The 288,358-nt window shown below is 41.5% G+C and overlaps 1 protein-coding gene across 2 annotated transcripts; it reads left to right on the top strand.

The window, feature by feature from the left end:
• Positions 1-71,406: 71,406 nt before the first annotated feature.
• On the top strand, positions 71,407-266,596 carry scaf8 (SR-related CTD-associated factor 8). 2 transcript variants are annotated; one of them, XM_041217387.1, is made up of 20 exons: positions 71,407-71,651; positions 110,933-111,016; positions 137,888-137,932; positions 171,959-172,120; positions 180,091-180,247; positions 211,105-211,241; positions 215,231-215,404; positions 232,779-232,858; positions 235,749-235,866; positions 236,876-237,007; positions 238,760-238,878; positions 239,016-239,209; positions 246,316-246,416; positions 248,485-248,598; positions 251,744-251,900; positions 255,317-255,441; positions 258,466-258,616; positions 261,670-261,738; positions 263,230-263,475; positions 264,858-266,596. In XM_041217387.1, exons 1-20 carry the CDS (start codon positions 71,622-71,624, stop codon positions 265,874-265,876), a joined length of 3,414 nt encoding a protein of 1,137 aa, XP_041073321.1. In that variant the 5' UTR covers positions 71,407-71,621; the 3' UTR covers positions 265,877-266,596. The 2 variants fall into 2 exon arrangements, with proteins under 2 accessions (XP_041073321.1, XP_041073330.1); XM_041217396.1 differs by lacking the exon at positions 171,959-172,120.
• The last annotated feature ends 21,762 nt before the right edge of the window (positions 266,597-288,358 follow it).

The raw sequence follows: 288,358 nt of genomic DNA, 5'->3' as shown, positions 1-288,358 counted from the left end.
TATGCTCAAAGGATCAGTAAAGAGGATGTGCTTTAAAAAGACATGGAAGATTAACTTAGCAATGCAGTGTGAAGGGATCCAGTTAATGCCGAGAGGAGTTGGACTTTAAACTGATTACACGTCTACAGACATTGTGGTGTAATACATAAATGCAGTGTGGGGTTTTCTGTTGTATTAAGAAGTAAAAGGGGGTGGATACCTTTTCTTTATTAAGTGTATTAGTTGCCTATTAAGTAATGTTTTGCTGCTTTGATTTTAGTTGGTTTGTTACAGTAAAAGTCTTAAAATGTAAAAATTTGTGCATTTCTTTGCATAGGTCACTAGGAATTCATATCTCTTTGTAAAAGTTATCATTTTCTATGGAGAATGTAACACTATAAAAAGTACTTAATTCTTCATCCAACTGCTCCCATCTCCATTTAATTGTTGGATTTCCTGATCTCTGGGAAACCTAGCTCACAGCCGTTAAATTTAAATTAGGCTCCCAAATGCAGTGGGGGAGTCTGATTTTAAATCTTGTAACAAGGTGGAGGTTGGCGGGGAGACAGTTGGATGATACAAAATCCACCACCATAAAAGTGGTGGCAGGCACAAACACAGATGTTTGGGGTCGTATTTTGCGATTTAAAAAAAAAAATTTTGACTCTATACCAACTGTTGCAGAAAGGTTAATATTGACCCCAATATGTAAATATTTAATGTTAGATATATAGTTGATGGAAAAGGAGATAAATGAACAGGATGAGCAAATAAGATTAAAATGGCAACTTGGTGTGTTGGATAAACTCCAATCCAGATTGGTTGGGCAAACTTGTCTGTTTCCATGGTATCATTTGTTTGCACTTCAAGGTAAGACGATGGCAGTTCCTAGCAAATGCATAACACACATTACGATTGGGAATTGTCTTTTGTTCAGAAATTAATATGAAAGTAATTTTGATGGCTGGGATGACATTTGAAAACTAATATATGGGTTTTGGCAACCACAGCAGTGTTTTCTAGTGGCAATCAAGTGTGTAGACTAGTCTGTGAGAAATATGTAAAGGGAGGCTTCAATCTTTTACACACAGGAGATGAATAAAGGGGTATCTATATATTATATGGTTGACTGCATGACTTTAGTTCCTGTAGAAATATAAACAAATTTTTCAGGCTTTTGGAACTCATCTGTTCCTGTCAGACACTTCAATTTTGTAGTTTTCAGGGTGAAAACATGACTGGGAGGAACAGTTCCCTTCCATCAGACTGTAAGATGTGACTTTCTGTAAATGGATATATTAACCCCTCATGGGCTGCTGTAATTTCCAAATATCCTAACGTATAATATGATGCTGGGACCTGAACATCCAGGGGTACTTGACATTCTGGAAGGGCAGGAAGCTAGGAAAAGGTGGTGGGGTAGCTTTGTTATTTAAGGATGACATTATACAATAGCGACAGATGACATTAATTTCAAAGTTTAATTAAGATCAAAATGTACAATCAGTTAGAGTAGAGATAAGAAGTAGCAAAGGTAAGAAGTCACCTCTAGGCCCCCTAACAGTAACCAGACAGTAGGACAGGGTATACAGGAAGAAATATGGGGGCTTGTGAGAAAGGTACAATGATATTCATGGGTGATTTTAATCTACATATAGATTGAATGAATCAGATTGGCAAAGGTAGCCTGGAAGATGAGGTCAGAGAGTTTTTCAAGACAGTTCTTCGAGCAGCATGTTCTAGAGTGCCAACTAGAGAGCAGGCTATACTAGACCTGGTAATGTGCATTGAGACAGGAATAATTAATGAGCTCACAGTAAAGGAGCCCTTAGATAGCAGTGATCATAACATCATTGAGTTTTGCGTTCAGTTTGAGAGTGAGAAGTGTGAGTCTAAGATTAGTGTTTTAAACTTAAAGCCAATTATAAAGGCATGAGCACAAAGCTGGATAAAGTGAACTGTGAAATTAGGTTAAGAGGGAGCCAGCAGAGATGCAGTGGAAGAAATTTAAGGCTATATTTCATAACACTCAGCAAAGATACATTCCAGTGAGAAACAAAGACCCTAAGAAAGGGCATATCATTCATGGCTCAGTTAAAGATTGTATCAAATTGAAACAAAATGTGTACAATTCCTCAAAGATTAGTGGCAGGTCACAAGATTGGACAGAATATGAAAACCTGCAAAGAACGACTTAAAAAATAAGCAGGAAGTATGAGAGAAATTTAAAAATAGACAGTCAGAGTTTCTACATAATAATGTAAGAAATAGGAGCTGGAGCAGACCACACAGCCCATCAAGCCTGCTCTGCCGTTCAATACAATCGTAGCTGATCTTGGACGTCAGCTCCATTTTCCCGCCTGCTCCTCATATCCCTTAATTCCCTGAGAGACCACAAATCTGTCCAATCCAGCCTTAAATGTATTCAATGATGGAACATCCACAAACCTCTGGGGTGGAGAATTCCAAAGATTCACAACCCTTTGAGTGAAGAAATTTCTCCTCATCTCAGCCCTAAATAATCACCCCCTTACCCTGAGACGGTGCCCCTATATTTTAGATTCCCTGACCAATGGAAACAATCTCTCAGCGTCCACCCTATCAAGCCCTGATCATTGACAAACTTTAAAGTTCTGCATGTCTTAAGAGGTGTGACCGCCTCGTGGAATAAAGTGTCCAGATAACTTCCATCCCATCCCCCCATAACCCAATGCATTGCACTGTCCTCAGTTCTGACTCCTGCTCAATGTCTTTGAGCCGAAGCTCCTCAAGCCGTGCCTACTCCAGACGTGTGTGCCCTGGATCACACTAGTGTCCAGGAGTTCCCATATTCTGCAGTCATGACATATCACCTGCCCTGCCATCTTTATTATGTGTTAGTTAATAAATTAACCACTTTTCCTTAATTAATTTATAATTAACCCTATTACTTGCAATAACCTTTACTACTGCAAGTAGACCTTAATAGAACCAATAAGACTTTTGCCAATCACCAATCAATCACTTATTTGTTTCACTGTGAGCTCACCTTTGATTATCACTCTCTCTTCTGGTGCTGCTTTCGGACTCCTCCCACCGTTAATGGTCTCGCTCCTCTCACACTCTCTCACTGTTAATGCACCCACTCCTCTCATACTCTCTCACTGTTAATGCACTCACTCCTCTCACACTCTCTCACTATCAATGGTCCTGCTGCTCTTGCATTCTCTCATTGTTAATGGCCCCACTCCTCTCTCTCACACTCTCTCACTGTTAATGGCCCCGCTCCTCTCACACTCTCTCACTGTCAATTGCCCCCTTCCTCTCTCACTCTCTCACTCAATGGCCCCGCTCCTCTCTCACTCTCTCACCACTAATAACTCTGCTTCTCTCACTGTTAATGGCCCCACTCCTCTCTCACTGTTAATAGCCCCGCTTCTCTCTCCCTATCAATGGCCCTGCTCCTCTCTCACTCTCTCACCACTAATAACTCTGCTCCTCTCGTACTCTCTCGCTGTCAATGGCCCCATTCCTCTCTCACGCTCTCACCGCTAATAACTCTGCTCCTCTCGCTGTTGATGGCCCTGCTCCCCTCTTATTCTCTCACTGTTATTGGCTCCACTCCTCTCACACTCTCTCACTGTTAATGGCCCCACTACTCTCTCACTGTTAATAGCCCCGCTCTTCTCTCACTCTCTCACCGTTAATAACTCTGCTCCTCTCGCACTCTCTCGTTGTTGATGGCCCTGCTCCCCTCTTATTCTCTCACTGTTAATGGCTCTGCTCCTCTCCCACACTCTGTCACTGTTAATGGCCCTGGTCTCTGAAGGCGGAGGGGCATGTTAGTGGGGTGGTGAAAAAGGCATAAGGGACACTTGTCTTTAGCAATCAAGGCATAGATTACAAAAGTAGGGAGGTCATATTGAAGTTTATATGGAGGTGTGCAGTTCTGGTCGCCACATTGTAGGAAAGATGTGATTGCACTGGAGGGGTTGCAGAGGAGATTCACCAGGATGTTGCCTGGGATGAAACATTTAAGTTATGAAGAGAGTTGGGTTGTTGATAGACTTGGGTTGTTTTTGTTGGAGCAGAGAAGACTGAGGGGCGACCTGATCGAGGTGTACAGGATTATGAGGGGCATGGACAGGGTGGATAGGGAGCATCTGTTCCCCTTAGTTGAAGGGTCAGTCATGAGGGGACACAAGTTCAAGGTGAGGGGCAGGAGGTTTAGAGGGGATGTGAGGAAAAGCTGTTTTACCCAGAGAATGGTGACTGTCTGGAATGCACTGCCTGGGAGGGTGGTGGAGGCGGGTTGTCTCACATCCTTTAAAAAGTAGCTGGATGAGCACTTGGCACATCATAACATTCAAGGCTATGGGCCAAGTGCTGGTAAATAGGATTAGGTAGATAGATCAGGTATTTCTCACGTGTCGGTGCAGACGAGATGTGTCGAAGGGCCTCTTCTGCACTGTGGTTCTGTGATTCTGCGTGTGAATCTCTTTGAGGAAGTAACAAGCAACATGGATAAAGAGGAACATGTAGATGTGATGTACTTGGATTTCCAGAAGGCATTTGAAAAGGTTACTACACAAAATAAGAGCTTGTGATGTAGGGGTAACATATTTGGATATAGATAAAAGCAAAATACCACGGATGCTGGAAATCTGAAACAAAAGCAAAATTACCTGGATAAACTCAGCAGGTCTGACAGCATCTGTGAAGAGGAATACAGTTCACGTTTCGAGTCCGTATGACTCTTCATCAGAACTAAGGAAATAGAGAAATGATGTAAAATATAAGCTGGTAGAGTGGGGTGGGACAGGTAGAGCAGGATAGAGGGTCAGTGACAGGTGGAGGCAAAGAAGAGATTGCCAAAGATGTCATCGACAAAAAGACAAAGGGGTGTTGACGGTGGTGATATTATCTAAGGAATGTGCTAATGGGGACATCTTCTGAGGTGACAGGGTTGTCAGGTGGTCAGGTTGGGGGGATAGTCAGGTGTGCGGGGGTGGTTGGGGGTGGGGGAGTAGCCGGGAGGGTTTGGGGGATCAGTCGGGGGGTGGTGTTGGTGCTTGGGGAGCCATAGTCCTTTGTGAAGTTAGCCAGGTATTAGACCAGGTCTTAATTGGTCCAACATTTCCTGGCTAACTATCCAGTTAAGTATCGGGGATCTGTCCTAAGTCATCAACTCTAGCTCAGAATCAGAGACATTCATGCCAGGTGCTGGGGAGCAGGGGAATTGCCCATTGGAAGTTTAAATTTCCTGGGCTTATCCCAGATAGCTCCGCATGTCAGGACTTCCATGGGTTCAGGGCCCTGACTAGCATCTTCAGCCGGATGTCCAGTCTCCAATGATTTGCAGACAAGATTTGGGCCCCTGTTTCCATGTTATAATTTCTTTGTCATCCTATGTATGTCTAGTGTACAATAAAGACATTGGGAATTCATGGAGGAAGGAATCTTGGCTCATTTTCCCCCTTTCTACACACAACAGCTGAGTTCAAATACCCTCTCCTATACACAAGCTTTGAGGTCCATTGCAGTATTGTAATTGCAGTCTTGGTCAATTAACTCAGGATAAGGCAAGGATTCAATCTAGGATCTTCTGACATTTATAACTACTCCTACTCAATAAGCTGTTACCTCATCCACAATGATAGATAGTCTCTTTACTCCAATTTCACTGTATCCATTATAGCTGATAGTTTTCTTATTCACTCAGCCATCACAGTATTTCTGAAAGTGCACAGCCTTCTTAAACAATAAATATTGGTGCACGCATGATCTCACATGGAATGATGTGATGTCCTTCAGGAAAACAGACATTGGACAGTGAGAGAGGTTATCAGCTGATAACCTGTATTGTATACTTATGATTTTTGAGATCTAGCAAATGATTTTGATTTGGGATCTGTCTTATAAATGTTAAATTGGGCCAGAACTGTGCAGTACCTTTCTGGCTCTTAAACATTACTGGTTACAGCTGTCTGGAGCATAGTATGTGTCCATCTGTAAAAGGAATTGTGATCTCCAAGGACAGAGTTCATTTTTTGCTGGGCTGCGGTTGCTTTAAAATTCATTCGAGGCTGAGTGTGGCAGGCCGTAGTCCCAATAATGCCGGTTATAATTGTGCAAGGACTGCATTGCAATTACTCATTTCCTGAAACTGATACAAGGCACTGAAAAGAGAAACGCACATATGCAATAAGACAGGCATCAATTGACATGGAGTTTGGATTGTAAGTGAAATTAAAAGGTCAAAAAAAAGAACTCTACTTACTTGATGAGAAGATGCTATGTTTAAGGTTCATATAAAAAGGTTGTAAATGTAAAAACTGAAATGGAATGATGGAGGGTGAACATACAAATTCAGAGCAAGAATGGGCCATTTGGTCCCTCGAGCCTGCTGCACCATCCTATAAGATGATGGCTGAACTGATTGTGGTCTCAGCTCCATTCTTCTGCCTACCTCCTACACTCTTTGACTCCCTTGTCAATCAAGAAACTGTCTACCTCTGTCTTAAAAATATTCAATGACCCTCCTGCCTCCACTGCTCTCTGGGGAAGAGAGTTCGAAAGATTCATGACACTCTGAGTGAAAAAACTTCTTCTCATCTCCATCTTAAATGGGAGACCCCTTATTTTTAAACTGTGCCCCCTAGTCTAGTCTCTCCCACAAGGCGAAACATCCTTTCAGAATCCACCTCGTAAGCTCCCTCAGGACCTTATATGTTTCAATAAGATCACTTCTGAATCTTCCAAACTCCAATGGATACAGGCCCAGCCTGTCCTACCTTCCCTCATCAGATAACATACCCCCCCTCCAACCCATGTATCAGTCAATTGAACTTTCTCTGAACTGCTTTTAATGCACTAATATTCTTTATTAAATAAGGAGACCAAAACTGTACATAGTATTCTAAATGTGCTCTCGCCAATGCCCTGTACAATTGTAGCAAAACATTCCTACTTGTATTTTCCATTCCCCTTGCAATAGATGCAAACATTCCATTTGTCTTCTGAATCTCTTGCTGTATCTGCATACCAACTTTTCCTGATTCATGTACTAGGACACCTAGATTCCTCTGTATCTCAGAGTTCTGCAATCTCTTTCCATTTAAATAAAATGTTGCTTTTCTATTTTTCCTGCTAAAGTGGACAAGCTTACATTTTCCCACACTTTGGGTGGAATTTTCCATCCCCATTGCCATTGGGCGTCATGGCAGGCATGAACGAACAATATGGCAGAAAGGCCAAAAATCGGTTTCACGCCATCGTGAAGCCAGTTTATGATTACCTGCTCCACCCATCAATGGCAGGCCACCTTTCCCGCTGCTGCACAGTGGGAATGTTATTTTAATACATCTGCATATCATTATAAGCCCTGCTCAACAGAATCATTCCCCCACGTCAAATTTACCACCTGCATCGGCAGGAAAACATGCCAGGTGTGACGTGCAGAAGTTGGGTCTTACCATCAGGGTTTTGCTCACGTCGTGGACATCCGAGGAGCAGAAGATGCTGGAGCCCTACAGCTACCAGACCCTGGAGGAACACATGCATCACATGCTGATGGATTCTCACGGACATGACTGGGGTTGGAGGGCTGGGACTGAAAGGTCCAGGGTTGACTGGGCGAGGAAGGCGTATCAGGTTTGGGGAGGTGGTTGGAGGGGGGAACAATGGTGTCAGGTTGGAAGTGGGGAATGATGGTGTCGAGGGGTGAGGTTGCAGGGAGAGATAGTGTTCGGAAGGGAGTAATGATGGTGTCGAGGGTTGAGGTTGGGAGGGGGTACGGAACATAGGGGAGGAGGGTGTAATAGGGGAGAATGTGGCAACTGAGGAAGTAGGAGTGAGGGAAGGATTCGAAGAGGGGGATGGAGTCCGGAGGGGCAGGACTTCAGGGGGAGGAAGAAGATGGGAGGGGAGAAAGAATCCAGGGGGAGGAAGGAGTCCAGAAGGGGGGATGGAGTCCAGAGGGAGGAAGATCATGCGAGGAAGGATTAAGGAGTGGGGGGGTGGATGTCCAGGTGAATTTGCAAGGGAGGGGTCTGCAGAGTCGATGACTGCCTCTTGGAGAGTGAAATGAGGGTGGGCATGGTAGGAGGGACTGATGAGAATGAGGGGAGAGTGAGCCCATAGGGTGGGAGGGGGAGAGTGCGACAGCATTGGTAGAAGGGACGGCAAGGGTGGTTGGTAGGACTCGGAGGCAGACTAGGGGTGGGAAGCAGAAGCCACGGGAGGTCAATGTGGATGGGGGTGGGATTCTCAGGAAGATAGGAAACATGCACGTTCAGCTGGATGTCCCGAAAGAAAAGGGTTCTGGCTGGTAGGTGACAGTAGGGAGGTGGAATGCCAGGGGGTCAACAGTGATGGGGGAAGGGTCATAGATGACTGGGGGAGGGGAAAGGATGAGGGAGCTGAAGACATACTTCACTACAGCCATCTTGCGAAATCAAAAATGAAAGGAGCCTCATGTACTTGGGAACAGGTGCTGCAAGGGCATTCGATCAGTGGGTGGGCAGAGATGCAGGTCAGCTCAGATGGACAACTGAAAGAGGACCCCAGCAGACAGCATTGAAATTGCTCGGGGCGATGGATGAAGGCTCTGTGTGCATGGGAGAGTGCTTGCATGAGGCTCTGAAAGTACCTGCCATACATGCACTTCTCCCTCCAGAATTACTCGTGAACTGGCTGCGTGCAGCTAAACTGCTAATTGGGGGTTGGGGAGATGCAGCGGGACAACTTGCAAAGCCTGCAAATGAAGCTGAAAGACACCATTACATATTATTCAGTGGAAGTGAATATATTTTCAGATGGGAAAGTGAAAAAAGCGTCCACCCTTGCAACCACTTGTTATCAGAAATTCTTTTCCAGGTCTACCACTTCTTCTAGGTGCTGCCCTGACATCCACAACAAGGGTGAAGACAGCCTGTGCAATGGTTGGCCCTGTTGCCTCTGATGACTTCAGCGTGGGTCCTCTGGAGAGCCAAGGTCTTGGGGGACCTGGCTTGCTTTGACTGTCCACCTGTGGGCCAGCTGTTCCCTATGTGGTGACAGAGGATGAGGTTGAGGGGGTTACAAGCTAAGTGGGCTCAGAGGGAGAGAACAGTCTTTGAGGTTCCTGAGTGCGTGACCCAGAGGTGTCCAGTTGCCGCTCCTCCTCCCTTCGGTTGCCCGAGGGCCCCGGCCTGACACTGAGGGGAAGGAGCACCTGGAGGGATGGCGAGGTGCTCCTCTTCCCTCTCGTGTTGCCACTGCAAGAAATCACCCATGGCTGCCGCGATGGAATGCAGCTCTGCACGCATCTTTGCGTTCTGCTGGACCAGGATCTCCATGGTGTCTGCCAACCTCCCCATGGTGACCTCCATACACACATATGTGGGCACACTTCATCAGAGACCGGGCTGACGCATTCCTCTGACTCACCTATAACTCCATTGAGGGCTTCCAACAGCTCTGCATGATGGTCCCCCGCCTTATGCTGACTCTCCACCATGAGTTGGAAGATCAAATCCAGAGGCTCATCATCTGACTCAGAGCCCACAGATGCCTCTTCCCCAGCAGTACTCCGAGTGCCAGGGGGCTTGGCTGAACATGCCTCCTTCTGTTGCAAACACGTGTCCATGTGGTGACCACCAGATTGTGAACCCAAGCCTGCTCTAGATCTAGATCCCACCAAGGTGTGTGTCTCTGCGCTGGTGGAGGGTGTGGGTGAGCACTGTGATGGATCTTCCAGGCTGCTTATTTCCAGCTCTTCAATGGAGGTATCCTCTTTGCTGGAGGTGAGGACCTGGCTGGCTGAGGGTGTCGGTTGCTTGGCAGAGCTCCCTATGAACCAAAGTAGAGATAATTAGTGCATGGCAGCAGAATCAAAAGCAGGAGAGAGAGCACTCACATTTATGTTGAGAGAGGGATGATGTGGTGCAGGATCCTCACGAGGGTGTTCACCACAGAGCTCAACATCGCAGCAGGCACAGTCCACATCCTCACCAGTCAGCGTGATGGCATGCTCCTCAAAGTGAGTTAGGGGCCTAACATGGGCCACTCCACCCCAGGTCTGGGACCTCTCCCTGCTAATGTGAGCCAGCTTTCCTGCATGAAACAGGTGGAGAGACTGTGAGCAGGGCACATGGCACTGCATGGAATGTTTGTGTTTTGAACAGAGCCATTGATAGGATAAGGACCCAAGCTCCAGACGATATGGGCCTGATGGAGATGTGAGGGTATGTGTGAGAGTTAGTGGTGTTGTCCCATGAGGTGTGAGATCCCTGCGGGTGTGTGAGTTGAGAATGATGAGAAAAGTGACTTACCCCGACGGAGCGGATGAGACCATTGATCCTCTTTCTTCACTGAGTGGCTGTCCTCTTTTGCAGGGCCTCGGCACTGCCTCCCATGCTGGATTGGTGACCTTGTTGCTGGCCTTCACCTAGAGCAGAGGTAGAGGACATTGTGGTGGCCCTCCACTGTGTCCAGTAGGTGCTCAAGGGAGGTGTCACTAAATCTGGGGGCAGCATGATTTCTCCCTTTAGCAGCCATCAGTTTCCAGCAGCTTCCTACCCCTTAAAGAATGCTAGCTCTTTGCAGGGCCAGCTTTTAAATATGGCACCCGGTTTACTGAAGGACTGAGCTTATGGTGGGGCGGGTAGTGAGAGGGTACCAGCTAGCGACCCGGCATGTTTCCTGGGAATGCATGATTAATGAGGTGGGATTGGGATGATACACCTTGAAAATCCACCATTGCAGCCAGTGGGTAAAACATCCTTTTTCTCACCCACTGCTGCACTTAGTGCAAATCTGGGACAATTCCGCCCTATATACCATCTGACAAAATATTTACTCACTCACTTAACCTATCTATGTCCCTTATGTTCTCTTCACAATTTGCTTTCCCACCTATCTTTGAGTCATCAGCAAACTTAGCAACAATATATTTGGTCCCTTCATCCAGGTCAATGATATAAATTGTAAGCACTGATCCCTATGGCACTCCACTAGTCACATCTTGCCAAACTAAAAAAGACCAATTTATCTCTACTCTCTGTTTCCTGTTAGCTAACCAATCCTCTATCCATGCTAACGTGTTACCCCCTACACCATGAGCTCTTATTTGGCATAGTAACCTTTGATGTGACACCTTGTCAAATGCTTTCTGGAAATCCAAGTACAGCACATCCACAGGTTCCTCTTTGACCAACAAGGTCACCAATCCAGCATGGGAGGCAGTGGCAGTGGTGGTCAGTGCCGAGGCCCTGCAAAAGTGGACAGCCACTGAGTGAAGAAAGAGGATGAATGGTCTCATCTGCTCTGCCGGGGTAAGTCTCTCTTCTCATCACTCTCAACTCACACATTCTCAAACCATAAGGCCATAAGACATAGGAGCAGAAATTAGGCCAATCGGCCCATCAAGTCTGCTCCGCCATTCAATCATGGCTAATAAGTTTCTCAACCCCATTCTCCCGCCTTCTCCCTGTAACCTTTGATCCCCTTAGCAGTCAAGAACCTATCTATCTCAGTCTTAAATACACTCAATGACCTGGCCTCCACAGCCCTCTGTGGCAATGAATTCCATAGATTCACCACTCTCTGGCTAAAGAAGTTTCTCCTCATTTCTGTTCTAAAAGGTCTTCCCTTTACTCTGAGGCTGTGCCCTCGGGTCCTAGTCTCTCCTATTAATGGAAACATCTTCCCCACATCCACTCTATCGAGGCCTTTCAGTATTCTGTAAGTTTCAATTAGATCCTCCCTCATCCTTCTAAACTCCATCGAGTATAGACCCAGAGTCCTCAAACATTCCTCATATGTTAAGCCTTTCATTCCTGGGATCATTCTCGTGAACCTCCTCTGGACCCTCTCCAGGGCCAGCACATCCTTCCTGAGATACGGGGCCCAAAATTGCTCACAATATTCTAAATGTGGTCTGACCAGAGCCTTATAAAGCCTCAGCAGCACATCCCTGCTTTTATATTCTAGTCGTCTCAGCTATCACACATCCACAGGGATCTCACACCTCAAGGGACAGCACCACTAACTTCACACACATCCTCACATCGCCATCAGGCTCATATCCTCTGGAGCTTGCATCCTCATCTCTTTGCTTATTGCTTCCTCAAAGAACTCCAATAAGTTAGTCAAACATGATTTCCCTTTCACAAAACTATGTTGACTCTGCTTGATAAAGTTGAGATTTTCTAAGTGCCCCGTTATAACCTCCTTATTAACAGATTCCAGTAATTTCCCTATGACAGGTATCAAGCTAACTAGCTTGTAACTTTTTGCTTTCTGTCTCCTTCCTTTCTTGAATAGAGGAGTTACATTCACTATATTCCAATCTGATGGGACCTTTCCAGAATCTAGGGAATTACTATCTATCTGGGAATTACTATCCATTTAAGAATTACCTACTATCTCAGCACCACTTTTTTAAGACACTAGGATGAAATCCGTCAGGACCTGGGGACTTGTCAGCTTTTAGTTCTAATAATTTTCTCAGTATCCTTTGCCTGATGATTGTAATTGTTTTAAGTTCCTCCCTCCCTTTTACCTCCTGGTACACAATTATTTCTGGGATGTTATTTGTATCCTTCAAAGTGAAGAATGATGCGAAATATCTGTTCAAGTCATCTGCCATTACCTTATTTTCCATTATTAATTCCCCATTCTCAGTCTCCAGAGGACCGACAATCACTTTACTTCCTCTTTTCCTTTTTAAATACCTGCAGAAACTCTTACTATCTGTTTTAAATTTCTAGCTAGCTTTTACTCAAACTCTAATTTCTCCCCCCTTACTAAACTTTTAAGCATTCTTCATTGTCCTGTCCAACCTTCTGACCTGCCATTCATCTTTGCAGAATTATATGCTTTTTCTTTTAATTTGATACTTTCTTTAACTTGTTTAGTTAGCCACGGATTGTGTATCCTTCCCTTAGAATATTTCTTTCTCACTGGAATGCATCTTTTCTGAATTTTCTGCAATATCTCCTTGAATGTCTGCCACTGCATTGCTACTGACCTATCTCCTAACCTAATTTTTCAGTTCACTTCAGCCAGCTCTGTCTTCATGCGCATAATAGCCCATATTTAAGTTTAAAACATTAATCTTAAATCCGCTCCTCCCTCCCTTGAACTGAATATGAAATTCAACCATTTATGATCACTGCTGCCTAAGGATGCCTTCACTATGAGATCATTAATTAATCCTATCTCATTGCACATTATCAGGTATCATATAGCCTGCTCTCTGGTTGATGCTAAAGCATGTTGATTCCAAGAAACTGTCCCAAAAGTGCTCTATGAACTCATCATCCCAGCTACCTTTGCCAATTTGATGTGTCCAATCTATATATTGATCAAAATTACCTTTGATTATCGCCATAACTTTCTCTCAATCCACCAATATTTCTTCCTGCATACTCTGCCCAATAGTATGGTTACTGTTAGGGGGCCTATAAACCACTCCCACAAGTGACTTCTTACCTTTACTGTTTCTCATCTCTACCCAAACTAATTCTACATCCTGATCTCCAAAACTAAGGTCATCTCTCTCTATTGTACAATATCATCCTTAATTAACAGAGCTACCCGACCACCTTTTCCTAGCTTCCTGTCCTTCCTAAATGTCATGTACCCTTGAATGTCCCAGTCTTTGTTATCCCACAACCATGTCTCTGTAATGGCTATCAGACTATACCTTTTTATTTCTATTTATGCTGTCAATTCATCTGTTTTGTTATGAATGCTAGATGCATTCAGATACAGAGCGTTTAGTTCTGTCTTTTTAATTTTTTTTGTAAATTCTAGCCATATCTGCTCATGCACTCTTAGGTTTATATACTCTGCTCCTTCCTGAAACACTCTGATCATCATTTTCCTTATTCCTACCTCACTCCTTTGCCTTGTCTTCTCAACTTAATTTGTCACATCTTCCAAAATTTGATTATAGTGCCTCCACTATTTAGTTTAAAGCTCTCTCTACTGCCCTAGTCACCAGAACACTCTTCCCTGCACAGTTCAGATGAAGACTGGCCCAATGGTACAGCTCCTACTTTCCCCATTTCTGATGCTGGTACCTTATGAATCAAAACCCATTTTTCTCATACCAATCTTTGAGCCACTCATCTAGCTCTCCAATCTGATTTACCCTAAGCCAATTTGATGGCTCGGGTAGTAATCCATTAATTTATCCCCTAGCTGCTCATACTCCCTCAGCAGAACCTCTTTTCTAGTTCTACCTATGCCAACGTGGATCATGACCACTGGATCCTCCATCTTCCACAGCAATTTCCTCTTGAACCCTGAGCAGATGTCCCAAACCCTGGCACCAGGCAGGCAACACAGCCACCTGGATTCCTGCTCTCGGCTGCAGAGAACTGTGTTTATCCCCCAACTTGAATAGCTTCCTATACCATGGCACCATGGTCAGTTTGATCTTCCATGCTGCAGCCACCACTTTCATCCATAAAGCCTGCAAGAAGCTCAAATCTGTTAGACAATTGCAAAGGCTGAGGCTCCTCCACTTCTACCTTCTGGGGGCAGGAAATAATGGGAAAAATACTGCAAGAGTGATGGAAAAAAAGGGTGAGAGGGATCAATTCGAAAATGAATTCAGGAAGGAAAAAAATTAAGGGAAAATGAGACAAAAAGGTGGCGATGAAGGATTTGAATAGGAGGATAAAGAAGATGAACTGAGGATTAAGAAATGGAAAAAGATTTGGTGGAAATATGAGATATATGATTCGATGTGAAATATGATATAAAATATATGAATCTGAGATAGTGGAGACAGAGAGCACAACAGTAGAATAACATGACGATTGGGAGATGATAGACAAAAGAGAATGAGAGAGGAAAAACAGATTTGTGGCAGTCGAAGGTCTGTATGGAGATTGATTTATGGGTGGGATGAAGGTTGAAAAAGAGAGAGATGAAGATGTGTGTTTGCATATACGTATTACTTGTGAATATGTAAGAGAGAAAAAAAGATGGTACAAAGTTTGAGTTGAAATTACCCATTTCTGGCAAGTTCCACATAATTTTGTTTTATCCGTTCATGTGATGTGAGCATTGCTGTATTTATTGCCCATATCTAATTACCCTTGAGATGATGATGGTGAGCTGTCTCCTCTAACTGCTGCAGTCCGTGCGGTGTAATTCATCCATAGTGTTGTTAAGGAAGGAGTGCCAAGATTTTGACTCAGCAACAGTGAAAGAATGGTGATAAATTTTCAAATCAGAATGGTTTGTTACTTAGAGGAAAACTTACAGGTGGCAGTGTTCCCTTGCACTCGCTGCCCTTTTTCTTCTAGGTGGTAGAGTTTGTGGTTTTGGAAAGTCCTGCTAAGGAGACTTGGATGATTGCTGCAGTGCATCCTGTAGATGGCATACACTGAAGCTATGGTGCACTGGTGGTGCAAGGAGTGAATATTTAAGGTGGCTAATTAGATGTCGAACCAGCAGGTTGTTTTCATCCTGGCTGATGTTGATTTCTTCAACATTGTTGGAGCTGCACTCATCCAGACAAGTGAGGGGTATTCCGTCATGCTCTTGACTTATACTTTTAGATAGTAGGCAGGCTTAGGAGAATCAGGATATGAATTACTCTTTGCAGAGCTCCCAGCCTCTTTTGTAACCACAATGTTTATGTGATTGGTCCAGTTAAATTTCTGGCCAATGGTGGGGGATTCAGCAATTGAATGTCAAGGGCAGGTGGTTGGATTCTCCATTGTTGGAGATGGTCATTGTCTGGCACATGTGTGTCACAAATGTTACTTGTCACTTATCAGCCCAAGCCTGAAAGATGTCCAAATCTTGCTGCTTACCAACATGGATTGCTTCAGCATATCGAGTGCAGCTTGTGACTGAGTAGATACCTGGGAGATGGTGAGCGGGGGAAATTAAAGTGTTAATCTTGTTCTTGAAAAACCTAGTCTTGTCTGCATTTAGTGGTAACTGGAAAGTATTGTGTAAGTAGACTAAGTTTCTTCCAGCCTTAAGCAGGGTAAACACTCTCTACTGACAATAGCTGAATAGTTAATTAGCTAACTGGTTTAACCTGGTTTCTGGATCTGCAGTTCAGTTAGCATAAATACATGAGTTTTAGTGCTGCTTGCAAACGAGTGCAGCTTGTAACTACTGGGTGCCTAAGATTTTGGTGAGTGGGGCAGTTAGGTGAAGAGGGGAAGGAGCTTGTTTGGATGAGTGGAGGCTGTATGGTTCCGTGGTTCATGAAGCCATTCAAGCTGGGAGAGCAAAAAGGAACGCAATGGTAGTAGGGGACAGAATGGTGAGGGGGATTGACACTGTTCTCTGCAGCAAAGAGCGAGAGTCCAGAAGGCCTTGTTGCCTGCCTGGTACCAGGGCTCAGGACATCTGCTCTTACAAATATTCAAACATACAAGTTAGGAGTAGGCCACTCAGGCCTCAAGCCTGCTCCACCAATCAGTAAGATCATGGCTGACCTGAATGTAACCTCAGCCCCACATACCTGCCTGTCCCCAATAACTTTTCACTCCCTTGTTAATCAAGAATCTATCTACTTCTGCCTTAAAAATATTCAAAGATTCTGCTTCCACCGCCTTTTGAGGAAGAGAGTGCCAAAGAATCACAACCCTCAGAGAAAAAAAGTCTCCTCATCTTTGTCTTAAATGAGCGACCCCTTATTTTTATAAACAGTGACTCCTAGTTCTGGATTCTCCCACAAGAAGAAACATCCTTTCCAAACCCACCCTGTCAAAACCCTCAGGATCTTAAAGGTTTCAATTAAGTTGTCTCTTACTCTTCTAAATTCCAGTGGATACAAGCCTAACCTGTCCAGCCTTTCCTCATAATACCCATTCCTGGTATTAGCCTAGTAAACCTTCTTTACATCTTTCTTTAAATAAGGAGACCAGTACTGTGCACAATACTCCAGATGTGATCTCACCACTGCTGTGTACAACCTACTTTTGAAATCAATTCCCCTCAAAATAAATGATAACATTCTATTAGCTTTCCTAATTACCTGCTGCACATGCATACTAACCTTTTGTGGGTTGGAGAGGAACTTGCAGTGGGAGGAGGAGGATCCAGTCGTCACGGTCCATGTAGATACCAGTGACATGGGCAGGGCAAGGGAAGTTTCTGCATAGTCAGCCGGGCTACACCTGACCCATGCTGAGACCAGTTTTCTAGCAAACCACATACCGAGGGAAATAGAGAGGATTTTAAACTAAATAGTGGGGACAAGGGATCAAATTTGGGAAGATATGGTAAATGGAAAAGTAGAGACAAGGCAAGAGAGAAAGGTATGAGTATGGGAATGTATAAACAGACTGTAACAGGAAGGGATAGAGAGTACAATTCTAAGACTAAATTGGCAGATAAGGCTAGAGGTTACAAAACTAATAAAAGGGCGAACCGAAAGGTTCTTTATCTGAATGCACATAGCATTCGAAACAAAACAGATGAACTAATAGTGAAAATAGAAACAATTAAGTACAATCTGATAGTCATTACAGAGACATAGCTGCAGGATGACATAGATTGGGACCTGAATATTGAGGGGTACATGACATTTAAGAAGGACAGGGAGCCTGGAAAAGATGGAGGGGTAGCTCTTTATGATTCTATTAGCACACTAGACGGGTATTATCTAAATTCAGAAAACCAGGATGTAGGAGCAGTTTGGGTAGGGATGAGAAATTATAAAGGCAAAAAGTGACTTGTGGGAGTGGTGTAGAGGCTTCCTAACAGAAACCACATGGTAGGACACAGCATAAAAGAGGAAATAGTGGGAACTCTTCAGAAAGGTGTGATGATTTTAAGCTACATAAAGACTGGAAAAATCAGATGAACAAGGGTAGCCTAGGTGAAGAGTTCCTGGAATGTTTTCAGGATAGTTTCTTAGAACAGCACATTAAGTATCCAACCAGAGAGCAGGCTATACTAGATCTGCTATTGTACAATGAAATTGTATTAATTAATTACCTCATAGTGAAGACGCCCCTAGGTTGCAGCAACCATAATATGATTGAATTTTACATTCAGTTTGATGGAGAGAAGAGTGGGTCCAAAATTAGTGTTTTAAACTTAAATAAGGGCAATTATAAGGGCATGAAAGCAGAGCTAGCTAAAGTGAACTGGCATATTAGGTTAAGGGATAGATCAATAGAGATGCAGTGGCATTTAAGGGGGCATTTCAGATTACATCGAACAGATACATTCCAACGAGAAAAAAAAATTCCAAGGGAAGGACCCACCATCCATGGTTAACTAAAAAAAAATTAAAGATAGTATCAGATTTAAGAAAAAGCATATAATTGTGCAAAGCTGGGTGGCAGGTCAGAAGATTGGACAGAATATAAAAACATCAAAGAATGACTAAAAGATAAATAAGGAGGGAAAAATTTGAGTATGAGAGAAAGCTAGCTAGAAATATGTAAACAGATAGTAAGAGTTTCTATAGATATTTTAAAAAGAAAAGAGTTAACAAAGTGCACATTTTTCCTATAGAAAGTGAGTCTGGGGAATTAGTAATATGAAAATAAGGAGATGGCAGATGAACTGAGCAGGTATTTTGTATCGGTATTCACCACAGATGATACAAGTATACAAGATACCAGAAATCGCTGTAAATCAGGCAATGGGAGAGAGGGAGGAACTCAGGAAAACCACAATCACAAGGGAAGTGGTACTGAGCAAATTGTTGGAACCATGGGCTGACAAGTCCCCGGGTCCTGATGGACTTCATCTTAGTGTCTTAAAAGAAGTAGCGAGGGAAGTAGTTCCATTAGATTGGAAAATAGTGAGGGTAACTCCTTAATTCAAAAAGAGAGGGAGGGGAAACCAGGGAACTACAGGCCAGTAAGCTTAACATCTGTCATCGGGAAAATGTTGGAAACTATTATTAAAAACATTATAGAAGGGCACTTGGGAAAATCCAAGATAATCAGGCAGTGTTAATATAGTTTTGTGAAAGGGAAATCATGTTTAACCAACTTATTGGAGTTCTTTGAAGTAGTAACATATGTTATGGATAAAGGGGAATTGGTGGATGTACTGTACCTAGATTTCCAAAAAGCATTTGATAATGTGCCACATCAAAGGCTATTGTGTAAAATAAAAGTTCATGGTGTAGGGGGTAACAAATTGGCATGGATAGAAGATTGTAGCTGACAGGAAACAAAGTAGGCATCAATGGGACTTTTGCTGGTTTGCAAGATGAAATGAGTAGTGTGTCACAGGGATCAGTGTTGGGGCATCAACTTTTTACAATCTATAAAAATGACTTGGATGAAGGGACCAAAGATATGGTTGCTAAATTTGCTGATGACACAAAGATAGGTAGGAAAATAAGTTGTGAAGAGGATTTAAGGAGGCTACAAAAGGATATGGATAGGTTAAGTGAGTGGGCAAAGATCTGGCAATTGGAGTGTAATGTGGGAAAATGTGAAATTGTTCATTTTTGGGAGGAAGGTTAAAAAACATATTATCTACATGGTAAGAGATTGCAGAGGGATCTGGGTGTCCTCATGCTTGAATCGCAAAAGGCTAGTATGCAAATACAGCAAATAATTGGGAAAACTAATAGAAAGTTATAATTTATTGTGAGCAGAATTGAATATAAAAGTAGGGACATTATTCTTCAGTTACACAGGGCATCGGCGAGACCACACCTGGAGTATTGTGCACAGTATTGGTCTCCTGATTTATGGAAGGATGTAAATGCTTGGCAGCAATTCAGAGAAGGTTTACTAGACTAACGCCTGGAATGAACGGATTATCTTATGATGAAAGGTTGGACAGGCTAGGCTTGTAACCACTGGAGTTTAGAAGAGTAAGTGGCAACTGAATGAAATGCATAAGATTCTGAGGAATCCTCTTGTTGGAGAAACTTAAGACTAGGGGCCACTGTTTAAAAATAAGAAGTAACCCATATAAAACAGAGATGAGAATTTTTTTTCTCTGAGGTTTGTGCGTCTTTGGAATTGTCTTCCTCAAACGGCAGTGGAAGCAGAGTGTTTGAATGCTTTCGAGGCAAAGGTAGTTGGATTCTTGATAAGCAAGGGGGTGAAAGATTATTGGGGGTAGGTGAGAATGTGGAGTTGAGATTAAAATCAGATCAGCAATGATCTTATTGAATGGCAGAGCAGACTTGAGGGACCGAATGGCCTGCTCGTGCTCCTAATTCGTATGTTTGTATGCATCGGAGGAGTTGCGAAGGGTACAGAACACCATGCACTCATCAGTGAACATCCCCACTTCTGATCTTATGATGGAAGGAAAGTCATGGATGAAGCAGTTAAAGATAGGCCTCAGTCACTACCTTGGGGAACTCCAGCAATGATGGCCTGGGGCTGACATGATTGGCCTCCAACAACCATAACAATCTTCCTTTGTGCTAGGTATGACTTGAGCCAGTGGTGAGTTTTCGTCTGATTTCCAAAACTAAAAATGGTGGAGGGGGTTCAAGGGGTGAGAAATTTATAATCTAAAGAGAAAAGACAGCCATTTAAGACAGGGAAGAGAATTTTTTCTCTGTGGGGTGTGAGTCTTTGGAATTGTCTTCCTCAAAAGGCAATGGAAGCAGAGTCTTTGAATGCTTCTGAGGCAAAGGTAGATGGATTTTTGATAAGCAAGAGGGTGAAAGGTTGAGTAACGATTTGAATAAAGGACCAGGTATCCAACTTGTCAGTAAGTTAAATTTTTGGGACTTTTTCTAGAGTGTGGAGGTGTTGTGGCAAGTTCTTGGAATTTCCACAAAAGTGTTCCCATATCCTTGCAGAGGGTAGGGATGGCAGCCAGAGGAGTGGGTGACCTTTGCACACAAAGGCTGCAACTGGTAGGGGGCAGCAGTAGCTGTACCTCTGGGTCTGCAGCATGACAGGGCAATGGAGCAGAGGCTGCGCAGAGAGCGAGCTCTGCTCTAAATGCTCTGCCAAGTTGGAGCCAGACTGCCCCATGCTCCTTGACAAAGACAAGATACTCTCTGTCAGGCCAGCCAATGCACCCAGCAGCTTGGTTTGTATCCCATTTGGTGCTCTCCTGTATACTGCCCCATTGATGTCCTCAGCTGAGTCCTCTTTGTCAGGACTCAGCTGTCACCTCAGCCTCTGTTGAACTGTCAAATTAACTATCCTTCACTCTTCACAGAATCATAGAATCACAGTGCAGAAGAGGCCCTTTAGCCCATCGAGTCTGCACCGACATGTGAGAAACACCTGACCTACCTACCTAATCCCATTTACCAGCACTTGGCCCATAGCCTTGAATGTTATGACATGCCAAGTGCTCATCCAGGTACTTTTTAAAGGATGTGAGGCAACCCGCTTCCACCACCCTCACAGGCAGTGCATTCCACTCTTGGCCTGGCTGCCGGTTGCTCATGCCTAAATGACTCACCAAGTGCTGATCCCAACTCTAATCTAGCCTCCAAGCTATGTGTAATGCTAGTATTTTAGCTGGTGGCTGCGAGTGTCAGATTACATGATGCAGCCTCTTAATTAGTTATGTTGCTCTCTTTCCTCCTCCTGAGGTTCCTGTGGCTGGGTGGGTCACAGTTCCTGGGTGTCTGAAAGCAGGAACTCTGAAGAGAAAGGTGTGGGAGAAGGGGTTAAGTCGATTGTGTAGCTGTCTTTGGGTGGTGTGCCTGCAGATGTGGATGCAGTGAGAGGACGGTGAAAGGCTGCCAACAGTAGTAGGTTATGCAAGGGTAAGGTGGTTTATCTGTTTTTTGGGCATGAATCCTAAGTGACAGGTTTACTTGTGTTTTAATTGTATTTAATTGTATGCAGGTGGTAGGCATTTAACTGGGGATTCACTTGTGTGCCTAAATAGCCAAGTGGTTATGGTACTGGGACTGTAACTTCAAGAGTTCAAATCTCACAATGGCAAACTATGATGCTTGTCCTGGTGAAGTCTTTAATAGACAAAATTTTTTTTTAAATAGCCAAGTGGTTATGGTACTGGGCTTGTAACCTCAAGATCAAGAGTTCAAATCTCACAATGGCAAACTATGATGCTTGTCCTGGTGAAGTCTTTAATAGACAAAAAAAAATTTTAAATAGCCAAGTGGTTATGGTACTGGGTTTGTAACCTCAAGATCAAGAGTTCAAATCTCACAATGGCAAACTATGATGCTTGTCCTGGTGAAGTCTTTAATAGACAAAATTTTTTTTTAAATAGCCAAGTGGTTATGGTACTGGGCTGGGCTTGTAACCTCAAGATCAAGAGTTCAAATCTCACAGTGGCAAACTATGAAACAATGTAACTTCATCTGAAACAGATGGAAATGTGTTTGTACTCGAAAGAGTTACAAATAGGAACAAGCTGAAACTGTGTTTGGTCAGTGTGCTCAGAATGTATGTTTCTGTAAATAAATGCTCATAAATTATGAAAAGATTGGCTTTAGTTCTATCCTTCACCAATTGGCTTTCTGGAATGGTTAGCTAAAGGTAAATGTTGGAACTATAAAAAAACAGACAGGAAACTATAACCCTAGTAGCTGTTGTGAAAAATGGCAGAAAGCAATTATAAATTTTAATACATGTTTACCTGTGTTCTCGGAGTCTGAAACATATGACCTGCTGAATAATTAAGTGGATATGTGGACATGGGTTACACACTTAACAATCAGAAAACAAGGTATGACTCAGTATTTTTGCTTACTAAGGTGACTCATATGGACAGGTGGAGACCAGTAACTGTTCTTTTAAAAAAAAATGTGAAATCCCAGTTATTCACTAAGAGAATGAAGCCACAAGATTCCATACTTTAAACAGAAGAATTTTACTATATAAGAATCAAACAAGGTAAACATTAAATATTATCTTAGATAACCTCCCATACTCTAACATCCAAAACCAACATAAGCTAAAATTAAATTAAAAGGCAAAATATGGTTGATTATAAATCATAAATTACACATTATATGGTAGATATAACTAAGGCAGATCTTATGAATTAGCTCGGCAGTCTATGCAGCCTAAATGCAATCAATCTCAGTCACAAAGTCCTTCAAAACTCTATCTTCCTTACTAAGAATTTCAGCTCCTCTCTTTCTGAGATGTAGGCTTATCCCCAAGTGACAGCAGTGCACAACCAACTTGAATTCCACAGGCATGGTCTTCACCACAAATAACACATGTCTGCAGAACCACCTCAACTTGTCCCAGATAGCATAGATCCACCAATGGCATCTTCGAATAACAGAAACAGCTGCTGCAACTTATTCTAGGTGTCTGGATCTGGCCTATGTCTTCTTCAGCTTGCCTGTACTGCATCACTGGACTCATCAACTGCTACTGCTGAGTTCAGATAGCTCTGCATCCCTATTTATAACCTCAACCAGTTTCATTCTGCCCAGTAGATTTGGTTTCCAAATCTCAGTTTCAGTTTTTGTTTTCTTAGAAACTGGGAGGGTCAGTTTCCTTTCTATGTTTCCATTTTCAGTTTCTGTTTTTAGTTTCTGCTTTCAGTTAGGGTCTGCCTCAAAAAATGCAAACATTAAAAGCACATATTTGATCACAACAGGCAACTGCTTCTAACTGGTGTTCAGTTCTCTGCACTGTTAGCTCAGGTGTCGGCTGCCTTGAAAACATTCCTGAGATACAATCATTTCCTTCAACTTTTATAGAACAATGGAACATCTCACAATGAGATAAGAATAGAGGACTTCAATGATTGCCAGATTTTGAAATGGTCCAGATTATTGGTGCAGGTGTCAATACAATGGAAGGATTAAAGAGAAGCAGAATGAGGATTAAAGCATTTTTAGCAGATAATAGGTGCTCCAGGTAAGACTCAAAGTATCATCATGTGGTGAATTACTCAAACTGCAGAAGCAGGGTCCTTGAAATTACACATGATGAAGAGAATTCTGAAGAAGAGAATGAAGATAATGATGAATCCAAAGACATTACATTGATCACCAGGAGTTTTAGTCCTCTGATGTATGTGTTGGTTTTGGATTCCTTTTATTGTGCAGTGCTGAGTAGTAGCTTTATTTCAACAGTATATGGAACACATTGGTTAAAATGATCCAAAGAAGAATCATATTGGACTCAAAACGTTAACTTGTTTCTCTCTGTACAGATGCTGCCAGACCTGTTGAGTTTTCCAGCACTTTGTTTTTATTTCAGATCTCCAGCATCTACAGTTTTTTTCTTTTATTTTGATTAAAATGTTATCTTGATTCACTAAGCAGTGAAGAATTATGAAAGGTTAAGGAGTATAAAAGTACTACTTGTTTTAGGTTTGATGATGACAATACAGTGAGATCACTAAAGAGTGTTGCATTTCCATATAAAATTGCTGGAGTAAGCCATTTTATCAGTACAGTTGCAGACTGAAATTCCTATGCTATTAAGTAAGCCTTCTCTGAAATTAACACACAAAACTTTGCATGGAGCATGATAAGGCAATTAAGTTTTATAAAATCAGTGGTCTGCAGTATTCCTTGAACAAATCTGTTTTTTCCCTATCAGAGTGCTAGATTCTTATCACCTGATGTTATTAAAGAGTGCTGGACAGGTATTAATGACATCAGGTGATAAGAATTGGAAAGAAAGAAACAAATTGTCCTAAAGTTACCTAGATAATTTGGTTACCCTGCTTGTCAAAGTTTTAAAATCCTGTTAAATGATACAGGTGTGGTCAATTAAGAGCATAGGAGATATTAGAAAAGATTAGTGAGAATAGTGAAATCAGTAAAAAGCATCAGAGGATACTGCCATGTCCTATTGTCAGTCTTCCATTGGCATGTGACTTTAATGAGATAATTGCCATGGATCTAAAGACAGGAAACAAAGACAGAAATATTTTCATCCTACATTTTATAGACCTGGTGACTAGATTTGGTCTTTCTATAATCACATTTTGTAAAGACAAAAGGGCTATTATTGTCAAAATCATGGAGAAATAGACTGGGGGTGGACTTGGGATACCAGCAATGTTCCTGACTGAAAATGGAGGTGAATTGCCAATGATGAGTTCAGAGTCATGTGCAAAAATATGAACATTATGGTCAGGAATACTGCAGCCTAAAGTCCTGTATGGAATACACTCTGAAAAGAATTATATGGTGATCGATGAAATGCTGCATAAAATTTTGGCTGCTGAACCAGGCTGCATGCTGACAACCACCCTGGCATGAGTGATTCATGCAAAATATTTGCTTCATATGGTTGGAGGGCATAGTCTGTATCAGTTGGTCTGTGAACAAAATCCCAAATTGTCTTCTGTTCTGTGTGAAACTCTTTCTGCTCTAGAAGATGCTATCATTAGTTCCAATTTTTTTGCCTGTTTAAATGAATTGTATGCAGAGAGATGAGCTTTCATCAAGGCTGAGGTCTTTGAGAAAATTCAGAGGGCACTGATGCAGTGTCTAAAACTCTCTGACACAGAGTTTAATTCAGATGATTTGGTGTATCATAAAAGAGAGGGTTATAGGGAGTGGAAAGGCCCTGTTAAGTAATAGCTTGTGATATTAAGACAGTACTTATCAAACATAGCAATCAAACTGCTATGATTCATTCCTCGTGATTAATCAGAATTAATAAAGATCTCAGAATCTGAGCAACTGATAGAAATAAATGAGGCACAATGCATCTCAAATGTTCATGTGTTTTGTGATGAGGGCCCTGAGGAATGGAACGTGGTATGTAAATGGCTGGAAAGTGGTAATGTGAATGATCATGGCGCATTTTTTTCTGCAGGTCATTTGCCCAGAGTGGATACTTAGGTCATATCTATCCAGAGAGGTCTAACAAATGTGCAGACGCAACAATTGTGGGACCTGCAGGAAAAGCTACTGGCAAATTCAAATATTGGACGAATATTCCGAATGAAGGCAAGAAAATGAAGCCTGTGGGCTGAAAAAATAGGTTGTAAGAATAGAAAGCACTGTGCATGTAGTAAGAGTGAATCTGGAAGTGACCCTTGGACGATTGGATGATTATTTAAATAGAAACAAAGTGCAGGGTTACAGGGAAAAGGCAGGAGATTGGCACTAGGTTAAAATACTCAGAGAGCCGGTGCAGCCATGCTGAGCCAAATATCTTCCTTCTACACCGTAACAATTCTGTGATTCTTGGATCAGAAAATGATCACGATCTGATCAGAATAATCTCCATTAGTGCAAGAGGGAAACATTGCAGTAGTAGTCCAGATAGACATAAAATTGGAAGTAGAGACCTTAGCTCGAATAGATTAGATAATGAAATAAAGGCCATATAACAGTCTTGGAATCAAACTAGAAGCAGAAGTCCTCAATGCAAATGTCACAGTCCCTGTGACATTTTGGTGGCTGCCAAAAGACTTGAGAATAAACTGAAAGGGAGTTAGATAGCTTGAGCTCGGAGTTTATTCTTAGGCAGCAGATAAGGGCCAAACAGCTTTGTCACTGCAGCGGATTTGTCCTGAAAAAGTCCTTGCACATGGGACTTATAAAGCTAATGTAAGGCTAGTTGCTAGGGATCTTAAAGACCAACTGGGTGATACAGATATTAGAGTGGATTTTCCCAAAGCTGGAAAAATAATCTTGAAAATCTTTTCAGCTCCTTTGGCCTCATATACATGGGAATGTAAATCAATTGACACATAAGCCTGTTTCTGCAAGGCAATACCTTTCAGAGAGAAATGTTTCTGAAGCTGTTCAAAAAGGCAGCGGATGCAGAGGGGATGCTATGGAAACTGAAAAAAAATACCCCTATGGTCTGAAAGAGGCTTCCAAGCTGCATATTTTTCGGTGAGATCTGTGTTGCTGAAAATAGGTTGTGTTCAACTCAATACAGATTCTGCAATGTTTTATTAGGGTGATCAAGGAAAACTTTCAGGCATCTTCATGACTAATTTTGATGGTTTCTAATGGGGTGGTTATGGGGAATTTGAGAAATATGTTATAAGATTAGAGGAAAATTTAAAATTGGGAGTCAGGCTTGTGGGGCTTTTAAATATATTGGTTTAAATCTTAAGCAGAGTATGTCCAGAGTAACATTAAATTAACAATCCCATTTAGAGAGAGTCACTCCTATCCTGATGGGACTCACAGGAAAATGTTGTTGTATCTAAAAGAGAAACAGTGCAATTGTAAAGCCTAATTGGTCAGTAAAACTAGTTGTGCACTCAGACTAAACCAGGTGCTAGTTTTTATGTGTTAGAGTTAAGGACTACCGTGAAACACTCTATAAAGACGGAAATGTTTTAAAGCCAAATAAAACTTTAAAAATATTACATCTGGAGAAATACATACTTAATTCCCCATCCAGAGGTGATCCAAAACCTATGGCCGGGATTTTCCAGCCCCGTCGCAGGTGGGACCCGCCGAGGGTGAGGCGGCACCCCAGCCAGAGGCCCACTGACTTGCGGCGGGACCGGACGATCCTGGCAGCGGGCAGGTGTGGAAAATCCTGCCCACGAAACTAATCATTTTTAGTGAAGTTTCTCATGCTGATCTTTCTGATGGGTATTCAAGTACAGCTGGTTTCATTACATTTCTTTTAGGTGAATATGGTAAATGGTGGTGAATCTTTGGAATTCTCTGCCCCGGAGGGCTGCGGAGACTCAGTCATTGAGTATGTTCAAGACTGAGATCGATAGATTTCTACATATTAAAAATATTAAGGGACAGGGACACAGGGATAGTGCAGGAAAATGCTGTTCAAGTAGAAGCTCAACCATGATCTCATTGAATAATGGAGCGGGCTTGAAGGGCTGAATGGTCTTTATTTCTTATGTTCTTATGTTTTCTTTTGGCTTGGAGAGTTAAAAAAATAAAAAGGATTTGTATATGGGCTGTTGAAACGCTTGCTCTTGAGGAAGCAATGATGATGGGATTCTTTTAGTCAAATATTTTATGTGAGATGCTATACAATGGGCATACTGAAGATAGTATATCCATTGACTGCTATGTAGGTAATTGTTTATTGTGGGATCATGTGGAATCCACAAAAAAAAATTAAGAGAGCAAATGTTATGGAATGGCCTTGCTGGCTTGAAACAAATGCTGGAAAGAAATAAATCTCAAATTAAATGAGTGGATAGATGATGGTTTTACAAAAATAAATGCATGTACAAAGAAATTGCCCAGATTTGCACTAAAGTGTGGTAGCAGACAGATAAAACAACTTTTTACCCCCACCAGCCTCAACTGTGACTTTTCACACCGTCTCATCCCAAACCCGCCACATTAATCGTGCATTCCCGGGAAACACACTGTTTCCATGGTGGGCTCTCATTTGTCTGCCACACCATCACCTCGCCGCTTCATCACGCCAGGCACAATGCTTGTAGTAGAGCTGCACTCAGTGTTTCCAGCCCATGACTGCAACAAAGCAGACATGGCATTGAAAAGCAAGAAGACTGCATCCCTCGAGGGCCTTTTGGATGCTGTGGAAGTCCGCTGTGAAGTCCCCTACTGCTGTTCTGGCCACAGAAGGGGCAGCTACTCTGGCTTGGTAGGCAATGGCATTGGTGATCTGTGCCAATGTTACACAGAAGAGGTTGGCCTTCCAATGCAGACAGAGCATGAATGATAAATCCATGCAGCCAGGGTATGGCAACCATCTTATCATTAAACTCACACATTCACTGGCATCTCACTCACTGCCAGCTCAAGGGATATCACCACCCATTCTCTCACACACACCCTCACAAGTCCATCTGGACTCATCTCCGCTAGAGACTGCCTCCTCAGCCCTAACATCTTGAGGCCACTTGTACAGAATAACATGTGTCCCGACACAAACCCTGGGATACCCTCCTACCCCTGTACGGTTCTCGTCCTGCAGCCACTTCCTTGCCTGAGGCCACTTCACCCCCTTCCCCAAGCAAGACCTTGGGCAGAATTTTCCATTTGACATGCGGGGGGGCAGGACCCGCACGCCGCGCGCGGTGACGTCAGGTGAGTGTCCCAACATCACCGCGCGCCATCGCGATAATTCGGTGGGCAGGTACGTGACGATCTAACGAGCCACTTAAGGCCCTTAAGGGATTTTGTGAAGCCCGTGCAATCTTCGGCTCGTTGCATGGGCACCATGGGCAGGCGGTTAGCAGAAATTGGTATGAACCTCATCCATGAGCAGGAGGAGAGGGCTCAATGGGATCGCGATTCTACAGGTTTAAAAGTTATTGTACAAAAGTTTCTGATACTCACCTGTGTTAGCTGGAAAACTTCAAAACACATACCAGCTGCTTGGGCTGGACTCATAACCTTCAGGTCAGCACTCTGCAGTGAGAATTTGTTTTGGGGCCTGTAGGTTTCAGGAAGCCTCCCTGGGCCTGGGAATGGGAAGTGAACCACCCACTGGAGGCACCTCCTCTGAGGTGGAAGGAAGGGCTAGAAGGGGGGCTAGGAGTGCATATTCAGCCTCCAGGGGAGCCACCTTTGGGAGGACAGGTGCAGGCACAAGGGGCGCAGGGCCAAGAGGTAGTCCAAGGCGGAAGGGGCCGCAGAAGACTCCACTATCCTGCTGCCAGGGCATACAGGCGATGAAGCAGCTACCTCAATATGTCTGAGGTGCAGTGCCGAAGGAGGCTCCGCCTCTCAAGGGAAACAGTCAACCAAATCTGTCAGATGATTGGTCCCAAGATCTCAACTAACTGTATGGATTGGCGCCCCATGCCAGTGGCTCTAAAGGTTACAGCTGCCCTCATCTTCTATGCCTCTGGCTCTTTCCAAGGGTCAGTGGGTGATCTTTGTGATGTCTCCCAATCAGCTACCCACACTTGTGTCAAACAGGTCACAAACGCTCTGTTCAGGCGTGCATTGACCATCATCCACTCCAGCTGGGACAAGGCCAGCCAGGCACAGTGAGCCAGAGGCTTCACAGCAATTTCTGGATTCCCCCGTGTCCAGGGTGCAATAGACTGTACACACATGGCCATCAAGGCGCCAGCAAATGAGCCCGGTGCCTTTGTTAATAGGAAGGGCTTGCACTCCATGAACGTGCAGATAGTGTGTGATCACAGGATGCTGATTCTACAAGTCTGTGCAAGGTACTCTGGCAGCTCCCATGATGCCTACATCCTCAGACACTCCCAGGTGCCAGGGCTCTTCAGTGCTCCAGCCTGTCTGGATGGATGGCCGCTGGGTGAAAAGGGCTATCCCTTCATCCCGCCATCCAAGAACAGAAGCTGAGCAGCAGTACAATAGGAACCATGCCTTCACAAGGGCTGTGGTGGAGGGAGCCATCAGTCTTCTCAAGATGCCCTTCTGATGCCTGGATCGTTCCGGGGCCACACTCCAAAACCCCCCAGATTGAGTGTTGTTGATAGCAGTTGCATGCTGTTCTCTACACAATCTTGCGCTGCAAACGGGGGACGCTATGGACGAAGAAGATGTAGATGGAGTGGCTGCAGCTGAACATGATGAGTCGAACAGTGTGTCCGAGGATGAGCATGCACAGGGAAATGCCAAGCGGGCAGATGCTGACCCGGGCATACTCCAGGAAGGCAGGGACATTTGGGACTCACTAATCCAAGGAACCTTCAGCCAGCACAGCACATATGGATCTCCAACACAAGCCTGGGCTGCAGCGTCCATACTGGAGACAGGGCCAGATTTGTCTGGATAGGAGCATTGACAATGGGCCCAGTCAATAAATGTCATTGACACACAAATCACTCGTAACATCTCTGAAATCCATCCACCTGCCCAAGAGGCACCCCCAGTCATGTTAGACAATCTTAATTTAATGCTTTCACAAAAGCCTCTTCGCATAACACAAATAAAATGGTGTTGCACTGCAAACACAATCAGAAGGAAATCATAGGGGGGCAAACAAAAAACCACCAGTGATGAACCAGTGATGGCATCACCCTGAATTCGACATGTCCTGGAGTTTGAGCTCTGCGCCTGTGTACAGATCCTCCAGGTTGACCCCACTCCATGTGGGTCTCAGTCCACCACATGCTGCAGGTGCAGAACCCATCTCATCACCACCCTCTCAGGCTGACCAACGTATCGGGGAAAACTGCTGGCCTGCCCAGCTAAAGACACATGCCATCAATGACTCATTGCACCCAGGCCACTCAGACATGGGTGGGGTGCCGGGAGGGAGAAGCTTACATGATGGGTGCAGTGAACGATGCCAACATGCTACTCACCCTTCCCATGCACAGTAGGTCATTGAAGTGTTTGCGGCAGTGGGTCCACATGCAGCGCATCATGTCGTGGGAGCTCACGACCTCCGCTACCTCCTCCCACGCACGTTTTGTCAAGTAGGGTGATCTCCTCCTCGAGGACGAGCACCTCCTGCCACCTCCTCGAGGAGGGCAGCAAGGCACTCGTCCGAAAAGCGAGGCGCACATTGATCACCTGCCCTACCCTCCTGCATGGCCGGCCTGGATCTGCGTTGGTCCCAACCTCCGGCCATGTGCAGCAGTCTTGGAGTGCCTGCAGCTTCCATTTGAACAAGCCGCCGGATCGCCATTGGACCACTGCCTGCCCTCTCCCGCTGTCAGCCTGCCCGCGTAAAATGGTGCCCGCTCCTGCTCCACACTCCCCCTGCCAGACGGAAAACTCTGCCCCTTGCCCAGCAGCCACTGAAAAGTCACCCACACATGGCTGATCTGATAAGTAGAGACCTGCCCTTGACTCCCCCTAAAAGTGATGTGGTGCTGTCTGTGAATGCTGGCGCTGATGACTGTGAGTGCCGACCGAAGAAAGGTAGGCATACAAAGCTTGAAGTCCCTAGCGAAGTGCAGCCCGCCAAGTGCAAGCCTCTTTTATGCTGTTGTGAAACACATCGGCATGTTTTCCTGCCGAAATAGGCAGATGACCCAGCAGGGGGAGTTGAGTCCGGTAGACTGGCCTTATAATACTATGCTGATGTATTGCAATGAGGTTCCCAGCAAACTGGCTTCATGATATCCTGAAGCTATTATTTGCCTTCTCGCCATATTGTGAGCTCATGCTACCAAACTCACCCGACTCTGGCGGGCACAGAAAATCCCAGCCATTTTCTGGGGACCTAGAAGAGGGGCATCTTGCAAGGTAATGCTTTGTACAGAATATGGATGATTTTTATTTAAATTTGTTTTGAAATTTTGGTTGTACATAAAACCCTGATTTTTATTTCAAGAGAGAGAATGGAATCCATTATTTGAATGTGGTGGTGGGCATTAACTGGGAATTCACCTCTGCCTCTGTAAATAAATGCAAACTGAATCTGTGGTTAATAAAAAACAGAGAATGCTGGACAAGCTCAGCAAGTCTGCCAGCATCTGTGGAGAGCGAAACAGAGTTAATGTTTCAAGTCCGTATGTCTCTTCTTCAGAGATGAACTGTCATGGATTTTATACTGTTTAAGAGGGGGTGCAGCAGATGAAGCCAAGAGAAAGTCAGGGATAGGTGGGAGCTCAGGAGAGATTGACAAAGATGTCATGGACACAAAACAAAGGGAGTGTTAATGGTAGTGTTAAAGACTAAAAATGGTGCTCATAGTGGCATAAAGGTAAGAAAGCAGAATGTGTTACTAGCACAACAAAGGTCAGCACTCTGTGAAAGCACAACATGAAAACAAGTGACAGATGGCCCTGGGGAGTGGGGAATGGGTGGATTTGGGGGAAAAAGATAAAAAAAAGGATTAAATAAATAAATATAAATTTTAAGTAAATATAAAAATTAAAAATTGGATTAAAAAAGGGGTAAAGATAGAGGAGAGAATTCATGGTCTGAAGTTGTTGAACTCAATGTTTATTCCAGAAGGTTGTAAAGTTCCTAAACAGAAGATGATTCAGTTTACATTGGGCTTCACTGGAACATTGTAGCAGCCAAGGACAGACATGTAGGCACGAGAGCAAGATGGTGTGTTGAAATGGCAAGCAACAGGTCTAGATCATGCTTCCAGACTGAGCGAAGGCATTTTGCAAAGCGGTCACCAAGTCTGCATCTAATCTCTCCAATATAGAGGAGACCGTATTGGAAGCAGTGAATACAGTAGCCCAAATTGAAGTAAGTGCAAGTGAAGCACTGCTTCACCTGAAAGGAGTGTTTGGGGCCTTGGATGGTGAGGAGGGAGGAGGTAAAGGGGCAGGTGTTGCACCTTCTGTGATTGCATGGGAAGGTGCCATGTGAAGGGGATGAGATGTTGGGGGTGATGGAGGAGTGGACCAGGTTTCCACAGAGGGAATGGTCCCTATGGAATGCTGATAGGAGGGCCGAAGGGAAGATGTGTTTGGTGTGGCATCATGTTGGAGTTGGCGGAAATGGTGGAGGATGATCCTTTGAATGTGGGGTGAAAAGTGAGAACAAAGGGAACCCTATCATGGTTCTGGAAGTGAGGGGAAGGTGTGAGGGCAGAGGCATGGGGGATGAACCGGACATGGTTGAGGACCCTGTCAACTACAGTGAGGGGGAACCCTAAGTTAAGGAAAAAGGAGTGCTCTTTTGGAAGGTAGCATCATTGGAACAGATGCAACAGAGGCAGAAGAACTGGGAGAATGGGATGGAGTCCTTACAGGAAACAGGGTGTGAGGAGCCGTAGTCGAGGAAGCTGTGGGAGTCGGTGGGCTTGTAATGAATATTGGTAGACAAACTATCACCAGAAATGGAGACAGGGAGGTCAAGGAAGGGAAGGGAAGGGAAGTTTGGGAGATGGTCCATGTGAGGGTGAGAGAGGGGTGGAAATCGGAAGCAAAGTCGATAAAATTTTCCAGGTCCAGGTGAGAGCATGAAATGGCATCATCATCAATGTATCGAGAAAAGAGTTGTGTGAGGGGCACCTGGGTAGGACTGGAACAAGGAATGTCCCACATATCCCACAAAAATACATGGGCATAACTGAGGCCCATGTGGGTACCCATAGCCACACCTTTTATTTGGAGGAAGTGAGACAAATTAAAGGAGAAATGCTCTGAAGAAGAGTCATACAGGCTCGAAACGTTAACTCTCTTGCTCTTTCCACAGATGCTGTTAGACCTGCTGAGTTTTTCCAGCATTTTCTGTTTTTACTAAAGGAGAATTTGTTCAGTGAGAGAACTTATTCAGCCAGGCAGAGGAGAGTAGTGGTGGATGGGGATTGTTCACGTCTCAGTTCAAGAAAGAAGTGGAGAGCTCTCAGGCCATCCTGGTGGAAGATGGAGGTGTAGAGGGATTGGACGTCCAAGGTGCAGAAGAGGCATTCAGAGCCAAGGAACTGGAAATTGTTGATATGACGTAGAACATCAGAGGAATTACGAATGTAGGTGGGAAGAGACTGGACAAGGGGACAGAGAATGTAGTCAAGATGGGAAGAAATGAATTCCAAGGGGCAGGAACAGGCTGACATGATGGGTCTACTGGCATGTCCTGTTGGTGAATTTTGAGGAGGAGGTAGAAGCAGGCTGTCCAGGGTTGGGAGACTATGAGTTTGGAAGCTGTGGAGGGAAGATCTCCAGAGGAGATGAGGTCAGTGACAGTGCTGGAAACAATGGCTTGATGTTCAGTGGTGGGGTCATGGTCCAGGAGGAGGTAGGAAGAAGTGTCTGAGAGTTGTCGCTCAGCCTCTGCAAGGTAGAGGTCAGTGTGCCAGACAACAACAGCACCATCCTTGTCGGCAGGTTTGAACTCTCTGCTCCAGCTTTACCCCTTTTTTAATCTAATTTTTTAATTATATATTTTTTTTAATTATTCACTTATTTATTGATTGATTCTCCTTTTTTTTATCCTTCCCCCATCACCACCACCACCAACTCCACCCCCCCCCCCCCCCCCCCCCCCCCCCCCCACCACCCCCCCCACCTCTCCCCGCCACCCCCTCACAGGGCCATCTGTCACTTGTTTCTATATTGTGCTTTCACAGAGTGCTGACCCTTGTTCTGCTATTAACACATTATGCTTTCTTATCATTATCAGCACCTTCTTTAGTCTTTAACAGTACCATTAACACTCCCATTGTTTTGTGTCTATGACATCTTTGTCTATCCCTCCTGAGCTCCCACCTATCCCTGACCTTCTACTTTTCTTCACCTGCTCCACCCTCCCCCTCCCCCCCACCGCCCCCACCGCCCCCCTACAGTAAACAGTAAAAATCCCATCACATTTCTACTTCTGTTTAGCTCTGAAGAAGAGACATACGGATTTGAAACATTAACTCTGTTTCTCTCTCCACAGATGCTGCCAGGCCTGCTGAGTTTTTCCAGCATTTTTTGTTTTTATTTCAGATTTCCAGATTTTCTGCAGTATTTTGCTTTTATCTGAAACCGTGGTTGTTGGGTTAGGAGGCATATGCTTGTAAAGTGTAGCTCTATGAATAAATGCTTATAAAAGAGTGTAAAGATTGGTGACAGTTCTATCCTTCACCAAATGGCTTCCTGGATTAGAATAATTATTGCTGGATGGTCTAGAGAGCTGCTAATCCTGCTGCCACCTATCTAGCCTGGAGGAGACTGGACCCTGGAGGAGAGAGAGAGAGAGAGAGAGAGAGTTGAGAAGCCTGGGAGGAGGAGCATTTTTCAGCTGTTTTGCTGCTGACTCCCCATATTCAGAGAGAAAGAAACAACAGCAAGAATTAACAGCAATTTTCTCAGAGCTTGGAGAGAGATAGACAGAAACTAACTTTCACAGCAAGGGGTGAGTGCACTTTTCGATAAAGACTGTCACTTGAAGCTGAGGGGAGGAAAGCAGATAGAGGTTAGAGGATCATGAGGAGGTGAGTGTACGAGTGTTCCTGAAAATTGTACAGGCTGTATACAAAAAAACCTCCACCCACAGTATCTGGCCCTGGACAGCTGGAACTGCTTTGGGTGATGTTTTTGTTAATCTCATTGATAAGACCTAGTGGGGGGACTGTGCCTGGAAAGATCCAGCAATTTCTGGGTGACAACATGTCCTGGCCCATTTCAGGACTGCTAGAAACTTTAATAATCTTTAGAAAGTGCATCCCTGCAGCACCCTCCCACCCACCGAGCCCAATTTAAAGGTGTGATCGCACCCTGTGATCTTCCTCTTTCCCTTTTCTTCTCTCTCTCTCTTTATTGGAGTTTCAACAAACTTGACCTTTAGTCTCCTCACTAATTTTTGTTAAACCTTAGGACTGTAAAGAAGGGGAGGAAGCCACTCTCCTATACCAATCTAAAGGAGCAGTTGCTTTTCTTTTTCAATGCCCTTCTGCAGACCAGGGCTGTCATCTGAAACATCTGGCCTGAGTCTTAGGGTAGTTGCAGCTCATGAAGATTTATGGGCGATGCCATCTTCACCTGTGGCAGTGTCTACAAGGACCTAGGCAGGAATGGCTGCCACTGTTGTCCCTGCAGCTCCATCACCATTCACTCTTTTCAACAAAAACATGGGGTGCAGATCAGCATTCATCCCAACATGACAATCGAGTGTGTCAAATGCATGGCTGGGGTTATCAACCCTTCAAGCATTGTAGCCACCTTAAATGTACAGGAAGGATCTGTTCTTTCAGTATACCTAGTAGGCAGTGCTCTTGGTCCTCGGGAGGGACCTCACAATGGGCAGGGCCTTCCTGCCAGTGGACCGTCGAGGTCACTGTGTAGCAGATCATCATCTCAAAAGGTGCCAGGTGAGTTCCACTCCTCTCCTACCCTTGCCAACAGGAGGAGATTAGGTCAGGGATCATGCCGATCCTCCGCGACTTCAGGGAAACCAACTACCAGCATGACTTCTCTTTCCAGCAAGTCTTTATGGATATGGCAGGGGAGGAGGAGACCGAGGGCATTCACCTAGCTGCAAATCACATCTTCTGGATATTGGACAGTGTACGGTGTATTTCACAGATGAAAAATCTGCCCTGCCTCCCAAGCTGCCAAAACAACCCAGGCAGCTGAGGCTGGTGCCACAGCCCCTCCCCCATTCTCATTCCCTGGGACCCCTTAGGTTTACAGGCACCAGCCAACGTCACCACAACCACAGTCAGAAAGTGGGGAACATCCGCATGGAAGGAAGGCATAGCAAAACCCCAAACACCTTGAAATGAACCCCCCCCAGATAGGGCAAACCAGCCTGCATGTGTCCCCATTTGTGACTCGGGCATGGGAGCAGGGGAGAAAGGAAGGGTGCAGAATGGGAGGCCTCGTTAGATGCAGTGGTCTCCCTCTCTCTGAACCCCTCCTGGAAAAGGAAAAGGAGCCACTCCTCGGTAGCAGTGGAGAACCCTGCTTGGAAAAGGAGTCAGTTCCCTTCGTGGATCCTGCCACCTCAACACCACCACCACCATCCCCCCCGCCACCCCCCCCATCCCACCATCATCACACCACCATGCGCTGTCAGTAGGGTGTAATCCATCCTTTAGAAAGGTAAATTAGATCCCTCTGTCCAGCCTGTACTTTCCAGGACAGGAGAGGCTTCTGCCTGAGGGAAGGGCAGAGGATGCACCCTATTTGGTCCAGTCACTTGTTGCCATGCCACTGGTCATTGTCCTGTGTTGACATTCTGCAGGACATTCAACTTGGTGGAGGATTCAAATAAAATGGCCCCACATGCTTGATCACTGGGTGAGGGGAAAGCCCCCTTTCCCCATCTCTGACTTCAGTGTCAGGGGTACTGGTGCTGGGGATGGTGCTGGTCCCTGTGTTGGTGCATGGCCAGGTACCTAAGGAGGAGCAGGGCACCCAGGCCACCCTGACGAGTCCTACACAGTCCTGGGTCAGACAATCCATGATAACATCTATCTGGTCCAAGACCTGACCCATGCTTTTTTGGGACTCTGCCATCCGGAGGATGTGGGGGTCCCCAGTAAGAGACTCTCTATGCGGAACTTCTCCCCTTGTCCATCAGGGGTTGAGTATGGAGGGTGTTGCACACAGAAATCCCATGCAATAGATTAAGGTGACTCACTGGCTTTAAGGCCACCTATAATCTCTGGGGGAGGAGTCTGTTTCTCATCTATGTACATACAGACATACGAATTAAGAGCAGGTGTAGGCCACTCAGACCCTTGAGCCTGCTCTGCCATTCAATAAGATCATGGCTGATCTGATTATAACCTCAACTCCACATTCCCGCCTGCCTCTGGTAACCTTTCACCTTCTTGCTTATCAAGAATCTATCTACCTCTGCCTTAAAAATATTCAAAGACTCTTCTTCCACCGCCTTTTGGGGAAGAGAATTCCAAAGACTCGTGACTCTCTGAGAGAAAAAAGTTCTCCACATCTCTTAAGTGGGGAATCCCTTATTTTTAAACTGTGGTCCCTAGTTCTAGGTTCTCCCACGAGAGGAAACATGCTCTCCACATCCTTCCTGTCAAAGACTCCTCAGGATCTTATATGTTTCAATCAAGTCACCTCTTACTCATCTAAACTCCAGCGGATACAATCGTCACCTGTCCAACCTTTCCTCATAAGACAACTCACCCATTCTAGGTATTAATCCAATAAACCTTCTCTGAACTGCCAATGCATTTACATCCTTCCTTAAATACAAAGGCCAATACTGTATACAGTACTCCAGATGTGGTCTCAACAATGTCCTGTATAACTGAAGCATAACTTCCCTACTTATATATTCAATTCCCCTTGCAATAAATGATAACATTCTATTAGCTTTCCTAATTATTTTCTGGACCTTTTGCGATTCATACACTAGGATACCCAGTTCCCTCTGCATCTCAGACCTCTGCAAGCTATCGCCATTTCGATAATATGCTTCTTTTTCATTCTCCCTGCCAAAATGGACAATTTCACATTTCCCACATTATACTCCATTTGCCAGATCTTTGCCTACTCAATTAATGTATTTATATCTCTTTGTAGCCTCCTTATATCCCCTTCACAGCACACTTTCCTACCTATCTTTGTGTCATCTACAAATTTAGCAACCATACCTTTGGTCCTTTCATCCAAGTCATTTTTAAAATGTAAAAAGTTGAAGCCCCAGCACTGATCCCTGTGACACACCACTCGTTACATCTTGCCAACCAGAAAAAGACCCACTTATGCCAACTTTCTGTTTTCTGTTAGCTAGTCAATCTTCTATCCATGCTGTCGTGATCCCAGCTGATGTTAATACTGGAGAAGTCATATCCCTAGGTGAAACCTGGCTTGACAGATCCTAACTTTTATTTTTTTAAGGGACTGTGGAGGTAAGTTACTGAACAAATTCACAGGAGTCTGTTGATGAACTTTGAACACAAAGAATAAAACATTTATTAAACAAAAAGAACTATATTACAACAGACAAAAAGGTTGGAAAGATCGCAATACAAACACAAGAAAATGATTCAGATATTCACTATTCCTTCACCCCAGCTATATCTTTACAGACATATACAAATTCAGAAAGATAAAGCAATTTACCATATCTGTCGGATACTCTAATATCCGGGTTAAGTATGCAGTATGTGTGAACCAACTGGCAAACTGTGGTCAGACACACCATACTCCAAAGTAAATGACAGATGTGACCAAAGCAGATTCTATGGATTTCTCAATGACCCACCTAGATGCTTGCTATACTGAGTGCCAGCCAGTCTCACTGAAACTCTGTCTTTCTCATGAGTGTTTCTACATTTTAAGAATCCACCTTGGAATTCTCTCCAAAAGTCACTCCCACTCAGACAGCTTCAACAAGAATCCACCTCCAGGGTTTCATTCTTGCCTTCTGAGATTCCTTTCCCCTGGATCGCTGCATACGCTCAAGCTTCACCTTCCAAGCAAAATTTCAGATCTTTTGCCGTGCCAAGCCGAACATCACTGCACCAATAGGTACCTTTGTCCTTATTGCCCACAGCATGGAGAGCCGAACCTTCGGCTGCCCTCTCAGATCTTCACAGCTTCTCTCGAGCCCGCTTCACTTCAAGTTTGTTCCCTGCAGTCCTCTCTTTAACTTTTTCTCTGCCCCTGTCATTCATCTTGACTCAATGGAATCTATCTCTTATCTTTGCCTTTGTCCCTGCCTGGTACTTTCTCCTGGGGCCTATCTGTCCCATTCTTTGGTTTGGGAACTTCTTGGTTTGCAACCTTCTACCTATCCCTCTCCCTGTGTCCTGCTCCCTGGGATACCTTCTCTACAATGGTGCTCCTCTTCAGGTTACCTGACCTGCAGCTTTGCGCTGTTTCACTTTTCTTTTTCTTCCGCACAGATGCGCAGAGCCAGTTCCCAGCCTAGACAATGTAAAATAGACTAACTGTGCATGTGCGGCCAATTCCAGCCAGCACATGAATGAAATCAACGAACTGTGCATGTACGGCCATCTCTCAGCTGGCTCATGAGCAGCGGATATGAAAACGGAAAAAGACTTGAACTGCATGGTAAGTATTCCAGTTTAGCAACAATACCAATATGTTATCCGTACACAATGAGACTTTATTTTCTGCAACAACCTTTGGTGTAGCAACTTATCAAATGCCTTCTGGAAATGTAAGTACAGTACATCCACCAGTTCCTGTTTATCCCCAGCACATGTTACTTCTTCAACGAACTCCAGTAAGTTGGTTAAACATGGTTTCTCTTTCATAAAACCGTGCTAACTCTGCCTGATTTCCTTGAATTTTTTGAAGTGCCCTACTACAACATCTTTAATAATAGCTCTAACATTTTCCTGACGACAGATGTTAGGCTAACTTGGTGTAGTTTCCTGCTTTCTGTCTCTCTCCATTTTTGAATGAGAGTTACATTCACTGTTTTCCAATCTAATGGGACCTTCCCCAAATCCGTGGACTTGTCAGCCCGCAGCTGTATCTCTTTTGACCTATCCCTTAACTTAATTAGCCAGTTCACTCTGCTTTCACGCCCTCATAATTGCCCTTGAATGCACTCTTCTCTTAGTCAAACTGAATGTAAAATTCAATCACATTATGATCACTGCTACCTAGGAGCGCCTTCACTATGAGGTCATCAATTAATCCTATCTCATTGCCCAACAGCAGATCTCGTATAGCCTGCTCTCTGTTTGGCTCCTGAATGTGCTGTTCTAAGAAACTATCCTGAAAACATTCCAGGAATTCCTTATCTAGGCTACCTTTGTCCATCTGATTTTCCCAGTCTATAAGCAGATTAAAATACCCCATGATTATCGCTGTACGTTTCTGACAAGCTTCTATTATCTCTTCGTTCATAATATGTGGTTACTTTATTCATGTGATTACAGCTAGGGGGCCCTATACTCCCACAAGTGATTTACTGCCTTCATCATTTCTCATCTCTACCCAAACCGCTTCTACATTCTGGTTTCCTGAACTCGGGTTAACCCTCTCTAATGTGTTAATTCCATCCTTCACAGAATCACAGAACTTTAATGGCACAGAAGGAGGCCATTCAGCCCATTGCATCTGCACCAGCTCTCCAAATAAGCATTATGACTTAGCGCCATTGCCCTATCTTTTCCCCATACCCCTGCATATTGTTTCTATTCAAATAATAATCCAATGCCCTCATGAATGCTTCAACTGAACCTGCCTCCACCACATTCCAGGCAGTGCATTCCAGACCCCAACTACACATTGTGTGGAAAAGTTTTTTCTCACATCGCATTTGCTTCTTTTGCAAATCACCTTAAATCTGTGCTCTCTCATTCTTGATCCTTTTATGAGCATGAACAGCTTCTCCCTATCCACTCTGTCCAGCCCTCTCAGGATTTTGAACATCTCGATCAAATCTCCTCTCAGCCTTCTTTTCTCCAAGAAGAAAAGTCCCAACCCCTCCAATCTATTCTCATAGTTGAAGTTTCTGATCCCGAGAACCATTATTGTAAACCTCTTCTGCAATCTCTCCAATATATGCACATCCTTCCTATAAAGGGGTTCCCAGAACTGTACACAATACTCCAGCTGATGTCCAATGAGTGTCTTATATAAATTCACTATAACCTTCTTGCTCTTGTACTCTATGCCCCTATTAATAAAGCCCAAGATACTATATGCATTATTAACCATGCTCTCCACCTGACCTGCCACCTTCAATGATCTATGCATATGTACACCCAGGTCTTTCTGATCCTGTATCCCCTTCAAAATTTCATCCCTTTTTTATACTGTCTGTCCATGTTCTTCCTACCAATATGCATCACCTTCTCCGCATTGAACTCTATCTGCCCACTCCACCAACTTGTCTATGTCCTTTTGAAGTTCTACACTGTCCTCCTTGCAGTTTAAAATACTCGCAAGGTTCATATCATCTGCAAATTTTGAAATTGATCCCTGCATACCAAGGTCTAGATCATTAATATATATCAGGAACAAGAAGGGTCACAATACTGACCTCTGTGGAACTCCACTACAAGCTTTCCTCCAGCCCGACAAATATCCATTGACCATTACTCTCTGCTTTCCATTTTTCAGCCAATTTTGTATCCATGTTGCTACTGTCCCTTTTATTCCATGAGCAGTAACTTTTCTCTCAGGTCTGTTGTGTGGCACTGTATCAAATGATTTTTGAAAGTCCATGTACACCAACATCAACCACAATACACTCATCGACCTTTTCTCTTACCTCTTCAAAAAAAACTGAGCAAGTTAGTTAAACATGATTTTGCCTTTAGAAATCCATGCTGGCTCTTCCTTATCAACCCATATTCTTCCATGTGACTACTAATTAATCCCAAATAATTGTTTCTAGAATCTTGCCCACCACTGAGGTTAAGCTGACTGGTCTGTAATTGCTGGGCTTATCCTTCTAATGTCTTTTGAACAAGGGCATAATATTTACAATTCTCCAGTCCTCTGGCACCTCCCCTGAATCCAGGGAAGACTGAAAAATTATGGCCAGTGCCCCTGCAATTTCTACTCTCACTTCCTTCAATATCCTTAGATCCATCTCGTCCGGTCCCGGTGCCTTGTCAACTTTAAATACCAACAGTCTATTCAACACTCCCTCGTTATCAATTTTGAACCCTTCTACTGACAGAGTTTCCTCTCTGTCACCATGGCCTGGGTAGTATTTACCTCCTTGGTAAAGACGGATGCAAAGTATTCATTTAATACCTCAGCCATGGCCCCGTCGTCCATGTGTAAATTTCCTTTTAGGTTCCTAATTAGCCCTCCTCCTCCTTTTACCACTCTTTAACTATTTATATGCCTATGGAAGACTTTGGGATTCCCCTTTATGTTGGCTACCAGTCTTTTCTCATAATCCTTCTTCGTTTCTCTAATATGCTTTTTCACCTCCCCTCTGAACTTTCTGTATTCCTCTTGGTTCTTAATTGTACTTTCTACCTGACACCTATCATAAGCACACTTTTTCTTCTTTATCTTAATTTCTTTCTCCTTTTTCTTCCAGTGAGCTCTGGATTTGTTTGTCCTACCTTTCCCTTTCAATAGCATATACCTTGATTGTGCTCGAACCAATTCTTTTTTGAAGGTAGCCCATTATTCAGCTACAATTTTTGCCGCCAATCTCTCGTTCCAGTCTATCTGGCCCAGCTCCATTCTTGTCCCATCGAAGTTGGCTCTCGTCCAGTTAATTATTCTTACTCTGGATTGCACATTGTCCTTTTTTACTGTCATCCTAAACTTTACGATACAATGATCACTGTCTCCTAAATGATCCCCCACAGACATTTGATCTACTTGGCCCACCTCATCTCTAAGAACCAGGTCCAACAGTGCATCTTTTCGTGTTGGATTGGACACATACTGCTGTGGAAAATTTTCCTGAACACAATCTAGGAACTTTTGCCCCTCTTCGCCCTTTACAGTACCACTGTCCCAGTCTACATTCAGGTAATTAAAGTCCCCCATTATAACTATTCTATAATGCTTGCATCTCTCTGCAATTTCCCTACAGATTTGTTCTTTTACGTCCTTCTCACTAGTTGGCGGTCTATGGACTACACCAGGCAATGGAATTGCACCCTTTCTGTTCCTTAGCTCTAGCCAAATTGATTCTGTCCTTGAAACCTCTGGGACATCCTCTTTTTCTGGCACTGCAATGCTCTCATTAAGCAATACTGCCACCCCTCCTCCTTTCCTATCTTTTCTGAACACATTGTACCCAGGAATATTTAACACCCAGTTCTGCCCTTCCTTGAACCAGATTTCTGTTATTGCCAGAACATCATACTTCCACATGGCAACCTGCACCTATAACTCCCCAATCTTACTTACTACACTCCGTGCGTTCACACCCTGATTTAGATTTTCTTATTTTCTCCCTCACCCCGACTTCACCTATTAACTTGTTATTCCCTCTACTAGTGCTATCTGTCCCTCCCAGTATTTTGTGTACCCTGGTATTCTTCTCTAACATTTTCTCTTGGTTCCCACACCTCTGCCTAGTTAGTTTAAAGCCCTCCAAACAATACTAGCAAAATGCCTTGCATGGAACCCAGTCCTAGCTCTGTTCGGATGCAACTCATCCACCTTGTACAAGTGCCATCTCCCCCAGAGCCAGTCTCAGAGTCCCAGGAATCTAAAGCCCTCCTTTCTGCACCATCTTTCCAACCATGCATTCATATACCTTATCCTCCTTTTCTGTACTCACTGGCACGTAGCTCCCTAAATACTGATTGCAGGGCCACATCACCCTTTCTACCTAAGTCATTGGGAACAATGTGGACCACGACCTCTGGCTGTTCACCATCTCCCAGAAGAATGTCCTGCAGCCGCTCTGTGACATCCTTGAGCATGTCACCAGGGAGGCAACATGCCATCCTGGAGTCATGTCTACGGCCGCTGAAATGCCTGTCTGTTCCCCTAACCAAGAATCTCCTATTGCTATTGCTCTTTCTTTCTTCTTCCTCTCCTCCAGTACAGCTCATGGTTCCACAAACTTGGCTCTGACGGTAGTCCTCTGAAGAACGAGTGTCCTCACCAGCTTCCAAAACAGAAAACTGATTTGTCAGCAGGGCCCCAGGGTACTCCTGCAGTATCTGCCTACTTCTCTTGGACTGCTGGGTGGTCACCCATTCCCTCTCTGTCTCCAGGCCCTTAAGCTGCGGTGTGACCACCTCTCTGAATGTGCTATCCATGTAGCTCTCAGACTTGTGGATGTGCCACAGTGACTCTAGCCACCACTCGAGCTCTAATCCAGGAGCTCAAGTTTCTGCAGCTGGCAACACTTCCTGCTGATGTGGTCGCCTAGGACACTTAGCACATATTACAGGACATGCATTCCACTTGACTGAGCCGCCCTGCCATATCTAAGCTCTACTTCCCTTACATTAACTTTATTCTACTTTGGTTTATTTATATTACTTTATTATATTGGCCCTAAATTTCCCTTATTCCTGGCACTTCTCAGTTAAATCCAAGCAGAGCTACTTATTTAAAAATATTACACTTTTCTAATTTATCCACCAGTTCCTACTTACCAAGGCTGCCACTCTTCTTTCCAAAGAAAGGTAGAAAAGGAAAGGAGCACCTCCTCACTGAACTCCTTCAGTCACCTCTGCTCTCAAACTCTCGCCACTTCTCGCACTGTTTTTATGCTCCTTTTCCCTCGAACTCTCGCTGCTTCTCACACTCCCCTCCACCTTTTCCTAGCTTCATGTCCTTCCTAAGTGTCATGCACCCTTCAATATTCTGATCCCAATCTATGTCACCCTGCAGCCATGTCTCTGTAATGGCTATCAGATCATACTTGTTTATTTCTTTTTGTGCTATCAATTCATCTGTTTTTTTAATACTACGTGCATTCGGATGCAGAAGTTTAGTTTTTTAAAATTATTTTTGTAACATCCAGCCTTGACTTCTGATTTCTTCTTGGGTTTGCACTCTCTAATCTTTCATGCTATGCTCTGCTTATCATTTCCTTTATAAATACCTTTCTCGCTTGTCTTGTTTCTGCTCTTTGATCTACAATATCTTCCCAAATTTGATTCTGTTTCAAGCTCTCTCTTCTTCCCTAGTTATATGGCTCATGGGGACACAAGCCCCAGCACAGTTCAGGTGAAGACCGTCCCAATGGTACAGCCTCCATTTATCCCAGTATTGGTGCCAGTGCCCCACGAACCAAGAACCCACTTCTCCCACATCAGTCTTTGAGCCACATATTAATTTCTCTAATCTTATTTGTCCTATGCCAATTTTCACATGGCTCAGGTAATAAATCAGAGATTATTACCTTTGAGGCTCTACTTCTCAATTTGGTGCCTAGTTCCTCATACTGACTATGCAGCATCTCCTTCCTCATCCTGCCTATGTCATTGGGACCTACATGACTGGATCCTCCCCTCCCACTGTAAGTTCCTCTCCAGCCCTGAGCAGATGTCCCAAACCCTGGCACCAGGCAGGAAACACTTGTTCTCGGCTGCAAAGAACTGTGTCAATCCCCATACTACTACTACATTCCTTTTTGCTCCCCCACCTTGAATGACTTCCTGTACCATGGTTCCATAGTCAGTCAGCTCATCCAAACAAGCTGAAAGGGCCTCAAACCTGTTAGACAAATGCAGAGACTGAGGCTCCTGCACTCTTGCCCTCTGGGTCCCCTTAGCTGCCTCACTTGCAGTTACACCCTCCTGTCCCTGACCACTGACCAAATCAGAAGACCCTATCCTGAGGGATGTGACCACCTCTTAGTACAAAGTGTCCAGGTAATTTTTCCCCTCCCTGGCATGTTGCAGTGTCTGTAGCTTGGCCTCCAACTCTGAGTGGAAGCTCCTCAAGCCACAAACACTTACTGCAGATGTGTTTTCCCTGGATCACAATGGAATCCAAAAGCTACCACATGCTGCAGCCTTGACACATCATCTGTTCTGACATCCTTAATGCATTTTAATTGTCTAATGAGTTATCTTATTCAATTATTTATTTTCCTTTTTATGTACTTTGTTAACCTTACCATCAGTTTCTGTACTATTTTAAACCTTAGAAATAGAATAGACCTTAACCACTTAACAGATACTCACCAAACAGCTAGCTAGCTTCCTCAACCAATCAAATTGCTTCCTTGCTGTGATGTCACTTTTTTTTCACTTCTTTTGAAATCAGTGGGTGCCATTTCCATGCAGCTGACTGGTCTGCTTTTGTGACTCCCACGTAATTGTAGGCCTCAAGCCTCAAGCCTCGGTCCCAATTTATATTCTCCTCCTCGGGGATGGTTCTTTGCAGGTCCACTGCCTCTCTGACTCCCACGTAATTGTAGGCCTCAAGCCTTGGTCCCAATTTATATTCTGCTTGTGGCTGGTTCCTTGCAGGTCCACCGCCTCTCAGACTCCCAGGTAAATGTATGTAGGATATGTAAGGTTGAAACCCCTCTTCCAATATCTGAAGGGGCTGATCAATTTCTCACTGTACTTCAGTCCCACACTCCTGATCTTTGGCCACCTGGTACTGAGGGGAGCAGGCGGATCAGACAGCCTCCTTTTGGGACTGTTCAAGGTGACTATCAACAGGTCCAGCAGCAGGCAGTCAAGGGCACTATTTGGTCTAACTGCCTGTCTCTCCTCCATGGCTACATACACACACGGGTGTCCCTGGATACAGAACACACTGAGTCTTCCAGTACACTTGAGGCCTTCCGTAACTGATGGGCAATGGGGGAGGTAAGGCACTGGAGTACATGTCATTTGAATCTAATTGGCCAAGTTTCCTTTAAACTTTTTGGGGATTTTTTTTATGGAGTTATATTAGTGGTGCTCCTTTTGAAGGTACTTAGTCCTTTCCACTGGCAGCTTTCTGGTTGGACCAAAAGAAGTATAAATAAATACCAATGAACCTGTGGTTGTAAGCTGAGGAGGTGTCGGCTTGTCATGTGTAATTCTAAGGAAATGCTTAAAAGGTGTGTAAGAGCAGATCCAGTTCTATCCTTTACCAACTGGCTTTCTATATTGATTGATCTTCTGACCTAACAGCAATCTATCCATCTCAATCTTAAAAGTTTGAAATGTCCTAGCAATCACAATGTTTTGGCAGGGAGGATTGCAGATTTTTACTCCCCTCTTGGCTGAAAAGTATTTCCTGATTTTTATACCTGAATAACCTAGCACTAATTTTAAATTGTTATGGACAGGAGGGGGGCTAATTTAAACAACACTAATTTCTCTTCTTACTACCCATCCATAAAACTACCAAGTGCCTTCTTTTTTTCAGGAGTCCCAGACAGACACAGTTTCAGCCATTTGAAAGGTCTTTTTTCGGTTTTTAAAATTTAGGAATAGCAATAAGCATAGCTATATATATTTTATAAAAATATACAGTGGGAGGTTTTAGTCCCTCACAGCCTCTCAGCTTCAGGGAAAAAAAAAAAGATTTTATTTTTATATGATCTTATGAAGGAAGAACAGGAGGTAAAGGACTAGGCATTCTTTCCGTTATTCACACTAGTATGTCAGACACACAGCGAGCAGGAGCAATGGCAGTTCCCGGCTGTGTTTTTTTGAGGGTTTTTTTCTGCGTTTGTGCATTATCAAGGTTATTTTCCTGTCCTGGGATGTGAAATGATTAAGTGACCTGGAAAGATTCAAATCTGTCTTTGTGGGAAGTCTCATTGGGGATCAGGCAGAAGCAAAGCCATTGGTTTCAGAACTCTGCCTGTCCAACTCCTGGTTTAGTGTCCTCCAAAGCGTCTCAGGGTTTTACAAGGTGGTTAGCATACAAGATGAGTAATGGTCCAGTTGCTTGGAGCTATCTGTAGCAGAATGCTGAGTATCTGACTCTGAGAGTGCCCAGTCCTTTGATCAAAGGGCTGACCGGCTCTGGTCCCCCTTAGCTCCTCCCTGTCCACCTTGGAACCTATGGGTTCAGCTGTCCAAACCCAGGGACTGTGGTAAGGCTGATTGTCAGGAGACTGGAGTGTTTAATGGGACTTGGGCCTCTTTTGGGGATTGCAGTTTAGTGTCCGGCTTGGGTGCTAGCACCACTGGGGGTGTTCCAGTTACAGTTGTTAGGTGTTATGTGTTGCCATGGCACCAAGCAGCCAATCTATTCCTGAACTTGGGCCAGCCTTTCTGGGCCCAGATGGTAAGAAGACTAACTTCTGTAAGGGGCCTCTCCTGCATCCATACCAGGTAGAGCGACAGTGCTGTAGCCTGGTGAGTTATTATGGATCATTTTAAATGCAATGGGCAGCCCTGTCAGGTTGCCTCACGATTCTGCACTAAGGTGGTTGCGTGTGGAATCCAATCTGGTTGGAATCTCTCCGCTGGTCAGTTAGGTGTTAGGCTCCATGTCGTTTGGAACGCTACTGCCCTCTGGTGGATGATTAGCTCTCACTGTACCTACCTGGGGCTTTTCAATGAAGTGAGTCATCACCCTCACTCTGGGCCAATTTGTTATCATTCCTGGTGTCCACTTAAATTCAACATAAAGCTGTTAGCTAGGCCGATGGCTTCTTAGCTGGTGCCTTTGGATTGCGAGTGAGCTCTCTCCTGGCTTGTTCCCTATTCCCTGGAACACCACTGCAGTCAAGTGGAGGTGCAACTCTGGTTTGCTCCCTTGTGGCATTTCAACTGGGAGGAGGCATCTCACTCCCTGTATGCTTGTTGGTTTGGGAACTCCCTCTGTCCCTAATTAAATTCAGAAAGAAGGTTTCTGTCAGCCATACTTCAGGCAATTCCTTAAACTTGGTTCTTCCTGGTTTAATAACTTGCCTTCTTTCAGGCTCTTCGATGATGTGGGGCATCCCCTTCACTATCTCTTTCCCTGCTCTGGGATTGAGGATAAGCAGTTCTTAAATTCTTCTCACAATACCAACTCCTGCAACCCCTTATAGAAGCATGGGATCTTTAGGGGCCTTACCCATCAATCAAACATGATTTCCTTCCATTTGAACTGAATGTAGGTTTGTGCTGGCTTCTTGCGAGTGCTCCAGAATTGCCGGTGATATGCCTTTGGGATTAACTTGTAGGCACTTAAGATGTTAGCCTTGGTCCGCTCACAATTCATGGACAAATCAGGGGTTAGCATGGAGTTGACCTCTTGGGGTCTCCCTGACAGCTGACCTTGAATTAAAAATGTCCAGATTTATGAAGGCCATTTTAGCTGTCCTGCTACTTACTCAAAAGTGGCAAAAAAAATACTCCATGTTACTCTCTTCGAATTTGGGAATGAATCTAGCATACTTGAGGGCCTCAGAGAATGGTTCTGAGTTAAGGAGATAGGGGTGGAGAGAGATTTTCCATCACAATTTCCAGCTGTCTGCCCTCTCCCTCCCTTTGAGATGCTAACTCCATTTCCAATTTTCGGAGCTAGAATTCTCTTTCCCTTTCCTGTTCCCTCTCCTGAGCTTCTCTTGCTCTCTCTCTTTGTCTTCCTCTTGAAATTCTACCTGCATTCTCAGCTTTTCCAACTCTAATTTGGCTAGGGGAGGGGATTCGTAGTCATGGTTGAGGCCTTCATCAAGCTGTTTGGATATATGAGATCCAAACGTTCTATCAACAACTGGATTGTTTCACTTCTCTTCACTTTACTGGATAACTTTAACTTTACCTCCCTAGCTACAGCTTTCAGTGACTCTGTGCTAAGGGATGCTAATGCTTCACTGTTCAGATATCCTTGCTTGACCCACATCTGGCGTCAAAAGTTGTCATTTTCTTAGTGTTAGGGAAAAGGAATTGGCTGTGGTAAATTACTGTGTTTTAAAATTCATTCTAGCCACCGAATTTTTCCTTTTGGTTTCCAATTGGCTCTTTTATATCATACTTGGCTTCTGCCTTAAACTTGGATTCTGGTCAAATTCAAAGGGGTGATCCCAGATTTGAGCTCTCAATTTCTGTTCTGGACAGGAGGGGGTTTATTTAAATTTCTCCTCTCACCACCTGTCTGTAAAGAGAAAGCTGTTTTGATTTGTTTCCCTATTTATAAGCGGTGGTGTATTTCCCAAACTCTCAGTTTTTCTGTGATGCAATTCTTTCTTAATAGCTCAACAGCAAATGCAAAGTAGGATGAACTCAAAGGGTAAGTTTGTGTGCACACACTCAAAACGCGAGAGGATGGTCGCAACATTGCCTCCACACCCAGACAACAAAGGGATAGATCTGGAAAAGAAGGTTTTACAGCCCAGAAGCCACAGAGAAAATAAATATTGTTTCATGCAGGTTCCAGACTCCAGAATAAAAGTCCAATGAGGTATCCCTTCACAGAGGTTGGAGGGCTGAAAACCAATGTAGTAGAATTCGCTTTTCTGGTGGTGTTGATTTCACAAGATGAGTTAGGCATGCAGAGATGAATCAGCCTTGTAGGCGATGACAGAACTTCCAAAAGAATCAGTGTAGATGGGGCCCGGTATTCAACCTGGGCAGAGCTCCTTTTCTGTGAGACTGCTGATCTGATGGTAAACAGGAGACTGAGCTTTGCAGTTCAGTAAGGCTATATTACTTGTTCCACAAGCCAGAGGCCCATGTCACATGACTCCCAGCTCTCCGCCATCTTTGACAAAGGATATGTGCCCATCATCTGGATTCCAAGGACTGTTAAATGTCTCAGCCATTAGGAATTGAAAGGAAGGTTGTGGGGCCTTTGTCTTAACAGACAATCTACCTCCTTCTGGCCAGCCTGGGTTATTAAATGCAGATGGCCTTTGTATAGCTCTTTTTGAAGTTGGATTGGACCGTCCACAGGGGGTCATTAGTGGCTCCTCAGAAATAACAAGGTGTGAGTTTTCCTAAAACTGCCAAGTGGCTTTTTTTTTCAGGGGTCACAGACAGACACAGTTTCAGCCATTTTACAGACTTTTGTTCAGTTTTTTAAATTTTAGAAATAGCAATAAGCATATATATATCTTATAAAAATATACAGTGTGAGGTCTTAGCCCCTTACAAAATGATGTCTCCTTATTTGTGATTTCCCCACCAAAGTTGGTTAAAATAGGTTAGCGAGAGGTGGTGACAGAGCTGTCACTAACTTTTAACAAGCTATTAATTCAATCTGACACATTTCTGGCCTGTACGATTTATATCCCTTTTCTGAGGTTTCTGCAACTGTTCTGCCAAAGTTATGGTAGACGGGGAAGCAATTGTGTCATATGAACCTTTGTGGAAATTCATCCCCTTTCTCTTCCTCCCTCTTACTCTCAGAATTAGAGGCCCCTTGTTAAATGAGTTGCCACAGTCTTCTCTGTCATTTGGTTGGTGTTGTTATGGTGAGGCGGTGTATATGGATATTTCTCTACCAGCTGGGTTGTGGAGCTCAATGCCCACCGAGCCATCTGGGGAGCTTGTGTTTCTTGTCTTTTTTTTCTTTTCTAGTTTTATTTTGCTGAGACTAAAGTCTCTGGTTGCTTTCTGTCTGTGAATGAAATCAGATGACTCTGTGCCCCTGGGTCACCTGCCAATGTCTTTAAGTATTCTTTAGAAGAATGCTTTTGTCTTTTTTTTTGTCATTTTGGTTCAAAAATGTTAACTATTTCAAATGATGCCAATGATTAATCACAGTTTCTTTTCCCATTAACTACTGGTTACTGTGTGCATAACACTGCACCACTGATGTAACTTGCTTCAATGATGGCATAGCAACAACAATAACAGCATCTTGCATTTATTTAGTGCCTTTAATGTAACAAAATGTCCCAAGGTGTTTCATAGAGCCTTATCAGGCAAAATTTGACAGATAGCCACATAAGGAGATGTTACCTTGGTAAAAATGGTAAGTTTTTGGGAGCATTTTAAAGAGGAGAAAGAGATGGGGATGTGGAATGGTTTAGGGAGCTTGAAGACACAGTGTCACTGGTGGAGCAATGAAATTAGGGATGCGCAAGAGACCAGAATTGGAGGACTGCTGAGATCTCGAAGGGTTAAAGGGCTGGAAGAGGTTATAGAGATAGGGAGGGGTGGGGGGCGGGGGGGGGTGCGGCGGTGAGCCAGAAAGGGTCTTGAAAGCAAGGATCGGAAGTTTAAAACCAAGGTGTAACTGAACCAATGTAGGTCAGTGAGCACAGGGGTGATGGTGAACGGGACTTTGTGAGTTAGGATGTGGGCAACATTGCTTTGGCTTAGTTCAAGCTTATGATGGGTGCAAGTTGGGAGGCTGGCCTGGAGAGCATTGGAATAGTAAAATCTAAATGTAACAATGAAAATTTCAGCAGCAGATGAGCTGAGGCAAAGGCAAAGAAATGATATGGAAGTTGACAGTCATTGTGATGGAGAGTATATGGGGTGGAAGCACAGCTCAGGATCATATAGGATGTTGAGAAAATCTAATAAATATCATAGTATCTTGGTAGTTTAACTAGATTTCCATGAATCTTTGTCTTCACAAATTACCACTTGTTCAAAACATTCATTTAGAAAATGCATCCAACCAGTTCTGCTCTTTCTCATGGTGTGGTTATTGCTCTGTTGATCTCTCACTCTCTGAATCTCATTGTTTCCCTGTATCTGTATGTCTTCTACTCAATCTCTCCTGTATCTCTCTCACACCGTGGCTGGAATCATCTTCTCACATCAACAGTATCGGAAGGGCATGACACTTTAGCTCAGAAGTGTAGCAACTGGCCATGCGCAATCACATGGAGGCCAGCCAATTAGATATACAGAGGAAGGGTTCTGGCCAATCATGCAGTGGGGATAGACAGGAAATCACCGGTCCTGCCATTATCTCATGGGGTCAAAGGTCCGGGCATCATATTTAAATATCACTGAGATAGACATCCACTCCCTACCATCCAGCAGCATCAGTCTGGCTGTTTGTGAGGAGTTTTTAATCACTGGACCCATTGCAAACCTCCCCTTTGGATCTGTCACACCCCTGAATCCCTGGAACTGCTGCCATGCCCCTATCGGAGCTGTCACCTCCCCCACCCCCAAATCACTGGAACTGCTGTCAACTCCCACCACCCCCCCCCTCCCCCACCAAACCTGTTGATTGCCATCTTCTGCTATATCCCAGTTCACATAACAAGTGGCCCAACCTGTTCAGCAACGCCTCCCTGCAGATTCTCCTCCAGGTCGTCCAGGAATGGTGGGGGGTCCTGTTTGCCTTTCATGGCAGCAGGATGCCATCCTGCTTGGCGGGAGGTGACAGCAGAGGTTAGCAGCCATTGGGTCCACAGCAGAAACTGGGTCCAGTACTGCAGAAGGCTGAACAATGTCCTGCACTCCAGCATGATACATGGCATGGTGTGATCACTACGAGGTGGCACTCATCAGGGCATTAGGCAATGTAAATGTGTGATTGGAGACGAATGCCTGACAGGAGTTTGGGTTCCAGGCCTCGGCATCAGATGAAACATGTGGACTGAACGTCTGGGAGCCAATTCAATCCGTGAAAGTTGTACCTGTTGCAGGAGATTCTGTGTTCTGTGGAACACTTGGTAGGGAGGGCACAGGAGCTGTCATAGGCCTGCATGAGCATTGCAGGGTTAGGCACCCATTGAGATGACACTCAATCCTTCTGTCTCCCTGGAGCACAAAAGAGAGTATAACACCAGGGAGTGCTCTGATGGTAGAGCAACTGATATCTGCATATTGACTCCTGCTGAAGAGAAAGCTGCTGAATTAGCAAACAAGCAAACTAGACGCTCCTATGCGCATGGAGAGGCTGGAATCTCAAGATATCAGAGTGAGGGTGCCTCCAGTCTGCTGCTGAGAACTGAGCATATAGGGGATACATATCGATGCATTGATGGGAAAAGGGATTGTGCATAACCATGAGCTAACTCTTTGTGTTCTCCACTGCAGATCCTACAGAAAGGAGAAATGCCTGAGCAAGCCTGCAGCAAGCCAGACCTCTACCTCTGGGGATGATGACACTGACCACTCACAGGATACACTAACACAACATTAGCCCCTTACCCTCCATCTGCCCCATACCCTCCACCACTGGTCAAGAAAGTTAGAGCCCGTGGGATCCAAGGCAAAGTGGCACATTGGATCCAAAATTGGCTGAGACGGAGGAAGCAGAGAGCGATGGTAGGGAGATGTTTCTGTGACTGGAAATCTGTTTCCAGTGGGGCTCTCCAGGGCTTGGTGCTAGGGCCCTTGCTGTTTGTGGTGTACATAAATTATTTGGACTTAAATGTAGGGGATATGATCAAGAAGCTCACAGATTACACGAAAATTGGTAGGGTGGTAAACTGCAGGAAGGTATCAATGGACTGGTCATTTGGGCAGAGCAGTGGCAAATGGAATTCAACCGGCAAAATTGTGAGGAAATGTACTTGGGGAGGGCTAACATGCGCAGGGATTGCACTATGAATGGTAGGACCCTGGAAATTACTGAAAATCAGAGGAACCTTGGTGTGCATATCCACAGATCACTGAAGATAGCAGGGCAGGTAGATAAGGTAGTTAAGAAGGCATATGGGATACTTGCCTTTATTAGCTGAGGCATAGAATACAAGAGCAGGGAGGTTATGCTGGAGCTGTACAAAACGCTGGTTAGGCCATAACTGGAGTATTGCGTGCAGTTTTGGTCACTACATTATAGGAAAGATGTGATTGCACTGGAGAAGGTGCAGAGGAGATTTACCAGGATGCTGCCTGGGCTGGAGGGTCTGGGCTTTGAGGAACGATTGGATAGGCTGGGGATGTTAACCTTGGAGCAATGAGGGTTGAGAGGGGACCTGATAAAGGTGTATAAGCTTATGTGGGGCATAGATAGGGTGGATAGGAAGGCACGTTTTCCATTAGTAGAGGGGCAAATAACCAGGGGGCATAAATTTAGGGTAAGAGGTAGAAAGCTAAGAGTTGAGGAGAAATTTTTTCACCCAGAGGGTGGTGGGAGTCTGGAACTCACTGCCTGAAAATCTGAAACTTCTGCAACATTTAAGAAGTATTTAGATACTCACTTGCATTGCCATAGCCTCCAGGGCTATGGGCCAAGTGCTGGAAAATGGGATTAGTGTAGTGAGATTTTTGTTGACCTGCGCAGACAGGATGGGCCACATTGTCTCCTCCTGTGCTGTAAATGTCTATGAGCACAGAGACAGTCACCTCAGTAGGTACACGCTCACGGTTAAGCTCGGGGTCACAATCTGATGAACACATCACAGACATGTCACAGCAGCTGATTGAAGAGGTGACAGCCAAGATCACTGCCAGTCAGAGGACTAATGGGGATCAGAGCTATGCTGATGACACGCCTCTGGAAAATGCCGTAAGCTGTGATGGAGCTGCAGAGACAGGCAGAGAAATACTTAACAAAAACAGAATTACCTGGAAAAACTCAGCAGGTCTGGCAGCATCGGCGGAGAAGAAAAGAGTTGACTTTTCGAGTCCTCATGACCCTTCGACAGAACTTGAGTTCCATTTCAGTGGTGGGGTCATGGTCCAGGGAGAGGTAGGAGGAAGTGTCTGTGAGTTGGTGCTCAGCCTCCGTGAGGTAGAGGTCAGTGCGCCAGACAACAACAGCACCACCCTTGTCAGCGGGTTTGATGACAATGTCAGGGTTGGACCTGAGAGAATAGAGTGCAGTAAGTTCAGAGAGAGACAGGTTAGAATGGGTGAGAGGAGCAGAGAAATTGAGACGACTAATGTCGCGCCGACAGTTCTCAATGAAAAGATCGAGAGAAGGTATGAATCCAGAGGGAGGGGTCCAGGTGGAGGGAGAATATTGGAGATGGGTAAAAGGATCCGTTGTACTGGGAGAGGACTCCTGCCCAAAGAAGTGAGCCCGGAGACGAAGACGGCGTAAGAAGAGTTCAGTATCATGCCGAGCCCGAAATTCATTGAGGTGAGGGCGTAAGGGTATGAAACTAAGTCCTTTGCTGAGCACTGAACGTTCAGCATCGGAGAGGGGAAGGTCAGGGGGTATAGTGAATACACGGCTGGGGTTGGGACTGGAAGAAAGGGTGGGGACAGAGGGACAGGCAGGGGTGGAGGGTCCTAGATGGGTGTTGGTGTCGATGAGTTGTTGGAGCTTGCGTTCCTTAGCACTTGAGAGAAAGAGAAAAAGTTTCTTGTTGAGGCGTCGGATGAGCCGAAGGATAAAATGAAACTGGGGGCACGCGCAGCTTTGAAAAAGGGTACGGCGGTGCTGCTGGAGGGAGAGGTCGAGTGTGTTCGTATGGCGGCGCATGGCACTGAGAGTGGATTTCAGAATGTGACGGGAACAGCAGTCCAAGAAACGTTTTATGTCCCGGAGATACCTGTAATCCTGGGTGGGTTCGAAACATGAGGGGTGGAATTTCAGTTGAAATCCACGTGGGGTAAGTCGGAGACAGAGACAGTCACTGAGAAAGGAGATATGGCTGTGAAAGCGGGTTTTAGTAAACACCTTGTCAAACACTAGGAGGGAAATGGAAAGCAATGAAGGTGAACAAGGCAATAGAGAGATACGGAAATCTTGTCGCAGAGAGGAACAGAACTTCTTCAAGGAGGTAGGCATTTCTTGAAGAGCAGTGGCAGTCAATTAAACACAGAGATAAAAACAAAAAAACTGCGGATGCTGGAAATCCAAAACAAAAACAGAATTACCTGGAAAAACTCAGCAGGTCTGGCAGCATCGGCGGAGAAGAAAAGAGTTGACGTTTCGAGTCCTCATGACCCTTCGACAGAACTTGAGTTCCAAATACTTGACAGAAATACCAGAAGCCATGCATAGACTTCAGTAGTTCATCCAAGTCCAGAGTTCTGTCATGGTTCCATCATACAAGTGATTGGCTTCCTCTATGGAGATATTGGCAATTACCATGGAGAGTCAAGTCTGTCAGAACACTTGGTGGCTGCTGGATATGTGCTCGGACCTGCATTCTGTTGCTCTGGCCATGGGCTCTTACAGTAGTGGTGAGAGAGAGTGAGAGGCACCCTTATCTCCTTCCAGGTGCCTCTTCTCCTGGATTCAAGGTGGTGCCACCACACATGTTCCTGGAGGCATCATCTCAGCAAACTCAAAATGTGAGCTGCCACTCCTCCTTCCCTCTGCCAGTGCTTCCAGTGGGTAAAGCCAAAGTGGGTGCACCTGCACCTGTGCGGGAGACCCTCAGCAGGCTGGAGCCCCCTAGGCCTCAGACCACCAGCGGCGACCACCAAGTCATCTCAGGTAATGAGGCACAGTAGTTAACAGGTTGCCTCCATCTCAGCTGTCAGGGTCACACCAAGGCATAGGGAGAGAAAGTGTAAACTTTAAAAATTATAATAGCACATTGGTGACATGGGTGTCCAAACATTTCATGGATTTTTTCAGTTATGTTTAAATATTTACTTTGAATCACTTTGTTCATATGTGTTGAATGTGTATGACTTTTGGATCTTCACGAACTGAAGCAGTTTTTAAGGGAGCGGCACGTCATTGGCTATCAATGGTGGGTAATGTGGGACTATGGAAATAACACTTACTGTGGGGCATCTCTTTATTGTGTGAGGTTGTGTAGAGTGCAGCAGGCCATAATGATCCTGGAGTCTCTCTGCAGCAAGTACCGAAGTGGTCCTCCTGAGTGGCCCAGGCAGCGGAATTTCATCTTCAGCATTCTGATGGTCTGGTCTATTGCTGCCCTTATTGATGGATGGCATTATACCCCTCCTCTGCTGGGCTTTGTGGGTTCCGCACAAGCGTCACGAACAACGTTTTCTGTGGATGACCACTATCCACCAGGAGCCACCTCTGCAGCTTCTGAGGGGGAGCAGACAGTTGTGACACCTGCAAGTGAATAAGGATGTAAGAATCATGAGAGCTCCCTGGGAAGCGCGAACACACCTGAAAGATTTGCTTGCAGTGCTCGTACACTAGCTGCACATTGAGTGAAAGCCCTATTAGTTAATGAATTCCACTAGATGATCCCAGGAAGCTATTGGCACCACATATGTGCAATCAATTGCCACCTCGTACCTGTGGAAATCCATTAGTGGCACCAAGTCTCTCAGTTCTGGCTGCCTGGCCTTCAAGGTCTGTCGTGAATTGCACAAAATCATTGGCTGCTCTGAATAGAGCATTGGTAACAGCCCTGATGCATTTGTGAGTGGCTGACAGCAAGATGTCACACATACCTCCCGTATAGCCTGGAAAGATCCGCTGACATAGAAATTCAACGCTGTGGTAATTTTTGAAGCTACTGGCATTGGATTGCCATAGAGAACATAGGTCTTCCTGAAGGAGCTGACAGAAGTGCGAAATATACTCAGCCTTCTCTAAGATTGGCCCTCTGACATTATGGGTAGTTACTCTCCCTGCAGTATATTCTATTACATCTAATGTTTGGTGTCTCACATTTGCTGTTTGTCAGCATCCTGAGCTGCCTGACCCTTTGCTGGCACACCTTGTTGATGTTCTGATCATTGTTGTACCAGCCCCTCAGCCAGCCTCTGCTGGTTCCTCTCCAGCTGCAACAGAGCTAGCAGAAGCACTGGACACACTTGATCCATTTTGTCTGCCTGAGGGTGATGTGTGAACTGAAGGCTTCAAGCCAATCCACTTCCAGAAATCTGCTGCTAAACCCTGCTCACATTTTGACAGCTATGATAAATTCCACCACAGCAGCTGAGACAATCTAGAACATTCTAAAACAATGTTTGCAACCACACATATGCACACAGACACACACACAGATGCATATACAGTAAAGGGGATAGAAAAGAAGGAGTTCCACAACTATTGATGATAACAGTAAAAGAACCACAGAAATTAATATTAGTTCACCTGATTTCCAGATTTCAGAAAGACCAAATCCAAAGGGAGTTTCCTTCGTGGAGAAGTTCAGTTCAGATGAGTCCCTGGTTGGAGACAGCAGTGTGAAAGTCCTTTAAGCAAAGACGATGCAGCACAATGAGGTTTCTGTACATTTAGCAGGTGATGGTAGGATACTTTAAAAATAGAATAGGCTTTGGGGAGTTGAGAGATGGTGGCAGGCTGCTTGGTTAGCTGGGAGACCTGCTGTTGTTATTTTCAGGTTGGAGTTAACCAGCAGACTCCTTGTTCCTCAGTTCTCAATTGAATATAGAGATTTCAAAATGGTCACTCAAGTCGTGTGATCTCCTTCATACACCATGATTTGAAAAGGGATGTTTATCTGGTGTCTGGGTCTGGCTTTTGTTTTATGGCTTTTAATGTCCCAGTCATTAGCCTCTGAAAGAGTCATTAGCCTCTGAAAGAGTCATCATCTATGTTGAGGATCGTGTTTCAGGGAGCAATTGGCTAGGCAGACCCTGTGTCTCTGCTGGAGGGGTAAACTTATCAAGATGCAAATGTCATCCATTTTCCCCTCAATAGTCTTCTTTTCAAATGTACCTGGACTGTCTCAAACGTGAGGCGGGCCTGTTAACATCTCCACAGGATCAACAAATTTCTATCTCTGAGAGTCCTCTGGTTTTGTGATTACAATGTCCTTGTAATCTCAGATCTTCAAGGGTTCGCTCATTCCCCATTTAGCTTAAAGCCTGCTTTCTGTAGCTCTTTCTTTTAATTTAGAACCTATTTCTCTGTTCCTTTCATTTTACTTAACTTAGCGGGACCTATTTGTGTTCCCTGTCTTTGTCCCTTCTGGGACTTCCATTTGGGACCTATCCCTGTCCCCCTTCCTGGCTTGGGATCTCTCTTGTTCCCCTCCCGTGTCCTGCTCCCTCGATCATTCAATCAACAATGGCGGTCAGTACCAGGTCATCTGACTTCTCCTTTCATACTGTTGTTCTTTCTTCTGCGCAGGTGAGCATGGCCAATCCTTGGCCTGAAGAATGTAAAATACCTGGACTGCACATATGCAGCCAGTTTCCAGCCAGTGCATGCATAAAAGTTCATTGGGAATCAGAGTTCCCGACCTCTGAACCCAGCAAGGTAAGTGTTTCATCATGCTTTCTGCCTTGGAAGAAAGAAAGCCTCACTACTGTGCAGGTTTCTTTACAATGGCTTTACACTTTCTTTATAAGAACTTAACATCATAAACTTCCAAGAAATAGCTTATTACATACCACTTAGATAAACTTCTCATTTTGTTTCAAAATTACACAAGTTGTATCATATAATTACAAAGATTTAACCAAAACAGAAGCCAATACCTATAACAGGTAAGATTATTAATTTAAACCATAGAATTAACATAACTCAACACTTACATTTCTTTTTCCCGGTCTTTAATTTGGCAAAGAATGTTTTGTTTATGTCCACAGACCCATTGTCATCATTTTTGTTAGCTATAGTGTAATTCCATCTTCAAGCTCATTTTCTGAACTTAAATGTGGTAAATTCTCATTTCCGGCCAAAAGGTCAAAATGGCTTCTTTGTGCTTTAACAACTCATTTCTCCTCTGATCAAAATCCCTTTTAGCCATTTCAAGGATGTTATTGAGATGCTTTTAATGTTCCCACAAAAGGGTTTCATACTCCTCCTTGGTTTGATCTTTGAACATTTTAAGATCTTGTCATTTCTCCTGATTCCATTCCAAATGGGTTTCTTAATTCTCTTCGAATAACATCAACCACTTCCTCACTCTGGATTTTTTGTTTGTTCCAATATTTCATCTCTTTTACACAATTCATGAGCCATACCATTCCACTCCTCTGCAGGTTTTAAATGGTCTTTTGTGAACTGACACTTGTCTGGATATCTGCTGCTGTACCCCATGTGTTAACACTGGCAAGCACTTGTAATTCAGTATCCAGAGTCATTGATCCTTCCAGATAATTTTGCGGTTTCTGTCCTTTCCATTGACAATTCTTAGTTTGCAAGACCAAAGGCCCTTCTGTTGCTTCTGTACTATCCGTTCCTGAGGTTGATACATCAGTACTGTTATTTCGATCAGTTCTTCACTCAACTGGGTCACAATTGGGCAAGGAGTTTTTAATCACGGAAACAATTTTGAAATGTGACACTTCATCCCAAGTTGTAGAAAAATTATACTGTCCACTATATCGTTGCCCAGTATAAAGTTTACATTTTCAATAGGTAATTTTGGAACAACTTCAACCATATGATCATCAGAACACAACTTAAATTTACTTTATACAATGGGTAAGATACACACTTCCTCTCAAAACCCTGTAGTAATACATTCTGATTCAGTAAACCTTTAGAAGAAAGGTCCAAATCCTTTGCTAACAATAAGCTTTGAGCCACACTAGTACCTCTCAGGATAACAATTTTTCTGGGCTCTTTCTTGGACAAAAGAATGGAGTGACTGCCCCTTCCAACAGAAACCCCTTGTGATTCTTTCCAGTTCTATCTACTCCTACTGTAAAAGCAATAGCACTGGATTTCTTACAAGTTTTACCTTCTGATGCAACTTTCTCTGTAGAAGTCTCTGTTGCTTGCACCAATGCTACTGTTTTAACGTCTGTTCCCTATACTCGTACCGTCTTGTCTAAAGACTCTTTGAGCATTCCAATTACAACCGTTGGTTTATCATTCAGTTTCCAAAAATGGGCGTTGAGATGCCAGGTCTTGCTGCAATAAAAGCATATTGGTTTCTTAACATCACTTTTATCTTCTACACTATCATTTTTCTTGACTGGAATATCTCCTGCCCCCTTCATAAAGATAGACTCTTTCCTGTCCTCCAACTTCCCTGTGAGTTTACAGATGGAGATCTACTACCCCCGTTTGCCTATGTGATATCATACTCATCTGCTAGAACTGCTACTTCTCATAGCCGAGAAACCTTATGGTGTTCTAGGTGTGACCTAATAGCTATTGGGATACTGTATCAAAATTCTTCCATTATCATCATCGTAATAGCTTAAGCATGACTCCCATTCCCTTGTATTCTATTCATCTAGGTATAAAAGCTATCAATACATTGGCCTTTTTAATTATTTTCTACACCCACTCATGATAGTTTAGTGACCTGTATAAAGGTCGACATTTCATTCATTAGCCCCCATTTTGGGATGCCCCTTCTCTCACTTGCCTTCCATGACATCATACTGCTGCTTTCTTAATTGGATGGCAAACCTGTCTGCTGCCATAAATTGTCCATTTTAGGGTAAATCACAGACGAAAGACTGTTCCTCATACAATAAGAGCTTCTGACCCCAATTTGCGGCTGACATTGGAGTCCAGAAACCTTCAGGGGAAATCCTGCCCTGAGTACTCTTACCTATGTTATATGAAAACAAATCATAACATTGAGAGAGAAGTTGGACGTTGGCTTGTCACAACTTAAGAAGTAGGTACATCAAAATATCAGCATCGCTTCTGGACCAGAACAATAAAATGAGTCAGGATATGCTTACTGATGATGCAACAGTCTTTGATGATCTTAGGGCTTGCCATTCAAGAAAATTTTAATTTAATGTAACACTTTTTGGTGCATTTTTAGATTTATCCCTTTGAGCTCAAATAATCCATTATGGAAAATTACAGATATTTTAAATATTAAAATAAAACTGTTACGAATCAACTTGATATTTGTTCCAGCAGATGGTAATATACCCAGTAAGTATAAGGGAGCAAGACTATTTGTGCCATCAGTGTTTGTGAAGTATAATATAACAGGACTGCAGATACCATCTGATGGTACTAAACACTGAATATAACAGCAGGACTTTTTGTACTATAGGTAGGTACACTGGGAGCATAACAGAGCAGAACAATGTACACCATAAGAAGACAATAAACACAATGAGTGCATAGCAGGACTAATATAAGCACCATAGCTGAATTAAAAAAGTCCTGAATGTTGCATACAGGCAGAGAGGTCTTTTCTTGCATTGCTGACAGAACAATGAAGAAGTGTTTGAATACACCTTTCAAGCCATAAACTTAATCTATACTAGTACTTTCCTGTCATTGAGAATAGATGATAAAGACCAACTTTGTTTTAAACCCTCTGTGCTTTATACTGAAAAGTGGAGTTAGTATTCACTGGTAGCCAAAGGCCCTTACATGAATCAGCAACTGGAACAGATGGTTCTTGTAACTTCCAATCAGCTCCTTTGAGACTGCCTCCTTGAACTGTAGAAACTCCTCCTCACATCTTTCCAGTCTTTTGACTCCAGTCTCATTTGCATCCCTCTCTTCACTGCACAATTAGCAGCCATGATTTCAGGCACCTGAACCCCATGCTCTGGAATTCTCTAATAATAAAGCCTCCACCTCTTCAACTCCTCTTCATATATGAGACTTTCCTTAAAGCCCCTATCTTGGACTTCCTAATATTTATTTCTTTACCTCAGAGCCTATTTTCCTTGCATTTCTGTGGAGCACCTTAAGATGATTTTGGCTATGTTGATAGGATTGTATGAATAAAAATTCTAATCATACTGGTGATACTCACCACCATTGGCATCTTAGTATTCAAGATAAAAAAAATAGGTGCCCACCAACACAATATTGTCCACAAGAATGATCCACAATTCTTCCAGAAATTTCTAAAACGTATATTCCAAAGATATCTCTTTCTGTATTATCCAACATATCATTGATAAGAACATGAGGACATAAGAAATAGGGACAGGAGTAGATCATGCAGCCCCTCAAGCCTGTTCTGCCATTCAATGCAATCATGGTTGATTATCTTCGTCAACTCCACTTTTTAGCCCGCGCCCTATTTCTCTTGATTCACTGAGAGACCTAAAACCTATCTCAGCCTGAAACAATTGATGGCAGAACATTCAAAACCACTGAAGCAGAGAATTGTGAAGATCTACACCCTTTGAGTGAAAAAAATTCTCATCTCAATCCTAAATGATTGGTCCCTTATCCTGAAACTGTGCCTTCTGTTCTAGATTCCCCAGCCAAGGGAGACAACCTCTTAGTGTCTAAACTGTCAAGCCCCTTCAGAATCCTGTCATGTTTCATTGAACAGCCTCTCATTCTTCTAAACTCCAAGGAGTATAGGCTCAATTTATTCATTATAGGCTGACCCCCTTTCCCAGGAACCAATCTAGTGAATCTTCTCCATACTGTTGCAATATCAAAACTGCACACAATGAAATAGGATGATGAAGTAGGAGAGGTGACTGGTTAATATTACACTGTAACCTCTCCAGTAGGAAAGCTTAGGACCAAGTAATTTGTGGATTTTAGAATTTTCTGGATTTTAGAATGATGTTAGAATGCTGAGCCACAAGTCTGTGAATTGAAAAACAACATAGATATAAATATTAACCTGAAACATAAAACAGTGATATAACATTATAAAGCAGTAATTAAAATTATTTTATTTATTGTATTTGGATATTTTCTATGTTTCTGCTCCCAAAGTACTGGACTAAAATGATGCTGATGATGTCAATGGAAGCATTAAAGTATTAAAATCTAGGATAGCTAACAAGTTGATTAGAGATACAAAGTTCAATTTTAACAGAATGGAAATGGGGATAGCCAGTGGAGGGGAATGGTGGGGAGGAGTGGATTGGTGATGTGGGGACACAAAACGAGCAGCAAACCCTCCTCCACTGACCTTGTCTTTGTAAGGGCTGGGCGATTATAACTGTTGGGCTTCATCATCATCCTGAAATAGATGTGGGGAGGCAGCTCGCCAACAGACTTTTGGTGGGAAAGAAACAGCCCTTCCCTCAAAAGCAGTTGGAGCCCATTTGCCCTGATTTGCATATTTAAAGAAGGTCTTTGCCTACTTCAGTTGGGTTAAAATTGAAGACATCAGTGGGTATGGCACACAAACAACTTTAACCCATTTTCAGTCAGGTTGATAAAGTTAACAATAATGCCTGCTATGTTTGTGGAACAATAAAAAGAAAATTGTGGGATAGTCTTGATTTTGTTGCAGAATCTGAACAGTTGAGTGGCGAGTTTGAGAGTTGATTGGGTCTACTGAAAAGAATTCCAGCAAACTGGTATTTCTGGACTGGAGAGGTTACAATATATTGTAATCTGCTTTTGAGAGAGATGTGTTCATCAAGTCTCTCAGCTACCCTAACAAAGAACAATAAAATAGAAAATCTGCAAATGCTGAAAATGTAAAATAAAAACAGAAAATACTGGAAATACAATATTTATAAGGAGAAAAGATAGATTTGACCTTTAGACGTGTTCCCTTTATCAGCACGGAGCTGGAGTGCATGTTATAAATAAACTCCAAGATTTGCTCATGTAAACCCATCGCTTTCAATTTCAAGAGGGTTAAATAAAACATAAAATTGAAAGGCTCATTCCAATTGGTGAAAGAAATTCAAGTTGGGGTTGGCCTGAGCCACATGGTGCTCTGAAATGTCTTATAAAACCACAACCACTTCTATGCATTCCTCTTGAAAGCAAAATTCAGCCCAATTCTTTCTGACCACTCTACAGGCAACAAAGACATCCAGTATGTAAAGCATAACAAACTACAAAGTATCACCAGGAATCATTGTTAGTTTTTATGCTCACTGGAACTCCCTTCTTGTGGTTACAAACCACAACAACACTTTTAAATTTCAGAATCCTGTTCACCAGCCTTAGCAGAAATGGCTTTGAGACAAAGCATAGTTCCTGTAACTATTCTCACAGAATATTACTCTTTCACCCGACCCATTTAGAGCCTCAGTCAAAAGCTGATAAGGTAAATATATCATGATCCTGACTGTAGAATTTACATTAACCTGGCCTGTGTATTTTTTTTTATCAATTCCTTCTTCATTTCATTCCTTGATACATTTTACATTGCATAGTTTCTCTTGTACAATTTTCATGAACAACTTCTGTAGTATATTTCTGAATGTTTGAAATATATATGTCCTATTGGATGTCATTTCATGAGGAGCCTAAATGTATCTACATATGTGACATGGTGTTGTGAACAGGAGGGGGAAAATGCTGCCAAGGCTATTGCCATTTCAGCAGCAATTATATTGGAGAGGAAAGGGTACAGCTAATGACCAAGGCCAATGTTTAGACTATTGACATTTTAGTACCAGACGAAACATAAGTGTCGGCTCAATATTTTTATTCAGACCTGTTAATGCCTCAGTTTGGTTTCTTTTTTGCTGCTATTGTTCCATTTTCATTCCGCAGAGCTTCCCAATGTCAATAAAGATACCCAAAGCTATCAATCTATCACCTGATCACACTAACCTCTGAATGACCTCAGCACCAACAGCACAACACTCCAACCATACTACCGTCTTCTCTCAACTTAAGATACACAAATGCTATATAAAAGACCAATCACCAATACAGTTTTTGAAATGAAATATTGCAAATTGAAATAAATAAAAGATACATTAAGATCTGAGTTGCTGTTATAGAAAAAAAGCCATTTGCAATATGATCAGCATAACTCAGCTACCCAACATGGTCAGTTATTTTCCATAATTTCTTGGGATATGAGAACATAAAAAAGGAGGGAATGTGTCGTGTGACCGCTTGAGCTTGCTCTGCCATTAAATAAGACCATGGCTGATCTTTTATCTCAACTCCACCTTCCTGCGCTATCTCCATACCCCTTGATTCTTTTCTCTGTGTGCTTATTTTAATTCTCATGTTTCACCTACATATTGCTAATAGAATATTAACCTACATCTCAAAGGGGCTGGAAGACAAATGGGAAGATATTCTACTTCACTTGTACAGAGACCCTAGTCAGATCTCCTTTATTGCTCAGTTTTAGATACCGCAACTGCTCTTGACATGGAAGAGGGTACAGATTCACTAGAATGATATCAAGGCTTAGGGGGTTAAAATATGAAGACCAATTGTATAAATTTGTCATTTATTCATTTGAGTTTGGATGGTTCAGGGGTGTTCAATTGAGGTTTAACGCAACAAAAAGATTTGTAGGGCAGGGATAGAAAAATTATTTCCTCTGATGGTGAAATCCAGAAGAAGGGGGCACAATCTTAAAATTAAAGTTAGACCTATTCACGTAAAGGATAATGGAAATCTAGAATGCTCGTGCCAAAATGCTATGGATACTGCGTCAATTGAAGTTTTCAAGTCTGAGATCAACAGAAATCAAGACAGCATTTGACCCAGTGTGCCACCAAGAAGCCCTAGCAAAATTGAAGTCAATGGGAATCAGGGGGGAAACTCTCCACTGGTTGGAGTAATGCCTAGCACAAAGGAAAATGGTTGTGGTTGTTGGAGGCCAGTCATCTCAGCCCCAGAACATCGCTGCAGAAGTTCCACAGGATAGTATTCTAGACTCAACCATCTTCAGCTACTTCATCAATAAATTTTCCTCCATCTTAAGTTCAAAACTGGGAATTTCACTGTTGATTGTGCAGTGTTCAGTACCATTCACAACTCCTTAGCTACTGAGGAAATCTGTGCTTGCATGCAGCAAGACCTGGACAATACTCAGACTTGGGCTGATAAAAGGCAAATAACATTCATTCCACATAAGTGCCAGGCAATGACCACTTTCAGCAAGTGAAAATCTCAATCTACCCATCTCCCCTTGATGTTCAATGGCATTACCATGGCTGAATTCCTCACCATCAACATCGAGAGAATCACCATTGGCCAGAAGCCTAACCAGATCAGCAATATAAATATTATGGCTACAACAGTAGGTCAGAGTCTGGGAATTCTGAAGCAGGTAACTCACCTCCTGTGTCCTTGCAAAGTCTGTCCTCCATCTACAAAGTACAAGTCAGGAGATGATAGAATACTCTCCATTTTCCTGAACGTGTGCAGCTCCAATAACACTCAAGAAACTCAACACCATCTGGAACAAAGCAGCCTGTTTGATCAGCACTGAAATCACCATCTTAAACATAAGACTCCCTCCAACCAGTGCACTGTAGCTACAGTGTGCATCACCTACAAGATATACCATAGCAACTTACCAAGTGTACTTCAAAAGCAACTTCCAAACCCGTGAGCTCTGCCATCTCAAAGGACATGAGCAGCAAATGCAAGGGAACACCACCACCTGCAAGTTCCCCTCCAAGCCATGCATGTTCGTGACTTGGCTCTATTGCTATTCCTTCATTGTCATTTGATCAAAAGCCTAGAACTCTCTAACAACGCTGTGGGTATATTTACACCACATGGACTGCAGCAGTTTAAAAAGATGGCTCAATGCCACCTTCTCAAGGGCAATTAGCGGTGGGCAGAAAATGCCAGACTTGCTAATGACATTCACATCCCATGAACAAATAAATATAAAAAACCATGTTTTTGTTAGGTAAGGGTATCATGTGATTGAAGGTAGGTAAATAGTGTTGAGGTGTAGATAAAGCATGATCTAATTGAATAGTAGAACAGTCTTGAGGGGTTGAATAATCATATATTTGTATATCGCATCAATACTTAGGAGCTTATAAGAATACTTTATATTGTAAATTTGTCATGTTAGTTAGACATTCTTTCCTTTGCTCTTCAGGTCAAAAATATTTTGCTGATGAGCTGATATGCAATGAGGCATCTGGGACCTTGGTGAACTTTGGGCCCAAATGCTTATCTCCTTAACCAGTGAGATTTAAGGATTGAAGCAGAGGAATCACAAAGAAGGAAATATGGTGAATTATAATCAACAGAAAGAGAAACAAATAGATGGGGAAAAGATTGGATCAAGAGAGAGAAAAAACAGAAAGGAAAGGAAAGTAAAATATATAAAATATTGAATTTTAAATTTGAAACAATTCTCTAACAGTGATTTACTACTGTAGGGACAAGACTCCTCAGTTTAAATTATTCCCACGTCTCAGCTGCAGGGGTTGATTGGCATTGCAGGAATGTAAATCTCCTAATTTAAAAGGTATTCAATATTTAATGTATATTTAGTGTGCAAATGCAGCAATTTCTTGAAACACACAGGGAGGCTGAGGGCAAGTTACCCTTTTTGCAAGGCTAATGGCAAAGTGGTGAATGGCGGCTAGCAACAAAAATGCTGATTCACAATTCACTGTGTATCTCTTCCTTACCACAAGTTGCCAGATAATTCGCACATTAATAATGATGTATTCATTAAACTCCCCATTATTTTAACAGCAAAACCTGGCCCAATATTTCCAAGTTGCTATAACTCAGCAAGCTCATATAGAATGTGAAAATTAATAACACTAGTATTGGGACTACAAGCTGCTTCAGTTGGTGTTGTTATTAATAAAAGCTTTTTTAATGTCTGTTCTGTAGAAATTCTGATCCTTTTGTAATCTCTTAATCCCTAAATTGTCAATGTGAGAAAATACTGTGATGTTTGTGATTAGTAGAAGTCACATTAACTGTAAATTAATTTATTTTATATTTATAGGCACATTTATTTTGAAAATATAACAAAAACAAAATAAATAGATTTTTAAAATTAAGGTGAGTTTGTAATCATTGAGTTGTAGTCAGTAAGTTTGCTCTCAGTAATGTTAGATAGTTAGACCTCAGCAAGAGTATTGTATTCAGTTTTAGTGCCACACTTTAGAAAGAATTGGAGGTGAGTAAAGAGGAAATTTGCCAGAATGGTACCAGGGATGAGGGAATTCAGTTATGAGGAGTGACTAGAGAATTTGGGATTGTTCTCTTTACAGCACCAAAGATTAAGGGAAGATTTAATGGAGGTGTTCAAAATTATGAAACGTTTTGAAAGAATAGTTAGGGAGAAACTAGCAGAAGTGTTAGTTACCAGAGGACAGAGGTTTAAGATAATTGTCAAAAAAGCCAGGGACAAATGATTAGCAATGTTTTTACTCAGTGAGTTAGTTGTGATTATCTGCAATGCATTATCTGAAAGGGTAATAGAAGCGGATTCAATCGTAACTTTCAAAAGGGATGTGGATAAATACTTATATTCAGGATACAGAGAAATAACATGGAAAAGAGGGGAATTGGATAGCTCTTTCAAAGAGACGCGCAGACATGGACTAAATAGCCTCCCTCCGCGCTGTATAATTATGATTCTACAATATCAATATGGGGAAAATGCTAGGAGTAACCATGTCGATTAATAAGTAACATGGAGTGAATTTCTCCTGTGGCACTCGCAATTGTCCACCATAATTTCAGCAGAAGATTCATGGGAACGCCATGTAAATGATATGAATTTCTGTCGGTTTCTCCCGTTAATTCGGGTAACTTAGTGGAAGACCGGTGTACACTTTTTTCCCGAGTTTTCCGAAGCTCTTCTGCCTATGTTACGGTAGACAAACATCGGAATTCCTATGGAAATTCAGCCATCGGTATCCACGGATTTTTCTACCGAAGTTACAACAGTTGATCGGGAGAAGTATGCTTGAGGAAATTCAATCCGTCGAGTTTCGCCAACTTTAAGGCTGGAGTGTCAACAGATAATAGACTATAGGAGTGAGTTTCATAACAATGATAGTTGCAAGTCATATTTTTAGTTGATGCAAACTTTTTGACACTAGCAAATTATAAGACCGTCACAAACTTTTCGATGGGGACTCTTTTGATGCATCTCGCAGGGTTCGGGAGCGGGGGTGCAGTTAGAATCGGAGCTTTAAATGAAGTGACAGCGTGCCTCGCTCGTTATTTGATCTTCGATACATCTTGACTTCTAACACAAGAGGTACTGTGCTGGCTCCTTGCAGTCGTGTTGGTGTACCATACTTTGCAGACACAATGTCTTTTGATGTGTCTTTTTAGTGGGCTAAAATGTACGGGAGTGGAAAGCAGGGGAATAACATTAACAGAAATTACCTGGAAAAACTCAGCAGGTCTGGCAGCATCGGCGGAGAAAAGAGTTGACGTTTCGAGTCCTCATGACCCTTCAACAGAACTCATGAGGACTCGAAACGTCAACTCTTTTCTTCTCCGCCGATGCTGCCAGACCTGCTGAATTTTTCCAGGTAATTTCTGTTTTTGTTTTGGATTTCCAGCATCCGCAGTTTTTTGTTTTTATCTCTGGGGAAGAACATTGATGTGCGGTGTTGCGTGTTGCTGGGATGGCTGTGTGTTGTTGCGGCCTCTGGCCTCTAGGTGTCTCTGGCTGTGCGAACTCCCTCTCTCCCTCCCTCTGCAGAGCCGCTGCGATTGTCCGCTCCAGACCCACACTCTGCGCCCGCCGCCATATTGCCTTCCTCCAGCACCGCGGTGAGATGAGAGTGAAGCGCGGCCGTTGTCGCCGCTCTTGACTCTCTGCCGAGTCTTAGCTCCAACGCCTCGACTCCTGTCAGCGCCGACGGCCCTTCCCACTCTCAACATCCGAAAGAAAGGAGTGAAGGCGCTGAGCCATGGAGGCCGTCAAAGCCTTTAATAACGAGGTCTGTATGAGCCGCGGCTGTTTTTTTTTGGGGGGGGGGGGGGGGTGGGGGTGAGATTTCTCAGCGGCGCAGGCGGTTGGTAGCTGGGCCCTGGGCGAGTAACGGACGATGGGGAGCGGGGCCTCAGGCAGGAACAGGCCTATCGAGCGTGTCATTGCAGCAAAAAAAACAAAATAATAAACAGGCCCGTAAACCGGGGCCTGAAGTCATGGTCAGTGCGGCCACCCGGCGGGGAGCGGGGATCCTCGGTAACGGGCCCCAGGGGGAGTTATTCAACGTTAGGGTGAAATGTGTGTTTGTGTGGGGGAGGAAGCCTCGCTCCTCTCTCACGCACTACCCACCCCGGCAACGGAAATCCCGCCGAGCCTGGGGCCTGTTCAATAAATGGACGGCAGCCGGTCCCCGGGGTGGGGGAGGGCCCATATTAGCCGGGCTCTCCGTGACCTCACCAGGAGGCGCTGATGGTGCCTCTTCCACAGGGCCTTCTCTGCGCATTTCTGTTAAGTGCGGCCCTGAGCCCCGCTCTCTCATTTGACGCCTGCCCGCCCAGGGGGATGGAGATCGCCCGGAGAATGCGTTTCCTGCCCTCCTCCGTTGAAGCTATGTTAATGCTGCAGGGAGCCAGGAAGCCAAGTTTTCGACTTGTCTTCAGAGCGCTTTTTCATCCCTTTGCTATTTTTATTCAAAACAAACAGTTTTGTTCGAAGAGGAGAAAATATTCGACGTTTACCACCAATGCTGGCTTTTAATGACTTTCGTAAACTAAAGTAGATAAAATTAATGGATCTGGAATGTTCTCTGTTCAATTAGATGCTGCATATTTGCCAAAGTATCAACAAAATTAAACTCAGACATTTGTGGCAACATTTAGAAGTATTTTGTATGCACTTCGAGCCAATGTTAATGAACAATCAGTAGGGATATTTTTTCTAGGGATAAAATAACAGTACGATGTTGAGGGTATTTTAAAACTTCATAACAGGAAATCTAATCTTATCAAACGTTTTCCTCCCTAAATCAAGGAAATTGCTTCTCCTTACACGAGCCATATCGATTATGATCAACAGGGTTCCTCAATTAGGTCCAAGTTTGCCCATATGGGTACCCTCATGGTCTGCAAGGACACTGAGTTGCTATCTCGTGGAGATTGGACAAAAGAAAGACTGGTGGAGTGTGCTGCATGGATAGAGAACCTTAGTTGAAGGGAGGAAGTCAATTTTGCACTGCTGCCTACCATGTGGTAGGGCAACAAGCATGAATGTAGGTATTGCTGAGAGTTATTCTAGGCAAGGGTGGGAGGCTTGTCTTGATCTTGGTCATCTGTGCCAAGAACCGTTGAATTTATTTAGAGTTGCCTATATGAGGATTCTATTTGATTCTTCTTGCATACTCCCTCACTTGTGGTTTCTATCCTTAGAAAAGAGCACAGATTGATAAATCTCACTGATAGTGGCTCTTAAGCTGGTCAGCTTGGGGGCTTGCAGAAAGTCAGAAAGGAACAAGCTGGATTCTGCTCTCCTTGGCAGTGTGTAGGAATTGTGGGGTTTTTTTCAAGATTGCAGATTTCGTATGTTAATTGAATTTTTATCTTCTAGGCTTTGGGCCTAGTGCTTACTAGTATCCTTACAGAAGTTGAAAACTATGGATTTTTTCTGTGATATATAGTATAGCTGCAAAGATATTTGAAGGGGTGGATAAAAGATTTGATAGCATCATTTAATCCTTTGCTCTTAACTAAGACACAAGGCAGTGGTGTTCACTGTCATTCATTCCATGTGATTTTGAATCCATTTATGTTAATGGGCAGAAAACTAGGCAGTGCACTTGTAGAAGTATGAGATCTTGCCAGTATCATGAGGTCTTAGAAAGTTACTCCAGAATATCCGTGCAGGCATTTCTGGAAGTATTGCCAGGTTTTTTGCAGATACTGCTGGCAGATATGTGATCGGTTACATTCTAAATGCCACCTTGAGTATTGGGCTAACTGGTAGGATATAAAAGACTTGTATTTATAGACTCGCTTTAACAATCACAGCTCCTTGTTGTCATGTAGGAAACACTGCACTCAATTTACATTTGGCAAGCTCCCACAAACAGCAACATGATAGCCAGATTATCAGTCACTTTTTGTGATTTTTTTTGAGGGATAAATATTGACCAGAGCATTGTAGATAATTTCCCTAGTCTTCCATAGTGCTGTGGGATCTTTTGCATCTACCTGAGCAGGCAGATGGGGCCTTAGTTAATGTTTCAACCAAAAGCTGGGACCTCTGACATTTTTGCTTTTCTTATCTTTCCAATATGCTGGGAAGGTCACGATGCAGGTTTAGCTTGAGCCATATACCAATTGCCCAAACGTTCCTTCTCTATGATTTAGAATCTTTGGAGAACCTTCTGCGTCTTAGTCAGCCCCTTACATATGGTCTACTTTAAGTAGTTCCTAATGTGTAAGTATGCTACGTGGTACTGAACCTAATGTCTGGACTGTCAAAGTGATTGACACTACCTGCTGACCTTTGTAGATCCGCTACAATGAAGGAAGGCAAATGTCCATGTATAACTGATTAGGGAATGCTGAGACTTGGAATGACGCCTGCTGGAACATGTTGCCTGGCGAAGTCTGATGCCACAGGCTGTTGCATCCGGAGTTCAATGCCTGACAGGATGGGTTTGCAGAATAGCAAGCAACTTCTGCTGAAGCTGTGCGCTTCTAATTGATAGAAATTTTGTTTAATGTGTGATGTGCCCCCATGTGACCAGGCAAAGAGTATTAATGCATTTAAATGTTTCATGGTTACCTGTGTTGCTCAAAATAACACTCCTAAGCTCCAGCTGTTTGCAGTCCACCTAGTGAAATATACACTTGTCATTTGTTTAATGAAGCTAATAACAGTCCCCTTTTGAGGTAAGGTGGCTTGAAAATGATACATCTGGCAATGGAACCTTTGTGGCAGGCATGGTTATCCAATACCTGAACCAGGCAGATCTTCCATACTCCAGGGCACTGTTGATGGTTGACTTGTGGTCAGCTGGTTCACTAATAAAACCTGGAGAAGTATACCCTTCACTGGGGACAGGGATTAATTCTACAACCGTCCAGCATCTGTCCTTTTGAGGAAAGGGTGTCTCCTCTGCATTGGACAAACAGAAATTTTGCAGAAATACATTTCTCAATAGTGTGATCTGATTGAAAAATGGGCATAGACTTCTGCCAGTGCCAGACGTTTGACTTAATAAAAGTTCTTTACAGATAGTTGTGTGCTGAAGAAAGCACTGTGTATATGTGCAAATTCAAACAGGAGTTTGTGGTGTAATCACATAGCCAGTTATTTAATTTGGGGATACAAATTTTAGAGGAGCATGCCGCATCTACCTCTTGGCATTACAGCTAATGGAATCCACATCCTTCTAATGAAGAAGTGAGAGTCATCAACTGTACCGCAGCTGACAAGTGATCCAAAAGGTTGATATGAAACTTGAGTTTATTTTGACAGGAAAGGACATTTCAGTGTTTGTTACTTATGTTGGTCTGACTGCTTAATTTCACTTACCACACGAACTGAAACTGGATGGCATTTCAAATAAACTGACCACGTTCTGTACAAATTACTCTCTTGGGTGCTAAAAGAAATCTGTCCAGGTGGTGTGCCAAGAACAGGCTAAGAATCACTGCAAATTATGCATTTGTAAGACTGGTATAAGAAGTTTAAAATTAACACAATATCATGTAGAGGAAACCAGAAATATTAATCAAAAGTGTAATGGTGGTGTTTTATAAATATTCACTGGGAGTTTCCTATCCTGTGACTTCCATGCTAAATTTCAGTCTGAGAATATTGAATCATAGAATATTACAGCACTCTAACAGGTCATTTGGACAATAAAGTAGGCCTTCATGTTACATTTGATTTGGATAATTATTTGGAAAACTAGATCCATAAACATCTACAGTTATCTGAACTGAAAAATTGAACGTGCTTTGTGCCTTGCCTTTATCAAGGTGGGTAATTTGCTCTTGTATCACTCCATACTAACCTTTGGGACCAGCATGAGATTGGTTTGGGTTAGCTTTGACTTTAATTATATTTTTCCCCTTCCCAGGAAGTGACTTGCAAATGTTGTCTTTTTTGAGACTGGGAACATAGCAACAGCAGCAGGTCATTCAGCCTTTTAAGACTGCTCCGTCATTTAATTAGATCACACCTGAGCTGCATCTTAATTCCATATACCTGCCATGGCCCCCTTGCATAACAAAAAACTGTATCAGTCTCAGTTCTGAAAATTTCAGTTGACCTAGCCTCAACAATGTTTTTGGGGAGAATATTCTAGATTCATCTGAAGAAGTGGTTTCTGACATCCTGAACAACCTGGATTTGGCCTTAAGGTGATGCTTTCCAAACTTGAAATTGTTTCTGTACCTACTCTTTTGATCATCTTAAGCATCTCAATTAGATCACCATTAATCTTCTATATTCAAGGCCATACAGATTTATGCGACCTCCTAATTTTAAGCTTTTAACCTTGTATTCTGGTGCTATGAATCTGTACTGTATCCCTCCAAGACCATTCTTGGGGTGTGGTGCCCAGAACTAAATGTGGTACTCCAATTGGCGTTTAACCTGAGCTCCATAGACCTGTAATTAAGCTTCTCCTTTGAATTCTAGACCTCTTGAGTTAAGGCCAACATTCCATTATCTTTTTAATTATTTTGTACCTGCCCACCAGCTTTTACTGATAACTGTACTTGAACGCCTAAATTTCTCTGCTCGTCCTAGCTTCTTGCCATTTAGAAAATATTCTGATCTATTTTTCTTGGGTCCAGAGTGGATGACCTTCACTTTCCTACGTTGGGCATAACATTGGCAGATGGAGTTCACTAATGTACCAATATCCCTTTTATTTTTCTACTCTCATATATACTATTTATGGTGCCACCTAGCTTACTGTTGTCATAAAACTTAGATATATTCCTTCATCCAAGTCATTAAGCATAGAAAAAAGTTGAGGCCCAAGAACAGATCCTTTGGGGGCACCACAAGTCGCATCCTGCTAGTTTGAATATTTACCCATTGTCCCTATTCCCTGTCTTCTCTCTCTTAACCAATTCCTTATCCAAGCCAGTAGGATGCCTTCTATTCTACATGCTTTCATGTTTACTATCAGTCTCTCCTACAAATAACCATGTCACATGCTTTCTGGAAGTCCATATAAATAAAATCCACAGATGCTTTTCCTATCACATTTGTGACCTCAAGTAGGTTTGTTAGGTGTGAATTAACCTTTACAAATCCATGATGCTCCTTTCTGATAAGTTTATATTTGTTCAAATGCTGAGTCACTCTGTCCCTAATAACAGCAACTTTCTCTCAACTAACTAACAGGCCTATAATTTCTTAGTTTTTTTTCTTCTGTCCTCAACTGGCAACTTTCTAAACCAAGGGGGAAATTCTTGAATTGGAGAGAATTTTCCTACTTAACTCATTTAAAAACCACAGGGTGGAAACCATTACGTTCAGGAGATTTGTCTCTGCCTCAGAAGGAGGTGGAGATGGGGTCATTGAATATTTTTAAGGCAGCAGTAGATAAATTCTTTAGGCAAGGGAATCAAAGGCTTTCGGGGTTAGATGGGAAAGTGGAAATCGAAACATAAGATGATCAGCCATGATCTTATTGAATGACGGAGCAGGCTTGAAGGGCCGAATTTCTTGTGTTCTTATGTCTTATCTTTAATATCATTAGTGTCTTCATTACTTTGTTTTTTTCCCCTTGTATTTAATCAAATTAGTTCCTCCCTTTGATTTATGTTTAGTTTGCCTTGTATCTTTGATAGTTTATCCTTATCTTTTATTGTGAAGATTGATACAAAGTCACTATTTAGTAAATCTGCCATTTCCTTATTTTCAATTACAATATCACCTGCACCTCCCATTAATGGGATCACATTGCCCTTAGCTACTTCCTATCTTTCAATACATTTATAAAAATCTTTAGTGCTGTCCTTGATGTACTTGCAAGCTTTTGCTCTTATTCCTTCTTTTGCAGCTCTTGCCACTTGTTTAGTATCCCTTTGCTATCTTTACTTCTCCCAATCCATGGAAGCTCTGTTGTTCTTTGCTTTTGTCTAAGCTCTTTGCTTTATATTTATACTTCTAATTTTATACCATCTCTCACTTCCCTCATTGACCAAGATTGTTTATACAGTTAGAAGAACTCTTTATCTTTAGGGATATTTGCATTGAGGTACATTAGGCCTTAAGTACAGAAACAAGCTATTTGGCCTGACTGGCCTATGCTGCACGTGAGTCTCTTCCCACTCCTTTTTATCTAACCCTATCACCATATTCTTCTATTCCTTTCTCCCTCAAGTGCTTATGTAGCGTCTACTTAAATGCATCTTCACTAGTTGCCTCAATTACTCTTTGTAATAGCAGATTTCACTTTTTTACCATTCTTTGTATAAAGACTTTTCTCCTGCACCCCCAATTGGATTTATTGGCGACCATCGTAAATTGTGGCCTCCAGTGAGTGAAACTATTTCTTTAAGTCTATCCTATCAAACCTTTTCATGATCTTAAAGATCTCTATTGGGTCATCCCCTCCTTCTGCCTTTTTCTGGAGAAAAGAGCCCTAGCCTCTTCAACTTTCCTGATAAGTATATAATCTCAGTTCTGCTCTCATCCTTGTGAATCTCATTTGCATCTTCTCTAATACCTCTGTATCTTTTTTACAAATGGAGACCAGAACTGTGCATGTGTGGTCTAACAAAGATTCATTATAAGTTTAACATAACTTCTCCGCTTGCCCATTCTATCCTTTTAGATATGAACCTCAGTGCTTGGTTTTAAAATTTTTAAAAATGGCCTTATTATTAACCGGCCTGAAAGCAGGTGTGAATGTATACTTCTTTGCTCCTATACCCCATTTAGACTCTTATCCAAACTATATGTAGTCACTACATTCTTCCTACCAAAATATATCACCTCGCACTTACACATATTGAAATTCATTTGGTAATTCCATGTCCATCCCTGAAATTTATTAATGTCATCTTGTGGTTTATCGAATTCTTTCACTATGTTAACTGCAACCTGAGATTGGTGTCATCTGTAGATCTTGAAAATGTTCTTCCAATTCCCCAATCCATATCATTAATGCGAATTATGAGTAATAGTGGCTCTAGTACTGATCCCTATAGAACACCACTACCACCTTTTGCCAGTTTGAGGAGCTACACTTAACCCCTTATTCTTGTTTTCTGTTTTGTGGCCTGGTTGGTATCCGTTCTGCTAACTGCCCCTTGACTTCACATAGAAAATAGAAGCAGGAGTAGGCCATTTGGTCCTTTGAGCCTGCTCCGCCATTCAATACGACTATGGCTGATCCTCTACCTTAACGCCATACCCCCGCTCTCCCCGTGCCCCTTGGTGCCTTTAGAATCTAGAAATTTTCTATTTCCTCAGATATATTCAGTGAGTTGGCCTCCACAGCCCTCTGGTAGAGAATTCCACGGGCTCACCACTCTCGGAATGAAGAAGTTTCTCCTCATCTCAGTCCTAAATGGCCCATGAGGTTGTGACCCCTTGTTCTAGACCCGCAGCCAGAAGAAACATCGTCCCTGCATCCAGTCTGTCCATCCCTGTCAGAATTCTGTATGTTTCAATGAGACCCCCTCTCATTCCCCTAAACTCCAGTGAACACAGGCCTAGTTGGCCCAATCTCTACTCATATGAAAATTCTGCCATCCCAGGAATCAGTCTGGTGAACCTTTGCTGCACTCCTTCTATGGCAAGTATATCCTTTTTTGCGTAAGGAAACCAAAACTGCACACACTACTCCAGCTGTGGCCTCTCCAAGGCCCTGTATAGCTGTAGTAAGACATCCTTGCTCCTATACGCAAGTCCTCTCAATGGAGGCCAACATACCATTTGGCTTCTTGACTGCTTGCTGCACCTGCATGCTTGCTTTCAGTGATTGGTGTACAAAGACACCCAGCTCGCTTTGCACATCAACATTTCCCAATCTATCGCCATTTAAATAATCTGCCATTCTGTTTTTCCTACCGAAGTGGATAACAACACTTTATCCACGTTACGCTGCATCTGCCATGTATTTGCCCCCTCACTCAACTTGTCTAAATCGCCTTGAAACATCTTAACATCCTCCTCGCCACTCATATTCCCACCTCGTTTTGTCTCATCAGTAAACTTGGAAATATTACATTTGGTTCCCTCATCCAAATCATTGATATATATTGTGAATAGCTGGGACCCAAGCATTGATCCCTGCGATATCCCACTAGTCACTGCCTGCACTCTGAAAAAGACCCATTTATTCTTATTCTTTTGTTTCCTGCTTGCTAACCAATTCTCAATCCATGCCAGTATATTACCCCAATACCATATGCTTTAATCTTGCACACTAACCTCTTATGTGGGACTTCATCAAAAGCTTTCTGAAAATCCAAATATGTCACATCCACTGGTTTCCCCTTATCCGTTCGGCTAGTTACATCTTCAAAAAAACTCCAGTAGGTTTGTCAAACATGATTTCCTTTCATAAATCCATGTTGACTTTGTCTAACCCTATTGATATTTTCTAATTGTCCTGTTATCACATCCTTTTTAATAGACTAGCATTTTCCCTACCACTGATGTTAAGCTAACTGGTCTGTAATTCCCTGTTTTTTCTCTCCCTTTTTTAAATAGTGAGGTTATATTTGCCACCCTCCAATCTGCCAGGACTGTACCAGAATCTACAGAATTTTGGAAGATGAAAACCAATGCATCCACTATTTCCATGGCCACCTCCTTTATTACCCTGGGATGTAGATTATCAGGTCCTGGGGATTTATTGGCTTTCAGCCCCATTAATTTCTCCACTGCTTTTTCAGTAATACTAATTTCCTTTAATTCTTCCTCCTCACTAGACCCTTGGTTCCCCAGCATTTCTGGGAAGTTATTTGTGTCTTCCTCCATGACGACAGAACTAAAGTAGTTGTTTAATTGCTCTTCCATTTCCTTGCTCTCTATTATAAATTCTCCTGTTTCGGACTGTAAAGGACCTACATTTCTCTTCAATCTTTTTCTTCTTACATACTTATAGAAGCTTTTACAGTCCTCTTTTATGTTCCTTGCAAGACTTTATTTTTCCCCTCTTAATCAATCTCTTGGTCTCCCTTTGCTGAATTCTAAATTGCTCCCAACCCTCAGACTTGCTACTTTTCCTAGCAACTTCATATGACTCTTCTTTGGATTTAATACTATCCTTAATTTCTTTTACTCACCATGGTTGGGCCACTTTTCCTGTTGTGTTTTTGTGCCAGAAAGGAATATATAACAGTTGCAATGCATACATTTGTCCTTAAATATTAGCCATTGCCTATCCACTGTTCGCCCTTTAATGAAGTTCCCCAATCTCTCTTAGCTAACTCACGTCTCATACCTTCGTGGTTTCCTTTGTTTAGATTTAGGACCCTAGTTTCGGATTGGACTACTCCACTTTCCAACCTAAGGAAGAATTCTATCATGTTATGGTCACTGTTCCCTAAAGGACCCCACAGAACAAGATTATGAATTAACCCCTTCTCATCGCACAAAACCAAATCTAGGAAAGCCTGTTCCCCAGTTGGTTCCTCCATGTACTGGTCTTAAAAAACACCTCGTGTACACTCTAGGAATTCATCCACCACAGTATTATTGCTAATTTGGTTTGCCCAGTCTATATGTGGATTAAAGTTACCTTTAATTATTGTAGCACCCTTGTTACATGCATCTCTAATTTCCTGTTTAATATCATTCCCTACCTTACCACTAAGATAAAAGCAAAAAACCGCGGATGCTGGAAATCCAAAGCAAAAACAAAAATACCTGGAAAAACTCAGCAGGTCTGGCAGCATCTGCGGAGAGGGACACAGTTAACGTTTCTAAATCCCTCCCTCCTGCACCATCACTCCAGCCACGCATTCATCCAGTCTATTCTCCTATTCCTGATCTTGCTAGCTCACATGTTCTGACCTTAGTCATGAGTCTACTATATCTACTACGATCTTATCAAAGGCCCTTTGAAAATCTAGATATGTCACAGCTCCTATGTTATCCTTGTCTAATCTTCCTTTTACTTCAAAAAATTCAATAAGGTTGATGAAGGGTTGCCTTCCCTTTTAAAAACCATGTTGCTTACTCCCTTCTGTTTTCAGTTTCTAGATGTTTTTCACTGATACCTTTGAGTAAAGATTCTATTATTTTTTTCTACCTTTAGTATTGAGCTATAGACCTATAATTCCATGAGCTTGTTCTGTTTCCCTTGCTAACTATAGGGATCATATCGGCTGTCCATCAGTCCACTGACAGAATTCTCTTTTCTAATTAAATTTGATACATATGCAGTAGTGCCTCTGATCCCTAACTTTTAATATGGACATGCAAGGCCTTATAATCTACCAGAACACAAACACAAAATATTGCAGGTGCTGGAAATCTGAATAAAAACAGAAAATGCTGAGAATACTCAAATCTGACAGTATCTGGAGAGAGAAACCGAGTTAACGTTTCAGACTGATGACCTTTCATCCTACGAATACTTTTTGAACCTCCTGGTGATTTGTAGTTTTAACAGTTAACACTAGTGCTGCTGAGTCTATTGTGGTGAATTCCTGCCTCATCCTTCCATAATCAGCCTTATTTAAATGTAGGACCTTGTTTTGTGACTCACCTTTCTTGCTTGCAAACCTAATATAAATTCTATTATATTATGGTCACTTAGCTGTTTCCTTATCTCTAAATTTTTGATTTCGCTAAACCTACCATGGCCTGTTTTCTTGTTTGTTCAAGAATGTATTGTTGCCACACTGTCCCAAATGCAATCATCCAATCACTGCCTTTGAGACTCAAGCTGTTCAACTTCTCCCAGTCTATGCCAAAGCTAAAGTCTGATTATAATGGGAGTGATTTTGGAGCAAACTTTTCCAATTTCCATCCTTGTTTGTCCCACTACTTTATCCTTAACTGGTGGTCTAAAAAAATGACTCCCAGCAAAGTTCTGAAGTCTCTTCAATTCTTATATTCTACCCAGAGTTTCTACTGTGTTCTTACTCTTGCTTATGAGTCTCCCTTTCTAATGTTGTATAACTGTCCCAGGTCAACATTGCTTCTACAGTTTTAGTTTCCCTTTTCTTTCTCAGGAAGTTATAGCTGCAGCCTGTTTTGTGGCATTCAGAAATAAGGACATAGGACTTTTGGCCCTTCCAGCCTGCTGTGCTATTCGATAAGATCTGATATGATTGTGATGGCACCTAAATGTGTTACAGGCTGCTTTTTTAGTCATTGCAGATTGATTTGACAGAAATTTTCATTTAGTGATCACTATTCAATGTGGAAATTGACTGATTAATGCTTGACAAACATGTTTACAATTAGAGGGAAAAGTCTTCAGCCCTATTTGATCTGAAATTAAACCGTTGGAATGCAGCTATGTAAATGGGAATATTTTTTGAAGTGTAACCATTACTGTGTTTCAAAGTAACTGATGCCAAAAAGGAAAAATATTTAATTTTTATATCACTGAAGCCTCTCAAGGTACTTTAAAATATTGTGACCTTATGGAGGCAAATGTGACAACCATTTTATGTTCAGTTAATTTTTCTTCAGTTGTGGTTGGTGAAAAAGGAATTCTAGCTAGGATACAAACTGTTCTGAGTCTTCCCACAGGATCTTTAAATGACCATTGCAACAGGTAGCACCTTAATTTCCCATCTAATTTGAAAGATGGCGCCTTCAGCAATGCAGTTTTCCCTCATCTCTACACTGGAATGCCAACCTGAGTTATGCATTTGTGGTCTGGAGTATTAGTTTAGATTATGTATTCAAATCCTGCTTAAAGCTACAAGTTTGTGTCTCAAGCAAGGATGCTATGAACAGTCTACTTTAACTGAACTAAACTGAGTTTGTTGGAACAGAAGAATAGGAAGAAACCATTTAGCCCCTTAAGCCTATTCTGCCATTCGTTAAGATCATGGCTGATCTGCAACATCGCTCTGTAAACCCAACTTTGTCCCATCTCCCTTCACACCTTTGGTTAAGAAAGATTGATCAATCTTGGATTTAAAATTATCAGTTGATCTAACATCAGTTGTTGTTTGTGGAGGACAGTTCCAAACTTCTACCACTGTGTATTGGGAATATTATTTCTAAATTGAAAGTATCACTTGGAATAGTGAGGGGAAACCTTAGCCTTGTGTGCTGCAAAATCGGTTCAAGTAGATATGTTGTGTTTAGTCCAAGCTAGGAATGGGGTTGAAGTGGGACGAGACTACATACTGATTGTTTTTCAACACAGGAATTGCACGCTCATGGAGGCTAGGAAAGAAAAATTGGTAATGGAGGGAATGGGTAAGAAGATGCAAACTTCAGATAATTGTTGGAGACTGACCTTAAACTAAATTTTTTCTAACTCAGGCATGCACACACCATATTTGTGCTCGTATGTCATGGAGCCATTATGCTCAAAGATTGAGGCCACTCGGCCCATCAAGCCTATGCCAACTTTCTCGAGCAATCAAGTCAGGCCCATTCCACTGCTGTAACCCTGTAGCCATGCAAGCTTATTTCCCTCAAGTGCCCATCCAAATTCCTTTTGAGATCGTTGATCATCTCCACTTTCACCGTCATCGTAAAGAGTGAATTTCGGATCATTACCACTCTATATATAAAAAAAGGCCTTTCCTCACATCCCCTTTCTATCTCTTGCTCAAAACCTTAAATTTGTGTCCCATGGTCCTTTCCAATTAGCTAATGGGGGCAGCTTTTCTTTGTCTACCTTTTCTAACCTGTCACAATCTTGTACATCTCTGTCACACCTCCCATCAATCTTCTTTGCTTCAAGGAGAACAACCCCAGCTTCTCCAATCTAACCTTGTCACTAAAATCCCTCACCCTGGAACCATTCTGGTGAATCACTTCTGTCCCCCTTCAAGGGCCCTTACATCCTTCCTAAAGTGTGGTAAACTGAACCAAATGCAATAATTGGTTGTGGCCTAACCAGAGCTTTAAAAATATTTAGCATTTCTGCTTTTGTACTCAACACCTATATTTATGAAGTCTAAGATCTCATATCTTTACTAACTACTCCCTCGATATGTACTGCCGATTTCAAAGATCTGTGCATGTAAATCCCCAAATCCCTCTGTCCCTGCACACGCTTTACAACTTTGTCATTAAGTCTGAATTGCCTCTCCTTTTCTCTTTAGCCAAAATGCAACACCTTACACTTCTCTATTAAATCCATATGCCACTTATCTGCCTATTCTACTAGCCTATCAGTGTCCTCTTGCAGTTGATTGGTGTCATCCTTTATGTTTGCCTCTTCTCCATGTTTGGCATCGTGGAAAATTTTGAAACTTTATTCTGTATTCCATATCCATATCATTTATCTATTTCAAAGAAAGTAGTCCCAACAATGATCCTTGGGGAGCATCACTGTCTTCCATTCTCCAGTCTGGAAAAACAACCATTTACTACAACTTGTTTTCGGACCATAAGCCTGTTTTTTAAAAATCCAGCAGACATTGACCCTCATTCCATTATGCTTCAATTTTATTAACCAGCCTTTTATGGTGCACTTTGACAAATGCTTTCTCAAAATCCATACAGACAACATCCATTGCATTCCCTTCTTCAACCTTCTCTGTTAACTTCCATCAAAATGTAGTGTTGGGGACTCAGGCCCTGCAAGTGATGCTAGAGAAGCTGGGGGTGAACAAGTGATTTGCAGTTGACTCCATGACTAAGCCTTGTGTAAGGACTAGTAGTGGGCTATTTATATTTGTTTTCCTTTTTCTCTTGTCGTTAGTCTCTCCATTTCTCAAGCCATTAATTCCTAACTGGCATATGGTTCAAAGGATACTAGTCACCTTCTAGCATCTCCGTCAACTAACCATTATGTATTCATCTTTGAACCCTGGCAGAGTTTTAAGGCAGGAATTGTGTAAACGTAGATGATGTGCGCACACACCGAACAGGGGTTAGTGGACAGTAATAAGAAGAAAGCACTGTAATTGATTTTTCCATCCCTTGTCGACTGACAATAAGGAGTATTGTACACCTCTTTTGCTGCTCTGATGGGAACACAGACTAGATTGAATCTGGGTCGTGTGGCTTACTGCCGCCAGATAAACTCACTAAACCCTCGGGTGAATTTCCCATATTTTAAATAAGTAATTATAATTTTTTATGTTTGTAGATTATTGATATTGGGATCTCAACATAACGATTCTACTATCAGAACATACCTTTAACTATAATTTAATAATGAGTTGCTTTGTTTTTGAACAATATTCTTTGACATGTTTAGCTGACAATTTAAAAAGAACTTTAACTTATAAGTGGGGTCATTTCAAAGAACGTCAGCATCATTGCTTCTAATAAGCCTCTTGTCCCTTATGCAATTAAAAGATCATTTGTGTTGGCTGCTCATGCACTCTGTACTAAAGTTCCACCCTTAAGTACACTACCAACACCTTTAATATAGTTCCAGTTTCTTTTCAATGGGCATTTACTCTAATTTGCAGTTTAAATGTTTATTACATCAGAAAGTAGCTAAAGCATTCCTAGTATGGTAATAGCATTTGATTTAATATCGTTCAATATGTGCAGTACAATTAAGTATCAGTGTATTTAAGAGTGGAGTTCAGAAATGGGAAGGATCCATCCGGGGAAATGTAAGGCAGATTAGGATGTGTTTGGAGTGCATATGTGTAAATGCACAGTGCTTAGTGAATATGGTTGGTGAGCTGCAGGCCTAAATTGCCGCAAGAGCTTAGGATATAATGGAGTTCTGGTTCAACTAGGGGAGAATTGTAACTTAATGTTTGTGGCTGTAAAACATCCAGGAAAGATAGGGAAGTTAAAAAGGAGGGGATGAAGGTACTGACCAAATATACTGTTACAGCATTGAAAGGCTTGAGTTATTGTGGGTTCAAAGACAGAATCAATTTGGTTAGAAATAAGGAGCAAGAGAGGAGCTAATGCAGTAGAGAGGAGATGCTCGAGAGGCAAATTTCAGAAAGGTGCATGAACTATAAACTAGTGATAATATGGTGTCAATTATTCGAATATAGTTTGGGATAATAACTGTGTAATGGGGAAACTGTGGGAGTGAAAGGAAAGCAGTGCTGGATCTGGTTTTGGAGAATGGAATGAGGAAGATAGCATATTTCAATGGGGATGTATTTGGGGAAACAATGATCACTATCATTCGATTTAGATTAGTTATGGAAAAGGATAAGACACAATCAAAAGTGAAAATGTGTAACTGGAGGAGAGCTAATTTCAGTGAGCTGAAAGGGGACCTGGTCCAGGTTCAGTTAAGTCAAAGATTGGCAGGCGAAACAGTAAATGAACTTCAAAAGGACGATACTTCAGGTACAGCTGAGATACATTCCCACAAGGGGGAAAGGAAGAGCTCCCTGGATGATTAAAGGTATAGAGATAAAAATGATCCATGAAAAAGGAGGCTTATGATACATGTAAAGGAAATGGAGAGACTAGAGAAGCTGAGATTGTTCCTGTTAGAAAAGAGAAAGTTAATGAGAGAATTAATAGAGGCATTCAAAATCATGAAGGGTTTTGAGAGAGTAATAAGAAATCTTCCACTAGCTGAAGTGACAGTAACCAGAGGATTTATTTAATAATGGCAGAAGAGCCAGTGAGGTGATGAGAATTTTTTGTGCAGCAAGTGATGATCTGAATTTCATAGTAACTTTAAAAAGAGAATTGAATAAATACTTGAAAGGGTGAAAACGGCTGGGCAATGGGGAAAGAGATGAGCATGTGACGAATTGAAAAGTTCTTTCAAAGTACAGACACAATGGGCTAAATGGTCATGTTTGGTGCTGTAAGATTCTGTGTCTCACATCCTGACTTAACCAAAGCCTCTCCACCACCTTTGAGACACATGTCAAGAGTACAATAGAGTACTCTCCACTCACCTGGATAGGTGCAACTGCAGCAACACTTGAGCTTGACACCATCTAGGACCATGTATCCTGCTTTGATTGGCATCTGATCTACCATCTTAAACACCCACTCCTCCCACCAGTGGTGCACCAGGTCTGCAATGTGTACTATCTACAGGATGCACTGCAGTAAGTAGCCTTGGTTTTTTTGACAGCATATATCCCAAACTTGTGACATCCATCAGCTAGTAGGTGCATCGGAACAACATCATCTGAAAGTCTCTCCCTCCCCCCCCCCCACCCACCCACCAAGCAGTCAAGCAGTGCAACTTCTCGATTTGGGCAGACATCTACATTTATTCATCACTGCTGGCTGGCAATCCTGAAGCTCCCTACTCCCTATCCTTACAACACTGTAGCAGTAAATTCATGCAGACTACAGCAGTTTAAGAACACCACCTTCTCAGAGGAATCTAGGTATTGGTAATAAATGCTTCCTAGCCAGCAGCGCCCATATCCAGAGTATGAATTTTTAAAAGAATATTTTTGGAGGAGATAAGAATGCAAGCTAAAGCTTGTTTGTGTGAATACATAATTTTTTTTATCAATGTATTTTCCAAATATAAAATTGTTCAAACTTACTTCATTATGCGTCAAAGCATATACTTCAGACTTGAAGTCAAATTACTTACCCCTAAAGGAAACATTAGTGTTGGTCAGAAGCAGAAATATGACTTGCTACCTTGGAGAGTGACTTGACATTAGAATTTTGTTGTTTCATTTCCAAGGCTTTGATTTGTAGATAACCTGGACTGATGCAGTGAAATTCTTTTTCTTTCGATTGTCAGACTCTTGATTGAAAGTTGCAGATACATGGGAATAGGTTAATAAGCCCCTGAATCCTGTTACATAATTTGTACAAATCACGGCTGTTATTTACCAACTTTCTCTTCATATCCCTTGATAACCTCTCTCTCTCTCCATGCTTCATGATGTCATGACATTAAAATGGAGCAAGTAGAAGAGGCAGGCCCCAGAAAAACCTACCTCAACTGGTACAGGGACTGAACCTTTGCCATTACTGAGCAGCTAACTGACTCTTAGCTAACAAATAAGTCTGTTGTTCTCACTTTTGAAAATTTCATTTAATTGAACATCCCCAGCCATTTGAGGAAGAGAGTGCCAGATTTTCACACATTCCATAATAAAATATTTCATAAAATAAAATAATTGTGGCAATAATGTAACATTTAAACACACACTGTGGACCTCTTAAAAACTAATAATGGGGGTGTTAGAATGAAAAAAAGGAAACAACAGAAATATTAAATAATTACTTTCCATCAGTATTTGCTCTTAAAGTCACAAATGGCATCTTATGTGATTGTCCTTTTCTTTCTCAACCTGTTTGCAACCTGTGACCTGATTGACCAAATTTTTTTTTATTCATTCATGGAATGTGGACTAGACCAGCATTTATTGCCCGTCCCTAATTGCCCTTGTTCAGAGGGCATTTTGGCGTCAATCACATTGCTGTGGGTCTGGAGTCACGTGTAGGCCAGACCAGGTAAGGACAACAGATTTCCTTCCCTAAAGGACAGTGAACCAGATGTTTATTTTATGACAGTCGACAATGGTTTCATGGCCATCATCAGACTTTTAATTCCAGATTTTTTTTATTAAATTCAAATTCCACTATCTGCCATGTTGGGATTTGAACCTGGGTCTCTGGATTACTCGTCCAGTGACAATACCACTATGCCACCGCCTCCCCAGCACCGTCCTTCATCATTTCTCCACAGCTGGCTGGGACTGCATTCCCCTGGTTCCATTCTTATCTATCCAGTTGTGGCCAGAATATCATATGCAATGGCTTCCCTTCCACTCCCCTCACCATTACCTCTAGTCTGCCCCAAGGGCCTATCCTTGACCCCTCCTATTTATCATTTATATGCTGCCCTTCAGCTATCTTTTGAAAACGATGTCTGTATCACACATCGTTAAAACAAATATTCAGAAACAAAGGTTATTTGCTATGCCCAGGAAACTATCACTGCCCACAATATCTCAGGATTTTAATTGAAACTACAAAGAAAGCTTATGTAATTGATCTGAAGCTTGATAAGCAATTAGCTTTTGAATAAATTCTCCCAGTGTTCACTTAATAGTAAGTACTTTATAGCCTTAAGCAGCGCTCTTAGACTTTTGCAGTAACACTGAACATTGGAGGAGAGTTTGTGCTTTGGCTGTCATCGGCTGGTTGCACCAATTACACTGGTTAGATTGCAGTTCAAGTTTCCGCTAAAGTTCATAAACAAATGTAAATCTCCCATGAACTGATGCAAAAGAACGAAATAACAGAATATTTATTTCTTCTTTCCATGAAAAGCATTTCTTGATTTAGTTGAGTGGTAACCTGATGCAGTTTTGGTAATACATCTGAAAGTGGGTCCACCAGCAAAAATAAGCTTTTTTAATAAGAGTGCATCCAGTCCACCTGTGAGTAACTTGATTTAAAATCACTAAAAATGACTTTTTAACAAAACCTATACTATTTAATAGTTTCATTGTACATTAGTCAGTTTCTTAAAATATTAAATATTTTGATATGAAAATCTAATAAAACATGTCCACACTGCTTATTTGCCTAATAAAATGAATGAAATTTGAAGAGCCTTCCTGCTCACTAAGCAAAATCTTGCAGATTGTGGATAACACGAACATAAGTGGTTTTGGGCATAACTAACTAGTTTAAAATTCTGATTTTTTTCTTGCATTGGTTCAGTCAATTACACTCATTTCACTGATCTCACTAGCATAAATAAACAAAACTTTACTCCATTATGTTTTGTGGTATAGTCCTGTGAACAATGCAATATTAAAAACTGCAATCTGGTGCACAATTGCTATATTACACTAGCCTTGGGTTTGTGCAAATATGTCCAAGAATTTTTTAAAAAGGCAATAAAGTCTGTTATTTGGAAAATGTAGAAGAACTTCTCCAGAAATAGCATATTCCTTATTAACACAGGATCAGAATATGGGTAGCATATGAATTAAAATGTTCCTGCATTCTGATTTGCAGTCCAAATAACAGTTAAGCTGGGATTATCTTGCATAATTTCATCAACAAACAAATTGTTCTGATCAAAGGTCATTGACCTGAAACATTAGTTTTGTTTCTCCCTCTGGAGATGCTACCTGACCTGCTGAACATTTGCAGTACTTACTGTTATTTCAGATTGTCCTGAGGCTCCTAAAATTACACAGTTTTAATTTAGCAACAGAATACTATAATAAATACATTATCATGCTGTATAGTAACCCTGACCTTGCAAAACAATGGAGTAGATATTCCTGGTAAAATAATGGTGTCTTAATAATTATGCTGTTACTAGTGTGCAAATCACCCAGGGGACAAAGAGATACCCTGGGAGTTGTACAGAGCTTGCTGGTCAATTGACATTATTTTGCCACTTGCCTCCTGCAAATACATCGCGACCTTACCCTCTTTGTTATTTTTAAGAACTTGTTGGATTTTCACAATTATGACCAGTAAACTCACTACTGAAAGTTAGGGATAATAGTGCAAGAAGCCTAGAGATGAGCTGAGGACACAGACACTTAGAAGTATGACATCATGGTTATTACTGAAATGTGACTTTAAAAATGGCAGCTAAGCATTCTTGGTTGCAGGGTTTTCAGACGAAATGTGGGGGGTGGGGGGGTCGTAAAATTGGTTAATGAAACAATCACAGCTGTGAGGAAGTATGAAATGTTAGTAGGAGCATCAAATGAGCACATATAGATTTAACCAAAAAGGGACAATCACACTGGTGGGAGTATATATTAGACCCCCAGTGAGAGGAAGATAGAAGGGCTAATATGTAGGCAAATTGCCAAGAAGCATCAGGGCAGTAATAGGGGATTTCATCTGCCTAAATGATTAACTGGGATAAATTTAGTGTAAAAGATATCAAATGCACAGAATTCTTAAAGTATATTCTGGAGAACCTTTTTAGCCAATGCGTAGCAAGCCCAACAAGAGAAGGGACAGTTCTTAGCTTAGTTTTAGGGAATGAAGCTGGGCAGGCGGAAGGGGCTTTAGTGGGAGAACAGCTTAGTGATAGTGATCATAATTCAGTTAAATTCAGCGTAGTTATGGAAAAGAATAAAGATGAGCCAATATTAACAGCTTTAGATTGGAGAAAACCAATTTTACGAAGCTCTAGTTTGGCAAAAGTGGGCTGGAAACAGTTACTTGAGGGTAAATCAGTCAGTGGGAGTTATTCAAGGAGGTGATAGTGTTCAGAACTAATATGTTTCAGTAAAGGACCGAGACACCGAACGAGCATGCAGAGAAGGATATGACCAAAAAAGAAAGCTTATGTCAGATGGTAGAGGCTCGGTACACCAGAAAGCATGCAGGAGTGAAATTAAGAAGGAAATTAAGGCAAAGAGGGCATGAAAATTTATTGGAAAGTGGGCGGGGTTCTTAATATTTTGCATCTGTTTTCTCAAAGTAAGGAGCATGAAACAGATATTGTAGTTGTGGAGGACTGTGAAATATTGAGTGGGATAAACATAGTGAGAAGGGAAATATTAAGGTGTTTAGCATGCTTGACATGAATCCCAGGCCTGGAAGCAATGTATTCCAGACTGTTAGGGAAAATAAGGGAAAAGAAATAGCAGAAGCTCTGACCATTATTTTCCAATCTTCTTTGGTCACAGGCATGTTTGTACTATTGTTTAAAAAAGGCTGGAAGGGATGGCTTGAATATTTGCAGGCTGGTCAGCCTAACTTCGGTGGGTGGACAAATTATTGGAACAAATTGGGATAAATCATCACTTAGCCAGATTCAGGACAGACAGCATGAATTAATGGGAACGACATGTCTGACTAGATTGAATTTTTTGAGGAGGTAATGTATTTAATAGAGTCTGCATGGATTTATCAAGGCTTTTGCCCACATGGCAGACTGGTCAGAAAACTAGAAGTTCTCAAGGGAAATATATCAGTGAATTAAACTTGTAGGGGGCATGATTAAGAAGTTTTCAGATGATACAAGAAATAGGCTTGTGATTGATAGTGAGCAAGAAAGCTGTATACTGCAAGAAGGGATTCATGGAAAGCATGTTTCTGGTAGTGGTTATCCTGCAGCTTAAAAATGTACAGGCAAAGAGGGAATGGTGGCTGCCAGAAAGACAAGCAGGACCAGGCAGGTAAAGCAGGGATCCCATGAGTGCAACTTGCTGTCCAACCAGTATTGAGTTCTGAATACTGCTGAGTGTGATGGTTCCCCTGGGGAGTGCAAGCAGAGTCAAGTCCATGGCATCATGAGTGGTTCAGCTACATAAAGTAGGGAGGAAAATAGTAGTGGGGGGAGCAGACTGGTGCTTCTGCAGCCGCAAACACGCCTCCGGGATGGGATATTGCCTTCCTGGTGGCAGGGTCAAGGATGTCACTGAGGGCAGCTGCAGGACCTTCTGAGAGGGGAAGTGAACAGCCAGAAGTCATGGTCCATATTGGCACTAATAGTGTTGGTCGAAAGAAGGATGAGGTTCTGAAGGCAAAGTTGAGAGAGATTGAATTGAAGGACCTCCAATGTTGTAATCTATTTTCAGTGCCCCGTGCTACTGAGTATAACAATAGGAAGGTAAAACCGATGAATGTGTGGCTGGAGAGATGTTGCAGGTGGGAGAGCTTTAGATGAGGCATCAGGACCACTTATGGGAGAAGTGGGACCTGTATAGGCTGGGTGGGTTGTACCTCAACAGGGTCGGGACCAAGGTCCTTTCAGGTGTTTTCCTCGTGCTGTTGGGAAAGGGGGATGGGAACCTAGGAGTAGATTCAGAAGGGAGAGAAGGAGAGTTGGAAGTGGAAGGCAGAAAATTAATAATCATGTTTGGAAGGCAGAGGAAACAAAGTCTAGAAAAAGGCAACAAGAGAGTTTGGCAGTGGGAAAGGATACATACTTCAATACAAGAAGTCTAGGAAATAAGGTAGATGAGCTGAGAGCATAGTGGGAGGATGATCTAACCATTACCGAGACATGGCTGAAGAAAGGGATTGAATGGCAGCTCAACTTCCCTGTTTACAGGGTTTTCAGATGAGGTAGAGAGGTGGATAAAATAGGAGGGAGGAGGGTCTCAATATTGATTAAAGAAACAATTATAGCTATGAGGAGCGATGATGTAGCAGAAAGATTATCAAATGAGGTCATATGGGTTGAGCTAAAGAAAAAATGCGTAATCACACCACTGGGAGTGTACTATTGAGCCCCAACTTATTAAAGGGAGACAGAAGAGAAAATATGTAGACAAATCTCTGAGAAGTACAAAAATAATGGAAGAACCTATGGGTATAAAAAGTGTAGGCTTAAATTAGAAGGGAAATTAGCAAAGCAAAGAGTAGGACATGATAAAATATTGGCAAGTAAAATCCAAGAAAATGCAAAAGTGTTTTTTTATAAATGCATAAAGAGTGGACCTACCAGGGACCATGAAGGTGATCAGTACCGCAGGGTAGAGGATGTTGGTATGATTCTTAATGAAAACATTACATTTGTTTTGTCTTCTCAAACAATACAGGCATTGCAATCGGGGGGTGGGTGGGGGGGTGTTAAGGGGTAGAGTGTGTAAAATTTAAGATGAAATTAACCTAGGGAGCAGCAAAATGATATAACGTCTTTGAAAGTGGATAAATCCCTATGACTGGATAGAATGTATCCTAGTCTGTTAAAGGAAGCAAGAGAAGAAATACTGGCAGCTCTGACCATTCAATTCCAATCCTTTCCGGCTACATGTGTGGTGCCAGAGGACTAGAGGTCAGCTAATGTGCCATTGTTTAAGAAGGGAGAAAGGAATAGACTGAACAATTATAGACCAGTCAGACTGACTTCGTGGTAGGAAAATTATTGGAAAAAAATAATGAAAGACAAGATAAATCTTCATTTAAAAAGATACTGATCAATGATGGTCATTATTGATTTAAGGGAAGGTTGTGTTTGACTAACATTGAATTTTTTTGAGGAGATAACAAGGTGGGTTGATGAGGGTGGTGTATTTGATGTAGTCTATGGATTTTAGCATGGCTTTTGATTAGGCTCACATGACAAGCAGATCACAAAAGTAAAAGCCCATGGGATCCAAGGCAAAATGTCAAGTTGTGTCCAATATTTGTTCAGAGGGAGGAAGCAAAGGGTAATGGTTGCAAGGTGTTTTTGTGACTGGAAAGCTGTTTCCTTTGGGGTTATACAGGTCTAACTACTAGATCTCTTTTTGTGTATATATCAATGATTTGGACTTGAATGTAGGGAGTTAATTAAGAAGTTTGCAAGCTATACTGCAGTTGGCTCTATGGTTGATGATGAAGAAAGCTGTTGATTGCAGGAAGATATCAATGTATAAATCAGGTGGGCAGAACATTACAAAATGGAGTTCAGTCCAGAAAAGTGAGAGGTAGTATATTTTGGGAAGGCTAATAAGACAGGGGAATACACAATAAATGGTAGAATACTGAGAAGTGTAATGGAACAAAGGGACCTTTGAAGTACAATAGCTGCAAATTTGTGAGGGTTGTTGGACAGATAAAGTGGTCAAGAAGGCATACAGGACACTTGTCTTTATTAGCAAAGGCATAGAATATGAAAGCTGTGAAGTTATGCTGGAACTGTATAAAACACTTAACCAAAACAAAAATACCTGGAAAAACTCAGCAGTTCTGGCAGCATCGGTGGAGAGGAGCACAGAGTCCGCATGACTCTTCAACAGAACTAAGGAAAAATAGGAAAGTGGTGAAATATAAGCTGGTTGAAGGGGTGGGGGGGTGACAAGAAGAGCTGGATAGAGGGCCAGTGATAGGTGGAGATAACCAAAAGATGTCAGACAAAAGGACAAAGAGGTGTTGAAGGTGGTGGTATTATCTAGAGGAATGTGCTAATTAAGGGTAGAAAGCAGGATGAGCAAGGTACAGGTAGCCCTAGTCGGGGTGGGGTGAAGGAATTGAAAAAGGCTAAAAGGTAGCGATGAAACAATGAATGGAAATACATTTAAAAATAATGGAAATAGGTGGGAAAAGAAAAATCTGTATAAATTATTGGAAAGAAAAAGGAGGGGGAAAATCAGAAAGGAGTTGGGGTTGGAGGAGAGAGTTCATGATCTAAAATCGTTGAACTGAATATTCTGTCCGGAAGGCTGTTAAGTGCCTGGTCGGAAGATGAGGTGCTGTTCCTCCAGTTTGCGTTGAGCTTCACTGGAACAATACAGCAAGCCAAGGACAGACATGTGGGCATGAGAGCAGGGAGGAGTGTTGAAATGGCAAGCAACAGGGAGGTCTGGGTAATGCTTGCGGACAGACCGAAGGTGTTCTGCAGAGCAGTCACCCAGTCTGCGTTCGGTCTCTCCTTTTAGCCTTTTTCGGTTCCATCACCCCATCCCACCCCCATTAGGGCTATCTGTACCTTGCTCGTCCTGCTTTCTACCCTTAATTAGCATGTTCCTTTAGATAATATCACCACTTTCAACACCTCTTTGTCCTTTTGTCTGTGACATCTTTTAGTTATCTCCACCTATCGCTGGCCCTCTAACCAGCTCTTCTTGTCCCACCTTCTCCCCCCCTTAAACCAGCTTATATTTCACCCCTTTTCTATTTTTCCATAGTTCTGTTCTCGTTTCTTTCTCAATCCCTAAATCTCATTGTTTAAAGAGGTACACTGGTCCTGTTCACTGTCACCCCACAAGCCTTCCTGCCAGCTCTCACTTCCAGTAAGTTGGTGCAATTTTTTTTCCAGCTGAAGGAATAGGTCTTAAATTGCACACGTTATGAGATGCCCCACTCCACTGAAATTTGGTCCTTGTATTTTTCTCCCCCCCAATCTTTATATTCCAGCTTTCTTCAGATGTGCCATTGAAGTAAATAGATGCACTGATGGATAACCATGCCAAGTAATTTCAGTTCTGTTTTCCATTGGGTCTGTTTTAAAAAAAAAAACACCTGATCCTGTAAAAACATGATCACTGTTTTCATGAACCTACTGTTGACCACAGAATTCTTATAGTCAGATTATATTGAGACGTGGATTTTGATCCAGGCGTTTTCCATTCTTTGATTCCAAATCTACACAAGTGAATTTTGGAAATTCTGGTCCACTTACTGATGTTGAGCAAACCATTCAGCAAAAGTAATTTGCCATTGTCTGCTAGTGTATCACTCAGAACTAAGCCAGTTTGAAGCGTATTGCAACCAGATATAAATTGGATGGTCCAAAAATAAAGTCTGGGATGCACACGAGTGGTTTTTGGTATAACCTATCATTCTTCTGATTCTTGAAGAATCATGCAATTGAGGATCTTGTGGTTCATTCCTCTGTCATGCCTTCCCTTTCACTCCTGCAGTTAGGGTCATCTGGTATTTTGCTTCTACTATTCATATGTGGATGTTTGGCAACTTATTTGATTAAGGGACGCAACACAGCCTGGCTTTGTCCAGCATCCATATGTAAAGACCTTCATCTGGGTTACTGGACAGTGATTAGGCTCAGGAACTCTGGTCATTTGCCCTGCTATAACCATAGTATGTGGTATTAATTTCAGCAGCTGTCTCTTCCAAGGCTGGCTACTCGGCAGTAAAGAAAATTAAAATGCCTTGGTGTGGCTTTGCATTGTTAAATTTCAGGGTATTTCAGATTAATTTACACGGGATTACAGAATAGTGCAGAAACAGATCATTTGGCCCAACTGGTGTGTGTGCAGGTGTTTATGCCCCACATGAACCTCCTCCCATCCTCTTTCATCTAACCCTATTAGCATAATCTTCTGTTCCTTTCTCTCTCATTTGTTTATCTAACTTACTCTTAAATGTACCTATATTTGCTTCAATTACTAGTTGTAGCAATGTCCACATTCTGATAACTTCCTCCTGAATTCCATGTTGGATTTATGAATGATTATGTGATATTTATGGCCCCTAGTTTTGGTCTTCCACAAGTGAAAATACCTTATGTTTACTCTATCAAACCCCTTCTTAATTTTAAAGATTGAAAAAAGAGACCTGTCTAAGCTGTTTGTCTTGCACTCTACAGGACACTTGCAAGGAGGGGAAAAACAGCAATTTATACTCTACATGAAGAGAATGCTGATTGGTTAGCAAGTGACGTTGCCATGGAGAATGCATCTCTGATGGTGGCTAACAGTTAACTGTCAATCATTGTTTGAAATTTAAACCAGGCAGTTTGACCCTGATTGGTCAAGGCATTTCCCTGAGGAATGAGTCAGCAAATGGCTGTCACTTGTTTCGCTGAAATAGGTGCAGTGTACATACATGTTCTTTCTTCCTGCAAAATACAGAGCCCTGTGTATTAATATTATAAGTTTCCAGTTCATGCAAATGTACCACGTTGCAAGCCCGACTGACAATCTTAGATTGGTTGTCAGCATAATTCTTGGCACTTTGAGGATTATTTAGCAAATGTTGTCCAGTTGCGGAATCACATCTAATGTTGGACATTGTATTTTGAGCTTTGCAAGCACAGACTGGTTGGGCATGATCTGTTGCGAACAGCGGCTGGGACATGCTCTTTGATATGATCCACCAGTCTTTGGGCTTTACGGCCTACATACCTAGCATCACATTGGCACTGAAATTCACATACCACATTACTCATTTGTGAGTTGGGCAGAACATCATCTTGGCTTGACTGCAGTATCCTGTTAGTGGCAAATACCACTCATGTTGCTACTGTGTAGTAATAGCTAACTGTTTCAGGATTCACCTGTTGCTCAAATATTTGAGATACCTTGCCCTTCCAGGGTAACCTGAGGTAGACTGGGCACTTGTCAGGGCCGAAAGTGATGGCCTTAGGCCCGTTCATGAGTTTGTGTGATAGTCAGATGAAATGATCTGACCAGGGTAGCCATTATCCTGCGGAATGACTTTGATGCGCCCTATTTCAGCATGAAGCTTGCATGCTGAGCAAATGGCTCAGGCCTTATTTAGAAGGTTGCCGATAAGACCAATCTTAACTTTTTAAAACTTTTTTTATCCACTTATTTTATTTATTTTCATTTTTATTCATTGTTTTATCCCCACCTTTTACCCTATTTTCTCACCACCATCCCCTCCCACCCACCCCACGGGCCATCTGTCACTGGTTCATGTTGTTCTTTCCAGAATGCTTACCATTGTCTTGCTATTATCACATTCTGCTTTCTTACCTTAATGCCACCATCAGCACCTTCTTTAGCCCGTACCACTACCATTAACCCCCCTTTGTCCTTTTGTTCATGACATTTGTCAGTCTCTCCCTTGCCTCTACCTATTGCTGGCCTATCCAGTTTCACCTGCTCCAACCCCCTTAAACAGTATAAGTTTCATCATATTTTTACTTCTCTTTAGCTCCGAAGAAGAGTCATATGGACTCAACATTAAAACTTTTTTTTACTCTCCACAGATGCTGTTAGATCTGAGTTTTTCCAGCATTTTGTGTTGGATGTCTGGTGATAGAATTCAAAAGGACATAGGTTGACGGACTGGGCAGACATGGGGCAGATGAAATTTACTATCAAAAGCAGTACATTTTGGGAGGAAGGACAAGGGGAGGCGATATAAACTAAAGGATATAATTTTGAACAGGATGCAGAAACAGACTGATGGTATATGTGAAAAAATCGTTGAAGGTGGCAGGGTTGGCAGAGAAAGTGGTTAGTAAGTCATTTGAGATCCTATGCTTTATAAATGGGAGCATAGAGTATCAAAGCTAGAAGTTGCAGTGAACCTTTTATAAAACACTGCTTCGGCATCAACAGGAATATTTGTCCACCACACTTTAGGAACGATGTTGAAGGCATTCGAGAGGGTGCAGAAATGATTTACAAGAATGGTTCCAGGGATGAGGAAATTTAGTTACGTAGACAGATTGGTGAAAGGGTATGTTCTCCTTAGAGTAGAGAAGGTTGAGATGAGTTTTGATAAAGGTTTTCAAAATCATGTTGGGTCTGGAGTGAGTGAAGAGAGAGAAACTGCTCCCACTGGTGGAATGGTTGAGAACCAGGAGACACCAATTTAAGGTGAATGGCAAAAGAACCAAAAGTGACCTGAAAAATATTTTCATGTGTATTGTTTGGATCTGGGATGCACTGTTTTAAAATCGTGGAGGTGGAGTCAATTTTGGCTTTCAAAAGGGAATTAGGTAAATATCTGAAGTGGAAAAAACATTATACAGCTACAAACAGAAGAGTGGGACTAGTCAAATTACTCTTGCAAGGAGCCAGCATGAACACAATGGGCCAAATGGCCTCCTCTGCTGTACCTGTTCTATCACTATGTGCCTAATACATTATTTCAGTTTGACGGATTAAGAGACATGCATATAAACTGCACAAATGTAGGAATAGGCTAAATGTTTTCCCAGATAAGTGAGCCCCTGGAATTTATTGTTGACTCGTGTGGTGTGTGTGTATACTTTCAGGAGGGAGCTGACCAGTTTCTGGCTGGGACAAAGGTTGCATCATATGGCAAGTAGATTGATAAACAGTTAAAGGCACACATGATCAGCTCAATCTTCTGGACTGGTTTTAATTACTTAAGTGTTTCAGAGAGTTTTCTTTTCCTTTTATTGGCTCTTGACTTCTTTCTGTACCTTGCCTCTCCCAGGAGAGTAAGTTCATAGCTACGGACAGTGAGGGTAGAGGCACAGAGGGTGCCAAGTCATGATGCACTATTTAGGCATTAATATAGGAGCTATTTACAGAAGTTGCGCTTAAGTTGGATGTTTGAATATATTTCTGTTGGTTAACATTTAGCATTTGGTTGAACAATTGACCACTCCTCATTTAGAACAGATGTGCAAATTTCAACTATCAAACCTTTCACTTTACAGGAACTGCTTCCAAGGAGTTTACTGTGGAAAATGTTTTTTAAGAAAAATATTCTAGAACTCTTAAGCTGCTTATGTACCAAAATTACAAACTCATATTATGATTCTGTAGCTAAATTTAGCAATGTGGTTAGATAGAAATTGGATTTATTGACTTTAGACTGATGAAAAGTTTCTTTTGTTTTGACTTCTTGAATAGGATTAGATAAGAGGGGATTCAGTGGGAACCAAAAACTGCTGATCAAACTATAGCCTTACCACAGGCAAGGGAAGAGGAGCATGGAAGCACACAGTAAACCCAGACCTCCGGATAAATTCAGGGAGACACAGTCACTTTAAGTTGTCTTTCTTTGACCTAAAGCAGTTTTTGTAAGCAATAGTAGAAAAGACGGGGTTATATTGTGATGTTTTACGGAATAGATTGGTTCAGTTTGAAACAATATAGAGGCTTTTAAAACCATGATGGGTTTAGATAGAGGAAATAAAGAGAAACTTTATGATGGTTGAAGGTTCAATCACCAGAGGATATAGATTTAAGGTGATAAACAAAATAACCAGTGGCAACATGAAAACCTTTTCACGCAATGGGCAGTTAAGATTTGGAATGCACTGCTCAATGTTAATGTAGCCTAATTTGAGTGACAAACACCAGCTCTTGCAAATTTTAAAAGAGAATATGGCAACCATTTTCAGAAATTAAGAATGTTTTGTTGACATCCAGAGCAGACTGATGAATAGAGGAAGTCACCATAATAGTTCAAAAGCAGTTTCAATTCAACAAATCACCAAATCCTTTTGCTGACAAAAATGTCTGTGTCTGCTTGGTGTCCGGAAAGTGTCATTTGGTTACAATTCTATTCTGGTCTCAAGAACTTTGGGCAGACACAATTTCAGATACTCTTTGTATGCTTGAAAAGAACAGATGTGAAACCTGTGTGACTTGAATTTTGTCCCTTCAGCAATGTATTTACTTATCTTGCTTTTGAACACTGGAAGATGTTTAACACTCAAAGGAAAATATAAGCCACATAGCGTGTGGAAAAATAACCTATATATTCTCTTCCCTCTACTCCCAGAGATATTTGATTTCTCTCCCTTTATCTTCACCATTATGAAGCTTATTCTTGTTAAGGTGGGGACTATCCCGTATTCAGGACCCTATTCTTCATATGCGAGCACTGCAGTAAATGTCTACAAACTATTAAGCTGTGGAGATGTTACTGCTGAACCCAACCTTATTTTCATTATGCCCATGTATCTGTCAGCAATCAGATGCTCTGGAAAAGTGCTGATCCTCCCTACATCTGGTCATTTGAAGCTAATTTTCATATCCCATAACCAGCTCACATAGATAAAATAAAATGGATAAAAGGCTACATATTGAATTGGTTGAGTGGGGCTTGATGTTTCAGTACCACAAATGTAGTACAGTACATTGAGCTAGGAGGACACCTGCAGTTGGTATACTTTTCTGATGCATAAGAAAATGATAACATCCCTTAATTTATAATATTCGGAGTATACTGAACATGTGGTAAACTATATGTTTTGAAGCAATGAGGAAGGTTTACTAAATGATCTCTGAGTAAAAGATCCCTTCAGAAACAGTGACTATAACATGCTAGAATGTAGCATTCAGTTTGAGAGTGAGAAACTTGGTTTGGAAATAACTGTGCTAAACTTGAGTAAGGGAAATTACAAAGGGATGAGGACAGAGTTGGCTAGAGTGGACTGGGAAAGGGGTTTAGCAGAAAAGATGGCTGATGAACAATGGCAGACGTTTAAGAAAATAGTTCATGACTCACAACAAAGATATATCCCAGGGTGGAAGAAGGATTCTAGGAAGGGGATAAACCAACCATGGTTAACCAAGAAAGTTAAAGGTATTATCAAGTTGAAAGAAAAAACATACAATGTGGCAAAGGTTAATGGCAAGCCAGAGGATTGGAAAAGTTTTAAAAACCAACAAAAGATGACCAAAAAAAATAAAGAGGGAGAAAATAAACTTTGAGGGTAAACTAGCAAGTAATATAAAAACAGACAATAAGAGCTTCTTTAAATATATAAAAAGGAAGAGAGAAACCAAAGTGAACATAGGCTCCTTAAAGAATGAGGCTGGGGAAATAATAATGGGGAGCCAGGAAATGGCAGAGGAGTTGAATAAATACTGTGCTTCAATCTTCATGGTAGAAGACACTAACAGTATTCCAAAAATGCTAAATAATCAAGGGGCAAAGGGCAGGGGTGAGGAAATAAATACAATAACTATCACTAGAGAAAAAGTACTAGGGAAACTAATGGTGCAGATAAGTCCCCTGGACCTGATGGGTTGCATCCTAAGATATTAAAGGAAGTAGCTACAGTGATAGTGGATGCATTGTGAGTAACCTTCCAAGAATCTTTAGATTCTGGAAAAATCCCAGAGAATTGGTAAACTGCCAATGTAACACCCTAATTTAAAAGGGGAGACAAAAAACAGGTAACTACAGGCTAGTTAGCTTAACATCTGTCATTGGGAAAAATGTTGGAGTCTATTATAAAGGATGTAATAGCAGAACATTTAGAAATGCATAACCTAATCAAGCAGAGTCAGCATGGCTTCATGAAAGGGCAATCATACCTGACAGATTTATTAGAATTCTTTGAGGAGGTAACAAGCAGGAAAGATAAAGAGGAACCAGTAGATGTAATATATTTGGATTTCCAAAAGGCGATTGATAAGGTACCGCACATAAGGTGACTTAATAAGATGAGAGCCCATGGTGTTGGAGGCAGTATATCAGCATGGATAGAGGATTGGCTAACTAATAGAAGACAGAATTGGGATAAGGGGGACATTTTCCGGATGGCAATCTGTAACTAATGGAATACCACAGCGATCAGTGTTGGGGCCTCAATTATTTACAATATATATTAATGACTTGGATGAGGGAAGTAAATGTACTATCACCAAGTTTGCGGATGACACGAAAATAGGTGGGAAAGCAAGTGGTGAGGATGATACAAAGAGTCTACAGAGGGATATAGACCGGTTAAGTGAGTGGGCAAAAACTTGGCAGAGGGAATATAATGTGGGAAAATGTGAGGTTATGCACTTTGGTGGGAAGAATAGAGGAGCTGAATATTATTTAAATGAAGAGAGACTGCAGAAACCTGCAGCATAGAGGGATTTGGGAGTCGTCGTGCATGAATCACAGAAAGCTAGCATACAAGTTCCAGTGATAGGGAAGGCAAATAGAATGTTGGCCTTAATTTCAAAGAGAATGGAGTATAAAAATAGTTAAGTCTTGCTAAAACTATACAAGGCCACTAGTTAGACCATAGCTGGAATACTGTGAACAGTTTGGTCCCCTTATCTAAGGAAAGGTATACTGGCATTAGAGGCAGTCCAGAGAAGGTTCACTAGGTTGACCCTGGGGATGGAGGGATTTCCTCATGAGAGGTTGAATCGGCTGGGCCTGTGCTCATTGGGGTTCAGTGTTGAGAAGTGACCTTATTGAAACATAAGATTCTTAGGGAGCTTGACAGGGTAGATGCTGAGAGCTTGTTTTCCCTTGTGGGAGAGTTTAGGACCAGAGGGCATAATCTCGAGCAAGGGGGCGCCCACTTAAAACAGAGATGAGGAATTTCTTCTCTGAGGTTAGTCAATCTGTAGAATTCTTTACCGCAGAGGGCTGTAGAGGCTGGGTCATTAAATATATTCAAGGCTGCGATAGACAGATTTTTAATCAGTTAGGGAATCAAGGGTTATGGGAAAAGGCAGGAAAGTGGAGTTGAGGATTATCAGATCAGCCATGATCTCATTGAATGACGGAGCAGATTCGTTGGGCCAAATGGTCTACTTCTGCTCCTATGTCTTATGGTCTAAGTCTTGAGTAGGATTGGTGGAAGTGTTGATTCATGTAGGCTGCATGCCATTTTCTTTGGACGCTGCAAAACAATTGGAACTGATTTTTGTTTCACTTTAAAGCTAATGGCCTTTTATGAGCTAAAGTGATTTTTTTCTATGGATTGAAATGTAAGTACTTATGTTAAAGGACAAAATTATGATTTGTATTAAAGTTTTATGAAATAATGCGCCATGGTGGCCATTGAATGGTTATTTGCAAATAGTGTAAAAGTTGTGACCCATAGTTTGTTCCGCATAGAATTAGCTCCCTGACTGTTACTGACAGAACTTAAGGCTCCCTGCTATAGTAGTATCCCCTATATCAGTGTTCCCTATACAACTGAGCTAATATTGCACTTTGATACTTTGGGGAGAGTGAAATTGATTGGGGTATGAGACCAGGCACAATGTTGTGTATTTACTTAATCAGTAGTTAAAATGGTAAACTAAATAAATTTGACATGGACAGGGAATTGGAAGCTGAAATATTTATTGTACTTCACATGAGTGCTATACCTTGAAGTTCTTGAGAAATGTGTGGTAAACAGCTGCTTTTAGTAGTTCCAAGTATTGCAACGTTTGACTTCAATTTGGCAATACAAACAGGTATAGTGAGTAAAGTTTTTAAAAAAAGGATTTATCTTAACTGATGCCCCATCATGAAAGTTCAGTCCTGAATAAGATTCAAGTAGGTTTATTAGCAGCTTGTACAACATATTAGTGAATCTAAGCCTTATCTTTTCTATTGCTTTTATATTTCTTCTATAATGGGGTTGAGCAAAACTGCACACTCCGGCTGTGGACTAACCAAAAGATTCAACATTTCTTCCTAGCTTTTGCAGTCGCTGTCTCTCAATACAGAACTAAATATTCTGTTTGTAATTTTTTTGAGATATCTGTTTGCATCAATAGTTTTAATGATCTCTGTATGGGGACACCAAAACCTTTCCATTTAGGGTTTGTTTCCTTTTGCCTATTGTTGGCAAAAAGTATTGCATAGCATTTTTTTTACACATGCAGTGACCCTACTGTCGATCTCCCTAGCCTTTTGATTTGTTTACCCCATAGGGTTGTGGATGCTTCATCGTTGAATATATAGAAGGCTGGGATAGACTGGCTTTTGGGGCCTCAAGTCAGTGGACCTAGGAATGGGTGGGAAAGTGGAAGAGATCCACCATGAGGACTCGCACTGTTTTCTTATTTTCCACTGTTTCACCTCATTTTGCAAGTCCATAGAAGTTACGTCTTGTCCGTCATCTTGGACATTTAGCAAATGTTTGAATTTGCCAGTAGCCTTCCCTGGTCTCCTTGCAATCGTTGCATCTTTCCATTCACTGAATCCTTCTGGCATGTATGTTATATGAATCTAGGCAGTTGTCCTTTAGATACGATAGCCCTGTTCTGTGCGTCGGCATCATTTTGCCTGTCATCTTCCGGCCCCTATCTACTGTATTTCATTCCTCATAACTGTTAAAAGTATTAGAGTTACACGGTGCCTTATCACCTCTTAATTGCTCAGATTCTGAAAGTTTGTAATCAATCCCAATTAATCGAGATGAATGGACCTTAATAGTTTGGCTGCCATATTGGAGAACTACTGTCTTCCCATCATACCTTACCAGGATCTTTCCAATGTTTCTGACCCTCTTTTTTATAGTATACTGAATCCCCATATTAAAGTTTATTTAAGATGGTCTTATGTGATGCTGTAGATCCCTCCAAATTTTCTCTGAGACTTCTGCCTTGATGTATGCCCTTCTCCCTGTTTGCAGAAAAAATTGAAATAATTTCATTCTAGGGCTGAAGGGCTATCAAGTAGCATAGAATGTATTTTGTGATTCCTTCCATAGACCAATTGATTAGGCCTATAGACCCATTTAGTAGGATTTTTATTCTGTGACAAAAAGGGTGAGCAAATTATTTGAATAACATCTAAGACAGTTTGTTTTTTCTCTCTCAAGTTCTTATCATCTGGTACCATTAACATTATAACGTTCTGATTAGAAACGCTAGGTTTTGTTCAGGGGTTGCAATAATGCCCTGATTGGGTAAACTGCAGATTTTCTGACTTTCCAAAAACAGTTGCTTTATCTTGTCCCGTGTCCATTTGTCCCTTTTTCATGAAAGGCTTGCTCAGTGGTAAGGGTATCTCACTAGAGGTTACATCTGTACTAATAATGTGGCTTACTCCAGCTATTTTGCATGGAATCACCACTCTTTTGAGTGACCTCAGTGTTGTCACCCTAGAACTTGAAACAACTAAAGCTTTCATGCTCCCTGATCTTACTTTTATCCTTACTTCTGAGTGAAACTAAATTACTTTTTAATCAAGATAAAAGCAAAATACCGCGTATGGTGGAAACCTGAAACAAACACAAAATGTTGGAAAAACTCAGCAAGCCTAACAGCATTTGTGGAGAGAAAAAGAGTTAATGTTTCAAGTCTGTATGACTCTTCTACAGAGTTGTAACCAATCTGTTCCAAACACTGATGAGGTGCAATCACTAAACATGACAAAATTAAATGAATTCCCGACTATTACACAGTACTGGACCAAAGCTTCTTGTGACTAGTACAGTTCCCTCAGACTGATCATTATAGTCATCTTCAACTTCTGAATTCTGTGTGTCATGCATTGTTTCAAAAACCCTGCTGCCCCCTGCTTTGGGAAGTTCATCACAATGATATTTGAGTCACAAGCACCTGTTAACAGTTCCCTGGGCATTCCTGGGTTTGTATTATTACTACAACCTTGTCATCTGCCAGATCTGCTAAAACTACCTTCATGCTCATTCCTTTAGTCTGTAACTCTTCTGTTGTACTGACACCTGCGCCCTGTATCTGAATAACCTTGAAAGGCTGCAATCATTATGTCCTCCATCCTTTGTTACACCCCAGAATGTCCAATTTGCACCATCAAAGCTGCTGGAAATGACTGCTGAGCCAATAATTTTTTTTAAAGCAGCAGGCATTTGATCACAAAAAGGTGTCTTTTTCTGCGAACTGAATGCCAGTTAAAACCAAGAGCATACCAAAATGCTACATTTTAGTACTATCCAGCAATTTAAATGTGAGCAGAGAATAATGAATCTCCAAGTTGAATTTCTTCAATATTTTATCCAGTCTGTTAAAGTCCATATGTTCCTCTATGGAATGATCTTCCGTCCTTCAAAATCTATTAAAGCCCGACCACGCCTTGTAGGCATCTCATAGATGACCTTGTAAATTTCATCCATGAAGTTTTATGGAAGATCCAAACCTCCAAACTGATGGGCATCCAGCTCAATCTTACAATGTCAAAGACATAACTTGTTTTCTCTTTGGTAGGGATGTAATCTATCCACATGTCCACTCCATTTTTCCCACTGGTCATAAAGTTCGGATTCAGAGCATATTGGTGGTTAGTCATACCCTGACAATTTAAACTTATTTTCGGCCATTCTTCACAAAAGTAACTCAGATTACAGTCTTTGGCCTGGAAAAAAATCTTGGTTTCTGATCTTCACCTTTAGACAGCCATCCTCTGCGACCATGTTAATTCACCCCAAAGCAAGATGGTGAAGTAGGAAACCAGGCACCAATCATTTGACTTAGTACTAGATTTATTTATAGCATGCAGCATTACATATGTCTACCTCCTCCCTAACGAATACCCAGCATCCCAGCAGTCTTTCTTTATACTTTTTTTTGTATTCCCAAAGCAATATTTATTGCTACAGTTTCATAAACATTGTACAAGTTTGAACAAAACACAACAGTATACTTCCAAATGATGGTCATTCTTCTGTAACCCATTTCATTCAGCGGTGGTTCACATGATTCAAGCACAAGTCCATGTACCTCATGAGTGGTATCAATGTCCTTGACTGAAAGATTTATCTTTTCCTGCCTTTTTATTGCCATATGATATATTGTGGAACAAGGCGGCCGTGATAGCTATACTCAGCCATAATTCCCGATAAGCAATGGCATAGGGTTTCATTAATGATCACCATTCTGCAATAGCACGACCAACCATCATTTCTATGCTGCTTCGGTCCAAGGAAGGGCACCAGCACCTTACACAGCTCTAAAGTATACCAATAAAACAAATTAATTAAGAAAATTAACTAAGCCCCCTTAACTGCGCACTGTGACAATAAACCAAATATTTTAAGGAAACTTATCAAATTTTAAATTTAAGCAACGTTTTGAGGGCTGTTGGTGCACTCCAGCCACTGCGGTGCCTATCGGTTGTGGAAGGCCTCAAACGTGGTTTTTCTTTATACCTTTCTTTATACTCTTCATACTTGAGTATACCAATAAAAACTAATTAATTAAAAAATTAACAAATAGAGAGCCCCTTAAAGGGGCGCTGTAGCCTGTCTTTATATGTGCTCAAGATACTTCAGTGCCCTTCACCTGTGTATCCTTAACCTTGATAATTGGATTAACAAACAATTAAGTGTTTACTTTTAAATTGTGTCTGCCCACTCTCTCTGCCATTTCCTGATTATGTTTAACAAATTTCTTTGTTCATTCATTCTCCTCAGCACTTCATTTGTTACTTTTCCTGTCCAGCTAATCCTTGCCATTCTCCCCCAAACCTCCGTTTCAAAGCTATTTAGCAAGTTGGTCTCTTTCCGTAAGGACTGACTCTCTCATCCAAAGGAAGCAACACTCCAGTTTACAATCTTTACAAGTCGCTTCTTGGGTTGCTTATTCAGCTTTCTGGTTAGCAACTGTCTCTTCTTACCAAATACAGTCTTTCTCTATACTTGTTTTTATTTCTTTGTTGCACCTTCCATCTGTAAATTTGCCAATCAGCATTAGTACCTAAAGGCTTTCCTAGGTAGCTTAATTAATACTTACTCATTTGCCTAGCGCACATGTTGAATATTTATTCGATCTAAGGGAGATTGATACAATTTCTACAATTTGATGTGAGTCTTGCTTTGAAAATTATATGGGGAAGCTGGGAGTCCTGCTTCCAAAATTGATGTAACTAACTAGTGTAACTCTCCTTTATGTGCTCCAATGTAAATTTTCCTTCCAAGGTACGTAAGATGAACTCATTGAAAGTGCAAATTCTCAATAAATGCGATTTTGAATCAGAATTATTAACTGTAAATGGAAGTGACATAGAATTAAACTTCTGTTAAATACTTTACCAGCATTTAAATATAATTACATGTATTATACTTTAAAATTTGTGTTCCTTGACTTCTGTAAAGAAAGTCAGTAGTAAAAAATGGAATGTAACTTCAACCTGCAAAATGAAAAGAATTGCTTGTTTTTCACATTACAATTTTTGCTTGAAATTATCTTGTAAAATGCTGCACAAGGGAGGATGTTGGCTCACAGCCTAGCCCTGTCATTGCAAAGGAACTTATCCAGTAGCATCCTTGCATATATCTGCAACTGGTGGCAATGTGGAATTGGCAGAGGTCTGTTGTTGTTATTTGCAAAGAGCTAGGAATTAATTGTTATATATCCTGGGTGCCACATTCACTACTGCACTGCAGTCATGTGCCGAGTAACAAAACATCAGTCTATCAGTCTACCAGCCATGTGGAGAGCAGTAAGAAATGCACTTGATGAAACTCTTGAATCTAATGTGTGATTATTTCTAACATAACACCAGGTCACTTGCTCAACTTGGAAAGAAAAATTAAATTGGAACACATAAAGGAGATTTTAAAAATAAATTGTCCCTCTTGTTTCTGGTTGAATTTTTAATCTCTGTAATTGGATTTAGCCAGTATCTGTGCTTCCAGTTGGAAAGTTGCCTATCAAAGGTATTTTAGTGCCTCCTTTGCAGAGGAAATTGAAGATGTTTGATCTTGTACACCGGTTTTCGCATATGCAAAGTACGCATCTTTAAAAAGTGAAATATGTTTTTTAATTGTACTGATGCTGAGGAACAGCATATAGATGAGAAATAGGAGGGGGCCAAGGAGAGATCCTTGGGGGACACCAGAGGCAGTGGTGCAGGAGCAGGAAATGAAGCCATTGCAAGTGATTCTCTGGCTATGGTTAGTTAAGAATGGAATCAGGTTACAGCAGTCCCCCCTAGCTGGATGACAGTGGAGAAGTATTAGAGGAGGATAGTGCGGTCAACAGTATTAAAGGCTGTGGATGGATCGAGAAGGATGAGGAGGGAAAGTCTACCTTTCTAACAGTCACTTAGGATGCCATTTGTGACTTTGACAACAACTGTTTCACTACTGTGGCAAAGAATCAAACATGAAGTTCAATCATGTTCAAGGATTTTGGAGAGAATGGAAGGTTGGAGATGGGATGGTGGTTTCAAGGACTGTGGAGTTAGGGGTTGGTTTTTTGAGAGGATTATGACAGCAGAGGGACAGCACCTGAAGAGAGTACTGTTTACAATTTTGGCTAATGTGGAGCCAGGAGGGGAAGTTGCGTGGTCAACTAGTTATTTTTACAACATTCAAGGATTCTCAAATGTATGCGAACCCTGAAGTAAGTTGTAAAAATAAAGGAATAACAATGCATTTAAGTTTAAATGGTGAAGAATGTTTTGTTGTTTCTCCATTCTCACAATTTTTTTGTCTTTTTCTTTCAGTTGTACTCATTAAATGAGTATAAACCACCTATCTCCAGGGCTAAAATGAACCAGGTGACAAAGGCGGCTATCAAATCTATTAAGGTAAATTTTTTAAATGGATTTTCCTTTTGCTTTAAAACAGATGTAATCTTTGAGTTACTGAATTATATATTGCAACATAATTTGACGTTCACATTTTCTGTTTAGTTAATGGCTAACTATAGTCAGGCTTTAACTATCACCATAAAATGTAAAGTTGGGTGTTTAGTTTTTGCTGCGTTTCCTGATTTCACAAATTCACTGGTAATGACTTGCATTTCCACATATTCTACTTTCCAATGCCTGAATTTGTCTATCAAGACTTGTGAAGTCCAAAATGATTTTGTGGATTCTATACCTTCTGAGAGTTCAATGAATTGGACTCGTAAAGTCAAGGATACTTGATCATATTTATGCTTTAATTTCTTCTTTACTGTTTTTGCCTTTTTTACATTCTATGGACATGGAGGCTGAGAAAGGATTGTACTTATCTTCGGGTCAGGAAATTTGGAAAGGGAACGTTCTTACTACTTGGCTTATTGATAGATTGAGGCTTATCAATTTAGGATTTATCTATTAGTAACCCCCTGAGATGTGCAAATTAATGGGAACTGTGATTTAAACTTTATATGTGGCTCTCAAGGCCATGAAATGCATCTAAGGGACCCATAATGGCAAAAAACTTGGATGCTCTAGTTTTCAACAGTCTGTGGCCAAATTTCAGATATGCATGATACATTCTAAACAGCTGATACCTGCAGACAATGTACTGACAATCCAAAATTTCTAACCTTCCATAGCCATTGCCACACTTGTATCTGGATACTTTCAGATTGTCAGGTTTGGTCCCCTTTGTTTTGGAGCCTTAATTCTAATTTATTGATGGGGGGATAGTTTTGGTTCCAAGTTGTAAATCAGACAGAAAAATGTGTTAGGCAGCTTTACAAAATGGTCCAAGAGCACAATTGTAGTTGTCAACTTTATTTATTCAAAATAACTGATGGGGGCTTTTCTTGTTCCTTTTTAGCTCATATAGCCTCCATCGAAACCACATGAGAACCAACACTTTTGTATTGTTCTGGTATCAATTTGCACTTGAATAATAATTGTTTTGGTGACTAAAGGATCAGAATCAATGCACAAGGAACATTGACTGCCAGAAAGTTCCAACAATAATTGAAATATTCTTCCGATTGTACATTCCTCTTCTATCTAACGCTGTGTCCTAGTGATAATTTGGATAGAGAAATATTTGTTTTCAGATGTGACATTTTACATTGTAAAATTAGGAAGAAATTTAGTGGAGAGACTGGCTCATTTTGTTCCACAAGCAAGCCTCTTGAGTTTTAGTGGAATGATTTTTTGAGACTGTTGAAGAGTGCTTTTATCAAGGAACTTTGGATCCTTAAAGACTGCACTCTAAGTAAAGAGGATAGAAAAATTGGGGGTTCAACTAGTTTATAATTGGCAAAGGTTTTTGAAGACCTTGAATTTCTCTGTCTAAAAGAAAAAAGTTAAAAAGATAATATAACCTCACAATTTAGCACTGCAACCAAGATAATGTTTGTAGACTTCAAGATGTATTTAGAAAATTAAGTAATGCAGAAAAAATACATTTCTCAGTAATAAGTTATTATATTAATGCAAGTCTTTTAATTTTTTTCACTCTTAAATTTGGTTAAGTATGGTGTAAAGTTTGAGTGTTTAAAGCTATTGTATAGGTAAAGTTGTTGGTCCAACATGACAGAGTTTGCAGCATCAGCAGCAAAGCATTTGTGTAAAAAGGCTGATCCAATTAATCCATGAGACTTCAGGTCAATTTCCTGACCTGAGCTTTCCTGGTGGGACACGTTTGTTCACCTCTGGAGGCCTGTAATTCTCATTTCTACATGTAGTGACAATGGTGTTATGTCAGGTCCCTTCAGTTGGCGACAGGAATTCCTGATTTTGGGTTTCACCTGCTTTGCAACATCAACAAAGGGTAGGCAGAGGTTTCAGACCTTCAAAGTTGACCAGAAACCAGGTAAACTGACGTAACCAGGTTATTTATGATGGAAGCGTGGTGGAAGAATGGAGAGAATTTGGAGTGAAACTTGTCCAATCTGACAGTTTTTTTCTCTCAGATTAAATATTTCATTTTAATTGAAATTGAGGGAAAAAACACCAGAATTGCTAGAAGAAAAATTAAAAACAAAAATTACTGGAGACTCACAGGTTCAACATTTCATCAGAACTGGTCTGAGCTGAGTTGTGACATGTTAAATGTTAAGCTGTCTTTTTTTCTTGAAGTAATTGTTCCCAACGTTTTTTAAATAGCTTTAGTTGATGCTTTGAATAAAATCTGCCTGTATTGAAAAACAAAAAAGGAATGGAAAGTAGCAGCTGTAGTTATTGAGTACAGTTATTACTACTTTAAATTCGAATGTTATACCTGTTATAGCTATTGACTATAATCCTGTAACAACAATGCTAGCAAGTATTCAAAATAAAAATTGGTAAACCTTGGGCAGGAGGAAATATGATAAGAAAAGAAAGCATAATCATGGTGTTTGGATGACATTCATAAGCAATATTTCTTTATCAAATCTCTTCTCAATTTTGCTCTTAGGACATGATCAAGTAAGATCATGTCATAGTTAAGGTAGATATGTAAGCAAAAAATAACATTTAAAAAGTTGCAATTGTACAAATATTTGTTAGATTCAGTCGGATGGAATAACATTGGAGCAGCGAAGGTTGAGAGGGGACCTGAGAGAGGTGTATGAGGTTGAGGGGCATAGATAGGGTGGATAGGAAGGTACTTTTTCCATTAGTAGAGGGGTCAGTAACCAGGAGGCATAGATTTAAGGTAAAGAGGTAGAAGGCTGAGGGGAATTGAGAAATTTTTTCACCCAGAGGATGGTAGGAGTTTGAAACTCAGTGTCTGAAAGGATGGTTGAGCCAGAAATTCTCGTAACATTTAAGTGTTTAGATATTCACTTGCATTGCCATAGCCTCCAGGGCTATGGGCCAAGCGCTGGAAAGTATGATTAGTGTAGTTAGATCTTTGTTGACCAGCCTGGACATGATGGGCTGAATGGCCGCCTCCTGTGCTATAAATGTCTATGAGTTTATAAGAAAAGAGATGTGATAATGTATAAGTAATATGTTGGAAATGAATACTTTGTTTTGATGGCCCAGTGAGCAAAGGCAATGCCAATTGTAGTACTGAGCCATTTTTGATCAGAAAACCCCAGGATCAATTGCCATCTCTGATTAAGTTAATTGATATAAGTAGGTTGGTAATGTGGTGCTGCTGACCACAGTGTTCTGAAATAGTGTGAAATTGTCAGCCAGTGTTTCTGCTACTTATCATGATCCTGACACCCTTGCTGCAAAATACACGTTTACCTGCATTATGAAAATGTCAAACAGTGTCTTAAGTTACTAGCTTGTTCCATAACCCAGTACTATGTTGTGTTTCAGCACCTTCAGGTTAGGATGGTGTATATCTTATTGCAGTAATAAAACGGCTAACATCTAAACAATTTTGTAACCAATTTGCTGCTCATCTGAGAAGCGTTATTACCAAACGATCCCTGCAGAAGAACTGAATAATTCCTCAAAGGTGCACTGTTTGGGTGTTTTTGTTTGGGAAAGAGACAGCTTAGAGATGATCAGATAGAAGCCTTTAAAATCATGAATGAGTTGGGCAGAATGCCTGTGGACAGAATGTTTCCACTCGTGGGAGAATCCAAAACGAGGAGCCATAAATTTAGGTTACTTGATAATAAACCTAATGGTAAAATAAGGAGAAATTCCTTTAGTCACAGAGTGGTCAAAAAGTGGAACGTGCTGCCAACATAGGCTGTAGTGTTTTTGTAGTGCCACAGGTAGTTTATTTAAGTGCATGGCCCCTTTAATTTTTTTTACACAACCATGCACACCTAATTTTAAGGAGCTGACTTGTGCACAGCCTGTGCGGGAAAGTTCGGATTGCTATAGGACCTCGCAGCTGAGAAGGAATACTGCTCACTAACAAGGGAAGTAGTTGAGGCAAATAGCATGGGTGCTTTCGGAAGGAAACTAGACGAGTACATGAGAGAAGGGAATAAAAAGATATACTGAGGGTGAGGTGAGACATCTGTAATGGAAGGAAACTTATTTGGATTATAAACACCATCACAATTGGGCACAATGGCCTGTTTCCCTGCTGTGTGTTCTGTGTAATTCTAAAGCCCTAAAAATGACCAGTAGCATTTTTTTAAAGTAGGTATCATAATATAAGAAAGAAATAATAAATTTGTATTGGGTAATAGTTATGCCACAGTTAAAAGTACTGTGTGAAGCTTTGGATGTCACATTATAGAAATCATACAGAGAGCATGCAGTATAGATTCACCAAAATGATACCAGGGATGGAAAATTATAGTTATGAGGAGAGATTTCTGAGAGAACAGAGGTTTAGTTGATTTTTAAAATTAAGGAATGTTTCAGTTGAGTGAATAGGGAAAGACTATTTCCTCTGGTTAGTGGGAAAGGTTGGGATGAACTTATTTCCGCAGAAGGTTAATGAATTGATTGTAACAGGAAGTGGTTGAGGCAAACGATTGCATATTTTTAAAGGAAAATTGGATAACTATTTGAAGCAGCGATGCATGTAAAGCTCTTGAGAAGACAACACGGTGTGGGATTTGTTTTGGATTAGTCTAGCAAAGAGCTGATATGATGCATCGAGTGACTCCTGTACTGCCAATTTGAGATCCTTCACTGATGGAAATTATTTTTAAAAATGGCCAGCCTAGAGCAACATAATTCATAGCTGCTGATGTTCTAAGGATTCAAATTACAGTTGTAGCCATTTATTTGCAACTTGATTAATTGCCCACTGAAAGCTAAAGCTGATGGATTCCTCTGCTGCTGGTAAGTGAAACACAGCTTTGTTTATAAAAAAAATGCTGTATGGTGGAAAAATTGAACCGCAAGAAAAGGCAATGAAGTGTTTGAATTCTCTGCATTGGAAGGGAAAGTGTGGAGGTTGATTTATGATTGCTACCAAGTATTCATTTAGTTACTTCACACTTCCTGAATTCTTTTGGGCTGCAAACATTTTTAAACTTTTTAAAAAGCCATTCTGTATTCACCTTTTTAATTTGTACATAATTTTGGCACATCTGGGCTATAATACACCAAAACAGGTTAAAATTACTACTTCCCCTTCTGTAGAAATTTTATTGCAATTGGCACGATTGTCCCAAGTGGTTGGGATTAAGTGAGTTTGTCTGTAGTACTCATGGATGTGCAAAGATTTGGCAGTTTAACTCCCTCTGTCAAATATTGTGGCTTTGTACAAAGCTGTAATTTATAGTGTTTCCAAGCTGTTGGTTGGGTGACTAACCTTGATATTGGCATAAAGCACAATTGAACAAATTTTTCAACATAGTGATTAAGATATTGTGAAAAATTTATTTTGGTTCAAGGGCGATTCCAACCTTATGAATTCTGAATTGAGAGTTGTAATGCAAATTCAATTGGTGTTGAAGCTAATCTAGTCAGAAGAAATAAGGTCTTGTGAAGGGCATCAGTGCAAAGATTCTTTTCATCCAGTTGGGTCAAGAACAGATATGATCGTAAAGCCTTTTTTCAGTCTTAAATTGAAAGATATATATAGTTGAGATTTTTTATGGTGGTTTGGTAAATGTTAATTGATTTTCCAAAATTTTCTGTAGTTATTAAATATCAGGAAAATTTCAGGATTTCCTTAGAAACCCATACTTCATAATTTCCAGAATAGTTCTTGGCTTACTGTAATGATTTTAAGAATTGCAAGTTATATTTGAGTCTAGTGAGGTTGCTAACTGGTAGTAAGTTGTCAGTCTCTATAATGTGCAAATATTGACTTGTGCTCAGAGATTTAGGAAATGAGCTTGAATTTGTGGTCAGTGACAAAGTTTGTGCACTTGAAGAAAGTGACCCACAAAGATCTATGGTGTGATTTCCCCCTTTGCCGGTGGCAATTTAAATCTTGTGCCAACTCACCTTGCAGCAGCAGTGATGTCAGTAGGCAGGCAGCCAGCGAATCAAGTTGAAGTATTCACATAAGAAAGGAAAATTATATATTTTTTAAAGAAGTGTTGTTCATCATGGAGAAATTTGACTTTCTAAAAATATAAAATAAGCTTTTCAAGGTCAGTGAGGAACTTCAGTTATGAAGTTAGATTGGAGAAGTTAGGACTCTTTTTCCTTGGAGAAAAGAAGGCTGAGACGAGATTTGATAGAGATATTCAAAATCATGAGAGGTCTGGACAGAGTAGATAGGGAGAAATTGTTCCCACTCGTGAAAGGATCAAGAATGAGAGGGTACAGATTTAAAGTAATTGACAAAAGAAAAAAAAAGCGATATGAGTAAAAGCTGTTTCACACAGCGAACGGTTAAAGTCCGGAATGCAGTGTCTGAGAATGAGGTGGAGGCAGGTTCAATTGAAGCATTCTAAAGACTGTTATCTGAAAAGAAAGAATGTGCAGGGTTATGGGAAGAAGGCGGGAGAATGGCATCATGGGAATTGCTCATTTGGAGAACTGGTGCAGACATGACGGCCGAATGGCCTCCTCCTGCGCTGTAAAAATTGTGATTCTGCGAGAGTGTTTAGCAGTAATTATGAAGTTAATACACTGTTTAAAACCCAGTTACTGCTGATTCAATAAGGCACAACTTTTTAAAGGGTTTTTAGAGTGAGACAGCAAATGCTGGCAACTTTGCAGTCATTACAAAATCCAAACCAATAAAGTTAAAAATGAACAGAACTGCAGAAATTAGTCAGAAAAAAGAATTAAGTTCTTTATGAGTAACAGAAACTTTAAGTTAATAGTCAAATATATGAGACACACTTGCTGTTGACAAACTCTTGCATCTTGCGCCATTACTATTTATTGCATGTTAAAATGTTGACTTGACCATACCACCACTAGGTGGCACTCTAACAAGAATGCTGATGTTGAATGTTAACACTGCCTTTTTTTCATTTATCCTTGAGATGTGGGATCACTGTCAAGGCCAACATTTATTGTACTTGAGAAGATAGTGATAGGCCACCTTCTTGAAGTGCAGTAGTCCACTTGAAGGTGACCCAGCAATAATAAAGGGATGGTGATGCATGGTTGAAATTACCTCCCAAATAATACTGTCCTGTCATTCTCTACAAATCACTGAAAATATTTTCTGCCTTCCCATTTCATTCATCTGCTCCAAAATAGGAGTCCAAGCAAAATAAGTTTAAATGATTACCAGTTATTACCAATTTCATGGTAGGGTTATTCAATGTCTTTCAATTTCTCCATTAAAGTTTTCATTTGAAATCCCAAGATACATCAGTATCATTGAACTATTGGAATATTTTTCTTTGACATTTTGTAGTTCCTGCTCCCTTATCTTTCAAAAATATTTGAAGAAGAGTTGGAGAATGAATTTCAAAAGCTCTATGCTGTACAGTTACTTTTTTTTAGAGCTGCTGTAACACAATGGACACTGGCGTGTTTAATGTTGAAAAATGGCCCCTAAACCTTTAAGTGATGTTATCAAAACATTGGATGCTCAGGAGAAATTAGGAGGGGTGGCCAAAAATGAAAGACAGGAAATGATCAGCTGGGCTGCTGGTTGAGATTGTCATGCATGACTTCTATACACCATCACTGCATCCACAACCCCACCCACAGCTAGGCATCTTCGAGAGGAGGAGGAAAAGAAGAGAACAAAATTGAACGAGAATTCAAGAAGTCACACTGGAAAATGCATCTGACCCTGAAGATGGTCAAACAAAGTGCAGGGGTCATCTCCCAGATGCATTCCCCTGTATTCACCTAACTTCCATATGTTGGCCATACCCAGAACTTATCCAAACCCTTCTGAACACTTCTTGCGCTTGCTGGTAACTTGTTCCAAAAATTGCATTCTTTCTGCAAATTTTGGCATAAGAGGGGCATGAGGGAGGTTTAAGGAAGAAATCCAGAGTGCTGGCTAAGTGGCTGAAGGTGTGGTTGCCAGTGTGAGGTGAGGGAGGGGTGCACAAGATGCTGGAGTCACATAGATGCAGAGTTTGGAAAGGGGGGAGTTGCAGCACCGAACAAGGTTACTGAGATAATGTCATTGCTTTAAATGCAACCATGAGAATCTTAAATACAATGCTTTTGGGAAAAGCTAATTTAGATCAACAAAGATGGTGGAAATGGGTGAGTGAGATTTGGGGAAAGATGTAAACGAAAGAGAGAAGGGGATGAAAGATGGATTGTGGGGGACCTCTGGTGTGACAGTGCAAGAAGAAAGACCATTGCAAGAATGTTCTAGCTTTGCCTAAATAGGGAAGCGAGGAACCAAGCAACAGCTGCCCCATTAAGCTACACAGCTGAGAAGTTGTTGAAGGAGGGTGGTGTGGTAGACTGTTGAAGAATGCAGGGAAGATGAGAAAAGATGCAAACAGTTGAGGGGAATGTTGTTTGTGACTTTCAGTTCACCGTGGGAGGAATAGAAACCTGGTTGGAGGGACTGAATGTGAGTAGGGAGGTGAAAAGTTTAATGATTTTGGAAACCAAAGTGAATTTGGAAATGGATGGCAATTTGCAAAGACACAGGTTGAAGGGTTTTTTTTAAGGTATGGCGGCAGTCATTTTTAAAGGGAAGGGGATATTGTCTGAGGTTAGGGGTCAGTTTACAATGTCAGCTAACGTTGGTGACAGGAAAAGATTTTGAGTGGTCAATGGCTTATTGAGAATGGGGTGAGGGAAGAGAGTCTCATTAAGATGAGCTTAGGGTGGATGATAGGAGAGAAGCTCCAGAATTATTGTAGTTCAGAGCTCTGGCAGGTTTCCTGAGAAGATATGCCTGCTGGGTGAGGGGAACTGGTTACTAACTATATAAGCTGTACATCTGATTGGGGGTCAAAATAATTTTGTTTCGAGGGTAATTCTTGAGATTTTCTCGAGGGCTACTTCATGGTTTTTGGGGTCTACTCTTTGGTTTTCAGGGGCTTATTTTTCATTCTTAATAACTCCTGCATTAGGTGATGCATTCACATGGTGTGATTGCCTTATGTATTTGTGGTGATTTTTTTAAGGCTGCCTTCTTTAGATAGATAATGTAGCCCAAATAGCAGAGTGTATGTGTGTTAAATATAATTTTTTATTTATATATTTTATATATATATATATAATATATATATATATATATATATATATATATACACATTTAACTTGGAATCTATAAATTCTATTCATTTGAGAAATAAATCTCCCATTCTCCATTTCCAAAATGAAAATTTTAACTTTGTACAAGCTAACTTATTTGGAATTAGTCTCACACCTGCAGCCCTTTTTAAAAATTAATTGCAAGCAATTAGTATTCCAGCATTTTTTGGTTTTGTTCTGCCAATTTCAAGTTCTTTTCCCTTCAATGAGTGAGTGCTAACAAACATATCAGGATATTGATTTCCAAAGGTTAAACTGTGCAAGTAGGGGAATGCACACACATTAATTCTGCAGCTAACAATCAGATAACGAATGATTTAATTCACGTATACCATTTCCATGATTTTTTTTCAAGCTAATGCACTTCTGGTATAGTTTGGAACCCTTTAGTGCAGAAACACCCTAGTTATGCTAAAGAAACAACACTTTATAGAGGTGATCAACTCACCAACCATACCCCTCAATGCCATATTTTTTTTTACAATGGACATTGAAAGTCTCTGTGCACAAAAATAGAAACAGAGGTATGCTGGCTATCCAAAATATCTTTAATAAACTTACCCAGTCAAATGGACTAGATGAAGCTATAATCTGGGGACGACACTTATTTATCTTTAAATCAAAGGCACAGCTATGGATAAGAAATTTGCCTCAGTCTCTGTAAACATATACAAGGCAGAGTGGGAAGAGAGAGTATTTAAAAAGTGTCCTGGATTCCCTATGTGTTACTACATATTTCTTTTCATTATTTTTCATGGGATGTGGGTGCAGCTGGCTAGGCCAGTATACGTTGTCCATCCCTAATCCCTAAACTGCTGCCTTGAACTGATTTGGTTCACATGTTGTAGGTACACCCACAATGCTGTTAAGGAGGCAGTTCCAGGATTTTGACCCAGTGACAGTAAAGAGCAGAAGTCAGGATGGTGAGTGGCTTGATGGCAGGGGGACCTTGCAGGTGGTGGTGTTTCCATGCACCTGCTGCCCTCCTCTGGAATGCCAAACAAGGAGGCTGTTTTGTCCTGGATAGTATTGAGTATCTTGAGTGTTGTTAGAGCTGCAATCATCCAGGCAAGAGGGGAGTTTTCCATCATACTCCTGCCTTGTGCCTTGTATATACGAGCATATGAATTAGGAACAGGAGTAGGCCACTTGGCCCTTTGGTCTTGCTCCGCCATTCAATAAGATCATGGTTGATCTGATTGTAACCTCAACTTCACGTTCCTGCCTATTCCTGATAACCTTTCACTCCTCTGCTTATCAACAATCTATCTACCTTTGTCTTAAAAATATTCAAAGACTCTGTTTCCACTGCCTTTTGAGGAAGTGTTTTCCAAAGACTTTCGACCCTCAAAGAAAAATTTCCCCTCATCTCTGCCCTAAATGGGTGACTCCTTATTTTTAAACAGTCGCCCTCTAGTTCTAGATTCTCCCACAAGAAGTCGTATCCTCTCCACATCGACCCAGTCAGGACCCCCCCTAGGATCTTATATGTTTAAATCAAGGCACCTCTTAGTCTTCTAAACTCCAGCGGATGCCTGTCCAACCTTTTGTCGTAAGACAACCCATTTAATCCAGCTATGAGTTTAGTAAATCTTCTCTGAATTGCTTCCAAAGCATTTACATCCTTCCTTAAATAAGGATACCAATACTGTACTCAATACTCTAGATGTGGTCTCACCAATGCATTACATAACTGAAGCATAACCTCCCTACTTTTATATTCAACTCCCCCTATATTCAACATTCTGTTGGCTTTCCTAATTACTTCCTGTACCTGCATATTAACCTCTTGTGACTCATGCACTAGGACACCTAGATCCCTCTAATCAGTGCTCTGCAATCTGTCACCATGTAGATAACATACTTTTTTATTTTTCCTGTCAAAATGGACAGATTCACACGTTCACCACATTATACTCCATTTGCCAGATCTTTGCCTACTCACTTAACCTATCTATATCCCTTTGTAGCCCCCTTGTGCACTCTTCACATCTTCCTATCCTACCTATACTTGTGTCATCAGCAAACTTAGCAACCATAACTTGGTCCCTTCGTGCAAACCATTTTTTTCCATTCATTTATGGAATGTAGGCCAGCATTTATTGCCCACCTCTAATTGCCCTTGAGAAGGTGGTGGTGAGCTGCTTTCTTGAACTGCTGCAGTCTATGTGGCGTAGGTACAACCACAGTGCTGTTCAGGAGGGAGTTCCAGGATTTTGACCCAGCAACAGTGGGGGAATGGCTATATATTTCCAAGTCAGGATGGTGAGTGGCTTGGCGAGGAAGATCCAGATGTTTCCATGTGCCTGCTGTCCTTGTCCTTCTAGATGGTAGTTGTTGTGAGTTTGGAAGGTGCTGTCTAAGGAGCCTTGGAGAGTTCCTACAGTGCGTCTTGTAGATGGTACACACTGCTGCCACTGTGTTGGTGATGGAAGGAGAGAATGTTTGTGGATCGGGTGACAATCAACCAAGCTGCTTTGTCCTGGATGGTGTTGAGCTTCTTGTGTGTCGTTGGAGTTGCGTTCATCCAGGCAAGTGAAGAGTATTCCACCACACTTCTGACTTGTGCCTTGTGGATGTTAGATAGGCTTGGAGAGTCAGCAGGTGAGTTAGTCGCTGCAGGATTCCTAGCCCCTGGCCTGCTCTTGTAGCCACAGTATTTATATAAATTGTAAAATGTTGAGGCCCAGCACTAATCCCTGTGGCACACCACTCCTTACATCTTGCCAGCCAGAAGATGACCCATTTATGCCTATCCTCTGTTTCCTGTTAGCTAGCTAATCTTCTATCCATGCCAATATGTTACCCCCTACCCCCTGAGCTTTTCTTTGTAGATGGTGGAAGGGCTTTGGGAGTCAAGAAGTGAGTTACTTGCTGCAGAATTCCCAGCCTCTGACCTGCTCCATAGTCACTGTATTTATATGGCTGGCCCAGTTAATTTGAATGACCTATGTGCTGTTTGTACTCGCAAAGAAGCAGCATTAGAAGAATTCATGAATATTCTCAATAATCACTCCTCCATTAAACTTAAAACCCCAACACTCAAAGCTTTAATTTCCTAGACACCACAGTATTTAAATTGGCACAAGGAAACAACAGGCGTAAGCTAGCAATGAAAGCCTTTTTCATGATAACTGACACAAATGTCTACACAAAAGCTGTCAACCTAAACACATTTCCGCAGACTGGTGAGGTCACAGCTAATGTGTTTTTATTGCATAAGCACAGAGCTGGAAGATTAGTTTCTCAGACAAATCAAGTCTAATTTTTTGGAACAAGCTAGGCAACCCACTGTTGCAAAATAGGTTAGTACCAAGACCACCATAAATTACAACATTTTGCACAATGACCCAATAAATAAAAGAAAAAAACCGCAGATGCTGGAAATCCAAAACAAAAACAAAAATACCTGGAAAAACTCAGCAAGTCTGGCAGCATCTGCGGAGAGGAACACAGTTAACGTTTCGAGTCCAAATGACCCTTCAACAGAACTAAGTAAAAATAGAAGAAAGGTGAAATATAAGCTGGTTTAAGGGGGGGTGGGACAAGTAGAGCCAGTGATAGGTGGAGATAACCAAAAGATGTCACAGACAAACGGACAAAGAGGTGTTGAAGGTGGTGATGTTATCTAAGGAATGTGCTAATTAAGGGTAGCAGGCAGGACAAATCAGGTACAGATAGCCCTAGTGGGGGTGGGGTTGGCTGAAAGAATCGATAAAGGCTAAAAGGTAGAGATAAAACAATGGGTGGAAATACATTTAAAAATAATGAAAATAGGTGGGAAAAGAAAAATCTGTATAAATTATTGGAAAAAAAGGGGGGATCGGAAAAGGGGTGGGGATGGAGGAGAGAGTTCATGATTTAAAATTGTTGAACTCAGTATTCAGTCTGGAAGGCTGTAAAGTGCCTAGTCGGAAGATGAGGTGCTGTTCCTCCAGTTTGCGTTGAGCTTCACTGGAACAATGCAGCAAGCCAAGGGCGGACATGTGGGCATGAGAGCAGGATGGAGTGTTGAAATGGCAAGCGACAGGGAGGTCTGGGTAATGCTTGTGGACAGACCGAAGATGTTCTGCAAAGCGGTCACCTAGTCTGCGTTTGGTGTCTCCAATGTAGCGGAAACCGCATTGGGAGCAGCGAACGCAGTAGACTAAATTGAGGGAAGTGCAAGTGAAATGCTGCTTCACTTGAAAGGAGTGTTTGGGCCCTTGGACGGTGAGGAGAGGGAAAGTGAAGGGGAGAGTGTTGCACCTTCTGTGGTTGCATGGGAAGGTGCCGTGGGAGGGAGTTGAGGTGTAGGGAGTGATGGAGGAGTGGACCAGAGTGTCACGGAGGGAACGATCCCCACGGAATGCCGTCAGGGGAGTGAAGGGAAGATGTGTTTGGTGGTGGCATCATGCTGGAGTTGGTGAATATGGAGGAGGATGATCCTTTGAATGCGCAGGCTAGTGGGGTGATAAATGAGGACAAGGGGGGGCCCTATCATGTTTCTGGGAGGGAGAAGAAGGTGTGAGGGCAGATGCGCGGGAGATGGGCCAGACACGGTTGAGGGCCCTGTCAACCACAGTGGGTGGAAAACCTCGGTTAAGGAAGAAGGAAGACCTGTCAGAGGAACTGTTTTTGAAAGTGGCATCATCAGAACAGATGCGACGGAGGCGAAGGAACTGAGACAATGGGATGGAGTCCTTACAGGAAGCGGGGTGTGAGGAGCTGTAGTCGAGGTAGCTGTGGGAGTCGGTAGGCTTGTAATGGATATTGCATGGATAATAAATAAAGTGGTTATAAGGAGATGTCAATTCACTGAGCCAATGTAACATTTTAATAAGAGATTTTAAGCTATTAAAAGAGGCAAAAACCAGAAACGTTTATGAGGAGCAAAACAAAGACACAAGCTACCCCGCTTCCCAGCCCTCCCCCACCTCCATTCATTCACTTGCCAACCCCCACAGACTCTCCCTCTCACTCGCTGGCTTGCCCCGACCTTGCTGAACTGCTCTGGCTTGCCCCTGCCAGCTTGCTCACGCATGCTTGGCCCTGCTGGGTTGTCCCTACCTGTGTTGAGCCCCACTGGCTTGCTGTGCCCCCATCCCCCCGTTCTATAAATGTTAGAATATTCAATGGAGAGAAAAGATATTTATTTTTATTACGAGTTTAACGAGCAAACGAGGGGAAGAAAGTATTGAAGAATGAGAGGCTACTAACAAATGAGCAGTGTCCTCACAATGTAACTTCATTCAAATAAGAAACGAAGTTGAAAGCTAGCTGAAAAATTCTAATTATCACCAATATTTTGTTGATATTCTTGCAAAATAGCCAGAGAGAGAAGGTGAGAGAAAGAGTATGAGGTACCTGAACAGAAACCCACAAATCATGGCATCAAGCATAGCTGTCAGTTGTGGATTCCCCACGCCCTGCAGTTGGGTTCATGCCCCCCTCTTCCCTTTGCTATTGCCCAGCAGTAGAAATTTAGCAGTGAGCTAAAGCTCACATTCCATCACTAATTGGTTCAACTTCCACAGTTCTATTAAATCCTACATTCTGAATCCACTGTGATGCTAGAAAAAGGGAGCCACTCGTGCTGCTAATTTTGGCAGCCCCACAGCAGAACTGGATGGAACTTGGTCCCTAATTCCAGGGCCAGGACCTTTCATCACTGCTATTACCAAAGCTCAGGACTTGCCCCAAAAACATCTAAATTGCAATCCCCTGTGCTGCTAAATATCAGATACCCTCCTTTATCTGATGCATGTTGTTTGCCATCTTCCTGTTTATTAAAATTGTAAGGAATAAAGATTAGGTATATGTGTGTGTAAAATAGTGGCCCAGATCATGAGTGCCTTGCAATACAGTCCTGCCGTGGTTTCCAGGATCATTGTTTTGTGTTGTATAGTATACAGTTTTGAGTCGCAAGATGCATTATGAAGTATTTAGGTGAGCACCTGAAACTCCATAGCATACAGGGCTACGGGCCAAGTGCTGAAAATGGGATTAGAATAGATAGGTGCTTGATGGCCAGCACAGACACAATGGGCCGAAGGGTATGCTTCTGTGCTGTATAACTCCTATGACTCTATGATTCTATCTTCGCTTTCCAGATCTTGTCCCAGAGATGCCCTTAAAGATGCGCTGGGGGACCCTTCATAAGTCCCCATGCACTATCTACACAGGAATCACCCTGGAAGTTTAGCTTCCATTGGCACTTCCCGTGTTTGGAACCCTCCTCTGATTTAATGTTGGAGACTTTGAATAGTTCCAACTCACTCAGTAGAATAGTCACCCATGAAAAGTTAGAAGGATTAAAACCAGTTCTAACTCTAGTGATACCCTTCACCCACTTACCTTACACATTTGCCTTCTCTCCCTAGTTTGTCAAAGTGACATTTAAGCAAAAGGACATTTAAACTTTAAAAGGGTGATTTGGCTTGGCCTCCCCTGATGCTCCTACGCTACAAGGGAAGGACTTGGGGGCAGATATGAACATTTCCGAGGTGGCCTGGGTTGGAAGTCAAAGTTAGGGGAGGCAATGGTGTAGTGGTATAGTCGCTGGACTAGTATTCCAGAGACCCAGGGTAATGCTCTGGGGACCTGGGTTTGAATCCCACTACGGTAGATGGTGGAATTTGAATTTTTAAAAAGCTGGAATTAAAAGTCCAATAATGACCATGAATCCATTGTCGATTGTTGTAAAAACCCATCTGATTCACTAATGCCCTTTAGGGAAGGAAATCTGCCGTCCTTACCTGGCCTGGCCTACATGTGATTCCAAGCCCACAGCATTGTGGTTGACTCTTAAATGCCCTCTAAGCAAGGACAGTTCGGGATGGGCAAAAATGCTGACCTAGCCAGTGATGCCCACGTCTCATGAATGAATTAAAAAAAATAATGAATGTGGAGCACTCCCAGTGTAAGGTAAGTAAAAAGGAGTGGAGAGGCAATCTGAAGATTTGGCCCAATATATATAAATTAGAAATCTGCCATTTACAATGTTTATAGCTAGCTGAGAAAGGGGCCCAGGGAAAACAGGCCAGTGAATCCTGCTGTCGTCCTATGCAACAAATGTGGCAGAGTCTGCAATGCCAGAGTGGGGCTCTGAGCCACACCAAGCGATGTTTACACAGAGTTGACCACCAAGGCACAAACAATTGTTTCAAAAAAAACACAGCTGCCAGCGACCAGCTTTTATAGAATAGTGGACAATGTTGTGGAATTCAATTGCACTGCAAAATAAGATATCCCAGAGCAACATTTAATAAAAATCGAATGTGACTTAGTCACTGTATATGAGTGACCTTGATCTTATGTCCAGATAGCATAAACTCCCCCATTAGAAAATGGCACATGCTGTGATTCAACATGAACAGCACCATGGGTGATCTTGAAATGTATTAAAAGTCTTGTAAGATCATAAGATGTAGGAGCAGAAGTAGACCATTCGGCCCATCACGTCTGCTCCGCCATTGAATGAGATCATGGCTGATCCGATAATCCTCAACTCCACTTTCCTGCCTTTTCCCATAACCCTTGATTCTCTTACTGATTAAAAATCTGTCTATCGTAGACTTGAATATACTGAATGACCCAGCCTGTACAGCCCTCTGCGGTAAAGAATTCCACAGATTGACTACCCTCAGAGAAGAAATTCCTCGTCATCTCTTTTAGGTGGGCGCCCCCTTACTTGAGATTATGCCCTCTGGCCCTTAACTCTCCCACAAGGGGAAACAACCTCTCAACATCTACCCTGTCAAGCCCCATAAGAATCTTGTATGTTTCAATAAGGTTACCCCTCATTCTTCTAAACTCCAATGAGTACAGGCCCAACCGACTCAACCTCTCCTCATAAGAAAATCCTTCCATCCCCAGGATCAACCTAGTGAACCTTCTCTGTACTGCCTCCAATGTCATTATATATTTCCTTAGATAAAGGGATCAAAACTGTTCACAGTATTCTAGGTGTGGTCTAACTAGTACCTTGTGTAGCTTTAGCAACACTTCCCTATTTTTATACTCCAATCCCTTTGAAATAAAGGCCTGTCCATTTGCCTTCCCTGTTACCTGCTGAACTTGTATGCTAGCTTTTTGGGATTCATGCAGTGGACCCCCAAATTCCTCTGTGCTGTAGCTTTCTTCAGTTTTTCTCCATTAAAATAATATTCAGCTCCTCTATTCTTCCTGCCAAAGTGCATAACCTCACACTTTCCCACATTATATTCCATCTGCCATGTCTTTTCCCATTTACTTAACCTGTCTATATCCCTCTGTAGACTTTGTGTCATCCTTACCACTCGCCTTCCCACCTATTTTTGTGTCATAAGTGTGTGTAACTGTGTTTATTGTTTGTCATGCTTTCTGTATCAAACTTTGGTCACACCTGACATGCTTTTGTAACATTTTAATTTTGATTTATTTCTAGTTCTGATGATTCAGGCCCGTGGCACAACTTTTTGACTAATACTTGGTTGGAATGGATCAAGTGATCAGTTGTGTCAGAAAAACCAAAAAGATGGATGAGGCAAAATATGATTATCAGTTTCGTGGTCAAGAACGTTGAATAGCTGTGAATCATTAAATTAATGTAGATTCATGTTCATTTTGAGTTTACGGGAAATTGCAAATTCAGTTTTGTACATCCATTACAGAAAACATGTTAAACTATGAAAAGGAGGCATGAAAAATCTGCTTGAATACCATCAGCATTGTAAGAGCTTCTAGCAATGAAAATGGGCTTGAAAAATTGGGGCTTTAGACATAAGGTTTGGGGGATCTAATTAATGGTGCTGTAGTGGTACTATCACTAGACTAGTCATCTAGAGACCCAAGCTAATGCTCTGAGGACATGGATTCAGATCCCATTATGGCAGCTGGTGGAATTTACATCCAATTAATAAATCTGGAATTGAAAACAAGTCTCAGTAATTGTGACCATGAAACACTCATTGATTGCCGTAAAAACCCATCTAGTTCACTAATGTCCTTTAGGGAAGGAAATCTGTTTTCCTTATGTGGTCTGGCCTACATGCAATTCCAGACCCACAGCAATGTGATTAACTCTTAACTGCCCTCTGAAATGGCCTAATAAGCCACTCAGCTCAAGGGAAATTAGGGATGGGCAACAAATGCTGTCCTTGCCAGGGACACCCACATCACATGAGAGAATTTAAAAAAAATAAAGATTTACAAAAATATGAAGAATTGGAAAGATTGTTTCCTCTTGTTGACAAATCATTAACAATTAGGTGTAAACTTAAACATATGACTAGAAGATCAAGGCGGATGTTAGAAATTTATCCATGCAGAGTAATTTGAGCAAAGATTACCTGAGTGTCTACTCGGGCATATATGGTATTTGAAAGGGAATAGGGAATTAGATAATTATTTGAAGACAAAAAAATGTGCTGGGAAAGGGCAAGTAAATTAGATTGGATAACTCCATGAGAGCAACCTCCAAACAGAGCACGTGATGGAAGGTTGCCTTTGTCATTTGTCGCTCAGTTAATTCCTTCGGGACATGGACATTGGCACTAAGACATGATTTTCTAAATGACATTTCTAATAGTGATGCGTTCTGGTATTGGGTAATCTATTGTGGCACTGACCTACATAGTACCTCAATGTGGTAATTGCCCTGCAGGCGCATTGAGCCAGCAGGTAGTATGGAAATGTTTTTTCTAAGTTATTATATTTGCCACTTCTCACTTTCATGGCTTGCTTGGCTTATTTCAGTGCATATAATTCTAATAGTTACAACATTCAATGGGTGGAATTGTCCCAGATTTGCACTGTGTGGTTGTGGGTGGGAAAAAGGACGTTTTACCCGCTGGCCACAATGGCGGGTTTTCATGTCATATCATTTCAATCCCACCTCATTTAATCATGCATTCCTGGGAAACACTATTTTGCTGGCAGGTGGCCTCCGATTCGCCTGCCATGCAGTCACCTTGCTGCTTCCTCACACCAGGTGCCACATATACGGTGCAACTATGTGCACACCTCTGTGTGTCTAGCCCAGGACTGCTGCACAGAAGGCCGGGCCCTCTAAGGCAAGAAGACTGCAGCCCCCTTATTTAGTGATTCACCCATGAGATGCCTTCGGTACACTGTTGGAGTCCACTGGGATGTCCTTTACCCCCACTCTGGTTGCTGGAGGCCCATCAGTGTCACCACTCCAGCTTGGGAAGCTGTAGCAGTGGTGGTCATTGCCAAAGCTGCACAGAAGAGGTTTGCCATCCAGCGCAGAAAGAGGATGAATGATCTCATCTGTGACGCCAGGGTGAGGCAACAATCTCATCACTAAACTCACACTCTTGCACAGGCGCGTACACACACATCACATCTTCACCTGGCCTCATTTCCTCTGGAGACTGCCTCCTTAGCCCTCATCATGTTGAGGCCACTTGCACAGATCAACTTGTGTCCCCACACACGCCCTGGATACCCCTCCCTTCCCCAGTAATTCCCTAGTCTTGCAGCCTCTTTTCTTGCCTGAGGGCACTTCTTCCCCCATCCCCAAGTAAACCATAGCCCTGCAGCCATTGGAATGCTACACCCGCCTTACAGCTGGTTTCCTAAGTCAAGACCAGCCTGTGAGCCCCCCTAAAAGTGATATGGTGCTGCCTGTGAAGCCTGGCGCTGATGACAGAGTGCTGTCCAAAGCAAGGTAGGTAAACAGGTCACGAGTGAAGTACAGCTCGTCAGGTGCAGGTCACTTGTGTTCCATTGTGAAACACGCTTACGTGCCCGGATGATCCAGCTGGGAGGATGATTTCAGTGAGTAGGGCTTATAATGGTATGCAAATATATTAAAATGAAGTTCCTGATGCCAGCGGCGGGAAAGGTGGAATGTGATGGGCGGTGCGGGTGATCGCAAACTGGTTTCACGACATATTGTCCGCTCATGCCAGCCATGATGCCTGACGCCAATGGGCATTGAAAATACCGCCCAATGTGTAACTTTAAATTTTAGTTGCATCCATTACTGGCTTTGACGTTTTATTCAAAATTTTTCATAATTTCTTTGCTGATCCTAGTTCATATTTATGTAGACAATATTTGTTTCAGTTGCTGTTTCATCGCACTTGGGATTACCTGATGTTTTGAAAAGAATCATTCTCAACTGTCACTCGGTGCTATTTGTTACCGAATATCTTAACAGTATTAAGTCCTAGCCAGACCTAAGGCTTTTAAACAGTCTTATGCAGTGAAGTTTTAACAGTGATTAAGACCTGAGAAATCCCTGAGATTTTGTTAACAATGACCTCTGCCTGTGTCATATCTGCTTGGAGTCTTGGCATGCATGTTCCATAGCAGTTTGACCATCCTCGCCTTGTGCTTGTATTTTCTATTGGCCCAACACTGTCCCAGTTTGCTGTTGCTGCTTCAGTAGTAACTGGTAATGGTTGCCACATGGATCTGCCTTTAAGCTTTAAGCTCTCAGAAAATAAGGAATCCCTTGTATGAAGCAGTTTAACAGAAATAGGTGTGTTTCACAATCCGTTAATATGATAAAGGTTGACCGATAATGAAGTTTGGCATAGGACTATTTGGCAATGTAGTGCTCAATTTGGCTCTATTTATGCTTCTCTGCTTATAATAAAATATTTAAGATAGAGGTAACCTAGAGCTTTCATGAAGCACCAATTGTTTAGAATGTTTACTTTTGTTTAGCATATTGATTATGTCTCTATTTAATTTAAAACTTCACAAAAACCCAAGTTCATTCTTGTCTGATTACAGCATTATTGTTTCTCAAATTTTGGATCTATGTTAGATATTACCTCAGAGTTAGTGTCCCTAGTCATTCTGTAGACAGGCTCCACGCCTCATAATCAGGAATTTGCCTTTAGTGTCCAATAGCTTGTCATGTGACAGCATGACCTGTGGCCATATTGTATGTCTTGAAAACTCTTCTAGGCACTGACACCACTACCCCCTACCTCTGGCCTCATCCCTTCATAATGTTGGCTTGTACTGCTACAGCTTTGAGTGTGCGCAACTCATTGTTTGGCGAATTAGGATTCCCTCTCAGTCCAGTAAAATGAAGCAACCCTAACATTACATCCAGTTTCTTTTTGGCAAGTGAGTTCCATTTTCCCAACCTCATAGTATAGAAGAATCTGGATCTAATCCACACAATCAGAACTTGCATGGTGTAGGAAGTTAATTACTTGTGCACGACAAAATATCAATATCTTGATATAAATTAGGTCCTAAGCACTGGAATAACCTCACTGAGCTGTTTTGCCTTTCTGTCCCTCCTCCTTCAAGATACTCCATAAAACCTATGTTTTTGAACAAGCTTTTGATCATCTAACTTAAATCTCTTTTTGTGGCTCAGATTTTGTTTGATTACAATCCTGTGAATCACCTTGGGATGTTTTATGATGTAAAAGGGATAAATGCAAGTTGTTATTAAACTCCTTCCAAAGGCCTAATAAATAAATATCTATGAAATTTATTATTTCTGACCCTGATTGAAAAGTGAATGTATCTTGGTTTGCATATTTGTACAGGGATTTAGGGAAAAAATAATTTGCTTAATTTGGGGGCATGGCAGACTTGTAATTACTGCTAAGCTGCAATTTGGAAATAAAATATATGGTAGCTTTTAGCGTAATCATTTTTTTGTTAAAAAGCACTTGTATTTGATCATTTCTGATTTTAAAAGATAATGTTGTTAAAATAGTCTTGGAATTGATGTAATAGTTGTTTGTCCAGGCCCAATTCTTCTGTTGCTTCGGCTTCAAAATCCCTCGCTGAGCCAGCTGGTTCACAAGGGAACACCATCAGTAGCTGCCAGGAATTTTCTTAGTGCAGATGCCTTAGAGGCTGCAGTCTTCTATTTTTCTGAATTTGAATCATTGTTAGTCTGTTTCTTTCCTCCTTTATAGAATAGCACAGCGCAGGACACCATTCAGCCCATCGAGCCTGTCCAGCTCAAACAATTTAATCTCATTCGCTGGGTCTTTACCAATATCCATTATTCTTTCCTCTTTGTCCTTTTGATAGCTGTTATTGAATCTGTTTCTACCATTCTTTGTTTCAACCAAAATCAGTTTCCCTCACCTCTTTTGCCAGTAGTATGATCATTTTTTATTCATCCACGGGATGTGGGCTTCACTGGCTGGGCCAGCATTTATTGCCCATCCCTTGTTGCCCTTGAGCAGGTGGTGGTGAGCTGCTGCCTTGATCCGCATCAGTCCATGTGGGGGTAAGTACACCCACAGTGCTATTAGGGAGGGAGTTCCAGGATTTTGACCCAGCAATAGTGAAGGAACGGCAATATATTTCCAAGTCAGGATGGTGAGTGACTTGGAGGGGAACTTCCAGGTGATAGTGTTCCCATCCATCTACTGCCCTTGTCCTTCTAGATGGTAGTGGTTGTGAGTCTGGAATGTGCTGTCTAAGGAGCCTTGGTGAATTCTTGCAGTGCATCTTGTAGATGGTTTATGCTGCTGTGACTGCGTCAGTGGTGGAGAGAGTGGATGAGGTGCCAATCAAGTGGGCTGCTTTGTCCTGGACGGTGTCAAGCTTCTTGAGTATTCTGGGGGCTGCCCTCATCCAGGCAAGTGGGGAGTATTCCATCACACTCCTGACTTGTGCCTTGTAGATGGTGGAATGGTGGACAGGCTTTGGGGAGTCAGGAGGTGAGTCACTTGTCCAGGATTCCTAGCCTCGACCTGCTCTTGTAGCCACAGTATTTATATGGTTAATCCAGCTCAGTTTTTGGTCACTGGTAACCCCTAGAATATTGATAGTGGGGGTTTCAGTGATGGTAATGCCATTGAGCGTCAAGGGGTGATGGTTAGATTCTCTCTTGTTGGAGATGGTCATTGCCCGGCACTTGTGTGGCGCGAATGTTACTTGCCATTTGTCAGCCCAAGCCTGGATATTGTACAGGTCTTGCTGCATTTGGACATGAACTGCTTCAGCATCTGAGGAGCCATGAATGGTGCTGAACATTGTGCAGTCATCAGCAAACATCCCCACTTCTGACCTTATGGAAGGAAGGTCATTGATGAAGCAGCTGAAGATTTTTGGGCTGAGGATACTACCCTGAGGAACTCCTGCAGTGATGTCCTGGAGCTGAGATGACTGACTTCCAACAACCACAACCAACTTCCTATGTGCTAGATATGACTCCAAGCAGTGGAGAATTTTTCCCCTTATTCCCAATGACTCCAGTCTTGCTAGGGCTTCTTGATACCACACTTGGTCAAATGCTACCTTGATGTCAAGGGCAGTCACTCTCACCCCCCCTCAGGAGTTCAGCTGTTTTGCCCATGTGTGAACCAAGGCTGTAATGAGGTTGGGAGCTGAGTGGCCCTGGCAGAACCCAAACTGGGCGTCAGTGAGCAGGTTATCAACAGTGCTGTCAAGCAAGTGCTGCTTGATAGCACTGTTGATGACCCCTTCCGTCACGTTGCTGATAATCGAGAATAGACTGATGGGGTGGTAGTTGGCCAGGTTGGATTTGTCCTGCTTTTTGTGTACAGGACATATCTGGGCAATTTTCCACATAGCTGGGTGGATGCTAGCCTTGTAGCTGTACTGGAACAGCTTGGCTAGGGGCGCAAGTTTAAGAGCACAAGTGTTCGGTACTATTGCCAAAATATTGTCAAGACCCATAACCTTTGCAGTATTCAGTGCCATCAGCCATTCCTTGATATCACATGGAGTGAATTGAATTAGCTGAAGACTGACATCTATGATGCTGGGGACCTTCAGAGGAGGCGGAAATGGATCATCCACTCAGCATTTCTGGCTGAAGATTGTAACAGATGCTTCAGCCTTTTGCACTGATGTGCTGGGGATATTTGTGGAGCCTCCTGCAGTGAGTTGTTTAATTGCCTGCCACTGTTCACGACTGCATGTGGCAGGACTGCAGAGCTTAGATCTGATCCGTTGGTTGTTGGATAGCATTGCTCTGTCCATCAATTGCTGCATATCCTGTTTGACATGCGAGTAGTCCTGTGTTATAGGTTCAACAGGTTGACATCTTCTGTTCATTGAACCAGAGTTGATCCCCTGGTCTGTTGGTAACCTTATAGTGGGGGATATGCTGGGCATGAGATTATAGATTGTGTTCCAGTATAATTCTTCTGCTGCTGATGGCCCACAGCGCCTCATGGATACCCAGTCTTGAGAGTTGCTAGATCTGTTTGAAATTGGTGGTGATGGTGCCACACAACACGATGGAGGGTATCCTCAGTGAAGGCAGGACTTTGTCTCCATAAGGACTGTGCGGTGGTCACTACTGTCATGGACAGATGCATTAGCGGCAGGCAGGTTGGTGAGGATGAGATCAAATATGTTTTTCCCTCTTGGTTCCCTCACCACCTGCCACAGACCCAGTCTAGCAGCTATGTCCTTTAGGATTCGGCCAGCTCAGTCAGTCGTGGTGCTACCGAGCCACTCTTGGTGATGGACATTGAAATCTTCAATCCAGAGTACATTCTGTGCCCTTGCCACACTCAGTGTTTCCTCCAAGTGTTCAACATAGAGGAGCACTGATTCATCAGCTGAGAGAGGGCAGTACTTGATAATCAGCAGGAGGTTTCCTTGCCCATGTTTGACCTGATAACATGAGACTTCATGGGGTTCTGAGTCAACGTTTAGGGCTCCCAGGGAAACTCCCTTCGGGCTGTATACCACTGTGCCGTCACCTCTGCCCAGGACATACCCAGTGATGGTGGTGGCTTGGACGTTATCTGATCCTGTGAGGATGACTATGCCAGTCTGTTGCTGGACTAGTTCGTGAGACAGCCCTCCCAATTTTGGCACTAGCCCCCAGATGTTAGTGAGGAGGACTTTGCAGCGTCGACAAGGCTGAGTTTGCCATTTTCGTTTCCAGGGCCTAGGTCGATGCCGGATGGCCCGTCCGGTTTCATTCCTTTTTTGATACTTTGTAGTGGTTTGATACAATTGAGTGGCTTGCTAGGCTATTTGAAAGGGCATTTTAAGGGTCAGCCACGTTGCTGTGGGTCTGGAGTCGCATGTAGGCCAGACAAGGCAAGGACAGCAGATTTCCTTCCCTAAAGGACGTTCGTGAACCCGATAGGTTTTTTACAACAACCGCCAATGGTTTCATGGTCATCGTTAGATTTTTAATTCCAGATTTTTACTATATTCAAATTTCACCATCCGCCGTATTGGGATTTGAACCCAGAACATTACCCCTCTGGATTGCTAGTCCAATGACAAAACCATTATGTCATCACCTCCCCCTACACTAGTGGTGTAGTTTTCTACTGTTGCCCCCAAACTGGACAATTTAATCAACTTTGTTTCCAATTTCCGTCGTTCCATCACTTCCACGTGGTTTACCTTCGACTCTCGCCTTCCCTCCTTGCCTTCTGTCTCCATTTCTGTAGATCACCTATCAACTAATATCCACTATTAAGATATTGACTCCCCCAGCTACTTTAGTTAAACTTCCTTCTGCCCTGGTTCCTGTAAGGAGTCCTCCATTCTCCCAATACCTCTATCTCTGTTGTATCTGTTCTGACAGTACTGCCTTTTATACTAGCGATTTTGATATGTCTTTCTTTTTCGCCAACTAAGAATTCTACCCATGCACAGCTTCCACCCACCCCATCCAAAACTGTGGCTGATGGGGCCCTCGATTATGACCATTCCAGTTCATGTACTTCTGCTCTTGCCCCTTCGCAAACTCCCAGAACCAAAGTAGAGTTCCCCCTTGCCCTCACCTCTCACTCCACCAGCCTCCAAATTCAGTGGATCATGCTCTGCCATTTTCACCTCCTAGTGTGATGCAAAACCAAACTCGTCTTTTCTTTTCCCTCCCCCTTTGGCATTCAGAAGGGACTGTTCCCACCATTCCTCAGTCACCCCTAACACCCTTGACTCTCCACGGCACCTTCCTTTGCAAGTGCAGGAGAAACGATGTCTGCTATTTTTCCCTCCTCTCCTCAGAGCCCAAGGCCTCAAACACACGCTTCAGGTGAAACAGCATTTGCACTTCTGTCATGTTAGTATACTTTATTTGTTGTTTCCGATTAGGCCTCCTCTATATTGCGGAGATCAAATGCAGATTTGGTGACTGCTTTGTGATGTACTATCATTCAGTCAGCAAACTGACTGAGCTTCCGGCCGTTGTGTCATTTTAATTCTCCGTCCCACTTTGACTACACTCTCTTTAGCCTTCTACATACTTCCAATAAAGCTCAACATGAACTTGAGGAAAATACCTTATCTTTTAGATTAGCCACTTTACAGCCTTTTGGAGTTCAACAATTTCAGATTGAAACCTCTTCCACTATTTATTTTTTGATTTTATTATTGTGTGATGGCATTTGTTGGTGATGATCCTGCTTTCTATTTATGCATACTCTGGACCCATCTTTTATTTCTTCACTTGTCCCATTACCATCTCACTTTGCCTTGCTCCATTGGCCCTTCTGTCACTTGGTCTTTCTTGTCTTCACCCTATCACAGACCTTCCCTTTAGTTCTTTTTCTCTCCTGCCTCTGTACTTGCCCAAAACCTGCTACATCTGTAACTTTTTCCTGACCTGATGAAGTTCATCAACCTGAGGCGTTAACTCTGTTTCTCTCTCCACAGATATCATAGCACCAGATCTGCTGAGTATTTCCTGGCTTTTGTTCTGTCTTTGTAAAAAGTCCAGGATGTCATATGATTTATTAAATACTTTGCTAACCTGCTTGTCATCTTCAAAGCTATAATATTTTCTCTTTTATATTGCAGTTCTACAAGCATGTGGTACAGAGTGTGGAAAAGTTTATTCAAAGGGTAAGAATTCATATTGAGTTCATGATTAATGTGTAAAACTTAAGTGCTTAATTGGGTGCTTGGGTATATTTATGTACTTGTAACTCCTATAATAGGTGAAGCTTTTGATTCTATAATATATCTTAATCACTTTTTGAGGCAGCTTGCTGACTGACTTGAGAGCCTCTGGTTCCTCTTTCCATATTTTTTGACCTTTTTTGCCTTGCTTGTTCTGTAATATTCATTTTTTAATCATACCATCTATCAGTGTTCTGAGCCCCTCATTGAGATGAGCTGTTTTCCACATTGCTCACATTTATTCTTTCAGATTGTTGAGTTAATTCAGTTTTGAACATCATACAAAAATATCACAAGCATCACATTTGGTCTACCAACTGTATCAGCATGATACACCTGGACTTCCTCTTCCATTTGCCTGGTTTATATAATTTAATCAATGAACGTTTTGGGAGTACAGAGCAATTTCCATTTGTTTTGGAGCATGGAATCATACTTTACAAAAACTGCATTTGACTGTTGTATGCTGTCCTTTAGTCCTGATAGATCAAATACAAAGGGGGCTTTATATGTATATAATCTATATATTACACCACTTAAGATGTTCATGTTTAAATAAGGCTATCGCTCAAAAGGTGATAACCATTTTCCATTTTGGTCATAGCCAGTTATAATGTGGCCACTTAGTGTATTAAGCGCTCCAGCTTTTTGGGCAGTAATAGGTGTTTAGGTTTGACAGCTTCAATAAGTAAGCTGCTTGAATAAATGCTACAAATTGATGAAGTGTTAACTGTGATTGATATTTGAATCTATCCTGTTATTGTTTGATATTGTTCAGTTTCTTTCCTCTCAAACCTCTTTCCCTTCTGACTTTGGATCTTCTTCACCTGATTCCTTCTACCCCTAAGCTCCCAGAACAGCTTTGTCTTCCTTCTCTCTGAGGATGTTTCTTATCACCAGATGCCCATTTATCTCACTTCCCTTGTTAATTCTTTCTCTGTGGTCCAAATGCTGGTGCTTCTCTCAAACCTGTAGGTGATTAGGTCTCAGCTGCTAGAGTCTGCACAGTGATCCTGCTGCAATGGACCGGCTTATGGACCTTCATAAGAACACTGAGAGATCATACACTTGGCTCAAGCATCACTGGTGCTTGGTGGTCATGGCATTTGTGAATATATGAAATTGACAGATAGGAAATGACCAGCTGCTCCACCAAGCTTGCCCAGTATTCATAATTGCTGCAGCACCATGGCTAAAATCCTTGCACCCGTTGCCCCCATCAAAAAGCATGAAGTCTTGTAATTTCCTGGGAGAGGCAAAAAAAGTACCCAATGTGGGAAAAGTACCCTGGAGTTTCTGCTATTTGAGCAATAGAATTATTTGGAGTCTGAGCTGCAGACACTGCAGTGCATCAGGGAAGGGGTAGGTTCCCTGGACACTTTGTTCCAGGAGGTAGTCACACCCCTTCCGATTTGTTCAGTGGTCAAAGAGGATGTGATTGTGAATGAAGCAGGTCGGGTATCGAAAAGGTAGAATTGGAGGAGCCTCAACCCTTCCAATTGTCCAGTAGGTTTGAAGTTCTTGCAACTTGTGGACTGAAAGTTGGGGCTGCGAGATGGATGAGCGAATTTACAATGGCACCATGATGCAGAAAACCACTCAAGTTGGGGGAGTTAGTAAGAACATAGTGGTAGTAGGGGACAGTATAGTCCAGGGGGTTTGACACAGTTCTCTGCAGCCGAGAGCATGAGTCCACACAGCTGTGTTGCCTGCCCAATGCCAGGGTTCGGGACATCTGCTCGGAGCTGGAGTGGAACTTGCAGTGGGAGGGGGGAAGATCCAGTTGTCATGGTCCCCGATGTACCGACGACACCGGTAGAACTAGGAAAGAGGCTCTGTTTAGGGATTATGAGCAGCTACGGGCTAAATTAAAAAGCAGAGCCTCAAAGATAATCTCTGGATCATTACCTGAGCCATGAGCAAATTGGTGTAGGGTGAGTACGGTTAGAGAGATTAATGAGTGGCTCAAAGATTGGTGTGGGAGAAATGGGGCACTGGCACCAGTCCTGGAGAAAATGGGAGCTGTACCATTGAGATGGGTTTCATCTGAACCATGCTGGGACCAGTGTTCTGGTGAGTCGTATAATTATGGTGGTACAGAGGGCTTTAAACTAAATAGTGGAGGGGGAAGGGATCATATAAGAGGACCCGAGGGCACAGCCTCAGAGTAAAGGGAAGACCTTTTAGAACAGAGATGAGGAGAAACTTCTTTTGCCAGAGAGTGGTGAATCTATGGATTTCATTGCCACAGAAGGCTGTGGAGGCCATGTCATTGAGTGTATTTAAGACCAAGATAGATAGGTTCTTGATTGGTAAGGGAATCAAAGGTTACGGGGAGAAGGCGGGAGAATGGGGTTGAGAAACTTATCAGCCATGATTGAATGGCGGAGCAGACTCGATGGGCCGATTGGCCTAATTTCTGCTGCTATGTCTTATGGTCTTATGTGGTAAATCAAAGAGTGACAACAAGGTACCAGAGCGGGGTAGCAATTTGGTTAAAGATAACCAGTGTGTGGCAGGAAGGGACAAAGAGTACGAACTTAAGAGTGCACCAGCAGATAAGGCCAAAGATTGCAAAAATGGTAGAATGACAGTTAACGGCTCTGTATCTGAATGTGCACAGCATTCGTAACAAAATTAATGAATTGTTAGCACAGATAGAAATAAATATGTATGACCTGATAGCCATCACAGAGGCATAGTTGCAGGGTGACCAAGGCTGGGACCTGAATATTGAAGGGCATTTGACATCTTGAAAAGGATAGGAAGCTAGGAAAAGGTGGTGGGGTAGCTCTGTTAATTAAGGATGTCATTAATACAATAGTGAGATGATACCTCAAAAGAGCATGATGTACAATCAGTTTGGATAGTGATAAGAAATAGGAAAGGTAAGAGATCGTTTGTGGCAGTAGTTTATAGGCCCCCTAACAGAAGTTACACTGTGGGACAGAGTATACAGGAAGGAAAATGGGGCCTGTAAGAAAGGTAGCACAATAATCATGGATGAGTGCCAGTCTGACTTGCCCAGTCTACATGGAGATTAAAAAGTGGCCTGGAAAATGAATTCACCTAGTGTATGTGGGGCATTTTCTTGGAGCAGTACATTCTGGAGCCAACCAGGGAGCAGGCTATTCTGGACCTGGTAATGAGATAAGATTAATCAGTAACTTCATGGTGAATGAGCCTTTAGGTGACAGTGATCATAATATGATAGAATTTCATATCCAGTTTGATGAGCAGAAATGTGGGTTTTAAACCTGAATAAAAGTAATTATGTGTGTCTGAAAGCAAAGCTGGCTAAAAAGAATTGGGAAACTAGGTTAAAAGGTAGGACAGTAGAGATGCAGTGGCAGACTTTTCAGGAGATGTTTAATAACTCAAAGATTTATCTCCATAAGAAACAAAGACCCCTTGAGAAGGATGCATCATCTGTGGCTGAAAAGAGGTTTGAGGATTGTATCAAATTGAAAGAAACAGTCTACAAATCTGCTAGGATTACTGGTAGGTCAAAAGATTGATCATATTTTAAGAACCAGCAAAGAATGACTAAAAAGATAATAAAGAGGCAAGAAGCAGAGTGAGAGAAAACTAGCTCATGATTTAAAAACAGATAGTAAGGGTTTCTATAAGTATTTAAATAGGAAAAGAGTAACTAAAACTCATGTTGGTCCTCTCGAGGGAGAGAGTCTCGGGGAATTGATAATGGAAAACAGGGAAATAGTGGAGGTATTGAACAGGTACTTCATGTCTATCTTCACTAGAAGAATTAGAAAACTTGAAACTCAAAAGGTGAATAGGAGGGAGATTAAAACAATCGCCATCATTAGGGAAAAGGTGCTGGGAAAACTATTAGACCTAAAGGCTGACAAGTTCCCAGGACCAGATGGCCTGCATCCTTAGTTCTTAAAAGAATTGGTGCTGAGATAGTAGATGCATTTGGTTATAATCTTCTAAACCTCCTTAGATTCTGTAAGGTTCCCAATGGATTAGCAAATAGCTAATAGCCTTTATTCAAGAAAGGAAGGAGACAAAGCAGGAAACTACAGGCCAGTTAGTCATAGGGAAATTGCTAGAATCTATTATTATGGAGGGTATAGCAGGATACTTAGAAAATCATAATGTGATCAGGCAGAGTCAACATGGTTTTGTGAAAGGAAACTTGTGTTTAACTAAGTTATTGGAGATTTTTGAGGAAGTAACAAGCAGGATGATAAAGGAAAATCTGTAGATGTGGTATTTCCAAAAGACATTTGGTAACATTCCACAAGGTTACTAAAGAGAACATGGCATAGGGTTAACCTATTAGCATGGGTCAGTTCCCTCAGACATTCTCCCTAGAGGACTAACACAAGTTTTAGTTATTCTTTTCCTATTTAAATACTTGTAGAAACTTTATCTGTTTGTAATCACTAGCTAGCTTTCTCTCATACTCTGCTTTCTGCCTCTTTATTATCTTTTTAACCATTCTTTGCTGGTTCTTAAAATCTGACCAATCTTCTGACCTACCACTAATCTTTGCAGATTTATACAATGTTTCTTTCAATTTGATAAAGGATTGGTTAGCTTTCAAGCAGCAGATGGTAGGGATAAATGGGTCTTTTTTGGGTTGGAAGCTGTACCTAGTGAGATGTCACAGGGATTAGTTCTGGGGCTCAGCTTACTTACATCTACATTAATGATTTGAATGAAGGGACCAAATGTATGGTAGCTAAATTTGCCAATGACACCAAGGTAGGTAGGAAAATAAGCTCGAGGAGGTAGAGAGCCTGCAAAGGGGTATAGACAGGTTAAGTGAGCGAGCAAAAATTTGGCAGGTGGAGTATAACATGGGAAAATCACAGGGAGAATAGAAAAGCAGTATACTATCTAAATGGAGAGATATTGTAGAATTCAGTGGTACGGGGGGAATCTGGGCGTCCTGGTACATAATCATAAAAAGGTAGTATGCAGATACAGCAATTGATTAGGAAGGCAAATAGAATGTTGGTGTTTATTGGAAGGGGAATGGAATATAAAAGTACGGAAGTTTTACTGCAGCTTTACAGGACATTGGTGAGACCACATCTGGAATAATGCAGTTTTGGTCTCATTTGAAAAAAGATATAATTACTTTAGAAGCAGTACAGAGAAGGTTCATTTGACTCATTCCTGGGATGAAGGGCTTATCCTGTGAAGAAAAGTTGAACAGGTGGGGCGGTTGGAGTTTAGAAGAATGAGAGGTAATCTTATTGAAACACAATGTCCCCTCAGGATCTTTTATAGGGTAGATACTGGGAGGATGTTTCCACTTGTGGGAGAGACTAGAACTAAGGGACACAGTTTGAGAATAACAGGCCTCCCATTTATGTCTGAGGTGAGAAGCTTTTTCTCTGAAGGTCGTTAGTCTGTGCATTTCTCTTCCCAAGAAAGCGGCGGAGGCTGCATCTTTGAATTTATTCAAGGCAGAGTTAGACAAATTTTTGATGGACAAGGGACTGAGGTTATGGGGGGCAGACAGGAAAGTGGAGTTGAGCCCACAGCAATGTCATTCATGATCTTATTGAATGGTGGAGCAGGCTCGAAGGGCCAAATGGCCTACTCCTCCTGTGTTCCTATTTGGGCTGCCCTAACTAGCTTTGACAAACAGTGTACTTAAGCTCCACATCTGGGGAGTCTTGCTATCCTCTGAAGTCAGGTCAGGCCATGATTCTTTGTTATCTCTAGAATTGACTAGTCTAGCAGAATCCTGGCCAGCACTTGCTACCCTACAAACTCGAGGTCATCCGCAGCTCGGCTGCCTGAGTCCTAACTTGCACCAAATTCTATTCACCTATTAATTCTGTGCTTGCTAACCTACGTTAAGACCTGGTCGAGCAATGCCCTGGTTTTAAAACACTCATCCTAGTTTTCAAATCCACCTGTAGCCTCGTGCCTCCCTATCTATTATTTCTGCCTGCTCTAAAGTCCACTGAGATATCTACACTTCTCCAATTTTGGCCTTTTGAGCATCCTCGATTTTAATTAGGCTGTCTTCAGCAAGGGCTGAAGCTCTGGAATTCCTCATCTAAACCTCCCTTCCTCTCCTTTCTTTAAGACGTTTCTTGAAACCTGCCTCTTTAGCTAAGCTTTTCGTCATCTTCCCTGATACCTCCTTATGTAGCTTGGTATCAAATTGTGTTTAATAACAATCCTTGGAACACTTACTTTAAAGGCGCAATATAAATGGTGTTTTTTTTAATTGATTCGTGGGATGTGGGTATTGCTGGTGAGGCCATCATTTATTGCCCTTCAGGAGGTGGTGTTGAGCCACCATTGTGAACTGCTGCAGTCCATGTCATATAGGCATTCCTATATGAAATGAGTTCCAGAATTTTGACCCAGCAATGATGAAGGAAGGACAATATTTCCAAGCCAGAATGGTGCATGACTTGAAGGGGAAACCTGCAGGTGTGGTGTTCCCATGCATCTGCTACCTTTGTCCTTCTAGGCAATGGGAGGTTGTGGGTTTGAGAGGTGCTTATCAAAGGAACCTTGGTGAGTTGCTGAAGTGCATCTTGTGTGTAGATGGTACACATTGCGGCCCTAGTGCACTGGTGGTGGAAGAAGTGACTGTTTAAGGAGGTGGATGGGACGCAAGTCAAGTGGCTGTTCTGTCCTGAGCTTTGAGTGTTGTTGGAACTGCACTTATCCAGGCAAGTAGAGAGCATTCCATCACATTCCTGACTTGTGCCTTGTAGATGGTTGAAAGGGTTTGAGGAATTAGGAGGTCAGTCAGTCACCACAGAATACCCGGCTTTTGACCTGCTCTTGTAGCCACAGTATTTATGTGGCAGGTGTGTATAATGTTCTGGTTAATAATATTTGGGAATTCAGCAATGGTAATTCCATTGAAATTCGAGCAGAGCGACTAGACTCTCCCTTGTTGAAGCCTGGCACTTGTGTTATGAATGTTCCTTGCCTCTTAGCGGGCTAAGCCTGGAGATGTTCATATCTTGATGTGTGCAGGCACGATTAATTCATTACCTGAGGAGTTACAAATAAATCTGAACACTATGGAATCATCAAGCATCCCCACTTCTGATCTTACAATGGAGGGAAGCCATTGGGCCAAGAACATTGCTGTGATAACTCCTGCAGTGATGTCCTGGGGCTGAGATGAATGACCTCCAACAGCCAGAACCACCTTCCTTGTACTTGGTATAACTTCCACCAGTGGAGAGTTTTCCCCTATTCCCATGACATCAGTTTTATTAGGGTTCCTTGATAGCACATTCAATCAAATGCAATTATGATGTTCAAGGCAGTCACTCTCACCTGAACTCTGGAATTTAGCACTTTTCATCATCCACCATCATTGAGGATGGAGATGTTCATGGAGTCTGCTTCTCCTGTTAGTTGGTTAATTGTCCTCCAGCATTTGTGATCAGATGTGTCAGGACTGCAGAGCTTTGATCTGAATCTTTGGTTGTAGGATCACTTAGCTATGTCTGTGCTGCTTTCGCCTATTAGCATGTATGTGGCCCTGTATTGTAACTTCACATGACACCTCATTTTTAGATATGCCTAGAGCACCTCCTGGTATGCTCTCCTATCCTTCATTGAATCAGTGATGGTCCCTGGCTTAATGGTAGGGTGAGGGAAGTTGCAGATTGTGGTTCTGCTGCTACTGATGGCCCACAGCACCACACGGATGCCCAGCTTTGAGCTGCTAAATCTGTTCAGAATCTATCCCATTTAGCACTGTGGTAGTGCCATACAACATGATGGAGGATGTTCTCAATGTGAAGATGGGGCTTAGTCTCCATAGAGACTCTGAGTTGGTCACTCTGACCAGTTCCGTCATGGACAGATCTGTGACAGCAGATTGGTGAGGATGTGGCCAAGTAGGTTTTCCCCCTTGTCATCTTGGTTCTCTCATCACGGGTTGTAGGCCCAGTCTAGCAGTTATGTCCAGTAGGACTCTGTCTACTAGGTCAATAATTATGCTACCAATCCACTCCTGGTGGTGGACACTGGTGAAGTTCCCCTCCCACTGCACATTCTGTACTCCTTTTACCCTCAAGTTTTTCTTTCATGTTGTGTTCAACATGGAGTACTGGTTCATCAGCTGAGGAAGGGCGGTAGGTAGTAATCAGCAGTAGATTTCCTTTGACTTGAAGCCAAGAGGCTTCATGGAACCTGAAGCCAGTATTGAACACTCACAGGACCACTCCCTCCTGATTGTGTATCACTGTGCTGCCACAGCTGGTAGGTGTCTTCTGCTGGTCGACAGGTCGTCATCAGGAATGGTGATTGGGACAAAAACAGAATTACCTGGAAAAACTCAGCAGGTCTGGCAGCATCGGTGGAGAAGGAAAGAGTTGACGCTTCGAGTCCTCATGACCCTTCGACAGAACTCTGTCGAAGGGTCATGAGGACTCGAAACGTCAACTCTTTTCTTCTCCGCCGATGCTGCCAGGCCTGCTGAGTTTTTCCAGGTAATTCTGTTTTTGTTTTGGATGTCCAGCATCCGCAGTTTTTTTGTTTTTATTATTATTATAATGGTGATTGAGACATTGGCTGGGAGGTATGATTCTGTGATCATGACTGTCAAGCTGTTCCTTGAGAAGTCTGTGGTGTTATGATCCCAGCTGATGTTACTACTGGGCAAGCCTGATCCCAGGGTGAAACCTGGCTTGATGGATCCTAACTTTTATTTTTTGTTTAGATATGTGGAGAGTGGCTGAACAGAGTCAGGAGCCAGCTGATGAACTTTTAACAAAAGAATAAAACATTTACTCAGCGACCAAAAGATGAACTATATTACAATACTCCTTCACACACATTTATACCTTTGCAGATACATATGGATTTGTAAGGATAACACAAGTTACAAAAGCTATCTTATACCCTAGTGTTCATAGTGCACAGTCCATGCAAACCAATAGATGACCTGTGGTTCAGCACACCACACTCTGAAAAGAAGCGACAGATGCCACCCCAAACAGATGCTATGGATCTCTCCTCAACTCCCCCCAGATGCTTGTCACACAGTGAGCCAACTGGTCTCACTGAACTCCGTCTTTCACACGAGGGTTTCCAATCTCCACTCTCCAAGAACTCGCTTTGGAATCTTCTCCCAAATCAATGCTTTCTCTCAGGTGCCTTCTGCAAGGGTCTACCTCCAGGGCTTCGAACTCTCCTCCTGGTGTTCCTCTCCCCTGGGTCGCCACGTGCATCCAAGCTTCCTTTTATGCACACTCTCTCACTGATTCAGCCATGCCAACAGAACACCACTGCTTCACATGCTCATAGTGAAGAGTTACAGGCCTTCAGTATCTCCTTGGATCTTCTGGTTTCTTGCATGCCTATATCGCTTTAAATCTGCGTCCTGCAGCTTTCTTCTCTTTAAGCTTGGAGCCTTCCTCTTTGCTCCTTATTTTCATTTCCACAGAATAGCACTGTTTCCAGATTCCTGTCTTTGTCCTTTGACTGGACTATCTTTGTGGGACTTTTCCTGTTCCACTCCCCTGGATTTGGGGACTTTCTTCTTTAGTTCTGGAACCTGCTTCTGCAGTTCCCTCTCCTGTCTAGCTTCCCCAGGCAGTTGGCTTCAACTTCAGTATGGGACTTGATACCTGTCCCTCTGCTGTCCTGCCTTTCTGGAATCCTGGCTTCAACTGAACTTTGGTTTATGACTGCCTATCTGTCCCTTCTAGGCTGCTTCAGCTGGCAATTGCTTCCAACTGAATTCAAGCTACTTTTTTAAGTTTGTGTGTGCGTGCATGTGTGTTGGCCACCAGGTTTTTAGGCTACGTTGTTTCTTTTGAGTCCCCTTCAAGAGTCATAAGATCTTCATTAAAATGCTGGCATCTTTTAAAGTGAAACTAAAACTCAACTTCTCCTTTTAACACATACAGAAACACAAATCAAACTTAAGCATCAAAGCTAAGCTCAAACTTAAAGATATATCTTATTCCGAACACACCCAAGTACAAAAATAAATTACTTAAACTATATCTCTTTCCTAATAGTAGGTTAGCTCCTAATTTTGGTGCAAGTCCTTAGATGTTAGTGAAGAGTCTTTGTAGAGTCAACTGGGTTAGGCTTGCCTTTATCATGCCACGTAGTCCATCCAGTTTTATTATTTCTTCTAGCAATATGACACAGCTGAGTGTCTTGCTTGGTCATTTCAGAGGGCCATTAGGAACTAACCGATTTGCTGTGGGTACATAATCGCATATAGACTGGACCGGCAGATTTCCATCTGTAAATGACACAGTGAATCAGATGGGTTTTTAAGACATATTGTAATTTCTTGGCCGCCAGTACTGATAGCAGCTTTTTATTCCAGATTTGATTGATTAAGCAAATTTTAATTTTCCACCTGTCATGATGGGGTTTGCTCTCATGTCTCTCTGGATCATTCTCCCAGAATCTGCACTATAGTAATACACCCAGTGTTGTTGCTGTCATTGCTATTGATGATGATCTGATGTAGAGGATGAACTTCAAGCTACAGTTTATGCCAAAATGAAGACTGGTAACCAGATTTCTTTTTGAGGTACCCTCCATGTACAAAAGATAGTAACCCACTTGAGGATACTGTGTTTGGTAGAGAAGGATACTACATTGCTGCAGTTCCTTGTGTTATTGATCCTAAGAATGAGGAATACGCTACAGCAGCTGTGATTTTTGTGTAAATATTTGGAAGTTAATATGTTGAGGAAATCTGATCCAATTTTTGAATCACAATGTTATTTGCAACTTTTTACCTAAAATTAATTACCAAAGATGTTGGCATAAAACCAATTCTTGTTGTAATAGACATAACAGCTATGTGTCCAAACTTTTGCAGTGAAATTCAACTTTCTAATGAGTGCGTTTTTAGAGCGAGAAAACATTTGTGTGTGTGTGTGTGTGTGTGTGTGTGTGTGTGTGTGTGTGTGTGTGTGTGTGTGTGTATGTGTTCAAGATTCCACCCTGGTCTTGACCACTGATACCTTGGTGTGGCAACACGTGACTTTTTTTCAGCCATTGATGTTGGTAGATGTCGGCATATAAATCAATCTTTGAAGCCTTGAAAAATACCTCCAGAAGGGGTCAGTTTATATTGCCAACATTTTGAAATGTATCGGAATCCAACGCAAAGAGTAGAAACAAAAACAAAAAAACTGCGGATGCTGGAAATTCAAAACAAAAACAGAATTACCTGGAAAAACTCAGCAGGTCTGGCAGCATCGGCGGAGAAGAAAAGAGTTGACGCTTCGAGTCCTCGTGACCCTTCGACCAGTCGGTCGAAGGGTCACGAGGACTCGAAGCGTCAACTCTTTTCTTCTCCGCCGATGCTGCCAGACCTGCTGAGTTTTTCCAGGTAATTCTGTTTTTGTTTTGCAAAAGAGTAGGTGTGCCTTAAACTCCTGCGCATCTTTGCAGTGCAGCCTGTATCACCACATGATCTCTTGTGCCCAGTTATAAGGTACCGGTAAGCAAAACATTCACTGATGGGATGAAAAGTTGACTACTATGCTGCAAGTATAGCATTTTGTGGCTGAAAAGAGGGGGCAGACTTACATGACAAATGCATGCAAAATCACAATTTTTGGAGCCAGAAAAATTGAGTCACCTTGTATGCTGGATTGATTTATACATTGTGATTTATGGTACACCTGCTATGGTCCATGCAATCCAATGTAACAGCCCAGGTTTTGCTGCAATGTAATCACGAGTTTAATGCATATCCTGCAAGTTGCTGGATGATTTGTGCTACTCCACCTTGAGAAAATGAAAACCGGCCTTCAACTTCCTCCATGAGTTTTAAGAAATTGCTGTATGTGCATTTAATTGCCAACAAAACCCACCGCCGAAAGTTTGGCGAGTATGTAACAACAGTGTAAGTTCCTTCTAAATGACTAGATTTCTGGTCCTGCAATATCACTCAACCGTTCGGGCCCAGAAAGGGAGCATTTGAAATAGTAGGCTCTCATTTCTACAGATAGTAAATTGTTCTTAGAAATGTTTAAACATGTTTTCTCAATTCAATCTTTCATTTCTCTTTTTTTTTTCTTATACCTAATTTTATTGTATTTTTTGTCATTTATTTCTCCATTGTCCCTCTTTCTCAATCCTTAAATCTCATTGGTTCAAGAACATAGGAGTGGGCCATTTAGTCTCAAACCTGTTCTACCGTTCAGTGAGATTATGGCTGATCTGCGACTTCACTTCCAAGTACCCAGCATACCTTTCGCTATCAAAAATCTATTAAACTCTGTTTTAAAATTAACAATTTATCTGGAATCAATAGCTGTTTGTGGAAATGTTCCAAACTTTTACCACCCTTTGCATGAGAGTGTTTACTAATTTTGTTCCTGAAATGTCTGGCTCTAATTTTTTCATAGTACCCCCAGTCTGAGACTCTCCAACTAGCAGAAATAGTTTCTGCCAATTAATGCAATTTGTTTCTCTTAAATGTCTTGAAAACTTCTATCAAATTGCACCTTAAATTTCTAAATTCCACAGAATGTAGCCCTAGTTTGTGTAATTTCTCCTTGTAACATCCTTTGAATTCAGGGTTTCACAGAGTCACAGTGCAGAAGAGGCCCTTCGGCCCATCGAGTCTGCACCGACACATGAGAAACACCTGACCTACCTACCTAATCCCATTTACCAGTACTTGGCCCATAGCCTTGAATGTTATGACATGCCAAGTGCTCATCCAGGTAATTGTTAAAGGATGTGAGGCAACCTGCCTCTACCACCTCCCCAGGGTGTGCATTCCAGATTGTCACCACCCTCTGGGTAAAAAATTTTTTCCTCACATCCCCCCTAACCCTCCTGCCCCTCACCTTGAACTTCTGTCCCCTCGTGACTGACCCTTCAACTAAGGGGAACAGCTGCTCCCTATCCACCCTGTCCATGCCCCTCATAATCTTGTACACCTTGATCAGGTCGCCCCTCGGTCTTCTCTGCTCCAACGAAAACAGCCCAAGTCTATCCAACCTCTCTTCATCCCAGGCAACATCCGGGTGAATCTCCAGTGCAATCGCATCCTTCCTATAATGTGGCGACCAGAACTGCATACAGTACTCCAGCTGTGGCCTCACCAAGGTTCTTTACAACTCCAACATGACCTCTCTACTTTTGTAATCTATGCCTCGATTGATAAAGGCAAGTGTCCCATATGCCTTTTTCACCATCCCACTGACATGTGCCTCTGCCTTCAGAGATCTATGGACACATACGCCAAGGTCCCTTTGTTCCTCAGAACTTCCTAGTGTCATGCCGTTCATTGAATACCTTCTTGTCAAATTACTCCTTCCAAAGTGTATCACCTCTCATTTTTCAGGGTTAAATTCCATCTGCCACTTATCTGCCCATTGGACCATCCCGTCTATATCTTCCTGTATCCCAAGACACTCAACCTCCCTGTTAACCACCAGGCCAATCTTTGTGTCATCCGCAAACTTACTAATCCTACCCCCCACATTATCATCTATGTTGTTTATATAAATGACAAATAATAGGGGACCCAGCACAGATCCCTGTGGTACGCTACTGCACTCTGGCTTCCAGTCACTAAAGCATCCTTCTGTCATCACCCTCTGTCTCCTACAACTAAGCCAATTTTGATTCCACTTTATCAAATTACCCTGTATCCCATGTGCATTTGCCTTCTTTATAAGTCTCCCATGTGGGGAGACTTATAAGGCTTTGCTGAAACCCATATACTACATCAACTGCACTACCCTCATCTACACATCTGGTCACCTCCTCAAAAAATTCATTCAAATTTGTTAGGCATGACTTCCCTCTGACAAAGCCATGCTGACTATCCCTGATCAAACCTTGCCTCTCCAAGTGGAGATAGATTCTCTCCTTCAGAATTTTCTCCAATAGTTTCCCTACCACTGACGTGAGACTCACTGGCCTATAGTTCCCTGGATTATCTCTACAACCCTTCTTAAATAGCGGAACCACATTAACTGTTCTCCAGTCTGTGGCACCTCCCCCATGGCCAGAGAGGAAATAAAAATTTGGGTCAGAGCCCCTGCGACCTCATCCCCTGCCTCCCTCAGCAGTCTGGGATACAAATCATCTGGACCTGGAGATTTGTCCACTTCTAAGCCTGCCAATACCTCCAATACTCTGTCACTCCCTATATCAAATTGTTTAAGAACCTTGCAGTCTCTCTCCCTGAGTTCCATACCTTCATCCTCATTCTCTTGGGCGAAGATGGATGTGAAGTATTCATTCAACACTCTAGCAATTATTCTGGTTAATCTACTAATCCCTCCTAAATTGTGGTGCCCATAACCACTGTCAGTCCTTCAGATTTGGTTTGTAAAGATAAGCATTCCATTAACCTTTCTGATTATTTTCTGAACTTCTTCATATCGTTTTAATGCTTTTGTACCTGGACCCCTAGTCTCTTTGGATCTCCATTTTTTTCTAGCCTTCACCACTTAGAAATTATCCTGTTCTGTCCTTTGTTGGTACAAAGTGGATGATCTCACGTATGCCTACCTTGAAATCCTATTTGCGTAGTTTTGCCCATTCACTTAATTTGTCTCTGCAGTTTTATGCTTCTGTCTACATTGTAAACAGTGCCAATTATCTTTGTGTCACCCGTAAACATGAGCTTGTAGCTTTCTTTCGTTAATACAGTAAATTGTTGAGGCCCCAACACTGATCCTTGTGGAACACTATGAGCCACATTCTGCCAATTGTTCCATAGAGTACCGTAGACCGTGGCAAACAAGTTGACCTGGCATGTAAGATGACCCCATTTTTTTCAACACCAAAACGCATGTTTAGACCTAAATTGCTCTATAACTCAATGCCTCCGTTTTTCATAAATGCATGTTCAGAGCTATACTCGCATTAGGTGTTGGTCTCAATTTTTCTGGTCGCAAATGAGTGTTTTGGGTCTACGTGCCTGATAAGTTTGCGCAACGGATCAAGCAGGTGATACAGACAGTGTTTTCAAGAAATGTGAGGGAGTTTAAAACATACCCCCACAGATCAGACTGTGTATGGTCATTGACAAACAGAAATGGGCCCTCATGCAGAATGAATGAATTGTGAAGCTGGTTTCAAGCTATAAGTCATAATGCTTGCTAACTTGTCAAGTAACTGTGCTGCAGCGAAAGAATTTGTTGTTAGTGGAAAAACTGGTCCAAGAAAAGAAGAAGGAATCCACCCTGCAGAAGATGCCTAAGATCAAATATGCCACGAGAGCAGGGACCAGCCATTGCCCTGATCTTCAAGCATGTATTGGAATGGGTCCTCAAAATATCAGAACGGGTACATTGTCCCCAGAAATGCAATTCATATATCTGCATTTGAGTGGGCCAAATAAAGTCCCGAGTCCAACAAAGATTTCAGCGCAACAGTTAGTTGGTATAGCTGCTTTATGGAACAAAAGTATCCAGTGTTGCAGAAGAAGACCAAGATCGCTTGGAGACTACCAAAAGACCTTGATACCAAAATTACCAGTTTTCAGCAAAAACGCAAGTACCCTTTATTCACATTGGCAACATGGATAAAGTGTCAATTTTGATATGCCCAGCAACAGCACTGTGGAATGGAAAGGTTCAAATTCAGCCCTATTGGAAATGACAGGTCATGAGAAGACAAGACTAACAGTGGTACTAGCTTGCATGGCCCATGGAACAAAATTAATGTCTATGGTAATTTTCAAATGCAAACTATGCCTAAAATTAAGTTCCCTGCAGGAATTTTTGTATATGTCCATGAACGCAGTTGGATGGATGAGGATGGGGTGAAGTTGTGGATCAGTAAAGTGTGGAATCAGTGTCCCAGTGGCCTGTACAAAGAAGGGAGCTTATTCGTGTGGAACATGTTCAGATCCCATATAACTGATGAGATCAGGAGGGCCTGCAAAGAAACAACACTCAAGTTGCAGTTATACCATGGTGTCTAGCATCCTTAGTTCAGCCTTTGGATGCATGCCTCAACAAGCCATTTAAGGATCATGGTTGTGCCAAATGGAATAGGTGGATGGAGAAAAGACCTCCAGAAAGAGTGGAAATATGCATGCAACCTTGCTTGATGTTTTGTGTGGTTTGTCATCAAATCGTGGGATGTTATTAATGAGCAAACTGTCATCAGGTTGTTCAAAAAGTGTAATTATCCAATTCAATGAATGGTGAGGAAGATGATTAGTTGTGGAGGGATGATTATTGAAGCCAAAAGCACCACATCTGATCCAGAGTGGCACCCTTATGATGATGCCATCGTTGAAGTAACTCAGGGTGAATTTAATGAACTCTTTGTGTTGCATGCCAAAGACAATGAATTAGACTGTTTTCAACATGTTACAATTGTGGTTCAAACTATCCTTGTAGAATTATTTCATTAAATAAAAAGTGATATGTTGATTGAATTTGAATTACTGGGGTTATGTTTTTCTCTCACTTTTAAAAATAATGACTACAGACACCAACACTGGCAGTTCTTATTTTTGGAAAGATTTTTCGAAGCTTCAGAGGTTGACTTACATGATGCGATCTGCATTATTTACCCATTATCCCTGCATTCTGTCCTTCTGAACCAGTTTTCTAACCATGTCATTATTTATTTTACATTTATTTTAATTGTCCATATCTATGTAATGAATTATGATTATTTGTTTTATTTGTATTGTCATCACAATTTAGCACTTGCCACCATGACAATTTCTCAATAACCAAATAGACCAATTTACCTTCAAGTCCATATGCTTCACCTATGGCTAACTGTCTCTTATGAGGCACTTTATCAAATGCCTTCTGGAAGTCCATTTAAATTACACCTTTGGATATTTCCTTGTTCAATACTTTAGCCACCTCTTCAAAAAAATTTGATCAGATTCATAAAGTGTGACCTATCTTTTATTCATGTTGGGTCACTTTGATTAACTGAAAATTTTCAAGGTGCTTGGTCACCCAACACTTAATTTAGAAATCCTAGCAATTTCTTGGCAACAGAAGTTAGGCTAGCTGACTTATAATTCTCTGGTTTCCCCCTCTCTCCTTTCTCAAGTCGCTGAATGGCATGCACAATTTTCCAACTTAAAGGAATGGTTCCCAAATCAAGAGAACTTTCCAGATGATATAACTATAATCTTCCCATGTTCTCATCTATTTTAGAAACCCTGGGATGGAAATCACCTCATCCTTGGAATTTGTTGCTCTTTACCATTAATTTTGCTTATTCCTATCTTGCTTATGTTAAAATGAGTCCCTGTTCCTGATTCAGTATCCCTGGATGTCTGATATGCTGAACTCTTCCTCCACTGTGAATGCTGATGCAAAGTAATCATTCAGCATTTTCACCATTTCCTTATTTTCATTGGCAGCATCACCATTATCAGGTTTCAAGGAGACCAGATTGCTTCTGACAACTCTTTTTCCTGATAATTGTAAAAATTTTTACCGTTGATTTAACCTTATGCAATGTTTTTCTTTTATGGGTTTATGGGCGTTATTTGTTGCCCTTGAGAAGGTGATGGTGAACTGTTGCATTGAACTGCTGCAGTTCATGTGATGTAGGTACACCCACAATGCTGTTAGGAAGGGTGTTCCAGGATTTTAACCTGGTGACAATGAAGGAATGGTGATATATTTCCAAGTCAGGATGATGTGTGGCTTGGAGGGGAACTTGCAAGTGGTGGTATTCCTATGCATCTTCTGCCCTTGTCCTTCTAGGTGGTAGAGATCGCAGGTTTGCAAGGTGCTGTCGAAGGAGGCTTGCAGGTTGCTGTAGTGCAGCTCATATATGGTGCACACTGCTGCCACTGTATGTCAATGGTGGAGTGAATGTTTTTTTAAGGTGGTGGTTGGGGTGTTGATCAAGTCGGCTGCTTTGTTTTCGGTGGTATCAAGCTTTGCATCCAGGCAAGTGGAGAGTATTCCATCATGTTCCTGACTTGTGCCTTGTAGATGGTGAACAGGCTTTGGGGAGGCAGGAGGTGAGTTACTCTCCTCAGAATTCCTAGCCTCTGAACATTTCTTGTAGCCACAATATTTATTTTCATAATCTCTTTTATTATAGCTGTTATTATCTGCTTTGTACCTTTCCCAATTGCTAGGATCTATGCTATTTTTTCATTTTTATATGCTTTTTCTTTTAAATTTATGTTGCCTCTTACCACTTCAGTTATCCATGGCTGTCTTTTTTGGCAAGTAGAACTCTTGCCCTTTAGGGGTGTAAACTGGTTCTATATCACAATTCTTTTTTGAACATTTCCCGCTGATTCTCTGTTACTTTACCCGTTAAAAGATTTTTCCAGTTTACTGTCTTTGTCTCACCCCTTGAAAGTCAGCCTTGCCAAAATCTAGAATGTATGTTAGTTTCTTGTTTCTCTCTTTCCAACAGTACATTGAACTCTTATCATATTACGATCACTATTAGATAAATGTTCATGCACTATTAGGCTGTCAGCTAAATCTGGCTCATTATTACATCTACACCTGCCCTCTTTTGGCTCTAGGCATTATGTTGCAAAAAAAATATCCTGGACACAAGAAATTCACTGCCTTTCTGACGTGTGCCAGTCTGCGAATCCCAATCTAAATAAAAGTTAAAATGCTCCATTAAAACTATCCTGCTTGTGGCATGTAGCAAGCTATAGCCATGCCATTATTCGATCATACTTGCAGCAACTTGCACATTAAGCACTTTTCTCTATATGTAGTGCTGCATGTGTTTATGTGTGTGTGTGTGTGTATACATACATACATTAATGTACGCAATGAATAAATAAAAATGCATGTGTCTGCATAACTGTGCATGGTTGCATCCAAGAGCATCGTGCTTGTGTAAATAAATTTTTATTGGGCACAAACTCTATCCAGTATGCATTGTGGGTACGCATCGATGATAAGTGCCTGTCTTACGAATTTTCATGTACTTTAAACTATCTGCATGTATTGCTTTACGGTGGAATTTAACAATGATGCCACAACCTTTTGCTGAATAGGAGATCTGAACATTTTCCTTTTGTTTTAGTTAATGTTCCAATTATACAAAATCCTGTTTAATGCAGTAGAAAACTTTGCCATGTTTACTTGATTGCCTGTGTTTACATAACCATCAATTTCTGCATGAAGCAACATAAAATGCATGATAAACAATGATTTTGTGTATCAGTTTGACCATCACACTTCTATATACTCAAATCATATTCCTGAAATAGCAACAAATCGCACCATTATAGGTAGAGAATATATTCAATCAGCAAGTAGGAAAAAGGAATGAAAATCAGTCAGAATGAAGTCAGAAGAGCCTATGACAGATGCAGATTGGTCTTGCAAGAGGGGTCAGTCAGAAAGGAGGGTTGAGATACCAAATGGGAGAGGTTTGAGTGGTGGCTGCTGGTGACCTATGGCTATAATGTGCTAATTCTGTTAAGTTCTTTTAAACATACCTTTTGGGTGGCAGCATGCATAGTATGTGCTAGAAGAAAGGGCTTTTATGAATTCAAAGAACAGTGGTGATCCCATGAATTGAAGATGAACAAGAAATGGTTACAAAAAGAGTAAGCTGCAAAAAAAAAGTCAAAGAAAGCCCTAAAGATCGTCATATGTTAAAGGAAAGAGGGTTGCTAAGAATAAGGTGTGCGCTTTCAAGTCAGACACAGGAGATACTGTTGTTGAATTTTAGTTCCCACATAGGTTGGTGGAATGTGTGGTCATGTGGCAGATTAAATTTAATGCAGAGAAATGCAAAATAATACATTTTGGGAGGAGAGGTGATGTAAGTTAAAGAACGTAATTCTAAAGGGGGTGCTTAAAATTGTTGACGGTGACAGGGCAGGTTGAGAAAGCGATTAATAAGGCTTACCGGATCCTGGGCTTTATAAATAGGTAAGCAAGGAAGTTATGGTGAATGTTCATAAAGTACTTATTCAGCCCCAACTGGGCACCACACTTTAGGAAATATGTGAAGGCATTAGAGCATGTGCAGTAAAGATTTATAAGAATGTTTCTGGGGATGGGAGATTTCAATTATGTAGATAGATTGGAGAAGCTGGCGCTGTTTTCCTTAAACAAAGAAGGTTGAGAGGAGTTGTGATTGAGGGGCTCAAAATCATGAGGCACCTGAACATTGCAGCTAGAGAGAAACTGTTCCCATTGGCAGAAGGGTCAAGAACCAGAGGACATCAGTTTAAGGTGAAAGAACAATGGCAACATGAGGAAAAACTTTTTCACACAACGAGTGGTTAGGATCTGAAATGAACTGCCTGAGAGTGTAGTGGAAGCATATTCAGTTGTGGGTTTTGAAAGTGTATTGGATAATTACCTGAACAAAAAAATTACAGGGCTACAGGAAAAGATAAGGGTGTGGGACAAGCTGAGTTGCTCATGCCTGGCTCGGCCACATCAGGCTGAATGTCTACCTTCTACGATAAATGGAAAACTTGCTAAACACTTGTGTTTTATCAGTCTTCCTTGGAGAGGATGAGAATAAAATATCCGAAATATGAGAGAAAAAAATAAATCAAGGCCCCTTGGATTGGAAAATTGCCGATGTCACTCCTTCTTTGGGGGGGAGGGTAACCTAGAAACTTATGTGCTTACTGGTCTAACGTGTTGTGGGAAATTACTAGAAGTTGTTATAAGGGGTAGAGGGACAGAACACTGGTGCAAACATGAACTGATGAAAGAGACTAGCATATATTTTTAAAGGATAAATCATGCCTTATAAACCAAGTTGACTCTTCTGAAGAGGTATTTAATGTGGTAGATAAGGGAATGTCTGCGGAAGCTATTTTAATGTACTTCCAGCAAACATTTGATAAGATAGCACGTAAGGGATTGTTAACGAAAATTACAGTGCATGAAATTGAGGGGGATGCTTTTGATACAGCTAGGGAATTAGATCAGAGATAGTGGATAAGGAATATCTACTCAAATGGGCAGAATGGGCAGTGGTGTCTGCCAGCTACCTTTTCACTGTTTATTAACAACTTACATGAAGAAATGGGGAGCACTATATCCAAATAATAAAAACAAAAAACTGCGGATGCTGGAAATCCAAAACAAAAACAGAATTACCTGGAAAAACTCAGCAGGACTAGCAGCGTCGGCGGAGAAGAAAAGAGTTGACGTTTCGAGTCCTCATGACCCTTCAACAGAACTAGGTGAATCCAAGGAGAGGGGTGAAATATAAGCTGGTTTAAGGGGTGGGGGGGAAGAGAAGTGGAGGGGGGGTGTGGTTGTAGGGACAAGCAAGCAGTGATAGGAGCAGATAATCAAAAGATGTCACAGACAAAAGAACACAGAGGTGTTGAAGTTGGTGATATTATCTAAATGAATGTGCTAATTAAGAATGGATAGTAGGGCACTCAAGGTATAGCTCTAGTGGGGGTGGGGGGGCATAAAAGATTTAAAAATAATGGAAATAGGTGGGAAAAGAAAAATCTATATAAATTATTGGAAAAAAAACAAAAGGAAGGGGGAAGAAACAGAAAGGGGGTGTGGATGGAGGAGGGAGTGCAAGATCTAAAGTTGTTGAATTCAATATTCAGTCCAGAAGGCTGTAAAGTGCCTAATCGGAAGATGAGGTGCTGTTCCTCCAGTTTGCATTGGGCTTCACTGGAACAATGCAGCAAGCCAAGGACAGACATGTGGGCAGGAGAGCAGGGTGGAGTGTTAAAATGGCAAGCGACAGGGAGGCTGCGGTCTGTCCGCAAGAATGACCCAGACCTCCCTGTCGCTTGCCATTTTAACACTCCACCCTGCTCTCTTGCCCATATGTCTGTCCTTGGCTTGCTGCATTGTTCCAGTGAAGCCCAAAGCAAACTGGAGGAACAGCACCTCATCTTCCAACTAGGCACTTTACAGCCTTCCAGACTGAATATTGAATTCAACAACTTTAGATCTTGAGCTCCCTCCTCCATCCCCACCCCCTTTCTGTTTCTTCCCCCTTCCTTTTGTTTTTCCAATAATTTATATAGATTTTTCTTTTCCCACCTATTTCCATTATTTTTAAATCTTTTATGCCCCCCCACCCCCACTAGAGCTATACCTTGAGTGCCCTACTATCCATTCTTAATTAGCACATTCATTTAGATAATATCACCAACTTCAACACCTCTGTGTTCTTTTGTCTGTGACATCTTTTGATTATCTGCTCCTATCACTGCTTGCTTGTCCCTACAACCACACCCCCCCTCCACTTCTCTTCCCCCCCACCCCTTAAACCAGCTTATATTTCACCCCTCTCCTTGGATTCACCTAGTTCTGTTGAAGGGTCATGAGGACTCGAAACGTCAACTCTTTTCTTCTCCGCCGATGCTGCCAGCACTATATCCAAGTTCATTGATGCCACAAAGTTAGGTATCTCACTAAGATAAAAACAAAAAAACTGCGGATGCTGGAAATCCAAAACAAAAACAAAAACAGAATTACCTAGAAAAACTCAGCAGGTCGGGCAGCATCGGCGGAGAAGAAAAGAGTTGACGTTTCAAGTCCTCATGACCCTTCGACAGAACTTGAGTTCGAGTCCAAGAAAGAGTTGAAATATGAGCTGGTTTAAGGTGTGTGTGTGGGGGGCGGAGAGAGAGAGAGAGAGAGGTGGAGTGGGGGTGTGGTTGTAGGGACAAACAAGCAGTGATGGAAGCAGATCATCAAAAGATGTCAACAACAATAGTACAAAAGAACACATAGGTGTTAAAGTTAAGTTGGTGATATTATCTAAACGAATGTGCTAATCAAGAATGGATGGTAGGGCACTCAAGGTATAGCTCTAGTGGGGGTGGGGAGAGCATAAAAGATGTAAAAAAAAAAAAATATTTTTTTTTCCCTTTTTTATAATGGCAATAGGTGGGAAAAGGAAAATCTATATAATTTATTGGAAAAAAAAAGAAAAGGAAGGGGGAAACAGAAAGGGGGTGGGGATGGGGGAGGGAGCTCACGACCTAAAGTTGTTGAATTCAATATTCAGTCCGGATGGCTGTAAAGTGCCTAGTCGGAAGATGAGGTGTTGTTCCTCCAGTTTGCGTTGGGCTTCACTGGAACAATGCAGCAAGCCAAGGACAGACATGTGGGCAAGAGAGCAGGGTGGAGTGTTAAAATGGCAAGCAACAGGGCCCAAACCTTCCTGTCGCTTGCCATTTTAACACTCCACCCTGCTTTCTTGCCCACATGTCTGTCCTTGGCTTGCTGCATTGTTCCAGTGAAGCCCAACACAAACTGGAGGAACAACACCTCATCTTCCGACTAGGCACTTTACAGCCATCCGGACTGAATATTGAATTCAACAACTTTAGGTCGTGAGCTCCCTTCCCCCATCCCCACCCCCTTTTTGTTGCCCCCTTCCTTTTTTTTTTTCCCCAATAAATTATATAGATTTTCCTTTTCCCACCTATTTCCATTATAAAAAAGGAAAAAAAAATTTTTTTTTTACATCTTTTATGCTCTCCCCACCCCCACTAGAGCTATACCTTGAGTGCCCTACCATCCATTCTTAATTAGCACATTCGTTTAGATAATATCACCAACTTAACTTTAACACCTATGTGTTCTTTTGTACTATTGTTGTTGACATATTTTGATGATCTGCTTCTATCACTGCTTGTTTGTCTCTACAACCACACCCCCACTCCACCTCTCTCTCTCTCTCTCCGCCCCCCACACACACACCTTAAACCAGCTTATATTTCAACTCTTTCTTGGACTCGAACTCAAGTTCTGTCGAAGGGTCATGAGGGCGTGAAACGTCAACTCTTTTCTTCTCCGCCGATGCTGCCAGACCTGCTGAGTTTTTCCAGGTAATTCTGTTTTTGTTTTTGTTTTAGGTATCTCACTACATCATGTAGATAGGAACAGAAAGTTGCTAAAGGACATTGATAGAGTGGAAAAAAACTATATCTGATGGAGTTCATGGTGTGGAAGTGAGAGATCATCCATGTAGGACCAAAGAAAGATGAATCAACATATTTTCTAAATCGTGTAAAACTAAGAACTAGAAGAGCAGAGAGATTTAGGGATCCAATGATGAAATCGATGATGGTGGACAGGGACAAAAGATAATTTAAAAGGCTAATGGAATGATGGCCTTTATCTCGAGAAAGCTGGAATACAAAAGGCTGGAAGTTATGGTATATTAATATAAAGCTCTGGTTAGACCTACTGAACTGTGTTCAAATCTGGAAGTCACACCTCAAGAAGGATATATTGGCCTTGAAGGGGATGTAGCACAAATTGACCAGAATTATAGTGGGCCTAAATGGGTTAAATTATGCATAGAATAGGCTTGTACTCCCTTGACTATACAATGTTATGGGCTGATCTAATTAAGCTGTTTAAGATGACAGAAGGAATTGGTGGGTTGATAGAAACTCTATCTCCTCTGGTTGGGGAGAGCAGGCAGGCATAACCTTACAATTACAGTCAGTGCAATCAGGGTTGATGCCAGGAAACATTTCTTCAAACAAAATGTGGTGGAACACTTCCACAAAAAGGTTGTTTACACTAAGTTAATTGAACATTTTAAAATTGAGATTGATAGACTTGTGTTAAGCTAGGGTATTAAGGGGTACGGAATTAATTAAGAACATAAGAAATAGGAACAGGAGTAGGCCATACATACCCTCGAGCCAGCTCTGCTATTCTGTAAGATCGTGACTGATCTCTCACCTTAACTTCATTTTCTCACCCAATCCTCATATCCCTTGGTTCCCTTAGATTGCAAGGATCTGTCAATCTTAATCTTGAATATACTTAATGACTCAGTATCCACAACCCTTGGTGGTGGAGAATTCCAAAGATTCACAACCTTCAGCAAAGGAATTTCTCCTTATTCCATTCCTAATTGGCTGGCCTCTTATCCTGAAACTATGCCCTCAAGCTCTGGACTCTAGCCAGGGGAAACAGTTTCTCAGCATTTGCCCAATCAAGACCCCTTAGAATGCTATGTTTCAATGAAATTTTAGCTCAATCTTCCAAATGGTATAGTCCCCTTCTTCTCAGTCTCTTCTCATAGGACAACCTTCCCATTGCAGGAATAAATCTAGAGACCCTTCATTGCGCCTCCTAAGGCAAGTATGTCCTTCATTGAATACACAGATTGAAATTGTATTCCAGATGTAGTCTCGCATCAGATTGCTCTCTGTACAATTGCAGCCAGACTTCCTTTTTCTGCATTCCAACCTCCTTGCAATATAGGTCAGCATATCATTGGCCTTCCTAATTACTTGCTGTGCCTACAAGTTAACTTTGAGTTTTGTGTACATGATGATCAGAAGGATTTGTATATCCAACATTTAATAGTTTCTCATCATTTAAAATATATTTTGCTTTTCTGTTCTTCCTAACATTCTCCCCCATATATACTCCATCTGTTACCATTTTGCTCACTCAATTAAACTGTTTATATCCCTTTGCAGACCCCTTGCGTACTACCTGCAGTGTACTTTCCTACCTATCTTTGCATCGTCAGCAAACTTGGATACGTTGCACTTGATTACTTCACATTAAAAAGATTGTAAATTTCTGAGGTCTCAGTACTGCTTCTTGTGGCACCGCACTGATAACAGCCTGTTTACCTGAAAATAATCCATTTATTCGTACTGTTTTCTGTCCTTTAACCAATCCTCCATTCATGCTAATATGTTACCCCCCAACCCCATGACCCCTTATTTGTGTATTGTTTCATGTGGCACCTTATTGAATACCTTTTGAAAATCCAAGTATACTATATTCACCGGTTCCCTTGATCTACCCTACTAGTTAGTTACATGTTCAGAAAACTGTAACAGGTTTGTCAAAAATGGTTTCTCTCCACCTAACCATGTTCTTTTCTAAGTGCCTTGTTACCACCACCTTAATAGACAACTAAACAACTTTTACCCGAGGACTGATGTCAGGCTAACAGTTCTGTTTTCTCCCTCTCTCCCTTCTTGAATAATGGTGTTACATTTGCTACCTTACAATCCACTGGGACTGTTTCAGAATCTAGGGAATGCAAGAAGATCACAACCAATGCATTTGCTAGCTCCGTAGTTTCCTCTTTTAGAACCCTAGGATGTAGGTTCTCAATTCCAGGCAACTTGTTGGCTTTTAATGCCAGTAGTTGCTCCAGTACTTTTTCTTTACTAATAATTACTTTAAGTTCCTTACTGATTGGACCCTTAATTGCCCACTATTTCTGGTGTGTTTTTGTCGTCTTCTGTGCAAACAAGAAAGAAAGTCTTTGTTTAACATCTGCCATTTCCTTATTCCTCATTGTAATTTCTCTTGTCTGAGCCTGTAAGGGACCCTGGTTTACTTTATCTACGCTTTCTTTTTATGGACTTGTAGAAGCATTTACAATCTGCTAGGATGGTATTGAATGGTGAAGCAGGCTCCATTAGCCATATGCTGTACTCTTATTTCTTATGTTCAACTTGATTTCATATTTCTTGCTAGTTTACACTCATTCCAATTCTTCCCTCTTTATCCACTTCTTGGTTATTCTTTGCTAGATTTTAAAACTCATCCAACCCTCTCACTTACTATTCTTCATGGCAGCTTTATAAGCCCCTTTTAATCTAATACAATCCTTAACCTCTCTAGTTAAACATGGATGGATCGCTTCTCCCATGGAGCTTTTATCTCATCGTTCTTTCATCATACATTTAATCAAATTTCCCAATTTAACATAACAGTCTTACCCCTTATAATTACATAATTGGGTTTATATTAACTCCAAGATAAAAAGCAAAATACTGTGGATGCTGGAAATCTGAAACAAAAACAGAAAATTATTATTAACCCTGTCTCATTACACAAGATAGGATCTAAAATATCCTATTCCTGGTTGGTTTCCATGATGTATTGTTCTAGGAAATTGTCTCCAATACGTTTATTCCATGATCCTGTCCTCCAACCTGCTTTGCTGATTTATGTTGCCCATGATTATTGCATTATCTTTGCTATAAGCTGCTCTTCTTGAACTCCCTGCGCAAAAGCATAGCTACTGTTAGGAGGCTTTAAATTACTCCCTGCAATGTTTTCAACCCCTTGTTATTTCAAATCTCCACCCATACTGACTCTACTTCTCATCTTCTGAGCCAAGATCCTTCCTCACTACTGTCCTTACACCATCCTTTATTATCAGGGTTACACAGCCCCGTCCCTCCTTTTTATTTTGTCTCTTTGCTAAACGTCATGTACCCTGGAACATTTAGTCCTCAGCCTTGGTCACCATTTAACTATGTCACTGTAATGGCGATTAGGTCAAACTTTTTATCTATATTTGTGCCGATAATTTATCTATCTTGTTGCAAATGATTTGTGCGTTCAGCTAACTTGCCTTTAATTTTAACATTTTGCTATTATTCCTTGATTTGACCTTATTCACTAACATATTATTGCAGTTAAATTCGCTGTCCCTCCTAATACTTTCTGCGTACCTTTACTGAAAATCTTGGTCAAATCATGTCTTTGGCTTTCTTTTTATATTTATAAATTTCCTTTAACCTGAATCCTCAGCCCACTTCCCTGATTTGTTTTAGTATATAACCCTATCTACAGCCCTAGTTATTTAATTGGCATGGACACCAGTTGCAGTCCGCTTTAAGTGGAGCCCAACTTTCCATATTACTGGTGCCGCTTGATCAAACCACCTGTCACCCATGCCACTTTTTGCACCATGTATTCAATTCTTTGAAATGTTTTACCCTCTGCTAATTTGCATGTAGGTCAGATGGTAATCTAGAGATTATTACCTTTTGAGGTTCTGCTTTTTAATTTGTCCTCTACTCGTCAAACTCTCTCAGAATACCTCATTCCTCATTTTACCAATGACATTAGTCCCTATGGTAAATGGAGTTGAGATCCAAATCGACCATGATCTAATTAAATGACTGAACAGGCTCCAGGGACTGACCTATTCATGTTCCTAAAACTGCACGTCAAGTAGTTTTCTTGAACGCAGCTGCATCAAAACAAACCAGTTAGGCTGTTTGCTTAAGTAAATAAGTTTGATTGCCTCTTTTGGTGTCCATAGCCATATGCAGGTGGTGCTTATCTTCATTAATGTACATGTGCATGCTAACCACAATATTGGATGTAATAAAAACAAAGTGCTGGAAAAACTCAGCGGGGCTGGCTGCATCTGTGGAGAGAGAAATAGAGTTAGCATTGAGTCTAATGACTCTTCTTTGGAACAATATTGGACACCTTGAAGCTCATTTTATTATTGTACCCTCTTCCCAGTGATGAGTGCAAGGAACTTATGGGCTCCTTTGTCACAGAGAGTGAGACTGTTCATTCAGCTGTCTCTGCCACTGCACTAGCCCATTGGATCAAATTTCCTCTAAAGCTCATCCCCCCCCACCCACCCACCCACCCCAACCAAGTCCTGAACTTGCACTTTTCTTTCATTTCTTTCCTATGTCCTCATAAACCTTCTCCAAGCTCATCTTGTCCACAAGACCCACCTCCTGCTCCCTCAACCCTTTTCCCATTGAACTGCTGACCATCCAACTTCCCTTACTGGTCCCCATGTTAGCTGATATTGTTATTAATGTTTCTCTTTCTTCGGGTGCTATGCCCCTCTACTTTTAAATTTGCAGTAATCATCGCTCTCGTCAAAAAATAAAAAAAATCCTTGGCATCACCATCGCTGCGAACTACCCCCGCCATCTCTAGCGTCCCTTTCCTCTCCAAAATTCATGAACATGTCGCCTCCTGAATCCCTGTCCACCTTTCCCAGAACTCCATGTTTGAACCCCTTCAATCAGCTTTCTGCTCCTGCCACATTACCAAAATGGCTCTCATCCAAGTCATGAATGCCATCCTATGCAACTGTCACATAGGTAACCTATCCCTCCTCATCCTTCTCATTGTGTCTGCAGTGTTTGATACAGTTGATCACACTGCCCTCCTCCAGTGCCTCTCCACTGTTGTGCAGCTGAATGGGACTGCACATGCCTGGTTCCATTCTTATCTATCTAGTCATTCTCTACCTGCTCCTGTAGTTGGCTCTGGTGTTCCCCAGAGATCTGTGCTTAGCCCCCTCCTATCTCATGCTGCTCCTCTGTGACAGCAGCCAAGATCAGTGTTAGTTTTTACATAGGCACTAATGACTCGCAATTCTACCTTGCCATCACCTCTCTCAGCTTTTCTGCTAAATTATCAGTCTGCTTTTCTGACTTCCATTACTGGATGAGTAGAAATGTCCTCCAACTAACCATTGGGAAGGCCAAAGATATTGTCTTCAGTCTCCCCTACGAATTTTGTTCCCCCCCTCTGCTGATTGTATCCCTCTCCCTGGCTATGGTCTGCAGCAGAACCAGATTGTTTCTGATCCTGGTGTCATATTTAATCCCTAAATGAAGTTCCAGCACATACTTCATAATCACTAAGACTACCTATTTTTACCTCCACAATATCGCCCAAATCTGTCTCTGCCTCAGCCCATCTTGTGCTGAAACTCTCATGTATGCCTTTATCACCATTTGACTATTCCATGCATTCCTAGGTGGCCTCCCATATTCTACCCTCTAAACTTGAAGACACCCAAAACTCCGCTGCCCCTGTGCTTGTACTTGCATCAAGTCCCATTCACTCATCATCCCTGTGCTCGCTGGCCTATATTGGCTCCCTATCAATTGAAGACTCAATTTTAAAATTCTCGCCCTTATTATCGATCCCCTCCATGGTCTCACCTCTCACTATCTCTGTAATTGCCTTGAGCCTCATAACCCTCAAATATAAACCCTCATCTAACTTCGATCTCTTGAGCATCCCTAATTTTAATTGCTTTGCCATTGGTGCCGATACCTTCAGATGCCTAGGCCCTAAGCTATGGAATTCCCTCCCTAAACCTCTCCATGTCTTTCCTCCTTTCAGCTACTCATGACATCCTATCATTTTGGTCAAGCTTTTGACCATTTGCCCTAATATATTGCTTCATAATGCGCCTCTGAAGACCCCTGGGACATTTTTTTACGTTTAAGGCACTTGGTGAGTGCATGATGTCTTGTAAGATGAATGTGTCATTATTGAATTGTGAGGCCTATGAATTAAACTGACAGTAAGCAATAGCAAAAAATCAATTCTGACACCCCCCCTGCGCCCACAAAAAGTCTTTTAGGCCACCAACATGGACCAAAGGGTAACTAATGGGATAAGATTTATAATGCTGAAAAGTTACAAGTAAATGATCTTTTTCTATAAACTAAGGTTTTCTGTGTTAGAAATAGCTATAAGAATGGCCTTGTTACAATCTTGAACCTCAAAAGTTTTTCCGGGCGTTAAGATCCATCTCTTTATTTGAAGCAACCCTGGCTAGCAGACTATGGCTCACAATCTGTTGCATTGCATACAATTCGAGATATTTTAATGACTCACAGCAAGTTCAGAGCATTTCATTATTGTATTGCCCTTTCTGCCCCATTAAATAGAAAATTGCAGAGAACAGAAATTCTCAGACAAAGCAGTGCAGGATAACTTTTTTTGTGGATCTGTACAATATATCAACTGACTACAGTCAGCAAGCATAGTGAAAGCACCATGCACGTATACAGCTATAGAAAAATTTGAGATGGGAATCACATGGGTCCGGCCTTTTTATATTTGTATTTGTTGATCTCCCATGGTGTGCCACATGGGGGAGTCAAGACTTTGAGCAGTATTTTGTAGTCAAATTGATTAGAGGTGGGGGGATAATTGGACCAGGGCATGCAAATTGAACTCTGTCTCTTGTTTAGTCATAAATTCCATTTTTAAATTTTGACAAAGTATACAGTTGCAGAATAGAAATAGCTCTGCAGTACAGCTGAGGAAATGGAAGAGGCAAGACAAGTGCTACAATACTTGGGTAAAGGTTGTATTTAAGAGAAGGTACACTTGTGTGTGCAATTTTCATTTTGAATATTAACACAGGAATTTATAATGGAGTAATTGGCACAGGAACTATATGCAGAATAAGATTTTTAATATACTACTGTATGTATTCTAAATTGTTACAGAAGTTGCATATTTTAGTTATGTTTGTATGAATGATAGTTTGAATTCTGGACATAGTAGTAACTTGTGGAAGACCTGTACAATATTCAAATTTGGAGTGGTATTGTTGAATTTAAAATGTTCTACACAATGCTACTGCAACACTGTTTAAGGAGGGAAAGGGATAAATAAAATAGATGTGGGCTTCATTCACTGGAAGTGTAGATAGAAATTGCTCCATAGCAAAGATATAACATGTATGTAATATCCAGCTGGAGTTGGTAAGGCAGATGCATACCTTTCAGGAAGCAATCAAAAATGGAGAAACCTCTTTCAACATTGATGTGCATTCTGTCCCCTTGAAGCAGTGTATTTTGCACAGCCTGAGAGCAGAGCCACCATACATTATGCATACTTGAAGAAATCTGAATCAGAAAAGTGTATTCTTAATGTTTGAAAATTACTAACTCAATGTAGCTCCACTGTCACAGGTAGAAATAAGTTAAATGTCACATTTTTCAGGCACAAATATGCAAGTTAATCATGCCAATTTGTTGAAATAGTCTCAGCAAAAAATCCTGAGAAAGGGGCTGATTTGGAAAGTGCAATTTTGACCACTTGGTTTGCTCATTACTCTGACTAGCTTAATATGTTTAGCCCTGTAAATAATTTCTTTATATTTATAAAAGAATCAACAATGTTTTGAAAAGTCCCAGTGCTCCTAGCCATTATTCATCCCTCAACTGCAAAATAAAGTCTTATTTTCTCCAATCTGTACTTCTGATTGTTTAAAAACAGTTGGTTTGGTCAGTATCACATTCCTGTTTGTGAGAGCTTGCTGTGCACCAATTGGTTGCCACGTTTCCTGTATTACAACAGTGACTACAACGTCAAAAGTACTTTATTGTTTGTTAAGCGCTTTGGGATGTTCTGAGGTCATGAAAGGTACTACATAAATGCAAGTGTTTCTTTTATAGCAAACCTAAAAAAATGTAAGAGTTTTCCCTAAAATTATTAGATCGGTTCCATATTCTTATATTGCTGTTTGCTTCTAAGGGCCTTCCTGTGCCTTGGAGGCCTAGCATTCACATTCTCTTCAAGCTTGCAACTTTCTTTATTTTCCTGTACTTTTTTTTACCTGTCTGTTGACGTCATTGAGGAGCTGCAGCATTTAAGCTATGCAGAATCTTGATGTATTCCTGGCTGGTCTCCCATATCTCAGCCCATTTTTTAACTCTCAGCAGGTCCCATTCACCATCACCCCTGTGTGTGCTGACCTACATTGGCCTCTGGTCAAGCAACATCTTAATTTTAAAATTATCATTCTTGTTTTCAAATCCCTCTGTGGCCTGTCCCCTCCCTATCTCCACAACCTCCTCCAGCCCCACAACCCTCTGAGATAGAGGCATTAGAGAGACAACTGGATAGTTATCTGAAAAGGAAGAATATGCAGGGCTATGAGGAGAAGACAGAGGAATGGTACAATGGAGAATTGCCGCAGACATGAGCCAAATAGACTGCTGCTGTGCTGTAACAATTCTGTAATTCTCTCCTAATCCAGACCCCTGGATTTTAGTCACTCTGGCATTGGTGGCTGTGCCTTCAGTTGCTTTGGCCATAAACTTTTAAATAACCTCCCTACATCTCTCTGCCTCTACCTCACTCAAGACGTTTCTCAAAACCTATAGACCTAATATTTCTTTATGTGGCTTGGTGTGTATATTTTGGATTTTAATGCTCCTGTGAAGTGCCTTTGGTTTTTTATGTTAAAAGTGCTATATAAGTGCAAGTTTTCGCTTGCCTTCCGATCTTCTAAGTCCCTTTCATTTAACTCATTTCTTAAGAAGTTTCTTTTCTCACCAGTTGAAAATTGAGCTCCATCAGCTATTATTGTTGTATAAAATGTTAGTGCAAGAAATGAATACAAAAGTGAATTGTATGTACCGGGAGTCAAAAGGAGATTAAAAAAAAGAGAAGGGAAGGGTGGGGCGGGGGAAGAGTGAGCAAGGGGAAATATATTGATAGGTGCTGAGCACCATAACTGAAAATGTGCATAGCATATATTCAGAAAAACACAGATGTAATGATAAGCCCTGGTCTATCACATGAAAAATGCCATGGGAAATCTACAATTATATGTAGAATAAATTGATTTAAAGTTGTAATGTTTCATTACATTCAAATTTTAAAAATGTTCTAGTATATACTTTACAAACATGATGAAATTTGCCAAACCTATTTTTCTCTGTTCAGATGCCCCAAATTTAACATTATTTTAGTCCACCTTAAGCACCCCCAAGATATGTACCCAGTTTTGCTTCACTAGCTTTTGTGTTATGCTGCAACCTGCTGTTACTTGACTATCGCTGTGCTGCAAATCCATGTTAGGCAGTGCTTCAACAAATTCTCCAATCACTATACGATAATGTTTTGTGACAGGAGCATATTTTTAAGCAGTTACTACTGCAGGAGCATTGCAGATGCCAAAAACAAAATTTCGTTACTCGGGAATGACACCAAATCACTATATTATAATTTTAATGCACAGAAAATTCCATACACAACAACAAAATGATAATGTGATCAGAAGCAGCTCTGTGTGGAATATTTTTTGGCTTTTAATGCAGAGGCCTGAAACACTTCTGATTTTAAATCTTTACTAATTTAATATACTTTTCCATTCATTTGCCATTGAAGTGTTAGTATTTTTTAAAGAATAGTCTTTGGTTTAAATAATATTTTTTCTCTTTAAAAATTCTCCAGCCAAGAGGACAGAACGGTGGTTTGTTCTGCAGGGTGTTTTACTTTTAAGCTGCTTATGGGAATTTATGCTGTAATTTGCTTTCTGATTTTATTCCCTCTGCATAGGAAAGTACTCAGCCTCAGCTAGCAGCTAACTTAGGTGGCACAAACACGCCATATGGGGAGTCATGGACTTAAACCCACGTCATGCCATTCCTGACACTTTTCTAGTGTACAGATTAGTGTTGCAGATAACTATAAAATTCCGAAGTAAATTGGACATCACCTTATTAAAGTGCTTCATTTGTATTTAAATATATATTCACAGTGTAAACCAGAATACAAAGTCCCAGGGCTGTATGTTATCGACTCAATTGTGCGTCAGTCTCGTCATCAGTTTGGTCCAGAAAAGGATGTGTTTGCGCCCAGATTTTGCAAGAACATCAATACAACTTTCCAAAACTTGTACAAATGTCCTGCTGATGACAAGGTATGTGGTTTTCTTCCAGTCTGTATAATGTATGCTGATTTAATACACTGTAATGAAATAATTTTATTGCTTTTAAAGAGGTCATGTTTTTAGTTTTCGAGTTTAAGAATCCAGCCTAGCTGGTGCTTTTTTTTTAATTTAACTATACCGCTGACCATTTATTTAGCAAGTATAACCCAGCTGAAGCTCAGATAATTTAGAATTTGAATCTTAAGTTTTGATCGATCTTTAATTTGCTTAGCACAGTATAGAATTTATTCGGTTTCAACTGAACTTCTGATTGGACCACACTAACTTGGTGAAAAGTGAATTCAGAAAAGAGTAGAGCTAGCACTGACAAATATTGGACCTCTGACCAGATGACCATAGCATGGTGCTGAAGTTTGTAGGAAAATTGTAATAATTTAAAAGTGGGAAGAATGGCAGAAAACAGCTATGTAAGTACCTCTGTTTTAAAACAATCAGAAGTAGATGGGAGAAAATAAACTTTTTTTGCAGTGAAATGTATAAAGTAGAACTGCACATCAATGTTTTTTCTTGTGTATTTTCATATGGATCAGAAATAACCTGCTGAAAGAGAATTCTGAGAAATGCATCCAATATGGTGCATATGTCTAAAATTCATTACAATTTGCATCATGGCATACATAGTAACTTAATTAAAATACCAACATCTTATTTCCTTCAGGACAGGGACTAATATCTACCCATTTTAATTCAGGAAAAATAGTACTCAGTACAACAGTGCTTCTAGAGATGGACTATTCGTGTTACCCCTACCTCCTGCCTGGTCAACCCCTCTGTCTACCACCAAAAGAAAAATGGCATGAACTGTGTATGCTTTTCATATTTAGAAAGGGCTGAGTTTTTTTTTCCTTTCTGCTTCCATGCTTGCTTTGCTGTATACCATCTGCACTGTTGAAAGAAAGTGACCAACTTGCTGCTACATCTCTTCCAGTACCACTGTGAACAAGTGGTAAGATGTGCAAGAGAGTATGGGGATTTCTCCTTACCTGACATGGACGTAGTAGTTCCTGCATCCTGAGACACATGAGGCAGACAAAGCACTACATTCTCTCCTGTCCACAGCAAATGTTCTCACATCCCTCCAGCAATCTTGTGCCCAGCTGGAGATTGCTACTGAAAGTCAGGCACGAGTTCACCTTGGGTTTTTCTCTCCTACATCCAGTAGGAGTCCATTATGACCTGATGGGCAGACCACAATGACGGAAGCCCGGTGACGTGGCCAAGCTAGCTGTGGTTTTTTTTTTTAAAATAGATGATGGATGAATTTAGAGGCTGACCTGAGAGTTTTCTTGAATGTTGGGTGTAAAATCTCTCCACTGAGTGTCTAGAATTCTTTGAAGACATCTGGTATCAAAGGAATCCAGTTTCCTTTCTTGGCAGGCTTTCAAGTTCTAAATTTCGCAACCATATAGGAGAGCGGAGAACATATTTGCATTTTAGACCTAAGCTTCGTTTTCACGGGATGCTTTTTACTGTTCCAAATCTTTTTCAGTCGGTTGAAAGCTGATGATTCTTTACCTGTTCTCGCATTGAGCTGCTTGTTTATGGCTCCCTGGATATTAATGGAATTGTCCAGATAAATCAATTCCTCTACAATATCAACTTTGTTTTAATTGTTGCTGGCTTTACATCGTCATTTTTTTTGTTTTCTTGGCATTTGTGGTGAATCCCACTCTGTTGGATTGCTGATTGAGTTGATGAGCTGTTCCAACCTTGTTATCCTGTCTTCCAAACTCGTGCAATTATTAAGAGATGAACAATTATAAAATGAATATCCTAGGTAACAGTGAAGTACACTGGGTTGATTCAGGAAAGCTTAACTCTGATGGAAAGACTATACTATTCTCTGGTCAATCAGACAGCATCCACAGTGGTGGAATAACGATCATCCTTGATAGAGGTGAGAGTACTGCATTTAGAGTGAACTCCAGTGAGTGAACGACTTATGACAATGAGATTTGTAATATTACATACGATGGCTGCTATCGTTCAGTGTTATGTTGTCTCTGATGGTCATGATGAAATAGTAAAAGGGTCATTTTCTGAGCAGCTGCAAGACCAGTTAGAAAAAAATTCCACAACATGACATCATTGTAGTCACGGGCGACATGAATGCACAAATTTGTGGGGACATATCTTGACTTGAGCATGCTCTGGGCCTCCATGAATATGGAAGATGCATGGATTCCTTAACCTCTTTGTCGCCGTTTCAGGTTATAGACGGTCCACCAATATTCATTATAAGCCCATCGACTCTCACAGCTACCTCGACTACAGCTCCTCACACCCTGCTTCCTGTCAGAATTCCATCCTAATCTCAGTTCCTTCACCTCTCTCGCATTATTCCAATGATGCCACTTTCCAAAATGGCACAGCTCTGAAGAAGGGTCACACAGACTCGAAATGTTAACTCTGTTTCTCTCTCCACAGGTGCTGTCAGACTTGCTAAGTTTTTCCAGTGTGTTCTGTTTTTATTAGCACAGAGATGAAGATTGATTCCTCACTCTTCACACACAGACATCCACAAAATCATATGAAATTCAAATGATCACAGGACTTGAACACAAATTGACCATCCAGCTATAGAGCTACATGTTGGTTGGATGTTGGAGCATATAGAGGGGCTGACACATTTGGTGATCACCATTGGCTAATAGCAAAGATCAAGATTAGGCTGAAGAGGCAGAAGAATCAATCAAAGAAATTGAAGCAATTTGATATCAGCAATCTCGATGACAAAACTATTAACTTGAGGTACAGATTTGATGTCCTGGCTGACTTTATGCTTGGAGCAGTAGACTGGTGTGGGGAACTGAAGGTGGCAATGAAAGTAGCAGGAGAAGAGTTACTGGGATACAGAAAGTCTTTGAAGGAAGTTTGGATGCACATGGAATCTTATAGCAGAAAGGAAGGTACTTCATCAGAAAAGTGAAACAGGAAACACTGTCTTTCATCAGGCCAATGTAAATAAAAAGAGGTGAAGAGGATCAACATACAAGTACAAGAGGCAGAAGATGCAGCTGCCCACAATAACATCTTTATTTGGGGAAAGCTTACAACTGCTATTTTCTGGTAGCCCACAATGTTGCAGTTGTTAATGCCACTTGACAATATGGGAGCACAATCATAAACCTACATCTTGGCACTTTATAACTGGACGTAACATGCTGCCAAGATGATTCCATAAATGGTGTAAACGTGTATGCAATTATGTTAGATATTTAACAAAAGTAGCTTTTTTCTATATTTGGGATAAAAATAATATTTGTACTTTTTTGTAATAAAACCTGTAATCTGTGACTTATTTATCCATTTTAACTATTTAATTAATTCTAATCACTTTCCCAGAACTTTAGTATTATTTGGAATGGTGGCTTTGAGAAGAAGGAACAGTGTTAGTTTACTAAGGAACAATTAATTTTCTCTCAAGCCTCTGCCGCTATTCTCCTCTGAAACAAAAGCCAAATACTGCAGATGTTGGAAATTGAAATAAAACCAGGAAATGCTGGAAACACTCAACAGGTCAGGCAACATTTGTGAAAAATGAAATAGTTAACGTTCCAGTTGATGACCTGTCATTGGCTCCATTGAGATCTGGTGAAAGGTCATTGACCTGAAACGTTAACTCTGCCTTTTTCTCTATAGATGCTGTCTATCTACTAATCCCATTTACTTGCTTGCACTATCCTTTTACATGGTTTCTTTTTAAATACCTTTCCAGTTCCATTTTAAATGGCCTCGATAGCCACTTGTGGTGAAGCATTCCATGTTCTAATAATCCTCTTAGAAATAAACTATTTTTGTAACTTTTCTCAACATTCTTTTTATGATAATTCTTCACCCATACCCTGTTGTTCCTGATATAACAGCAATTAAAACAAATCTTTCACTGTTCCTGAGAGGCGCTTCACAATTTTGAAATTGCTGTTAGATTCCCCCTTTAACTTCTGTTCCCATAAAAGAACTCTGCAGTTTTTAAAACTGCAATCATGGCAAATTAGTGGTTTCATCAGTGGATGAGGGCTAACAACAGGTGGAGTGGAAGATAGCAGAGTGCTTCGTGTAGGTTATTAAGTTAGCAGCTGCAGTTTGAAGCCCCAGCCATCGGTGCTTAAGCTCAGAATTTTATGATTCTTTCTATTCAGGACATGTCCCTGAATAAAGTCTTGAAGCTCCCAAATAAAATCATATTTGCAAACAAATCAAATGTCAGTTTTATTCTTCTCCTTCCTCTTTCTTGATTTCAACCGCTCTATTGGATCACAAAAAGGACCTGAGCCAATATCCCGAGTGGGGGATACAAACAAAAATCTATGAAGTTAAACGGACTATTTAAATAAAACTCCAGTCTGCCCTGATCAAGCTTAAATGCACACTTTTAAAATTCCAATTACAAGTTTTAAAATCTAGTTAATACTTATCATTTTCTTTATCATACTTTACCTTTTTCACAAATTGTGCAATAAAGGAGTACTGTCTTCTAGTAGGCTCCTTTAAGCACTGCAAAATGGAATCTTTAGAGCAATGTTTGAGCTCTGCATTCCCTCTCACTCACACCAAACACCTCCTTTGATGTGTATAATACCCACTTGCTTCCCTGATGAGAATCTAGGGTCCATAGACAGGCTCAGGGGTGGCGAGGGGGTGTGTTAGAGTTTAGAAAATGGGTGTCAAACTCCATTGACTTGGTGGGCCTGATCCATTAGCCTGGTACTTGGCGTAGCCACATTCAGCCAAAGTTATTTGGGCACATTGGGGTAAAAGATTAGTATGTATTTTTCTCATTTTCTAGTGTATAAAGATAGAATGTATACCAATTTCTAGGTATGAGGTTCAGCACCTAATCTCTCAGGTAGCGTATTAAATCCAATTTGTTTAAAAAAACATATAGTTCTCCATTGTGCTTAGGCGTACCTGCCGACAGCCTGAAATCTACACTAAATTGGTTTAAAGGTTAACCCTGTGCCTGGTTCCAGACCATTTCATAAAATGTGTGAAAAACTTGGAGTATATGCCATGCTAGCTCCAATTAGTTTTTCCAGTCATGTAACGGTTTCTAAAAGGATGGTTGGAAGCTGCTGAAGATGTGTTAGGGAAAGGTTTGCCACTTCTCCTTCTGTGGAACTTGGAGGAGCAACAAGGTTCAAAGAAGCTCCCAATACACTACTTGGGGGCCACTGTCAGCCTGTATTCAGTCCTCTTGTATCTTGCTCCTTCATGTATTGGAGCTTGTGATGTAAAGTAAGGGCATGCATCTCTCTGCTGCTGCAGCAGCATATTTTAAGGGTACTGTTCTCCTGTGGTGTTTGAGATTGAGGTGCCTACCTAGAATGACGAGGACACTGTTTATGATCCTGACCATATAACCCATAGAGATTCAGGGAATTATAGAATTGTTAGAGCACTGAAGGAGGCTATTCAATCCATTGTGTCCATGCCGTCTCTCTGCAAGAATAATTTAGCAATTTCTATGCCCCGTCCCTTCCCCGTGGTCTTACAAATTTTTCCTTCTGTTTTTTTTCTGCTTTGAAAGCTACGATTAAGTCTCTTTCCATCACAAACTAGGGCAATGCATTCTACACCCTAACCACTTGCTATGTTAAAAAAAGCTTTTCTTCATGTGACCTTTGGTTCTTTTGTTAATCAGCTTAAGTCGGTATCCTCTGGTTCTCAAATCTTCTATCTACTCTGTCTAGACCTTCGAGAGAGCCTCGATTAAATTTTCGCTCAACCTTCTCTTCCCTAAGGAAAACCATTCCTGCTTCCCCAATCTCTCTACGTAACTGAAGTCACTCATCCTTGGAACCATTCTCACAAATCTTTTGTGTATCCTCTCTCAAGCCTTCACACCCATTCTAAAGTGCAGTGTCCAGAAGGGACATAATACTCCAGTTTTATATATGTTCTTCATAGCTTCCTTGCTTTTGTGGTCTATGCCTCTATTTATAAAGCCTAGGATGCCTTTTTAATGTTTTAACCTGTCCTGCCACCTTCAGTAACTTGTGCATCCATTCCCTCATCCTCTTCAGAAGTGTATCCTTTAATAAATATGACCTCACCTCATTCTTGCTACCAACATGCATCATTTAACATATCTCTGCATTAAATTTCATCTTGCATGTTTGCCCAACCCACCAGTCTGTCTGTATCCTCTCATGAGTCTATCACTATACTCCTCATGGTTTACAATACTTCCAACTTTTGTGTTGTTTGTAGATTTTGAATTTATGCTATCCAGGTCATTAATCTATCAAGAAAAGCAGTGGCTACAAAAGTCGTCAGAGGCTGCAAATTTTGTGGCGAGTAACTCGACTCCTGACTCCCCAAAGTCTGTCAACAACTACAAGGCCCAAAGTCAGAAATGTGATGGAACATTCTCCACTGGCCTGGATTAGTGCAGCTCCAACAACATTCAAGAAGCTCGACACCATCTTGGACAAAGCAGCCCTCTTGATTGCATCCCATCCACCAAAATAAACAAACATTCACTCCCTCCACCACTGATGCAGTGGCAGCAGTGTGTACCATCTACAAGGTGCACAGCAGCATATTGTCAAGCCTCCTTTGACAGCACCTTTCAAATCTATGATTTCTACCACGTTGAAGATCGTTGGTGTGGGGGGTCAGCTGGCACAGAAAATCACCACCACCTACAGGTTTCCCTCCAAGTCACATAACATCCTGGAAAATGATCCTTGAAAAATGTGAAGTTATCCACCTTGATAGGAAAAACAGAATTGCGAAGTATTTCTTCAATGGAAAGAGTTTGGGAAATGTTGATGTCCAAAGGGTACCTGATTGTTCTTGTTCATAAATCACTGAAAGTTAACATGCAGGTGCACCAAGCATTTAGGAGAATACTATGTTGGCCTTTATTGCAAGAGGATTTGAGTACACAGGTAAAGAAATCTTACTGCAATTGTTTGGAGCCTTGGTGAAACTGCACCTGAAGTATTGTGCGCAGTTTTAGGTCTCCTTACTTCAGGGAGGATATATTTGCCATAGAAGGAGGTCAATGAAGGTTCAGCAGACTGATGCCTGGGATGGGGGATTGATTTGAGAGATTGCAGAAACCGGGTCTATAATATCTAGAGTTTAGAAAAATGAGAGTTAATCTCATTGAAGCATGCAAAGTTCTTACTGGGCTCAAAGGGTTAGTTGCAGAAAGGATGTTTCCCCTGATTGGGGAATGTCCAGAACCAGGGGACCCAGTCTCAGAATAAGAGGTAGGCCATTTAGGACTGAGATGGGGAGGAATTTCTTCTCTCAGAGGGTGGTGAATCTTTGGAATTCTACCCAGGAGGGCTGTGGACGCTCAGTCATTGAGTATATTCAAGATAGAAATTGATAGATTTCAAGATATTAAAGATATCAAGAAATATGGGTATAGCGTGGGAAAATGAAGTTGAGGTAGATCAACCATGATCTAATTGAATAACGGAGCAGGCGCGAGGGGCTGAATAATCTACTTTCGCTCCTATTTCCTTTGTTCCTTTGTTACTATCCTGAAATGGAATTATATCACTGCATTGCCCTCATCAACCTGTTCTGCTTTCACATCAAAAAAGCTCAATCAAGTTAGTTAAACATGATTTGTCTTCTGAGATATATGCTTGTATACATACAGAACATTCTGGCTACTCTGTTATTTTTCTGCACTAATGTGCAGAATCTTTATCTTGTGACAAGTTCGAGTATTTGCCTAGAATGGTTTGTATGCTGCTACAGAACACTTGATCTGACAGGTCAAAGAAACTCTTAATCTGTTAAAGTTAAATTTTGGGAAGAGCATTTCAATTATAGGTAAGCAACAGACAAATGACCAGGTTTCTTTAAGATTTCAGTTCAATTTTTTTAAAGGAATTTGTTAATATTTTAGTGTGTGAAATGGCTAAGCAGTTAGTTATTACTATAGCCTAATGGCTGATTTATGTATTTTACAGAGCAAAGTGGTACGGGTACTGAACTTGTGGCAGAAGAATGGAGTGTTCAAAAGTGAGATCATACAGCCACTCCTGGACCTGGCAGCAGGGATTCCACCACCCTCTGTCACCCCTGCTGTTGCCAGTACTGCAGCGACTGTGAGCAGCAACACACCAGGTAGAGTCCTACAACTGTATTTAAGAGAATTTATATGGTTTTAATGTAATATGGAAATAACTTTGTTTGAATCGTAATGCATTTTCCCATTTTTGCATCTGAATGCATTTGCTGTAGCTTTTTTCATTGAACTGTGGTTATGCAAACTTGTCAGGCCAGCTGATAAGTGTATGTATGTGTGGCATAATCGATCCCATGCAATTTCTTGTGCTTCCAAGAGAGAAAGCAATCATGCAGAATAGAGAATAAGAAAACATAATTCACAGTGAAAGCACCGGAAAAAATTTGACTGGAAAAATTCCCTCTTTGGTTTGTTGTAAACGCTACTGCCTGGCAACCATGACAGTGTGTGATTACAACTAACCTTTCTTTTCATATTTTAAAAAAACCCCACAAGAACACAGGAAATAGGAGCAGGAGTTGACCATATGTCGGTTCTGCTTCGCCATTCAATACAACCATGGCTGATCTTGGGCTTCAATTTCACTTTCCTGCCTGCTCCCCATATTCTTTGATTCCTTGAGAGACCAAACACCTGCCTATGCCAGCCTTAAATATATTCAATAATGGAGCATCCACAGCCCTCGAGGGGTAGAGAATTCCAAAGGTTCACTGTCCTTTGAGTGAAGTAACTTTTCCTCATCTCAGTCCTAAATGATTGGCTCCTTGAGACTGTGCCCCCGTGTCCTCAATTCCTTGACCAGAGGAAACGATCTCTAGCATCTACCCAATCAAGCCCCCCTCAGAATTTTGTAGGTTTCAATGAGATCACCTCTCATTCTTCTTAACTCCAGAGAATGTAAGCCCTGTTCACTCAGTGCCTCATTGTAGGATAACCCTCTCAACCTAATTTAGTGAACCTTCGCTGTACCGCTTCCAATGCAAGTATATCCTTTCTTAAATGTGGAGCCCAAAACCAGATGCAGTATTGCTGATGTGATCTCACCAACACCCTGTGTGATTGTAGTAAGACTTCTTCATTCCTTTACTCCAGTCCCCTTGCAATAAAGGTCAACATTCCATTTGCCTTCCTAATTGCCTGCTGTACTTGCATGCTAACTTTCTGTATTCCTTATAGAAGCACACCCAAGACACTGAACATCAACACTTATACGTTTCACTCCTTTTGAAAGAAATATTCTGCTTTTCTATTCTTATGACCAAAGTGAATAACTTCACGCTTCCCCACATTATATCTATCTGCAATCTTATTGCCCATTCACTTAACCTGTCCTTTTCTCTTTGCAACCTCTGTGTCCTTCCCACAGGTCACTGCCCACCTCATTTGGTTTCACCAGCCAACTTAGATGCATTACTCTCTGTCTCTTCATCTAAATCATTAATACAGATTGTAAATACGTTTTAGTCTATTTACCCAGTTAACCTTAGCCAGTTCTCCCCATATACTGTGTAATTGGCTTTAAGTTTAAAATTCTTGCTTGCGATTGGAGTATGTCACTTTCAAATGAATATGGAATTCAGTGGTATTATGATCACTGTTTCCCATTAGATCTGTTACTGTGACATTAATAATTAACCCTGCTTCATTATGCAATTCTTGATCTAAGATAGCTTTATCCCTAGTCATTTCCATAACGTATTGCTCCAAGAAACTGTCACAAAAACATTCTACAAACTCATCTTCTAGAACATTTGCCAATTTGAATATCCCAGTCTATATGAAGATCAAAGTCTCCCACAATTATTAATTTGCCTTTGTTACAAACTCCAATAATTTCTTGTTTAATGATCTGTCCGATGATATAGCTCCTGTTAGGGGCCTACAAACTACTCCCACCAGTGTTTTCTGAGTCTTGCTTTTCCTAATTTGCACCCATACTGATTCAACTTCATGATCGCCTGAGGGCAGATCTCCCCCTGCCGCATCTCCTTTGCCATTCTGTCTGTCTTTCTGAAATGTTGTATGCTATGGAATATTTATTTCCCAATCTTGATCACCTGTAACTGCTCTCTGAATGGTGATAACATCTAAATCATTTACCTCCACTTGTGCCACCAGTTCATCTATCTTATTGCAGATGCTTCATGGATTCAGATAAAGACCCTTTACTTTCATTTTTTTATGTCTATTCCCTGCAATGGCTTTATTCACTGAAGTACAATTTTTGTGAAACTTTGTCCCTTCCCCTCCCACTGTACTTGTCTTTACCAACATCGCTGAACTGTTCGAATGCCTTAATCTTTTTCTTTGGGTGCCTAAAACTCTCTTTCCCCGAACGCCACCACCTGCGTTCCTACACACACACACACAAACCTACCTTCTGTTGGTTTAAAGCTCTGTTCACAGCCATAGTTATAAGATTGGCCAGTATGCTGGTACCAGCCTGGTTCAAGTGGAGCCCATCCCAATGGAATAACTCACTCTTCCCTGAGTACTGATGCCAAAGCCCCATGAATCAAACCCCATCTTCCCACATCACTCTTTGAGCCCCTCGTTTAATTCTCTAATCTGTATGACCCAATGCCAGTTGGCATGTGTCTCAAGTAACAATCCAACAATGATTACCTTTGATGTTCTGTGTTTTAATTTGGACCCTAACTCCTCAAATTCTCTTAGGTAGAAACAGAAATGATGTTCTGCTGTTATGTCGTTGGTTCCCTTTGGACCATGACAACTGAATCCTTCCCTCTTCTACTCACAAGTTCTTCTTCAGCCACGAGGAGATTTTCTTGACCCTGGCACTGGGCAGGCAATGCAACCTTTAGAGCTGCAGAGAGCAATATTTAGCCCCCTGACCATACTGTCTCCTATCACTACCATATTCCTGTTTTATCTGCCCACTTGAATGGCATCCTTCACCATGGTGCCATGGTCAGTCTGTTCATCCAGTTTGCTGTCCTTGGAAGCATTTTTCACTTGCTGGACAAAGTAAGGGGCTGAGGCTCCTCCATCACTACATTCTGATTCCCCGACTCACAATCAGACCCCCCTGTCCCTGACCACTGACTAACTTTAAAGTTCTGCCTAACCTAAGGGGTATGATTGCCTCCTGAAACAAAATGTCCAAGTAATTCTCCCCCTCCCTGATGCTCTGCAGTGTCCACAACTCAGACTCTACATCAGCAACTCGAAGCCAAAGTTGCACAAGGTACAGATGCTTATTGCACATATGGTTGTCCAGGATTGCAGTGCGTTCCACAGATTCCCATGTGATGCAGTCACGGCACACCATTAGCCATGCTATTTCTGTTGAATCTTATTTATTTAATTAGTCAATTAGTTAAAATTTACACAGCTAAAAAAATAGAAAGTTGCACTCTTCTAGCTTTGAGACAAAAGAAGAAAATTTGTCAACTATTGGAGGCTGAGAAAAAAGAGCACCTCTTTCCCCCATGCACTGAATTCCCATATGAATCAATTTCCCAACTATATACCCTGTCTCCGTCTCACTCCAACATCACCTCCTCTCCATGCGTCCTCATGCTCCCTGCTCCCCTCAAAGATGTGTTCATATCATGATTAGAATGCCAGTTATCTTATGATGATTGCATTGATCCGCAGCCAGAAATTTACAAGCATTTTCTGGTTGGTAGTTTCATCACCAAACTGAAATTAAACTCTGACCTTGGGCTCTGTTTACTTAAGAGCAATTAGTCACCTGGTGGTACAGAGCTTGAATATTGTTGAAAAAAGAGACATTTTGCCGCAGCATTTTCTCTCGTACTCATCAGAACAATTGCTGGAATGTCAAATTTCAAACGATCATAACAATTTATGCTATGGGCGCAAAGTGTGCTGATTGTTTGGCAAGTCAACTCTGATTGGCTGAGGCATTATGATGGAGAAAACAACAGGGAACCATAGGTTCCCCAAGCTCCTGGGCAATTTAGAAATAGTGCAAGGCTTGAATGTTTCCTTTTGTTTGCAGAGAATGAGTGCCTGTGTATGAATGCATGTCGCTTCTATTCTAGCAAGTGTAAATGAGCCACGTTATGAGCTTGATTGATTCTCTTAAATTAATTGTTAGTGTAGCTATTAGCACACTCGGGATTCTTCAAGTGCTGCCTAATCACAGTCACGTCTAACAGTAGACATTTTGTTTTGAGTTTTGCAAGTACAGACTGGTTAAGTACAAGCTGTACTCTTCTTGTAATGAACAACCGAAGGAAAATGTTGTTTGATTTGATCAGCCAATCATTGGAACATACAGCTATGTACTTGGAATCACACCAGCACTGAAATTCATAGATGACATTGCTCACTTGCAGAACATCTTTTGGACTGAAGGCAGCATCCTGTTAGTGGATGTACCTCAGAAATTTGAACAAGCTAAGCAAGTCATTTCAAGCTGCTACTATGCAGTGGCTACGTGAGTGATGTTTTCCAATAACGGGAGTGTTTTTATTTTTGAGGAAGTAATTAAAGTAGCAAACTGGGGAATGACTCAGGATATGAACATAGAAAATAGGAGCAGAACTAGGCCAGTCAGTTCCTCGAGCCTGATTCGCCATTCATTCAGATCATGGCTGATCTGTTGGGGTTTCAAATTCCACATTCCCGTCTTCCTCCAATAACTTTTGATTCCCATTCCCAAAAAGAATTGATCTACTTCTGCCTTAAAAATATTCAATGACCCTGCCTCCACCCACTTCGGAGGCAGAGGGTTCCAAAGTTGCACAACCTTCAGAAAAAAATTTCTCCTGACCTCTGTCTTAAAAGGGCAACCCCTAATTTTAAAACAGTGGCCCCTGGTTCTGACTCGCCCAGAAGAGGAAACATCCTTTCCACATCCACCTTTTCAGGATCTCATATACTTCAATCAAGTCACTCCTCACTCTTCTAAGCTCCAGTGGAAACAAGCCCAACCTGTCCAACCTTTCGTCATAAGACAACCTGCTCATTCCAGATATCAATCTAGTAAACCTCTTCTGAATAGCCTCCAACGCATTTACATCCTTCCTTAATTAAGCAGACCAAAACTGCGTGAATATTTGAGATGTGGTCTTACTAACGCCCTGTATATCTGAAGCATAATATCCTTACTTTTATGTTCAATTCCCCTTGTAATAAAGGATAGCATTCCATTAGGCGCCTTAATTACTTGCTGTGCCTACATACTAACTCTTTGTGACTTATGCACTGGAACATCTAGATCCCTCTGCACCTCGGAATTCTGCAGCCATTCTCCGTTGAAGTAATACTCTGCTTTTTTATTCTTCCTGCCAGTGAACAACTTCCTACATTATACTCCATTTGCCAGATTTTTGCCCACTCACTCAACCTATATGTATGTCTGCAACTTCCTTATGTGCTCTTCACAGCATACTTTTGAATCTATCTTTGTGTCATCTGCAAGTTTAGCTACCATGCCTTCACTCCCCTCATCTAAGTCATTGATGTAAATTGTAAAAAGTTGAGGCCCTAGCACAGTAGATGTGGTTTATATGGAGTTCCAGAAAGCATTCAGTAAGGTTCCAGGTAATGAGACTCTTGGCTAAGATTAAAGAACATGAATTGAAGACAAACTATTGAGCTGATCAGAAGATTGGTTAAGCAGTAGAACGCAGAGAATAGGAATAATGGATAAATACTTAAATTAGTTGGAAGTGATTAGTGGTGTCTCACAACATCTGTGCTAAGGTGTCAGATATTCACCATAACATGATAGAGGGCCGTATATCCTCGTTTACCAATGACACAAAAATTGATAGCATTGTAAATTGTGTAGACACATGATTTCTGTGCTTGCGTCCACACTAAGAGACATTGGTATGTTAAGTGTATGGGCAAAACTGTGGCAGATGGATTCAGTGCAGGCTAAGTGTGAGGTCACCCATTTTGGAACAAAAAAGGATAGATCTGAGTCCTTTTCAAATGGTGAAAAGCTAGGAATAGTGGAGGTCAAAATAGATTTAGGGGTCCATTTACACAGATCAGTGAAATGTAGTCAGGTACAAAAATTATTAAAAAGGCAATTGGAATGTTAGTCTTTATACCTAGAATATAATGGGGAGGAAGTTTTGCTATGGCGTTATGCACTGCTGGTTAGACTATAATTGAAGTACTGCATATAGTTCTGTGCACCGCATTGTAGGAAGGGTACGATACCTTGGCCTTGGAAGGAGTGCAGCACAGATTCACCAAATGTTATCAGGCTCCATGAGTTAGATGATTAAAAGAGATTACATAAGCTAGCCTTGTATTTCCTGGAATATAGGAATCTAAGGGGTGATTGGTTAAGGTTTTTTAGGATTTTCACAGGAATTGATCAGGCAGATAGAAACTTTTTCTGTTGGATTGAAAGTCTCGGACAGCGATTATATAGCGAAAAAGTTAGAGCCAGGACATTCAGGAGAGAAGTTAGGAAACACTTCTTCGTGCAAAGGGCGGGATTGAGAAATTTCCACCATAAGTCCTAATTCCAACTCAAGTATGGAATTCCGCCCTTGGAAATGACTCCCCGATCTCCGTCCCTCTGTAGGTGTTGGTGTGCTCAACCTCAAACTCTGAATTCTGGGCTGTCTATGATGCAATCCATGAACTGCGAGTGGGGAGCCCCATTGCATCTCACGCCCAGATGTGAACCCCAGCTGATGTCACTCAGCCTCACGCCAGATTTAATCCAGCTGCTGTCACTCATTCAACTGAGAGGATGCGCTGTACTGCTGGTAGCTTGACTCAGGACTTGGCAGACGGGTGGGGTGGGTTGGGGTGAGGAAGCAGCAGAGCTCAGTACCCTCAGGGTTCAGTGGGCCTGAGGGTGGGAGTAATGTGTCGAGAGAGCAGTAGGCCTAAGCCTGATGCAGATGTCATTTTATCTCTGAAAGATTTGGAAACAGTGGCTGCAGAGGATGTAAATGAAGATGTGTCAAAACTGGAAATTCCCAAAGTTAATGAGGTAGATTCCGCACTGTGCACTATTAATTAATTTCTCAAGTCAAAAGAGTGAGATGTTTAAACTTGTGCATTGGAATGGAACATGTGAAGGTTGATGACTTTTGATCGCCAGCAAAATAAATTATTGGAATTCTTTGCTGCATTAAAACTCTCAAAATGCAGGCATTTTTTTCTTTTCAGTGAGATGTTCTACTGTAATTAGCTTTAAAATGTGAGATGTTGCCATACTTGTCCATTGCAAAGACAGAAAAATCTCAACACAGCCTTTTTTAGATTAATAAGTATTCTAAAATTAACTTGACATCTTTCCCCTGCTGCTAATTCAGACTATGTTTTTTGTTTATATGAATTCTTCATTGAATCAAGTGCGAACAAAGAGTTCTCACAAAGTAGGATAAAACTGACATATTAAAGGATGTGCGTTGACAAGGTACAGCCAGCTACCCAGGAGGGAATGGTGGACTCCAACTGTCAGCTGATCATGGTGAATTGGTGCCGGTTTTCAGTAATGGTGGCCTGGCCATGAAGGGGCCTGCAGGGCCCCAGAGTGACTCGGTATTGTTGTAGGGCCATTGGAAAGGCCAGGTTGGGAGGGAGTTGCTGGGAGGGGGTTGGGAAGAAGGGCCATCGAATGGGTGAGTGAGTTGGGGGGAAGGGAAGTTGGGTAGAGAGACTGCTGAGCAAGTCGGAGAGGGTGGATTGTTAGGAAGAGGGACGTGTGTGGTGGGGAGTGGTGCGAGGAGCTTATTTATTACAATGTGTGTATGGTGGATAGAGGGGAGAGGGGCTTTACTGAGTCTCCTGTCGTTAGGGAATATTACTGAAGCCTACCTGAGTGCGAAATAACATTTTTACAAAGTACTTTAAAAACACACAAATAATGGTAAATATGAAAATCTGGAACTTTGTAATATGCAAACTTTATTAATTTAGTGAATGTTACTATGCTGCTTTATTGCTAATTTGTTTTTGCTGACGACAGGGGTCACATTAATTTTTGAAGAGTTTTTAATGTATTTGTTCATGAGATGTGGGCATTGCTGGCAAGGCCAGCAGTTGGTTGCTCATTCCTAATTGTCCTTGAGAAGGTGGTGATGAGTTAAAGTAGGGTCACATTAGCAAAAGCACTGTCATAGTCCATTGTTTCACTTCACATATACATAATCCAGGAAGGTCATGTTCTGTTCTTAGTATGGACTTCATCTTGTATTACTTGAATCTAAATGCGTTGAATTCTGAAGTCACTTTGGTGATTTGATACAAATGCATTGGTCCACAGTCTTGGCAGTAATAGAAGGTTATTAAAAGGAAGAAGAATGTTCCCACACAAAGTCTAATAATTGCACCTATTTGAAGTGACCTAGAAACGTTTGCATTCACTACAGAAAATACAAAGTGCTACAATTGCTTGACTCTACATCCTAAACTGTTTTCAGACCATTTTGTCTTCAGCCTCTAATTTTTAAACTTATTTGTTTTTGGCTACTCTCATCCCTGAAAGGGTTATAGAACTTCCTCCTACAAAAAGTAATAGATGGTAGTTCAATAGATCATTTTAAATCTGAGATTGATAGATTCCTTGCTAGCCAATGGTATTGAGGATATGGAGCTAAGGCAGATCAGTGGTGTTAGAATAGAGATCAGCCATGATCTCATCGATTAGTGGAATTGTCTTGGGAGACTAAATGGCTTTCTCCCATTCCTATGACACAACACTTTAGTGAAGCATAGACTTAAGGGTGATCTGATCAAGGGGTAGAAGATGATGGAGGGAATAGGTTCAGTTTATGTTGATAGTTTGTTCCAATTAAGTAGCATATGGGAGCCAGGAGGCACAATTGTAAGTTATCTAAGGCCAGATCTAGGTCAGGAAGTAGTCCTTTTACCAGAAAATTGTGGACCTGTAGAACAGGCTACTGTTCATGCACTGGGCATCAGTTCGTTTAATTCATTCAAGCCAGAGTTGGACCTATTTCTTACTGTGGTAGAGATCATTTCAAACTGTAGTGTTTCATGGGATCACGGGGGTTAGAGTGATCTCCTGGACTAATTTCAGTTGCCTTGGAGTGTTATGGAGAAATATCCTAGATCTTTTATCCCTAAGTTGACATAGGTTTTTTTTAGTCTTTCCCTGCGTATTACATGGTTTTGGTTGGGGCAGAGTGTGTATATATGATGCGATCACATTTGTGTAGAATAGGCTGGATCGATCAGAGAATCCTTTCCTGTGAATCATTTTCAGATGTTGGTAAACTGTTCACTTGTCTGTTTTCCCATTTATTGTATTCCCAAGTGGCAGACCTGTGGAACAGGGTTCCCTAGGGAAACAGTCAAAGCAGGAAGTGTTGCTTCATTCAAATCCAAATTAGGTCATTATTTTGGAAAATAATAATTTGGAATACAGTTTATTAGTAACCCAAGACATGACCTATGTTAAGTGTAGAACGTTTGAGAGAAACAGGTGACTTTGAGCCTATGATTTCCAAAGCTTTTCACCATTGGCATATGTTCCTTGTGTCATGTCGGGAGCCTTTTGTGTAGACTAATTAATAGTGATCATTTGCCATGATTTGCCCTCAGCAGCATTATTGTTGGAGCATGCAGCTGCCACAATGGTAGAAGACTAAGTAGGTTAATCTTAGACTTTGTCCAACAATTACTGCGTTCTTTAGTTTCTAAGTTGAACAGGATGAAAGTCTGAATGTATTTATTCTCCTGACATATCTGTAACAAAAATAACTTTTAATTTCGCCACCTAAACTATTACCACTGGTAGAGTATAGCTACTGTTATCACAGTATTGCAGACCTAAAACATTTTTCTGGTACATATTCACACATTTTTTTGTGAAATCTGCTGTATTTTGTAGTCCTGAATCCCATGCAAGTATGCTTTTCTCTCGCAATCCAGTGCTTGAATCCCTTCATTTCACTTTCCCCTACACTACCAATGTCTACTCTGAAATTCACTGCTCTGGCTTGCTACCTTTGTCTTTTAATAACCTCCTTAAAACTGGTATTTTTGACCTTGCTTTCAGTCATCCTTTCTGACATTTTGTCTACTGCTTGCCATCTGCCTTGCCTCTGTGAAGCACCTGGGAAGTTGTCTATGTAAAAAAGACAATTAAAAATCCATGTTGATATATACTTTTTAAGTATTACCAAATAGCTTTAGGACCAGTGCTGAACAAATAGATGGCATTGGGCTGGATTTAACAGGGCACTGAGGTCTCAGCTCCCCTTCACGCCCAGCTAAAAATTCAGGAGAGAGCCTGTTCCCACTGCAGATGATTGCCTTTGCAGTTATTAAACAGCCAATTGGATATTAAATGACTTGAGGTGGGTCTTCTGCCCCTCAGCCACAGACAGTCATGCCCAAAGAGCTGCCGGCACCCCTACCGTGGCCGCCTCCAACCTGTGTAGGGAAAGCTGCTGTTGGCTGGACATTTGGCATGGGCCTCAACAGAGGCAATATAAATCCCTTGTGGACATTAATTGACCACTTGAAGGGGATGTGTTAGCCTGCCTGACATGCTCCCCTTCCTGCTGGCAAAATTGTGGCAGGGGACTTGTGGGTGCACTGCCCTGTCTTCAAATCTGCTGGCCCCGGGGTGGGGTCCAGGGGTTTGGAGGGCATTAAGTTCAGCCTGTAGAACAGATGATGAAGGCTCAATGCAAGGATTGTATTAATCCTTCCTAAAACTAAATATTATGTTTTTAAAAAGTGTGTAGCTATTTTCTTTAAAAATAACATTTGTTTGTAGTTTTAACGCTTTGGTTTGAATGCAAGTTAATTGATCTACAAATAAGATAAATGAAAATTACAGGTATTGTTAAGGTGTTTATGATCATAAAGGTGAGGGATGTCAATGCTGCAGAGTGGGCCCATTATCAAATTTAAGCACTCCTGAATAGGGTATGGTGAACTGTGACAGTAATATACTTAACCTCATCCTCCAGTGAGGTTCCTTAATGTTTACAAGTGTGAAACTTTCCCTTTCCTGCAACAACCATCTTTGTGATGATTAAAACTGAATTTGTTTAGTCAAGCCTTTGTAGCAGAACAGCATGTTCTGGGAGCTCATTTCAGGCCGCTCTCTGATTTCGCACATGGTTCTTACAGCTGGCAGAGAGTGGGAAAAAGCTGAAGATCAAGTTAAATCTGCAGTCGGCATCTGACTTTTCTGGTTGCCATCTGTTAGTTGGTGTGCACTTGTGTCTGGATGTGACCTTCTCCTGAAAGCACCAAAGTAGTGTGTTGGTGGCAGTCTGAACTGCTTTGGAAATGTGCCTGTCATTCTCAAATAGTACAGATGTGTGCAAGATGTGAGGTGTGGAGAGCTGAAAGTTACAATGATGTTGCGATTTTTGGCTGCAGAGCATAAGTGGGAGGTGGATTGCAGTGGTGCAGTGGTTCTTGCAGAGCAAAAATAAGCAGGGGAGGGGAATGTTGTGAGCTGTGGTGGTACAAGTGTCGTGAGCAAATACTTCAGATGGGAGGTAGAATTCTTACCTTGACAACTCTGGTATGGTCACTAAACATCTTTAAAATTGCAGTCATGCCCTGCTGGTGCTGGAGATCCTGCCTAAAGTGCTTTCCATCTCTTGCCCTTTCCCTGGGCCATGTCCTCCCAAAGTTGCATCAGCCTGGTACCCTTTCTGAATCTCTTGCAGCCATTTTGCACTTTTCAACATTTCCCTACTGCCTGAAACCACACTGCACCACCACTTAAAAGGAAAATATGGAGATGTCATTAACTTCACCTGCTACAGCCTAGAATGGCTGCAATGGAGTAAAAGTTAAGGGCCGCATTGACCTCTTGCAACTACAGGCAGTCCCTACATCTGAGTTACCCTCTTTCCCCCTCACACGACCAACCTTGCCCCTATTCTCTCTCCCAAAGCAGGCATGCAAGCAGCTTAGGTAGCACTAGTTGCATGCCTGACACACAGTTATCAGCAACAAAATTTCACATGGTCCATGCATTAATGCGAACATGCTCATGTAGTGCACTCTGCACTCATTTCGATAGTGATCACATTTTCAGATTTGTATGTTTGAACCTCTGCCTCTTGGTTTAGGTACACAGTTCAACAGTGTATGCCCTTATTCCTTGTATTACCTATTCTAGTACATTATCTCTCACCTTTCTGCATGAAATTCTACCAACCACAAGTTTGCCCATTCAGTTACCCTTGCCTATGTCTCCCATCAGCCTGCAGTCCCCCTGTTGTGTAATGGATAAATTAGAATGATATGCTTACGACCCAAATCCAAATTATCCGCACAGATTAAAACAAAATTCTGTTTTCTGCCCCATGAACCTACTTTCTGTCCCATGCTGCTACAGTTCCATCCCAACTGATGTTAGATTAATTGGTTTATAGATTTTATGTTGGTTTCCCCCCCATCAATATGCATATCTAAGGATTAGAAAATTATGGTTAGGGTCTCTGTTGTCCCCTTTCTGACTTTCTCCAACAACCTAGGGTACATGCTATTTGAACCCAGTGACTTACCCTCCTGAGTTGTGCAAATATTTTGAAAACCATTTCTTCACTGTAGATTATCTAACAATTGTTCAATATCATCCTTTTGTGCACCTCCACTCTTATTCCCATCCTTATTTCTATAAACCGGCGCAAGTATTTATTTCCTATTTCCTATTTCTGTGATACCGTCTACTGCCCTTTTTATCCCTGAGCTGCTTAAAGCCTCTCCAGACTATTTGCTATACCATCCTTTTTCATAGTCCATTTAAAAATTTCTAATCTCCCATTTTACATCCCAATAATACTTTATATTTCTTATGATTTTCAGTATTGTTAACCCTAATTTTATAATTTTCAAACTTCCTTATATTTTAACTTAATTTTAAACTCTCTATTTCAGAGGTGCTCTAACCATTGATTTACCTCCATTTCCTCTACACTGGTCTAGTCATCTCATGTTTGATGATTCCCTGTTCCTGAACCAGTGTATTTTTGTGTTTTTCTCCTTTTATCCCACTAAACCGTTCCTTTTTCCACTCTAGTGATCTTGGACTCTGCAGTATCCTTTCCTCTGTTGCATTGAATCTCTATTGTGGCCCAATTCTCTTATTTTATGTGGATTATTAACACTTTTTAATATTTCATCTGTTTAGTCATATGTGTTTGTGAACCTTTCTCTGAACTGAAGGCTGTAGAAATAAATTGTGCAAACAAACTCTTGACAAGTGATGGTTGGCAGCAATAGTGTTTGAATGTTAATTTTTCACCGTGTCTCCTGCCATCGCAAGATGGCCGGTTACCTGTCTGCCATGTGCATTTTCCTACTTATGCACAGAAAATCAATTAAATCATTTGTGGGAGACACAGTGCCAGTTGGATCTTATTCAGATTCTGAAGCGGTTTACCCAATTTCTGAGCCCCTCGGTAGGCGGGCAGTCTGGGATGGGGAGGGAGGGGAGGTTTCTGATCCACCCAGTAATGGCTGCAATTCTGAATTACAGTCTCCATATCCTGCATTTGCAGCTCCAGGGCTGCTTTGGCAGTCGGGATACGGCCTCCCCTCAGTTTCTGAATCTTCTGCTCTGGAGCCACTTCCTCTTAACCTGGGCCTGTCACCGGGAAGAAGCCCCAGAGCTGCAAACACAGGATATGGAGGTTGTCATCTGGAATTGCTCCATCCCCATCCCGTTGCTCGGTTCCATTCCTCCCCTCTGCTTCATTGGCTTGGAGAAAGTGAGGCTTTTTTAAGCTGTCTTTAATAACTGCCTGGCTGCTGCATGCTCCATTGATGGCAGTGACGTCATAGAGTAAAACAGTACAGCTGTACATGTATGGCATTGGCAGCAAATACAGCCTTGATATTTTGAGGAAAAATGTCGTGCAGGTTTCCTGTGGTATTTTATAGCATAACTGCACACAAATTTGATAGTTGTTGTGTGAAGCTCGATTCATATTAGATCTTGCCTCCCTTCCTGAAATTACATACTGTAGGTAATCTCTTCAGGCTCATTTTGAAGTAGACACAACAACTACTTATATTTATATACTGCCATTAATGTAATGAAATGTCCGAAGGTGCTTCACAGGAGCATTACAAAACAAAATATGACACCGAGCCATACAAGAGAGCATTAGGTCAAATGACCAAAAGCTTGGTCAAAGAGGTATATTTTAAGGAGAGCCTTAAAGGAGAAAAGTGAGGCAGATTGATATGGAGAGGAATTCCAGAGCTTGGGGCCCAAGCAACTGAAGGCATGCCCACCAGTGGTGGGGTAATTATAATTGGGAATGCACAAGAAGCTAGAATTAAAAGTGCACAGATTTATTGGAAGATTATGGAGTTGGAGGAGATTACAGAAATAGGGAGGAGCAAGGCATTTGTAAACAAGGATGGGAATTTTAAAATCAAGACATTACTTGACTGGGAACCAATGTAGGTCAGCCAGCATAGGGATGGTTGGGGAGTTGGACTCAGTGCAAGTTAAGACATGGGCAGCAGAGTTTTGGATGCCAGCAAGTTTGCAGAGGGTAGACTGTGGGAGAACAGCCGAGAGTGTATTGGAATAGTCAAGTCTATAAGGTAACGAAAATGTGGCTGAGGGTTCAACAGCAGTGACAGGCACTGAATTTTACAGCACAGAAGTAAGTAATTTGGGGCCTTGTGCCTGTGTCAGTTATTTGAAAGAGTAATCCTATCTTCCTGCCCTTTCCTCATTTTTCTTAAAAAAGTATCAAATTTATCCACTTCCCTTTTATAAGGTCTTGTTTTCCATTGCTGCTTCATTTCACAACAACTCTACTAAAGAATACTTTGCCTACCTCCTTCCACCATTCTTTTGACGATTTTACTATACTGTCTTTTGGATGAGATATTGACCAGGCTTTTACAGCCCCACCCGTCCAGCAGGAAATTACGGTCGTGCCAAACTGAATGAAGATTTAAATGGCTCGCTGCATCCACCGAGGGGAGACACCCCGCGGCGGGGCCATAAAATCCTGGCTTTTAAACCGAGACCTGGATTGCCTGTTTTGGTGGATGTGAAAGACTACATGCGACTACTGAGCAAAGAACAGGAGCATTCTTCCAGTGTCGCGACTGACATTTATCCATCGACCAACGTCACCAAAAACACACTAACTGATCATTTGTCTCATTGCTGTTTGTGAGGCTTTGTTGCATGCAAATTGGTTTCCACATTTGTGTGCAAGACAATAGTGACTACATTTTAAAAATAATTAGTTGGTTGTGAAGTGTTTTTGGATATCCTGAAGATATTATAAGTAAATTCAAGTTCTGTCTTGTTATTGGCTCATTGGGCACATAAAATTCTTGTGTGTTGGTCTCAATCTGCTGCATTTTTGACCTGAGATTATATCTGAATTCTGACATATGTTTAAAAGAATTGACCTGTTGTTATAAAGCCATGCTTTGTATCAAAAATTACTTTCTGTATTTACTGGCTGAAAACCACTGATTGAATTTCAAAGACTGAAACAGCATTCCAGTGACATGAAAGAGCAGTTTCTGAGGCAGATGAACGTTTGCACGATTGTACCCCACAGATTTGAAAGCCGTTACAATGGAGTTAACCTGTCTAGAAAACTCCATCAGATACAGCCATCTTCAAGGATTGCGGATGAGTCATCTTCTAACCCATTCGCAAAGCACCCAGACAAACGCCTGGGTACTCAACTGGGTGGAAACCATGTAATCATCTCAGACAATGAACTCTGACTGAGAAAGGAATTCATCCAGCCATAATCTAATCGCGTAAACCATGGACCACTAGCCATGACCATGTTTGGTTACCTGGTCAGTTGGCAAGAGAGGAACATGACAAGCCAGACCTTTTATGTTTAAGAAACTGCTTTTCTCCAGGCCACAGAACAGAAGCAGAAGAAACACTGAAGAAACAGGACCCCTGAGTAGACCTCTCTCACTCTCGTGCTCTCCACCCAGCCTGCACATTTGAGCCGTCAGCTGCCATTCACCTGCTGCAGACAAATGTTTTAGGAATCATCCCAGCAGCTTTTGATTCTATCATAACTGATATAAATTGCCCATTAACATATTTAAATTGTTTTGATGCCGAATCCAGAGGGATCATCAAGCTCAGCCTGAAACATCCAAGTCATCAGCCTGTAAGACCTATATACCTTTAACTCTTTGTGGCATTGTGGTATTGTCGCTGGACTGGTAATCCCGACAGCCAGCGTAATGTTCTGGGGAGCTAGGTTTGAATCCCACCATGGCAGATATTTGAATTCAATCAAAACCTTGAAACCATTACTGATTGTCATAACAACCCATCTGGTTCATTAATGCCCTCAGGGAAGGAAATCTGCCATCCTTACCTGGTCTGGCCCACATATGAGTCCAGACCCACAGCAGTGTGGTTGACTTTCAAATGCTCTCTGAACAAGAGCAATTAGGAATACTTAATAAATGCTGGACCTGACTTAATTGATAAGCTTATCCTTTTTTTAAAAAAAAACCCATTGCAGTCAAACAAGGACTGGGAAAAGAGGAGTGACCGTTTTACCCCTCCAACTGATTGCAACACCTGTACAGTCAATGTTGTCTGAGCTTTACCTTGTGACTCAGTGGTATTACCTCTGGGTCAAAACTAGAATTAACATGCACAGGGACAAAAAACAGAAGTATAAACAGATTAAAAATAAATACCAAGCAGGGGTCATCACTCTAATCCCATGGTTTTACTTCTGCAGCGTAGGCTTTGAGTACAGCCCAAACAGATGCGATGAGACACTCTTTCTTGCTGGTCATAAGACTACCTTTGAATGAATCACAGATCTTTGTGGGTTGATGGGGCACTTGGGTTTCTCAGCTGCCAACTTTTCAGTTGTATTCGTTTAATGCTATCAATTGTGGCACAACTATGTCAAGAATTGGTACAGGGAGTTGTGAACACTATTCCTCATTCATGATGTCACGTTAAGGGAGGGAGTGCACCTATAATTACTTGCCTATAATCAGCAATTCTAAATTATAGTAACTAAGTGAATACTTTATGTTCTATTGTAACATGACCTTTACTAAAATGCACTTGGAGAAGGCTAATCGATCAGTTTTATTTCCCTTTATAACAGTTGGAGTTTCATAGTAGTTTATTAGAATAAGCTATTTGGCAGACTCACGAAGGACCTCTAAATCAAGACCACAATAAGCCTAGACAAATATAGGAAACTACTGTTAAATATTGCGGTGGATGTATTCTCATTGCTGAAATGCACATTTATGTATGAGCATACGAATTAAGAGCAGGAGTGGGCCACTCTGCCCCTCGAGTCTACTCCGCCATTCAAGAAGATCTGACTGTAAATTCAACCCCACATTCCTGCCTACCCCCGATAATCTTTCACCCCCTTGATAATCAAGAATCTATCTAGCCCTGCCTTAAAAATATTCAAAGACTTGCTTCCATGGCCTTCTGAGGAAGACAGTTCCAAAGACTCACGACCCTCAGAGAAAAAAAATTTCCTCATCTCTGTCTTAAGTGAACGACCCCTTATTTTTAAACAGTGACCCCTAGTTCTAGATTCTCCAACAAGAGGAAACATCTTCCAGACATCCACCCTGTCAAGAACCCTCAGAATCTTAAAGGTTTCAGTCAAGTCACTTCTTACTCTTCTAAACTCCAGTGGATACAAGCCTAACCTGTCCAACCTTTCATCATAAGACAACCTGCTCATTCCTGGTATTAGTCTAGTAAATCTTCTCTGAGCTGCTTCTAATGCATTTACATCTATCCTTAAATAAACGACCAGTATTATACACAATACTCCAGAAGTGGACTCACCAATTCCCTGTACAGCTGAAACATAACCACCCTATTTTTGTAATCAGTTCCCCTCCCAATAAACGATAACATTCTATTAGCTTTCTATTAGATGGTTGTGGTTGTTGGAGGCCAATCATCTTAGTTCCAAGACATCACTGCAGTTGTCCCTCAGGGTAGTGTTCTAGGCCCAGCCATCTTCAGCTGCTTCATCAATGACCTTCCTTCTATCATAAGATCAGAAGTGGGGATGTTCACTGATGATTGCACAATGTTCAACACCATTCGCGACTTCTCAGATGCTAAAGCAGTCCATGTCCAAATGCAGCAAGACCTAGACAGTATCCAGGCTTGGGCTGACAAGTGGCAAGTAACATTTGTGCCACACAAGTGTCAGGCAATGACAATCTCCAACAAGGGAGAACCTAACCATCATCCCTTGACATTCAATGGCACTACTATTGCTGAATCTCCTACTATCAACATCCTGGGGGTTACCATTGACCAGAAACTGTACTTGGGTAGCCATATAAATACTGTGGCCAACAAGGTCAGAGGCTAGGAATCGTGGACGAGTGACTCACCTCCTCCCTCCCCAAAGCCTGTCCACCATCTACAAAGCACAAGTCATGAGTGTGATGGAATACTCTCACCTTGCCTGGATGAGTGCAGCTCCAACAACATTCAAGAAGCTTGACACCATCCAGGACAAAGCAGCCTGCTTGATTGGCACCCCTTCCACAAGCATTCACTCCCTCCACCACCGATGCAGTGACAGCAGTGTGTACCAGCTACAAGATGCACTGCAGGAACTCAGCAAGGCTCCTTAAGCAGCACCTGCCAAACCCACGACTACTACCATCTAAAAGGAAAAGGGCAGCAGATACATGGAAGCACCACCACCTGAAAGTTCCCCTCCAAGCCACCAACCATCTTGACTTGGAAATACATCGCCGTTTCTTCACTGTCACTAGGTCAAAATCCTGGAACTCCCTCCCTAATAGCACAGTGAGTGTACCTACATCACATGGACAGCAGCAGTTCAAGAAGGCAGCTCACTACCAGCATCTCAAGGGCAGTTAGGGATGGGCAATAATTGCTGGCCTAGCCAGTGACGCCCACATCCAGTAAATGAATAGAAAAAAAAATTACTTGCTGTACCTGCATACTCACCTTTTGTAATTCATGCACGAGGATACCCAGATCCCTCTGAATCTTAGAGCTCTGCAATGTCTCACCATTTTGATAATAAACTTCTTTTATTGTTCTTCTTGTCAGAATGGACTATTTTGCATTTGTCCACATTAAACTCCATTTTCCAGATCTTTGCCCACTCACTTAACCTATCTATGTCCCTTTGCAGCCTCCATATGTCTTTTATATATCCTCATATGCCATGAGCTTTTATTTTCTGCAATTATCTTTGATGTGGCACGTTATCAAATGCCTTCTGTAAATCTAGATATAGTGCATCCACCGATTTTCCCCTTTATCTACAGCATATGTTACTCCTTCAAAGAACTCCAATAAATTGGTTAAGCATGATTTCCCTTTCACAAAACCATGTTGACACTGCCTGATTGCCTTGAATTTTTCTAAGTGCTCTGCTATAACATCTTTAATAATAGCTTCTAACATTTTCCCAATGACAGATGTTAGGCTAACTGGCCTGTAGTTTCATGCTTTCTGCCTCCATGCCTTTTTGAATAGAGGAGTTACCCATAATTGCCCTTATTTAAGTTTAAAATGCTAGTTTTGGACCCACTTGTTTCTCTCTCTAAATGAATGTAAGATTCAATCATATTATGATCACTACTACCTAGGGGTGCCTTCACTCTGAGGTTATCAATTAATCCTATCTCATTGCTCAGTACTGGTCTGGTATAGCCTGCTCTCTGGTTGGCTCCAGAATGTGTTGTTCTAAGAAACTATCCCAAAAATATTTTATGAACTCTTCATATATGCTACCTTTGCATACCTAATTTTTCCAGTCGATATGTAGGTTAAAATTCCTCCATGATTATTGCTGTACTTTTTTGACAAGCTCCCATTGTCTTTCTTTAATATTCTGTCCTACCATGTAATTACAATTAGGGGGCCTGTACACCACTCCCACAGGTGACTTCTTGACTTTATCATTTCTCATCTCAATCCAAATCACTTCTACATCCTGGTTTCCTGAGCTTAGGTCATCTCTCTCAGGAGCTAATACCATTGTTAATTAACATGGCCACCCCTCCTTTATCTAACTCCCTGCGTCCTTCCTAAATGTCACGTATCCTTCAATATTCATGTCCCAATCTATGTCATCCTGTAGCCATGTCTTTGTAATGGCTATCAGATTGTATTTATTTATTTCTATTTGCATTATCAGTTTATCTGTTTTGTTTTGAATACTATGATACAGAGCATTTAGTTTTGTCCTTATATTATTTTTGCAGTTCCTAGCCCTTTCTGCTGATTTACTCTTAGATTTGTACCCTCTGTCCGTTCCTGTCACTGCCTGTTTATCATTTCCCATATTAATATCTACCTCTCTTGCCTTATCGCTACTCTTTTGGTTTACCACATCTACCCAAAATTTGATCCCTTGCCCTCACAATTCTGTTTAAAAACCTCTCTGTTTCCCTAGTTAGGCGGCTCCTGAGTATACCATCCGAATGGTACAGATCCCAATTTCCCCAATACTGGTGCCAGTGGCCCACAAACTGGAACCTACTTCTCCCAGTCTAGTCTTTGAGCCACGCATTCATTTCTCTAATCTTATTTGTCCTATGCCAATTTGCATGTGGCTCAGGTAATAATCCAGAAATTATTACCTTTGTGGTTCTGCTTCTTAATTTGGTGCCTAGCTCATCATACTGACTTTGCAGAACCTCTTTCCTAGTTCTACCTATGTCATTGGTACCTACATGGACCAGGACAACTGGATCCTCCCCCTCCCATTGCAAGTTCCTCGGTAGCCCTTGGCAAATGTCCTGAACCCTGTCACCAGGCAAGCAACATAGCCATCTGGATTTCTTTCTCCTTGCTACAGAGAGCAGTGTCAATCTCCCTCACTATATTGTCCCCTACTACCACTACATTTCTTTCTGCTCTCGCCAACAGCACCAAACTTGAATGGCTTCCTGTACCACAGTGCTATCGTTCGTCAGCTAATCTACGCTGCAGCCCCCACTCTCATCCAAACGAGCGAAAGAACCTCAGATGCATTGGACAGTTGCAAAGGCTGACACTCCTGCCCTCTGAGTCCCCTTATCTGCCTCAGCTGCAGTCACACCGTGCTGTCCCTGACACCTTCCAAATCAGAAAATCCTAACGGATGTAACTGCCTCCTGATTCAAAGCGTCCAAGTAACTTTCCCTCTCCCTGATGTGTCACATTGTCCATAGCTCAACCTCCAGCTCAATGACTCTTGAACCGAAGTTCCTCAAACTGCAGGTACTTACTACAGACATGCTTGCCTTCGATAACGCTGGTATCCAGGAGCTCCCACGTGCTGCAAATATGACACATTACATGTCCTGCCATATATAATTAATTACTTAATTATTTTATTAAATTATTTATTTTCTTTTATATATTTATTAAGCTTATCACAAATTCCTGTACTATTTTAAACCTTTAGAATAGACCTTGACTACTTACCAGATACTCACCAAACAGCTAGCTTCTTCCCCTGCAATAGAGCAAGAACTTTGTCCTCCAGGGTGAAAGAGTTAGAATAAAGCAGAGGAGTAAAATACTCACCAACCAATCCACTTACCTGGTTCCCTGCGACATCACACTTGATTTTCTCCGAACCTGGTAGGTCCACAGACTAAGACCCAGCAGCGCTGCCTAGCTCTTTTAACTCTCCGGCTCCGTTCTCAGTCTCACCCCTTCTCGTGGTTTAACCCTGAGACTCCAATCTCCACTTTCCCTTCTGAAATGGAAGATAAGGCACTTTGGTGCACAGTGGAAGGATCTTTATTTTGTATTTGATCCTTTATAAGAGGTATCATAACTTACAGTAGGTGTTGCAAGTGAAAGAAATATGCTATGCCCAAATACCAAAATATCTCACCTTGAGCACAAAAAATATTACTTTTTAGAAGTGCTTCCTATTATTATTTGGTTAAAGTGCTTAATAATACTGTTATTCAGGGTTTGAGACCAAAGACTGAATCTTTCAAAATTCAGTTGTTTTCAAATCAGACATAAGATCTTACAAAGCCATTTTGATTGTGACACTGGTTTTCAGAGGCTCTTTTTATGTGGTAGTTCAGTGAATTAAAAACCTGTGTTTATCTGAAAAACTATGGTCTCAAAGACATTGACATATGTAAACAAATGAAAGTTTTTTGCTCTAATGTCTTACATTAATATCATAACTCTTTAAATATACATGTAGAACTTCCCTGATTAATAACACTTATTTAAGAAAATCAGCTTGATGAACTGAATAGATGGTTATTTAAGCTAGACTTGTGGAATAATATACTACTAGTCTGTTTTCTGTGTCTCAGACAATTTGTATCTGTGCTACTATGCTTATTTAATCCCGTAGGCTTCAATATTGCTAACAAGCCTATTATCTGGCACTTTGCCAAATGCCTTTTTAAAGTCAATACATACAACAGCAATACATTTCATTTATGTTCATCAACCGTCTCCATTACATCAAAGACGTCAGTCAGGTCAGACAAACGTAATTTGCCTTTAACAAGTTCATGAAGCTGTTGTATCTTTCTAAGTGAAGATTAATTTTGTCTTGGATTATTGTTTCTAAAAATGTCCTCACCACCAGCGTTAGTTGCTGGGTTTTATCTCCTAACCCCCTTTTTTGAACATATTTGGAATCCCCTGGCACTGCTCACATATCTTGGGAGCATTGGAGGTTTATGGCCAGAGCCTCCACTATCTCCAACCTTACTTCATTCAGCAACCTAGGATTCATGCCATCTGGATTGGGTGGCCTTTCTACTTTGATTACTGCCACCCTTTTAAGTACTTCCTCTTTATCTATTTTTATCCTATCCAATTTCTCCACTACCTTTTGCTTTACTGTAACACTGCCAATATCCTCCCCTTTGACTTCACTTGACAATTTCAACACTTTCGTGGCCAGCCTCCCATCTCCCTCCATCCATAAGCTTGAGCTCATCTCAAACCCTGCTATTTCCTAACTTGTACCAAGCTACATTTGCCCATCCTCTGAGTGCTCCTGGTCGAGCAATGGTTTTACTTGCCAAGTACCTAAGCTCTGGAATTGCCTCCCTAATTCTCCCCACCTCTCTCTTTTTCTTTAAGGAATTTCTTAAATCTACCTTTTTGACCAAGCTTTTGTTCTTCATCCCTAATAATACCACATGTGGCACAATGTCGAATCTTGACTAATATTGCCCTTGCAAAGCTCCTTGGGACATTTTACTAAATTAAAGGTTTGATTAAAAATGCACGCTTTGTCCTTCCAAGAAGACAGGTGCGTTGTACTCGTTTAGTACCTTGGTTATGCCCTCTGCCAAGCACAGGAGAATCTCCAATAATAAAAACAGAAAATGTTGGAAGAACGCAGGTCTGGCACCATCTGTGGAGAGGGCAACACAGTTAGTGTTTCGAGTCATACAGATTTGAAACGTTAACTCTATTTCTCTCTCCACAAATGCTGGCAGGCATTAGTTTTTCCAGCATTTTCTGCTTTTATTTCAGACTTCCAGCATCTGCAGTATTTTAGTTTTATACAGGAGAATCTCCTTTTGGTTCTTAATTTAGCCCATCATTGCTTTGACTATCGTTTTGTTATTTGTATATTTAAAAAACACTTTCATATATTACCTTAGCCAATCCATTCTAGTGCATTCCCTTGGCCCCTCCTATTTTCTTTTTCAGCTCTCCAGTGTACTTTCCTATTCATGTTTGTGATCATATCAAATATAGAGTTATATGAAGTGTAAGAAACAGATGTTAGTGCAATTATTTCCCTTGCACCCTCTCGGCCAAGACCCCGATTTTTCCAAGCATGGCTGTTTCAGTGGGTTCTGATGGCCTTTGCACAACAGTCATCTTCAACCCACTAAATATTGCCATGCTTTTGCACTTAAACAAGTAACAAGTACAAATTAATACTACAGCAGGGTGACCACAAGTCTCGGGGAATTAATTAAGGGGTACTTTGTCACTCAAGTGGGGAAGTATACTCTCTAGGGTGGGGGTGCGGTTCTGGTGGCTCTGTGGTAGCATGGGAGCAAGTCGCTGGGAGGAGAGCTCATGCGCATGCTGAGGTACATACTGCGCATGCGCGAAATTTAATGATTGAGAATACAGGACAAGTAGCGTCCCAGATGCAAACAATCCAGGACAGGGAATAAGCATCTCAAATACCGGACAGTCATGGGAGATCCAGGACATTTGGCCCTAAAGTAAGGTAAAAGGTACGTAAAGAATAAATAGATGACTGATACAAGGGAAATGAAAAGGGGAAGGTCAGACATGCTGATAGCAAATTGCTGAAACCAGACTGAGAGACAAATGGAGATGAGATGGAGAAAACATGGAAGGCAAAGGCCAGGAAAGAAATGACTTAGTATTATCATGGACAGAATGTATTTGCTCTCTCTTACTGCCCGTAATCAGAATTGTTTGTATGAAAAGAGCTGTATCTTTTTTCTATTCATTCATGGGGTGTGCGCATCCCTTGCTAGGCCAGCTTTTATTGCCCATCCTAAATGCTCTTGAGAAGGTGGTGGTGAGCTGCCGCCTTGAACCGCTGCAGCCCATATGGTGTATGTACACCCACAGTGTTGTTAAGGAGGAAGTTCCAGGATTTTGACCCAGCGACAGTGAAGCATCATGATATATTCCCAAGTCAGGGTGGTGACTGGCTTGGAGGGGGACTTCCAGGTGATGGTGTTTCCATGCATTTGCTGCCCTTTTCCTTCTAGCTGATAGTGGCCCTAGGTCTAGAAGGTGCTATCTCAGGAGGCTTTGTGAGTTCCTGCACTGAATCCTGTAGAAGGTACACACTGCTGCCACTGTGTTGGTTTTGGAGGGAGTGAATGTTTATGGATGGGGTGCCAGTCAAGCAGGCTGCTCTGTCCTTGAATGTTGTTGGAGCTGCACCCTTATAGACAATTGGAGAGCATTCCATCACACTTCTGACTTGTGCCTTGTATCTAATGGACAGGTTTTGGGAAGTCAGGAGGTAAGTTGCTCACCACAGGATTCCTAGCCTCTGACCTGGCCTTGTAGCCACAGTAATATGGCTAATCCAGTTCAGTTTCTGGTAAATGGTGATGCCCAGGATGTTGATTGTGGAGCATTCAACGATGGTAATGCCATTGGGTGTCAAAGGATGATGGTTAGATTCTCTCTTGTTGGAGATGGTCATTGCCTGGCACTTGTGTGGCACAAATGTTACTTGCCACTTGTCACCCCAAGCCTGGAAAGTGTCCAGGTCTTGTTGCATTTGGACATGACTGCATCAGTATCTGAGGAGTCACAAATGGTGATGAGCATTGTGCAATCATCAGCGAACATCCTCACTTCTGACCTTATGATGGAAGGAAGGTAATTGATGAAACAGCTGAAGGTGGTTGAACCTAAGACATTACCCTGAGGAACACTGCAGTGATGTCCTGGAACGAAGATGATTGACCTCCAACAACCACAACATCATCTTTTCTGCTAGGTGTGACTCTAACCAGTGGAGCGTTTTCCCCCTTAACCCCATTGACTCCAGTTTTGCTAGGGCTCCTTGATGCTACATTCTGTCAAATGCTGCTTTGATGTCTAGGGCAATCACTCTCACCTTACCTCTGGAGTTCAGCTCTTTTGTCCATGTTTGAACCAAGGCTATAATGAGGTCAAGAGCTGAGATATCCTGGCGGAACCCAGACTGAGCATCAATGAGCAGTTTTTGCTAAGCAAGTGCTGCTTGATATGACACCTCCATCACTTTACTGATGGATCGGGAGTAGACTGATAGGGCGGTAATTGGCCGGGATATTTTTGCCCAGGTTTTTGTGTACAGGGCATACCTGGGCAATTTTTCTACAGTGCCAGGTAGTTGCCATTGTTGTAGTTGTATTGGAACAGCTTGGCTAGGGGTGCATCAGGTTCTGGAGCACAAGTCTTCTGCACTGTCAGCGGAATATTGTCAGGATCATAACCTTGGCAGTATCCAATGCCTTCAACCATTTCTTGATATCATGTGGAGCGAGTCAAATCAAATTTTTTACCCTTGGCGTGTGTATCCCAATTAAGTAATCAGCAGCAAGCTTTTGAGAGTTTAAAATAAAAATAATTTACTCTTGCATATTTACCCCAAATTAACACACCCCCACACACCGTCTCATGCATGCGCATGCACACACACACAAACAGATTGGATACAGATAACGATAGTGGACATTTACAGATTACACAGTACTCCAGCTGCAGCCTCACTAAAGTTCTATACAACTCCAACATGAGCTCCCTACTTTTGTAATCTATGCCTCGATTGATAAAGGCAAATGTCCCATATGCCTTTTTCACCACCCCATTAACCTGGTCCTTCTGCCTTCAGAGATCTATGGACATACACGCCAAGGTCCCTTTGTTCCTCAGAACTTCCTAGTGTCATGCCATTCATTAAATACTTCCTTGTCAAATTACTCCTTCCAAAGTGTATCACCTCATACTTCTCAGGGTTAAATTCCATCTGCCACTTATCTGCCCATTTGACCATCCCTGTAGCCCAAGACACCCAACCTCACTGTTAACCACCCAGCCAATCTTTGTGTCATCTGCAAACTTACTAATCCTACCCCCCACTTGGTCACCTATGTCGTGGCAAGCGTGTAGTTTTTTGAATGGCTTTGATGATTTAAAGTTGAAGTGAGGATCTTGTAAAACAAAGGGTTGGCAGTAGGTTACGAGGTCTCTTGTAGTCGAATATGTAGGAGGCTAGATCTCAGGTGAATTTTGGAACCGAAACATGTTAAGCACTTGGCTGCTCACTGGCAGCTAGCTTCAGAGTCTAGCTCTCAGACTGGCTGGCAACCAATGGTTCTTAAAAGGCAAAGATAACACAGCCTTTCTCTGCAGCTAATAAAAACAAAAGCCTGGCAGCATCTGTGGAGAGAGAAACAGAGTTAATATTTCAAGTCCGTAAGACTCTTTTTCAAAGCTTTTTTCTCTGTAGTTGTTGTCTTGTCAGTGTTTTTCTGCAGTCTGCCCTGTTGTCTTTGATTCTTTAGATAAAACCCGTTATGTCAAGCCCGTTTCAATCACATGACCACTACTGGCATTGCTGAACCAGAATTGTTTGTAAGCCCAGAGCCATCACTATACAATAGGAACTAAATAATCGTCTTTCACACTTATCTGGTGATCTTGTCAGATTTTCTTTGTTGAATTGCAAACATAGTCAATCTAGACTCTGTGTCTCTATGTGGATAGTACCTTCATTATCACCTGGAGACATGGATTCTAGGAGCCCATTGACTATGTGGTATGTCCATTCCAGGGGGAAGGTCCCCACCCAGCGTGACTCAATTAGAACTTTCTGGAGTTTGCTGGTCTGTGTTGAATAAGCAAAGGTCACTTGGCCTGTTGGCAGACATCTTAATAGTTCATCTTAGTCCATTTTAAAGAAATAAAAGACAATTCCGGAAGCTTTGATACAAGCACAATCAATGTTTAAAGTTATGAATATGACATGCCTTTACTGGGCATGACAGTATGTATATTTGTTTGAAATGCCATTTTATTTTCTCCACTTATTTCTGCAATCCTGTGATCAGTGATTTCAACTGAGGCGCAGTTGGCTAGCTGAGACCTCTGGTATTTCATGGCATTTCTTCACATGACAGTCAATAACATCTAGAACACACCCATTTCTAGCAAGGGACATTGGTAGGCACCAGGAATGAGAAACCTTTGGTGTTTGTATGGTTTCAATAACTTCCCTACTTTAGGCATGTAGACACCAAACTATATTAATCATCAATTATCTGTCTGAAATTGGTAAAGATCAGGGATCAACTTTCTAATTTGAATGTCTATATATAACATCACACGATGCATTTGCCTGCACACTTGTATTTTCAAAAGAGGAAGTTGGCCGTATTGATATTCTTGGCAATGTATATGGAAACAAATGTTATTTTAATTTTAAGTCCTCCGCTGTATAAATATCAAAAGTTTGAACATGTTAAATCTCCTCCAAACTCAAATTCGCAATTCTTACTCAAAATGTTGACTTGAAATGACTGCTACATTTTTCAATAGATGTCTACTGGGTGTAACGCCAGGATATACATAGAAAATATGTTTCCAACAGTGCTATATGCAGTACAGTGTCTCAAATCTGGCTGCCCAAAAATTGGAGTTGTCCAAAAATTGGATATTTTTAGAATGTGCCATATACCAATTTTAATTGAGTAAAATAAAAAAAATTACCTGGACAATTCAGATTGGCTTTGTGTTGCACTTGGCTTGTTAACCCCTTCACTGCTTGCATGCAGATGCATTGCCACGCTCTGAGTGATCCTTGACCCCACCTGACCTGGCTTGACCTGAACTGCCTGTGACCCAAACCGCCGGGTCTGAAATCTGGCGCAGTCTTGGTCACGAGGTTGCCAGGTTTTGAGACACTCTACCTGTTGTATTCTTCTTCTTAGGCAGTCTCTTGGGACTGAGGATCACTTTTTTCCACTCCGGGGTTGTGGGTCCTGAGGTGAAAAATCCCAAAGCTAGATCCGCACACTCAGTCACAGGTGGGGCAGGTAGTGTTTCATGAGGTGGGATGCTCGGATTTTGGTACGTTCCTTCCACTGGGTGGGAGGTCTGTAATTACTAGTGGATTTGATAAAGGGCCGTGGAATCAAAAACCTTTGAGAACCACTGGCATAGACTAATTTTTGTAATCTCTTGAGCACAAAAGTTTAAGGGTTAAAGTGCTTAAAATGATTTAAGGATTTGCTAGAGTAGATAGAAACTATTTACTCTAGTATGAGAGTCCAGAAGAGGGTTGGAAAGCGGTGCTTCACCTTAGAATTAGAGCAAGGCTATTCAAGGGTGATATCAGACAGCAGCTAATCTCTCAAGGCACATTAGAAATCTGGAACACTCATTCTGGAACATTCATTCCCCAATCAGCAGTTGAGGCGAGTCCAATTGAAATTTTCAAACCTGAGATTTAAAGATTTTCGTTAGGCAAGGGTATGAGGTTATGGAACCAAAGCTGACAGATGCAGTTGAGATGCAGATCAACCATGATCTAAATGAATGTTAGAATCAGACTGACGTGTGAAATGGCATACTCCTGTGTAACAATAGCCTACTTCTGTGCTATAAAGTCTACATAACCTTGCCTCAGTGGTAACATTCTCATCTCAGCCGTTGGTTCATTGATTCAAACTCCACTGCAGAGATTTAAGTGCTTAACCTAGGCTGATGGTACTGAATATGCTGCAAAGCCTTTTGGGTGAACTGTTTAGAACTGAGTTCTGTCTGCCGTCTCAGGCGGACCTAAAGTATCTGAGGGCACTATTTGAAGAACGGCAAGGAAATCTTTCCAGTGCCCAGACCAACATTTATCCCTCAGCCAACCGTTAATGATTATCTAGTTTTTAATGCAGTTTGTGACACCTTGCATGTTGACTGTCAGTTAACATTCAACATGCATGTTGGTACTAAAGAAATAGTTTCTTTTTTGAACATCAACATTAATGTTTTAAGACATATTCAAGTTCAGTATGGAGTAATGATCAGTGTGCGATAAAGCGACTATGCCTGTCAGGAGTGCAGAAGTCAAGGATACTATTTAAAGTGCAAGTTTGATTAGAGTTGTTCTAACAGAGTCACCTGAAGGCTGCTTATGCAGTTCTGGTAAAATCCTGTTTGGTGAAATGTCAGTTAAAGACTGATATAGTTGCATTGTCAGAAAAGGAAAAATTGACATTTAGCAATATATACGTTAACAGCACTGTGAGTGTTCCTACAATGCATGGGGTAGAATTTTCAGATTGGCGGACCCAGGAGCAGCCGGGGAACAGACCGCCAATCGCAATTTCACGCTGACTGGCGAATTAACAGCAAGCCAGTGTGAAAGGTGCATTGAAAGTCTTAGCGCTGCTGGGCTGGAGGTGTGGGAGGAGGGCGAGCACTGAAGGCAGTGTGGACGTTGCAGAGTGCAGAATCAAAGCTCCCTGAAAGCAGAGAACTGCCTCAGTGAGCTGATGAATTTAAAATCAATAAAAACAGAATTTAAATCTGGAACAAGTGCCCATGTGTCAGAATGAGTCACGCTAACATACAGATGCTGAAAATTCTGGTCAAACATTTTAATCATTTTTTTTAATTAATCTCGGAAACCTATCCCCCCCCTTTAATGAGGTTTCCTCAAAAAGGCAAAGGCCAATTCGTCGGCCTGCTAACCGTAACATTAGGTGGGCAGTGAAAACCTGTCGTCAGTTGCTACTTTAATGGACTTAATTGGCATCCTTATTGTCGTCGGGCGTACTGCTGACTCTCGCACATGCCTGTTGACCGAAATATCGCTCAGCTTCGCACGCTATTTCACACTTGAGTGTGTCGGGTGCATGCCTGCACACCGAGCAAAAAATTCTACCTATGGACTGCAGCAGTTCAAGAAGGCAGCACAGCCTTCTCAAGGGCAATTGGGGATGGGCAACAAATGTTGGGCTAGCCAGCAATGCCCACATCCCATGAATGAACATAAAATGTTTCACTCTTCTGCACTGAGAGATTCTGTGATTTGTTAGTAGCCTAATACACAGGGTGTGTGGTAACTTGCATTAAACCAGGAATGATGTATGATTTCTCTCAATCATCTTGTGCCTCATTAGGTGTTTGTAATAGGGTGTTGTGAAGTTGTCACTACAAACTCAGCTCCTACAATTTTTTGAAACTCTGAGGGTACATTAACTCCACGAATATCTAATCAATTAGGTTAATTGAGAAATGCCATCCCTCCCATTTCAAAATCAGAATTCTAGCCTTACTGAATGCATCTTTTGAGTTCCATATGTTTCAGGCAAGACCATATTGCCAAAGTATGCTTATTATTCATTGTTTGTGTATGCAGAGGGTTCATTGAATGCAGGAAATCAGATTCTGCATTTCACGTGAAAATGAGGATTTAAAGTTTTTTATCAGAAACAGTAGCCTTCAATCAACAAGATTAATTTGTATAGTTGTAAATGTTTTATTTTCTAGGAACTCCAGCCACGCCTGCTACTCCAGCTAATGTAATTCAAAATTTACCTGACGCGTGGGCCTCCATCTCTCAGCTGTCGAACACAGATACAATTGCTGCTGTTGCACAGCTCCTCCAGAGTCCCCAGGGTCAACAGGTATGATATTATTTGCTGATTTTATATAAAGTTGCAGATAACAATTGCAGATCTCTTGACAGAGTAAAAATAGTTTACTTATATTTGGAGACTGTTTCTTTAAGTAATTCACTTTATTATTTCTATATGCCTAATGTATGTACTAAAATATAAATGTTTGTATGTGTTTAGAGGAGGGATCGAGTCATGTGGCGAAGAGCAGTGGGAAACCAGGGGATTGGGAAACCTACAAAGACCAACAGAGGACAACTAAAAAAGAAATAAGGAGGGAGAAGATTAAATATGAGGGTAAACTAGCCAGTAATATAAAAGAAGATTGCAAGAGTTTTTTTAGATATATAAAGGGTAAGAGAGAGGCAAAAGTGGACATTGGGCCGCTGGAAAATGACGCTGGAGAACTAGTAGTGGGGAACAAAGAAATGGCGGAGGAACTGAATAGGTACTTTGCGTCAGTCTTCACAGTGGAAGACGCAAGTGACATCCCCAAAGTTCAAGAGAGTCGGGGGGCAAAGGTGAGTTTGGTGGCCATTACCAAGGAGAAGGTGCTAGGAAAACTGAAAGGTCTGATGGTGGATTAATCACCTGGACCAGATGGATTACACCCCAGAGTTCTGAAGGAGATAGCTGAAGAGATAGTGGAGGCATTAGTGGTGATCTTTCAGGAATCACTGGAGTCAGTGAGGGTCCCAGAGGACTGGAAAATCGCTAATGTAACCCCCCATTTAAGAAGGGAGTGCGGCAAAAGATGGGAAATTACAGGCCAATTAGCCTGACGTCGGTCGCTGGTAAGATTTTAGAGTCCATTATTAAGGATGAGATTTCAGAATACTTGGAAGTGCATGGTAAAATCGGGCAAAGTCAGCGTGGTTTCATCAAGGGGAGGTCATGCCTGAAAAATCTGTTAGAATTCTTTGAGGAGGTAACAGGTAGGTTAGACAAAGGAGAGCCAATGGATGTTATCTACTTGGACTTCCAGAAGGCCTTTGACAAGGTGCCACACAGGGGGCTGCTCAGTAAAATAAGAGCCCATGGTGTTAGAGGCAAGGTACTAGCATGGATAGAAGATTGGCTGTCTGGCAGGAGGCAGAGAGTGGGGATAAGGGGGTCCTTCTCAGGATGGAGTTCCGCAGGGGTCAATGTTGGGACCACAACTTTTCACTTTATACATTAATGATCTAGATGAAGGAACTGAGGGCATCCTGGCTAAGTTTGCAGATGATACAAAGATAGGTGGAGGGACAGGTAGTATTGAGGAGGCGGGGAGGCTGCAGAAGGATTTGGACAGGTTAGGAGAATGGGCAAAGAAGTGGCAGATGGAATACAACGTGGGGAAGTGTGAGGTCATGCACTTTGGTAGGAAGAATAGAGGCATAGACTATTTTCTAAATGGGGAGAGAATTCAGAAATCTGGAGTGCAAAGGGACTTGGGAGTCCTAGTCCAGGAATCTCTTAAGGTTAACTTGCAGGTTGAGTCGGTAGTTAGGAAGGCAAATGCAATGTTGGCCTTTATTTCGAGAGGACTAGAATATAAAAGCAGGGATGTGCTGCTGAGGCTTTATAAGGCTCTGGTCAGACCACATTTAGAATATTGTGAGCAATTTTGGACCCTGTATCTCAGGAAGGATGTGCTGGCCCTGGAGAAGGTCCAGAGGAGTTTAACGAGAGTGATCCCAGGAATGAATGGCTTAAAAAAAGGGGAATGTTTGAGGACTCTGGGTCTATACTCGATGGAGTTTAGAAGGATGAGGGGGGATCTGATTGAAACTTACAGAATACTGAAAGGCCCGGATAGAGTGGACATGGGGAAGATGTTTCCATTAGTGGGAGAGACTAGGACCCGAGAGCACAGCCTCAGAGTAAAGGGAAGACCTTTTAGAACAGAGATGAGGAGAAACTTCTTTAGCCAGAGAGTGATGAATCTATGGAATTCATTGCCACAGAGGGCTGTGGAGTCCAGGTCATTGAGTGTATTTAAGACCGAGATAGATAGGTTCTTGATTGGTAAAGGGTCAAAGGTTACAGGGAGAAGGCGGGAGAATGGGGTTGAGAAACTTATTAGCCATGATTGAATGGTGGAGCAGACTCGATGGGCTGAATGGCCTAATTTCTGCTCCTATGTCTTATGGTCTTATGATGTTACAGCTACATTTAGTTTTATACTTTGTTCCCTATAGTGAAACTACTTGGCATGTTTGGAAATTTGCCCAGACCTAAGGATCAAGCAACAGATTATGCTGAACTTGCAGTTACTAATTAATTGTAGTTCTCTTTCGGTTAAACTATTTTTGCTGATTTACTGCTTGGAGAGAAGATTTTATGCGTGTAATATCAAGATGGCTAAAATTCAAGCAAAGTAAATAATTTATTATGCCCTTGAGGCCAAACCTTGGTTAATGGTTTTGAAAACAAAAAGCAGGATACTGCAGGCGCTGGAAATCTGAAGCAAAAGCTGAAAATGCAAATATCTGGCACCATCTGTGTACGTCAATACTTTGGATGCATACGCTTCTTCAAAACACACTGGGCCATAACCTCCGAGCTCCCTTGCGTTGGATTTGGGGGGTACCCCAAAGATGCACTGGGGAATTCCTCTCAAAAATTTCCAGGTAAGGATTTGTACGGCAATTGCCCAGAAGTGCGCACTTCCTCTGGACAATTGCGGTGTGCTGGGAACCATCCGAAAATGCGGTTTAAATCACCGACTTCAGATGGTTCCACCAACGTTACACCAATAGTTACTCAGAAAAAGTTAGAAGAATTAAAATCTCTTCAAACTTCTGGGTAACTGTGGTGAAGACCCACGCTGACCCCACGGAACTCCCTCAACACGCCTGACCTCCGGCCCCCTCCCACCACCCCAAAAACTTCCAGTCCTTTCCCCACCCAGATCACAAACTGACACACCCTCTTCTCTCTCCACTCTCTCTCTCTCTCAATCTCTCTCTCTCCCCCCCACCCCGGCCAGACCCTGACCTCCCCCCCCACCAGACCTCAACCTCCCCCACTATCTCCAAACCCTATCCGCTTACCTTCTCCACGGCCTATCAGTTTCACTGGCCTCTTAAACTTAGCTGCTTTATTGGAGAAAGTGCCATAAAAAAAGGGTGTGGCCTGCGAGGAGTCTTTTAATGCAGGCTCCAAGCAGCTCTGGCGAATGGAAGGGTCAGCATAATTTTCAAGACCAGATAAGTATGCATTTATTTCTTTCAATTCCTGTGTGCCAGCACTTTCCAACGCACTGTCTCGGTTTATTTTTCCCAGTTTTCACCCTTTTGATGCACTGAAAAAGCAAAATATTGTGACTGTTACTATATTGACCCTAATTTTTTTTTTTGTTTTCTGAGGACTCATTTAGGCTTGAAGAAAATTTAATTGGGTGTGATTATTGTGTATGTGGAAAGTTGTGTTTATATCCTAATTATTGTAAAAATGCAAGGCCTAATCATTGCAAATAATAATTATGAAGGATCCAAGCTTATGGCTTTTCAAAACTTTCTGCACAGTTGTGTACTAACATAATAGGACTTGATTATTAATTTTCGGTTTTCTTCTGAGAGATACACACATGTCCTGCTCCTGGATCTCTTCCAGTGTTGCTCAATAAGGAGCTGTTAATGCAGAAACATGATTGAGTGATTTTCCCTCTAATATTTCAGCTCTTGCTCTTAAGAAGAACATTTAGTGCCTCTACACATTGACCAACTAAGATTCAGGAATTCACAGTATGGAAAGCACTTTTTAATGATGTGTTAGTTCAAATAGGTGCCACCATCTTATCCTGATCACTTAAATCTATGCCACGAAACTGAAACTTTAATATTTCCCATATTCAACAGATTTTATAGTAAAAGTTTGCCCTCAATTTATTTGACTTTATTTCCACTATCATATACATTTGTGCAGATGTTACAGAAGATAAATTATTATTTGTAGTGTGAATTCTATCCTATTTGTAAACAATTACATTGTCATTTCCACTTTGTCTCTAGCTCCAGCAGTTGGTGCAAAGTCTTCAGATGCAGCAGCAGAAACCTCAGCCTTCTCTCCTTCAGGCTCTCGATGCTGGGCTTGTCGTCCAACTACAGGCCCTTACAGCTCAGTTGACAGCAGCTGCAACAGCTAATACACTCAATCCACTTGAACAGCGACTCAATTTTAATAAGGTACTGTGATGGATACAATTATGTTGGAGAGATAATGTAATAAGACATAAGACAGCATGACACTGATCATTGGACACTGCACTGAACGAGTGCTACATTTATAAGTGTCCACTAAATGATTAAAGTATAAAGTGGAGCACTGTGATATTTTACTATGCTTCAGTGTTGCCCTAATAATGGGTTTAATACTTTTTTTTCAAGATATAATGTTGTCTTATTAGTACTTCAACGTGCAAGGCAAAAAATTAGCCATCTCCAAATTCCAGTCCAAGACAAATACGCATTGTTAGCTATTGATCCAATTTCAAACTCATTGATGCAGGCAGCTTTAAGAAAGTTTTCACTGAACCATGAAATCCCCACTTGCAAATTTTAAACTTTTAATTTTTCATTTGTCAATCCCACTAATAAATAAAGAAATGAAGAAGGAGTGAAGTAGGCATCGACATTTTCACAGAAGGTAAATCTGCTTTTAAGAATTGAAACAAGTGCCACTGATATCCTGTCCACTATATAGATGAGACTGAATTCAGGCACCATCTTCAGTTCTTGTTCTCCTACTATCAGTAGAATTTTTTTTAAAGATAGTTCCTCCATTATCACCATCTCTAGTAATATATAGCAGCAAGGTTTTTGCAGGTTTACAGCAGTTTTCTTTTGGGTTGAACATACCACAGTTCTCACACACTGATCTTTATCAATTTATTTGCAGGCGCACACACTTTCTTCAGATGCCTTCAGCATCTGGTTCATGTTTCTTGCTTCAAGGCTGCCATTATATCTCAAGGGAATAGATTCTGCGTACAATCATACAGCACAGAAGGACACCATTTAGCATGCCTGTGTTGACTCTTCTAATGCAAAGCGTTTTATTCCTGGCTACTCTACCAAAACCCTTTATAATTTTGAAAATCTATTAAATCTCCCCATAGATTTCTTTGCACTGAAGGGAACAATCTCAGCTTCTTTGACCTCCATAAATCTGAATTTCTGCACTCTTAGTAAATCTTCTCTCACCCTCTTCAAGACTTCGAATTCCTTTCTCAAGTGTGTTGCCCAGTATTAGAAACAATGCTGTATCTGAGGCCTAACCAGTGATAAAATTTTATCTTTGCTTCCTTGCTTTTGTGCTCTGTTGGTCAGATTTTCATCACTGAGGCGGGACTAATCTGCTGTTGTGATCCTGTCTCCTTCGCCAGGAACAATGGGATTTTCAGGCAGCCATGGCCTTAATTGGCCTGGAGCCAGGGAGGCAAGAGGACTTAGGTGGGTCGGAAGTGGGCTGACTCTGGAGAGGACAGGTTAAAACACCCATCTCTCTTCTTAAAGCACTAACCCAGTTCTTCCAATGGAATCAGCAGCGAAGATTTTGCTGTAATGGGAAGCCCCACAATCCATAGAAATTTAAACCTTCTGATCTTATTGAACACTCCCATTCGCCCTACTCCCTCGCCCGTTATACACTTTATGAACAGAACAATCGAGCCCTATTATAACACTGGAAACTGTCGAATACCCATAACTCTCCCCAAGCAAACAAACTGACTCTTCAAACCAGCTGTATAAATACAGTCAAGCATTTGTAAAAGGCAGTTGGATTGCAGCAAGAGCCCATAACGCTCCCCAAATAAACAAACTGATTTCAGAACTGTTATCTAAAAATATGTGTAGACTTAATGCATAATGCAATGGGAAAAGCTTAAACAGTTAGACATTGATATCATATTCGGCTATACTTTGAATACAGGAAAACGTACTTGACAATTTTATCTATTTAATGAACCTTTTTAATTCACCTGAAGACTTTTCCACATTTACATAGTTGGTGGTTTACTTGACAGCGTGCCAGTTTGCAGAAGTATCAATCTGGCAAACGTTGTTTAATGGGTAGTTATATCTTCCAAATACAGCACTCTCATGACTCACTTTAAGGGACACAGATGCAACTCATGCTGCAGTTCATCATGCTCATGATGAACTATAAAGGAGGCAGAAGTCTGGAAAAACTGGAGTTGGCGGAAATGGCGGAGGATGATCTTTTGAGTGCGGAGTCTGGAGGGGTGATAAGTGAGGACAAGGGGGACCCTATCATGTTTCTGGGTGGGAGGAGAAGGCGTGAGGGCGGATGCGCGGGAGATGGGCCGGTTGAGGGCCCTGTCAACGACCGTGGGTGGAAAACCTTGGTTAAGGAACAAATAGGACATGTCAGAGGACCTGTTTTTGAAGGTAGCATAATCAGAACAGAGGCGAAAGAACTGAGAGAATGGGATGGAGTCCTTACAGGAAGTGGGGTGTGAGGAGCTGTAGTTGAGGTAGCTGTGGGAGTCGGTAGGCTTGTAATGGATATTGGTGGACAGTATATCACCAGAGATTGAGACAGAGAGGTCAAGAAAGGGAAGGGAAGTGTCAGAGATGGACCATGTGAAAAAGACGGTGGGGTGGAGATTTGAAGCAAAATTAATACATTTTTCCAAGTCCCGACGAGAGCACGAAGCAGCACCGAAGTAATCATCGATGTACTGGAGAAAGAGTTGTGGAAGGGGGCTGGAATAGGACTGGAACAAGGAATGTTCCACATACCCCATAAAGAAACAGGCATAGCTGGGGCCCCTGCGGGTACCCGTAGCCTCACCTTTTATTTGGAGGAAGTGAGAGGAGTTGAAGGAAAAATTGTGAGAACAAGTTCAGCCAGACGGCGGAGAGTAGATGGGGATTGTTCGGGCCTCTGTTCGAGGAAGAAGCTAAGGGCCCTCAGACCATCCTGGTGGGGGTTGGAGGAGTAGAGGGATTAGACGTCCATTGTGAAGAGGAAGCGGTTGGGGCCAGGGAACTGGAAATTGTTGATGTGACGTAAGGTGTCAGAGGAATCACGGGTGTAGGTGGGAAGGGACTGGACAAGGGGAGAGAGAAGGGAGTCAAGATAACGAGAAATGAGTTCTGTGGGGCAGGAGCAAGCTGACACGATCGGTCTACCGGGACCACATCTTCCGTTCACCCCCCCCCCCCCACCCCCCCCCCCGCTTTGCAGAACACCTGCGGTCTGTCCGCAAGAATGACCCAAATCTCCCTGTCGCTTGCCATTTTAACACTCCACCCTGCTCTCTTGCCCACGTGTCTGTCCTTGGCCTGCTGCATTGTTCCAGTGAAGCCCAACACAAACTGGAGGAACAGCACCTCATGTTCCGACTAGGCACTTTACAGCCTTCCGGACTGAATATTGAGTTCAACAACTCTAGATCTTGAACTCCATCCCTACCCCCTTTCTGTTTCTTCCCCCTTCCTTTTGTATTTTCCAATAATTTATATAGATTTTTCTTTTCCCACCTATTTCCATTATTTTTAAATCTTTATGCCCTGCTAGCCTTTCCACCCCACCTCCACTAGAGCTGTACCTTGAGTGCCCTACCATCCATTCTTAATTAGCACATTTGTTTAGATAATATCACCACCTTCAACGCCTCTGTGTTCTTTTGTCTGTGACATCTTTTGATTATCTGCTCCTATCACTGCTTGCTTGTCCCTACAACCACACCACCCCCACCCACCCCACTTCTCCCCCCCACCCCCACCTTAAACCAGTTTATATTTCACCCCTCCTTAGATTCACTCAGTTCTGTTGAAGGGTCATGAGGACGCGAAACGTCAACTCTTTTCTTCTCCGCCGATGCTGCCAGACCTGCTGAGTTTTTCCAGGTAATTCTGTTTTTGTTTTGGATTTCCAGCATCCACAGTTTTTTGTTTTTAACTGCTGAAGCCTGGCTGCCTCCCTGAAAATAAAAAAAAACTTGCTGGAGATGCTCTCTTCAGGAGCTCACAACACTTAATTACCTCTTAATTAGAAATGGACCTGTTCCAGGGCCCCCTCTCTCCCTCCTTTTGTGCAATGGCTGAAGGCAGAGATGGAGATGGGACTTCAAGCCTGCTGCTCATCAGCTATTTCTTTCCAGTCCTGCCTCTGTTTGGTCCTAAACAGGACCATGAAAATCTGGCCCATATCTCTATTTACAAAGTCAATCGTCCAATATGATTTTCTTCAGTTTTATCAGCTTGTCCTGCCAGCTTTATAGATTTGTGCATGTGAACCCCAGGGTCTTTGTGCTTTCACCCCCTTAAAATTTTACCATTTTATTTACAGTACCTTAATTTTTTTTTTCCAAATTTCACTTCACTGCATTTAACTTCATTTATCATACATCTGCCCATTTCATCAGTCTGTGTGGCCTTCTGAAGTCTGCTACTATCTGTTTCTTCCCAGAAACTTCGAAGATGTGACCACATACCCCAGCCTCAATTCATAAATATACATGCTGGTAATTTTGCTAAAAACATCAGTAGAGTACAAAAAATCCATTTGGTAATTCATCACCTTAAATTGCTCCCGCTGCAAGTTCCAGTGCAGAACTCCCCCTGACATAGCCTCCATTTTTACTTGATCGAATCAGAGCGGCACAGCTGCTCCAATCATCGGTCAGCAGACTGGCAACCAAAGCAGCATTTTGGAGCATAAAATATTAAGAGTATAAATAAGAGAATTGCACAAAATGTTGGTATGCCACAGTTAGAGTACTGTGTTCACTTTTGATCATCCCATTATACTAAAGCCAGAGGTCTCATTGATATGATGCCAGAGATTGAAAACTGTCATTATGAAGAGAGTTGAAAAAGACACTTCTTCCATTGGAGCAGAGAAGTCAAACTACGTGGTTGAATCAAGGTTTTTAAAATTCTGAAGAAATACGATAGTTTGAACAGAGAAAGCCTATCTCCTCTGATTGGAGAGTTGGTATTCATGGATGATTGATTTGGCCATCATCTACAATGCTGGCTGACCTAAGTAATCACCCCAACATTCAATTCAAAAACTTTGCCCATTTCACCAATCTATGTTCTGCTGAAGCAGGAATTAGGGAACTGAGGTATAGATATGCAAGTCACTAAAAGTAGTGACGCAGGTTAATAAGGCCATAGCAAACCATTGGGGTTAATTCTTAGAGGGAAATAATTGAAACGCATAGATGTTATTTCAAACTTGGATAGAACCTTGGTTGGACCATACTTGGAGTACTGTGAACAGTTCTCATCTCCATATTATGTAAAGGTTATGTACAGTGATTGGTGCTGTTCCTTGCATTTTCTTGACTTTGACCTGCAGTGAAGAACATATCTCTTCTGTCTTTGGATGGGTGAAAACCACAATGCTATTCTGGAAGGAGTTCTTCGACACTGGGAAGAGGCAATTAAGGAGGTTACTTGCAATGATCTTTCCTACAGCAGACAGCAGAGACACTTCTCTGTTGTTACTATGATTGGACTGGTCTCCCTTCTTGAATGTAGGTGTGCTCACTGTGTCCCTGTGATTCCCCAGCATGCATTCCTCTTCCCAGATGAGAGATATGACGTTGTGCAGCCATGCTAGGAGTATATCTCTGCCATGTTTCACAATTTCACCTGAGATTCCATCTGCTTCAACAGCTTTGTTATTTTTGAGCTGATGAATGGACTTTTCAGCTTCGCACCAGACTGGTATAGGGCCAAGATTGAGATGGATGGGGCATTGAGGAATGGAGTTGAGGATGTTCAATCCGAAGACAGAGTCTCGGTAAAGAAGTTCTTCAAAATAAACCACACATGTCGTTGGTGTCTGCGAGTTGGGTCTCCCACTTTCTTTCTGTCCACCATTTGTTCTTTATGCCGTGGATTTTATGCTGTGTCATTGCCTTTGGACACCTAGAGGGCTGCTGTTTTTCTCTTGAGGCATGATGAAGTTTCGATTCTGCAAAAGCTTTGCGCCTATCCGCAACTAGGTCCTGTATCTCTTGGTCATTTTTGTCAAATTATTCATGATATTTTCAGTTAGAGATACAAAGGACCTGTTCACAGGTGGTTATTATGGTGGACTTTTGGGTCAACCAGGCACTTTTGGAACACTTTAGCTCCTGGTGGCTGGAGGTTGGCAGTGAGGCGCTGACTAAAAAGAGCCACCTTGGCAGGACCTTTGAGACCTTCGATCCTAATTTTCTTGCGGCGTTGCTTCCACTGTTTGGAGATCAGGCTGATGGAGATGGTAGATTGGATAAGGCGTTGATCATTCCAGCGGTTGTAGTTACCTGTCATGTCGCAGGTGATGTGGACCTCTCTGTGGTCCCTTGCTCGAATGGTGAAGTAGTCACACGCGTGCCAGTGTTTGGACCATTGGTGTTTCCACGAGGCATTGTGCTTGTCTCACTGGCAGAATAGAATGTTGGTTGTGAAAAAGCCAACATGCCTAGCTAATCATCAAAACAAGCTCTGGGACATGTTGCTCATATGTCTAACACCAGACTTCTGAAGCAACTGTTATACTCAGAACTAGGTCTCATGAGGAGACTCCCAGGAGGACAGTGGAAATGCTTTAGGGATGTCGTCAAAGCATCCCTGAAGAGATCAAACATCCCTGCCAATTCATGGTTATCCTGTGCTTGTGATTGACCAAAATGGAGAAGCCTTACTTGAGAAGTCTCAGAACGTATCGAAAAACTTCATCAAGAACATGCAGACGTGAAGTTGAGAGAGCAAACAAACCTCCAAACATCTCATCCGCCCAACTCTTCAAACACCAACTGTCTCCCGTATGGCAAAACATGCAGATCACACATTGGACTTATCAACCATCATGAAACCCATAGAACTGGAGTGGAAATAAATCATTCTCAATCCTGAGGGACTGCATAAGAAGAGGAGGCTATATAAAGGCTGTAGAGGTGCTGAAGGTGCAAAAAAAGATACACTGGAATTGTACCAGAAGAGTGAAGATACACCTATTAGGAAATATCGGACAGGTAAAGGGTCCTTTTCTGGAAAAGAGAAGAGTGAAGGGTGACATGATAGAGGTCTTCAAGATTACAAGATGATATGATAGGGTAGACATGGAAAGTACGTTTGTGAGTGAGACCAAACCTAGGGGACATAAATATATCCAATAGAATTTAGGTGATACTGCTTCACCCAGAGTGGTTAGAATGCAGAGCTCACTGTCGTACAAGTTGTTGAGACAACTAGCATAGATGAGGGAAAGCGAGATAAACACATATGGAAGAAAGGATGAATATGAAGGTATGTTGATGGGGTTGGATGATGAAGGGTGGAAGAAAGCTTATGTGACCCATAAAAACGTTAATGGACTTGTTGTGACTATGACAATGGTAAACTTCTTTTCCTCCCCCTCGTCCTCCACCTGTCTACAGCCTTCAGCACAGTTGACCACACCATCCTCCTCCAATGTCCCTCCACTGTCATCTAATTATATAATTTACAATGATTTGCCTTCCTCCTCCTGCACTGTTCCTCTGGTGTCTTGCAAGGATCTATCCTTGGCTGCCTCCTATTTCTTATCTACATTTTGCCCCTTGGTGACATCATCTGAAAGTGCATTTAGTTTTCACAAGTACGCTGAAGGCATCCAGCTCTTCCTCATCACTGCTTCTCTCGGTTCTTTCTCTGTTGCTCAATTTTCTGAATGCTTTTCTGAAATTCAGTACTGGTTAAGGAGAAATTTCCTCCAATTAAATGTTGGAAAGAATGTAGGCATTCTTTTTGGCCCATGCTGCAAATTCCTAGCTCTGTTCACTAGCCACCCACTCCACCTTTCTCTCTGGGAAGAGGAGTGCTTCCAGGGGATCTCGGGGATGCTGTGATTCTGACCACGTTCAAGAAGGAAGACAAGTCCTATCGCGGTAACTATAGAATTTTTATTTTAGATTTCCAGCATCTACAATAATTTGCTTTTGCATTAATGATGTTTAAGTGCTCAGTCCCTGCCACCGAATGCAGTGCTCAGTCCCTGCCGCCGAATGCAGTGCTCAGCCCCTGCCAGCGTGAGGTGCTCAGCCCCTGCCAGCGTGAGGTGCTGGGGAGAAAAACCTCTTCACAATATTTTCTGCATTAATAATAATATGTGGATAAGCTGTACAACCTGCAGCTTTCAGATCACTTGTGGCATCTAATTCATGGCTGTCCATGCTGTCTGCCACAGGAAAGATCATTGCAATGACCCTCCTCAATTGCCTCCTCTCACTGGCCAAAGATCTCCTTCCAAAGTAACAGTGTGGTTTTCACCCATCCAGAGGCACTACATTTCAACAAATTCAAGAAAATTGCAAGGAACAGTGATCCCTGTACTTCTGGTAGAATTTGGAAGAAATAGGGTTAATGTGCTGAAATGGCCCCTTCTTTCCAGTCCATGTCTTTGGGTCAGGATGTTTTTGTCTTTGTCAGGCAGTTAGGTTGGCCTTGTTGAAGCTTGACTGCCACATATAAAGTTTCAATCTACATGCACAATAATTGCTCATCTCAAATTGCTGATACTAACTAATCCATCCACCAGGAATGAAAATCATTCTTTGCAAACCTTCAGACCCACAAAGTTCAGAAAAGGAAATTAACAATAATCACAAATAAGGCTTATTGGCTTGGACTTCAAAGGCTGAATAGCAATGAACTAGATGGCAGAAGTAATCTGAAAGCTGCGTGTTGTACAGCCTACCCTTACGTTGTTATCAACACAGACAATATTGTGATGGTGTTTTTCTCCACAGCACTTCCTGCTGTCAGGGATTGAGCACTGCATTCATTGACAGCAATTGAGCACTTAAATGTCACGAATACAAAAGTAAAATATTGTGGATACTGGAAATCTGAAATAAGAAGTGAAAATGCTCAGCGGATCTGGCGGCTTCTGTGGAGCCAGAAAGAAAGTTATGCCTAGATTTTCACCACAACGGAGAGGGCCTCCATTGTGGTGAAAATCCGATTAATTGCTGAATTTTCTAAGTCCCGCCCATCTGAACCCGGCATTTCCCATCCTCACGGGTAGAGGACTTGAGCCGGGCCAGGGTTTATGCTTGCGCGAATTGCAGGGCCAGTTGGCCATTTAAATCATCAGCTACCTCCACTGACTTCTGATTTTTGAATCCAAGCTGCATGAACCCCAGAATGCGCAGAGCAGACCCGGTAACAGGAGGTCTGAACTTGGTGTATTCTTTGGATAGCCTTTGACAAGTTCGATAGGGTTCTGTGAGACCTTTTGGAGAGGGAAGGCATTCTTTGGGATTATTAGAATGAAACATGGTTATGCATTTTACGCACAAACTCATTAGAGCTGTCAAGAAACTGTCAAAGCTGCCCAGCCAGTATAGAAGGATACTAGGTGAATTGGCATGGATGGGAGTAAGAACAAATGGGGGTATGGGTTGGCCTGACTTGGCATAAGTTGGAATAGGGGGTATGAGGGGCAAGGGTTGGCATTGGGGGTGGATGGGGTCATAGGTTGGTATGGATGGGTCTTGGGAGTGTGTTGGGAGGATGCGCTCAAGGGCTGGAGGAGTGTTTTTTTTATTTAAACACAGTGCTGGAGCACAGAGGCAGGCCTTGCACCCAGCCCATCTTTGCACCTGGCAGCTTCTGCATTCGTTCCAGGGTCACCTACCCATACTCCTGTTTCACTTGCCCTTCCTGTTCGAAAATCCAAACTGTGGGCAACTATTAATGGTTGGGTTGGCTGTGCTGGGAAATCTCTCAATTCTGCACATTTGACCCAGGGATGAAAACCTTGGCCTTGATGCTTCAGGAATGTGACTCTTAATCGGAATTCTCACGAATAGCAATGTAATAATGGCCAGATAATCTTTTTTGTGCTGTTGATTGAGGTCACAACACCAGGGATAACTCTCAGCTCTTCTTCAAAATAGTGCCATGGGATCTTTTATATTCACCTGAGACGGTACCCCCTTTGTAATGCACTGGAATGCATGTCTAGATTGTGTTTTCTCAAGCCATAGAATGACAACCTTTCACTTGGGTTAGGGCATTCTCATTTGAGAGATTTAAATAGCCATTTGGATCTTTGACTAGTGGAATTTTTGATTCCTTGGGGTTATAAGGACAGCAGATATTGATTTGGCTTTCAGGCTAATCACAGTTGTGTGGCCTGTTGAAATAAGTTTGAGATTTTAAAATAAGTGAAGCATGCTGATGATAAGACTTTTAAAGGGTATAATTTTGTGTCACTAGTTAATGTAAATTTCAAAAACAATTTCATCTGATGATCAAACATAGTAATATTAACCTACTCCTGCTCCTAAGTCCTTTAAGTCCTTTGTGCCTGCTCTGCCATTCAATAGGATCATGGCTGTTCCAGTTGTGGTCTCAACTCCTCTTTCCTGTCTACCCCCCAAACCCTTGACTCCCTTGTCTATCAAAAATCTGTCCAACTCAGCCTTGAATAAGTTCAATGACTGAGCCTCCATTGCTTTCTAGGGAAGATAAATCCGCATACCAGAGATTTGCTTAGAGAGAAAATTTCTCCTCGTCTGTCTTTAAAGAGAAACCTCTTATTCTTAAACTCTGTCCCTTCATTCTAGTCTTTCCCGCAAGGGGAAACATCCTCCCAGTATGCACCATTTCAGGTTCTCTCAGGATCTTATATGTTCCAATAAGATCGCCTCTCATTCTTCTAAACTCCAATTGGTATAGGTCCAATCTGCTGAACATTTCCTCATAAGTCCTTCATCCTAGGAATGAGTCAAATGAACCTTCTCTGAACTGTTTCTCACAGTATCTTTACAGTGTAGAAGGGAGCCATTCGGCCCATCAAGTCTACACTGGCTCTCTGAAAGAACATTCCACCTACTCCCACTCCTATGCTTTATCCCCCGTAACCTTGCACATTCTCTCTTTTTAGGCAGCAATGCAATTCACTTTTGAATACCTCAATCAAACCTACCTCCACCACCCTTTCAGGAAGTTGGTTCAGACTCCAACCACCCTCTGGGTCAAAAAAATTTTCCTCACATCGCCACTTCTTCTTTTGACAATTATTTTGAATCTGTGCCCACAAAATCTTGATGTTCTCTTGAGCGGGAACAGTTTTTCACTGTTTAACCTGTCCATACTCCTCAGGATCTTGAATACCTCTATCAAGTCTCCTCTCAGCCTTCTTTTCTGCAAGGAAAACAGTCCCAACCTCTCCAATCAAACTTCATAGATATAGTTCTTCACCCCAGGAATCATTCTTGTGAATCTCCACTGTACTGTCTCCAATGCATTCGCATCCTACCTCAAGTATGGCACCTAGAACTGGAGGCAGTACTCCAATGAGGCCCAACTAGTGTCTTATTTAAGTTCAACATGACCTCCTTACTCTTGTACTTGATGCCTTATTAATAAAACCTAAGATACTATATGCTTTTTTAACTGCTCTCTCAACATGCCCTGTGATTTTCAATGACCTATGTATCCATGCACTGAGGTCTCTCTATGTTCTGCACCTCCTTTAGAAGCGCTCCCTTTATTCTATTCTGTCTCACCATATCTTTCCCACCAAAACAAATGACCTCACACTTCTCTGCATTGAACTTCATCTGCTATTTGTCTGCCCAATCCACCAATATGCCTATGTCCTTTTGAAGTTCAAGACTATCCCATCATAGTTGACAACATTTCCAACCCTCGTATCATCTGCAAACTTTGAAATCATGCTCTGCACATCACAGTCTTGGTCATTAATATATATCAGGAAAAGCAAGGGTCCCAACACTGACCCCTGAGGAACTCCATTACAGAGCTTCCTCCAATCTGAGGAACTGTAGCATGGGCAGAAACCTGATTGGAAGGATTCAAATATGGAGTTCCAAGCACACATGTGGGAGGCTATAACCTGTTTAAGGACTTTGGAGAGGAAAGGGAGATTGGAGATGAGGTGGTTGTTTGTAAGAACGGTGGGGTTGGGGGTTGTTTTTTTTTCGAAGAAGTACAATGATGGCAGATTTAACAGAGAGGAATAACATCTGAAGGGAGAGAACCATCCATAATATCAACTAACATGGCGACCAGGAGGGGAAGTTGAGTGTATTGGAAAAGGGTCAAGGGCGCAAGAGGTGGGTCTCGTCAACAAGATGAGCTAGGAGAGAAACTAGAGAAAGTTGAGAATTTAGGATTAGGACTTTAGAGGAAGTTTAGACCAGTGGAATAGAGGGATAGGGCAGAGACAAGTGATTAGATGGTCTTTGTCTTAATGACAAAGAAGCCCATCAGCACCTCACACTTGTTAGAGGTGAATGAAGAGGAGACCAAAGAAAGGGGCTTAAGAAGACATTTGCAGTAGAGAAAAGAAGCTGGGTATTATCTTTGCCTTTCAGGATGAGTCTGAAATAGTGAACAGTTTTAGTAGGTGGGAGCGGGACCTGATTGTGCTTTGTGGCCCAGCAAGACCTAGCAGTGGATGGCTAAACCAGTTGTCCACGATATCCTTTCAAGTCTGTGTCCTTTAGACTTAGAGGAGCTGAGATAAGGGGCAGGATTTTGCCCTTGGCGGGGGGTGCTCGGCAGGGGCAGTCAGGAAGCTGACTGCCGCCCATGATCAGCTCGTCACCATGATTTCACGAGGGTGGGCCAATTAAGGCCCATCCAGCATGGAACACAAGTGACAGCGTTGAGCGCTGCTGGTGCAGGCGGGGGAGGAGGACAAGCAGCCCTATCGTGCAGTTTGTACATGTGAAAGAAAGAGCACTTCAATCTCCCTGAGGCACAGAGCTACCTCAGGACATTGAAGCACTGTGTTTAAAAAAAAATGAAGAGAATAAAAATTTAGTAAAACATGTCCCCTCGTGTGACTCTGTCACATGAGCTGGGACATGTTTTGAATACAAAGTAAGTTTAGGAAACCTCACCGTGCTCGTGGATGAAGTTTCCTAAAAAATGTAAAGGCCACTTGGCCTTTTCACCTGCCCACCAACCGTAAGGTTGGACAGGCGGTGTAAATTTGAATTTAATTGGGTTGTTAATCGGCGCGCGCCCACCGAGCGAAATATCGTGAGGCTGCGCGATGTCGTCGAGCATCATTTTATGCTCAGGTGTGTTGGGCGTGCCCCCCCCGACACAGGGTAATATTCTGCCCAAGGGTTGTAGCAGATGGGACCAGTTAGGATGAGAGTGTGTAATGGCTTTATTGAGGACTAGGACATCACAGGTAGAATTGAGGAAGCAGTTCAGTAAATCAGTAGCAGTTGAATTATTGCAGTGAATGAGGGCCAAAGACTACACAGTTGATATTTTGAAAGTGCAAGTGGAAGTGAAATAGGGAGTAGTTTTTTTCCAGGGGTGGATACAGAAGGAAGTAGTGTTCGACCCTGGGAGGAGGATGTGGTTGGAGGGTGATACAAGGAAGTGATCAGAGATGTCCTTATCTGTGATTAATACTCTGGGACTAGCAAGTCCACATGAGATGGTCAGGTGAAGTAGCTGTGCATTTGAATTCCACATGGAGTGAAAAATTTAGAAAAAATAAGGGCTGTGGATTTGAGAGAACATGATGAGCTGAGGTTGAAATCACTGATTATGGGAAGTTGCTTGTTTCAGAGACAGAGAGGAAAGCTATAAAGATATCTTGGTGAGAAAATTTTTACCGCAATTAAGAGGGCAGTGGAGAAAAATGATTTTGAATAAACTGAGAAGGGTGGGACAAGTTAAGATGCTCAAAAGAGGAGAAAGTGGTGGAGGAGTGGGGGGTCAGGCATAAGTGAGATTTTCTGATAAGTGCCACACAGCCACTGCGACAGTCTTGAGGGAGCAAGTGGCAGAAGATCTAGCCAGGTGGAAAGTCTTCATAGAAACTAGGAGCAGGAGTAGGCCATTTGGCCCTTCGAGCCTGCTCCGCCATTCATAATGATCATGGCTGATCATCCAACTTAGTAGCCTGTTCCCACTTTCTCCCCATATCCTTTGATCCCTTTCGCCCCAAGAGCTTTACCTAACTCCTTGAAAACATACAATGTTTTGGCCTCAACTACTTTCTGTGGTAGTGAATTCCACAGGGTCACCACTCTCTGGGTGGAGAAATTTCTTCTCATCTCGGTCCTAAATGGTCTATCCCGTATCCTCAAACTGTGACCCCTGATTCTGTACTCCCCCACCCTTGGGAACATCCTTCCTGCATCTACCCTGTTTAGTCCTCTTAGAATTTTATAGGTTTCTATAAGACCCCCCCTCATTCTTTTGAACTCCAGCGAATATAATCCTAACCATCTCAATCTCTCCTCATATGTCAGTCCCGCCATCCCAGGAATCAGTCTGGTAAAACTTCGCTGCACTTCCTCCATAGCAAGAACACCCTTCCTCAGATAAGGAGAGCAAAAATGCACACAGTATTCCAGGTGTGGTCTCACCAAGACTCTGTATAATTGCAGCAAGACGTCCCTGTTCCTGTACTCGAATCCTCTCGCTTTGAAGGCCAACATACCATTTGCCTTCTTTACCACCTGCTGCACCTGCATGCTTACCTTCAATGGCTGGTGTATGAGGACACCCAGGTCTCGTTGCACATTCCCCTCTCTCAATTTATAGCCATTCAGATAATAATCTGCCTTCCTGTTTTTGCTACCAAAGTGGATAACCTCACATTTATCCACATTATATTGCATCTGCTATGCATTTGCCCACTCACTCAGCTTGTCCAATTCGCACTGAAGCATCTCTGCATCCTCCTCACAGCTCACCCTCCCACCCAGCTTTGTGTCATATGTAAATTTGGAGGTATTGCATTTGGTTCCCTCATCTAAATCATTAATATACATTGTGAATATCTGGGGTCCCAGCACCAATCCCTGTGGTACCCAACTAATCACTGCCTGCCATTCAAAAAAAGATCCGTTTATTCCTACTCTTTTTGTTTCCTGTCTGCCAGCCACTTTTCTATCCATCTCAATACACTGCCCCACTCCCATGCGCCTTAACTTTACACGCCAATCTCTTATGTGGGACTTTGTCGAAAGCCTTCTGAAAGTCCAAACAAAATAACATCCACTGGTTCCCCCTATCAACTCTGCCAGTTACATCCTTGAAAAATTCCAGTAGATTTGTTAAGCATGACTTCCCTTTCCTAAATCCACGCTGGCTCTGCCCAATTCTGCCACTGTTTTCCACATGCTCAGCTATTAAATCTTTTATAACGAACCCCAGAATTTTCCCCACTACTGATGTTAGGCTGACTGGTCTATAATTCCCTGTTTTCTCTCTACCTCCCTTTTTAAATAGTGGGATTACATTAGTTACCCTCCAATCTGTAGGAACTGTTCCAGAGTCTAGAGAATCTCAGAAGATGATCACCAATGCATCCACTATTTCTAGGGCCACTTCCTTAAGTACTCTGGGATGCAGATTATCAGGCCCTGGGGATATAGCGGCCTTTAGTCCCTTCAGTTTCCCCAACACATTTCTCTACTAATACTGATTTCTTTCAGTCCCTCCGTCTCATTAAACCCTGTGTTCCCCAACATTTCTGGTATGTTATTTCTGTCCTCCTTTGTGAAGACAGAACCAAAGTATGTATTTAGTTGGTCAGCCATTTCTTTTTTCCCCATTATAAATTCCCCTATTTCTGACTGTAAGGGGCCTACATTTGTCTTCACCAATCTTTTTCTCTTCACATACCTATAGAAAGTTTTACAGTCAGTTTTTATGTTCCCCGCAAGCTTACTCTCGTACTCTATTTTCCCCTCCTTAGTCAATTCCTTGGCCCTCCTTTGCTGAATTCTAAACTGCTCCCAATCCTCGGGTCTGTTGATTTTTCTGGCCAATTTGTATGCTTCTTCCTTGGATCTAATACTATCTCTAATGTCCCCTGTAAGCCATGGTTTGGCCACCTTTCCTATTTTACTTTTGCGCCAGACAGGAATAAACAATTGTTGCAGTTCAGCCATGCACTCTGAATGTTTGCCATTGCCTATCCACCATCATCCCTTTAAGTAACGTTTCCCAATCCATCATAGCCAACTCGCGTTTCATACCACCGTAGTTTCCTTTATTAAGATTCAGGACCCTAGTCTCAGAATCAACTATGTCACTCTCCATCTTGATGAAGAATTCTATCATATTATGGTTGCTCATCCCCAAGGGATGAGCACAACTAAATTGCCAGTTATTCCTTTCTCATTACACAGTACCCAGTCTAGGATGGCCTGTTCTCTAGTTGGTTCATCAACGTATTGGTCCAGAAAAACGTCCCGTATACATTCCAGGAATTCCTCCTCTACACTATTGTTACTAATTTGATTTGTCCAATCTATAATGCATATTAAAGTCACCCATAATTACAGACGTTCCTTTATTGCATGCGTTTCTAATTTCCTGTTAAATGCCATTCCCAACATCACCATTACAGTTTGTGGGCCTTTATACAACCCCCACTAACGTTTTTTGCCCTTCAGTGTTTCTTCATTGAGGGAAAAGGTGTCATCACCCCTCAGCCAGGTTTCTGATAAGGTCATGAGGGCAAGGTCCTTGTTTGCAAGTAAATGGACATCCTGGAGGGAGATGCTAAGAGGGATGGTGAGAGCAGGCTCCATGGGGTCAGCAGTGGGAGGGGTGAGCTGGACAGGAAGGAGTTTAGCAAGATTGACCCCAGCTGGTGGACTTGATGGGAAGGCTGACAAGAGAGCAAGATGGGGCAATTGGGGTTCCTGCTTTTCAAGAGTAAGTGTCAGGTGCCTCAATGAGCAATCGAAGGATGCTTAGAGAGGCACAAAAGGAAACTGTAGGCTTAATTAAGCCAAATTAAACCTCAGATGGCAGCAAGTTGGAAGGTCAAGGAGTACTGAAGGGTTGGGAATTAGAGGGGCAAGCACCTGAAAATGGAGAAGTGAAAGGAAAGATGACAACGGAAGAGAGTGCTCTTGGAGGAATAAAGAGAAAAGTAAATTAAAAAGCGAAAAGCTGCAGCTTCTTGTTTTTGTACTATCATGCTGATAACCACAAAGCCTATGAGTATTCAAGCTGATGAGGGCAATTAATTCTTGATAGTTAGTGGCCACTTTATTTGTGTCCCTTTCAAATTGCAGAACAACCCTGGAGAAGAAATGGTCCTCTAATAGTCCAGATGAGTAGAATCCATCTTGCAATTCCACAGCACAAGTGCAACTACAATTGCTTAAATGTTCCAATTTGGTTACAAATCAGTAAATTGCATCTTGTCATACTTAGCCAAAATATCCATAAGTTCCTAGAGTATTTAAGGTTGCAGTAAGTCGAGAGGGATGGTGTTGGTGTTTCCAGAAGTGAAAGCTACTACTTTAGGTCTGAAGATCTTCAGAAACAGCAATTTCGATTCATTTTCTTTGCAATATCGTCTCCAGGGTCAGACTATCATTGTCAGCAAATTGTAGGACACAGGAGGCACCACAATAAACGAAATGCATTTTTGCTTTTGAAGAAATCTCTAATTCTGAATGAAGTAGCCATTGCAATTAAAACTGGACGTATATATAGGTAGGGCTAGTTTGATGAACGCTGTTATTGAATCATCTGGTTGTGAAATACTGAATTGGGTTTGTATGTTTTGATACAGAAACTCCTTGACAGATTTGAGTATGATGAAGAACATGATCGTTCAGACGAAACTAAGAAAGAAACATCTGCATCCCAGCTGTAAGAAATTGTCTTATTTATACATATTATCCCCCAGTTGCAAATAAGTGCACATCTTGCTTCTGGAGTCTTTGAACGAAATGTAGCTTTATTTTAACTGTAATATCATAGAGTCATTATGACACACAAGCAGGCTACTCAGTCCATTGAGTCCATGTCATCTCTCTGCTGAGTGACCCATTCAGTCCCATTCCCCCACTCCATCCATGTAGTTCACCATCCTCGTAGGCAGCGAGTGTCAGTTCATTACCACTTGCTGTGTAAAAACAAAAATTGTTCCTCACGTTTCCCCCGCATCTTTTGCCCAAAACCTTAAATCAGTGCCCCGTAGTCCTTGTGCAATTAACTAATGGGAACAGCTATTTGTCTACCTTATCTAAGCCTGTGATAATTTTGTACACCACTATCAAATCTCCCCTCAATCTCCGTTGCTCCAAGGAGAGGACTCCCAGTTTCTCCAACCTCACCTTGTAGTTAAAACCCGCCATTCCTGGAACTGTTCTTGTAAATGTCCTCTGTCCTTCCTAAAGTGTGGTGACCAGAAATGGATGCAATACTCTAGTTGCAGCCTAACCAGAGCTTTTTTAAGGATTCAGCATAACATTTCTGCTTTTGCAGTCGATACCTTTTATTTATGAAGCCCAAGATCCCATGTGCTTTGCTAAATACTCTGTTCCTGTCATCTTCAAAGATCTATGTACATGAAACCCCAGGTCCTTCTGTCCCCATGCACTCTTTAGGACTGTCATTTAGCCTGTATTGCATCTCTATTACTACTTTCAAAATTCATCACCTCTCACTTCTCTGTATTAAATTCCATCTGCCAATTGTCTGCCCATTCTAGTATGTTCTATTGCAGTTAAATATATAATCACCTCTGTCTATTATCCTCCAGTCTACAAAACAACCTTTTACCATGACTTAGTTTTCTGTCCTAAAGTCAATGTTTTATCCAAGCTGACACTGACACTCCTATCCAATGAGCTTCAGTTTTGTTGACTAGCCTTTTTGGTAAATAGAAATAAACATGCTGGAGATAACACTGAATGAATTTCAGTACTTCATTCATAATGTACACTGCACAGTCATTGGAAAAATGTAACATTTCCAACAATAGACATTGGAAATTAAAGTTCTTGCTGTTGCATTTTCCACTACCTGACTGCCATGGGTTCCTGGATGTCATTCTCTCTAATCTCATTTCTTTGCATTTCCATTATCATAATCAGGGAGGTTTTGCACAGTATAAGCAAGAGGAGGTGGTAGGGGTTATGGCTACATCTCAGAACCATAAGTGCAACCCTAAGTATGTTAATAAGCTTTGATTAAAATGAAAGTGTTCTGACTTGATTTGGATGCTTTACAATCTTGTCACTTGCACTCCACATTCATCAGTTCTTTTACCACTGGAATGCATACCATGAGATTGGAACCCATATATGAAATTCAAAATGTGATATTGGTTTGTTACAAATTGTTATTTGAAACGAAGGTGGAATGCAGTTTTTGTTGATTTAAGATGCGAGACATACTGCTCTATGTGTGTTGCTAACTATATTCGTTTTGGCAACTGTTGATTGCACAATTGAAAGATTTATAATTCAAACCAGTAATACAATGTTTGGTATTTTTGGGAGATTTTGTCAGCATTCCTGGCATGTCAATATTTGTTGATAATGTATTCAACAAGAGAACTCCTATTATACACCATTACATTAGAAGGTCATAACGTATTTGATTTTGAAGTCATCAGCTATTACAGAAGAGATATGCTGAAGCGAGAGAAAACCAGTTCACAGCTGTTAAACAAGTGTGTTTGGAATGTGTTCACCTTAGTAGAACACCTGGTGATTAGTACCTTCTTACATTAATGCAACATCTGCTATTCTGTATCTTCAGAAGTTACTTAAACTCGGTATAACTGACACTATTTTTAAACTATATTTCACAAACAAAAGTGAATAATCCTTAGTAATCTAGGTTTCAGTTATTAAATCCCTCTTGTAACATCTTGGTTCTACATTGTTTCTTCTTTCCTTTCCAAGCTTCCGTTGCATGCCATTCCTGAAAGCACACCAGAAAAAAACGATTATAGCATAAAGAATTGGTGCATTGTGAAATGCTATTCTCCTGTGGCACATCATGTTGCAGTATAGGAAATTGCTGTATCTCCTATCTGTAAGCTTTCTTTTATTAGAATAATTTATCCTGGATATCTCCTTAAAGGGCCGGTATTGTTCTCAGGATATTGTTCCCATGTACCAGGAGCAGCCTAGTGTTTTACTGTTAGTGCTCTTGTGTTGTTTGAGTATCGGGGTCATTATGGTTAACCTGATGTAAATACCCATACTTAGTAGCAGAGGCCATTGAGTTGTGGCATGGTTGATTGGTTCTCGGTTTAAAATCATCTGAGAACCAATTGTAGTTTACCTGCTAACACCCCAGTTTAATATCAGCACAGTGCTGGATTTTATTGGTTTGTATTACTTGTTGTGACACAATGCATTACATTTACGAAGTTGGAAGTTGCAAGTTTTAAATTTTTAAAAAATGCCTTTTGGAGGGGGCAATCTTTATAGTAATTTCAGTTACGAACAGCATTTTCTAATGTTTAACTGATTTTAGCAAAACCAACTATTGTAGCATAATGTTGATCATCTGCAGAGAAATGTAATTAAGCTCATTGTAATTTTCTGATGGTAAGCATATACTGTCCTAATGTCTTTTTAAAATGACTGTCTAATTTAAACACTAACAAAATATGCTATTATTCAAATGTCCAGTGGTTTGTTTTGAAAGCTGTGAATTCAGCGTTATTATTTTTTCAGTCTCTTAAAGGAGAACTGTTGTTTGCATGTGTGTGGTAAATGGTTACCTCTTTGATTTACAGACCTCTTGTAACTGAGACCATGAACACGTCACTTTTTCAGCAGCTGGCTGAGCAATTCCAGCAGCAAAACTTTGAGCAACTTCGGCAGCAGCTAATGGAGCAGCAGCAGACACAGCAGGTACAGGCAGAGTGTGAAAGATAATTGTTAATATAATTGGCACAAACTGTTGTAATAGTGCAGTTCACACCCAAGACTGAGAAGAAATATCATACATTTAAAGTGATGGCAATGCAGTTTGTGCCTCTGTTAAGATATGCCTTGAAACAATTTATTTCTGTACCTGTTTAATGTGACGACTTAAAAGTTATTTTTAAGTGTGTATATTTGAATCTTGGTAAAACAAACATCAATTTTATTTACAATGACTAAGCATACATTTCTTCAACATTATTCGTGCTTCACTGTCAAATGACTTGTCATAATTTATGAAGCAGCGATACACTTCTTTCTTCATTTCTGTTGACAGCCCACATATCATTTTTGAACCATTTCTGTTTTGCCTGTTTCCAGTACTTACAATTTGGAGTTTATTTTTGAGGCAAATTTGCAGCAATTTAGCTACAAAGATTGTAGTAAAACGTTTTAAAACTTTGTAACACACTTGTTCCTAATATTTGGCTGTATAAGTGATTCGTAATTCAGTATTTTGTTTTCTTTACAGTCTTTCAGGCTAGATTTATCCTACTTTAGCCCATAAATAACATGTTTCCAAGTCAGAACATGCACAGTAATTTTCTATTAATTGTAGTTTTAATGCTTAATGATTTGTGCTTGTAACAATATGCATTCCATTAGCATCAAATTCATTGTTTTGCAATTGACTCACCATAACTTGCCTGCAAGAAGTGGTAAGGGAAATTCTTTTATACTATTTGGGAATTACAGGATAAATGGTTGGCCTTAATTTTTTTGGAACACGTAGTGCCCTCAGTCATGCTCATACTGGTGCCACAAAACTAGTGTCATTTGTTCTGCAAATTATGATGGTTGGACATTTAGATTTTCTTTACTAGAAAAAATGGTACGTGCTGTATTTTGACAGCCAAAAGAGTATTTCAGGACTAGTCGGCTCTAGAGAATGAGTCTTGGTGTGCAAATTGCACTTATGAAATGCCTTATTTTGCAGAATGCAACTTTGGACAATCAGGAAGTAACTTTTGGATCAGAACAGTCAGTGACCCCTTCCCAGAGCAGCACTCACCATCAGCAACAAGAGCAAGAAATCAGAGTGGAGGATTCTCTTGAGCAACAGCAACAGGTGAGAGACAATTTTGTACAGTTAAAGATTGCATTGAGTATGATAATCAACCTCTGGTTTGGCATGCACATTTATGAAAAAGCGCTTGACTTTTTTTTCTGAATCTGAGAGATTAAAACTGGTGCAGCTTTTCGTTTATTTTGTAATAATTTAAAAAGGCTCTGTTAATATCACTCATTAAACTTCGAGTGGTTACATCACATTTGCTAATTATTCAGGACCTCCTCTTGGATTAACTGAATAGGACATCTTGACTGTCATTAATTATCTTGACAAGTGTTGAATAAGAGAAGTGGAAATTAAATATAACTGCCTCATCAATCTATATGTTAAAAATCCCCATACATACGATTTAGTTCTAGCATTAATTTTATACCTGTTGGAGTTTGCAGAAGGAGGCTGTTTGCGCTGTCATCAGTGTCAATTCTTAGCTAGAGCACTCCAAAACCAACCTAGTCTCTCACTCCCTTTGCCTTTTATCTTCCTCTGCTTCCAATTTTTCTAAGTTCATCCCTTAAAAGATGCAATCATTTCTGTTTCAACTATTCCCTTTAACAAAGCATTCCATTCTCCAAAAAAATCAGGGCATTTCATAGAACCATAGAATGGTCACAGCACAGAAGGAGACCATTCAGTCTGTCATGTCCCTAAATGCAATACCCTCTCTGCCATGGAAATAGCCCCATGATCTCAAAGTATATCATAAACCATTTGAATAATGTTACCTGAATGACTCGTGAATTTATTGCCTGGTAATTACATACTGGTCTTAAAATTTATTTTTACTACCTTTTACCATCCTGTACTATTTTGGAGAGAGGGAATGACGTAAAGAAAGGTCTTGACACGGTGGGTGTGAAGAGGATGTTTTCTCTTATGGAAGAATTTAGAACTAGGAGTCACTGTTAAAAGTAAGGTGTTGCTCATTTAAAACAGTAATGAGGTGAAATTTTTTCACTGAGGGTCATGAATCTTTGGAGCATTCTTCCTTCAAAGGTGGTGAAAGCAGAGTTTTTGAATATTTTTAAGGCATAGGTGGATAGATTCCTGGTACGCAAGGGTGTGATAGGTTATTGGGGGTCGGTAGGATGCAGATTTCAGGCTACTATCAGATCAGCCATGAACTTATTAAATGGCGGATCAGGCTTGAAGGGCTGAATGGCCTACTCCTCCTTATTTGTAAGGTCTTGCAGATTCATTTAGTAAATATTATTGCTAGGCAACATTCAATGGGAGTAATTCATTTTTACACTGATCCTTGTTAACTAATTGGAAAATATGGGTACTAATGTGTGTACCCATTCATAACACTGCATGCCAGAAGATACATGCAGTGTTTGGAACTAGAAAGTGCAGTTGTACCAGACATGCCGTCTCTATACAAAAATAAAAATACCTGGAAAAACTCAGCAGGTCTGGCAGCATCTGCGGAGAGGAACACAGTTAATGTTTCGAGTCCGTATGACTCTTCAACAGAACTAAGTAAAAATAGAAAAGAGGTGAAATATAAGCTGGTTTAAGCGGGGGAGGGGGGGCGGGGGGTAGAGCTGGATAGAGGGCCAGTGATAGGTGGGGATAGCCAAAAGATGTCATAGACAAAGGGACCGTCCCTATGTTTGGGGCCATTCAGTGGTAATTTTCAGAGCAGTTGATTTTCATCACTTGGCCCAGAATCAGATAAATTATAACAAATCTGCACTTCATTGACCCTAATTGCTAACTTTGTTCTTAATGATACCTTGGTTTATTAAGGATATGGATATTGATGCACCCGATGGTCAGGACCTTATTGAAGAAGAAATCTTTCAGCATGAAGAAAAGAAACCTTTAGTACGTTCAAGATCTCTGACACACTCAAGATCTCGTTCAAGGTGCAGTATTTATTACTATTGTTTGAGGCAGTTCATTTCAAACGTTAATTAGAATATTTTTAAGATAATCTACTACAAATTATAACATAGTAAAAGTTATATTTGAAACCTTTAAGTTTGGTGTAATTTTTAATTAGATCACCACGAAAGAAAAGATCCAGATCCCGGTCAGGGTCTCGTAAACGCAAGCATCGGAAACGTTCTCGCTCAAGGTCAAAAGAGAGAAAAAGGAAGTCATCTCGATCTTACTCTAGTGAAAGACGAGCGAGGGAGCGTGAAAAGGAACGCCAGAAAAAGGGTCTGCCACCTATCCGTTCTAAAACACTTAGTGGTATGTAATTACAAAAGGATTAATTTCCTTATGTTTTTGAATGTGATTGACTGTGTCACAAAGGTTTGCTTTTTTCCTACTAAACAGGACAGGAAGTACTTATAATACCAAAGGCTACACCTGTAGCGTACTGTCTATATGTTCTGGACAGAATTATGTGGAGATATTGGAATGAATTATGTTTCTCCATTTATGTTCATAGTTCACAGCACCCCAGTCTTCCCCAAATTCATAATACAGTGTACGGCAATAGTTCACACGATGCAATAGACAACTGTTTGTATCAGGTAGTGTTGCATCAATTTAGTCCATTGTAAAAAACCTGTGCTTTACTGTAAAATTCCTAACATTTTTGCAGATTTAAAAAAGGGCAGAAATGATTAGTTTATTGAACTTGTACTGTAAATGAACAGATCTATTAATTAAAACATCCTAACAGCACAAATTGATGAACCAGCATGCTGCACAAGAGAGATTGAGAGGATTCAAATTGGAAGCTTTCCTGATCTTAGCTTGCTGCCAAGGGAAGGGCTATTGAAATGGTTTCTCAACTGTTGTGTGGCACTTGTCTACCAGTGTTGTTCCATATCTTACCTGTTAGACACATGGCTAATTGGAAATTCAAATATGCCTAATTGCATTTCTAATTTATATAAACAGAGTAATAGATATTATCCTCGGGCGTGTGATTGCAGTACTTAAAATGTGCATGCCATTTGCACAAGTACTTTTTATGCACTTGTTGCTAAAATGGTGAAATGGAAAGCAAGTGTGTGTTTTTTGATCATTGACTGTTTTACTTAATTACTGAATGATAGATAAGTAAATGTACACGTGAAGCATATTTACCTGCATTGTTTGCGTGTATGTAGGATATTTTCTACAATAATGCATGTGATTGAAATGGTGTAGCTTTAGCCACAACACTGGCTAGTCTGCAATTTGTACTAAACAATGCTGCATACCTTTTAGTAGGGCAGCTGAAGAAAGGTTAGTAATTTAGAGTAAGGAATGATGTATGTTGTTGGATGAAAATGAATTTATTATTCCATATATTAATTCTTTATACCATTAAATCTGGTTATTATGAAATATGAATTATAATTTCTCAGTAAAGTAGAACAGATTTTAAACTAAAGGAATTGTTCCAGTTCAGGCTTTTTACCAATACTTGCTATTGCATTGACTGGGTAGAAATTTCCTTAAGCAGAATCAGTTGTGAAAGAAAGACCGACATTTATATAGCATCATTCACAACCACACCAAGTTCTTAAGTGCTTTGGAAATGTAATCACTGTAACTGTTGTAATGTAGGAAACTCTACAGTCAATTTGCACACAGCAAGCTCTCAGAAAAGGAAACAGGTTGTTTTTGTGATGTTGTTTGAGGGAAGATATTGACCAGGACACCGCAGTTAATTCCCCTGCTTCTCTTCGAAGTAGTGCCATAGGATCTTTTAGGTCCACCTGAGAACACAAATGGGCCTCTGTTTAATATATCATCTGCAAGGTGGCACCTCTGACAGTGCAGCACTCCCTCATTACTGCACTGAAGTGTCAGCCTTGATTTTTGTGCTCAAATCCTGAAGCAGACTTGAACCCCCATAACCTTCTGATTCAGAGGAGAGACTGAACCATGCCTGACACATAACTGACCATGAATCAAAACATGTTTTTGTTCATTGCCATGTATAAATTAATATGCCCAGGTTTTAGGATTAGCCTTTCATCATGGTAAAATGCCTACTAGAAGATATGTGAGATGCTACAAAATGCTCTCCATCATCCTCACAGTTGGAAAAATAAAATGCTACCTGAGAGGTGTGGATCGGCTTAAACAATTGGCCAAATTTATTTGTAGTTGAAGGACTATTCAAAAACAGATTCCCTAATATCAGTTGGACGGAAGGGGGCAATAGATAAAACGAAAGGCGTTCCTACAATTGAGATAGGGCTCTTTTCTAACCCAATATGTAAAAAGTCCAACAAGGGAAGATTTGCTATTGGATCCAGTAATACATAGTTGTACATAGACAGCGAAGGAGTTCATGATGCGATAGAATGAGGAGATTAGGAGAGAACTCAAAAGAACAATTAGGAAGACAAACAGAAACTATGAAATTAAATTATCAAGGAACATAGTAAAATATTTTATAGGCACATAAATAAAAAAGGCTGTGACTGGAATAGGACCATGAAAAGGGATAGATAGGGTAATATCACAGGTATCAACAGAGAGATGACAGAAATATTAAATAATTATTTCATTTCACCAGGGAGATAGAAGAATTAGACATGTCATACAATGATGAGATGAATAATAAACGCATTTAACAAAAAAAATATATTGAATAAACTAAAACAAACTCCGAGGATAAATACCCTGGTCCAGGTAGATTGTATCCTCATATCTTAAAAGAATCTAGGGAAAAGTAGCAGGGGCATTACTGCATATTTTTAATGATTTGTTAGAAAAGGGTGTAGTGCCAGAAGATTGGCAGTTGGCCAATGTACTTCCTACGTGTAAGAAGGGGACAAAATATGCCTAGGGAATAATAGACTGGTCTGCATAACATAAGTTGTAAGAAAACTAATGGAATCCCCACTAAGGGGGAGAATAAAAAGAGTATCTGGAAACAAAAATTGTAACAATGAACAGTCAGCATGTATTTCAAAATCTTGTTTTACCAATCTAATTGAATTTTTTGAGGTGGAAACAGAGATTGTAGAAGGCCATTAATAAACTTGCAGAATAGGCAAATCATTAGCAGATGAAGTTCAGCAGAGATAATGTGAGGTAGTCAGTTTTGCTAGGAAGAACAGGGAGGTCACTTCTTACTTGGAAGGTGCAAGTCTGGGTGAGGTACCAATCGCCAAAAGTAAGGTTAGGTCAGCCATTTTTTTTTAAAAAGCAAACCAAGTTCTAGGCTTTATTACTAGAGGAATAGAATTGAAAAGTAGGCAAGTTATGCTAAATCTGTTTTGAATTTTGCAGTTATGGTGCCAAAATATCAAAACGATGTATAGGCATATGAGAGTGGTGATAATATGGGGCACGCTACTACAGGGATTGGTTGCATTTAAGGGAAGCTAGACAAGAGAAGGGAATGGAGGGCTATGGAGGAAAGATGGGAGAAGGCTCAAGGAACATAAACATTGACAAGGATTGTTGGGCCAAATGGCCTGTTTCTTGCAATATATCCTGTGCAATCCCATTTAAAATGACAACATGATACTAAAATAGCACTGAAACTAGAATCCATCCGCAATGATTAACATTTCCTTTTCAGGTGCCTGCTTTGTGGACTGGACCTCGTATCCGTTAGTTGAAACTGTTGTAGACCTTTAAGTTTGGATAATTTATGTGGACAACTTAAGTATAAATCCTCCCATTGTTTGTTTCTGTTACACTAGAATTGTAAACTAGCACTGGAACTGAGATATTATGTCGTAGGGCTTCTTTCGTGCGATATCTGTTACATTTAAAGTATGCAAACATAACTTGCAAACCATTTATTAATTCATCATCTTCTGAGACTGGTCTTCACACAATTGATCACAATTAGAAATCGTAACTCCATCTGCCAGTTCACATATTTAAAATAAACTGTTTTAGCCATCAAAGCAACTGCAGCTTCAAGCTGAAAGTGACATAACTCGGGGGGATACTGCTGGATACACAGTAACTCTGCTACCTGTATCCTAGCTTGCACCAAGTCCCGTCCATCTATCACCCCTGTACACTTATGATCAGGAGAGGAGGGGTTGAATGGCTCCCCTCTTCCCCCTACTCGTTTGACTGCAACAGGATTTTTAAAAAATAGATATAGTTTCCAACTCCGTGAGTATTTAACTGTTTACAGCTGTGACTGTAAAAGACACAATCAGTCCGGTTTGTTTGAGTCTTTAAAAAGCAAAGAGAATAGCTTTAATTGTACTTAACCTGGTCTCAGTTAAATAACAAAAAGATGCTCCAACCTAGACATACATACATACACACACACACACACACAAAAGAGTCTCAAAGTAAATACACAAACAAATAGATTACAGAGTGGGGAGGATAAATTAAGTAATTTGGAGTAATTAATGGGGTATACAGCTGTTGAAGATTGATTACTTTGTTGCTTCAGGCTGAACTTGGTGGTCCTGTTGCTTTTGCTCAGTGGTCCTGCTGTTTGTCACATCGAGGTGGTTTAAAGCTGTAGATGAATGATTTATCTTCTGCTGGAGACCACATCACTGGGTAGAGTTGTTTTGAAAATCACTGCAGTGCTTGGATAGTTAAAATCAGCAGACAGGGTTCAAAACTTGCACGTTGAATGGAGAGAGGGACCCACTCTGAGTCTTGTTCCTTCAGCATCTCTGTTGCTTGTCCTGTTCTGCAGAGAGAGCAGGTGTTGAAACACACAGGGTTGGCTTGTCACCTGACCCCTCTCCAGTTGTCTAATGATCCAAATATGGTTGTGGCTCATGTATCCCAGTTACCTTGACTCGATAGATCATGCTGGGAATTCTTGTCTCAGCCAGGGTCAAATTGTCTCCAGGTGATTTACGTCAAATGTTTTGTCCCGACCCAGTTGAGTACCCAGATGATTATCTGGTTGCTTTACTTAATGGGATATGAGATGGCTCCCATTCATATCCTTCAAGGCAATTGTTCCTGGTGAGGCTTTGCAGACAGATTGTCTTCATTTCAGTAGATTAGAAAGGTAGAAGGTACAGCGATGCAATGTGCAGCGATCTTTGATGATGAGTCCAAATGACTTGAATGTGGCTTTAGAATTTTGTTTAAAAAAAAATAAACTATGGGTTTCCACGCAGTAAATTTAAAAATATTTTTTTAAAGCATGGTTTCACAACAATTTGCTGCATGGTATTTGCTCCTGGCCCAGCCATGCTGCAGTTTTAAAATTACCATCCTTGTTTTCAAATTTTTCTGTGACCCTTTGCCTCTCTATTTCTAACCTCTAACCCTGAAATTCTCTCAGATTTTTGCACTCTTCCAATTCTGGTCTCTTGGGCACCTCCAGTTTTCTTTGGTGTCATTGACGGAGTTGTATTCAGCTGCTGAGGGCCTGAAGTCTGGAATTGCGTCACTAAACCCCTCTGTCTCAAAACTGCTCTTCTCCTTATAACTCCTTAAAACTTACCTCTTCCATCAAGATTTTGGTCATCTTCCCTGATATTTCCTTGTGTGGTTCCTGTTAAGCACCTTGGGATGTTTTACTGAATGCAAGTTGTTGTAGATGTAATGATTTGGACTTGTAACAGAGGGACTATCTATTTTTGTGTCATTAGCAAATTTCCGAGTTGGCAAATAGCCTGGAGGATTCTGAAACAAGGGTATCCAACCTTTTCACGTGAGGCGCCACATTTCAATGCTTGCTCACTCACAGGGCCGATGAGCAAATTTTGGAAAAATGATGCATGATAAATTCAGGAATAGGAACGCTAGTCAGCTCCTCAAGCCTGTTCTATCATTCTATAGATCTTAGCTGATCTGTAGAACAACTTCCTTTATCTGCCTTTAATTCATATCCTATGATGCCATTTCCTAATTAAAAACATGACAATCTCACGTCTTGAAGGCTCCACCTGTTTCCCCCATTATCCACAGACCTTTGGGGGAGTGGGCACCAACTTTAACTACCCTTTGTATGAAAAGTGCTTCCTGATTTCAACCCTGAACAGCCTAGCTCTAATTTTAAAATCATGCTCTCCCCCCCCCCCCCCCCCCCCAACCCTCTTCCTGTTCTGGGTTCCCCCACCAGAAAAAGTAGTTTCTCCACCCATCAAACACTTTTATTTTAAAATCTCTGGAGTTATATATTTGCATCCTACAGCATCCAAACAATTGCTGCCAGTATCATTTAGCAGTACTGTATAACTCAGAATAAATTGTTTGCACTGAAGCTTTTTGAAACTGCAATTCATCAGAGCAGCTGCATAATCCTAGAAGCTATAGGTGGGAGATAATATAGTAAAGACTACTGAATTAAATGTTTTATTTGCAATTGAAGGAGATTGCCAGAAAAACAAAGTGACAAGTAAGGTATACAGCTCTGCTTTTTTTTACATAGCCTGAAGTGTTTGCTTTTTTCACTTTGTGATCTCCTCCAACTGTATACTTGGCATTTACCTTCCACTTATCTGACACCAGTTTATTCTTTGTGCCCCATAGCCACACTTTCAGATTATTTTATCTCCATCGGAGCCCCACTCCAACCAAACTTCCACCGATCCACCGATACTGTTGTTCTGAGGCCACTTTCTGGGAGTGCCAGAGAGAGGTCTGGATTAACTTTCCAGTTTCCCCAAGGCTCTCTCTCTAAAACATTTGGGATGAGAGTGATTGGCATAGCCCCATAACCCCATTCCAGGCATTGAAAGCGTTTTGATTTCAGCTCACAGAGAACCCATCATCTGCATCCCTAAAAGATCAGACAGAAATGTGCTGAGGAAGCATTCCATTGCCTATCCTTCCAGCACCACTTCGTCAGACTCCTTGTCATTGTTGGCGTTTTGTCTGTGGGTACACTGTTATCTGTAAACAGCTCAGGAGATCTGCTTGGCGAGCCTTGCTTCTCAGAGATAGTGAACCTTGCTGAATAATGACAGCAGATAGCTGGTCCCTTGGCACCTCCCACCTGCTGCCACAGCTTGGTTGGCGCCTCCCGGCCCAGCTGCCACCGCTTGGTTAGTGCACTGTTTTGAATAAAAACGGGAGATTTTCTTTGACCTGTGCAATATTTATCCCAGAACAACATCACTATAACAGATGACCTAGTCATCAGCACATTGCTGTTTGTAGAATTTTGGCTGCCACATTTTGTACACTCTAACAGCGACGAGACTTTGCGAGTACTTAATTAGCTGTAAAGTGCTTTGTGATATCCTAGGATTGTGAACAATCTTTTTATCTTACACACAAACACAGATCTTTAGGTCATGTCCCAGCTTGTTACGTTGAAATTAATCCTCCAATTTTGTGTCTACTCTTATTGTGGTAAGAACTGAATGCTGTGGGGTTAACAGTGGCTTTTTATGTACATTGTGATTTCTGTTTACATTCTTTTCTCTCTTTACTTCACACTTGCACTTCAGTATGCAGTACCACACTATGGGTTGGTCAGGTAGACAAGAAGGCAACACAACAAGATATAACAAATCTCTTTGAGGAGTTTGGCCAGATTGAATCAATAAATGTGAGTATTGATTGATGTATTGTGGCAGTGCATGTGTAAGTAACATTTAACATTTTAATTCCTGATTTTTGTACCACTCAATATTTGTACATCAGCCTATAGATTGATTTTTATTTCTCTCACCAGCTAGTGAGAGGGAGAAAAACTGACCAGTTTATAACATGTTTCTCTTTAGTAGTGTAGGAACAATAAGATCATTATCTTATCCATTGAATAAGCAATACTCCCGTCATAGAGTCAGAAGATTTTGGAATCAATCCAGGACCCCACAGCACATAATCCAAGGTGACCATCCAGGGCAGTATTGAGGGAGTGCTGCATTGCGAGCAGTGCAACTTTGATATTGCCAGGCATTTGTGTCAACCAGCTGGCAAATATAAGAACTGACTCAGTGGTTCATTCTCTGACTCTTGATGCCCTGGAAGTTTCTCATTTAGCACTTTCCTGAGCATATTTTCCATGCTGCTCATCTGCATTGGACGGAATTTGAAGGCGAGATGTTTTTACATAATAGGCACACATGCAAGGATGCTTAATGCCATAATTGATTTTACATTTAGTGATTTTTTTTTAGCATCTGGTTCACTCATCTTTTACATGATGATATTTATGAAAAATTCTCCCTTCCAGGCCTACCAGCAAGTCTCTTTGGTAGATTTCAGTAATTGCAGTTGCCCCAAAAAAGTAGAAATTTGATCAAATTAAGCTTCCTTGACCTTCCTCCTGCTTGGCTGAAAGCACAAGATTTCAAACTAGGTTCAAGTTGATCTGTAAGTGGACCTGATGTCAATAATGGCTGTCAGACCAATGAGCCGGTGGAAATGAGTAAACTTGTTGAATGTAGATCGAATAAATGGTGACACAACCAAAATAATATATTTTTCGAGTTGCTTTTCTTACCTGGAACATTTGTATGCAATATAAACGGTTTTTAAAAACTTGTTGATCTCTGGATTGTTAATGTATTATATAAAGTGATATATGTACCTGAGGTAAGATACACACAAACTATCCTGGTGATGCATGCACTCTTGAATCCAAACATTTTTTAAACCAACACTGAACACACAAGCATCAGTCAGGGTAAATTAGGAGAGTCAGTTCCTTGGAGTATCATTCAGAAGTGTAGCCTGTATTGCTATACATGAATACATAGAATGGTACCACATAGCAGCCCAAAGTGGCTAGATCATTAAAAGTCCTATACCAATTAGTCCCTCACTGCTACATTTCCCCAAACACCTGCAAATTATTCAATTTCAAGTATTTATCTAATTCCCTTTTGAAAGTTGTTAAATCTTCCACCATCGCCCTTTCAGACAGTGCATTCCAGTCATCATAACTCAGATTTTAAAAAATCCACAGCTTGTCCCTGGTTCTTTGGCCAATTACCTTAAATCTGAATGCCCTGGTTGCTGACTGCTCCATCACTAGAGACAGTTTCTTCTTAAACAGTTTCTGTCAAAACACCTCTATTAAATCTCCCCATTAGCTTCTGTGCTCTAAGAGCATCAATCCCTGCTTCTCTAAGCACTCCATGTAACCCTGGTGTACCATTCTTGTAAACCTCTGCATCCACTCTGAGGCCTTGACATCCTTTCTTAAATATGATGCCCAGATTTGAACACACTACCCCAGCTAGATCTAAGCAGTGATTTGTAAATACTTAACTTGCTTTCTTTGGCTCTCTTTATAAAAAGAAAGGTTGCCATATGCTCTTCTAATAGCCTTCTCAACTTGTTTTTCCACATTATAAAGATTTGAGTACAAACACCCCCAGATCCCACTGTTCCTATGTCCCCTTCAAAGTTGCTGCATTTAATTGATATTGCCTGTCCTCATTTTGCCTACTATACTAAAATACATTGCTTTCTACTTCTCTGCATTAAATTTCACCTTTCATTTTTTCTACCCATTTCATCAGTCTATCACCACACAAAGTCTATTATTATTCTGCTCATTTATTATATTCCTGAGTTTTATGTTATTTGCAAACTTTGAAATTATTCCTTGTATGCCCAAAACCGGGTTGTAATATATCATAATCAGCACTGCATATCCCTTTTAGATGATACCCCCTCGAGGATGTGCATATGTTTGCATGGTTCATCGACAAGATGCTTTTCGTGCCCTTCAGAAACTAAGTACTGGATCCTTTAAAATGGGGTCCAAAATTATTAAGGTGAGTGAATTCTGAATGAGCTGAAGAACAGTAAACAAGCTGGTTCCATAAATTGAACGTGACAAAAGGCATTATTAAAAATGTTGTGGGTGTGTGGGCAGTTTTTTGCAGCTTTGCTTTGGATTGTCTGTGCATTCAATTGACGGAAAATCACAGCGCAGAGCTTCATGGATTCCTGAGGCAGGTACTAATGAAGGAGAAAAGCAGTGCTGTGTCTGCTGAGCTCTGGTGGTAGATCTGTTCCACATATTATTTCAGAAAAAAATTGCATTTTCTTACTTCGATTTAGGATCACTATTGGGGAGGAGATTTTATTTTGTTGAAGGACAGTTTATTTTGAAGGTAAAGGCTCTGCTAGAATGGATTCCGAGGATGCACTCACCAAGGGAGACGCTGTTGCAGCATGTTTGTTTTGTTCCCTGCTGGCAGGTTCTGAAGAATGGCATATTTTTTCATTCATGTTATTCATCCCACTTAAATAATGTTTTGTCTTGAAAATTTGAGAGAGAGTTTTGCTTTTTTGTTATTCGTTCATGAGATGTGTGTCTCTCTGGCAAAGCCTGCATTTGTTGCCCATCACTAATTGCTCTTGGGAAGGTGGTGGTGAGCTGTCTTCTTGAGCTATTGCAACCCATCTGGTGTAGATCCATCCACAGCACTGTTAGAGAGGGAATTCCAGGATTTTGGCCCAGGGATGATGAATTGTGATAGCGTTTCAAGTCAGGATAGTGTGTGGATTGGAGGGAATTTGTAGGTGATGGTGCTCCCATGCATCATCTGCCCTCGTCCTTCTAGGTGGTAGAGGCCATGGGTTTGGAAGATGCTCTCAAAGGAGGCCTGGCAAGTTGCTGCAGTGCATCTTGTACATGGTACACACAGCTGCCACTGCGCACCATTGGTGGAGTGGATGGATGGGTGACAATCAAACAGGCTGTTTTATCCTGGATGGTGTCAAACTTGTGTGCTAGAGCAGCACTTATCGAGGCAAGTGGAGAGTATTCGATCCCACTCCTGATTTGTGCCTTGTAGATGGTGGACAGGTGATGGTAATGTCATTGAATGTCATGGGGAGATGGTTAGATCCTCTCCTGTTGGAAATGTTCATTGCCTGGCACTTGTGTGGCCCGAATGTTACTTGTCACTTATCAGCCCAAGCCTTAATGTTATCCAGGTCTTGCTGCATATGTAGGCATGAATGGCGCTGGATGTTGTGCAATCATCGGCAAATGTCCCCAATACTGACCTTATGATGGAGGGAACATTACTGAAGCAATGATGCTCCTACAGCGATGTCCTGAGTCTGAGATGATTGGCCTCCAACAACCACAGCCATGCTCCTTTGTGCTAGGTCTGACCCCAACCAGTGGTGTGTTTTTTCCCGATTCCCATTGGCTTCAATTTTGCTAGGGCTCCTTGATGCCAGATTCTGGTCAAATGTTGTGCAGGGCAGTCACTTAAACACTCAACTCTTGAATTTGTTTCTTTTGTCCATGTTTGAACAAAGGCTGTAATAAATTGAGGAGGCATAATCAAAACTGAGCATTGATGAGCAGGTTATTGCTTTGTAAGTGTTGTTTGATTGTACTATTCACAACACCTTCCATCACTGGTGATTGTGAGTAGGCTGATGGGGCATTAATTGGCCGGATTAGATTTGTCCTTTTTGTGGACTGGACATACCTGGGTAATTTTCCACATTGTCAGGTAGACGTTGTAACTATACTGTAACAGCTTGGCTAGGGGAACAGCTGGTCCTGGAGTACAAGCCTTCAGTGTTATTGTTGGGATGTTGTCAGGGCCCATTGCCTTTGCTGTATCCTGAGACCTTAAAAAAATGGGCTATGGCTGAGTGTTAGATCACTGCTGACCCCAACAGGCTATAAAGCAGAATCTATATACCTCCTGGACCACACTTACTATTCAACATTCCTTTTCATCAAGTTCCATATGTGGTAGATGCTGCTTCATCTGACCCTGTTAATCTGGCTGTTTCTTCACATACACAGTTGCAGACAAACTAGTGAGGAATAAAAACAGAAAAGTAAAATAGAAAAAGTGAAAAGAAGTGAGAGAAACAGAAATTGAGAGAGACACAATATGAAAGAGGTGACTCAGACAAAGTGAAGTTAAATATGTAGAAATTGCATTTTTCATTGACACCAAGAAACACCAAATAGATTGGGAGTTTAATGTGGGGGTGGAGTTTTTGTATTGGATACAATTGGCAATCCAGCTGGAAGTTGTGCTCAAAATTGCACTAGTCTTCCAAATGATTTTATGGTTCAAGTTTCAGTTCAAATTAATTTGCATAATCATGAACATAAAATCGTCCATGAATCAATGCAATTGGACAGCACTTAGCGCATAATTGTTTATCTTTTCTTGCATTAAAGAAATTCCTTGATATATTTAAATGTGGTAACTTGGTTCAGTTTTATTAATACAGCTGAAATTTTATCAAGTCTCACCTGTAAGCAACTCAGTTTTAAATGACTGAACATGATTGTAAACTGGATACAGAAACATTTATTACTTCTATTGTTCCACGGTAGTCAATTGTTTAGTAAATTCATTTTTTATATATTTAAAAGCTTTTAAAGGGTGCCTATTAGTGTCTTTGCATCTTTTTTTTCCTAAAAAACTTAATTTTAAGAGTCTTCTAGAAGGTCTGCACAATTAGCAAAATCTCACTATTGTGATTAGCTCAATCCACCCCTTGGTGTTCAATCATAGTTCTCTATCAATTTCAAAACAGTTAAGTAATACATGGGCCACTTACTAATTGTAACATACAGATCAGGCCACTGCTTCAGAAGTTTGACATCTTTGTTGTGCAGTATCTTTAAAAATCCATAACAAGGCCAGCCATTGAATCACATTACCTGGTTAATTCTTAAGAGGGAATAGCATCAGATCACTTGTCAAGGAAGAATTACATAAGAAACAAATCAGTGTTTTATGATCATGACCCAATATTTTATGTAGTCCAGGAATATTTTGTAAAATAGTATTAAATGTATAAATTTATATGCATAATTAAGGAAAGAAGACTACCAAAATGCAGAAATAAACTTTGTACCTTATACTGTTACCTCGGATGTCTTGGTATTATTGTCTAATCTGCTTTATCTTCCCTTTTCCTTAGATTGCTTGGGCTTTAAACAAAGGTGTGAAACCTGAATATAAGCAGTTCTGGGATGTGGATCTTGGAGTCACATATATTCCATGGGAAAAATTGAAATTAGATGATTTAGAAGGCTTTTCAGAGGGAGGCATGATCGACCAGGAAACTGTTAATAGTGGTATGGTGTCATCATTGTACCTTAATGGATTATTAAAGGTCTCTGATGCATGTTTTAGTTTTCCAGCGCTTTTTTAATTTCAGGAGATTGCCTGTTCATCGGGTTTTCAATTATATCTAGAACCTTGTGTATAATCACTGTTGGTAGTGGCCTTTTCTGTTAAGTCAAGCCTGTTTAACTTATGGATGGTGAGTTTATATATAACTTCCAAGACAAGCTCTGTCTCCAATATAGGTAACTGTTTAGCAGCATGCTCTAAAACAACCTCCTAACTAACTTTTTGGCCCTGACCTGCTTCCGATACTGACCTGCTGCTCTGCTCTGGCTGGATCATTTCTGCCACCTGCAACTCACCAGTTGAAAGCCAGTTTGTGGCCATGGCCAATACCTCACCCTTGACCCACCGTCCAAAAACTGGCCTACTACCCCAATCCAAGAGAAATGGGCAGAAAGAATCTAAACATGATAATGAGAAACAGAAAAGACAAACAGACAAAATATTAGTGCAGATGAAGAACAAACAAAACAACAAATGCTAAAGGGCTTGAGGAGAAACAGGGAAGAAACACACAATCACAACACTCTTATGACTGAAAGTAGAAGGTATGCAAATTCTCCAACTCATCTTTAACTGTGCCCTGGAAGATCTAGTAAAAGAAAGAAATATTGTACTCTTTATTTAATATAAACTAGAGAACAAAATGCAAAAATTGTGTTTTTATATATCATTTATATATGCATTCACACATCTGCTTTTATATTTAACACCCCAGTCAAATAGTTTCTCCTATTTGAACCCTCTTCTATTAGCATAGGTTGGAAAGTTTTGTTATAATCCTGCCCCTCCAAAGGCTGGAACTAGATTTTTACCTGACTACAGTAGTGTCTTTATGCAGAAGGGGCAGGAAGAATTCAGTGTGTTCAGAATTCTGTCAGAAGTGAAGCAGCACTGAAAACTGCTTGACTGTATAGCTCAATGTGTATGTCCATTAGGGGTAACATCCCAGGCATCATTGCCAGAAACAGGTTGCTAATGCACTCAGACAATGCCAAATATACATAATAGCAGGATCAGTTGATCCAGTTAAGACCATACTGTCACTGCCACCATTGTGCACAATAAAGACATGAATAGGAGTAAGAGTAGACCCTTCAAGCCTTCCCTGCTATTCAACCAGATTATGAATCTACTCCATTTTCCTATGCTATCCCCATATCCATTAATGCCGTTAGAGGTTGATAGTTTATTAAGTACTCTCTTGAGCATACTCACGGCTGAGTATCCACAGTTTCTCTGGAGTAGAGAATTCCAGAGATTCACAACCTTTGAATAAAGAAATTTCTCCTTATCTCAGCCTTAAATAGCTGACCCCTTATTCTGAGACTGGATCCTTGTGTTCTAGATTTCTCAGCCAAGGGAAACATTTTCTCAGCATCTGTCAAGCCCCTTAAGAATTCTGTGTCTGAATTAAGTCATCCCATTCTAACAAACTCCAGGGAATATAGGCCTAGTCTACTCTATCTGTCTTCAAAGACATTCCCCTTATCCCAGGAACCAGTCTAGGGAACCTTCATTGCACAATCTCGCGGGAGGAAAGTATGCCTTAGGTATGGGGACCAAAATTTCACACTGCCCCAGTTTTGTCCTCACCAATGCCCTCTATAATTGTGGTAAGACTTCCTTACTCCACTCCCTTTGTAACAAAAGCTAATATACCTAATATAACCTTCCTTATGGCTTGCTTTATCTGCATGTTAACATTCTGTGATTCATGTTCAAGGACACTCTGATCTCTCTGAATGTAAACATTTCCCAGCCCATCACTGTTCAAAAATATTCTGCTTTTTTATTATTCCTACTAAAGTGTAAATTTCACCTGTTGTGTTCTTGCCCACTCATCCAATTCGTCCATACTCCTCTTCAGTTTCTTTGCATCCTCCTCACCACTTCCTTTTCCACCTAACCCTATTGTCAGTGAAATTGGATACGTTGCACTCAGTGCTTTCATCTAACTCATTAATGTAGATTGTGAATAGCTAAGGCCCAAGTACTGATCCTCGCAGCACACCACTAGTTACAGCCTGCCAATACTAAAGTTTTCTATATATCCCTGCTTTCTGTCCATATATTATCCCCAACGCCAAGACTCCTAATTTTGTGTAATAATTTCTTCTGTGGCACTTAATCAAATATTTTCCAAAAATCCAAATACGCTACATTCACTGGTTTCCCTTTATCCATATCATTACTTGCATCCTCAAAAAGACTCTTAAATTTGTTAAACACGACTTCCCTTTCAGAAATTGACTCTGCTTAATCATGATTTTCTAAGTGCACTGTTACCACATCCCCAATGATAGATTCTAACATTTTGCCTAATATTGACATTAGGCAACTGGCCTAGAGTTCACTGTTTTCTCTCCTCTTCTCATCCTAAATAATGGGGTTATGTTTTATATCTTGCAATCCTTGGGAACTGTTCCAGAATATAAGGAATTCTGGAAGATCAAACCAGTGCATCTCCTATCTCTGCAGCTACCTCTCCACCCTAGGATGCAGGTTGTTAGGCCCAGGGAATTTACAATAGGATAAAGTTTATAGCATGAGTGAGGAAAAGCTCATAACTTATTGAAATGTATTTTAACTTCGTAACATTTTACTAGATTTCATTTGTGTTTTAGCTGATCCCAGCCTCCACTTTGAAGCTAAAGGAACTTATAAAAGGCAAATCAGGTTTCCAACCAGCAACAATAAATATTAAATCTCAAAAGTGCAGTAGTTGTGTGCTACGTGTGATAAGGTTAAACTTTACTGATATGCATATAGACTGCCAAACAAACGATACACATACATGTGAATCTTAACTGCAGCGCTGAAAAGTTAATCTCTTCTTTTGAGCTTTTTATTCTTAAGCTTCTGCTGCTACAATCACAATTGCTAAGATGTGATCAGGCAGTGCCACTTCCATCTTCGCTTGTCCTACTCTAGCTCCTTCAGGAAGAATCTCGTCTCCAATAAGGGTTCCTTTACCTCAGTCCCCAATAACCTAGTTGAATTACAATGTACTCAAGAGGGAGACATGTAGCTCATATTTAATTTGATTTTTTTCTACTTATTGGATGATCTCTGTAACCTCCCCATGCAACTTTTGATCAGAGTGATATTTGTGAGTGCTGTTAACAGTTAGATTTTTGTTGTTCGTAATGTTTCTTGTAAATTGTTTGAAAGTATGTTTTCTTTTTGATTTCTTAAGACAGCAAATGGTAAGCAGCAACAAAATCTTACAAGCAGAAAAAGTGGGAATTAAAATGGGTGTAAATTGTGCGTTTAAAATAAAGTGATTTGTGCATTATAAATTATAGTGAGACATTCTGTAATGTATTGTCAATAGTAACATTCGAACATTATATTTCAGAGTGGGAATCCAGGAACTCTGAGTCTGTAAAGGAGAATGTGCTCCAACCTGTAACTACTGAAAACACTCAACCAACATCACAAGGAGAGACATTCACTCAAGCTGTCACTATGCTGCCTGTCCAGGTAATAGCATTATTTAATACTTAGAAATTACACTTCCACAATTTTATTTTATCATTATTTTTGTAAAATGTGCTATTGTAGTTGTACAAGCTATTTTGATAGCACAGCAAATAGTGAATGTACGCTTATTCCACAAGTAAGAAAAGCCTCTAACTTCGATGATTCATTAAACTTGGAAACTAAATTCTGTGGTTTGTGATACTGATAATGGAGGTAGATGTAAAGAGAATTGCCTTGAGTGTAAAGTGCTACAGTAATTTATGAATATAATTTCAAAATTACCTTAAGAGATATCATTGATATTATTATCCATTTTACCCTTTGGAAATCTGCCACCTCAGGGTTTCTTCTCGTACCTGGGAGCGACAACCTTCTGAAATTGGTACTGCCAATCTGAAAGTGCATGAAATGGGAAATTTATTATGGGCTAAATATGAACAGTAGCTACCTCATGTTTCTCATCTTGGGCACTTCTAAAATGACATCCAAGCTGTCCAAACAATTGACCCCTGGGTTTGTTTAAGAATCTGCTTACCACTTGTTGTCTTAAGAAGTCAGAAAGAAAACATACTTACAAACAATTTACAAACATTACGAACAACAAAAATCTAACTGTTAATAACGCTCTCAAATATCACTGATCAAAAGTTGCAAGGTGAGGTTACAGAGATCATCCAATAAGTAGAAAAAAGATATGCATAATTCATCATAGGAGATAGAAAGACTTGCTTTTATATGGTAACTTTCACAATCTTAGGTGAACCCAAAAAGCTTTACAGCCAATGTTATGTTCAAGGGCAGCCATTGCTTTAATGCAGAAACCACAGCAAACAAGCTCCCACAAACAGCAGTGTGATGATGAGTAGGTAATTTTTTTTAGTGGTGCTGGTTGAGGGATAAATATCGCCCAGGGCACTGGGAAGAACACCCTTGCTTTTCTTTAGAATAGTATCATGGGATGCTTTACATCCACAGGGCCTGTTTAGCATCTCATTTGAAAGACAGCACCACTGACAATGTAGCACTCCTTCAGTAATGTACTCGAGTGTCAGCTTAGATTGTGTACTCAAGTTTCTGGAGTGGGACTTCATAGAATCACAGAATTGTTATGGTGAAGAAGGAGGCCATTCGGCACATCCTGTATGCACTGGCTTTCCAAATGAGCATTATGATTCAGTGCCATTCAGTTGCCTTTTCCCCATAACTCTGCACATTGTTTCTATTTAAATAATCATCTAATGCCCTCTTGAATGCCTCAATTGAACCTGCCTCCATCAGACAGTGTATTCCACACCCAAGCTATTTGTTGTGAGAAAATGTTTCTTCTCAGATCGCATGTTTCTTTTGCAAATCACTTTAAATCTGTGCCCTTTCATTCTCGATCGTCTTATGAGCGGGAACAGTTTCTCTCTATCTAGTCTGTCCAGCCCCCTCATGATTTTGAACATCCCTATCAGATCTCCTCTTAGGCTTCTCCTCTTGAAGGAGAACAGTCCCAACTTCTCCAACCTATCTTCATAACTGAAGCTTGTCATCCCTGGAACAATTTTTGTAAACCTCTTCTGCACTCTCTCCAATATGTTCACATCCTTCCTAAAGTGCAGTGCCCAGGACTGTGCACAATACTCCAGCTGAGGTCTCACTAGTGTCCTATACAAGTTTAGCATAACCTCCTTGCTCTTGTACTCTATGCCCCAATTAATAAAGCCGAGGATACTGTATGCTTTATGAACTGCTCTCCATCTGTCCTGCCACCTTTAATAAATTATGCACATATATACCCCCTTTAAAGTTGTAACCCTTATTTTATATTGTGTCTCCATGTTCTTCCTACCAAAATGAATCACCTCATACTTCTCTGCTTTGAACTTCATCTGCCACCTGTCTGCCCACTGCACCAACTTGTTTATGGACTTTTGAAGTTCTACACTGTCCTCCTCATAGTTTACAATGCTTCCGTTTTGTATCATCCGCAAACTTTGAATTTGCCATTGCACACCAAGGTCTAGATCATTAATATATATCTAGAAAAGCAAGGATCCCAATACCGACCCCTGGAGAACTCCACTACAAACCTTTCTCCAGCCCAAAAAATATCCATTAATCATTACTCACTGTTTCTTATTACTCAGCCAATTTTGTATCCACGTTGTTACCGTCCCTTTTGTTCCATGAGCTGTAACTTTTCTCTCAATTCTGTTATGTACACCATATCAACAGCATTGCCCTCATCAACCCTCTCTGTTATCTCTTCAGAAAACTCCAGCAAGTTCATTAAACAGAATTTTCACTTAAAAAATCCATGCTGGCTCTTCCCACATTTTTCTATGTAACTATTAATTCTATTCTGAATAATTATTTCTAGAAGCTTTCCTGCCAAAATTAAACTGGTTGGTTTGTAATTGCTGGGCTTATCCTTACAACATTTTTTGAGCAAGGATATAATGTTTGCAATTCTACAGTCCGCCAGCATCTCCCCTGAGTCCAGGGAAGACTGAAAGATTATGGCCCCTGCGATTTCCGCTGTCACTTCCTTCAATGTCCTTGGATGCATCTCATCCCGTCCCATTGACTTACTATGTGCATCCGTAGTTCGAACATGACCAACATCTTGCTGCTGGAGTGCACTCTGAGCTACAAGATTGTACAGTGCAAGTTAAATGTTGGGACATAACTTCAGTCATTTTGCCTCATTTTGTAAATAAAGAAGCATATAAAATCAAAGTACAATTTTTAATTTAGTGTACATCATGTCAACTCAAGATTCTTAACTTATTCCGCGTGACCTAATAAAGTTGACATCCTATTATTTAATGTATGAGAGCCTGTGTTTGTCACAGTAAAAGTTAACATGCAACCTGACGATGTATTTAAAAACTATAAATGCTGAAGGCACTTAGAGGAAAAATATATTCTGAGGTTGATGTGTTCAGTGTGCCTTGCAATTTTCAAAAGTCAAGTTCCAGTAATCCTTCAATTTCTGAATCTTGAGTGTTTTTTAAATTAATTGTAATTTGTTTTCAGATCCCGGTGACTCCAACTGTTTCGGCAATTGGTATGGTGCAGCCACCAGCCTTTCCTGTATCAATGTCCATACCTCCTCCGGGCTTCAACCCGACCATTCCACCACCCCCATTCTTACGGCACAGTTTTAATCCTTCACAACCGCCTCCAGGTACGGAATGATCTGTTTTTAGCTTTTTTATGTGGATTGTTGGTTCACCATATTAAACTCGTACAAATTAAGTTGTTGCGTTTGGTTTCCCCACCATGTTAAATTGTTTAACTGTATTAACACGCATTGCTGCAGCAGCATGGTTGGGATTGATAATTCAGCATTTGCTGAATTGTGAAAGTAAACCGTCATCCTTCACTGCTTATACTTTGTGTTGAAAGCCCAATTTGCCATGCCACTTTACTAACATATTTTAATAATGCTTGACTAACCCTTCAATTTGTTTGTATTAATCTTTGGGGGTGCCTTTTTCCACTGAGACCCGATACAGTGTTTGCCGCTGTTATGTTTGATAACACTTGATAATATATATAATTTGAAGATTTTGCCACAGTATTTGATGACCGTGCTAATGTGTGGCCCTAACAAATAATGGAATTCCTCTAATTTGAATGCCAATAAATTGGCATCATTGATAATGGGTTATACTAGTGCTTCCCAAACTTTTTTTTCCTAGTTTGACCCCATTTTAATGACTCAGACTTCATGTGATCCTGCGGTGAGAACTTGGCCAGTACAAGAGTTGTTGAGCGACTGCAGTTAGGGTGGCGGGGTGGAGGCAAGGGGCAGAGTTGAGTGTGCCCCATCTTCCCTTCAACGTCCACCTTCCCTTACTTCAACCTCCACCTGCCTTCCCCCTTCCCTCAAGCCCCCCAACCTGCCCCTTCCCTCAAGCCCCCCAACCTGCCCCTTCCCTCAAGCCCCCCAACCTGCCCCTTCCCTCAAGCCCCCCAACCTGCCCCTTCCCTCAAGCCCCCCAACCTGCCCCTTCCCTCAAGCCCCCCAACCTGCCCCTTCCCTCAAGCCCCCCAACCTGCCCCTTCCCTCAAGCCCCCCAACCTGCCCCTTCCCTCAAGCCCCCCAACCTGCCCCTTCCCTCAAGCCCCCCAACCTGCCCCTTCCCTCAAGCCCCCCAACCTGCCCCTTCCCTCAAGCCCCCCAACCTGCCCCTTCCCTCAAGCCCCCCAACCTGCCCCTTCCCTCAAGCCCCCCAACCTGCCCCTTCCCTCAAGCCCCCCAACCTGCCCCTTCCCTCAAGCCCCCCAACCTGCCCCTTCCCTCAAGCCCCCCAACCTGCCCCTTCCCTCAAGCCCCCTAACCTGCCCCTTCCCTCAAGCCCCCCAACCTGCCCCTTCCCTCAAGCCCCCCAACCTGCCCCTTCCTTCAACCCCCCCCGAACCTGCCCCTCCCTTCACTTCCCAATCTCCACATCTGCCCCTTCCTCAACCAACCCCCCAACCTGCCCCTTCCTTCATCCCCCCCCGAACCTGCCCCTCCCTTCACTTCCCAATCTCCACATCTGCCCCTTCCTCCTTCACCACCCCCATCTCTCCCAAAGTATTCATCCATTTATATTACTTGATCACTATTGCAAAATATTTGCATCATATGCATCAAAGTAAATAATATTGGTTGTCAAGCTAGCAAATGGAAAGATCCTACAAATACTGGAAATCTAAAAGAAAACCAGAAAATGTCAAAATGTACAGCTGGTCAGTCAGCACCTATTTAAGCAAAAGACTGGTTAGTAACATTTTGGGTGTGTAGTTTTTCTTTAGAATAGAAAACTAAATGGAAGGGTGGGGCAGATGAGCCAACCCCAGCAGGGGTAAATGAAGTGAAATAAATAAAATTTAAAAAATTTAAATATAAATGAAAAATTATTAGGCTGCATAAAATATTATCAGTTAGGTAGAGATAATGGATAAAAGAACAAATGGTGGCAGATGGAGCGACACAGGAGAGCCCCAAACAGAAAGACGTGAAAATTGGGAAGAATAGTGCGTGAAAGGTGGGGGAGAGGGTGAAGGTGAGCTGTAACCCTGGCAGATCAGATATTAAAACAGAAAATAGTGGGAATACAGGTGATCTGCCAGCACTGAGAAGAGAAAAATCAACATTTGGGCCTCAGCATTGGTGGGGTCTAGATTTATGGTGTTGACTGTTTAGTTTGTTCAAGGGATTACACTTGAAAGGTTATGACCATTACTTCCTTAGATTACAGATGGTAACTGCCCTGCTGTAAATTTACAGTATTTTCTGTTCTATTATAGTTGCCTGTTGTCCTCCCAAGTTGCCATGCAGTAAAGTTTAGGTGATTAGTTGGCTGATAGTGGGCACAGTCAAACATGAAGAATCATGAATTATAAATTGATCGCAAAATATTTTTTCTTATTTGTAATGCTGTTGCAACAAATGTATATGGCTACTGATCATTCCAGAAATTATTCAGTTTTATTGCATAATTTAAATCTTTGTATCAGTTAGAGGGGATGCAAATCACTTTAAATTGAACAAAAACATGATCTTATACCAAATAATCACAAGGCTCATTCCTGTTAACTATAACATGGGGGTATAACTATGTAGCCAACTTGTGCTAGAGGTGCAGTTTGACCCTTGGTTCTCAATACATGGCACAAAGCATAGTCTACCCTCAAAAGCAGGAGATGCCAACTGTTTGTGAATATCAGATTACACAGCCTCCTCCAACTCCCCACAAAACTTCCATAGAGAAATTGTCACCATACAAGTAACTTTCAAACGAGAGGAGAGTTAAAAACTACTGTTAAAGTGTTCCTTTTGTGTGCAGAAATATTTATTTTAGTACACCTTTAATAACTCATTAGGCAGAGTATTTAACTAGAAAAAAGAACTTCCTTCTATATAACTAGCCACTGCCTCAACTCCAAAATTATTTAGTACATAGTAATATGAAAGTATAACTAATGTTATGTAATTTGCACATGCCTGTCTTGATTTTTTTTTGTAAAGCAAATACTATTTAACACAAAATCTAAAATGGTTCATTACAGTTACTTGGGTGAATTTGCATAGATTGAGCCCGTAGTTTACAATATTGGTTTTAACTGAGTTATTATAACGAATATTGGTTTAGTTAAACTAATCTCCTAGATCTTATTCTGATTTAGGTAAAGCAAAATAAATTATAATCTGCAAAACTAAAGAACTACTTTTAATCCCATGTGCAGGTTATCTACCACCGCCTCCAGTTGTTCCACCTCCAGTTGTTGGGCCTTCTATTCCTCCAGTACAAACCTGTGAGTATAATTAAATTAATTATGGGTGCTTTATATACATTTCCATTTTTAATGGCTGTTATTGCGTAAGCTTATATAAGGTTGATTAAAGATAAATTTGAAAGACAAGGTAGTTTTAGATTCTTTTGTATTATTTGTTGAAAACAACTAAATGCATCAGGGATTGAGAAATTCTCGCCATTTGGCAGAATTCTGAATTGGAATAATAGAATTCTGGTCTTTTAATTTTCACTCCAAGCCTCACCTCCCTCTGCAGCCGCCACCTCCCATACAGCCAAAGCCGGGAGGAGAGTCTCAAAGTCTTGAATATCTCTGCCAAGAATGAGACCAAGAGCAGGCTTGGGGGAGCCACCAGGAGGGTGCTGGCTGCTTAGTGGAGGCATGGGTTTGGCAGGAGGAGGAAGCAGAGCCCAAGTTTTGGCAGGGTTCAGCAGGGTGGTGGGAAGGGAGATCAGCGGCGTGGAATTTGGCAAGGGGTTGCAACAGAGCCTGAGTCTCAGCAGAGTTCAGCAAGCCAGGGGGATTGGAAAGAGAGGTTGAGTGGGTGGGGAGAGGAAAATTAGGGAGAGGGGTTGCTGCGTGAGTGGAGGGAGGGGTTTGGGGGGGGTAATGGGGCTGATAACAGTGTGTGGGGTGGGGCTTTGGGGGGGAGGCGAGAGCTTCAATGTGTCTTCTGTCACCAGGGAATTGGAGAGCTTGTCCGAAGGCTACGCAAGTATTAAAAATGATATTTTCATCAAGTACTTTAAAAACACAGATTTCATTTTTATACAATGTATTATATAAATGTGAACTTTAATTATAAACTGAATGTTACTTTGTCATTTTATTGCTGTTTCACTTTGCTGGCGTCAAGGATTATGTTAATTTTCAAGAGTTTTTTTTACACGTATGCTTTCATGGGATGTGGGCGTAGCTGGCAAGGACAGCATTTGTTGCCCATCCCTAATTGCCCTTGAGAAAATGGTGGTGATAGGGTCACATTGGAAAATAGTTTGTGATGGCACTGCTGTGCTCCTTTGCTTTGCCTCACATGTACATGATCCATTGAGGTCTTGATCAAAATGTTGTTAGTATGGATTTCATCCTGAATTACATGCATTGAATGCTGAAATGCTGAGGTCACTTTGGTGATGTGATACAAATTTATTGGTCCACAGTCTTGATGGTAATCAAAGGTAACCAAAGAGAAAACTAATGTTCCTATCCTATTGAAGTCTAATAATTCTCCCTATTTGAAGTGGCCTGGAAGTATTTGCATTCACTACAGATCATAAGTGTTATAATTACATGATTCCTTGTCACAAAATTTCAGACCTTTTTGTCTTAGTCCACTAATTTTCAGACCTTTTTATCTTCATCCACTTTCAACCCTGAATGCATTCAATCTCTGGATTGTAGATATGAAATAGATTGTTCTGGATTTTATTTGAAGATTGTTCTTGAATTTGTTGTCTAACATTAATAGTGCAAAAAAAAATTATTTTGCAGCTCTAGTTTGCCCGCCTCTTTCCAACACCCAAGACAGTACAAAGGATTCCCCGTTTGGGAACCTACTTTCACATATAGGCTCTGGGCACAGCAATCTCCCAACTCCTAGTATTCCACCAGGGGGGATGTTTAATCCAATTGGCACACAGCCTCTCTCAACTGGTTCAGTTGGATCAAATGACTTGGGGGCATCACGAACAGGCAACCAAACATCGTCATCCGAAACAACATCTACATCTGGGCCAGGTACGTACGTGCAGTTGAAATGAATATGCACCATTTTAGTAACAGTAAGTTTACCTCATGTTAATACATTTAATATTTTCAGAATGTTCTTTCCTTATCTGCAATGATAATTGTCATTTTAGTGAAGTTGCATGCTTTGATTGTGATTAGTTATGCAAATAAAGTATGAATCTAATTTGGATTGAAAAGATTCTTGCTTTGCAAATGTAAATTTTATTTTTTCATCTTGAAATGGGAAATTTCTGTTTCTTTTGGGTATAACATGAGATTTTTTTTCCCACCATAATTATATACAGTTGTTGATTCTTTATGCATAAAGTTTTGCCCTTGTTGTAGTATTGTAATATATAGGAGTTGAAATATTTTATTACAAACTATATAATCTATTAGCTTTACACTTGATTGAAATAATGAGACATAGATGTTAATTTTTTTTGGCTTTTAGAATTTCAATAAACTGTCTTCTTGCGTGTAATCAGTAACTGTGCCAATGTGAAGTATTTTGTTGAATTACTTGGGAAAAAGCTTAAAGGTTTTAAACTCACCTACGTGACAGGAGGAGTCTGCAGTTGTATGTTCTCAGTATAGCACATCCAAAGCTATAAATTTTATAGGAGAATACAATAGTCTCTTGTAGTTGCTTCATTTCATCTTGTATTAATTAGAGCATTACGCGTTATGTTTCAATTGTTAGAGTGCAAGATCAGTCAGATTTATATTAATGGTCTCCTGGGAATGTTTGATTACCAGTTCAGTGAGCCTACTTCGGTGACAAGAGTTACAACTGTATAATATATAGATTTTATTGTGATTAAAAAGTGGATGGCAAGTGACATGACTTGGCAGTGTTGTGTATTGTGTCATGGCATGGAATGATACTAGCTCTTTAGTCAGCAAGTTAACCAATCTCAAGTAATCCTAAAGTAGCAACCAAAGGGAAATTTGAAGACTAGGGCAGCCTGCACTACTGCGAAGGTGCTCACTGCAAAATGGCGTTGGTGATAAATGAACACAGCTTATTTGTCCCACAGCAAGCGTGGGATGTATGATACGAGGGAAATCGAATGGAAACCTTTGTCCCCCCTTCCCCCACCAAGTGTGCCATGGTTGTACTATAATATGTTCCCTGAATGTGGAAACAAATTTTGTGAATGCGGACTATATTTTCGTGCCTCGTTAACATCCATTTCTGCAGTTAAGCTTAAGTCTAGAAGGAATATTTTATCATTCTTAAACATGGACAGTATAAAATAGAATGTGGGCTGCCAATTTAATGTTGTAATAGGTTCTCATATGCTCTGTCTTGGGAACTGTGTTACAGAATATGATTGTATACACCTGGCTATTAACATTGTATTTATTGTGAGTTCTTACTGTTGCAGGAACTCAAAGTACGGTATCCAGTGGGCCTGTTCTAGGGATGCAACCATCAACACCTGCACCCGGATTACCGAATTTGCCGCCTCCAAGTATGGTTGGACCAAGGATGCCTGCAGTGCTGCCACTGGACGTACGCCCAGGAATGATGCCACCCTCACCAGGCCAGCGGTTTCCATTGCTAATGCCACCTCAGCCAAATATGCCCCCTTCATTATCAATTGATGGACCTCTTCACTCAGGATCCAGAGCTCCCTTCCCACCAGTAAGTTCTTTCAATAGGCTTGAAGGAGCGTTTACAAGATCTGGAGTCCCCAGCGGTGACAGCAATACTAATGCAAGCCAAGCTACAGGAGATGAAAGAAGATCTGCTGGAAATGATAGTTCTTTTCAGCGAGACAGCATGCAACAAGAAGGTGACCGGGATTATCGCTTCCCACCAGTGGATAACAGCGACAATCTTGGAAGACGGGATCAATTTGGATTTGGTTCTGACCAAAGATGGGGCTCAAGAGATTTTGATGAACGTGAGCGTCGTGCTGCGCCCTTTGGCGGTCCTAAAAGTTTTCATGAGGATCATGAAAGATTTGGTGGAAGAAATTTCAGGTTTGATGGCAGAAGTGGTCCAGTGTGGAACCGAGGTTTTGACCAGGAAGCACATAGGGATCTTGATGATCGCAGCAGGCCTTGGGAACGTCAGAGAGATCGTGATGACCGAGATTTTGGCTTTCGCCGAGATGTAAATGGCAGCCGTTTTGGAAGAGACAGAGAGCAAGATCACTGGATTCCTCCTCGGCATAGGTTTGACTATTTTCAAGGGACCACTGATCACCAGAAACCTGACGATAGGCCTCGGGTAAATGGTGATTTCTCAGAAACAAACAGCCAGCCGCCAAACAAGGAGCTTGCAAACAATGACCCGGAAGTGTCTGTGAGCCTTGCATCTCCATCAGATGAAAGCGTGGAGAAGGATGACTTAGAAAATCAACCTGTAACCGAAAACACAGACACCGAGGGGACATAATCGTCAAACAGTATGACGGTATTTTGTATAGGTGGTCATCTGCAGTGGACAAAATGGTTGACTGGAACTTGAGAAAAGTCACTGTTGTCTGCGAGACAATTTAATCCGATGTACATCTTTCACTCTAATAACTGAAGTTAATGTGTACAACTGACCTGTACAGACTGTTGTTCTTTAGTTGAACACGGTAGGTAACGACATTTTTTTTTCATGCTTAGAGGCCAGAACTCCCACATTTCTTTTAATTTGAGGAAGATTATAATAGCTTGCCAAAAAAAAATTTTAAATTGACCTTCCTATGGAAGAAAGGTAAACTTGTAGCTGTTACGGCTGGGATGGAATAAAAGTGGTTACAGTAATACTTGAAAAAAAGGGCATAATCTGAATTTTTCCATCCCCTGAAGCTGCTACAGTATTTAAATTTAATGCTTTGATGAAATTGAGTTATTGTTTTATGTTTTATCCTGTTGACAGCAATCGCCTAGCCCATTCACAGTGAGCAGTGCAGTACTGAGGTGTAGAAAAAAAAATTGTAATACTTTTCTGTTTTGTAAAAAAAAAAAGACATTTTAAATCCTCTTATAGTCTGGTCTCTGTTAATCCCCAGAATAAATGTTTGTGATTTGTCCCTCGTACTGCAGTGAGTAACGGCTGAAAAAAAATCATTTGAATGTTGGGTGCATTCTGTTTTTAGATGCTAATAAAACGTTTGTTTGATAATGTTGTGATCTTCAGTTCATCTGGGTTTTTTTTTGCAAAGGAAAGTTGCCATCAAAAAATGTATGCGGGGTGTAATTTGGCATCAGGAAATACATAAGGAAAATACCTAAGTAGGAATAGGAGAATGAGTTCAGAGCAACTAATTATTGTAGGAGCTAAGATGATGTTCTTTAGAATTGCCTTTTATCTGCCCGTCCCTTGTTTTCTGCCATGCATCTTCCATAAAGAGTATGGGAAAAGCTGGGGTCCAGACAATGCCAGTTGTTATATTCCACTCTGTGGTCATCCAGCAAGAGGGGCACGATGAGTGTTCAGATTTTCCTTCTGTTGAGATGAGACTTTTGCTTCCGTAAAGCACTCCATCTAGTGATCCAATTGATGAAAAATGAGCTTGAATAAAACAGGTGTTTGAACTTGAACTTAAACCTATTAGTTGGGAGGAAAATGCTGTCCTGACCTGCACAGCTATGACCTGTTGAAGTGAAAATGTCCATAATTACTTTGTCCTTTAAATATGATTGGTAAAGAACAAAAAGAAAGTGAATTGTCTGGCTAGGACCAGTATTTTTCAGTTGAATGCAAAAGGCAAATTGTGTTCTGGACAAAGTAATTGCATGCCCGTGCAACAGCACATTGAGTATTCTGTGAAATTTGGTCAAGCCTGTTTCACATCTGCTTTAATTATCATAATTTGTTAGGCAGCAGTGGTTAATGCAATGCCCTAAAAGTTTGTTTGCTCTTGTTAAAAGATAGATGCTTGTGACTTAACTAGCTTGATGGATAAATGGCAAGATTGTACAGAGATTCATGAAGATTAAATGGCCAACCCACCAGTGTATATTGATAACACTACTCACAGAGCCAGTTTCATCCTAAAATGTAATCCTTATCAGGTTATTGATGCTTACAACATTTTGAGAGCCAGAGCAATCTGATTTAACGTACTACTTTGAATCTTGGATTGGATTTGTAACTACAAGTCAATGTTCTATCAATCAGTTCTATTTTTGACTTTTCATTGGTTTTATTTTCCAATAAATAGATAGTGCTTGAGATTTTAATTGTACAGCTGGTCAGTGTATTCACAGTTAGCACAGTGCTTTTCCAATTAGTAAGCATTACTGAGAGAGTTTAACAAGTGGGTTTTTTTAAGGTGGATCTGAACATGTAGCTGATTTGCTTGATCTGTATTTCACAAAAACATACTAAGAATTGTTAGCATGTGCCCAACCTAGAATTTTAACACAGATTTGCAAACATGTGGAATTCAGTGCTGTAGTTGGAACTTGGGTTCAAATGTAAGTTGGGGATTGTTAGTGTGACATTATAAAAAGAAAATAAGACAAAACTTGCAATCAATGCAGATTTGGGCTTTCACACATTGAGAAATTTGCTTAAGAGAAATATTGAAGAATGAAGAGCTTGGGTAATATATTGAAATACCTGGAATGGCAGGGCACAGGCTCAGGTGCCTGCATGCCAGGAAGCAAGTAAGTTGCACTTTTCCAGCAGCTGAGTGAAAAGCAATGATGCTGGAGCCTTGGTGCAGAGCATCCACTCAGTGAATCACTAGCAAATACAGTAATTTACTTGCTGCTCGTATAAAATCAAAAGTCTAATTCCATAATATAATTAGTGCCTCAAACTTGCTGATGGATGCTGTTAACTATTTACAGCATAAAGGCTTGTAAGTCTATATATTTACTCATTATAGACATCAGCAACCTAATGTACAGGAAAGGATAGAAATAATTGTGATATACGGATGAAAGAATAAAAAAACCTACAAATACTAGAAACTTAAAAGCAGAAAACGCTAAAAATGCACAGCAGGACTACAAGTACCTGAAGAATAATCATAATTTTACTATAATTTGATGTATTTCCCTTTTTTAAAATCTCTACCATCACACCCATTATCCTTTTTAGCATTTTTTGATTCTGATGTAGGACCTAAGGGTTATGGAACTACACAACTGATATTGGAATTTGGTAACTATTTTGCATGGGATCAAAATTGAGATCTATCTTTGGAAACTAAAGGAATGAAGGGATATAGGAATAGAATGGCAAAGTGGAGTTAGTGCTGACGTTCAGCCAAGATCTTACTGGATAGTAGAGAAGGCTTGTGAAGCTGTACAGCCTACTCCTGCTCCTATTACGTTCTCGGGAGATTGCTAGAAAAGGGACTACACTTTATTGAGCAAGGGCACCATTAAGCAGGAAGATTCACCAGAAATACCTATGCGCAAAGTCAAACTGTGTACCCTCCAGTATTAACACCACTGGTGATATCTTGCAGAGAGTGCCGTAAGCACGATATCAGTTTTTGCAAATCATTGCTTGTAATTCAGATGTTAGACATTTTGGTAGAATCTTATTATTTCAAACCTCTTATTTCATACAGTCGGAGATACTTTCCAAAATTTTGTCTAGAATGATGTGGGCCGCAGAATTGGGCTCCTTAGTTTAGGTGCTATGGGTGCCATTTTGATAGCAAAATGATGTTTGTGTCGCACGCACACATTTCTGTTATGGCTCGTGCAAAACGCCACCTTGGTCTGGGCGTTAGAGTGCCTTGGAAGTAGAGTAAGCATATGTGACACCTGTCATCGTAATGCAGATTTGATGCCAGCACTGCCATTTTCAATCTCATTACTAAGCTAATGCCGTGTTATAAACATAGCTGAACTTGGATTCAGCAGGAACAAGAATACCCCCACCAGTACTATTTAAAGGGATCATCATCAACTTGCAGGTTAGTTGCTGATTAATCTCTGCTGATTCTGTTTGAGTTTGTGGAAGTTCTTGGTGGTTGGAAGAGTTGGTGAAGTCGACATATAGTGGTGCTGCACGTTGAGAAGATCTTGGTTGTGCCTACAAGGGTTCTGGTCAGGCCACTTGCTCTTGGTCATGGGGACTATAGTTGAAATTTCCTTTGAACTACAGCATTAGAGGGAGATGGAGCAGAGGCAGCAAAGAAGAGGACGTGCTGTTGTCAGAGGGATGTGGAAGAGGGCTTTCAGCAAGAAGCTGTCACCAAAGCCACCTCTTAAAAATGGACTAGGGCAGGAAAGAACAATGCTGCTAGTGGCCGTGAAGGTAAATGTGGCCCTGCATTTCTTAGTGTTAAGTCCTTGTAGGGTGGAGCAGGCAACATATATACCACCTCCCAGTTTGCTGTATCAGAGAGGTGACAGATGCTCTTTATGCCAGGAAAGGGGAGTTCATTGTGTGCTCTCTGAACAGAGAGAAGCGGATAGAGTTTACATGTAGCTTTTCCAGGATAGTGGGCTTCCTCATTCAGGGTGTCATCAACTGCACACATTTGGCATTGTAGGCACCACATCTCTATGCTGGGATGTAGCTCACCTGGAAAGATTATCAAATGCCTGCTACCATGGCAACAGCCATGATGCTTTCATTCTGTGCTCGTCTGCTGTTCCCTCAGTTTTTCCAACCACCATGTCAAATCAGAGGGTAGCTGCTGGTGACTTGTACTACAATCGAAGACGAGAGAGAGTTTCCATTAGATGCTGTATCATGGTCGAGTCTACTAGTGTTATCATGGATTTGGCCACTACTTCCATGCTGAAAAGGGATGAGCTCCAAGCGCTGTGTATAGCCCTGTTCAGGTTGGAGCCAGACTTTTTTTTACAGGCTTTCTGGCAGGCCTGTCAGTGCATCAATGAAGATGCTCATCAACTTTTTTCTCTATGCAGCCCTATCTGAGTCCTCTGGAGCCGAACTCGTGCAGCTTCTCCCACCAGGGAGCTAGCACCCAGAGCTGGTGGTTGCAAGAGTGAAGTTGAGTGATGGTGTTTTATCCTTCAGTCTCTTGTTCTTGGTATTCAGATTTGCCACCAGTTCTTGACCTTCTAGCAGTCCTTGGGTATCTGTAAGGATAAAGGTACATGGGTAGGATTTGGGTGAGGGAAGATGGGAAAAGCAAGGGGTGTAAGCTTACACCACCTGTAGCTTGTAAATCAGAAGTGATGATGGGATGTGGGAGAAGTAGGATATAAGATGATGTATTAAATAGGTATGTACTGCCATATTTTGGTTTTAGCTCCACCTCTGGCCATGCCCTCCATCATGACTGCCAAAATGATCTTCTGTGGATGTGAGGAAATGCACTTCTGCCTGTCCCTTGACCACTAGATTGCTGCTGCCTCCAATTATGGGACTATCCGGTCCGGCAAGTGAAGGAAGTGTGCCATTGGCAGTGTGCAAGCTGAGAGATGAGTGAGGCTTATAGAAGTGCTAAGTGTGTGAGGGTGAGATGAAGCTATGAACGTTGGATATGAGTTCTTGACTTGGTAGGTGAGTGAACGGGATGTGGTGAATGGAGCAGTGTGGGGAGCTAGTGGTTAATTTGTAGGAAGTGGCATTTGAAAATGCATTCATAACCTTAACTACTCGTATGAAGTCATTGAACTTCTTGCGGCACTGCATCCAGGTTCTCGGAGCTATACTATTGGCATTGACAGCAGCAGCAACCTGCTCCTGCTGGCTTCATAATATCTGTCTGGAGGACCTCTCTCCTGCTATCCATCTGCACCAAGTCCTCCAGTACTGCTTCAGAAAACTTGGCATGCTCTCATGTCTGTTGACCCATTTCTGCTCCTCTTTCTGCTCATAAGCTTCTCTTTTACCAGTTCAAGCAGCTGTTGTTGCCAGAATGTGCCTCCTATCTAGGTGTTGCAGGTTAGTTTTAAGTGGTGCTGGCAATGCACAAACTTGGGCCACTTTCCAAGGCATGCAACCACTCATCATGCTTAACACTTGGGTTACGTGCTGCAATCATTTAAATTAGTAGGCAGCACAAAGTTTGTGTGCATTGGCACGAACAAGGCAGGGGTTAATCGACATCGTGATCCCCATGTCCAAGATATCATTAAATAAGAAAAGATTATGATTACACAGAGAAAAACGCTAAATTAAAATAATGTTGAGCTAGATTTCCTCAGGAACTAAGGTAACCAAATAATCAATTGTTTTAGTTCTCCCATTTGAATTCAAAGTTGCATTACTGAGGACAGCAGTCTTGTGAACCTTCAGAATTCCAATTGTATTTCTGTATATGGATACAAGCTATTGCTGTCAGATTGTTTTACCTTCCTCTCTGGGAATAATAAATGGGTTGGGAAGGAGCCACAGAAATGAAATCTGATCAATTTTGGAGAATAATTTTCTGCATGTGAATTAGCACTTCTGCTGGAGACATTTTAAATAAGTGTAATTACACTTATTGTGTATGAGATCTGTGATATTTGTAAATCCTTTTGATGATTAAGGTTTTGCCACTCCATAGAGAGGTGAAAGGTGTCAGATTGTGACCTCTAAGGTACTAACAGCATTTAAATTGGGTAATTTCAAGTTTAACAGTGCTGGGTTCATAGTACATAAAAAGCCAATTTTGCCAAAATTTTTTAATGTAAAACTTAAAAACCTGCCTGTGATAGCACTCTTCCATTTTTAAACTTTTGAGTTACTGTGGGGAATGGTATACTTCCAATTAAGCCCCCAGTATTGGCTTCAAGCACCCATAAATTAACTTTAGGACCGTTAGATGCTCCTTTATTGAGTAAGTGTGACACTTTTCTATTTCACAATCAACCATCCTCTAGCCTATGTGATACTGTGCTTCTTATCAACTGATCAACTCCTAATTATAGTCCAAAGGCAAAGCATGCTTACATTTGATCAGTCTAGGCTGGAGTTGAACCTAATCCCAGAGGTGAAAGGCCAATATCGATCTTCTCAATTCAGTTGTCCATTCTTATATTTTCAGTTTTTAACTCATAACCAGTGGGATATGCAGGAAAGTGCAGGAGTGGCTTGTATGAGTTGTCACACAGTCTGAAAAAGGCTTTATATCACTGTGTTTGCAACATTCTTATAGTTTCCAATTTCAAGATCTTACTTATTTCCTGAATTATTCGTGAAAGTGTATATAAATTATTTGCAACTCCTTCTAACTTAGAAATAGAACAGGAAGGCTTTCATCCACAGCTATTTTTAAAAATATAAACGTTTTATTTCAAAAAGCTAATTATGTCAAACAGCATGCAAATTCTAACAGGAAAAATGGCCAAAGTTTTGCAATTGGTAGTCAAGATATAAATTATTTTAATAAAATGGAAAATCATATGATGGTTTGCTTTTATGTAAGATATAGTATGTTCTCAACACTTTTGTAGAAAGGTATATTTGCCAACCTAGTGGTTCATGTCTGTATAGTAATTTAACAGCTTTCGGTCAAGGCCAGACAAGGACTATGCCACCTTTCCTAGCAGTTTTCTGCATGGATCACTCTTACTACACAGCTTTGCACCAAATAGTGGCTTGGTTACCTATCAGTCCCTACCTCCATCTGCAGGGGCAAGTAGAGTTTCATGAATCATGAATTTCATAAGTCTCTCGGATGGGGTTCAGAATCTTTGATATTTTTACAGTTTCAGGCAGAAGTCATTCATCATATGCTCCTACTGGCATATATTTCACAGGGGCTTACTTAATTTTTCTGAAGGGAGCAATAGTGTTTCCACCATAGGTTGGGGGAGGTGCTGGTGAGATGTATCTCATTGTTTTGCAGCAGAACAATGCTAGCAGACTTCCTATTACTGTAGTCAGGCTTAAGGGAGGGGGAACTGATCTGCAGGAATATTGCTACTGATCAAGTTCCACCACAGATTAAGTTCCAAAATGGTTGGATTTGTGGGGCAGAAACCAGAAGATTTGGGTTAATGTGCTACTTCGGTCAATTCTTTGTGCGTAATTATCAAATAGGGAGGCACAGAACCTTATGGGAGATGTGGTACATTCAGTGGTTGAGTTGACCCTCCGCTTAGTTAAGAATGGTAAGATGATTCATCCAATACAGTGTTGGAAGTGTAAGGTTTACTGGTATTAAAAATGTAAATGTAAAATGGTTAACACTGATTATAGTACTTCATTCCCATTTCTGTACTTTGCTCAGTTACACAGGTGGCACAATAAATTAAAATTATGCTACCAACTGTAGGATTGTCTGGGTCATTCCAGAAGGTACAAGAATTATTTTCCTTACGTGCATATCTATGGAAGTGCAACAGAGCAACTCAGATATAGTCAAAGGAAGCAGCTTTTCACACTTCCAAGGGTGATGATGCGGATTTCTTCAATGATAGCTGCTGAGAATCTGATAGGAGTGATCAATTTTTGATCCTTCTTTGAAGAGCCCATCTCTACCTGTGATAACCATAAAGATAGTATAAGATTTTCAAAATTCTTCCGGGCACGAGGGATAATGGGGCTACGTGGAGAAACTGAGATTCAACTTGGGATTTCTGCACAATCTTTGGGCTCCATGAGGTAAATGTACTGAATGAGAAGGGCTGTACATTGACTGAGACTGGTGAGGAGTGACATTTTGTGTGCAAGAAGTGAACACGCAAAAGTTGTTAATTGGAAAGCGATGGAGTGATACAGACATGATGAGCGACGGAAAAAAATCTGAATTATGAGGTGAGAAAATGTGGTTCAAAGAACAGAAGTGCTTTAATACAAATAATGATGGATCACTAAACCAGACAGATAAAGTTGTATAAAGAGGATTCCAAAAGGTATTAATAAAAACCATGGCAATTGTCCAGAGCACCTGGACCTGTTCCCTGATCTCAGATCACAAAGGAATTGGGTACAGGACCTTTGGTCCACTTTTTTTATATACCCTTTAAAATTAGTTCCCTACTGATGATAGAGAATGAGGTGGGGCAGATGGGAGCTTTACTTGCGTTAGCTTTTGTCTATTTCAGGTGAGTCACGCTAACGTCTCAATGTGTGTGTTTGTGTGTCCCCACCCTGCAAACACACACCCATTTGAACCTGGGAATCCAAGTGAAACAAAGAGGAGTTGGGGATCCATAATCACAGTCATTGCTCCTTTTCTGATTCTTTGTAAATGAGAGACGCACTTTCACTGCATGCAAATCACAGGAAAACTGGCTGTAAGGTGTTTTGACCACCACAAGGATGGAAATTCATGACGATCAGCCAAAGGGATCATACTGCTCCCACAGTGTTAATTTTTATTAAAGTATTTAATATTTCCTCCAAATTTCATGTTGATAGAAACATACCCATCTTCAGATTCCCCCAACATCAACATGCTTCTGGCCTTAACTCCCAAATTCCACCTTAGACATTTAATGATGCACAAACTTGTACTTTTTGGCCCCGAGCTGATATTCCTCCTCAGATATCAAATCTGCTTTGAAGCACCTCCACAGCATGGCTCAACTTAGTTCTGTCTCCCACATATTGCTGCTGAAACAGTAATCCATATCTTTATCACCTCAAGACTGGACTTCTTCACTCTTGAAGCTAGCCTCTCATCTTTAATCCTGCACCAATTGCAGCTCATCCAGCATGCCAGGACCTGTGCCCTCACCAATATGAAACCTTGCACCACTATCCTTTAAGTTTCCTGTGCTCCAGTACATTAAAGATCTGGATATTCACTTTTAAATTACTCCAAAGACTGCTACAATAATCTCCAGACACAGATCCCCCAAACATGCCACACAACATCAAGTTGCACCTTATTCTTCACTCCATCATTGCCACTCTTGCTGTCACTACAACCCTCCCAAGATCTCTCTGCCTTGCCACCTTGCTTCTGTTTGGCTGTCCTTTTGTACCCTCCCCATCTACTCCTAGTATCTAATTTAAAAACACATATACATGTTTACTTGCCCTACTGGCCTAGATAAGTTGTCAAAGTGGGGAAGAGGCAAGAAAACACAGCTGCAGCTCCAGCTCCTGAACTTCCTGGTATGGGGTGAAAGTAGCAATTGAGCTTTGTTGCTCTTTGTATTTTTGATTCATTCCACTGGATGAAAACTGGTCCATCTCATCGATGGTCATCACCAAGACATGGATTCAAATAATCTTATGTAATTAATGAGATGTAACCTTAAGAGGGTTTAAATTCATCCTTAGTTTAATTCTCCAAAATAAACAAAAAGAAACTAATACAACAGTAGTGCATGAAAATTTCCCCCCAGTAATTAAATTATGCTGGTATATTTTCGCTCCATTTGTCAGCTGACCTTGCTGGGGCCACTACTTCAGATTTCCTTTTCATAAAAAAGAACTTTTGGAATGACTATACATGAACAACCCAATAATTTTGCACTGGATTTCAGTAGGTGATGTCCTTTCCAGATAGAGCACTTTTGAAAATGAACATGCATCTTGCTGCAGCACATCGCCGCCGCCCCAGTTGAAGCAATAAACATCCAATGGGTTTATATAACATAAAAGCTCTAGTTACCACCCTTCAGTTTAATGAATGCTTTTGAAAATAAACACAGCTTTATCTATGCATCTTGCTGAGTATCATAAATATTTCTAACATAAAAATACTTTCATTGGATTTTCTTAGCAACATTCCTTCAGCCAAGCTGTTGATTTTAAAGGTGAGCTGCTAGTGATTAGTTAAACCTAAAGCTACTAAATGTCCACAGAGCGCACTCACAATTTGTTCAATGACTTTCTTAAGATTAAAATCCTCAGCAGGGACTGCCTAATATCATGCCATGTATCTTTGAGCATGAGGTATAATGGATTTCTAGTGCCCTGCCCACAATATCCAATATCGTGGGTTTGATTTTATGGAATGTTGCCCTGCTCACTCACACCACCCTACGCCCACCCAAACACCCCCCAGCCCTTGAGAGCTGCTGGCCAATCTGACTGGGACTGCAAGTGGTCCCACAAAAATAGAAGATGGACACTGGACCCAGGTAAGTCCCGGTTTTTTTGGGTGGGGAGGGATCAGGCACCATAGGGAGGGTTTTGTGGGAGGCTTTGGAGGCACAAGGGGGAAGGAGTACAATCATTGGGGGGGGGGTCAAATGACGTATTCCCCCTTCCTGCACTCGCCTGCCTTCCAGTGCCCAGCTCATTATGGCAGTGGAGGTGGATTTGGGGCATTAAATGGGCAATAATTGGCCACTTAAGGGCCTCAATAGGTCTAAGGGTGGGCAAGCTAGTGAGCGCCTCACCCATGCTCTGTATTATGGTCGTGGGTGGGCAGACAGGCAGGGGACTAGCCACCCGACATATTTTTGCACTCCCCCCCCCCCCCCCACCCCCGATCAAAAACCCAGCTGGTGAGGGGCCATAAAATCCCGCCCCATATGTAGATCAACATCGGGAAAGGAGAAGCCATTTATTTCCTTGAACTGGTTCTGCCATTCAATTAGATCATGGCCAGCCTGTACCTTGGCGCTTTTTATCCAGAGCCCTTGATATTCTTATCTAGCAATCTAATTTCAGACAATTTCAATTGATTTAGTATCCACAGCCTTTTGTAGGTGAGAAATTAAGATTTCTCTTACCATCTATGTGGAAAAGTGCTTCCTGACTTCATTATTAACTGCTGATGAGGTATAGTTTTGAGATTATGCCCCAACCCATGTTTTGGACTCCCTAATCATTTTTCATTTTAAAAACCCCAATTAGAAGACCTCCCAACCTTTTAAACCCGAGGCAGTTTATGCAACCTGTCATCATAATCTATCTCTTTAAAATGTGGTATAATTTTGGTGAATCTGTCCTGTACTACCTCCAAAGACGTTTCTTGAAGTTTGTTGCCCAAAAAATGCCGTATTCCATTAGGGTTCTGACCAACCCATTTTAGATAAAGGCCTGCATTCCATTCACCATTTTTATTACTTTTTGTACTTGTTTACTAATTTTTAGTCATTGATGTGCCTGGAGACCCAAATTCCATTGCTCTTCCTTAGCTCTTAGTCTCTCAGCATTAAGAGAATATTCTGATTTATCTTCCTCCCATCTAAAGTGGGTGCCTTCACATTTCAATGATAACTTGTATTTACACTGTCTGTATTTATACAAAGTGAAGGATCCCACAGGAGCATAACCAGACAGAAAACGACAACTATCAGGACAGGTGATCAAAAATTTGGTCAAAAGGTCAGGTTTAAGGAGATAGAGAGATGGAAGCGAAGAGAGTTGGGGAGGGAATTTGAGCTTAGTACCTAGACAGAAGAAAGCATAAGAGGCCAGACTTGGAGGATCACAGTTCTGGGAGGACAGTAGGGCTGGTGGAGGTTATAAAAATAAGCCATGGATCAATTTTAAAATGGAGGTGTTGGGGCACTGTGAATTGGTGTAAATATGCAAGCACAGGTGATGAGTAAACTGAAAGTGCAAGCTAGGATACAGGCAGTGATGCTTTGGATGAGCTTAATAAGAAGGCAGGAAAATATGTGGCTGCCCAAGAGAGCAGTGGAATAGTCACATCTAGAGATAAAAACATGAATGCGGGTTTCAGTGGCAGAGGAACTGGGGAAAGGGAAGAGTGGGGCAATGTTACTGAGGTGGAAGTAGGTAGAATGAGTTTGGAATCTCAGCTCAAGATCCTAAAAGACGCAGAAGTTGTGAGCAGCCTGATTCAGCCTGTGACTGGCCAAAGAGGGATGGAATCATTGGCTATGGGATAGAGTATGTGGCAGGGGCTGCAAACAATGAATTCAGTCTTCCCAAAAGCACAAGTTCCTACTCATCTGAGACTGGATGTTGGACAAGCAGTTTGAGAACGCAGCCTCTGGAGGAGTTGAGTGATGTGAAGGTGCACTAGGCATAGTCAGCATACATGTGAAACCTGATGTATTTTCAAATGATTTCACTGAGGGACATGTAGATGAGAAAGAAGAGAGAATCAAGGATAGATTTGTGGGGAATTCCAGATATAGTGCAGGGATGGGAAGAGAAGCTATTGCAAGAGATTCTCCAGCTGCCTTGATAGGTAAGTGGAGTCAGCCGAGGAAAACCCCATTAAGCAACAAAATTGTGCAGAGGCATGAGAAGATGGTGTGGTAAACTGTAAGGCTTTAGACAGGTGGAGAAGAATAAGGTTCCATGGTTACAGTCACATAGACTGCCAGTTGTAGCTTTTCGACATTGAACTCCATCTGCCAGTTTTTCCCACTCCCTTAGTTCAAGTACATCTCTTCGACTCCTTTCCTAATTTTTCATCTTAGTGCTTGTTTTATTGGGTTCTATTATGTAGATGGCACCTTTTATCCCCTTGTATATTTTGGAACTTATATATCTAAGCCACCTGTGCACTAAAAATGTTAACATCCATCATAAATGGGGGGGTGGCAGGGGTGTGACTGAGAGCAGATGTGTTACACCACACCTCCAGCAATCTCGTGTTAGCTGAAACTTCTGTCTTTAATTCACTGGGCTTACACTAACAGTATGAGGTGACCTGTTGTACTTGCATGGCTTTTCTGCCATGGCTTGGTGTCAATGTGCCTTCTGCAGTTTATGCAGTGCATCATCGCCCCCATGTGACAGAAGATTTATACTGCTACAGACTAAATAAAAGTCAGAAAAGCTTCTTTTAAAGTGACATTTCAAAGAAGGATTCACCATATATTTGGAGAAAATGGGTTTTGAGCATTAAAATTAAGATTATATTCTGCAGATCAGGTTGACACGATTGTAAAATCAAATAGTAAGGAAGACTGCATCAATATTTATTCCTCCACTAGATTACCTGTGTACGAGCCTTCCAAAGCTTCTTGTTCTTTCTAATATACATTTTCTGCCTACTTTCCGTAGTCCAAAGTTCCATCCAAAAGGCTCCCACGTTCTTGGCCAATATAATAGAAATTACAGAGAATACTGGAAAAACTCAGGTCTAACAGCATCTGTGGAGAGAAAAAAAAACGGAGTTAATGTTTCGAGTCTGTATGACTTCAGAGCTAAAGAGAAAAAGATGAGATGAATTTTATACTGTTTGAGGGGGGGGTGAAGCTGGATAGAAGGCCAGTGATAGGTGGAGGCAAAGGAGAGACTGCCAGAGATGTCATGGACAAAAGGACAAAGGGGTGTTACTAATAGTGGTACTGGCTAAAGGAGGTGGCGTTAAGATCAGAAAACAGAATGTGATAATAGCAGGACAAGGGTAAGCACTCCTGGAAAGAACAACATGAGCAAACGATAGATGGCCCTTGTCGGGTAGGGGGAGGGGACAGTGGTGGGAAAAAATTGATAATAGGATAAAAGGTGGGGATAAAACAATGAATAAAAACAAGTGGATAAAAATGAAAATGAGTATTGAAAAAGGGGGTGAGGATGGAGGAGAGAGTTCATGGTCTGAAGTTGTTGAATTCAATGTTAAGTCCAGAAGGCTGTAAAGTGCCTAATCAGAAGATGAGGTGCTGTTCCTCTGGTTTGTGTTGGGCTTCACTGGTACTTTGCAGCAGGTCAAGAACGGACATGTAGGCATGAGAACAGGGTGGGGTGTTGAAATGGCAAGTGACAGGAAAGTCTGAACCATGGTTGCAGACAGACCAAAGCTGTTCCGCAAGGTGGTCACCCAGTCTGCGTTTGGCCTCTCCAATGTAGAGGAAACCATCCGCTGCATTCGCTGCTCCCAATGTGGCCTTCCCCACCCCCATGAGGGCCATCTGTCACTTGCTCATGTTCTTTCCAGAGTCCTGTCCTGTTGTTATCACATTCTGCTTTATGACCTTAATGCCATCATCAGCACCTCCTTGCCTCCACCTATCACTGGCCTTCTATCCAGCTTCACCTACTCTACCCCCCTCAAACAGTATAAATTTCTATTTCTCTTTCGCTCTGAAGAAGTGTCAAACGAACTTGAAACGTCAATTCTTGTTTTCCTTCCACAGATGCTGTTAGACCTGCTGAGTTTTTCCAGCATTTTCTGTTTTTGTTTCAAATTTCCAGCATCTGCAGTATTTTGCTTTTATAATAGAAATTACCTTAATTTATATTTTTGGCTAGCCTGTTCTGTTGATGTAAAACTCAAAACTAATGGAAGTGTACACTGAGCATTCTAATCACACTTGCAATTATCTATTTAGGTGAACAATTAGCATTTGTTATTGTTATGGTGTCTGCCATCTCAGGGTCGTCTTTACTAATTAGAAGGTTTATGTATTAGAATTAATGAGTGTAGCATACAACCTTGGAAAAGAAGTATTTTTTTTAATTGATTCATTAACAAATATGAACTGGCAGTAGATTGTCTGCTCCCCATTGCCCCACACGCTCCCACCTGCCCAAACTGAATATATTTCTCTTCTGTTGTCCCCCAGCTGCAACTTTGCCCCTTCTGTCACCAATTTCTCACAGCCCCAAGCCCCTTAAAATAAACATATATGCACATGCACAGTAACACGCTTTATCTGTCAGTAGAGGTATCTGCCAGTAGCAAAACAGCTGCACTCATTTTCTTTATGTAAGTTTAATACTGAATAATAGCATTGGGTCTCATCAGAAATGTGCTAACTGTTCAGCATTTTATAAATTAGTATAGATTGAATTCAAATGGACCTTGCTAATATGGCGCCATAAAATTCTCGTTTGTAATTTATAATCAGTATAACCAATATATTATCCTTCTAACTGGATGTATAGAATTGTTCAAAATCAGATACATGGTATGCTTGATCAGAATTTTTTGCTTACTTTTCCCAAACCATGAATGTAGACCATGACATTGAACAAACCAGCTTCATGAAGCTATTAATACAAGAATATATTAGTGAGCAGAATTCGGATTCATCACAAAATCTAACCTGTCTTGGCATTCTTATCTCTGATTTCCAACAACAACTTATATAGTACCTTCAATTAATTAAATATTCCAAGTTGCTTCAAAGGAGCCTTATAAAGCAGAATTTGACACATAAGGTGATGTTAGGGCAGATAGCCAAAAGCTTGGTTAAAGGGGCAGGTTTTAAGGAGCGTCTTAAAGGAGATAAGAGAGGTAGAGGAGCCTAGAACCAGGCCTAGGCCGCTGAAGGCATGGTCACCAATGGTGGAAAAAGTAAAATTGTAGATGCTCAAGGGGCCAGAATCAAAGAATTAATTAAATAGTATTGTGGGCTGGGGAAGATAAGAGACAGTGAGGGGTGAAGCCATGAAGGAATTTGAAAACAAGGATAAGAATTAAAATTGGGGCATTGCTTGACAGGATCCAGGTGTCTGTCCATAATGGGCGCGCAGGACTTGGTGTAAATAAGAGTGTGGGGAGCAGAGTTTTGGCTGGCCTAAGTCTACAGAGGGTAAAATGCTGAGGCCTGGACAGGAGTGTGTTGAAATCATCAAAATTGAGGTAACAAAGACATGGATGAGGTTTTCAGTTGCTGATGAGCTGAAGCAGGGCGGAGTCAGGCAATGTTACAGAAATGGAAGCAGGTGGTCATGATTATGGGATATGTGCTCATCTCACGGTTAAATATGACACTAAGGTTGTGAATCGTCAGGTTCAACAATTGCCAGGGAGAGAGAGAATCAGTAGCTAGGGAACTGAGAGTTTGTACTGGGACCAAAGACAATGGATTCAGTCTTTCCAATATTTAGCTGGAGGAAATTTCTGCTCATGCAGTACTGGTTGTCAGGCAAGCTGTCTGATAATCTAGCAGTGGTGGAGGTGTTGAGGAAGGTGGTGAGGGAGAACTATGTGTCATCAGTGTACATGTGAAAACTGATTAAGTTTCCATAAAATATTGCTAAGGGGTATCAAGTAGATGAGAAATAGGACGGGCCCAAGGCTAGATCCTTGGGGGACAGCAGAGGTAATGGTGTGGGAGCAGGAAGAGAAGCCATTGTAGGTGATATTCCACTACATTTAGGTAAGAATGAAACCCCACCCAGCTGGGCGACAGTGGAGAGGAGGAGGAGAATGGTGTGGTCAGCCCTGTCAAAGACTGTAGACAGGTTGAGGTTCAGGGACGGTAATTTACCTTTGTCACAGTCACATAGGATGTCATTTGTGACCTTGATAGCTTTTTCGGTACTGTGGCACGGGTGGAAATCTGATTAGAATGCCAGGATAGATGGGCATTGATATGGAAGGTGACAATACACTCAAGGACTTGAGAGGAAAGGGAGGTTGAAGATTATTAGTTTTGAATAAATATAGATGTAAACCAGCCTCACTTGGCGTGGCCACACATTACTGCATATTTGGACATTTGGTTACCTTGCCAGAATGATTCAACAAATCAAAAAGGTTAGTAGAATGTTAGCCTATATAATTAATAAACTAGACTATGAAGGAAAGGAAATTATGCTACAGCTATACAAAGCCTTGCTTAGACCATATCTAAATTATCGTGTACCGTTAGGTGGCTTGAAGTTTGCAGTCAGTGACAAAGCTTGCCACTGATAACGGAGTAAGTCTCGCTGAGAGATCTAGTGATCCTTCTTGTGAGAAATTTACTTCTGTCACCATGCAGTGGTACTGCAACTGATTGCAATGTTCTAGATGGACATTCATAGCCTGGAGCATAGGTAATGTCATCAGGCTGCCCAAGCAATCAATCACAGTACAGGATTTTCACATCCCAAAAAGTATGAAAATAAAATCACTTCTAAAACTTATTTTACATGGAGCAAATTAAAGATTGGGAGTGTACACATGGCATGAAGTCAAATGGTAAATATTCTACTTTTTAAATCATTTAGCAGCACTCCATGAACATGAAACTATTTTTTCAGGGCAAGTTCTGTCTCATCAAATTTTGTTAATCACATCACCGTTAAAAACCCACTTGATTGAACAAGGTGTAACTTTTTATGGGGTTTCTTACAGCTATGTGGGGATGGGAAAGTTGAAATTTTCATGTGTTCAATGATTGCCAGATTTGGCAGGGCTTTGTAGGGGGGGTGGGGTGTACACAGTGCAGACCGCAATTTCATGCATTAATCTGTGCATTCTCCACATCCTGAATTTGCAGTCATTTTCAGAGGGATAATGATGGGGAACACCGATAGTGAACTATCATCTATCCTCCCCTACTCCCCACCCTGCAAAATCCCGGGCCATTATATTGTCTTGGAAGGAGTACAGAATGGATCCATGGTAACATTTTGGTGAGTCTGAGTTAGATTACGAGGGGAAATGACATAAACTAGGCTTGATTCAGAGCCAAGCCATTCAGGAGAGATGCTTGCAAACTCTTCTTCACATCAAAATGGTAAAATTGTCAAACTGTGTACAACAAAAAGTAGTAGATGCAAGTTCAGTGAATAATTTTAAATCTGAGATCAATAGACTTTTGTTCACCATGAATATAAAAGGCAGGTGGAAGGGGTTGAAATGGAACCAGCCTTGATCCCATTGAATAATGGAACAGGCTTGAAGGACTCATGGTCTACTCTTGTATCAAGAACTGAAATGCTCCTGGACTAATTAATTCCTTCTCCCAATCACTGTATCTCCCCTATCACCCACCCCAACCCCATACTACATCCTGCCTGGAGAGGCCACCAGATTGATTAAAGGTACCTTACATTGCATGTGTGTAGCTGTGAATATAGTGTAATATAATTCAGATTAAAGTTCAGAAGAAACAACGCCTGTGCCATCATGGAGCTTCTTGTTGCACAGATAAAATTACATGATAGTTAAAGGTCGTCATTAATGCAGAGTTTTTTGCTATTAATTCATTGTTTGATTTAGTCACTTAAGTTTGTTGGGACTAGAAACTCAATTGTTGGCTTTCCCTCGATTCAAGGATGATGTCTATTGAAAGACCCAAGTTTCTGACGAAACAGGCCAATCCTTGACCCACAGGTCTTTGAACACATGGGGCAATATGTCCCACAAGGCTTCTTCAGTTCTGCTTACAAGAAACTCGGGCTGTCCTGCAATGTTGCCAAAACAATACTTATGTCAACCCACACTTAGTCAGCCAAATATTCCACCTCCCATTTATGTTGAAGGAGAGATTCTGGAATATGTTGAGCACTTCCCATAATTGGCAGGCAATCTGGATCCTAAGTAGGATCCGGAGTGCAGGGTTTGCTTCCTTTTCTTTCCTTCTCTGCCACCACCATGCCTCATCAATAAGATTTTGTGACTCAAACCCTGATGCAACTTGATGGACAAGCTGTCACCATTTTGAACGATTGGTAGCAAGCTCCTCCCAACCATTAATGTCAAAGCTGCTGAGCTTCAAGAAAAGCTTCAGAGTGTCTTCGAAGTGTTTTCTTTTTGTCCTCTGTGGAACGTTGGCCATTTGACAGTTGGGAAAACAGGATCTGTTGGGGGAGACGCTCTCAGCCATCTAGACACAATGTCCAGTCCATTGGAGTTGATTTTGTAGAAGCTTTGCCTTAATGCTTGTGGAGCTGGCTTCAAGAAGAAAATTAGCATTTGTTTGACCGCACTCCTACTGAATCCAGAGGATATGGCAGTGGTATTGCTGATGGAATTCCTCTGGTACTCCTATATGTTGCTGATACGCAGTCCAGGTCTCAGTGCGGTACAGGAGTGTGATGATGACAACCAACTCTGTACACTAGGACTTTGGTTAACTTGTGGAGGTCTTTGTTGTCAAACACTTGTTGCTGTAATTTATACAAAACAGAGCTGGCACAGCTGATACTGTGTTGGATCTCCTTATCAATGGTGGCCTTTTGAAAGTGGTCACTGCCAAGGTATGGGATGTACTCAACATATTCCAGAGCCTCTCCTTTGACATATTGGAGAGGTGGAATATTTGGCTAACCAGGTGTGGGTTGATATGAATTTTGTTTTTGCAACATTTACCAGCACTTGGCACGTCATAACATTCAAGGCTATGGGCCAAGTGCTGGTAAATAGGATTAGGTAGGTAGGTCAGGTGTTTCTCATGTGTTGATGCAGACTCAATGAGCCGAAGAGCCTCTTCTGCACTGTGTGATTCTGTGAACATTCAAGGACAAGCCGAGTTTCTTGTATGCAGAATTGAAGAGATCAAGAGAGGCTTGCGAATCTGGTGCAGAGTGGGGAGTCACACTGCAGTCATCCGTAAACTGTAAATTATGTTTGATCTGCAGTTTAGTTTTGCATGGAGGCGACTGAGGTTAGAGCTAGAGGCTAGGCGCTATTTAATACTGATACCAGAGGGCAGCTGACCTTTGAGGCATATCGCCAATGTCACAGGTGTCCAATGACCTTTCTGCATCTGTCACCTGCATGCTCATTCTTGACAAGGGACTCCCAGGTTCACAGCCCAATGCCACAGGACTTGGCAAATAGACCCTACTAGAAGCCCAAGCCTGACTTTGATGTGGGGACCTTGGGGCGCCGTCATTATCCACACAATCTTGATGGGTTGGTGGTCAGATTTCAGGGATGTGTCAAACCACAATGACTGGGCCCACCTCACCACACAGTCTTCCTCTACCATCGCAGCCAGTGAAACAGTCATCTTTCGCCTGATCTGCAGTCAAGGACTTTTTGGATCACACTTTGTCTGGCACCTCTCCCCAACCTTGCTGCCATTGGTGACACAACCGGGCTCGAGGAGCTCCCGATGGTATCGCTCAAAGGATCTTTGGAGCTCTCAAGCCTCTCCACCATGTCAAGGTGGCGATACATGGGGGGAGATAAAAAGCATAGTTGGCAGGATTTGAACCTGAGTGGGGAGTCCCCAGTGGATTTCAAATCGGTTACCTTAAGTCACGTGGTTTAATACCTTCAACTTCTCATCACTCTCTGGCTTTAAAAGTCTCCAAGAACCCTCCCTTCAACCACACTTCTGCTCTGCCTCCCCTGTATTCACTTTTCCTCATCCTAGTAAAGGTCCACTGTCTACTCTGAGATGGCTTTTTTCATGTGAGGAAAGCTATATTAATCTATGTTGTTGATACCAAATTGTTGAAATATATGGAATTTTTAAATATATGAAGTTGCATTTCACAGTTCTTGTAATATTGAGCACATCAGTTTTAAAAAGTGACAGTCTGGCCCAGAAGATTTCATTCCAATATTTCAGATACAGTTATCACATGAAATGGGTACACGCCTTTCTATTCTGTTCTTCCCAAGTTAGTTAGTTTATGGTACAAGATCACAATTTATTTACAGATGAAGATTTAATCCATTTTAATTAATTCATTCAAAAAATCTCAATGATGCCACTCCCCAAATGTTCCATCTAGTTGTTTCTTGAGTGTCCTCGAACATAAATCACTAAAAACTAATGTACAGGGACAAAAATAATCAAAGTTGTGTAATATTAGCCTTTATCTGAAGGGAGCTGAAATACAAAGGGCTAGAAGTTATGCTGCCCATTTAGAGCCTTGGTCAGACCCATCAAGAATATTGTGTTTATTTCCAGGAACTTGATATGTCTGCTTAGAGGGGATGCAATGCAACTTCATCAGAATGATGCCAAAGCTAAAAGGTTTTAATTATGAGAACCAGTTTCATAGACTAGACTTGTATACGTTTGAGAGTAGAAGATTATGGGATGATAAAATTGAGGTGTTTAAGATGATTAACGGATTTGATACAGTGACAAGAAACTACTTCTAGTGGAGGAGTCTAGAAAATTGGGCCATAAACTTAAAAATAGAGCTAGGCTGTTCAAGGCTAATGTCTTCCAGTATTTCTTCAAAGTCATTGAATTTTTTCTGCTTTCACCCCAAAAATCTGCAGAGGCTAAGTGAATTGAAAATTTCAAAACCAAGATTGATAGGTTTTTATTAGTAAATGATATTAAGTGTTGTGGAACCAAGATGGGTAGATAGTTAAGATACGTATAAACCATTATCTAATTGAATGACAGAATATGCTTGAGGAGCTAACTGACCCACTCCTGTTCCTATGAATGATTGTAGGACTCTCATTCCTACCACACTATCCAAGTGTTCACTGCTCTTTGTGCAAAGTACTTCCTGCTATCAATTTCTTAAATTTGCCTTGAATTAGTTTGGAACTGTGCCCCCTTGTCCAACACCCTCAATATAATTTAAAATAATGATCTGAATTTACCATTTCTGTTCTCTTAACTATCCTATATACCTCTATATGATCTCCTTTTAGGCAGCTCCTTTCCAAGTACTTCTCCAGTTTTTCATCATAATTCAAACACCTGACGATTGAAGGTTCTCCTGCCTGTCCATTTGTTATGACATTGCAATTTGTAAAGGCTGAGTTATTTAAAATCCCAGAGGAAAACTTTAAACAACTGTCATAACCTATATTTTCAATAGGTATGTTTGAGATGGAGCTCTAAGTTCAGGAATAATACCACCAGTTCTCAAGAGGATTTTATATCAAACTAAATGAGACCTTTATTAATCTGCAACAAATTAAACATATACAAATGGCTACAAATTACTACGATCATAACTTCTAACAAACTCCCAAATTAATCTTCACTAAGGCAACAATAACCAATACACTTAACCAGACACCAGGCAAAGCATTTTCACCTTACAAATTCAAAATGAGGTTCATTTCAATTTGGTTCCTTTGCAGACAGTTGCAGGCTTACAGGCTTAGATCTTACATGCCCTCTGACTTCCATACACAAAACCCTCTCAGGCTATACCCAGCCCTTCTCTTTGCAAATACTCATTGTATCACCAGGCCCTTTGAACTCCACCTCTTGTAACAAAAAAACCCCTTTCATAGTACCAATTTTATTATTAGTATAAATATCTTGTTTGGTGTCTCCTAGCTAGGTGCAAAATTTCACCCCCAGTCTTTGAATGCTCTATTCAACAAAACGCAAATGTACCTCTATCTCTGTGTACATCTCAAAACTACAATGCATCAAAGCACCCAGACTAACTGGCTTTAATCCCATTAACACACAGACTAAACCTCTTTTAAAAGAATAATTTCCAGTAACATTACGTACATTAATTGCTTCATGACACTATTGTAATGCTGCCGTTTATCAATCACCTTGCTGGCTCTTA

Source organism: Carcharodon carcharias, chromosome 2 (assembly GCF_017639515.1).
Source record: "Carcharodon carcharias isolate sCarCar2 chromosome 2, sCarCar2.pri, whole genome shotgun sequence".
Lineage (NCBI taxonomy): Eukaryota > Metazoa > Chordata > Chondrichthyes > Lamniformes > Lamnidae > Carcharodon > Carcharodon carcharias.
Note: the sequence above shows the minus strand (reverse complement) of the source record. Positions and strands in the feature narration are given on the sequence as shown.

Coding starts and splice junctions, on each gene's coding strand:
- scaf8 (XM_041217387.1), top strand. CDS start 71,622: ATGGAGGCCGTCAAAGCCTTTAATAACGAG. Junction 111,017..137,887: donor CGGCTATCAAATCTATTAAG/GTAAATTTTTTA, acceptor TTTATATTGCAG/TTCTACAAGCATGTGGTACA. Junction 246,417..248,484: donor GCCAGATTGAATCAATAAAT/GTGAGTATTGAT, acceptor TATCCCTTTTAG/ATGATACCCCCTCGAGGATG.